At 43.8% G+C, this 263,274-nt stretch overlaps 2 protein-coding genes and 1 pseudogene across 2 annotated transcripts; 2 read left to right on the forward strand and 1 right to left on the reverse strand.

Moving 5' to 3' along the window:
• Window positions 1-15,054: 15,054 nt before the first annotated feature.
• LOC145361375 (zinc finger matrin-type protein 4-like) lies at window positions 15,055-209,028 on the forward strand. The gene is made up of 7 exons (XM_080217065.1): window positions 15,055-15,222; window positions 30,406-30,510; window positions 63,002-63,091; window positions 115,942-116,095; window positions 137,321-137,533; window positions 165,215-165,311; window positions 203,957-209,028. Exons 1-7 carry the CDS (start codon window positions 15,136-15,138, stop codon window positions 203,973-203,975), a joined length of 765 nt encoding a protein of 254 aa, XP_080073191.1. The 5' UTR covers window positions 15,055-15,135; the 3' UTR covers window positions 203,976-209,028.
• Window positions 174,122-175,206, forward strand: LOC145361215 (hepatocyte growth factor pseudogene; annotated as a pseudogene).
• A 26,120-nt stretch (window positions 209,029-235,148) lies between the features above and the next one.
• On the reverse strand, window positions 235,149-236,006 carry LOC145361343 (transcriptional and immune response regulator-like). Its single transcript, XM_080217013.1, has one exon. It carries the CDS (start codon window positions 235,943-235,945, stop codon window positions 235,625-235,627), a length of 321 nt encoding a protein of 106 aa, XP_080073139.1. The 5' UTR covers window positions 235,946-236,006; the 3' UTR covers window positions 235,149-235,624.
• Between the last annotated feature and the right edge of the window lie 27,268 nt (window positions 236,007-263,274).

Genomic DNA, 263,274 nt, shown 5'->3' on the forward strand with positions numbered 1-263,274 from the left:
TTTACATGCTACTTATCTGCTCAAGATTGATGCCAACTCAACATGAAGAGGTTAAGACTTCCACTAAAATAGTAGATGTAGAAATATCTACCCACTGAACACCAACAACCTATTACACACTCATACATTTTCCATGTGCAGTTTCATTTTCATGGTGGTTGGTCAAATTATAATGCCTATTTACACAAAATATTCTAGTCAATGAATTTACAGTGACGCCAGTACTATTAAATTTAACGAGATGAGTATATTGACTACTCAAGTTCCCTGCGGAACATGGCCAACATCAAAGCAGCAGCACATGAAGAGTTCCAGCATTATAAAAATTCTGATCAACTGGAATGATATTTTTAAAAATTAATGCTAATAAAACTCCCAGGGATGAGTTTTTTTTTGTACTTCTGAATGAGCCTGACCTTTGTGCACTGAGATCACAGCTTGAGATTTTTTTACATTCATTCGTAGGTTGTGGACATCGCTGCCTGGACCAGCATTTAGTGCCCATCCCTAATTGCCCTTGAACTGAGAGGCTTGCTGGGCCATCACCTCCTCAGTTGTCCAATGTTCAATTCCTCAAGACTGGTGCCATCATTCAAAGTCAACAACACTGCACTCTGCACTGAGCCAGGGCTGTTATGGAACCTAATGCTTTGGGTAGAATCTTCAAACCGAGTGAAATGCATAAATGTATTTCTGTGGGCTTGTCATTTACTCGCAAAGGAGGTAGATTCACAGAATCTGACAGCCCAGGTGGAGGCCAGTCAGCCCGTCATGCCTGTGTCCCGAGTTAACAGCATCCTCATTAGGTGGGCTCAGTGGTCGCACTCTTCCCTCTGAGTGACGAGGCTGTTGGTCTCAGTGTCAACTCAGGCCCTCAGCACATTATCTAGGCTGACATGAGGAGCGTTTGAGGACTCTTGGTCTGTACTCTATGGAGTTTAGAAGGATGGGAATGGGGGGGTGGTGGTGGTGTCAGGGGACAGTGTGGGGAGATCTCATTGAAACACGTAGAATACTGAAAAGCCCCAATAGATTGGAGAAGATGTTTCCATTTGTCAGAGAGACTTGGATCCGAGGGCACAGCCTCAGGGTAAAGGGACAACTCTTTAGAACAGAAATAAGGAGGAATTTCTCCAGCCAGAGGGTGGCGTATCTCTGGAATTCATGACTACAAAAGGCTGCGGAGGCCAGGTCAATAAGTGTACTCAAGACAGAGATAGATAGGTTCTTGATTGGTAAGGAGATCAAAGGTTACGGGGAAAATGCAGGAGAATGGGGTTGAAATTATCAGCCATGATTGAATGGCTGATGGGCCAAATGGCCTAATTTGTTCCTATATCTTATGGCCTTATGGATATTTTGGTGCAACTGTGAGGAATAGCTTTGGGTGCCATCCTTTAAATGAAAGGTTAGGCTATAGCCCTGCCAGTCTGTGATGACACCTAATGATATTATTCAAAGGAAATATCTTTAGTCTTCAGTAACAACACCATCCAAAATGCTTCAACAGGATATGACACGTTCCAATTTGTGGGGCCTTCTGCGTGCCGACCATCACGTTGGCCTGTGGGACATTGGTGATTACTTCCACGACTTAATTTGAAGCACTTTGGAGCTTAGGCTACAAAAGGAGTGAGCTGAAGACAAGTTCTTGAGTGGTGATAAATTAGTCGTTGATTCACTCCCAGTCAACTCTCCCACAAAGCATGAGCTGGAGGTTGAGGAGCAGATAAGTTGTTACGCACGTATTGGCGTGGCACTAATCTGTGTCAACCACATCACAGTGGGTAGCTCACTCACTTCTGAGTCAAAAGATTGTGGGCTCAAATGCCACCCCACAAACTTGAGCAGAAGATTATAAGCCAACACTTCAGTACTGGAAACTCGCTGTACAGTCTTTTGTGTGAGATATGAAAAATCCCCGGCACTTTTATAAAGAAGGATAAAAGTGTCAATTACAAGGGGGCACAGGTTCAAGGTCAGAGGGGGAAAGTTTAAGGGAGATGTGTGGGGAGAGACTTTTTCATGTGGAATGTGGTGAGTGCCTGGAACATGCTGCCAGAGGAGGTAGTGGAAGCAGGCATATTCACAACATTTAAGAGGCATTGCCGGATGGGTACATGGATGCGGGGGGGGGGGGGGGAGCGGAGCGGAATACGTATTAGTTAATTTATTAGCGTCACAAGTATGCTTACATTAACACTGCAATGAAGTTACTGTGAAAATCCACTCGTTGCCACACTCCGGCACATGTTTGAGTGCACTGAGGGAGAATTTAACATGGCCAATGCATCTAACCAGCACGTCTTTCAGACTGTAGGAGGAAACCAGAGCACTTGGTGGAAACCCACGCAGACACAGGGAGAATATGCAGATTCCCCACAGATAGAGATTCAAGCTGGGAATCGAACCCGGATCCCTGACACGGTGAGGCAGCATTTCTAACCACTGTGGCATCCGACAAACCGAAGGAAGGGCAGAAAGTTTTCCTTTAGGTTAGTTGGGGCATCATGACTGGCAAGGGCTTGAAGGGTCAAAGAGCTTGTTCCTATGCTGTACTTCTCTTTGTTGTTTGTAAGAACAGGCAAGTTATCCACGGTGAAATTGAATCCTTCAAGAACAGATTATCTGGTCAATATCACATCATTGTTCGTGAGAGCTTGCTGTGTACAAATTGACTACTATTTTCCTACTGTACAACAGCGACTGGACATCAAGAGCATGTGAATGGCTGAAATGCGTTATATAATACTCATCTTCTTTGCCAAGCGCACTGCAACTGGACAAGAAAAGGTCTCTTTTGTAAACAGCATAAAATGAAAAATGCCAATTTTTTATTTCTCACTTAATATTTGTGGCTTTCCAAGTAAACAGTACCAAACAAATCACTCTGCTGCTTTCATTCTGTGTGTGTGAGAGAGAGAGAAATATTGAACAGAACAGCGAGAACTGGCTGTTTCGCTTCCAACCTATTCACTATCTTTGTTGGAAGCACTTTAATAAATTGCAGAGAGATGGAGTGTAAGCTTAATTGGACTTGGAATCGATGATTGACATTGCTCTATCCAACCAATAAGAGGTGAATTACTGCCTTCTGCGAGCTGGAAGCAATAACATTGGATCTATGAGTAATGGTATTCAAATGAAATTTTTACAGTTTTCACCAAGCATTGTAAGTAAGGTGAAAGCAATTATCCTGCCTTCAAAGGAAGTCACACAGCAAAGATTATAATGATTGCTCTGTTACTTGCAATGGAAATGCCTTTGAGACAACAGCGTGGCGAGAAATAAAAACAGAGAAAAATGTCAGAAGTATGCAGCCTCTTGTGGCAAGATTGACGTTTCTGATGCCTAGACTTCATCAGAACCGAAGACTGAAAAATAAACAGGCATTTCAGTACGGCTGGAAGGAAAAAGAGGGTGGGAGAGAATCAACAGAAATGCCAGTCATGGAGAAGGGGTGCGTGTCTGTGTATGGGTGTCTGTGTGCGTGCAAATGGATCAGGTGAGCCTACCAGCTGTTTTAACAGAAAACCAACAGAGGACATGGAAGTTGATCGGTCAATTCATGCATAGTCATGAGAAAGGACGGCATAATATGAAAATAGCAAAGGTCGAAAAGAAATGAGACTGATGCACATGAGCCAAAAGGTGAGGGGAAATTGCTGAGGGCAAAGGGGGAAAGACATTCTTATTCTCCACTGTTCCCCCACCATCATCCTTCAATCCTGCATCCCCCCCGCCCCCGAGATCCCTCCATCTCCCCCAGGTATAAATCCAAAATGCTGCGGATGCTGAAATCTGAAACAAAAACAGAAAAATGCTGGAAAATCTCAGCAGGTCTGAACAGCATCTTTGGAGAGAGAGAGCAGACCCAACATTGAGTCCAGATGACCCTTTGTCAGCTTTGACATAGGATCATCTGGACTTGAAACATCAACTCTTTGCTCTCCTGCCAAATCTGCTGAGATTTTTCAGCATTTTTCTGTTAATAGAACATTACAGCTCAGTACAGACCCTTGGGCTCTCACTGTTGCGCCGACCAGTGGAACCTATCTAATGACCCTCTAATCTAAACTATTCCAATATTATTCATATGTCTATCCAATGACCATTTGAATGCCCTTCAAGTTGGCGAGTCCACAACTGCTGCAGGCAGGGCATTCCACGCCCTTACTACACTCTGAGTAAAGAACCTACCATTGACATCTGTCCTTTATTTATCACCCCTCAATTTAAAGCTATGTCCCTTTGTGTTAGCCATCACCATCCGAGGAAAAAGGCTCTCACTGTCCACCCTATCTAATCATCTGATCATCTTGTATGCCTCAATTAGGTCACCTCTTAACCTTCTTCTCTCTAATGAAAAGAACCTCAAGTCCCTCAGCCTTTCCTCATTAGACTTTCCCATTATACCAGGCAACATCCTGGTAAATCTCCTCTGCATCCTTTCCAATGCTTCCACATCTTTCTTATAATGCAGCAACTAGAACTGTACGTAATACTCCAAGTGTGGCTGCATCAGAGTTTTGTACAGCTGCAACATGATCTCACGGCTCCGAAACTCAATCCCTCTACCAATAAAAACTAACACACCATACGCCTTCTTAACAGCCCTATCAACCTGGGTGCCAACTTTCAGGGATCTACGCACATATACACCGAGATCTCTCTGCTCATCCACACTACCAAGAGTCTTTCCATTAGCTCAATACTCTGTAATCCCGTTACTCCTTCTGAAGTTAACTTCCAGTATGTGCCACTGGATAAAATTTCAAGAGTGAAACTGGGACACAGCAGCAGCCCCCCTCCCCTCCCCCACCCCCAGATCATAGCCTGGCTCTGCCCATATAAAATTGTCTTCATAGAATCCCTACAGTGCAGTAGGAGACCATTCAGTCTATCGCGTCTGCAGCGACAGTAATCCCACCCAAGCTCTATTCCCGTAACCTCACGTTTATCCAGTTAATCCCCCTGACACTAAGGAGCAACTTAGCATGGCCAATCAGCCTAGCATGCAGATAACCTGCACATCTTGGGAGTATAGGAGGAAACCCACACAGACATGGGGAGAATGTGCCAAGTCCACACCGACAGTCAAACCGAAGGCTGGAGTTGAACCCGGGTCCTTGGCGCTGTGCCGCAGCAGTGCTAACCATTCTGCCACTTTTTTTTAATGTGTCCTTCATTGTTTTGCTTTTCCACAACTAAGGCAAACACGGAAAGAATTTATTTGCTATGGCGATTTAGAAGTGCATCCCAAAAGCTTCAATTTGCTTAAGTCACATGATTGACTGCACTAAACAAATCAGCTCAGGTTAAATCGGAGAAATTGACAATGATCAAGCTTCATCCCTTTCATTCCTGCCTGAATACACCAGAGCTTTGTGATCTCTTCATTTGCATATATTGTTACAGGTTTTTCCTGAAATTCAACTGCAGTCCGCAATTGGGATTAACTGATTGCAAAGAGCTCACCGACAATTGCAACAATAGAACATAGATAGAACATAGAACATTACAGCGCAGTACAGGCCCTTCGGCCCTCGATGTTGCGTTGACCAGTGGAACCAATCTAATGACCCTCTAACCCAAACTATTCCAATATTATCCATATGCCTATCCAATGACCATTTGAATGCCCTTTAGGTTGGAAAGTCCACAGCTGCTGCAGGCAGGACATTCCACGCCCTTACTGCCCTCTGAGTAAAGAACCTACCTCTGACATCCGTCCTATAATTACCACCCCTCAACTTAAAGCTACATCCCCTCGTGTTAGCCATCACCATCCGAGGTGAAAGGCTCTCACTGTCCACCCGATCCAATCCTCTGATCATCTTGTACATCTCAATTAGGTCACCTCTTAACCTTTTTCTCTCGAACGAAAATAACCTCAATTCCCTCAGCCTTTCCTCATAAGACCTTCCCACCATACCAGGCAATATCCTGGTAAATCTCCTCTGCACCCTTTCCAATGCCTCCACATCTTTCTTATAACGCGGCGACCAGAACTGTACGCATTACTCCGAGTGCGGCCGCACCAGAGTTTTGTACAGTTGTAACATGACCTCACGGTGCCAATATTCAATCCCTCTACCAATAAAAGCTAACACACCATACGCCTTCTTAACAACCTTATCAACCTGGGTGCCAACTTTCAGGGATCTATGCACATGTACACCGAGATCTCTCTGCTCGTCGACACTACCAAGAGTCCTTCCATTAGCCCAATATTCGGTAATCCTGTTACTCTTTCCAAAGTGAATCACCTCACACTTTTCTGTATTAAACTCCATTTGCCACCTCTCAGCCCAGCTCTGCAGCTTATCTATGTCCCTCCGCAAACTGTAACGTCCATCCTCACTGTCTACAACTCCTCAGAGTTTAGTGTCGTCTGCAAATTTACGAACCCATCCTTCTACACCCTCATCTAGGTCATTTATAAAAATGACAAACAGAAGTGGCCCTAAAACAGATCCCTGCAGTACACCATTAGTAACTGAACTCCAGGTTGAATATTTCCCATCAACCACCACCCTCTGTCTTCTATCAGCTAGCCAATTCCTGATCCAAACGGCTAAATCACCCTCAATCCCACGCATCCGTGTTTTTCTGCAGTAGCTCAGGTGTTTATTTCTCAGCCAACTGTAAGAGCTTCCTTTCAAGAACAGTCCCCCTTCAGCAACTCAACTTGGCTGTTCAGACTAAAGCAATTGTCCACCCACCAATATGGATGTGTGTCCCTGACTCTGTGCTGCCCCTTCGTTCACCCCTGCCTCCCTCTTGCTCACCCTCACTCCACACACCCCACAATATTTCTATACACATGGGGTTGGTGGTTGGGCTGAAATCACAATTGCCCCATGAAGTTGTGAAGCTTCGAAGGCAGTATCTTCATAAAGTTTACATGATAAGATCATAAGATGTAGAAGCAGAAGTAGGTCACTTGGCCCATTGATTCTTCACCATTCAATCATGGGTGATAAATTCTCAATCCCCATTCCCCTGCTTTTTCCCAGTAACCTTTGATCCCTTTAACAAACAAGAACCAATCTATCTCGATCTTAAATACACTCGAAGGCCTGTCCACCACAGCCCTCTGTGGCAATGAATCCCATGTATTCATCACTCTTTGACTCAAGAAATTCCTGCTTATCTCAGCTCTAAAGGGCAGTAGCACAGTGGTTAGTAGCACTGTTGCCTCACAATGCCAGCCACATGGGTTCGAATCCCGGCTTGGATCACTGTGTGTGGAGCCTGCACATGCTCCCTGTGTTTGCCTGGGTTTCCTGTGGGTGCTCTGGTTTCCTCCCAAAGATGTGCTGATTAGATGCATTGACCATGCTAAACTCCCCCTCAGGGTAGCCGAACAGGTGCCGGAGTGTGGCGGCTAGGGGATTTTCACAGTGACTTCATTGGTGTGTTAATGTAAGCCTACTTGCGGCAATAATAAATAGAGGCAAAAACTTCAATCTGAGGCTTGGCATCTTCCGATGTGTCTTACCTTTTAGACCTTTCGATGATGGCCAGTCTTTTTCCTTGGAAGATTTCCTGTCAAATTTAAGTTTTGGGGTGAACAACAGAATACAAAGGTTCAAAGACTCGGATGGCAACAAGTTTATGAACCTCGATGTTGGTGCAGACACTCACCTGAAGGAGATTAGTGATAACCTTGGCCTTTTATTGTATTCTTCAATGATTTTGTGATATAACATTTACTCTGCATCTGGACAATTGTTTTGTTCCACTCTGTCCGACCACTGTTCTTCCAAAACAACTCATCACTATCAACTGCAGAACAGACAGTTCAACAACCCCAGATTTAATATCAACGCAATTACCATGTCATTACTACATGCCTCTCTTGATTCACAGAGCCGAAGTCACCATTGTTGGCCAGAAATGACCGTGTCAATCCCTGAACTCAAAAACGGCTGCAGTAAATTTACTGAAATGCCCTGAGACTTTTCACCCAGGTAGGTGGGGGAGCTTTGGATCAGCAAAGCGGAGGGTTTGCAAACCCGATTTTCATTCACACGAGCGAGGCATGTCCCATTTAAGAATTACCTGGTGGAATTCTGGACTTGTCAAATTTGCAATTTAAGTACGTTTGGCAGGAGTGAGAAATAACTTTCGAATTTCAAACAGGAGTAGCCAGCTTCAGCTCAATAGGCTAACACTGCCAGCATAATGCTGCAATCCCACGGGGCTATTCTGGCGATCATCGCCATAATACCCTGGAGGCCAGAAGAAATTTCTTTTTTTATTGAAATGTTAGGTTCCTGCCATTGAATGAGGACAAGGCAGCCGTTTGTGTGTTGCAAGCGATACGTTCCAGGACTGGCGAAATCTTTTACCTTTCATTAAAAATGCTAGGTTTACAACGATTGTGATTTTTATTGTTTTCAAAACCCGCAGCGATTACACCTCTTTTCACCCAGTCCTGCCGTGGTCTGCTTCGACACTCTGCTGCGAGACACAGTTGCTGGAGGGAGTGGATTTCCAATTAACAAAAAAAAGCACTTTCTCTCCCACCACCACCCCCCACCTCTAAGCAATGTGATTACAAATTAGTGCCGAGAGACAGAGAGAGGAAAGAAAGCGTGCCATGTGCTGATGGAAGCATGAGGCATGCCTGGGTGATCAAATCATCCTTGATATTTTCAATTGCTGGGGTGATTCATTGTAGGTTAGACAGTGATGGAACTGTTGACCCGTGGCAGTTGGGTTTTGTTATAGCGTCCTGGCTTCGACCCTGCAATAAATGGTCTCTCCCTCCGCCAACTGTACTGATCAAGAATCGATACTGGCAGGGAGGGATTCTCCGGCTGTTGGTTTACAAAATACTACAACCTCCCCCCACCCCCCCCCCCCACACACAAACACACAAACAAAAAGATTGTTCAAAGTGTTCACATTTGCCTCAAGTCAAAGCAGTTATCAATTTCTAATGATGCTTCAGAAAGGGGCAATAAAATATTAAATTCACATCTAAAGGAATGCACTGTCATGTCAGAATGACTGATCTCCCCCCCCCCCCACAACATCTTCGTAACACGGCAACGCAAACTAAATGCTGCTGTTCTCTGGGCCACTAAACAAGAGAGAGAGAGAGGATTAGTGGGTGCTGGCAGATGGATTGTCGAAGCCATCAGCATAGTCTGTGACAGTCATAAAGAGAGCAAGTGAAATGCTGGGTTGTGTACAATTGTGCACAAATCTCCAAGTGGTGCTCGACTTTGTACAGGTGGCTTACCGGCACCCCCGGACCGCATGCAGACAGTTCTAATCGTTATCAGAGGCGGGGGCGGGGGGAAGCAACCCTGGGCTTTGGAGAGAGTACAGCTCAGGGGGCGTTGAAATGCTCCTTGGGTTGGCTTGGGGGAACGGCTGCTGCTGAAGCAGAGGATCTTTTTGTGCGTTTGATTTGATTTATTATTGTCACATGTATCAGTATGCACTGAAAAGTATTGTTTCTTGCGCGCTATACAGACAAAAAGAGTGGAGAATGTAGTGTTACAGACATAGCTAGAGTGCAGATAAAGATCAGCTCAGTATTTGATCTGATTTATGATTGTCACATGTATTAACATACAGTGAAAAGTATTGTTTCTTGCATGCAACACAGGCAAAACATACCGTTCATAGAGGAGGAAAGGAGAGAATGCAGGATGTAGTGTTACAGTCAAAGTCAGGGTGCAGAGAAAGATCAGTTCAATATTTGATTTGCTTTATTATTGTCACACGTATTAGTATACAGTGAAAAGTATTGTTTCTTGCATGCCATACAAAGTATACCATTCATAGAGAAGGAAAGGAGTGGGTGCAGAACGTACTGTTACAGTCATAGCTTGGGTGTAGAGAAAGATCAACTTAATATCAGGTAGATTCATTCAACAGTGTGATGGCAGCAGGGAAGAAGCAGTTCTTGAGTCAGTTGGTATGTGACCTCAGATTGTCGTATCTGCCGGGTGCGCTGGAGAGTTGAGGTGCTAGGGATCACCATTTACAGAAAGAGTGTGGCCAGGATAAACATCAGCGTATTTAACACTGGACACCATTAATTAATCATACCTTCAAAGTCAGGAGAGGGAGAACTCATCAACAACATTGCACAAGGAGTGAAGGAATGATTGGAATGGTTACCAGGAAGGTCATGAGTCACAGAACAGTACAGTACAGGCCCTTGGGCCCTCAATGTTGTATCGAGCTATGTCCAAACCCAAGATCAAGCTATCCCACTCTCTATCATTCTTTTGTGTTCCATGTGCCTATCTAATAACTGCTTGAAAGTTCCTGAAGTGTCTGACTGCACTATAACAGTAGGCAGTGCATTCCACACCCCAACCACTCTCTGAGTAAAGAATCTATCTCGGACATCCCTCCTATATCTCCCACCATGAACCTTATAGTTATGCCCCCTAGTAACAGCTACATCCACCCGAGGAAATAGTCCCTCAATGTCCACTCTATCTATTCCCCTCATCGTCTTATAAACCTCTATTAAGTTGCCTCTCATCCTCCTCCGCTCTGAAGAGAAAAACCCCAGCTCCCATAACCTTTCCTCATGAGACCTACCCTCCAAACCAGGCAGCATCCTGGTAAATCTCCTCTGCACTCTCTCCAATGCTTCCACACCCTTCTTATACTGAGGTGACCAGAACTGCGCACAATGTTCCAAATGTGGTCTCACCAAGGTCCGGTATAGTTACAGCATAACTCCACGACTCTTAAACTCAAACCCCCTGTTAATAAATGCTAACACACTATAAGCCTTTGTCACGGCTGTATCCAATTGAGTGGCAACCTTCAGAAATCTGTGAATATGAACCCCAAGATATCTCTGTTCCTCCACCTTCCTCAGAACCCTGCCACTGACCCTGTAATCTGCATTGTCCTACCACAGTAAATCACCATGCACTTATTAGAGTTAAACTCCATCTGCCACCTTTCTGCCCAGCTCTTCATTCTATCAAGTCATGATTATAATCAGGAAACAAAAGGGAGAGAGAATTAGACAAATACCTGGAGAATGTTTTCATCAAGCGATATGAAAGGTGTACTGGGGCTTGATAGTTCCCAGATGCTGAAAGTCTCAGTGTTTGTCTCCCCCATTACCCAAAGCCTTGTGTACTCATATGTTGTAGCTTAAGGGGAATTTTGTGTTCTACAGTGACTGCCAGACCAATTGCAGCATGAAACCAAATGTGGAGAGAGGGAAAGTTACAGTCTTGTGATTAGCAACGAAACTATTTCAAACAAGCCTCCTCTCCAAAGACACTATCAACACTCACTTCTGCTTGCCGTTTTTCTCTGGAATTATCCTTCATTTCCCCTTCAGCTTTACTTTTGCCCTTACCACGACCTGTCTGGTCTGATTTAAGCATACAAAACTGCCCTGGTCAGGGGACAACGTTTTTTTACTCACGGGACTGCCAGCACTCGGACAGAGCGGAGTACATGTGGTGTTAATCCACTTGGCGATCCCAGCTGCTAAAGGACACACAGGTTAAACATTAACACCAGCATATATATATATCAGCAAAATACATGCTACATGGCATGTGAAAAACAGATAAGGCTAGAGATGGACAATAATTCAGTCCGTGCTTGAAAGAAAAAAATAGGATAATGTCTTGGATGAAAGGATGTAAATAAAATTTTAACCTCTTTACTGCACATTGACAGTGAGTGACAAACCTGATGTTAATTTGAAGCAATTTATGTTTTTATTTCTGGGTTCACAAGTCAATTTTTCTTATTGTCAGTACATTTTCAATACACCAAAGCTGCTTCCTGATACTTCTGCAAATGATTGGTTGTAAAACACTTTTTGGAGGTCTGAGTCCATGGAAGGATCTGTGATAACTCTCAGTCCTCCAGTACCTACATCGGATGGCCCAGCAAACAGGCTATTTCAGAGCAAAACCACATTGAACATCACTCAGTCACATATACACATAATCCAGCAGTGAGAAGTAGTTAAAGGCAGTTCTCTGGGATGATAGAAACACATTGTGGAGAGGTGATGGCTGACTGCTATTATTGCTAGACTATTAATCCAGGTATCAGCTCATGGTCTTGGGAACCGGGTTCGAATCCCACCACAGCAGATGGTGGAATTTGAATTCAACAAAAAAAATCTGGAATTAAGTATCTACTGATGACCATGAAACAATTGTCAATTGTTGGAAAAACCCATGTGATTCCATAATGGAGCTGTCCTTACCTGGTCTGGCCTTCATGTGACTCCAGACCAACATGGTTGAGTGTCAACAGCACTTAAGCAACTCAGGATGGGCAATAAATGTTGGCAAGCCAACGATGCTCATGTCCCATTAATGAATAAAATATCTTCAGGCCATGGTGTGGCAAGCTATTCTGCTCAGGGTAATGCGGGCCTAATCAATGCAGCCCACATCTCATGAGAGAATACATTTAAAAATCTATGCACATGATTCATCTTTACCTATGTGTCAAATTATGATCTAAATTCATACGAGCATAGTTAGTCAGTAACGCAAAGGCAAGATGCTGAAAATACCAGAGTCACAATATCTACAGGCTCCTCATTGGCTCCCTCATGAAAAAACCAGGGGTTTGATTTCTCATCAAAACATTAGTAACCTTGGAATTAGTTCATCTGTATTTACTGAGCATCCAGCTTGAAAAAGATGTTATTTTAATGTTTGTGGAGGAATTTTAGCCTGTCACATTCATTTAAATGAGAAGAGAATATAGTTTCAAGATTTGTTCAAAGCCTTGACTGTACTTTTGTTTTGGAAAAAAGGTCAGCTGCTGGCTGATTTATGAATCTTAATAATGTACCTACATCAGGTCCTACAATGGAACTTTGACCCCCATGACATTTTAATGGCACACTAAATGGAGCAGCCACCAAAAAAAAGAGGAGGCATGCTATGTTAAGTCATAAACTTTGCTTTGTCTGCCTCAGTAGGACAGGAGTCCTTCTCTCAATCCGTTGACTGTGAACTTCTGCTATCTCCAGCAACATGGACCTGATGTCTACCAACCCCTGGGACTTATCTGTTGCACCAGCAAACAATCTCTGAACCCCATGGTTTTCACCTGCTGGGATCGGGGGTGGGGGGCAACAAGGGGGTAGTCAGCCAGTAATTAGAAATGCCATCCTTTAATCATACCCCCCAATTCTTCACCTGCTCCTGAAAACCACCCACATTTAAATTCCACCCACCCCTTCCCAAATCACGCTTTCTATACTATGAGATGAGATGGTGGCATTTTGCTATCGACAATGGAGTAATAAGACAGAGGCCTAGGCTAATGTCTTTGCCACAAGGGTTCAAATCCCACCGTGGCAACTGGAAGAATTTAACTCAAATAATAATCCCAGATTGCAGAGCTAGTGAAACCATTGTCAATTGCTGTGCGTACCCATCTGGTTCACTCATATCCTTCCTTCTAGAAGGGAAATCTGCCAACCCTGACCTGGTCTGGCCTGCATGTAACTCCAGACCCACGGCCACATGGCTGGCTCTTAATTGCCCTCTGCAATAGAGTGGCAAGCCATTCGGTTCAGGCGCAATGCTGGCTTGGACAGTACTGCCCACATCTCATGAGGGAATATATTTAAAAAGCTACGCATGTGATTCATCTTTATACTTGCACTCAAATTATGATCTAAATTCATTTGTTGGACTGAAAATACTTTGGCTTTCGTTAAAGTCCTAGAATACGAGGCAAGGCTGATTTGTAGGTCAATTCTATTTTTTAAACCGTGATGTCCTACTTCTTTCTCTTCCATTGAGGTTTCCCTGCACATGCCTTGACAATAAAATTTGGAATGCAACGTTCAATACACCTCCTAATGTGGCTGAAAGCTACAGTCCAATATAATTTCACCATGACGTTCATGTTCCTGTTGGTGGGCGAAGTCCAGAACTTGGGGTCATAGTTTGAGGATAAGGGGTAATAGGACTGAGGCAAGGAGAAATTTCTTCCTCCAGAGAGTAGTGAAAGTGTGGAATTCAGTATCATAGAAAGTAATTGAGGCCAAAATGATGTCAAGAAGAAATTAGATATTGCTCCTGGGGCTAAGGATCAAATGATATTGGGGAGGGGGCGAGAGGAGGGAAATCAGGATATTGAATTTGATGATCAGCCATGATCAGTTTATTTAGTAGTGTCACAAGTAGGCTTGCAGTAACACAGCAATGAAGTTACTGCAAAAATCTCTGGTCACTAGCATCTATTAGGGTGCACGGAGGGAGAACTTAACATGGCCAATGCTTCTAACATGCACATCTTTTGGATTGTGGGAGGAAACCGGAGCACCTGCAGGAAACCCACACAGACACGGGGAAAATGTGCGGACTCCACAAAGGCAGTGACCCAAGCCAGGAATCGAACCCGAGTCCCTGATGCTGTGATGCAGCAATGCCAACCACTGCGCCACCCTAGAACAAATGAAGGAGTAGGCTGGAAGGGCCGAACAGCCTCCTCCTGCTTTGGTTTCAATACAATCTGCAGACAAACACAAATTTGGAATCAAGGGCACACGATGACTCCTCTAGGGGTGGGTGGGCAAGGGTGAATTTTGTTTAAAAAAAAGGCACCTGCAGAAGTCAACGACACAGGGCCAACTCTGTTAAGCACTATTTGGGCAATGTGGTAAAAAAACTTCTAAACTTGAGAAGACATTCTTTCCCTCTTGTATTTCCTTCCCCTGGATTCATTGCAAAATAAAATGTACACCAAGCTTCTTTTAAAGAGAAAAAAAAACCCTTACATTAAAGGCGACGAACAGACGAAGTAAACATTAGTCAACATCGAAAAGAATAAAGACCTCGCTCTTCCTTCTGCTGTTGGAGCAATCAGGCAAGAGACAACTCCAGCTGTGTTAGCCTGGTTGCTAGGCTGGCAGGCGGGGATGATTGACAGCAGTTTAAGCCAATGGAGTTAGAGGACTCTGGGGTTGCTAGCCAATGGGGCAGCGGCAGGAGGCAAGGGGGGCAGGTTTGAGGCGGGAACTCCCATTGTATCCAGTGCAGCCACTGGGCATCAAATGTTACACTTACACACAGAGAGAAATAAAGATACGGTGATGATTTTATTCTCCGCTTCTGTCATCCTACTCGTGAATGTTTACCTCGAATGGCTTACAGTGTCTCTCTCAAACTGCAGCATAATCTCTGTGTGGCCCCTTCTGGATATTACCGAAAGGCTAGCTTGGAACTGCAGGTATTGTGAAGTGGGTTTTCCATACATCAATATGTATTTAAAAATATCAAGCATTTTGTAACTTTCTTCTTTGCGGCTCTCACAACCGAGAGGGGTTGTAATACTTAAAACTTGTCGAACTCTTTTTTTTTACGGTAAGAGTTGCCCCTCAATTTGTTGAAGTTCTCCTTCCCCCCCCCCCCAACCCCACTGCATCCTACAGGAGCCAGCGGATTGCACTACAATACTCGTGTTGTGTACTGTTATTTTTTTTCCCTCTGCTGGTTGTGTTCTGTTTTCATACATGCAGATCGTTGCCATGGATTTTTGAGGTGGCAGAGAGAGGTTTTTTAAAAAAAAACATTGTGCCCTGTGGACCTCCAAGTGCACACAAGATGGTCCATGGCAGGAAATGCTTCGCCAACAGGACAGCACTGCAACATATTTTTGTTTGCTTAAAATTTTGAATGGCACGAATCAAGCTTTGCGGGATTTGTGCCCACGACTTAAATGTGACGAACAAGGGGCGGGGGGGGTGGTGGGGGCTTGAGAGTGGCAAATCCAAACCACCACGCCGCAGTGGAAAGGAGCATGAAACGTTATATGCTAAAGCGTCGATAGCCTAAATTTCCAAAGCAGTGACATGGTTTGTGATTTTAAACAAAATGACTTTTCAGATTCTGTAAAGTGACACGAGAAGAGTGCTGCCAGGACGCTAAGTTATTACAGGTAGTCAATCAACACGAGCTGGCTGTGCCATATGCTGCCACATATTTAAAATTTATGATCTTCTTTTCAAAAAAAATGAAAAAAAAAGAACTTGGATGTTCAAAAAGCAATTCGTCAATAATGGGAAATGTGGTGTAGAAAAAAGGCGAATACAGACATGAAAATATATTGTGTAATGAGAAGCTAGTGATTGATCATAAATAATTCTGAAACTAGAACAGGTCAAGAACAGGATAAAATATAACACTTGCTGTTGCGTGTTGATTTTTTTTTAATATGAAGTAAATATAATAAATGCAAGTTACAGCTGCTTTAAATTGGCCAAATACAAATGTCCTCCCTTCAGAATCAATGAGCAATATTTATTATTGCTCCCGGCTATGTCTTACTTTGGAGGGTCAATTTGGCATTCATGGAGAATTTAGAGCGTACAGTATTCTTTTCTCACTGGCGAGCATTGGACAGTATCAGGCTCATGTTCCTGGGGCGCAAGGAAATCATGTTTGCAGACGGTAACCGAAGACTTTTTTGTGGCTTTGAAGTCGGTTTTCTTTGCAGTTAAAGTCACTTTATCCCAGTGTGTGAAAAACCTCAGGAGAAGTGTGGCAGTACTGACCTACTTCCAGTGTTGGTTGGCTACGAGGTGGAGGTGCTTGATGCAGGTAAAGCATTACATCCCATCCTAGAGAAATGAAATGCAGAAGCTGGTGCTGTGTGATGCCCCTTGGCAGAATTAAACCTCAGAACTGGTGGCTTGATGGCATTCTGAGTGGTTCAAACAAGTCTGTGGCCTAAACAGAGCTGAAGGGGCAGGAGTGAGGTTGGTGCCCACAAGACAAAAATCAGTAGGCTTGCATTATGTTGAGTGTTCAAAAATGAATTTTAAAAAATGAATACAAAATAGGATTTCCTGTTTCATATTCTGGGAGCATTTTTATTTCCACAAGAACAGTGGGAAATGGAGATCAACTGGTCATATGTTCTGATGCTTTGTTGTTTCTCTCCAAACAAAAATTTATTCCATACTGCATCCTCAATGTTTGACTAATGTTGAGCAAAGTTGCCCTTATCTTGGACGTCAAATTCCAGCTGGTCCCTTCTACTTAGAACCAGCATGGTGTTGAGGGGGTTGAGCTATGAGGAGAGGCTGAATAAACTAGGCTTGTACTCGTTAGAGTTTAGAAGAATGAGGGGAGATCTCATTGAGACGTATAAGATGATGAATGGGATGGATAGGATAGAGGTGGAAAGACTCTTCCCGCTCAAAAAAGACAGTAGGACTAGGGGGCACAGCCTCAAGATAAAGGGGGGGCGGTTCAGAACGGAGTTGAGGAGGAACTTCTTCACTCAAAGGGTGGTGAATCTCTGGAATTCTCTGCCCGTTGAAGTGGTGGAGGCTGCCTCGCTAAATATTTTTAAGAAGCGGGTTGATGGGTTTTTGATAAGAGAGGGGATTAAGGGTTATGGGGAGAGGGCGGGAAAGTGGAACTGAGCCACGACAGATCAGCCATGATCTTATTGAATGGCGGGGCAGGCTCGAAGGGCCAGATGGCCTACTCCTGCTCCTATTTCTTATGTTCTTATGTTTTAAAATTGGGTTCAGAAAATTGTTGTACACTTCAGGCCAGAAGTGTCCAATTTATCACTTGACAAATAAAATTAACTCATTGGCGTGGGGTATTCTGAAATATATTCCCTCGTTCCAGTGTAACAGTGTTGTACACACAAAATGAATAGCTCCTGACAAAATGTCCCTTTCAAATGAATGCCAGTTTGATAAGCATTAGCAAGTCTGTGCTGCATTATTTTTACTTTAATCCATTTTTAGGTTGCTCTGTCAAGGCACAGTTCCACAATTTCCAACAATGAAATGAAGTGTTAATTCCTGTCCTTCAACTGCAATTTACAGGTTCTGAAAGTTAAGAGGTAGTCTTGTCCTCCTTTGTCTCTTGGTTCCTCTGAATGTCACTTGCCATCTGCTCAGACCAATGCAAGAACAGTCACATTCTGCACCCAATGTGCAAAAATGCTCGGTCTGGCACTGCACGTCAGGCTGAAAATGTACTTCATAATGCAGTAACGCTACAGGATAGACACTAACCATGAATTTCAATTCAAACTGTATGATTAGGTTTGGGGGAGATTTGTACTTTGCAACCTCACTGTGAAATTCTGCTGCCATAGTTTTAATCTTTAGTAAAATGGTGCTGCACAGTGTTACTATATTGAGGGCATACTTTGTGGCCTTGAAATTCATACTTCCTTTCTTTGCTGTTTTCAGGGAAACATGAAGCAATTCATGCTGTCCTGGCCAGCAATGCCCAAATCAAAGAATTTTTAAGTGCTCTGCAAATGATGATGCATTTGCACCCTCTTTCACAATGTGAAGATGCATTCCTGCAGTGCACTAAGCAGAGACTGGAAGATAGCCAGTTAGGTGTTAGTTGTGTGGCAAGTTAGCTTACCTCCCCCGAACCAGCAATGGAGCTGTTGCTTGAGGTAGGGAAATGCCCCTGGTGACTAACTTAGCTTCTTGTTGGGGGAAGAGTACAAGTAGACCTGAGATCAGAACAGGATTGAACTTGACAATTTTGACCAGTTACAGATGACAGAATCTGCCAACAAGGAATACTCGGGGGGGGTTGCTCAAACAGAAAGCCAGAAGTGGCAGGCTGGTTGCAACCTGGTACCTCGGGCTGGAGGAGACTGTGGAATTCGGATGCTGCAAGTCAATGAGATGAAGGGCTGTGGAGTTTATATGTAACAGGATACAGAGAGCAGAAGCTTAGGAAAAGTTGAAATAACAGATGGAGGGAATGGAGTGGGGGAACAGAACTTTAGAGGGTTTTCATGTTGAGTTTGTGCCAGTAGTGCAAAAATCAAAGTGTGGATATTGCACCTTGGTGTCATGTCCTGGATTTACCTCCTTTGCTTGCAAGTGGCTCAAGGAAGGGATCTCTGCTGATGGAAGATCATTATTGCCCTGGTTTCCTGATATGGATTTCATCTAATTTATTATTGTCACCTACAGTGAAAAGTATTGTTTCTGGTGTGCTATGTAGACAAAGCATACCGTTCATAGAGAAGGAAAGGAGAGGGTGCAGAATGTAGAGTAACAGTCATAGCTAGGGTGTAGCGAAAGATCAACTTAATCAAAGTAGGTCCGTTCAAAAGCTTGACAGCAGCAGGGAAGAAGTTGTTCTTGAGTCGATTGGCCCATGACCTCAGACTTTTGGATGCTTTTCCTGACAGAAGAAGGTGGAAGAGAGAATGTCTGCGGTACGTGGGATCCTTAATTATTCTGGCTGCTTTGAGGCAGTGGGAAGTGCAGACAGAGTCGAAAGATGGTTTGTGTGATGGATTGGGCTACATTCACAACCTTTTGTAGTTCCTTGCGGTCTTGGGCAGAGCAGGAACCGTACCAAGCTGTGATACAACCAGAAAGAATGCTTTCTATGATGCATCTATAAAAGTTGAAGAGAGTCATAGCTGACATGCTAAATTTCCTTAGTCTTCTGAGAAAGTAGAGGCAATGGTGGGCTTTCTTAACTATAGTGTCGGCATGGGGGGACCAGGACAGGTTGTTGGTGATCTGCACACACAAGCTTGAAGCTCTTGACCCTTTCTACTTCGTCCCAGTTTATGAAAACAGGGGCATGTTTTCCTTCACACGATGACAATCTTCTTTGTTTTGTTGACATTGAGGGAGAGATTAGTGTTGTTGCACCAGGATCTCTATCTCATTCCTGTACTTTGTCTCATCATTGTTTGAGATCCAGCTGACTACAGTGGTGCCATCAGCAAACTTGAAAATTGAATTGGAAGGGAATTTGGCCATACGTTGCTGTTAGTGCATCACATCTGTATTCAAACTGTGATCACGTCTTTGATGGCCAAGTCCTAATCTTGGACTTGAACTAGGAGCTTCTAGTCCAACAGAATGGGCACTACCAATGTGCCACAAGGCCACCCTTGATCCAAAACATCTACATGATTCCTAGTGGCTTCTTCACTTCAGAATCAAACAGTACTAGGGTGGAAAATGCTATGCTGCTTTAACACCTGAAACACAAGGCCCATTTAAGAAAAAAAAACTTAAAAGATCTCAAATGAGTGAAGTTGCCTTGGAGTGAAGACTCATCAGCAGTTGGAGTGGTTGAGAAAGAGGTGGCCTAAAGAAAGGCCCTTCTTCCTACCCCCTCAATCCCACGACAACCAATCAAAAATGAATTAAATCCCCAAAGGAAAGCCCAGGCCAATATCTTGCAATAGCTCAGTGCCTGGCTCTGAAGCTTGGTCATTGAATTATAAAGTCAGAAGGAAAATTGAAGGAACGTTAATGCAAGTGTACGGCTGGCTTCACAAGGTACATTTGGGGAAACCAAAAAATATATTCAGGTGTTCATTACACTGTGAGCTGGCAGAAATTTGTATCTCAGGGGCAGAAGATCAGCAGCCAGATTTTGGTAGCATAAGTAAGGGGAAACTTGGATGCATTGACCGGAAGGTCAGTTGCCAGAGAAAACATAGCACGTTTCTGGTCCAGAACTGACTGCTTGGAAGGATGGGGGAAGTAATTTTTGTTGTAGCTTTCCAAGTGGAATTGGTCATTTAATTGAAGGGGAGAAAAATTGTAGCAATGTCTGGTGGAGGGGGGTGGGGGAGGAGGGGTGGTTTTGAGAATCTTTCCTGGGGTGATACAGACAGTGTTGATGACATCCTTATGTCCTGCAGGACATAGCCCCCATCAGATCTGGACTGGGTTGGGTTGCATTGCTGCTCTCTTTCAGGTTGCAGTGAAAATTTCCTGTGTGTACCTCTTCATCTCGCATATATATCAGAAAACTCAAGGAAAGGACCTGCAAGCAATAGTGCCACAGGGTGTTTAGCGAAAAAAAAACATATTTGAATTGGTTGAGCTTTGCCGCAGGTCACTGCACACCCTAAATAGCCACTATTCTGTGCCCATCGTTTCTGCAACAAAACTAATACACATTTGTCAGCTTTCACAGATCAATTAGTGTTAAACAGGGACCTTACCATCAAGCAGAAAAAAAAAAGCAGTGCTTAAAATTAAACATTTTGCACAGCATTTGGCTTAGAAATTGCAGGCTGAAATCTGTGCACAGCAAATGAAGTTTTCAGTTGATGCAGGATAAGTGCGAAAACCTCGAGGAAAGAAAACAAAATGAAAAGACTGTCGTGATTTCAGCAGTCAAGAGTGACAAGTCAATTATTTAGATGTTGTTCTCTCTGCCCTCATGAACTGTGTTAGGGCAGATTTAGACAGGGCACTCTCCTCGAATGTTGAATCTGGACCCAAGGGCCAGTCTTGGAATAAAGGGCACATTTAAGGTCAGTGAAGAGGATTTTCTTCACTTGGGAGAGGGAAGGGTGATAAATGTTTGGAATTCTTCATCCCAAAAAGGTTGTGGGTACTCATGGTGCGTATTCAAGAAGGAATCAATATATTTCTGGAGACAAGTGGCATTAAAGGGATTGGCAATAGCATAGGGAAGAGGTGTTGAGATTGATGGTCAAATTGATTGGCAGAACAGATTCAATGGGCTGCAGCCACTGCCATGTTCTCCAACAACTTGTCACCTCCAATTTTCTTCACATGCTCGTCCCTTCTTGGTCAGAAGGGTGATGGATACAGTTTACGTGACCCTCAATGTTTAACTGAGGTAGTGGTCGTCAGCATGCCATACCATTAAAAAAGTGATGTGGAAAAGTGCTATTCATACAGCACATCTCCCAAAGCACTTTTCAGCCAATGAAGTAAGTTCAAAATGCTGTCATTGTTGTAACACAGGAAGTGGGACAGTCAAGTGGAGGACACTAATCTCCCAGAAGGTGACAGCGCCAGATCATCTGTTTCTTGATAACTCAACTTCTCTTTCAAAGAGTGCCATTCACCTGAAGAGAAAGGGGCTTTGGCTTAATGTCTCATCTGATAGGTTCACCTTCAGCACATTTCATCAGAAGTAGATTCGTCCTTGCCTGCCATCTGCATATGGTCACATTTCAGACAGAGATCTGAGATGGCAGTCAGGAGCTGATTGTCACCCCAGCAGTGATCAGATAGCTCTGAACAGCCTGGACAATGAACCTAGGACCTTCCAGCCTGAACTGCCAAACGACATAGTATATTTACTTTGCAAATGACTAATCTGAGTCCATCTTTATCAAATCAAAATGTTCTGAAAAATTAATAAGCCGCTCCCAACAAATTGGAAGACTTGGTTTTTTTTTGGGTTGGATAGGCATGTGCAGAGTTGACCCCCAGGGACTGTGGAGACGAATGCTCCTGGGATATGTTTTAATAATTTAGACTTCAGTATACAGGACAGAGAACACAATTTGGAAATGTTCAAAGAGTGCGAATGGATTTCAGGAGGACAGTCTGGGTGAAATTGCCGAAAGCAGGGTGATTAAATTTAACACCCAAGTAGTGTGAAGTGATTCATGTTGGTGGGAAGAATCAGGAGAGGCAATACAAACTAACTTCTTCAATTTTTAAGGAACAGAAGTACCTAAGGATATGTGGACACAAAGTGACAAGACATTGAGAAGGCTTTGGGAAGGAAAAAAACCACATGGGATCAAAGGCTTTGCAAGTAGAGGCATAAAATACAAAAGTCGGGAATTTATGCTAAACCTTGATAAAACAATGATTAAGCCTCAGCTTGAGTATTTTGATGTGTTCTGGGCAATATATTTGAAGATGTTAAAATCTAAATGAGCATGCAGAGGAGATTCACTGGGGTGGGATGAACAATGAGACTTTAATTAGGTGAAGGGGCTCGTGGGTGTGGTGGAAAGTGGAGTGAGGTAGAAGATCAGCCATGGTTTTAGTGAATGGTGGAACAGAATCCATTGGTCAAATGTTTTCCAGTGCTGTAGCTATGACAATACAACATTTTCTGGAGGGTGAACATGTCAGGACCAGAAGACAAAGATTGAAACTGACAGCATTGAAAAGGGACTATTTGCTTGCTGTGGAAATATCACATTGTGGGTTTCTCAAATATTTTCTCTCTTATTTTACTGATACTGGCTATTTTGTTGGAGGTAGCAGTTGACCCTAAGTCTTTTCTCAAGCACTGTCCATGAAATGGACAATTGCCACTACAACTTTAGACTTGGGGCTGCTGCGGTATGCTGCTGAGTTGAGTTTGCAAAATATTGGGGTGGCAGTGATTAACACTGCTACCTCAGCTGCAGGGACCTGGGTTCAATTCCTGGCTTGGGTCACTGTTTGTGCAGAGTTTGCACTTTTTCCCCCACCCTGTCTACGTGGGTTTCCTCCCACAGTCCGAAAGATGTGCTGGTTAGGTGCATTGGCCTTGTTAGATTCTCCCTCGGTGTACCCAAACAGTGTGGTGACTCGGGGGTTTTCCAGAGTAATTTCATTGTGGTGTTAACGTAAGCCTACATGTGACACTAAATAATTTTCAAACTTGCTGATGTAGAGTTTTGGACCATATCTAATAGATGTTTTAAGATGTGATGCAAATACAATTTCTTTCATTACAAGTCAAACCGGAAGGAATTGGCCACTGCTCGTGATGTGCTGCTGTGTCTAACATGTGTCAGTGAGCTGTGCAGAGACAGCCAGAATCTTCATAGCTTTCTGCAATTCACTGAGGAAGATAAGTGCGCAAAAAAAACTCCCAAAATACTGCAATCTGAAGTGAAAGGAGAGCATACTGATAGTACAATTTTCAATCATTGTGTGTCTGTGTGGATTTGGCACACTCTCCCCATGTCTGCGTGGGTTTCTGCTGAGTGCTCTGGTTGCCTCCCATAGTCCAAAGATGTGGAGATTTGCCGTGATAAATGTGTGACATTATAGGGATCGGCCCTGGGCACAATACTCTTCAGAGTTGAATGGACCAAATGGCTTCTTCTGCACTCTTATGAATTCTATGACTGTGGGACTTTGAATCCATTTGACTCAGTGGCTAGTAATGTAATCTGTCACTGAAGCATTAACTCCATTTTCCTTTAATTACCTGTTCAAGGGTGACAGGTGTCACTGACAAAACAAGCATTTGTTGCCCATGAGAAGGTGGTGTTGAACCATTGTAGCCACTGTGCAGTCGTGGTTCAGGGAGTGGACATGTGTGTGCTGACAAAGTGGGCAGCTTTGTCTTGGAAGGTGTCAAGTTCCTTGTTGTTGGAACTCCAAGGTTTAATGCTATTTTGCACCAATGCATCTTGATTAACCTGAAAGTCAAGGTAATAATGATTGCAAAGCTGAAAAATTCAAAGCATGTTTCCCAATTTGAAGATTTATCATACCAATGGTGATATTGCAGAATTCAGACAATGCTTGCCTATAAGACCACCAAAGGAGCAGAAGTAAGCCATTTGGCCCATTGAGTCTTCTCTGCCAGTCAATAAGATTAACTGATCTGTTACGATAATCCTCAACTGCACTTATCCCCATGACACTTAAAATTCCCTTCCTGATTAAAAAACAGTCTCTCAGCCTTGACTATACTTAACCACAGCTTGTGGTAAAGAATTCCACATCTTCGCTACCCTCAGAAGAAATTCTTCCTCAGTGCAGCCCTGTCTTAATGGACAACCCTTAACTCTGATTACGCTCTCTGGTTCTAGACTCCTACAAAGGAAAAACAACCCTTATGTCAAGCTAGCCTTAAAACCTGACCTGCATGCTTTACAATGGTAAAATGGTCGTTCTACTTTTGAATTGTCAGCCGTAGGATTTTTAACAATCCACTGAACCACTTGATCAGTCAGATGGGCGTAAACTCATCAGCTCAGCTCCTGTAATATGGCACTTGTCAAGAACGATAGCAGAGTGCCAATCTGGATTGCGTGCTTAAATCCCAAGAACAGTGATTGTAGACAATCTTTTGACCCTGATGTAAAAATACAAGTCGCTGAGGCACGTTGCAGTTTTGTGAGAAGCCTGGGGTCAGGTTGAGAGCACTGGTGTTTAAATAGCGTCAGTCGTTCCTAGCCTGTTATTACATTAAAAATACAGTCACGAGACAGCATTTGCAAGATCCTATTAGCTGGTCACAAGTGTGATATTCCGAGAAGCTACAGACACAGTGTAAACCTAGTTAGTGTGCAAGGAGGCCATTAGATTGAAAAATTGGTACTAAGAATTATTTCAGTTGTACAGGCCTCTGAGGGAATAGAATGATGGAAATAGCTGATCTACAGTAAATACTGTTCCTTTTAATTAAGTTACCTTCAGCTTCTTCTTGAAAAGATACATTTTCCTCATTGATCCAACACTGACTACTATGTATAGAACAAAACACATTTATAGCACCTCAACTTCAGGAAGTCCCAAACAACCAAACTAATTTGGGAGTGCAGTCATTGTTACAATGCAGGAAATATGACAGCCAATTTGCACACAGCAAGCTCCCACAAGAAGCCATGAGATAATAATCAGATGATCTATTTACCTGGATTCATAGTTCACTGAGGGTTGGAAATTTTCTGGGACGCCATCGATAATTACCCTGCTCTTTCAAAATAGTGTAATGGAATTTTTTTTAAAAATCCATCTGAGGGGCAGACATGACAACAGTTTAGTGGCTCAGCTGAAAGACAACACCACCAACAATGCAGCACTCTCTTCATACTGCATCAGAAAGCTGGCTAAGATTTACGTGCTCAAGTCTGGGATAGATTTGAACCCATCACCTTGTCCTTGAGTGCCAGGGCTATTATTCAGTGACAGATGACACAAAAGGCAGAACACGAGGAAGATGCACCACATTTGGGTCACTGGTGAGTGACCTTGATAAAGATATCACACAGCAAGGTTTGTGCTCCTGCTTAGTACCTTGCAACCCTTGGTGGAAATCCATGATAAATGAAAGAGGAGAACGTTTTCAGCTATGTTTGGACAGTCCTGACAACACCAGAGTTTTAGACTGGCATGTGAAGAACAATCTTTCAAAATAGACAGCAGATACAGATAGTGCCTATTTTTAAATTTAAAAAACTGACAACCCAAGTCAACAAAAGAAAAAAAGTGTTAATTCTTTGATCCAGCTGTATCATTAAAGAAAAATGCATCAGGTGTGTACTGTAGAAATGCAGGTTTTTTGAATCAGGTAGGGCAGCGTGGTAGCACAGTGTTTAGCCCTGATGCTTCACAGTGCCAGGGACCTGGGTTCGATTCCCAGCTTGGGTCACTGTATAGAATTTGTATGTTCTCCCCCTGTCTGCATGGGTTTCCCCTGGGTGCTCTGGTTTACTCCCACATTCTGAAAGCTGTGCTGGTTAGGTGCATTGACCCAAACAGGTGCCAGACTCTGGCGATGAGGGGAATTTCACAGTAACTTCTTTGCAGTGTTAATGTAAGCCTTACTTGTGACTAATAAATAAACTTTAACTAATGGTATGTTTTCACTGAAAAAGGTTGTTTTCAACATGGTTCTTAATTTGAAGCAGCTAACTTCAAGTATTGAGAGACAAAGTTAGGTTATTTTTGACAGTAATGACAACCCACTGAAATGTTTGTTGTGAATTGCATTGACCTGAAAATCCAATTTCCCTGGCACACAACCTGGATAAAGCAGTTCAGTTCAAGTCTCCATGGTTTTCTGGCAAGCCTGTGGTTCAGGTTGATCTAGCAGCTCAGCTTTTTTGGATGCCTGAATTTTGAGTCGAGTTGTGCTGTTGAGTTGAACATGTCTACTTGGTGCCTTTAGTGACATGACATGTTGGCACATGATCACCATCCACATGTATACTGCCAAGACCAGTCTACCTCCTGTGCCATCATCCTCCACTTCCATGACCATGATGGAGGCCTTATGGTACAGTGGTACCTCTGGACCAGAAGCTCACGGTTCAAGTCTAGTGCCAGGATTTGCTGGCCATAGTTCAATGGGCTGATATCAGCTCAAATCCTATCTTCCCTGCTACTCCTGAAAGGGATTTTTTTAAAAAAAGTAGAATCCTCAGTGTAGAGGAGACCAATCCACCTCACCTGCACATCTTTGAACTGAAGGAAGTCCACACCGCAAACTCCACACAGATAGTCAGTCACCCAAGGCTGGAATTGAACCCAGGTCTCTGACACAGAGGCAGCAGCACTAACTGCAGTGCCACTCTGCTGCTTCATGATGCCCCATGATTACATTGGACTTCTTAGTAAGGATCAAGTAATAGGAAACAAATTAGGGATATTCCTATATGTAGTCAAGGAGGAATCAGTAGCAGTTTGTCTGAACAGAGAAATTAAAATGGGATTTACCCTCAAAGTAGAGTATGGGTGAATGGGATCAGTGGAATCTCAACTCAATTACAAAGAGGCAAGTATGAAAGCTGTGTCAGATTTGCACCAAGTTATCAGCAGTGGAGACCCTGCTACTTGTTTCCCAATGTGTTGTATGTCAGCAGAGATGCTGAAGAGAATGATGCACAAACTCAGCATTCTCTTGGACCTTGGACAAGAACTTCAAACCTCAGTTCCTCACCAAGGTCACAATTGCCATCTCTGCTTGAGAAGGGAAGGGAAGTTTTCAGTTGATGCAGGATAAGTGCGAAAACCTCGAGGAAAGAAAACAAAATGAAAAGACCCAATTCTCACTCAAACCTTTTGACAGATTTGTCACCTTCAGGTTGGACTTGCCAGTACGCTTACTGCACTCTAATTTTTTTTGAAAGCACCAATTCCCCACATTTCATCTAGCACTCATTAGCAGCTTTCAAATTAATTGGAGAAGCATTCTTTATTGGCACTCGCACCCCACTAACAGATCAAAGTAAAATCCTTCCATGGCCATTCCCAACTTTAGCACCAAAATCCTTTCCATTTGTACAATTCTGTCATTTTTTTAACCCATGGTATTTGTATCATTTGACACAACAGAACCTCAAAAAAAAACCTGACGTTGGTAGTCCCTACAAGAACACTCCACATCCTACAAACTGACAGTAGCCCCACCTCCCAATTGACTTAATATCATCAACCCCAACCAGGTAACTGACCCAAGTGGTGAACTCCCAGGTTTTGAACCCTTGACTGCTCAAAGATGGGCCAGGAAGTCAAAGGAGGTGGGAATAATCCAGGTCAGTTCATCATTCACCTCCTGAGTTCTTCATTGAGGTTTATTCATTAGAACCAGTCACACCACCCAACACTTTTGAATGGATCGTAAGCCTCCACATTAAATCCTAACTGCTTCCTCAACAACACAAATGAAAAAGACAATACATCATTCAATCCCATTGCCCCTTCTCACCCAACTCCCTCCACCAACCACCATCTGAACTCCACTGTTGAAAGCACTTCTTGCCTTAGTCCACATTGTCACTTCTTTTCCAAACTTCAAACCTTCTTCACAAATTCTCCTCTGAAATAAGTCAGTAGATTTCCTTTTATTTGCAAGCTTTTCAGCAGTACAGGTTCTATGTAAATATCTAGATTACCAGTAAATCTGACTCTCCCAGTGAAACCTACAGAAAAGATTTCCTGATTAGGCAGGCAATAGTGAGGCTCTTTTTGGGCCTCCTTTTTGGTCCAAACAATGAAATCAACTCAAATGAATTCGGGGACAAATTAAAAGGGGCAGCTCCCAAAAGGAGGGGAACCGCCCAAAACAAAAGACAAAGCGGAAAGGAAAGTTAAAAGATCAAACTAAAATGTGGTTAAAGGGGTCAATAATGTACCCAGGTCCCTGCGCTACCCAACGGGCGCGGAAGGCATCAACAGTGCCCTCAGACACTGCATGCTTCCTCTCCAAGGACACCCGGCCACAAATATACCTGCGGTAGGAAAAACAGACGGTCAGGTTGGACGACCCCCTTGGTCGCCTGCTGCCTGGACTTGAGCTCAATCAAAGTGTTCATCTTCCAAGAGGCCCGCCTTGACATCCTGTTTGGCCATTCACCCGTTCACTGTTCCCGTGTACCTCCAAGCTCTCCCTGCCTCTCGGCTGTTGAGGTGCTTACTGCATCGAAGGGATGATATGAATGCAAATATTTCCTGTACTAAAGTTGCAGAAAACTAAGCGAACACATTATCTAAGTCATGCAAATAAATTATGGAAATTTAATTTGGAATATTAGCACCTGACAGATGAACTTCTTCAGTGCGTATGTGGGTGAGGGTGGATGTTTGGACAAGTTGAGCTCAACAATTTCACAGAAAATAACTTCAGCAAACGTCACAACATTTTATAAATTAGCCTGCACTTACAACCTGCGTGCGGAGTTTTTAGCTCGGTAGCACATTTGTCGATTGTTTAAAAACATCAGACAGACACATGTCTTGCTATGCATTGATAACATTTCATATCAAAATAACATCTGACTGAAAGAATAATTCCTAATTGTTTCACAAACTTTGTTACAAGAATATCTGATTCAACCTTTGAAGAATGCGTCATAGGATCATAAAATGGTCCAATTTCAAAAAAAGGTGGCCAGTCGGCCCAACGTGCTTGAGTCTTTGAAAGAGCTATCCAATTTCCTGTTTTTCGGTTGTGTACTGGAGAATAGAAACGAAGATCTTTGTCTCTATATCGCATTTCAGGATATCTCAAAGCACTTCACAGCCAAGGAATTACGTTTGAAGTGCAGTCACTATTGTACCCTTCGATGCTCCACTCAAGTGCCAATTTAGATTATGTGCCCAAGTCTCTGGGGGAATCAAAGATGAGGTTGAGAAGGAGAGCAGGAGGAAATTGTCAAGAAGGAATCAGGGTGTCCCAAAGAGTAGCAATAGTGCATTTGTGGGTAATATTGCCACGGCAGGCGGGGGGGAGGTGGAATATCAAGTCAGCCGCTCATTATACACTTCTCCAAATTTTAATTTCAAATAAAAATCAAGCGTTGAATAACAGATGACTATTCATCTGTTGTTGTTTTTTGCACTGAAATAGTTTTTTTAAAAATTCATCTGTGGGACATGGACGTCGCTAGCTGGCCAGCATTTGTTGCCCACCCCTGATTTGTCCTTGAACTGGATGGCTTGCCTGGCCGTTTCAGAGGGCAGTTGAGAGCCAACTGCGTCACTGTGGACCTGGAGTCTCTCATAGGTCAGTGGAAGTAAGGACATTAGTGAACCATATGGGGTTTTTCCAAGAATGGTTTCATGGTCATCAGTAGATTCTTAATTTCAGATTTTTTCATCTATTGAATTCAAATTCCACCATCAGCTGTGGCGGGATTCGAACGCAGGTCCTCAGAACATTAGCTGAGCGTCTGGATCAATAAGTCTAGCATTGATACCACTAGGCCATCACCTTCCCAGATGCTGTCAGAGGTCTCAGTTTCAACAGCATTTGGATGCAGTGAGGGGGAAGGAGCAGTGTACATGCGATGCAGAAGGAACAAAAGGCAAAGCTAGTTCATGTGAGCAGTGATCGTAGTCAAACCAGTGATTGTGTAATGTACTGCTCAGACTGCCAGCTTCCCTTGATCTTTTGTCTGATGTGGTTTGTCTCATTTATTTTGTTCCAACAGATGAAGTCTGCCGGTACTGTTGATCAGAATTTATTTACTGACACCTATTGTAAGGTATGCAGTGCCCAGCTGATCTCAGAGTCTCAAAGAGTGGCACATTATGAGGTAAGATATGAGCTGTTTTCTTGAATATGTAACGTTTTATTTCAACACCACCTTCTTTCCTCAAAGAATTGTAATGAGCCAAGAAGCTTGAGAGGAAGCTGAAGATAATGGCCAGAATTCTATCGCCCAGCCTGGCACAGGAATTGGAGCGGACAATGGGAAGGTCTGTTGACCTCGGGCGGGATTTTACGGGACAAGCGAGGCCGTAAAATCCCACCCATTGTGTTTTTTTTTGGATTTCGTCCTGTCTGTCAAGGAGCATCGACAGAGAGATAATAGGAAGAGGGGGCTGTTCAACCCTTTGAACCTGTTCTGCCATTCAACATGATCCTGGCCAATCGTCTATCTCATTGCTATTGTCCCACACTGTCCCCGTATCCCTTGACACCTTTTAAGATCTAGAATCATGGAATCCCCACAGTCCAGAAAGAAGCCATACAGCCCATCGAGTCTGCACCAATAGCAATCCAATCCAGGCTCTGACCCGTAACCCCATGTATTGACCCTGCTAATCTCTTTGACTCGGAGGGGCAATTGAGCATGGGCAATCAATCTCATCCGAACATCTTTGGATTGTGGGAGGAAACTGGAGGACCTGGAGGAAACCCATGCAGACACAGGGAGAATGTGCAATCTCCACACTTGTCTGAGATCCCTTGACGGCCAAGTACTTGTAAGTTTCAGTGATTTTTGGAAATGCCCACAATCTAATTTTCTTTCTGAAATGCATACTATTTACATCCATTTGAATGCAACTATAGTCAAACATGAAGACACTTGCTAGTCTGTTGAATCTGCATGACAAAGTCACTTTTTAACAATGCTTTGCACTTTTCTACTGGTACTTACACTCATAAGCCTTTTCTTCAATTTTGACGGAGCTGAAAGATTGTGCAAGGTTACAGGGATAAGGCAGGACAGTGGGACGAAGCTGAATGCTCCTTTAGAGGGCCACTGCAGACTTGATGGGCCGAATGGCTTCCTTTCGCATAGTAAATGTTCTGTGATGGTCAAGGCTATTACTGGCATCAGTGGGTTTTCCAATCGGAATCCCTCTAGTTTCATGTGTTTAGAAAAGATTGTAGCCAGCAGGTCAGGATGCAGAGGAGGTGATCCGAACCTACCAACCAGGATTGTGCTCTCAAATCTGTTAACCAAGGTGGCCAGACCACCATTAATAACCAACTAGCCTTCCCTCTGCAGTGGAAACAGGTGGCATGGTGGCACAGTGATTGGGATGCAGAGTGGCAAGTACTGTTACCCCACAACACTAGGGACCCAGGGTCGATTCATGGCTTGGTTCACTGTCTGTACAAAATCTGCGCCCTCTCCCTGTGTCTGCGCGGGTTTCCTCCTGATGCTCCCCTCACAGTCAGAAAGATGTGCTGGTTAGGTACGTTGGCCATGCTGAATTGCCCCTCTGTGTATCCGAACAGACGCCAGAGTGCGATGATTCGGGGACTTGGACAGTAACTTCGCTGCAGTGTTAACATAAGCCTATTTGTGACATTAATAAAAAAGTAAAAAAGTTGGAGGCAGAAACTGGATTGGATGAAGGACCATAACATTGGATTCCTTTAACAATCTCATGCTTTAGTGGCAACACTGTCATAAAGGATGGTGCTATGGGGTGGTACGATCAACATGTTGCATTGCACCATCATCCTAACAGCAGCCATCAATCAGCGAGGTACTTCAATGCAGAGACATTCGTTCCTTCATTTTTTTTCCTGGTGCTCCGTCACTTCGTTTTCGACAAAGGTTTTCACCAAGGATCTTTATCTATTTTTGTCTCTCTGTTCGAATATCATCCATGATCCATTCCTCTTTAAATGATATCTAGAAGCTGTCCTGGTCCCAGTGCCATTATGCACTTGCAGCTGTGCAAGTGCATCACCCGCCACAAGTTGGTTGCAAACAGTCCATACGAGTGATGGCAAAACTAACCAATTGTCGTTTCACCTGAAACCTTCCCAATCTGCGTTTGCAATTTCTTTTTTTTTTGTGTGTTTTAGTCTGGTTGATGTGGATGTGTGACATTAGTGTACCTTTAAGAAGTTTTTTTTTAAATCATGTACTCTGCAGGTGTAAGCAAACTTTTTCAGTTTGTTTTTCTCATTGTTGCCGGGTGTCTGCGTGAATCTTTTTATTGCTGCTTAAACAGGGGTTTGTTGATTTTTACTGGGATGTATGTTTGTGACTCTGCATTGTTGGGAGGAAACCGGATTGGCAGGTCAGGTTCTTTCGTTTTCAGTCTGAGTTTTATTTTTAGAAGGGGCATCGAACTGAAAAGAGGCCTCTCTCCCTGGTTTTGGAAATTCTGCTGGCCATTTGAAAGCAAGGCCTTGGCTTTCTGGAAGGGGGAAATCAGCTGTTGGTGGCTTGCTGGAGTCCCTGGTTTTTTGGGAAGCTGTTCTGACTTCAGATTGTTCTGAGTCTATCCAGAGAGCTGCAGACTTCATCCAAAGGACCCATGTCCAGTATTACATGAGCATTAGTCTTTGCTGTGGTAAACCTGTGAAAAGGGTCTTTTGTCTGTGGGATTGGTTTGATTGGAACACATGAGATATGTTTGTCAACAGAGAGATGTTATTTAACCAGTTACCATCCTGACCAGAGCTGTCCAAAGACGCATCTCTGACAGTCAGCCTCATCCTTCACTGTGGAGTCTCCACCTGCTGAGAAAGATCGGTTTACGCAAACTATCCTTCCCATTATGATTTTTGCCTCAGTCGGATTTTGCCGTACAACAAACTTTCAGGAAATTACACCATTCTGTGAAATTGCAATGGCATTATACATAATAATGGTTGTTCTGTTTCTGGTTTGTAATTTGTAAAAGTCCTTGCTAACTTTCTTACTATACGTGCTAACTATAAGATCAACTTTGTTTGATAAAAGCTCCCTAGTGGGTCATTTGAATCATACCTGAAGTGAAACATCTCATGCTTATCCTAGCCAAATTCAAGAGGCAAAACTTATGTTGCAAGTAGGCTTCATAAAATATTTTGGAGTTTCTGACCTGAGCCATTAAGTGTGTGTTGTCAGGGAGATCCCCGGATTGAGTGATCTTTGTCATTATTTACATTGATTTTCTCAGCCATTTTGTGGCTATTTGCAAACTTGGTGGAACCCATTGAAGTTGCAGAAGTGGTGGTACTATTGTACCACTTTAATAACTCCAGGAGTCAGCCATGAAGGAACAGGTGCTTTATTGCACAAAACAAAGTAAAGCAAAACCACAAGCCTGTGGTGTAGGCAAACATGTCCCAACTGGGACAAAGGAAGAATGGACCCATTCAGAGGCCTGCTTTATACAGGGCTCAGTGTTACGAGCTCCACCTGGTGAGTTAATTTCCAATCACCAGGGAGCTCATATTCAGTTAGTTCAACAGGAAGGTCAACCAGTGATGTCCCCATGCAAGTCCTGAGGGTGGTGGCGGGGGAGGAGGAGGAGGTTATCACAACTGTACAACTATTTGGCCAAGTTTGTGGACAGACGTAGATGAAAATCCTCTGTTCTGCATGTTGTTCACCAAATATTGAACATCTGCTGTGCAGAGAAAAAAGCTTCAGATCCCACATTATGCTGGTGTAGTTTCTCACTATCCCAAGCATCATAAACGCTGTGGCGTGCTTATCATGCCTGTCACACCAGTGTGAAGAAGGTAGAAAGCAAATATTATTTAAACGGAGAAGGGACTGTTCAGCATATAATTATCTGCAGGCAGTGAGTTTAGGACTGCAATTTACTCCTTTGATTCTGCTGATGTTCATAAATTCTAGTATCAGCGTAAACACTTGATCAAATTATGCCTATGAGGTGCACCTAACATCATAAAAAAAACCATTGTGTATTCAAATTGGGTATGGAAGAGAGAAATAATATAACATTTAATGATTACTTAATAGAATTGCAGGGTACATGGAGGCAATCTTCTGTCTTGAGGTTATCTGTAGTATTAGCTACGAAGCTAGTGTAATAAACTTAATGGGCATTGCATGCTCGTTTGATATCAACATACCAGTTAGTGCCTTGTTCAGTTAAGCCCACTATATTTTTCTGCTGCTCTTCAAACTGAAGACAAAGTACTAGACCTATTTCAAGCCATGAGTAGCACAAATTGGCCTAAATCTTTCAGTTGTGATCTGCAACAAGTTGAACCTCCAAGGACCCTCTTTGTAACTGCAGCAAATTATTCAAAGAAGGCATTGTCCCAGTTGCCGGTGGTTGACATAATGGGAGTGGGGAACAGATGAACAGGAGTCGGCCGTTCTGCCCACTAGCCTGCTCTGCTATTCAATACAATAATGCGTGATCGGACACATCAATGCCTTGAGCACAATGTACACGTTCTGTCCCCACAACCCCTTAGATGTTTAATCAGAAATCCATCCATGTCCACCTCAAACGTACTCAATGTCTGAGCTTCCACAGCTCTCTGAGGTAGGGAATTTCCAAAAGTTCACCACTCTCTGCGCAAATAAATTTCTCCTCATTTCAGTACAAGGGATTTTCACGTTAATGCAAGCCTACTTGTGAAACTAATAAATAAACTTGAAAATGTGGTATCCCCATTACTTTGAAATGAAGTCCCCTGGTTCTGGACTCCCCAACCAAGGGAAACATCTTACTTGCATTTATCCTGTCTGTTCCTTTCAGTATTTTGGCTTCAATGAGATGACCTCTCATTCTTTGAAGCTCTAGCGATGGTGAGAATGCCTTGTTTGGAGAGATTGGGCATACAGGCCCTGTTTGCCCAATCTCTAAGTAAGGCAGTCTCCCCATCCCGTAAGTAGAACAGTATAGAAGGGAATTTCATCATGAGAGAGAGCCAGCAGAAGGGTTACAGTGGTGTAAGGGAAGGGAAAATATGACTTACGATGATCATAAAAATATTGTAGTTGAGTTCTTCAATGCGCTGTAATGTTCTATATACAAGCAATAACATTTTTTTCTGAAATGCAGTGCAACACATTGCCATAGGCCTCAACCACATGTCAATACTTTGAGGAGACCTCAAAGGAAGGGACACAGAAAAAGTAAGTTTTTATTTATTATTGTGACAAGTAGGCTTACATTAACACTGCAATGAGGATCCTGTGAAAATCCCTTATTCTCCATACTCCAGCGCCTATTCTGGTACACTGGCCATGCTAAATTCTCCTCCAGTGTACCGAACCAGCACAGCTTTGGACTGTGGGAGGAAATCAGAGCACCTGGACAAAACCCTCATAGACATGGGGAGAACATGCAGACTCTGCACAGAAAGTGACCCAAGCTGGGAATTGAACCCGGGTCCCTGGCACTGTGAGGCAGCAGTACTAACCACTGCACGACCGTGCCACCGTGTATAAGCATCAATTACAGTGTGAGCATAGATTAGCAACTAACATAAAGAAGAATGCAAAAGTCTTAAAAACATGCAAAGAATCAGAGTAGTCAAAGGAAGGGAAAGTCTGATTAAAGAGAGGAGGGTGCTGCAAGCATAACAGTGAGAGAGGAAACAGCAGAAAAATTAAAAATAGATCAACAGGAGGGCAAAGCCAGCCAATCCAGAGGGAATGAATTCAAATTTACTTTGGAAAGTAAGAGTTGAACTTGCAGAGGCTCTGACCACAATCTACCCCAATCCCTTTTTGGTATGGTTGCAATGGTGTGAAAGGATTACAAATTTTTTTTTATTCATTCATGGTTCTTGGGCTTTGTTGATTGGCAAGCATGTATTGCCAATTCTAGTTGCCCTTAGTGAGTGGCTTGCTAAGCCATTTCAGAGGACAGTTTGAGAATCCCCCGCATTGTTGTGGCTCTGGAGTCACATGAGGGTCAGACCTGGCAAGGACAGCAGATTTCCTTCCCTAAAAAGGACATCAGTGAACCAGATGAGTTTTTCCAACAAACAAAAATGGTTTCATGGTCACCGGTAGATTCTTAATTCCAGATACTTTTTATTGAATTCAAATTCTACCAGCTGCCATGGTGGGATTTGAACTTGGGTCCCCGGAAGATTAGCTGATTTTCTGCATTAATAGTCTCGCGATTAGCATTGCCTCCTCTTGAAAGGTGAAGCCCTTGTTTAAAAACTGGGGTGTGGAATAAATTTAGAGCAATTTACCCAGGCCAGTCAGCTGATGGGAAACATTCAGAACCTATAACCCAGGACAGTTAGCTTGGATGGCTAGAGTAGTGACAATAACATCAGTGTGGCTTCAGTCCATCCACCTGTTGAGATGATTAATGTAACCTGCCTTTTCTATGTGCCTCATTGTGATATCATGGTATTGTGGAGAGACAGAGATGCTTGGATTAGCAATCTACAAACAACCAAGGGTGTGACGTAAAGAGAGAGAAAGAGAATCCAGGACAAAAGGGATAGAGAAGTGTGGGTTGCACGATGGCACAATGGTTAGTACCGCTGCCTCACAGCGCCAGGGATCCGGGTTCAATTCCAGGTCACTGTCTGTCTGGAGTTTGCATGTTCTCCCCATGTCTGTGTGGGTTTCCTCCAGATGCTCCGGTTTCCCCCCACACAGTCCAAAGATGCCATGCTAAAGTGACCCTAGTGTCAGGGGTTAACAGGGCAAATATGTGGGGTTACGGGAATAGGCCTGGGTGGGATTGTGGTCGGTGCAGACTCAATGGGCTGAATGGCCTCCTGCGCTGTAGGGATTCTATGATTTTATGAAATAAATGAAAGTTCGCATGTATTTGTCAAAGGTAAATCTGGACCGATCAGGTGAGCAAGTGGAATTGAACCTACAGGACTGTAAGTTGATGTATTTAGGGAGGTCAAACAAGGCAGGGGGAATGCACGGTTAATGGAGGGGCACTGAGAGGTGTAGAGGAAATGAGAGAGTTGAGAATGAATGTCCACGCATGCTGTGAAGGGAGCAGGACAGGTTGATAAGATAGTTAAGAAGGCATACGGAATGAGCTGTGGCATAGAATATAAAAGCAGGGAGGTTATGCTGGAACTATTTATTATCATTAAATCATTAGTTAGACGACCTCTCGAGAATTGTGTGCAGTTCTGGCCACCTTATTACAGAAAAGATGTAATTGCATTAGTGAAATCACAGAGGAGATTTAAGAGAAGATCGTCAGGACTGAAAATTTGCAGCGATGAGGGAAGATTGGATTGGCTGGGGTCATTCTCCTTGGAACAGAGGAAACTGATGGGAAATTTGATTGAGTTTTACACTGAATGGCCTCTTTAGTTCAGCAGAGAGGTCAGTGGCTAGGGGGCATAGATTTAAAGTAATTGATGGCAAGATGAGAAGGGAGATAGAATCATAGTATCACTAGAATACAGAAGGAGGCTGTTCAGCCCATCAAGCTTACACTAACCCCACATATTTACCCTGCTAGTCTCCCTGGCACGAAGGGGCAATTTACTATGGCTAATTCACCTAACCCGCACATCTTTTGGAGGTGTGGGAGGAAGCCAGAACACCCAGAGGAAAGCCATGCAGACACAGGGTAAACATGCAGACTCTACATAAACTGTGACCCAAGCCAGGAATTGAACCTGGGTCCCTGGTGCTGTGAGGCAGCAGCACTAATCACTGTGCCTTTTTCACCCAGAGGGTTGTGAGGGTCTGGAACTCCCTGCCTGGAATGCTGGTAAAGGCAGTAATCCTTAATTTATTTAAAAGCTTGTCTGACTGTGTACCTGAAGTGCTATCGCCTGCCAGGCTACAGACCAAATGCTGGAAAGTGGGCTTCGATTGTGTGGCTCGTTTGGCTGGCACAGACATGATGGGCCAAATGGCCTCCTTGTATGCTGTAAACTTTCTATGATTTTAAATCCTGTTTGACCAACTTGATTAAGGTCTTTGAAAGTCAACAAATACCCTCATCGACTGTCTTCAAAGGGTGTTTGACAAATTACGACATTGTTACTTAAAATCCATGTAATTAGAAGCATCGTGCAATAGTGGGACATGGGTTCAGTGTAGCCATCGTGAATAATTGCTTTTTCTCGACTGAAGAAGAACATACAGTGGTGCTATCCATGGGTCAGTGATAGAACGACTGCTCTTCTAGGTAATAAATCAATGATTTGGACTTGGCAAAACATCAACGTTTGCAGATGATAGGGAACTTGGAAATGCAATTGGGCAGACAGGATCAGTGTGCTGAGAACTGTTGAAGCAGTGCAGTGAAGAAGATGGCCATTTGGCCCATCAAATCTGCACTGACTCTCTGAAGGACGATCCATCCACTGTCCCACCCCTCTGCACTCAGCCTCAGAGTCTACCCACTTCTGGCTCTCATACTTTGAGGGCGAATGTTTTGGAGAAGGTGGAAAAGAGACTTACTGGCTGGTTAAGAGATTAAGGACTTCAATTATGTGGCGAAAGTTGGTACTGTTCTTATCAGAACACAGAAGGTTGAGAGGAGATTTGATGGAAGTGTTCAAAGTCGCGAAAGGTTTTGATGGAATAAATTAGGAGCAATTGTTTGAGCAGTAAAAGCATTGTTGACTAGAGGACGCACTCACTTAAGGTAATTAGTAAATTAAGCAGTGGCAAAATGAGGATTTTGCTTGCACGGCAGCTTGTTCCGATCTAGAATACACAACCTGGAAGCAGACTCAGCGTCGAGAACCAGGAGAATTGGATGAATGCTCAATGTCAAAAGATTTACAGGGTGATTGGAAAAAACTTGGGGGCAGGGAATAATTGAATGGTTCAATCAAAAAATCTGCTAGTGGTGTGATGGGCAGGATTTTGCGGCCTCGCTCGGGCAATATTGGAAATTCCTGCCCGAGGTCAAGGGAGTTTTGTCTTGTTGGTCTCTCGCCCGCACCGATTCCGTGACGGGTGAGGTGGTAGTGTTTCAGCCGATGTATTTGTAAAACTACGATTCAGATATGTCATCTATTTACCACTGCTGCCTCGCAGTGCCAGGGACCCGAGTTCGATTCCAGCCTTGGGTGGCCGTCTCTGCAGTGTCTGTACGTCCTCCCCTTATCTGCGCAGGTTTCCTCTGGGTGTTTCAGTTTCCTTCCACAGTCCAAACAATGTGCTGATTTAAGTGCATTGGCCATGCTAAATACTCAGTGTACCAAACAGATCCCAGGGTGCAGCAACTAGAGAATTTTCACAGTAACTTCATTGCAGCGATAATGTAAAGCTACATGTGACACTAATAAATAAATTTAAACTGGAATGATGGAATGACCTTCATTTTCCAGCCCTTCCCGCTGGTGGAATCTTCCTGACCCACCGATAGGGAACCCCCCCACCACCACCTCCTAGTACTGGTTCCCTGGTGACATGGCCAGCAAGTTAGGTAAATGGCCATCAGCTTGGGTGGGACTGGAAGATTCCTCCAGCGGCCACCAAAAAAACTCAACATGGGAGAGGAGACTAGAAAATCCCAGCCAAAGTCTCTGCCTGACCAGACCCAACCTGGCGCATGGCGGAGCAGGAAATAACTTTTGTTCTTTTGAATCCACACATGCAGCAAGTTCCATCTCATTTTTACAAAGGCCAGGTATTTCTTTGTGTGGCTGGAGCGATTTTGTGTAAGTCACTGCAGAATATTCCAATTAAGCTGGCAGAGGTGTCAAAAGAGGGCAGTTTCACACCCCCATTTGGCAAAGATGCACACTGAAGGCAAGAATAAAAAAATCACATCTAACAGAAAAGAATACATTTAACGTAGAACAATGATGTGTTAAGGTTCAATACAGAATAGCTAAGTGCACAGGAATTCAAGCCAAAATATTCACGAACAATGGAAAGTTCACTCCTTCGTGAATTTATCATAAAATCAGATACCAAATCTCCCAGTCCAGACATTTCCCTTTAGCATGGCATGGTGTCATAGTGGTTAACACTGCTGCCTCACAGCACTAGGGACCTGGGTTCATTTCCTGGCTTGGGCAACTGTCTGTGTGGAGTCTGCAAGTTCTCCCTGTGTCTGTGTGGGTTTCCTCCGGGTGCTCCGGTTTCCTCCCACAGTCCGAAAGACGTGCTGGTCAGATGCGTTCTCCCTCAGTGTACCTGAACAGGTGTCAGGCTGTGGTGACTCGGGGAGTTTCACAGTAACTTCACTGCAGTGTTAACGAAAGCACACTTTTGATACAAATAATAAAGTTTAAACTTGTAAAGTTAGATGTAGAAAATACAGCAAACCCCCAAGTAGATAAGAAACTGGAGAATTCTGAGACTAATGGATTTGATGACATGTTGTCAGTCATGTCCAATAGATCCCAATACCAACTCTTGGCCTTTTGCGACTCCAATGTTTGTGCTGCCAGTGGTAATAATGCAAACTCTTTTGCCTTTCATGTTTTATACCATCTTTGCAATTAATTGAACAGTTTCCATTCCCATTCCTTTTTGATTTAGAACATCAGACCTTTTGGGAAAAGAGAAGCCTATTAAACTTTCAGAGACTGGCTTCAACATCAATAACATCCATCCTGGCATATTCCAAAAAACCCATCTGTCTTCAACGCATTCATTTGTCTCTTGATGCTTTTTAACTGGTCCACTTCATTGGTCCTCTTGTAACTAAACAATCAGACATGAAAATAATTGGAATGGAAAAGTTCTTCAGAAAAATTGTTTTTTTTTTTAAATAGCTCAGAATTACATCAAATCCCCACTGTCTTAATGTGCACAAATTTTGCATCTGTGCCAGATGCTAATTAATCTACCCAGACAGACATATTCTTTCTGAATCGTAAAGATAAAAAAAAACTAACTTGCATTCAAATAATGCTTTTCATGACCTTGGGGGCTCCCTCAGCATTTCACGGCCAACAAACGTACTTTTCAATTGCAGTCACAGTTGTGGCGAAGCAGGACAGCCAATCGACACAAAGCAGAATCCTACAAGAGAGATAAAAGTCCAGGTAAACTGATGTTGACGGAGTGATAAATATTAATCTGCACATTGGGAGAACTCCCTTGCTCTTGTTCAGTTGGAACAAGTGTCCTCTGCTGTTAACGAAATCAAACGCTCACCGCAATTTTTTTGACTTGAAGTGAGCTTCAGAAACTTCTTCCACAGTGTCGCACAGAAGATGATAGCTGGCATGTCTGTTCACAGATAATAATGGCCCCCTCTCTAACATCAGTGTAATTCTTCCTGTCCTCCTCCTTCCATCAAATACCCAACAGAGGCCAACCAGACGATCTAATTAAAGGTGCGCAGAGAGCGAGTCGATGATCTGAGAGTGCTGATGAGAGAGAGAGAGAACTCCTTGACCTGCAGTGTTAACTCTTGTTTCTCCCTTCGCAGAGACTGCAAGACTAATTAAATATTTCCAGCCAATCCTGTTCTTATTTCAGATTTCCAACGTCCACAACTTCCATGATGGTTTTGTTATTTTTAAGTCGAGCCAGAGGGGCTTTCTTAGGTTCACCTAAGGCAGCTGCTATGTTCTCCATTTTGATGTCCCATCAGACGGTGTGGCACTCCCTCAGTACTGCGCAAGCATGCCAGCCTTATTTTATTTTGTGCTATCGGCTGGAGTTCTTGCAGACAAGACGTTATGAAATGCTGTGTGAATCCGACTACAAATATCTGCAAGGCATTTTCAGAACAAATCTGAATGAGGGAAGTCCTGTATTTCTAAAGAATACAGCCCAATGTTCAGGCTGTCACATGCTCTCATTCAGACGGCAGGTTTTACTTCAGGTTGCCACTTGGCGATGGTGCAGCCCTTGGATGTTCACCCAGAATTGTGTACATGCTACAGAGCGTCTCTGGAAAAATCCCATTAATTCCAGCTTCTAACATTCCTCTAAATAAACTGAGTCTGCTTGCTGTTTTCTATTCCTCATCTGAAGGAAAGGACCCCATTCTCATCTTTTTCCTTCTGTCAGGAGACCTCCTGTAACATCTTTCATCAGGCAGTTGAGGTGGGCCTGTTGGAAGATGAACTCCCCAATTAGGGGCCAAATTGATGGTCCAGTGAGGGATTTTGTTGCTTTGCACTTAACCAGGACTGTCAGTTCCTCTGGAACTAATGGGATGGACTGCTAACTGAAAGCACTCTGTATGCTGTTGTCCAACTCATAATAAAGGGATTTTTGTGAAGGGACTTCTGCCTCCGAGGACTTAATACACCGTCTGGCTTTTTTTGAGAGCTGGTGATTTGTAAATGTCATGATTGTGGTGGGTTGTGTTGACCAGAGAGTATTTTTCCTATCCACTTTTGTCCATATGCTCATATCAGCCTTCTCAGATCAGATATCGGAAGAGATGTTTGGCAACCCTGCTCCAAGATTGGGAAGACTAGATGGATGAGGCCACCACCCCCCCCCCCCCCCCCCCCCCGCCCCCCCCCTCCCCACATTCTACCAAGTCTCTGCCCCAATGGTGAACTCTGTCCTAACCTCACATAGAACCCCTACAGTGCAGAAGGAGGCCATTCAGCCCATCGAGTCTACATTGACCACAATCCCATCAGGCCCTACTTCCGTAATCCCACATACTTAACCTGTTAATCCCCTGACACTACAGTCAAGTTAGCATGGCCTAGCAACCTTATCTGCACATCTTTGGACTGTGGGAGGAAACCCATGCACTCATGTGGGAAGAACGTGCAAATCCTGCACAGACAGTGACCCGAGGCCGGAACGAACCCAGGTCGCTGGCACTGTGAGGCAGCAGTACTAACCACTTTGCCACCGTGCCGCTCCCAAAGCATACATCACCTACTATTGGAGGTGATGCCCAAGGCTATCTTTCTTTAAAGTAAATGTAAACCAAATGTTTCCCCTAGCTAGGAGTCACAGGTACAGGTTGAGAGGCAGTAGATTTAAAACTGAGATGAAGAGGAACTACTTCTCGCAGATGGTGGTGAATTTGTGCCCTGTAGCGTGGTGGAGTCTGAATCATTGAATGCTTTCAAGAAGGATAGAGACATATTTCTGATTTGTAAAAACGGGTGAAAGGCATTTGTGGGGTAGGGGAGGTGGATCTGAGACCGGGGTGTGATCAGCCATGATCTGATTGAATGGCGGAGCAGGCTCCAAGGGCTGCATTGCCCAAATTCTGATGGTCCGATGTTCTCTTCAGGTGTCTTTGTTCGATTTTCTGCTGCTATATCGTGGCAGGCAGCTCGCTCATTTTGCTGTGGCCAGCTCCCTTTTTGATAATGGAGAGCCCGCGAGGGTGTAGCTGGATGCGGAAGGTCAGGCGGGAGGTCTGATCCCCTCCCCTCCCACCTTCTGACCCCCTCCCTAAATTCCTGCCACCATTTCACTGACAATGTTAGGTGGATGAGGAGCCTTGCGATGCTGTGCTTCAGCCCATCTGTAATGTCCTGCATTTCTCCCACTGAATGAAGGTGGAAGGAGGCAGTAACCTTTGGCAGCCCACTTACAGTGCTTTTAAAAAAATGTGCCTGTTGTATGGCACATTACCAGGTCCTCCTTTTGCACCATCTGGTAGTTATAGTCTGCGGTGTACGTGAGCGGCAGCTGGAAGCTCACCACTCAACCTGCTTTCTCAGAATCTGGTGACCTAATGTAATTTATGTTGTAAAATATTAAATTAGGATCGCATTGACTCAAACGGTAAATGTGACAGCGAAGCTGTGAGTGAATGGTTTTATTCTTGTGTCTAATTTTCTGTCTATGGGCTGTCATCTGGCAATGGCAGCAGGCAGCCAACAGTGACGAGCGCTCAGTCTGTCCTGTTCAGCTGAACACACATTATTCCATGTGAGTTTGGAATTGATTAACCCTTCCCGATTCAGTAGTGCAGGGGGTGTGAGTGGAACCGAGCATGGACCCACAGGAATGGAGTGAGTTCCAGTCACCCTGCATCGCTTTGACATTTTTGACCTACAGGGTGGCACGGTGGCACGGTGGCACAATGTTTAGCACTGCTGCCTCACAGCACCAGGTTCGATTCCCGGCTTGGGTCACTGTCTGTGTGGAGTTTGCCCATTCCCCCCGTCGTGTCTGCATGGGTTTCCTCCGTGTGCTCGGGTTTCCTCCCACGGTCCAAAGATGTGCAGGTTAGGTTGACTGGTCATGTTAAATTGACCCTGGTGTCAGGGGGATTAGCACGATAAATGTATGGGGTTATGGGAGTAGGGCCTGTGTGGGATTCTGGTCAGTACAGACTTGAAGAGCCACATGACCTACCCTGTGCGCTGTAGGGATTCTATAACCACCAGCTAACCCAGGGTGCCACTGTCAAGAGAGCTGTGTGTGTGTGCGTGTGTGTATGTACAGTTGACATAGTTGGAAGTCTGCAAGAGGGAGGAAAAAATCCCCATGAACTTCCCTCTTCCAAAAGTGAATTTTAGGAGTATATATGTGAGGTCAGGAAGAGATCATTTAGCCCCTCAAGCTTCACTTGGAGTCATGAGGTGAGGTTGTGCTTGTTAGAGTCGTAGAAAGCGTACAGAACAGGTAGAGGCCACTTGAGCTATTGTGTCACCTCTGGCTGAAAAAGGAACCATCCAGCCTAATCCCACTCCCCAGCTGTAACCCCACCCGTCACAGCATTTGAGATGCAGATCCAGACCTTTTTCAGTGATTTGAGGGTTTCTGTCTTGACTGCCTCTTTGAGGCAGTGAGTTCTCGTTCCCCACAACCCTCTGGGTGATGAAAGCTTTTCCTCACCTCCCCTCCAATCTTTTACCAATCACATCAAATCTATATGGCCCGGAACCACCAACTTCTCTGCTAAAGTAAAAGGACCTTCCCAACTACTCTACCCAGGCCTATCCCTCATATCAAAGCTCCCCCTTGGCGTCCTCTGTTCTGAGGAGGACAACCCCAGCGCATCCCATCTTTCTCACAGCTACAGTTTTCCAGTCCTGGCAAGAGTCTTGTAAATCTCCTTCTCTGATGCAATTACTTCCTTTCTGTGATAAGGTGACCAGAATTGCACACACAACCCCTCTGTTCTTGTATTTAATTTCCTCATTCTCTGGCCTGGACTTGTGATGCTGATGTTGTGGTCAAATGATGCCAGTGAGTTGGTTCCATATGTTCATGGGATGATTTGAGCAATGAGTTGAAAATTGAACAGGACTCTGTGTCTCAATCCATTTCTCTGGTTGGATGTAGGCTCCGTGAACATTGTGTGGGAACTGCTCTGTCTCGGTGCAGCACTGAGATATCTTCAATGGGTCTGGTTGTTCCTGAATTTGGGACAGTGGGGGCAAACTCAACCATTGGCTTTTCTGTTGATTATTTCCACCAATTGGGTTTGTACAGTGAATCAAGGTGGCACCAGAGTGTGGTGGCTTCTTATGATCTGTACCCAGCATGCCCTCTAATTCTATTCTTTACTCTCGGTCTATGCTTTTGAAACTCTACTCTAATTCTGTCAACCTCTTAACCACCCTAGCTATGACCGTAACACTACACTGTGCACCCTCTCCTTTCCTTCTCTCTGCTTTGTCTGTGTAGCACGCAAGAAGCAATACTTTTCATTGTATACCAATACATTTGATAATAATTAATCAAACCAAGCCAAATATTCTATAGTTCAACTAATCAATGAAAGGACGTTATGGGCAGGATTTTATGGCCTCGCTGTGGCCAGATCAGAAATTCCTGCCCAAGGTCAACAGAAATTTCCGTTGTCAGACCTTCACCCGATTCCAATTCTGTGTTGGGCAAGGTGGCAGAGTTCCGGCTTATATGCTTCCTTAACCACCTTGTCAACCTGTCCTGTTACCTTCAGGCATCTGTGGAATTTTTTCCAAGGTCCCACACTTCCTCTACACCTCAATTTCCTCCCATTTATTGTGTAATTATTTTGGCTTGGTTGACTTCCCTGAGTGAATCACTTCACACTTCTCTGGGATGATTTCCATTTGTCACTTTTTTGCCCATCTGACCAGTACTTTGCAGACCTGCAGTCAACATCGACCCTCCTTGCTACCTACTGCATGGCCAATTTTTGTGTTGTCTGCAAACTTCTTGATCGTTTTCCCTACATGTGCATCCAAATCATTAATACGGACAAAACCTCACTGGAAACAGCCTTCCAGTCATGTCCATCAACAACTACCCTTGTTTCCTCCACTAAGCCAATTTTGTATCCAGCTTGCTACATTCCCCTGGATCCTATGGGCTTTTACTTTGTTTATCCAGTCTGCCAAATGGAACCTTGTCAGAAGCCTTGCCAAAATCCATCTGGACCTCATCCATCCTCGTTGTTGCATCCTCAAAATTTTCAATCAGATCGCAACCTTCCCTTAACAAATCCGTATTGACTATCCTTGATTAATTCATTCATTTCTTTTGACAGTTTATCCTGTCCCTCTGAATTGATTCCAACAATTTGTCCACTGCCAAGTTCAGTCTGACTAGCCTGTAATTACTTGGTCTATCCCTCGTTCCCTTTTCAAACAAAGGGCAACGTTAGATGACCTTCAGCTTTCTGGTGCCTTGTATGTATCCCGTATGAGGACTGGAAAATTAGTCAGACCCTCTGGAATTCCCTCCCTGACTTCTTTTAACAAGCTGGGGTCTACTGTATCCACTTTCAAGGATGTTAACTCCCTGAATACCTTCTCCTCTTCCTCTCCCTATGTTTGTCACATACGATACCTTACACTCCTCATCCTTAACTGTAGTGTTGAAACACAATCCTTCTGTCTGGTGAACACACAAACAAAATATTCATTTAGAACCATACCCACATCCTCTCCCTCCACACATAGCTAATCTTTTGAGTCTTTTATGAGCCCTATTCTTTCCTTGGTTATCCACTGACTTCAAGTGCATTGATAAAACTGCCATGAACCTTCCTTGTTTTTTGCTTGCCAATGGTATTTCATGCCCTCTCTTCACTTTGCGAATTTCCTTTTTCATTCCATCCCTGCTCCTGCTATACTGTGTACGGTGGCACAGTGGTGAGCCCTGTCGCCTCTCAGCGGCAGGGACCCAGGTTCAATTCTAGCCTTGGGTCACTGTGTGGAGTTTTGAACGTTCTCTCTGTGTCCGCATGGATTTCCTCTGTGTGCTCTGGTTTCCTCCCACAGTCCAAAGATGTGCGGGTTAGGTCGACTGCCCATGTTAAATTGACCCTTAATGTCAGGGGGACCAGCAAGATAAGTATGTGGAATTACGGGTATAAGACCTAGGTGGCATTGTTGTTGATGCAGGCTTGTTGGGCTGAATGTCCTCCTTTTGCACTGTAGAGATTCGATGACAGTCCTCTCAGTTTTCAGTAGGATTGAGTTCCAGGTGTCTGACATGATGTTTCCTTCTCTGTATTAGCTTACTCGACAAATTATTTGACATCTAAATTTGACCACCTCACCTTTCTCTCAGTGGAACATATGAACCCTCAATGTCCCCAGTGAATGCCTCCCACGGCTCTGACACTGATGTATCTTCAGTTAGCTGTTTCCAATCCACTTTTGCTAAATTACTCCTCAGTAAAATTGGCCTTGCGCCAATTTGCAACTTTAACTCCTGTTTCATTTTTGTCTTCTTCCATAATTATGTTAAAAGCTAACTGAATTATTTTCCCTGCCACAAAATTCTCTCCCATTCTCACTCCTTGAACTGGCCATCTTCATTCCCGAAAGCTAAGTCTCGAACAGTGCCCTTTCATCTTGAGCTTGCTACGTATTAGCCAAAGATGTTCTCTGGTATTCACCTTGACAATTCCATTCACACTAAAATAATCACAGTTAATATTGGCAAGTTAAAATTCCCTACTATTACGACCCTATTCTTTTTATATTGGTCGGAGATTTGCCTATATGTTTGCTCTCGATATGATTTGATTTATTCTTGTCACATGAATTCATGTACAGTGAAAAGTTTGTTTCTTGCGCACTATGCAGACAAAGCATACCATTCATAGAGAAGGAAAGGAGAGAGCGCAGAGTGTAGTGTTGCAGTCATTGCTGGGATGCAGGGAAAGACCAACTTAGTGCGAGGCAGAGCCATTCAAAGGTCTGATGGCAGCAGGGAAGAAACTGTTCTTGAGTCAGTTGGTATGTGACCTCAGACTTTTGTATCTTTTTCCCAATGGAAGAAGATATGTCCGGGGTCCTTTAATTATGTTTTTTCTATCTCTCTCTAATTATTTGGGTACCTATACTATACTCCCAGTGTGACTGCCCCTTTGTCGTTCCTCCTCTGCTCAATCCAAATGGCCTCAATCAATGATCCTCCTGACATATCATTCTTACTCACGGCTAGAATTGCTTCCCAAACCAAAATTGCCACACACCCGCCTTTCCTTTTTATTCCCCCTCTCTATCTTGTCCGACGGACCTGTAACCCAGAATGTTGAGCTGTCATCAGTGTCCCTCTTGAAACCATGTTCCTGTGAGCCCTGAGATCTTAACGACAGTCACAGGTCAGCATTGAAACCGAGCAACATCTCAGTCATTTCCCAAATGCATATTTGTGGGAAACGCATACTACTTATTTCTTAGCATCTAACTTTGGCTTCTTCCCTCGCCCCAGTGTATCTTTGGACAAAACAACTGAGATATATTTGTGAAGTGGGACCAAAGAAGTCAATCCATTAATTTAACCGCCCCCCAAATCTCTAAAGGAATGAAACTGCAACACAAAACAAGAAGCAAAGTTACACGGAGGAAGACAACTTTGGAAATGTCAATATCATCGTGCAGAGGAATCTGCCTCTGAGACTATGGTCATAATGCACATTTGCAGTACAGTAGAGAGCTTTAAACCTTAGTGGCTCAGTACCAGATCAGACGCGAGTGTTCCTGATGACAGTTACTGATGAATACACATAAAGGACAAACACTGTTACTGCAATGGGTGGAATCCACTTAATACGAAGGGAGCTTACCTCTAAACCCATCTCCTCTGGCAATGTCCCCTTTCTGGTGCAATGAGGCAAGTCAACAGCAATTTGATGGTTACTCAACCATTGGGCCCCCTGGTGATGGAAACAAACAATATTGGGAGCAACCTCATTCCATTTTAAGTAAACCTCCATAAATCTCTGCAAGACTCCTTAAATTGCCATTGTCATTTTGCATCTGTCAAAATGTTCAGTTTATTCCCTCCTCGGTATATTTTTAGTACTTTGGAAATGTCAACGTTAATGCGCAGTTTGTGAAGGTTGCAAAAAAAAATATTGCGCAACTCGGATGTACAATTCGATGGAGGCGATCAATAATTTAAAAATAAAGGCATTTATCGATCTTTCGCTCTTCGCACAAATATTTAACTATTTTAAGATTACATCAAGCGTAGTTAACACAAACTGTTTAAAATGTTATGGTACAAAGCAGTTGTGATATAATTTCCTGGTTGTGACAGATGCTCCAGTGTAATGTTAGAGACGATCTCATTCATTCGAAAGGAAACATTTTGCCAGCTCCCCATGATTTTGGTGTAATGAGCTATGATTGGCATAGGTTGTAATTAGTTTTAGTTTTTGTCAGGAAGTCTAATAATTGAAGAAATGTTATGTGTCTCAGTGGAAGGAAAATAAACATCTTGTTTTGCGTCATGGAGACAATGACATATATACTGAATATCTTGAAGCAGTATATTGTTTAAACACGTTAAAAACAACAAAATGTGGAACAAGCCCATTCAACCTACTTGACGTGAGAGCCGATGTCAACAGGTATAACATGATGAAGAGTTCAGGCGTATGTTGTTATAGACATGAGTTTATTTATTTATTAGTCACAGGTAACGCTCACATTTCACTGCAATGAAGTCAGTGTGAAATTCCCCTCGTCACCACACTCCGGCACCTGTTGGGGTAAATGCACCCGACTGGCATGTCCTTCAGACTAGAGCACCCGGAGGAATCCCACACAGACATGGGGAGAACGTGCAGACTCCGCACAGACAGTGACCCAAGCCAGGAGTTGAACCCGCGTCCCTGGCACTGTGAGGCAGCAGTGCTAACCACTGTGCCACCGTGCTGCTCACAGGGGGATTAACAGCCCTGATTTCTCCTCTCATTACCTACCTGTAAACAGAGAGGGGTTTTTGATTTTTCTAAGTGGCAGCATATTTTCTCCAATCCTTCAGTTTGGAGTGGTCCAATCCTCTACTAGCAGCCCCACAGCAAACTGGGGACAAGCTAAACTTGTAAGACAAGGTAAGAGTTTATTTATTTTTCCTGTGCGCACGCGCACACAGTGTGGAAAGAAGTTTCACAGCGTCCACTCCCCCTTCACATTCACACCATCAAAGAGGGATAAGGGCAAAGAAGGGGTTCAGGGCAAAGACCACAATAAAAGGTAAGTATAATGCTTTCATGTATAAGGGTCTGGTAGACTCTATTTGGAGTATTGTGAGCAGTTTTGTGCCTAGTGTCTAGCCTTGGAAAGGGTCCAGAGGAGGTTCACAAAAAATGATCCCTCGAATGAAGAGCTTGTCGTACAAGGAAAGGTTGAGGAGTCTGGATCTGTACTCATTGGAGTCAAGAAAGATGGGGAGGGAGGGGGAGTGTCTTATTGAAATTTACAGATACTGCAAGGCCTGGATAGGGTGGACATGGAGAGGATGTTTCCACTAGTAGGAAAAAGTAGAACCAGAGGGCAAAACCTCAGACGAAAGGAATGATCCTTTAAAACAGAGATGCAGAGGAATTTCTTCAGCCAGAGATTGATGTATCTGTGGAACTCTTTGCCACAGAAGGCTGTGGAGGCCGGGTCATTGAGTGTCTTTAAGACAGAGAGAGATAGGTTCTTGATTGATAAGGGGATCAGGAGTTGTGGGGAAAAGGCAGGAGAATGGAGATGAGAAAAATATCAGCCACGATTGAATGGTGAAGCAGACTCAATGGGCCAATTGGCCTAATTTGCTCCTATGTCTTATGGTCACTGAGTCCAGCAAGTCAAGGTCCAGGTGGATTTGGCAGGTCAGGTTGGTCTTGGTTCTCCGAGCTCAGTTGAAATTTTGAATCTGTTGGGGATGCGGCAAAGTATTCTCGTGCGCTGCAAGTTACTTCTCTACGTCGGCAAATGATAGAGTTCTTTCGGGAAATCAGACTTCGTGAGAGATGACGGTTAAAGGCAGCCTGCCGGCCCGGCGTCTGGTTCTCTTTGGAGGTTAAACTGCAGCTGAAGATAAAACTCAAAAAGTTATATGTATAATCAAAGTAATTCAAACAGCTCACGTCTAGGGCATGTGACAGGGTGGTTTCGAGTCGAGTTATTCAGCTCATGAGGCTCCCTTGTTTCAACGGGTTCCTTTGTCCCATGGGGACAATATCATAGTGGCTGCCCATTTCCATTGGTGTCACAGAAGAACGTGTAGACTGTTTCAGTGTTTGGCACAATTAAGACCCCATGTGTATCTCCTATTAATTTAATTTAATCTCAAGTGTCTCAGTCCCATGTGATGTTTATTCCACTACATGTTCCAAACCAAGATTGGGTTTAATTGTCTTGCTATTATTTATTTATTTATTAGTCACAATGCAATGAAGTTGCTGTAACAGTCCCCTAGTCGCCATACTCCGGTGCCTGTTCAGGTACACCTGAGGGAGAATTTAGCACCTAACCAGTACGTCTTTACAAAGGGAACATGTGTCATAATCCTGGAAATTCAACTAACCATTATAATAACATTGGTATAAGGTGGCTACAGTTTGGGCCACTTGGTGCACCGCACTGTATTTTATAGGTGATACTGTAGATACCACTTTCAGAACGTTAAGGTTACTGGGTCAGAATTCTGCTGCTGACTCTGCATCATGTTAAGTTTTTAAGTTTATTTATTAGTGTCACAAGTAGGCTGACATTAACACTGCAATGAAGTTACTGTGAAAATCCCCTTGTTGCCGCACTCCGGCACCTGTTCAGGTTCACTGAGGGAGAATTTAGCACCAAACCAGCACGTCTTTCAGAGGAAACTGGAGCACCCGGGGGAAACCCACGCAGACACGGGGAGAATGTGTGCAGAATCTGCACAGACAGTGACCCAAGCCTGGAATCGAGCCCTGGTCCCTGGCGCTGTGAGGCAGCAGTGCTAACCACTGTGCCACCAAGGGAGTTCAAGGATTGAGAAAGAGTTAGGGCCCCCCCTTGGGCCAACATCGATGCTTTAAATTTACAAAGTTCCCAGGTGCCCGGATAAGAGGCTTTAATGTTTTGCTTGACGGAAGGTCGGATGTTAAATGAGGACACAAATCACAAGAGGCGTGAGATCTCTTGGCTTTGAGTTCAGAAGTCACCCAGACTTTTTCAAATTATGCTGGTGCTTTCTGTGACTTTGAGCCTCAAAAAAATGTTCTGCTCCTGCAGAAAAATAGCAGCGCCGAACAACCAAGTGAGTTCTCAATTTGGAGTAGTCTTCCAGAGTAACAGTGAGAGAGGAGTCTGTTTCCCTCAAAACGTGTGTGGAGTTGTACATGTATGGTTGACTCATCCTCCAGTGCTTTTTTTATACCATATGTGACTCATGCTGCAGCACCCAGGAGTTCAGTTTCAAATAAATACTCCAGAAAAATCTACCTTGCAGATTTTGCAGGCTTTCAGCATACTCACAAGTGCTTTTTCTCGCTCACGTGTGGATCTTAAACGGTAGACAAGCAGGCCAGTATGAGCAAAAGCAACTCCCAAGCCTGCAATCTCCACCACCAAGAAGGATAAAGACAGCAGGTGCACAGGAGGACCATCACCCCTAAGCTCTTCTCCAAATCACGTGTCATCCAGTTTTACACATATCACTGTAACTTCATCCTTGTTGGATAAAAATCCTAGAATCCCTTACAGAACAGCCGAGTGGGCGATGGGGAGAGCTTTCATTGCATGCACTGAGGGGAATGCCTTCTCGAGCAGCTGAGCATAAGATATTAATGCTGGCTTTGCTCGCAATACCCACCTCTCCAAAACGAAGGGGGCAATTTTACCATTTTGATTCCAAGTGCTGAATCTGGGCGGAATTCAGATCCGACCTGTTCTCAGGCGTCCCCATACGCACGTAACCCGAAAAAAAAGTCGCAAATCTGAATCGTGTTGTGGGCAGGGCTTATTGCACCCGAAACGCTGCAGCTCCAATCAGAGCCTTCAGCTGCGCATGCGCAGTGGAAAAAAAAAATTTGAAAAATGCTCCCCTGTCACATCAAGCCAGGGCCACAGAAAAGCAGATAAAGCGGCCCGGGAGCGATGGCCCCTGTAGATATCGCTGCATCATCACAACGTAACTGACCCCCTTATCCATCAGCGCACCCCCCCCACCACCACTACCCAAACCGATCGTGACCCCCTGCCCCCTTCCCTCCCACCGATTGCCTGCAAAGTGGCAGCAGACCCCTGCCCCTTCACCAGAGGTCCGTTTGGCCTCCCTCCTCCTCCACTGCCTCCCTCCTCCTCCATCACCTCCTCCCCCCACCAGCTCTGAACTCACTTCTTCAGAAACTGGGGTGCAGTGCCCGAAAGGGAACAGACCTTTGTGGAGCATGTCTGTTTCGTGCTGCACCTGGACGGTCAAACGCGATGGTAAAGGGGGAAATGTGGGTACGATTGGGCATCCATCTCATCAAGTCAATTTAAATGCATGCAAATGCATTGGAATTGACGTCGTGTTTTTTTGGGCGTGGTTTGGATCGCAGCCATTTTCGGGTCTTGGTAAAGTGGGTGTGCAGGCGCAGATCACACTAATCACCTCATGCTTTACCAAGTTTTCGTGCACAAAAACGGGTGTGATGCCATGGTAAAATCAGGCCCAAAGGATGCATTAATTTTGCGTTATCCATCACTCGACCAGAGTACAAGGAAGAGATAGACAATCTGGTGAAATAGTGCAATGACAATAACCTCTCCCTCAATGTCAGTAAAACAAAAGAGATGGTCATTGAATTCAGGAAGTGTAGATGAGGACTTGCCCCTGTCTCCATTAACAGTGACAAAGTGGAATTGGTTGAGAGCTTCAAGTTTCTGCAGTCCAGATCATTAACAACCTGTCCTGGCCCTCCACGCTGATGCTATAGTTAAGAAAGCCTACCAATGCCTCTACTTCCTCAGAGGGCTAAGGAAATTTGGCATGTCCATACGACTATCACCAATTTTTATAGATGCATCTCAGGAAACATCCTTTCTCGATGTACCACAGCTTGTTATGGCTCCTGCTCTGACCAAAACCGCAAGAAACTGCGAAGTGTTGTGAACGTAGCCCAGTCCGTCGTGCCAACCTGCCCCCTCCATCCAATGAGTCCGTCTACACTTCCCACTGCCTTGAAAAAGCAGCCAGCATAATCAAGGATCCCATGCACCCCAGACATACTCTCTCCCACCTTTCTGTGTTGGAAAAAAGGTATAAAAGTTTGAGATCACGTACAAAAACCAACTGAAGGACAGCTCCTTCCCTGCTACTATCATACTTTTGAATGGACGAACCTTAAGTGAAATGGATCTTTCTGTATACCTTAGCAATGACTGTAATGCAACCCTGTCTTTTTCTACTCCCCTATGTACTTGATGAACAGTAGGCTTTGTCTGTATGGTGCGCAAGAAACACAACTTTTCACTGAATCCAAATACATGTGACAAGAATAAATCAAATCCAAACAGAATTCTCTACGAACCAGAATGTTTGATGTTCCCGTAATCTAGAAATCATAGAAACCCTACAGTAGGGAAAGAGACCATTTGGCCTATCGAGTCTGCACCAAACACAATCCCACCCAGGCCCCACCCCCACATATTTACCCACCAATCCCTCCAACTGAACCATCTCAGGACACCAAGGGCAATTTTTAGCATGGCCAATCAACCTAACCCACACATCTTAGGACTGTGGGAGGAAACCCACACAGACACAGGGAGAAGGTGCAAACTCCACACAGACAGTGACCCAAGCCGGGAATCAAACCCAGGTCCCTGGAGCAGTGAAGCAGCAGTGCTAACCACTGTCTTATCGTGCCATCGCTTTACCAAACAGAAATAATTATCCTACATTTCATTCTTTATTTTATGTTTTAATACATTGTTGAAAATTAGAAATACAAGAATACAGTCCTTTATTTTTGAGTTGCATATTAACTCAGGCAGCAAGTGGTGACCACCTGTATTCCATGGAACACTTGATTAACCAACACTTTTGTTTAACCGGCGCCATTCATTTCCTGCGTATGCCAGCCAATAAATACACTGCTGTCGCATGAACAAAACAGTTGTGCTATTTATTATTTTCAAAATCCCAATGTTTAAAAAATGTCTAAACCAATGTTGGCTTATTTTTTACTTGAATGATGCAGATTTTCCTGACCGATGTAATGCAATGCTCAAGTGGATTTAAGTGTAATAAGTTTATTTATTCACGGCACAAGTAGGCTAATGTTAAAGCTGCAGTGAAGTTACGGTGAAAATCCTCCAGTCACCGCACTCATTGAGGGAGAATTTAGCACGGCCAACGCACCTAACCAGCGCATCTTTCAGACTGTGGGAGGAAACCCAAGCAGACATGGGGAAAGTGTGCAGAAGCCACACAGACAGCAGTCCAAGCTGGCAAAGGAACCTGGGTCCCTGTTACTGAGAGGCAGCAGTGCTAACCACCGTGCCGACCTGCTTCCCTTCTTCAGTCTCATTTAGCCCAAATCAAGGACTGCCAGTATGGTGGGGGTGTGGTCGGGGCTACAGGTGGGGGGGAGGGCTGGGGCTCCGGGAGATCAGGATGACCTGGGGGCGGGGGGGGGGGGGGAATCAAGGCAGGCACATAAGGTGGGCGAGGAGCTGTCGGAAGTAGTGGGGGTGGTGAGGCAAGGACCAAATGAGTCCCATGTTGTGGAGGAAGGCGGAGGGGCAGCGATGCAGAATTGTGGGGCTGGCCAGTGACCGGGAGGCCGGGCTACTGCACGTGTGCCGACCTCAGTGCTAACAGAACGGTGCACGCACAGTGGCCCACTCAGTGGGAATACCTCCACTGATTTTTAATGAGATTCACACTGGCGCTCTCTGCAGCGCACAGAGTGTGACAGATCCATTTTGAAAATCCCGTTTAAAAAATAACAGCAGAATTTACTCCAATTTTTACGCAAATTCAACACTTCGAATTTTTTTAGGTGGAGAATCCCAGCGCTATCTTTCAACACTCTTACCTGGCAGGGGTGAAACCATGATCATGCAGTTCACTCAGGGTAGCCAAAGAGGTTAAATTGAGGCGTCACTTGATGCAATTTTTAAAATCTATCTGGGCCTTTTGGCCCAAAATGAAGCGTTAGATCAAACCCTGGAGGGGGTGTAATGCCTCAACCTGTCAGCTCAGATCTTGTTTGATCGAGCCTAAGATAGGATGCAGTGACTTGACTTGTCAGCTTGGATCTGGTTTGTTCCTCATGGGGACCATGATTGGACTTAATTGGTCTTTTCCGATTAGGAATAAAGTATCAAAAGGTCCAAGCAAAAACAGCAGAGCTGTGTAACTCCTTAGGCACGTATTTGGATTTGGACACTTTGTCATGCCTGTTATTGCTATGGGGGCAATAGAGCATAAATAATGGGAAGAGTCATAGAGTTTTACAGCATATAAAGAGGTTCCTCACATCCGATCTGTGCTGGCCATCCAGTGCCCAGCTGACAGCAAGTTTTGTGCTGAAATGATACAGATTGGCATGGTGTGGTAGCACAGTGGTTAGCACTGCTGCCTCACAGCGCCAGGGACCCAGGTTCGATTCCCGGCTTTCATCACTGACTGTGTGGAGACTGCTAGTTCTCTCCGTGTCTGCGTGGGTTGCTTCCGGGTGCTCTGGTTTCCTCCCGCAGCCTAAAAGACGTGCTGGTTCGGTGCATTGGCCATGCTAAATTCTCCCTCTCGGTGTACCCGAACAGGTGCTGGGGTGTGGCAACTCGGGGATTCTTCACAGTAACTTCATTGCAATGTCAATGTAAGCCTACTTGTGACACTAATAAATAAGCTTTTTTAAACTTTAATAACAGGAATAAATTTATACTTCCAGATGTTAGAATTTGATGAGATAACTGCACTCTCAGTAGACATACCTTTGCAAGTTATAAGAATGGTGCACGTTCTCTGATTGAGAATCTTAGAGCACAAAGACATCACTGATTGTGAGTTTGATGAAAACGTCAAGATTTTATCCTTCTTGTACTATTATTGAGACATTCAAGATGATGAATTGCAGAAGCATTCACAATCTTATAATCTACCCCAGCATTCAGCTACACCACAAGAACGACAAACCTTTTAAGCTGTGAAAGATGAAACAAACTTAATGTGTTATGCTTACTGTGTTCACAATTTAATTCCATCTTCTGCATCGCTTAAACAGAACAGACTTGTGTGGGTAAAGCTTTTTTTTATAAGACTTAATTAAAATGAAATGTTCTTTCATGTTAAGAGGCAGCAAACTGTCTAAGAATATCAAAGGATAATCACAAACAACTTCTCCAGTACGATTTTGTTTCATCTTGAATTTGATAAGTAAAGTTGATGCATCTACAAAAGTAACTTTGCTGGATTGGTAGAGGGGGTAATGTGTTGTGGGGTGGGTGAAAGAAATAGCTTTGAGAGCAATTTTATCTGTCAGCTACAAGTGACTGCTTCTGTGCAGCAGTGTCTGATGTGTAAACCCTTTGGTGCTCAGTTCAAAATGAAATAGTACTCACCAGCTTGCACACTGGGGGCAACACGCAGGCACATGGTTAACGCTGCTGCCTCACAGCACCAGGGACCCAGGTTTGACTCCTAACTTGGGTCACTGTCTGTGCGGAGTCTGCACATTCTCCCCATGTCTGCGTCGGTTTCCTCCCACAGTCTGAAAGATGTGCTGGTTAGGTGCGTTGGCCGTGCTAAATTCTCCCTCAGTGTACCCGAACAGGCGCGAGAGTGTGAGCTTTTTGAGGAGGTGACAAAAATGATCGATGAAGGAACGGCTTTGAATGTTGTCTACATGGACTTCAGACAAGCAATTGACAAGGTCCCTCATGGCAGGCTGGTGCAAAAGATGAAATCTCACAGGATCAGGGGTGAGCTAGCGAGATGGATTCAGAACTGGCTTGGCCATAGAATACAAAGGGTAGTGGTGGAAGGGCATTTTTCTGAATGGTGGGATGGTCTGTACCTAGTGGTGTTCCGTGGGGATCAGTGCTGGAATTTCTGCTGTTTGTATGACTTGGAAGAAAATGTAGCTGGTCTGATTACTAAGTTTGCGGATGATACTAAGATTGGTGGAGTTGCGCATAATGATGAAGACTGTCAGAGAATACAGCAGGACACAGGCTGGAAAATTGGGCAGACAAATGGCAGATGGAATTTCATCCGGACAAATGCGAGGTGATGCATTTTGGTAGATACAATTTGGGTGGGAGCTGTAAAATAAATGGCAGAATCATCAGGAGCGTAGACACACTGAGAGATCTGGGAGTGCAGGCCCACAGATCCTTACAAGTGGCAGCACAGATGGAAAAGGTCATGAAGAAAGCATGGGGCATGCTTGCCTTCATCAGATGGGGCATCAAGTATAAAATTTGGCAAATTATGTTATAGCATCTTGTATAAGACGCTGGTGAGGCCACATTTGGAATACTGTGTCCAATTCTGGTCCCCACATTACCAGAAGGATGTGGAGGCTTTGGAGGGAGTACAGAAAAGGTTTACCCTCTGTACCAGGCAACATCCTGGTATGAGCTATGAGGAGAGATTGAATAAACTGGGATTGTTCTCTCTGGAAAGATGGAGGCTGAGGGGCCACCTGATAGAAGTTTATAAAATTATGAGGTGTATTGATCGGGTGAACAGTTGGAAGCTTTTTCCCAGGGCAGAAATGACGATTACAAGAAGACACAAGTTCAAGGTAAGCAGGAAAAGGTTTAGTGGAGACATGAGGGGGAGATACAGGGTGGTGGGGACCTGGAATGCATTGCAGTGAGGTGGTTGAGGCAGACACGTTAGCAGCATTTAAGACTTATCTGGATAGACACATGAACAAACAGAGAATAGAGGGATATAAGTTGTTAACCTAGATGGGTAAACATGGTCAGCACAGGCCTGGAGGGCCAAAGGGCCTGTTCCTGTGATGTCCTGTTGTTTGTTTTTTGTCCTTTGAAATACTCGTTGCCTGGAGTTAGGCAGCTACAGCAACATTCACGAAGGTCCGCATCAGCCAGGAGAAAGCAGCCCGTTTGATTGGCATCCCATCCACCAGCTTAAATTTGCATCCTCTACCGGTGGCGCCCACTAGCAGAAATGCATACCATCTGCAAAATGTCCTGTAGTAACTTGCCAAGGCTCCTTCAACAATAACTTCTAAATCCATGTCTTTGACCATAGCAAACACCATGGAGTCACCACCAGCTGCAAGCTCCGCTTCAAGCGAAACACTGTCCCGATTTGGAAACATGTTGACATTGCTTCATTGTCAGTGGGTGAATATCTCTGTCTGTGGCAGAAACTTTGTTGCACGTGATACAGTGGTTCAAGAGGGAAGGGGTTTCAGTGCTGCCTGCTCGGTGGCAATTGGAGATGAATAATAAATTCTGGCCTTGCCAGTGACCCCTGCATTCAATGAGGTGCTCGCAATGTGGTTCCTTCTGTATTGGGGAGATTAAATGCTGGTTGGGTGACTCTTTGGAGAACATCTTCATTCACTCTGCAGTTTGTGATCACAAGCTTCTAGCTGTGCCCCCCCCACTCCCATTTTCCGGGGAGAGTTTTCCCATCCCGCCTGCCACGAGACTCCGAGCGGGTTGGGTGGTGGGGGGAAGCGGGTCACGCAAAGGTCCATTGAGTGTAGCCGGAAAATCCCGCCCTGTGTCCTCCATGTCTTACACTGTCCCACTGAAGCTTAAGAAGCAGCACCTCATCTTTTAATTAGCTACGTTTACCATCTCCCACACTCAAATTGGAGTTCAAGAATTTCAGATCGTAAACTCTGTCTGCATTTTATTAAATGATAGCTGTTGGTGAATCTTTTTGCTTTAAGAGACCCCAAACCCAACTTTTGAATATTTACTGGTTCCATTAGCATATCATTTTTTCCTTGCGACATCACCCTATTCAACGTTTAATATCTCCTGCCTACCACGTGAACACAAACTTCACTTTTCTTCTCTTCCTGCTCCACCACCCCTTCACTTTTCCCTGCCTTTGTACTTTCTTCAAACAACTTAAGCGTGCGCGCTGCGCAAGTTCCAGAGCCACCACTGCAACAACTACAGTGTCTACACAAGTCCGTCCAATATGTGCCAGGATATTCCGTGCCCAAATTGGCCTGATCAGTCGTCTTCGGACACGCTGCAACAAGCCTCAAAAATGACTAATGGTGTCGTGGTCCTCATCGATGACAATGGACGAACAACTTTCTTCAAACCTGTTGCATCTCTTAACTATTCCACTTGTTAAACCAAGTCACTGACCTGAAACATTAACCCTGTTTCGTTTTTCATGCTGAGTACTTTCCACCAATTCCTGTTTCAATTACACTTCCTGTAAGATCAGATTTTTAAAAATTCACTCTGGGGACATGGGCGTCGCTGGCTGGCCAGCATTTATTGCCCATCCCCAGTTGCCCTTGGAGGGCAGTTGAGAATCAACCACGTTGCTGTAGCACTGGAGTCACATGTCGGCCAGACCGGGTAAGGATGGTAAATTTCCTTCCCTGAAGGACATGAGTGAACCAGATGGGTTTTTCCAACAATCGACAATGGTTTCATGGTCATCAGTACATTCTTGATTCCAGATTTTTTTTTATTGAATTCAAATTCCATCACCTGCTGTGGTGGGATTTGAACCTAGAGTCCCCAGAACATCAGTTGAGTTTCTGGATTAGTAGTCTAATGATTAATCCACTCAGCCATCACCTCCCTATTTAACAAATATGAAGTATTTCGCTTTACAGCATCCTCGTATTTCTGACCGGAGAATGTTTGTGTGAATTGGTCTGACTAACTAAGGTGAATTCCGCTCAGGTTTTGTTTTCCGTTCAATAATGGGCAGTGATAAATCTACGCTTGAGCCAATCTCTTCCTGTTAGTTCAAAATCATCTTCTGCTTGAAGTGTTTGCATTATCCAGTCATCCGAACAAAACAATTTTAGTAAAACAGCATGGGAGAAGCTTTGCACAATTTTTAAACTTGAATAGCAAATAATTCAATGACAGAAATTTAATTGAAGATTGCGGTACCACTGCAGGGAGGCAGCAGTGGAGTGGTATTAGTTGCTGGACTAATAATCTAGAGACCCGGGATAATGCTGTGGGGACCCGGGTTTGAATCCCACCACAGCAGATGGTGAAATTTGAATTCAATAAAAATCTGGAATTAAAACCTTGAAACCTTTGTCGATTGTCATAAAAACCCATCTGCTTCACTTTGTGGGAAGGAAATCTACCATCCTGACCTGGTCTGGACTAAATACGAGTGCAGAAGCACAGCAATGTGGTTGACACTCAACTGCTCTCCAAGGGCAACTAGGGATGGGCAATGAATGGAAAAGATATACGTATAAAAAATATGGAATTAAAGTCTACTGATGGCTATAAAACTATTGTTGATTGTCATAAAAATTCATCTGGTTCAGTCACCTCCTTTAGGGGAGGAAATCTGCCGGTCCTTAGCTAGTCTGGCTTGCATGTGACTCCAGACCCTCAACAATGTTGTTGCTTGTTAAATGCCCTCAGAAATGGGTAATAAATGCTGGCCCAGCCAGAGACACCCAAGTCCATGAATGAGTAAAAAAAAGCGTTGCTGCCTTTTCAAGCCAAGTGTGACCGAAGGTATGATTTTCAGTAAATCCATTACTGTAAAAAAAAATCCCTTTAGACTGTGGAAAAAACAAATGAACAGCATGTACGTTTAATTACAGCAACAGCAATTTGCATTTAAATAGCACCTCGAATGTAGGAAAATGTCCCAGAAGTACAAAGCAAGAATGTTCAAGTACGCGCATGGGTTCAATCACCATGAGAACATTTTTCTAAGGCAGTAGGGTTGGTGATATTATTGTACCCTTTGATTTGATTAGGGGCAGCGCGTTGGCGCTGTTCGATTCCCAGCTTGGGTCACTGTCTGTACAAAGTTTGCACTTTCTCCCCCTTGTCTGTGTGGGATTCCTCTGGGTGCTCCAGTTTGCTCCCACGATGTGCAGGCTAGGTGGATTGGCCATGCAGAATTGCCCCTGAGTGTCAGGGGGACGAACAAGGTAAATATGTTGGGTTATGGGGATAGGGCCAGGGTGGGATTGCTGTCGATGCAGATTTGATAGGCTGAATGGCCTCCTTCTGCACCTTAGGGATTCGATGATGTCTTGAGCAATCTGTTTACTGAATGTCGCATTCTGCTGACCTGGTATTCTTGATCTGGCCTCAGTGAAACCAGCTGTGTGGCTGAATGATTGCAGTAGTTCGAAACATAGCCAGCTGACTACCATGGCTCGCTGGTATGAGCGAATGCTTGCAAGAGAGGGAGAGGTGTCAGCCTATTTAGTAAGACTGATAAACGCACGATCTAACACAGTGCTTCACTCATTAACTACTGCCATGTCAGGACTGACAATTACAATGGGAGAGTCAAAGAGGGACGTGGTTTCAATTCCGAGTTTCTACAGATTTATTAACCTTGTTTTCTCCAGAGCCGGAAACATGCCAGCAAGGTTCGACTTTACTACATGCTTCACCCGGTCGATGGAGGATGTCCAGCAAAGAAGCTCCGTTCGGAAAATGTAAGTACGTTTAACCTCCCGGACAAATGGTGGGAAAAGTTAGTCGCCGAGTCAGTGGAAGAGAAATGGCATCCATTTGAAAATGATCTCTTGGGAAAGAGAAATTGTTGGTATATAGAGGAAGGTCGAGATGAACTTGTTGACTTGGAAAGAGTTGATTGGAAAATTCCGCATGGGTGAGATGTTTAAAGTTTGTTTATTAGTGCCACAGATGGGCTTACATTAACACTGCAATGAAGTTACTGTGAAAATTCCCTAGTTGCCGCACCAGTCCTGGTAAACTGAGGGACAATTGAGCACGGCCAATGCACCCTAACCAGCACGTCGGTGGGAGGAAACCGGAGCACCCGGAGGAAACCCACACAGACACAAGGAGAAGGTGCAGACTCCGCACAGACAGTCATGCAAGCCGGGAATTAAACCTGGCTCCCTGCTGTGGTGAGGCAGCAGTGCTAACCACAGTGCCATCGTGCCATGTAAGGTGCTCATTCACTGGGCTAAGCCAGGCCTATAAGAAGTACTTTATACTGCTGTGGCACAGTCTTTTGGAAAGCATGCTTTCATTGGTCATTTTGAAATTGAGGTTTGAAGGTTCAGCAGGCCATGTTATCAGTCATGGAAAACACCAAATTAATTCATGGCACATGGGCAACATTGGCTGGCCAACATCTATTGCCCATCCCTAATTGCCCTTGTTCAGAGGGCAGTTGAGAGTCAACCACATTGCTGTGGCTCTGGAGTCACATGTAGGCCAGACCAGGTAAGGACGGCAGATTTCCTTCCCTGAAGGACATTAGTGAACCAGATGGGTTTTTCTGGCAATCGACGTGGCCATCAGTAGATTCTTAATTACAGAACTTTTTTTTTCAATTGAATTCAAATTCCACCATCTGCCGTGGTGGGATTCGAACCACAGTCTCCAGAACATTAACTGAGTTTCTGGATTAATAGTCCAGCGATAATACCACGAGGTCATTGGCTCCCACACTGTTTCCATACTGGACCTCCTTGGGTTTAGCTTTTACAAGTTCTTTGCCTGGGGGAGGGGTTTTTCACCAAGTTGTTTGTTTTATTCAAACTAAGAGATCACCTGGCAGAGAATGCAGCCTTTCAGGGTTCCTTTGAGCACTGAATGCATGTTGACCAGACATCACACTTTGGCATGGATGTCAGAAAACCTTCCGAAAGAGAGAAAACAGGGGCATGGAGCTGCAGCATGCAACATGCAAGCGACCAACAACTGCTGTTGGACTGAGTCAGCAGTGTGTGATTAGTTATAATTGCTTTGGATTTTCTTACTTAGACCTTTCAGAGCAAAGACCAGATTAGCAATTAAAAATCACAATTTGTACTGTGGGACCAGAGTTATACATGAGCCAAAGCACAGAGGTCTATTTCACACTGATTTTACAATATCACTCCAACAATAATTGGCTGCCCACTGTGTTTCAGAGCGCTCCATATTATGAGGGTACACACCACAACAGATCATAGAATGGAGTCACAGAATTCCCCACAGTGCTGACGGAGGCCGTTCAGCCCATCGAGCCTGTACCGACAACAATCCCACCCAACTCCTATCCTCATAACCCCATGGGTTTACCCTGCCAATTCCCCTAACACTAAGGGGCAATTTAGCACAGCCAATCCACCTAACCTGCATATCTTTGGACTGTGGGAGGAAACCGAGCACCTGGAGGAAACCCACGCAGACATGGGGGGAATGTGCAGACTCCACACAGAGTGAGCTGAGGCCAGATTTGAACCCAGGCCCCTGGCGCTGTGAGGCAGCAGTGCTAACCACTGTGCCACCCACTTAATGTTAAAGAATGTTCAGCTCTTCCAGCAACAAATAATGCATCTCTCTTCGTCAACTTAAAACCCCAGGGTGAAGGTTTTGAAATTAGCTGTGACTAACAACGCTGCTGGCTTTATGAACACCACACAAACTGCAATAGTTCAAGAAGGCTTTTCACCATTGTTTCCTTAAGGGCAGTTAGAGATGGACAATACATGTGGGCCTGATAAACTTTCAGGCAGAATTCTGATTTAGAGGCATCCTGTCACAATCCCACAGATGATAGCTTTGCATCACATCCCATGAATGAGTGACTGAATTCTGTAAACTGTAATACCATGATTACAGAATATTACTCACCCAGAATGGGGGTCGGTTTAGTTCAGCTGTTGGTGATGCAGAGAGATGCCAACAGCCTGGGTACAATTCCCATACTGGCTGAGGTTATTAATGAAGGCCCCACCTTCTCCGCCTTGCCCCTAGCCTGAGGTATGGTGATCCTCAGGTTAAATCACCACCAGACGGATCTCCCCTCAAAGGGGAGAGTAACCTCTGGTCCTCTGGGGCTATGGCCACTTTGCTCTCCCAGAAACACAATAAAAACTTTCAGGCTACTGGCAAACCATCACGGTCAGTCAGATTGGAAAGCCTGCACCACCTTCCATGCAGATCCAGAAGTTGAAATGATGGAAGTTCTCATATATACTTGGCTGTAAACTGGATACCAAGGGCCCTGCTCCAAGGGGAGATCAAACGAGCTCAGTTTCCCATGGAATTGCCTAGAATTTACATGGTTAGATGGTGCAGGGGTGATTCTCAAGGGCAATCAAGGTGAGGCAGTAAGTACCAGACTTGTAAGCAATGTTTACCTTCCAAAAATGAACAAAAACAAAAAGTATAGATGGGGAGAAACTACTTTTGCTACTTGGGGAGTCTGGCATTGAGGGTGGACAGACTCTTTAAAAAAAAATAGAGCCAGACTTTTCAGGAGTGAAATTAGAAAACACTTCCTCAAATAAAAGGTTGCAGAAGTTTGGAGCTTTTCCAAAAACATCAAATAGTGCTAGATGAATTGTAAATTTGAAATCTAAAAGAGGATTTATGCATGGAGGCTGCGATACAAATGATCACTTTGCATCTGCCTTTACAACGTTAAAGATGACACCCAAGACATAGTGAAAGAACAGAAGAACGAGGATCAGGAGTAAGCCATCCGGCCCCTCAAACCTGCTGCACCATCCAATAAGATCATGGCTGATTTTTTTCATGGACTCACTCCACTTTCCCGCCCGCTCACCATAACCCTTAATTCCTTTACTGTTCAAAAATTTATCTATCCTTGTCTTAAAAACATTCAATGAGGGAGCCTCAACTGCTTCACTGGGCAGGGAATTCCACAGATTCACTACCCTTTGTGTGAAGAAGTTCCTCCTCAACTCAGTCCTAAATCTGCTCCCCCTTATTTTGAGGCCATGCCCCTGTGTCCTAGTTTCATCTGCAGTGGAAAGAACCTCCCTGCTTCTATCTTATCTATTCCCTTCATAATCTTGTATGTTTCTATAAGATCTCCCCTTATTTTTCTAAATTCCAATGAGTATAGCCCCAGTCTACTCAGTCTCCTCTAATAAGCCAACCCTGTCAACTCTGGAATCAACCCAGTGAATCTCCTCTGCACCCTCTCCAGTGCCAGAATATCCTTTCTCAGGTAAAGAGACCAAAACTGTACATAGTACTCCAGATGTGGCCTCACCAGCACCTTATACAGCTGCAGCATAGCCTCACTGTTTTTAAACTCCATCCCTCCAGCAATGAAGGACAAAATTCCTTTTGCCTTCTTAATGACCTGCTGCACCTGCAAACCAACTCCTTGTGATTCTTGCACAAGGACACCCAGGTCCCTCTGCACAGCAGCATGCTGCAATTTTTTTACCATTTAAATCACAGTTCATTTTGCTGTTATCCCTACCAAAATAGATGACCTCACATTTACTAACATTGTACTCCATCTGACAGATCCTTGCCCACCCACATTGACTATCCATATCCCTTTACAGATTTTCAGCGTCCTCTGCACACTTTACTCTGCCGTTCATCTTAGTGTTATCTGCGAACTTCGACACACTACATTTGGTCTCCAACTCCAAATCATCTATGTAAATCGTAAACAATTACGGTCTCAATACTGATCCCTGAGGCACACCACCAGTCACTGATCGCCAATCAGAAAAACACCCATTTACCCCAACTCTTTGCTTTCTGTTAGTGAACAAATCGTCTGTCTAAGCTAATATATTACCCATAACACCATTCACCTTTATCTTAAGTAGCAGTCTTTGGTGCAGCACCTTGTTAAATGCCTTCTGGAAATCCAGATATACCACGTCCACAGGTTCCCCATTGTCCACTGCACATGTAATGTTCTCAAATAATTCCACCAAATTAGTCAAACGTGACCTGCCCTTCATGAAAGCATGCTGTATCTCACCAATGGGACGATTCATATTCAGGTATCTCGCTATTTCTTCCTTGATAATAGATTCAAGCATTTTCCCTACTACAGAAGTTAAGCTAACTGGCCAATGGTTACCCGCCTTTTGTCTACGTCCTTTTTTGAACAGTGGTGTCACATTTGCTGTTTTCCAATCTGCAGGCATCACCCAGAGTTCAGTGAATTTTGGTAAATTGCCACTAGTGCATTTGGTATTTCCCCAGCCACATCTTTCAGTACCCTGGGATGCATTCCACCAGACTTGTCAGCCTTTAGCCTCATTAGCTTGCCCAACACTACCTCTTTCGTGATAATAGTTTCTCAGTCCTCACCTGCCATAGCCTTCCTGTCATCAATTTTTGGCATGTTATTTGTGTCTTCCACTGTGAAGAACGATACAAAATACCTGTTCGATGCCTCAGCTATTTTCTTATTTCCAGTTATTACATCCTCCTTTACAAATTCATCCACTACATCCCACTTCTCAGGGGAGATGCTTGAGCCACCAGAAGAGCTAAAAATTAAGAGAGGAAATACTATATAGGCTGGCTGTGCCTCAAATTGAAGAGTCAACAGGACTGAATCAGATACACCCAAGGATATTGAGCGAAGTAGAGTCATAGAGACTTACAGCATGGAAACAGGCCCTTCAGCCCAACTTGTCCATGTTGTCCACGTTTTACCACTCAGCTGGTCCCAATTGCCGCATTTGGCCCCTACCCTCCTATACCCTCTTTACCTTTTAAAAAGACAAAACCCAATTCTACGACCTCTGACAGCTCATTGCAGACACTCACCACCCTCTGAGTGAAAGAATTGCCCCTCTGGACCCTTTGTTAAGGGTGCAAATTGTAGAGATACGGGCCATAATCTTCTAATCCTCCTGAGATACCAGGGTGGAGCCAGAGGACTGGAGAATTACAAATGTTGCACCTTTACTAATAAGAAGAGTGTCAGAGTAAACCCAGCAACTACAAGCCAGTCAGCATAACTTTGGGTGTGATCGGAAAGTCTTCAGAAGCAATAATTCAGGGCAAAATGAACAGTTACTTGGACAAATGTGGATTAGGAAAAGAGTTGTTAAGGAAGAATCACGTTAAACTAACTTTAACATAGGATCCTACAGTACAGAAGGAGGCTCTTTGGCCCATTGAGTCTGCATCAACAACAATCCTACTTTGGTCCTATCCCCGTAACCCCATATGCTAATCCCTCATATGCACCCCAGGACAGTAAGGGGCAACTTAGCACGGCTAATGCACCTAACCCGCACATCTTTGGACTGTGGGAAGAAACCGGAGCAACTGGAGGACGTGGTGAGAATGTGCACAGTGACCCAAGCCAAGACTCGAACCCAGGTCCCTGGCACTGTGAGGCAGCAGCGTTAACCACTGAGCCACCGTGCCACCCCACTTGCTTGAGTTTGATTAATGACATAACAGTGAAGACCGATGAGAATATTGAGATCAACGTAGCGAACATGGACTTCCAAAAGGCATTTGATGAAGTATCATACGACTGGACGTTGGCAAAGATGAGACATGAAATAAAAGGAACATTAGCAGCGTAGACACACATTTGGCTGAGTTTCAGGAACGAGAGAGATACAGGAAACAGTATTTTTCAGGCTGGAGGATGATATATAGGCTCTGAGCCAATTAGTGCAGCTGAAACCAAGACAGCTCCCCTCCCATTCCATTCAGTATCACAACTTGCCCATATATATCTTATTTTACTAAAACAAAAATCAAAGAACACAAGTAGGAGGGGTTGACAGACCCTGGTAGGGCACTGTCGCGAGAAACAAAATGTCAAAGGTAGCTTGGTCAACTAAACCAAATTACCATTTCTGGAAGTGATGATGCACCTCAGTCCCTCTGGTGCCGACTTGTCCCGGAAACTCTGAAGCAAGCCAGTGTATACTGTGGGTTCCCTCTTCAGGACTTTTAAGACAGAGACTGATAGGTTTTTGATTAATAAGGGTATCAGGCATTATGGGGAAAAGGCAGGAGAATGGGGATGAGAAAAATACCAGCCATGATTGAATGGCAGAGCAGACTTGATGGGCTGAGTGGCCTAATTCTGCTCCTTTGTCTTATGGTCTTATGGCTATCCAGCCGCAAACATAACCGCAGCTGAGGGGCAGTCAGTCGAGATGAGCAATTCCCTTGACTGCCCATTACATGGACCTGTTGAAAGCCATCTTAGCCAGGCCCAGGAGCAAGCTTACAAGGAAATCTGCCTCCCTTCCCCCCCACCCACACTAACACACACCTCCACACCGAGATACCGATGTATATGTGCTCAAAGACAACACCCATCATTTGTTTCTCTTAAACTTAACAATCCAACTGACGAGCCATGAACAATACAGTGGGGTTTCTCAGGGCAGGTCAGTGTTTTTTTTTAATCTAAATTAATCATCTGGACTTTGGTGTAGAAATTTTTCCCATGACACAAAGCTGGGACCTACAAAGAGAATATGAACAGGCTAGTGAAATGGGTAGACAAGTAGGGCAGATTAAATTAAATGCAGAGAAGTGTAAAGTGATTAATTTTGGCAGGAAGAGCAAGGAAAGGTGATATAAAATAAAGGTGGCAATTCTATATGACTGCAGGGAACAGATGGACCTGGAAACGCATCTGCACAAATCATTAAAAATGGTAGGGCAAGGTGAGAAAGTGGTAGGCTAAACATAAGGACTCATTGGCTTTATAAATAGGGGCATGAGCGTCTGAAAGCAAGAAAGTTATGGTGAACCTGTATAAAACCCTAGTTGAGCCTCAACTGGAGTGTTGTGTCCAATTCAGGGCAACCACAGGTTTAGGAAGGATATAATGGCATTAGGGAGGCTGTAGAAAAGATACACAAGAGTGGTGCCAAGAATGAGGAACTTCAGCTCCATGGGATAGATTGGAGAAGCTAGATCCATCCCCCTTGGAGGAGGAAACATTTAGAAGTTTGTTAGACTTCACAAATTCATGAGGGGTCCAGATGGAGTAATGGTGTATGTGCGCAGGGAGGGGGGAGTTGTTTGTAGGGAAGGTGCAGCTACTGTTCTCATCGGTGGATGGATGGGAAACCCGAGGTCACCAATTAATGGTGATTGGCAAAAGAAGCAACAGTATCATGAGAGAAGTTTTTGGCTAGGTTTCAGAATGCGATGCCTGAGACTTTTTTAAAATTTGTTCGTGTCACAAGTTACATTAACACGGCAATGAAGTTACTGTGAAAATCCCGCAGTTGCTGCACTCTGTCACCTGTTCGGGTACACTGAGGGAGAATTTAGCACGGCCAATGCACCCTAACCAGCACATCTTTCAGACTGTGGGAGGAAACTGGAGCACCCGGAGGAAACCCATGCAGACATGTGGAGAACGTGCAGACTCCACACAGATAGTGACTCATGAGCCATGAATGATATAGTGGGGTTCCCCAGGGGGTCAGTGCTGGGAATCAAACTTGGGCCCCCAGTGCTGTGAGATAGCGGCACTAACCACTGTGCCACTCATGAAGAAAAGAGACCATGTTGGAAGCAGATTAAATTGAGGAAGAGAGTTGGATAATTTTTTTGAAGCAACAACATTGGCAGGGCTTCGGGTGGAGGGAGGGGTGGGGAAGTGAAGTTGTGGGACGAGGTGAGTCACCTCTTCTGAAGGACCAGCATGGCTCTGACATATCAAATGGTCTCTTCTGTGCAATGGCTATTTGATGATTCCATGAGTTTCCTGGAGACGCCAGGCCCGATTTTGTTTTTTTTTTGTTTTGTTCAGAGATTTGGCCATCTGAATACCAGGTTCAAGCAGAGTGCCAGGCAGATTGTGCAGGAAGCTAAGTATATTGTTGGTCACAAAGCATGTTGGAATCAATGTTGACAACATAATTAGGCCCGTTTCATCAGGCTTTGCTCTGCGTGCAACTGAACAAGGCAAATTGAACAAAATAAACATATCCATATCATCCACAATCACATCTGTTTGTTACCAGGGAAACATCTCATCATATCTAGTGCTTGATAATGAGTGAAGAAAGGGACTCTCAGGAGTAGAGAGGGAGAGGGAATGAGAGGACATGAAACACTATCTCAGAAATGAGAAAAAGAGAGATACTCTTGAGCTCCCATCCATAGAGTCAGAGAGATATCCAGCATGGAAACAAGGCCTTTCGGCCCAACTTGTCCATGCCCACCAGGTTTCCTAAACTGAGCTAGTCCCATTTGCCTGCATTTGGCCCATATCCCTCTCAGTCTTTCCCATCCACGTACCAGTCCAAATGTCTTTTAAATGTTGCAATTGCACCCACCTCTACTGCCTGTTAACACGTTCATGAGAAGGGTGGAGGGGTTGAATGATTGACAATGACCACTTTTCTGGTGGTAACTTTGCCAAGAATGAATTGTCAGCCACCTGACTTCTGCTTTTAAGCATATAAAACTGTCTGTTGTACGGAGTTTGCACATTCTCCCTGTGGGTGCTCTGGTTTCCTCCCACAACCCGAAAGACCGCTGGTTAGGTGGGTTGGCCATGCAAAATTGCCCTTTAGTCAGAGGGGACTAGCTGGGGTAAATATGTGGGAATACGAGGATAGGGCTAGGTGGTATTGTGGTCGGTGTAGACTCAATGAGTCAAGTGGCCTGCTTCTGCACTGTAGGGATTCTATGATAACCCATCTGTGACTCAGAAGTGTCAGAAAACAATGGCAATTGAACACCATTGACTGAATGATGGCTTTAATTTTAAGAAATCAAGTTGAAGTTTGATTTGCAGCATTTTCAACTCAAGTTTCCCCAGCAGAGCTGGAAAATAATTCGCTGCAAGAGGACAGAATATTATTTGAATGGGTGTAAATTAAGAGAGGTGGATACTCAGCGAAACCTTGGTGGCCTCGTGCGTCAGCCGCGAAAGGAAGCGCGCAGGTACAGCAGGCAGTAAAGAAGGCTAATGGTATGTTGACCTTCATAGCAAGAGGATTTGAGTATAGGAATAGGGATGATTTATTGCCATTGTCCAAGGTGTTGGTGAGGCCACACCTCAAACAGTGTGAGCAGTTTTGGTGCCCTTATCTGAGGGAGGATGTCCTTGCTGTAGAAGGAGTCCACTGAAGGTTTACCAAGCTGATTCCTGGGATGGCAGGTCTGTCATATGAGGAGAGACCAAGTCTGTTGGGATTATACTCGTTGGAGTTTAGAAGAGTGAGAGGCGATCTCAAAGAAACTTACAAAATTCTAACAGGGTAGATTCAGATAGAATGTGGGGATGATGGGGAATTCCAGAACGGGTGGTCATAGTTTGAGGATAAGGGGTAATCTCTTAGGACTGAGGTGAGGAGAAATTTCTTCGCCCAGAGAGTGGTGAATGTGTGGAATTCACTACCACAGAAAGTAGCTGAGACTAACAGCTGCGTGATTTGAAGAAGGAATTGGATTTTGCTTCTGGGGCTAAAGGGATCAAGGGGTATGGGGGGAAGGCAGTATCAGGATATTGAATTTGATGATCAGCCATGATCAAAATGAATGGCAGAGCAGACTTAAAGGGCCGAATGGCCTTCTCTTGCTTCTAGATTCTATGTTTTTTCGATGTAACTGGCATGAATAAAAGGAAAACTGCACTACAATTGGATATAATGCGACTTCATGTGCTTGAGGATTGCATGGCCTCTTGCCTCTCTCAGCAGTGATCCTTTCGAATTGCAATTTCGATGTATTTATTTTAACAATTTCTCTGTATCCCAGAGATTTATTTCATGTCCCGTAATCCTGTCATCCTCAGTGACACAAACTGCAATGATGCAGCAAAGTGCCCACTTTCTTAATGTATAAAGGCAAACTAATTTCCCTGGCTAAGAGGATTCTGAGTCTTTTAGGGCCAGGTTCAGTCTTGTGAGACCTGTCAGCAGAGAGAGCGAGAGAGAAAAGCTGCATAAAGCGCACATTTCCAGGCAGAGACAAATAAATGCATTTGATTGATGCCATATGACTGTAATACTATATTCTGCACCTCTCGTCTTCCTTCTCCCTTGTGTACTCTATGAACAGTATGTTTTGTCTGCATAGTGCGCAAGAAATAATATTTTTCATTGTATCCTGAGACATGTGACAATAAATCAAATCAACTGCATGTGAGGATTAGTTGAATGTGGTGAGGGAACAATTGTAATCATCTGTAATAAAGTGAATGCAATTTCAGCGATCTTCTGAAAATAGGGGCAAGTGCAGAATAGATTTGCCTCAGTGACGAGGACTGCCTCACAGCACCAGTGACCCAGTTTTGATTCCCACCTTGGGTCACTGTTTGTGTGGAGTTTGCACATTTTCCTCATGCCTGTGTGGGTTTTCTCCGAGTGCTCCAGTTTCCTCCTACAGTCCAGAGATGTGCAGGTTAGGTGGATTGGCCGTGCTAAATCATCCCTTAGTGTCTCAAGATGTGTCGTTTTAGTTGAGTTGGCCATACTAAATTGCCCATTGGTGTCTCAAGATGTGTAAGTTAGGTGGATTGGCCATGCTGAGTTTTCCCTTAGTGTCCAAGATGTGTAGGTTGGATGGATTGGCCATGGTAAATGTGTAGGGTCATCGGGTTTCGAGGAAATGGGTGTGGGAGAGGACAGGGTTATTGGGTGGGGGAAAGGACTGGAAAAAATGCTCCGACAGAGAGTCGGTGCAGACCTTGTGCACTGTAGCGATTCTATGTCATCGGATAGCCGCAGCTAACCCCCTCCCCTTAAATATGTGACAGGTTTTATATGGGATCAGAATTTTCTGGGACAGGGTCAGTGAAGAAAATGCGAGCAGTGTGAAGATCCCAGTTCTGGGTGACAAGGAAGTACATATGGCGAGTTGTCTCAAATTCTTGATGATTTGTTTCACTCCACTGTTAGCCTCACAAAAATGGACCTTGCCATTAATCTCCCAAGAAAATGCCGTTGTAACAAATTAAAGCAACTGCACAATCTGAGGTTTCGTATTTAACGATGCAAGTACACATCTAATAATGAGATAAATGTCCCCATAATAGCACTCAGCGTCAAAGGTCCTGAGGGTGAACAATTGAATCAGTGAAGTTGTAGTCAGGAAGTCCAAAGTCAGGCCTGTGTTGGAAGACTCTCCACTTGCCTGAATGAGTGGAGCTCCACTCATATACACGAAACTTGACCCCATCCAAAACAAAGCAGCCTGCTTGATTGATGTCCCATTCTCCACCGTAAACATTCATTCCTGCCATCCATCGGATTCTCCCAGTATCCGGAGCTGCTACATGATGGCATAGTTTTTTTGGGCTCAGCTCCACCTCAAACTCAACTCATCCTCTTGGAGGTGACAATGACCCTTCTCAGAACAGAGTCCAGTTTTTGAAAGTTGGGACAGCCAAACCACCGAGCTGGAAAATCCTTCCAGCACACATCCGTGACAGATGGAGAGATTCCGAGCCAGCCAGAAGCATGGAAAATAATAGCAGGAGTAGGCCATTCAGCCCTTTGAGTCTGCTCCAGCACTCATTTTGATCATGGCTGATCATCAAGTTCAATATCCTGATTTCCCCGCTTTCCCCCCCATATCGCTTAATCCCTTTAGCCCCAAGAGCTATATCTAATTTCTTCTTAAAATCGGACAACCTTTGGCCTCAAATAATTTCTACAGTAATGAATTCCAAAGATTCATCACCCTCAGGGTGAAGAAATTTCTCCTCACCTCAGTCCTAAAAGGTTTACTTCTTTGTCCTCAAACTATGACTCTTAGTTCTGCACTTCCCCACCATCAGGGACATTCTTTCTGAATCTACCCTGCCTAATCCTGTAAGAATTTTAGAAGTTTCTAAGAGATCCCCTCTCGCTCTTCTAAACGCCATTGAACACAATCCTAAACAGCTTAGTGTCTCCTCGCGTAACAGGAATTTGGAATCTCTGCCATCACTGTCCATAGCTCCAGACTGCAACATGCGTGGAAAAGTGTACCTTGCCGCAGCCACTGAGGCCCCATGAGTGCGCTAGAACGTCATCGCTCAACGTTGAAACAACTTTATTTAACAAATGGTTGATGAGCAGAGCAGATTCAAGAACAGTATTGCAATACACAGAATCAGCAACTCAGAAACAGATCATTCAGCCTAACCAGTCTGTGCCAGTGATTGCACTGTTCATGAGCCTGTCCGTTTAATGATCAGCCAGCTCTGACACATTTCTCGCTCATGTTAGCATAAGAACATAAGAAATAGGAGCAGGAGTAGGCCATCTAGCCCTTCGAGCCTGCCCCGCCATTCAATAAGATCATGGCTGATCTGTCGTGGCTCAGTTCCACATTCCCGCCCTCTCCCCATAACCCTTAATCCCCTCTCTTATCAGAAACCCATCAACCCGCGTCTTAAAAATATTTAGCGAGGCAGCCTCCACCACTTCAATGGGCAGAGAATTCCAGAGATTCACCACCCTTTGAGTGAAGAAGTTCCTCCTCAACTCCGTTCTAAACCGCCCCCCCTTTATCTTGAGGCTGTGCCCCCTAGTCCTACTGTCTTTTTTGAGCGGGAAGAGTCTCTCCACCTCTATCCTATCCATCCCATTCATCATCTTATACGTCTCAATGAGATCTCCCCTCATTCTTCTAAACTCTAACGAGTACAAGCCTAATCTATTCAGCCTCTCCTCATAGCTCAACCCCCTCAACTCTGGTATCAGCCTAGTAAACCTCCTCTGCACTCCCTCCAAGGCCAAAATATCTTTGCGCAGGTGCGGCGCCCAAAACTGCACACAGTACTCCAGCTGCGGCCTCACGAATGCCCTATACAGCTGCAGCAAAACCTCCCTACTTTTATATTCAATCCCCCTCGCTATGAAGGCCAGCATCCCATTTGCCTTCCTGACCACCTGCTGCACCAGCAAACTGGGTTTTTGCGACTCATGCACAAGGACCCCGAGGTCCCTCTGCACCGTCGTCTGCTGCAGTTTTTTGCCACCTAAGTAATAGTCCTTCCTACCATTCTTCCTACCAAAAGCATTCCTAGCATCAAGCATCGAGAATGGTGTCACTGCAATCTGTTTCAATTATTCCATGTCACTGCAAGATCAGCGTTCTCACCACTGAATAAAGAAATTTCTGCTAAATTCTTTTTTCTGATGAGTACGCTCTCAGATTTATCACTCTTTGTTCGAGACTAATATACACAGGTCTACAGTTTTTGTTGCTCATCCCTGGGACATGGGCGTTGCTGACTGACCAGGATTTATTGCCCATGCCTAAGCAATTAAGAGTCAATCATATTTCTGTGCCTCTGGAGTCACATGTAGACCAGACCGGGTAAGGACAGCAGATTTCCTTCCCTAAAGGACATTAGTGAACTAAATAGGTTTTTCCAACAATGTTTCATGGTCATCACTAGCTTCTTAATTCCACTACCTGCCTTGGCGGGATTTGAACCTTGGCTCCCAAAGCATGAGTTGAGTTTCTGGATTAATAGCCTAACGATAAGACTACTTGCTTTGACAAAAAGTCGTCTGGGCTTGAAACGTCAGCTGTTTCCTCTCCTTACAGATGCTGCCAGACCTGCTGAGATTTTCCAGAATTTTCTCTTTTGAAAAGACCACGAGGCCATCGCCTCCCACATGTTCGTCCCCGTCCACCTGAACACAGGCGGCATGGTGGCACAGTAGTTAGTAATGCTGCCTCTCAGTGGCAGGGATCTGGGTTTGATTCCTGGCTTGGGTCATTGTCTGTGTGGAGTTTGCACATTCTCCATGTATTTGCGTGGATTTTCTCTGGGTGCCCCAGTTTCCTCCAAAGATGTGCGGGTTAGGTGGATTGGCCATGCTAAGTTGACCTTTTGTGTCGGAAGATGACCTGTGTAAATAAGTGGGACTGCAGGGAGAGGGGCAGGGTGGGATTGTAGTCAGTGTAGACTCAATGGGCCGAATGGTCTCCTTCTGCACTGTAGGGTTTCTATGATTCTGTGAACAAACTTCTTCTGTAAGAAAAGACCCCTTTAATATTTCTTGCATTCATCACACATCAAATTCCTTGCCTCGAGCTACTAATCTACATTTCATTTACAAATCCTTTCACCTTTCATTTTGACAGATTGTCCCCATAGGGAGCACCAATGTGGTGACTTATAATCCGATGGAAAATAAAAAAAAATATAAACAAAGCATAGAATAAATGAAAACAGAAATTGCTGGATGAACTCAGCAGGTCTGACAGCATCTGTGTAGAGAGAAACAGAGTTAATGTTTCAAGATCAATATGATTCTTCTTTAGAATTGGAAGCGTGCAAAAAATGTTGGCTATCATGGCTTTAGGTCATGCCAACTTTAAGACATACAATTTAATTGGAAAAAATTAGCACTGGTTGTGACATGATTGTGTGATGCCTTGTGTTCTTCTGCCTTGAATTCTTCTGTAAATTGTTGTAAGGTATCATTAACATGACTTGGAATAAATAGGTGGATTGATGTCTTTATTAAATTGAGGAATTGATTCAAACACATCATTTATTTGGGTAATAAAAATCCGCACTGTGATTTCCAAATCATTTTTGGTATTTAAAATACCAAATTGGATAATCTGCACTGAAATGAGGCACGCTCTTTTCTTCACATTTTGAGTGGTGTTAACAAAATAACTCAAGGCAGAGATTGCTATGATGAAAAACTAGGGGCACTTCAGCTACCCAACGAAGTATGGTGCAATTGTTTTACTCACTGTCTCCAGAGCCCTTTCTTCTGATTTGATTTATTAATATCACATGTATAGGGGTACAGTTAAAATGTTGCTCCCTGCATCTGCCACACAAATACCATTTAGAATTATAATAATTAATGGACTAAGTTTATTTTTTATTACTGCCATGAGTAAGCTTACAATAACACTTCAGTGAAGTTACTGTGCAGATTCCACATACAGTGCCCCAAGCTGGGAATCGAACCCAGGTCCCTAGCGCTGAGAGGCAGCAGTGCGAGCTACTGTGTAGTATTACTGTGCTCTAGAGAATAGCTCATTGCCCATCGCTTTTTTTTGATTTGATTTATTATTGTCATATGTATTGGGATGCGGTGAAAATTATTTTTTTCTCTCGCACTGTACAGACAAAGCAGACTGTTCATAGCGAAGGAAAGGAGAGGGTGCAGAATGTCATGTTACAGTCGTAGCTAGGGTGTAGAGAAAGATCAACTTAATGCAAGGTCAATCCGTTCAAAGGTCTGAAAGCAGCAGGAAAGGAGCTGTTCTTGAGTTTGTTGGTACGTATTCTCAGATTCTCGTCTCTTTTGCCTGACGGAAAACAGTGGAAGAGAATATGTCTCGGGTGTGTGGGGTCCTTAATTATGTTGGCTGCTTTGCCATTGCAGTCCTAGCTAGGATGTAGAGAAAGATCAGCTTGATCTTAGGTAGGTCCATTGCCTGGCGAGCGGAGAACACGCTGCAAATACATGTGCATTTCACTTATACCAAACCATCATTTTTTTGGGAAAATGTTAAATAGGGACAGGATCCTTTAGCACACTAATAGATTTGACTGCAGTCGTCATGCTATTGTGATGTCCCTAATGAGCTGATTTTTATATCATTTTGCATTTCAGTGATGGAATCAATTTGCAATTTAAAATTGCCTCTGTACCAAGGACAGTGGTTCATTAGTTAGAATGCACACTGCTGCGCAGAGTTCCCCATCGGTTAACGACCAGCATAACTGACTGATTCGTCAGCAGAAATTTAGCAGTGGATCAGCAGATCCGTTGCTTCATTTCAAGCACCAATGATCAACCATATATCCAAACCAACCTGTTATGCTGAAACCTACTAGCCATCATTTTACAGTCACCAAGATGCTATTTTTTCTGACAGCAGTGAGCGAGTCTTGGATATGTTGGAATTATTTGGCTGCAGAGTATATTTCATTCTTAGCAGGAACATTTAAGGGTATTTCTCAAAACATTTATCATTGCATAATGGCACTTGGATGTACTGGAGTTATCTAACTCCACCGCAACAAAAAAAAAGCTAAACAAAAAATGAAGCAAATGAAAGCAACATGCTAACTATTTTTGTGGGGAGGCGATGGCTGAGTGATCCAGAAACTCAGCAAATGTTCCAGGGACCTGGATTTGAAACCCGCCATGGCAGATGGTGAAATTCGAATTCAATGAAAAAAATGCAGAATTATAAGACTGTTAAGCCATTGTCAATTTTCCGGAAACCCCATCTGGCTCATTAATGAGGGAAGGAAATCTGCCATCATTACCTGGCCTGGCCTACATGTGACTCCAGAGCCACAGCAATATGGTGGACTCTGAACTGCCCTCTGAACAAGGGTAACTAGGGATGGGCAATAAATGCCGGCCAGTCAGTGATGCCCATGTCCCATGAATAATTTTTTTCCACTTTGTCGAAATATTAAATGCTACAGATGAATTAAAACCAGATTATTTCCTCCCATAATTAAGGAAGTGAATGGGGCGAGGCAACATCAGTTGGAATTGGTCAGTAATAAATGTAAAAAAATACTTCATGCAAATGATTTTCTTGCCTGGTTAGGTTAGTATTGGAGAGGTTAACAAGTGACATTGGAGTTTTGATGACAGATAGAGAGAGGAATACAGGTAAAGGAGGATAATATTTCCATGGTGGGAGAAAGTGCCCTGATTGACAGCGTAGTGTGTGATAATTGTGGGAAATAACCTACCAGACAAGGTGAGAGATAAGAACTCTGGGGACACTTCAAATAAAACTGGAAACCATGATGGGAGAGTTGATGTGTTAGAGAGATCACCTTCCTGGCTATGTCAGGTAACATGACCTCTTCTCATCCCATATTTTTCAATATCCTGGGATTTTTCATGGGGTGGTACAGTGGTTAGCACTTCTGCCTCACAGTGCTTTTTTTCTTTCAATTAAATTGTATGCCTTAAAGTTGGCATAATCTAAAGCCACGATAGCCAACATTTCTTGCATGCTTTCCATTCTACAGAAGAATTGCATTGGACTTGAAACATGAACTCTGTTTCTCTCCACACAGATGCTGCCAGATCTGCCAAGTTCACCTGGCAATTTCTGTTTTCATTTATTCTATGTTTTGTTTGTGTTACTTTCTATTTTCCACCGGATTATAAGTCACGACATTTGTTCCCATGGGGAGCATTGATCTGTCAGAACGACAGATGAAAGGATTTATAAGTGAAATGTAGATTAGTACCTCGAAGAAGGCAACATGTTGTGCGGTGAATGCAAGAAATATAAAAGGGACCCGGGCTCGATTCCTGATTTGGGTCACTGTCTGGCCGGAGTCTGTACGTTCTCCCCGTGTCTGCATGGGTTTCTTCCCACAGTCAAAAGACGTGCTGGTTAGATGTATTGGCCGTACTAACTTCTCACTCAGTATTCCAGAACAGGTGCCGGAGTATGACGACTAGGGAATTTTCACAATAACTTCATGATAGTGTTAATGTCAGACCATTTGTGACGCTAATAATTTAATAAGATATTGAAACCAAGGTGTTCGATGTTTGTTCAATAACTCGGACATGTTTATTTTCTGAACCCACAAAGCTGGCATGGTTTTCGGAGTGTTGCGATGTTATGACACACGGGCAGGCAGGAGTTGCTGGACCGAGCCAATGTATGAACCGGAAGCTGGTTGTCCAATGCTATGGAAAACCCATGTACTCATGTCTTCACGTGGGAATTTCGAAAAGCAGAGGGTAACTCAGCGTATTCATGGATGTGATTATCTTTTGCTGGCTTGAACCATGCATCGGAAAATCTACATGAAGAAGATTTGAGGTCAGGCAGTCTGAAGCATCTTTAGAAAAGAAGACATTATTAAAACCACGGCAGCCGGATAAAGTTAAGAGGTGGTGGGAAGTGTACTGCAGAACATGGGGTTTAATACTGGTCAGGAAGTGAATGGGGACAGTACCAGGAGAAAGAAAGAGTTTGATTCTGGGCGGGCAGGGGAAAAACGACAAGGAACTACAAGAAGTCATGAATCTAACCCAATCCACCACGCCAACCAGCCTCCCATCCATTGACCCTGTCAACACTTCCCGCTGCCTCAGAAAAGCAGCCAGCATAATCAAGGACCCCACACACCCCAGATATTCTCTCTTCCACCTTCTTCCGTTGGGTAAAAGATACAAAAGTCTGGCGACATGTACCAAATAGCTCATGAGCAGCTTCTCCGCTGCTGCTGCCAGACTTCTGAATGGACCTACCATATGTTAAGTTGATATTTCTCTACACCCTATCTGTGACTTCATCACGATATATCTGCACCCTCTCCTTTTCTTCTCCCATATGTATTCAATGAACAGTATGTTTTGTCTGTACAGCCTGCAAGAAACAATACTTTCACTCTCTCCCAACACAAAAGTCAAATCAAATCAACAGATAGAGGGCCCAGTTGAGAACTCAAATTTCACACTTGCAGCTACATCATTTTCAAGCTGAAGAACAGCCAGGACAATAACATGTCATCTGACTGGAGTTGAGGATCTTTCATGCAAAGGAAACAAGAAAGAGTGAAGATAAAACAAAGGTGGCAATTAAAATAGAACATTAACGTGTTTGACAATGAAAAGTAAATCCCTGTACAACATGGAAAAATAATCGTAACCCAAACCTAACATAGTTTTGATCTCCTAGAAATTCCTAGATTCTAGAGTGGTTCCTGTGGAATTGGAAAGTAGCAAATATAATCCTGCTGTTCAAGAAAGGGATCAGGCTGAAAACATGGAACGCTAGGCCAGTTAGAAGTGACGCCAAAGTGGGGATGGTTCTGGAATCTATTATTAAAGCTGTGTTAACAGATCCACTTTGGAAATTGATAACCCAGGGTCAACACTGTTTTAGGAAATCAAGCTAGACAAATCTGTTAGAGATGTTTGAGAATGCGACAAACAGGATCAACAAGGAGGAGTCAGTGGGTGCCATATTTTTGGATTTCCAAAAGGCATTTGCTAAGGAGCAGCATGAGAGGCTGTTTTATAAAATTGGGGTTTAGGGGACATATTCAGGCACACAGTGACACAGTGGTTAGCATTGCTGCATTACAGGACCAGGGATCCGGGTTCGAATCTGGCGTCGGGTCACTGTCTGTATGGAGTTTGCACGTTCTCCTCATGTCTGTGTTGGTTTTCTCCGGGTGCTCTGGTTTCCTCCCACACTTCAAAGATGTGCGGGTTAGGTTGATTGGTCATGTCAAATCGTCTCATAACGTCGGGGGTTAAGCAGGGTGAATGTGGGGGTCAGCGGAATAGGCTGAGTGGGATTGTTGTCGGTGCAGGCTCAATGGGCTGAATGGCCTCCTTCTGCACTGCAGGGATTCTCAGATTAGCACGATTTAAGGATTAGTAAACAGACAGAAAAACTGAGTTGGGGGAGTGAAGAAAAGAGTATTTTTCAGGATGGTAGGATATAACTAATGGACAGTAAGAAGTCTCACAATACCGGGTTAAAGTCCAACAGGGTTATTTGGTAACATGGGCTTTCAAAGCGTTGCCCCTAACTCCAGGGGCAGCGCTCCACAAGTTTGTGCTACCAAATAAACCTGTTGGAATTTAGTCTGGTGGTGTGAAACTTCTTACTGTGCCTACCCCAGTCCAACGCCAGTAACTCCACATCATAACTAATGGATTGTTGTCAGGATCAATGTCTGGACCTTAACTAGTTACAAACAACATCAGTGACTTAGATGAGGGACTAAGTGTAATGTATCCAAGTTTTCTGAGAAGACGAAACTGAAGTTCGAGTTAACTGGAAGAGAAATTGAATCTTTCGGTTCCGAGGAAAACAGAAACTTCAGATCTCTGGGAAAACTGACAGTGGTTGAAACCAGATAAAAAGCCACAGAGTAATTCAAGCTCAGATAGCAATGTACAATACAGGTCGGCTGAAGAAGGTGGAGGCAGGTCCCAGGAGCTGGCAATAGGCAAATATGCAGTTGATGCAGCTGTTTCTGTTATTTGAGAGGTAACATTGGTGGATTCACACTGTTAAGACGATTGTGAATGGGGTTGAAGACGTTCTGCTGACATGTGCCATTCTTGGTGAGGACTATGCCTGTGAAGCTCTGATTGGTTGGGTACTGCTGTTGACTGGGATTTATTCCAGGGATGTGGGCCTTGCTGCTTTGGTCGGCATTTATGACCCGGCCTCAGTTGCTCTTGTTCAGAGGGCAGTTGAGAGTCAACCACATTGCTGTGGCCCTGGAGTCACATGTTGGCCAAATCGAGTCAGGACAGCAGATTTCCTTTGCGAAAGAACGATAGTGAACCAGATGGGTTTTCCCAACGATCGACAATGGTTTCATGGTCATCTTAATTCCAGATATTTTGATTAATTGAATTCAATTTCCATGGCAGGTTTCGAACCTGGGTCCCCAGAACATGAGCTGAGTTTCTGGATTAATGTCTGGGACAATACCACTCGACCATCGCCTCCCCCACAAAAAATATTTGGCGTGTTGCTTTCATTTGCTTCATCTTGTGTTTAGCTTTCTTGTTGTGGTGGAGTTAGATGACTCCAGTGTATCCAAGCACCATTACGCAATGATAAACATCTCAAGAAACACCCTGAACTGTTCCTGCGAAGAATGAAATATATTCTGCAGACAAACAATTCCAACATATCCAAGGCTAGCTGACCGTTGTCAGAAAAGATTGCATCTTGGTGACTGTAAAATGATGGCCGGTAGGTTTTGAAATAGCAGGTTGGAGATTAGTGAACCAGATGGGTTTTTCTGACGATCGGCAATGGTTTCAGGATCATCAATAGATCCGTAATTCCAGATATTTTTTATTTGAATTCAAATTACAGCATCTGCCGTGGTGGGATTTGAACCCGGGTCCTCAAAACATTAACTGAGTTTCTGGATTAATAGTCCAGCGATAATATCACTTGGCCATTGCCTGTGTTTTTTTTTGGCTCATTCATCCATGGGATGTGGGCATCCTTGATTGCCCTTGAAATTGACGCACAAGTTCAGCCAGTTATTAAGTGGTGGAGCAGAGTGGCAATGCTCAGGCCTTTTACTACTCAGATTTCGAATGTTCTTAACACAGATTGGTGGTTGAGAAGAACTTGCACCTCGTTTTTCCACACGCGTACATGGGGCAAACTGATTCAAGTCTGATGCTCTTGTCTAAAATTTATAGGACAACTAAATTAGCTTGCCTTTCGTCTGACACACACAACCCAGTTCAAATTAGGTCAATAGTTACCAAGCTAAATCAATTACCACAGAAGTATGGTGAATTGTAGCATAATTAACTGCTGCTTAAGTGTCATCAAAAATGATTTCAGACTCTGTAATGCTCAACATTATGTCATAGAATCCAAACGACCACAATTCATACCATCAGATGGTATTCATTCAAAATTATGTAGGGAAGCCCTAGAGTGCAGTAACAGGCCATTCAGCCCATTGAGTCTGAACTATCTCTCTGACAGAGCATCCTACCCAAGCCCTATCTCTGTAACCTACATATTTAACCTGCGAATCCCCATAATCTACATGTGTTTGGACACTAAAGGGCAACTTAGCATGGCCTAATTTACCCAACTCGAACATCTTTTGGACTGCGGGAGGAAACCGCAGCACCCAGAGGAAACCCACGCAGACTCAGGGAGAATGTACAAACTGCACATAGACAGTGACCCAAGGCCAAGAATTGAATCAGAATTGGTCCTGTGAAGCAGCAACGCGAATCACGGTGCCACAATGCCGCCCTCTTGAGTAATTTAGTATTTACTGTCTAGGCCTCCACAGACATAGACCTAGTTGAGGCACAGCAAAATATTTAAGCACCAGCTGTTTATCTCAGAATCAATAAAACAACGTTGGAGTCCAAGATTATGGTGCAAGTTTAGCATATTAAAATATTGCCAACAGGTTGCAGGATTTGGGTTATGACATGGATATGATACTTTTCTCTGTAGCACGAGACAACAATTCATAGAACTGAATCTTGACAGTGCAGAAGGAGGCCATTTGGCCCATCGAGTATGCACCAACCACAGTCCCACCCAGTTCCTAACCCCATAACTCCATGCATTTACCCTAGCTAATCCCCCTGACACCAAGGGACAATTTTGCATGGCAACCCCCTAACCCGCACATCTTTGGACTGTAGGATGAAACCGGTGCCAACCCAAGTAGACATGGGGAGAAAGTGCAAACTGCACACAGACAGTGACCCAAGCTGGGAATCGAACCCTGGTGCCTGTTGCTGTGAGGTAGCAGTGCTAACCCACTGTGCCACTGTGGCTTCTGTTCTGGAATTGTCTGCAACAAGTTGCCAGCTTCCTTTGCTCATTATTATTCTAATTTACTTAACTTCAGATCTAAGTCACTTCCGTGGCCAGTTATGTTAAACTTCCTTCTGTATGTTCGGAGACATAGAGCCCAATTCTCCCCAAAAAAAAAAATTCTAAGTGCTGAACTGGTTAGAAAAATGGGGTAAATCACGATTATTTTTTTTCAGTGGGAGTTCAGGCTCGGATCTCCCACACTGTGCAGTGCAGAAGTCACAATCATGAATCTCATTCCAAGCCCAGGGGGTAGAGCCTTTTCACACTGGAATGTGACAGTTCCGGATCTCTGCACACGCACAGTGGCCCAAAGTGTCAGACTGCAGTTTGCTGGCCAGCCCGGGACCCCCGCACACCCCCTCGCCACACCCCCTGCAGCCCATCACGGCCTGCACAAGCATTTCCAGGCCAGCCTCGATTACCCCCACCCTCCCCAACTGACCACGAGCACCACAATCTCCAGCCCTCCACCCCCCAGCAGTGATAATCCCGCCATTCCCAACATCTGCCCCCAGCAGATCCCACTGATTCTCCCTCCCATCCCCCAAGAGGCAGGCCCCCCCCCCCTCCCCCAGCCATCCAACCAACCCCCCTTTCCACCCCCCCCCCCAATCCGACCTGCCCCAATCACTGGCCTCCCTCCAGTGCCGACCAATCCTGTCTGCAGAGTGGCAGTGGGACCCTCCTCCCTCACCAATCACCCCCCCCAAGGCCCCGCCCCCTTTGGCCCCGCCCACCTTGGCAAGGCCCGATGTCTGGTGGGCAGTGCCAGGGGCACAGGCTGGCACTGTCAAGATGGGAGATGCTATCAGGCCCAGAGAATTCCATGCCGGGCCTGATAATGACATTTAAATAAGATTAAAAACAGATTTAAATCACTTAGCTCTCTTCCCTCCAGTTTCCAACTTGGTCCAGGATGTGGGAGACATGCCTGCGTCGCGAATCCCACAAAATGGCTGACACACATATCTCCCTACCTGACATGCCAAAAACATGCACATTGGGATGGGCGAATCGGGCCCTTAAGTTCCACGTGGACAATAACAATTTCACCAAGGAGAAATAAAATCACAGAATAGACTTAGTACATAGCAGAAGGAGGACATTCAGTCCATTGAACCTAATTCAATACAATCACACCCAGGCCCTATTCCCTTATCCCCATCTACTTGCGCTGCTAATCCCTCTGACACTAAGGGGCAATTGAGCCTGGCCAATCAGCCTAACCTTTGGACCATGGGAGGAAACCAGAGCACCCAGAAAAAAAACACACACACACACACATTGGGAAAATGTGCAAACTCTACATAGATAGGCAGACGCCCAAATCCAGGAATCGAACCCGGGGTCCCTGGCACTGCGAGCCAGCAGTGCTAACCGCTGTGCCGGCGAGCTGCCCAGATAACAAATAGTGACCAAGTAAAGTGACCCGTTGAGTGAGAGAGGGGGCAGGATTTTACGGCCTCGCTCTCCCCGAAGCCCACCCGAGGCGAACGAACCTTCCCAATGTTGGCCCCTCACCCTTTTCTGATATATGTGGCGGGCAGGGCAGTAAAACTCCAGCCAGAGTGTTTCCCAAGGTGTCTTTCAACAGGAAAGGTCCACCTCAGAAACTTGAATTGCCGCATTTTAATTTAATTGCTGAACTAATTACCGAAATGCGTAGAATGTACAGAACAGAAACAAATTAGTCGACACCAACGTTAATGCTCCACGCAAACTGCCTCCGATCTCTCTTCTCACATTCTCAACAAAACCCTCTACCTCATAAGGAAAAAGTTTTATGCTCCGCCATTCTTTGGTGTGCTCGAGTCCCAGTAAAGAAGACGGCCTTCTTATATCAGTGGCTTTTAATTTTCAGGTTCTTCAGAGCTTGATGATTACATCTGTCCAAAGATGTTAATCTAATCGGCTGCCCTTTCTGTTTAACAGCTTCAGTTGGAATATCTGTTGAGTGAGAAAACGTGAGTCCTTTATCTGCTTAAAGATATCATTTAAAAAAAATTAATCTAAACTATTTTTCCCCCAATGAAACAAAGATCTTCTACAAAGTCATTGATTTGATGCATTGTAAAGTTCCATGAATCTTTTCGTGTAGCATTAATATTGATAATGCGTAACATATTAATATTAATACCTTCCATGGTTTGATGTGCAAATTTGTTCTGAGCAACTGAAGATCTAAATGAGGGAACAAAGTAAATTTTGTTCAAAATCTAGCAATAGAGAAGGCAAACTGTTCATTGTCACTTTGTTACATCGCAGTGCCAACAGATCAAAATGTGTGAATGATATTTTTGATTCCTTGGAGTTGAGATTGTCCTTTGTATGTCCGAAAGAGTCTGTGCTAGAATGCACAAGGTTTACAACATTGCCAGAAGCATTTCTTTTACTCATTGTGGGACATGGGCGTCGCTGGCTGGCCAGCATCTATTGCCCATCCCCAGTAGCCCCTTGAGAAGGCAGTGGTGAGCTGCCTTCTTGAATCGCTGCAGTCCATGTGCTGTCGATTGACCCACAATGCTGTTCGGCAGGGAATTCCATGATTTTGATCCAACCACTGCGAAGAAACTGATATGTTTTCAATTCAGGATGATGAGTTGCTTGGAGGGGAACTTGTAGCTGGTGGTGTTCCCATCTATCTGCTGCCCTTGTCCTTCTACATGGAAGTGGTGGTGGGTTTGGAAGGTGCTATCTAAGGATCTTTGGTGAATTGCTTTCCACGTTCCTGTTGTGCCTGCTGCACAGTGTGTTTTAATCATAATACGGTGGACAAATCACTGCGAGTCTTGTTAGTACGTCCAATATTTATTTTAAGACACACAATCAATAATCACTCACCCAACCAACAGTAAGTTATCTCTACAGAAAATACGAGCGTTCAAGTCCAATACAAGATCTTGACTTAACTTTGTGTGATTGGCAAGTACTCAAACAGATATTGGCCTTTATCTTTGCACTGGTCTCAGTTGTCCTCTGTGTAGTCTGGACCTTTGGTCCAGTTTGGCACTCTGGCTCCTGTCTTCCTTCCTTCTTGGCTGTGGTGGCTCTCCTTGTGCTGGTCGTCGCTGGCGATGGTTACCGGTGTTGTAGCTCGTCCATGGGGTCAGAGAGAGGGAACGAGAACCTCTGTTATCCAGCAGCTTTTATCCCTCCTGGGTTTTGTGTCCTTTTTGGGCAGTCTCCTGATTCTTGCCAATCAATCGATCAGGGCTTGATCACCGTGATCAATAAGAGTCCAATCAGGTGCTGCCACACCGATCTCTGGGTGTGCACCCAACGTAAGAAGTCTCACAACACCAGGTTAAAGTCCAACAGGTTTGCCGACAGACATGTAAACCTGCTGGACATTAACCTGGTGTCGTGAGACTGTGTTTACCCCAGTCCAACGCCAGCATCTCCACATCATGTGTACCCAACAGCCATGCCGGTCGGTGCTGAAGGCACATAGGTCCCACACCCCCCTCCCAAATAAGGGGTTACGGTAAACAAGTATATTTGACCAGAAAGTGTCCATTGTCTTTAGGATGGCCTATTTCCTGTGGATTCAGTCATCTGAGTTGCAGCTTGTTTATCTCTTGTCTTTTAAGATGCAGTCTGCTGTTTCAGTGTTGGTCCAATTATCCCAGTGCGTTCTGTACATCACCATTTTAGGTGGCCCATTTGACCACACGATCATGTGGCAATGTTTCATCAAGTCAAAGCTCATTGTCAGTGGCTTTCATCCTGCTAACTTGATGGAGTAAGATTCACCTAGTGAATTGGTTCAGCAGTCTACAGAATGCCACCTTCGCCAAAAGAGATTTAAAGCCAGCTGGAAGTTTCCAGTTGCCCCAGGAATGACCTTGAAGTACAAAAGCCTGTCAAAAGGCATGAAGTTGTTGAGCGCTTAAACATGACTTGCCATGTAAGGGAGTAAAGTTGCATCAGGAAGTAGGACTGAATTGATTCTTGAGGAAAAGATCACATGGAGTCAGCCCATTCAACCCGAGACTGCTGATTGGTCAGGAGGAATATTTGGAGAAAATTGGAAGGCAGTGGGATCACCAGCAGTGATTCAGACAGGAGTCTGGAAAGAAATGTTGAAAATTAACAGCAAAAATTGTCACTTAATATACAAGGGTGTATCTCCAAATGCCAAAAATGAAATTCATAGATTCCCTACAGCACAGGAGGAGACCATTTGGCCCATCGGGTTTGCATCGACTCACTGAAAGAGCATCTCACCCAGGCCCTATCCTCTTAACCCCACATGTGTACCCCGCCAATTCCCACTAACCTAAACATCCTGGGACGCCTATGGGCAATTTTTACATGTGGTTGATTGTGGTGGTGCATCAAGGATTGGGCCGCCATTCTGATCACAGGGCTTCTGCCAACATTGTACCTCTGGTGGGTGAGTGGGGGTAGAGGGGAGGGAGGGTCTGCAAGAAGATAAAGTTTTGCACCAAAAACCTGCCAGAAATTCATTGCAAGCGAGCGTGCGTAACTCATTGAGAAAAGCGTGTGCAATTTCCCACGAGAAAGACCATGTCCAGAAGGTTTGCTTGTATGAAGTGGGCTTCACAGGAAGGATTGCTCAGGACACCAACACTTAAAAAAGATACCCATGATTTCTGAAACCTGCACTGTGAAATTGTCCGATTGTGCAGATCTCTTGCACAGTTACTTTTGTGCAAAACCTTTTTCCGGTTATTTTAGGTCTCCGTCTACTATGTTCTATAAGAACCTGAGAACTAGGAGTCGGCCATCCGGCCCCTCAAGCCTGCTCCGCCATTCAATAAGATCGTGGCTGATCTTTTTGTGGACTCCACTTACTCGTCCACTCACCATAACCCTTAATTCCTTTTACCGTTCAAAAATTTATCAATCCTTGCCTTTAAAAACATTCAATGAGGTAGCCTCAACTGCTTCACTGGGCAGGGAATTCCACAGATTCACAACCCTTTGTGTGAAGAAGCTCCTCTGCAACTCAGTCCTATATCTGCTCCCTCTCATTTTGAAGCCATGCCCCCTAATTTTAGTTTCATCTGCCAGTAGAAACAACTTCCCTGCTTATCTATTAACTTCCAATCTTACCAATTCTCTTCTTAATCTGATACATTTCTATAAGATTTCCCCTCATCCTTCTGAATTCCAATGAGCATAGCCCCAGTCTACTCAGTCTCTCCTCATAAGTCAACCCTCTCAACTCCGAAATCAACCGAGTGAATCTCCTCTGCACCGCCTCCAGTGCCAGTATATCCTTTCTCAAGGGGCAATTTAATATGGCCAATCCACCTAACCCGCATGTCCTTCAGATGGTGGGAGGAAACACACGCAGACACAGGGAGAACGTTCAGACTCCACGCTGACAGACAGCCGAGGCTGGAATCGAACCTGGATTCCTGGTGCTGTGAGGCTGCAGTGCTAACCACTGTGCCGATCAGATGCCCCTCAGCAGTAAAACACTCGATCAAAAATTATTTTATTATGTCCCACTTTTTTTTCAAATTATGATGGTGCGCAGTTTTTTTTTTAAATGGTACATATTTGATGTGACTTGTCAAAGCGATGCTTGAAGAGCTAATTGTCACCAGCTGTTCACTCAAAAGGTAGTGAATCTCTGGAATTCTCTGCCTGTTGAAGTGGTGGAGGCTGCCTCGTTAAATATTTTTAAGTCGCGGGTTGATAGGTTTTTGATAGACAAGGGAATTAAGGGTTATGGGGAAAAAGGGGAAAGTGGAACTGATCACTTCAGATCAGCCATGATCTTATTGAATGGCGGGGCAGGCTCCAAGGGCTAGATGGCCTACTCCTGCTCCTATTTCTTATGTTTTTATGTTATCGTAATCATGCTTTCCAAGATTTAATGGATTAAAGAATGGTATTTGAAGATAGGATTTTGACAGGATGGTTGTGGAGAGGGTGTTTCTTCTTGTCAGAGGATCTAGAACTCGGAAACACTCTGCCTATGTCAATGGGGACAAAGTAGAAAGGGTTGAGAGCTTCAAGTTTTTAGGTGTCCAGATCGCCAATAAACTGTCTTGGACTCCCTTGCAGACACTATAGTTAAGAAAGCCCACCAAAACCTGTACTTTCTCAGAAAACTAAGGAAATTTGGCATGTCAGCTATCGCTCTCACCAACTTCTACAGATGCACCATAGCAAGCACTCTTTCCATTATATCACAGCTTGGTATGGCTTCTGCTCTGTCCAAGATCGCAAGAAACTACAAACGGTCATGAATGAAACCCAGTCCGTCATTCAAACCAGTCTCCCATCTATTAACACTGTCTACACTTCCTGCTGCCTCAGAAAAGTAGCCAGCATAATCAAGGACCCCACACACCTCGGACATTCTCTCTTCCACCTTCTTCTGTCAGGAAAAAGATACAAAAGTCTGAGGTCATGTACTGACTGACTCAAGAACAGCTTCTTCCCTGCTGCCATCAGACTTTTGAATGGACCGACCTCACATTCAGTTGATCTTTCTCTACACCCTAGCTATGACTGTAACACTGCATTCTGCACCCTCTCCTTTCCTTCTCTATGAACGGGATGTTTTGCCTGTATTGAAACAATACTCTTCACTGTATACTAATGCATGTGACAAAAAAATAAATCAAATCAAAATAGGGGTCAGTGCTTAAAAATGAAGGGTTGCTCATTTCAGAAAGATGAGCAGAAGTTAGTTTTTCACTCAAAGGGTCAGGAGTGTCTGGAACTCTCTTCCTCAACCAGCAGCGGAAGCGGAACTTTTAAACATTTTGAAGGCAAAGTGGATAGCTCCTTGATTAACAAGGTGGTGAAAGGTTACAGGGTGTACAGAATTATGATGGGAAGAGATAGAGTGAACAGGATAAAATTGTTTCCCTGAGTGGAGAATTCTTGAACCAGGGGACATAGATTCAAGGTAGAGGGGACATGAGGAAGGACTTTATTAAGCAAAGGGTGGTGGGTGTCTGGAATTGGCTGCCCAAGTTGGTGGTGGAGGCAGAGATCCTAAACTCTTTTAAAAAGAACCTGAATCTACACCTTCCCTGCTGTCATGTACGGAGCTACCTGGCACTAAGTTGATCTTTCTCTATACCTGAGCTGTGACTGTAACACGACATTCTGCACTCTCTCCTTTCCTTCTCAATGAACGGTATGTTTTATCTGAATAGCACGCAAGAAACAATACCTTTCACTGTATACTCATACATGTGGCAATAATAAATCAAACCAAGTCTTGAATACTGTTAGCTACAGGACTGTGGGCTGCATGCAGGAAGGTGGGATTAGAAAGGGCACCCAGATATTCTCAGGCTGGCATAGAAAAGATGGGCCAAATAACCGCCTCTGTTCTGTAACTTCTCTAAAATTGTATCGGTAGGTGGGAATACGGAGTTGAATTTACAAACAGGTCAGCCATGATCTTGTTGAATGACAGAGCAAGCTCAAGGGGCCAAGTGGCCGTCTCCCGCTCTTAATTCATGTGATATCAACTCATAAGTTATCTCTCCAACAAAGCAGCCTTGGAATCGATATTTCTTTTCAAGATTGATTGCAGATTGTACGTTATCTCTGCATACTTAGTACATTGGACTTTTGGTTTATCACATAATGAAAGGGTACCTCTTCCGACGGATGCAAGGCACAGAATTCTGAACTTAATTCCCTCATGGGCACGGTCTACCACAGCAGAACTCTACACTACACCAATGTGGAAACCTGTCTTTGTGCACCCAGATTGCCTCTTGTGTTTCAGAGATCAATAAATTCGTAAGCCACTGCGAACATAATGCAACTGCCACTCTTCCACCCGATATATTCTCCACATGTTTAGCTAAATGACACCGGTGCAATCATATCCTCGCTGCTGGCAGGAAGACTGCGGCATTGAAATGCATGAGTTGTTAATAAGGGAGCCTCCAGGTCAGCATTCAATATTTAACAGCTATCAATGAGAACATCTCTTCTGAAGGGAAACAAAAACAGATTCGATTGCTCTGTCAATGTCAAGTAGCATCAACTGGAAGAATAATTTCCTCTTCCCCACGAGGAGGGGTTTCCACTCTTTAACTCCTGCGCATAAGCACCGGTGAAAACGAATGGCATTAAAGAGATAAGTCTGACACAATATTAATTTGTCAGGTGCACAGTGGTTAGCACTGCTGCCTCGCAGCACCGGGGACCCAGGTTCGATTCCTGCCTCGGATGACTGTCTGTGTGGAGCCTGCATGTTCTCCCTGTGTCTGCGTGGGTTTCCTCCGAGTGCTCTAGTTTCCTCCCACAGTCCAAAAGACGTGTTGGTTAGGTGTGTTGGCCGTGCTAAATTCTCCCTCAGTGTTGCCAAACAGGTGTCCGAGTGTGGCGACTGGGCAAATTTCACAGTAACTTCATTGCAGTATTAATGTAAGCCTACTTGTAACATTAATAAACTTTAATTTAAGCTGATTTCGTTCATGATTTATAACAAAAGTGGAGCATGTAGTTATTTGAGTTTAAAAGTAAAATCTGCTGGTTGATTTTATTTAGCTTTAGTTCACCTTCATCTATCGTCCCTCCGTCAACTCATCGGTCAGAACATTGAATACAGGAGTTGGGATGTCTTGTTGAAGTTGTACAAGACATTGGTAAGGCCACACTTGGAATACTGTGTGCAATTTCTGATCACCCTATTATAAAAAGGATATTATTGAACTAGAAAGAGTGCAGAAAAGATTTATTAGAATGCTACCGTGACTTAATTTCTTGAGTTATAAGGAGAGGCTAGATAGACTGGAATACTTTTCTCTGGAGCGTGGGAGGCTGAGGGGCAATCTGATGGAGGTCTATAAAATAATGAGGGGCATAGATCAGCTAGAGAGTCAATATCTTTTCCCAAAGGTAGGGGAGTCTAAAACTAGAGGACATAGGTTTAAGATGAGAGGGGAGAGATAGAAAAGTATCCAGAGGGGTAATTTTTTCACGCAGAGGGTAGTGACCGTTTGGAACAAGCTGCCTGAGGTGGTAGTAGAGGTAGCTACAATTTTGTCTTTAAAAAAGCGTTTAGATAGTTACATGGGTAAGATGGTTATGGAGGGATATGGGCAAATGCAGGCAGTTGGGACTATCTTAGGGGTTTAAAAAAAGACGGTGGCATGGACAAGTTGGGCCAAAGGGCCTGTTTCTATGCTGTAAACCTCTGTGACTCAAATTCATCTTTTCTCAGCCCTGATCTCATTCAGCTGTCTGTACAGATTTCAGATAGAGCAGAACAAAAACACAAACTTCAAAGTCTGACTGGCATCGATAAATTGAGCAGCCTGTCAGGAAGTTACCCAGTTGGATGATGGAGTGGAAACCTGACATTGCTGACTAATGTTTGTTACGTTACATGGTCACGTCCTTGGAGCTGTTTGCAAACCACCTCCAACGCACACAACCTCTCCGAAGTGTACAAGCAAGGAAGGCACATTAAATATTCGTTTTGACAGGCAATTTTTGTTTTAATTTACTGTCAACAAATAACTTCTGTCAATAACTGGTGCTGTGGCCCTCAATCTCAATGCCCGAAGAAGCAATGCGAGGTCTACAGACATGGCTCATCTCTCCTGACAGTTACCCTGTTAGCTCCTCATTTTGTTATTTTATTGAGATCTGAATCAGCAATGTACCTTCTTAACTTTCATAAACCAGTTCTCATTTCTGGTTGTAAGTTTTCGGAGGCAGAAGTGCCTTCATCAAAATCCCGTTACTTACAAACTCTAAAGCAGTACACAGAGTGCTACAGTTAGTCGTCTATCTCCAGGGGCGCCAGAGGAACTGACACTCCTGATTAAATACAAGGCACAAAGACTCCCTGATTGGCCCATCGATTGGCTCATTAATCAGGGAGTTCATACTCCAATAGGCCAACTGCAATGGCTGATTGAAGTCATTACACTGTCTAAAGAAGGGAAGGCACGAAAGACCTTTCGGTACCAATGATAGGTGTGTGAGATTAACCTGGGTAAATTTCTCTGACTTCCTTTCGCTGTCTGAGGTGAAACACCAGGCTGCTGCAAAACAGCTGAAGTTAATTTATTAATGTCACGAGTAGGCTTACATTAACACTGCAATGAAGTTACTATGAAAATCGTCCAATCGCCGCACTCTGGTGCCTGTTCAGGTACACAGAGGGAGAATTTAGCATTGCTCATGCACCTAACCTGCACATCTTTCGGACTGTAGGAGGAAACCGGAGCGCCCGGGGGAAGCCCCACGAAGACATGGAGAGAACGTGCAGACTCCACACGGACAGCGACCCAAGCCAGGAATCAAATCCAGGCCCCTGGTGCTGAGAGGCAGCAGTGCTAACCACTGTGCCACCACGCCGCCCTTGTAATGTAATGACATGTATCTGAGACAGTTGTGTTACGCCGATGTAGCTGACTGATTTATCCATTTCCGAAACTCAGTAGGCAGTTTTCAGGACTGAAAGCAGATTCCTACGTCACTGGCAAGTGCCCAGGACTTCTAGTTGTATAGACTGAGGGAATTCTTTGCCTTGGCTCAGTGAGGAGAGGTAACTTCCTTGTTTCACGTGAAACCAAAGATCCAACATAGTAAGTTTGTACTGATTTCCCAGAACACAAAGCCTAGGGTTTTCAACCAGTCTGCAACGCTGAGACTGAGAAAGATTTAACAACAGGTGGAGCAGGGAGATCATGACCCAGCCAGGGTCACTGTCTTGCACATTCTCCTCGTGTCTGCATGGGTTTCCTCCAGGTGGTCCGGTTTCCTCCCACAGTCCAAAGACGTGCGGGTTAGGCTGATTGGCCATGCTAAAATGGCCCCTTAGTGTCCTGAGATGTATAGGTTCGAGGGATTGGTGGGTAAATATGTTGGGATATGGGGGTAGGGCCTGGGTGGGATTGTGGTCGGTGCAGACCTGATGGGCCAAATGCCCTCTGTAGGATTTCTATGATTCTATGATGACTGTGGGAGAAGACCTGTCCCTCCATGGTGCAGTCCTTATCGACACCAGTAGGAAGTTGTAAATTCTGCGTGAAATGCTCAGCATTTAGAGAAAAAAAGAGGCCCTGGCTCTGAAGTAACAAAGTGAAGTGAATGAATCAGGTGGATAATAATGATCAACGGTGATTCAATTGAAATTATATGTAATTATCAATCTCAAAAGGTAAACATGATATTAATGCATCAATTACTTTATTTATTCATAACCCCGCCTTGTGTAAACAATGAACACTACAGCGAAAAAGAATTGTGACTTGCTTTCCCCTCTCTTTTCACAAACTCTAGCTGGCGAGTTCTTCTTGGGCACTTGTATTTTTCACAAGCGCCGAGGCACCAGTTGAACATTGACAGGCAACTCAACCAACGACAGGTCAAATTCAAACGCGGAGTCTTCGCTGAGTCTTTCCCCCCCCAACTCCTTGGTCAATCCAAAGACAACAATGCCAATTTGGCATGGGTCAAAGTGCTATACCAACTCTGAGATCTGCAAACTCAACCCTCAAATCACCTTGATTTGCTTTGACTTGATTTATTATCATCACCAGTATTGGGATACAGTGATAAGTATTGTTTCTTGCGTGCTATGCAGACAAAGCACACCATTCATAGAGCACAGAAGGGAGAAGGAAAGGAGAGGGTGCAGGATGTAGTGTTACCGTCACAGCTCGGGTGTAAAGAAAGATCAGCTTAATACAAGGTAGATTCATTCAAAGGTCTGATGGCAGCAGGGAAGAGAAGCAGTTCTTGAGTCGGTTGGTGCGTGACCTCAGACTTTTGTATCTTTTTCCTGATGGAAGAAGGTCGAAGAGAGTATATCTGGAGTGCATGGGGTCCGTGATTACACTGGCTGCTTTTCCAAGGCTGTGTAGACGGAGTCAATGGATGGGAGGCTGGTTTGCGTGTTGGACTGGGCTACATTCACAAGCTTTTGTAGTTTCCCAGAGCAGGAGCCATACCAAGCTGTGATCCATCTTGATTGGATACTTTCTCTGGTGCATTTGTAAAAATTGGTCAGGGTCATAGTGGACATGCTAAAGACCCAGTGATTAAAGAGCTCTCTCCACTTTAAGTAGGAATTATTATTATAAATTGGCTTTACGGGTACCCTTGTATCTCCTCTGGTCTATTAAGGCTCGGCTGCTGGCTTTAACAGGTCTTGTTTGACATTGCTGTTATGTGTATAATACAAATGTGTTGAAGCCACTGGATTAATAGATCATTTTAAACCCTGATAAAATTAGCTTTTATTGCACACGTACACACAGGCAATTGAATTTTACCCAGTTTTCTATGTAACGAAGTACAAAGTAAGTCTTCCTCAAGGGCATGCCATGTCAGTGCCAATGTTCCCAGGAAATGTCTCACTATTGCATTCCAGGGTAGCCAATGGCCTAGTGCTATTATTGCTAGTTTATTCATCCAGAAACTCAGCTGACGTTCTGGGGACCAAGGTTCGAATCCTGCCACAGCAGATGGTGGAATTTAAATTCAGTAAATAAAAATTGGGAATTAAGGATCAACTGATGACCATGAAACCAAAGCCTATTTGGTTTGCTGATGTGCTTTGGCGAATGAAATCTGCGGTCCTTCCCCAGTCTGGCTGATGTGTGATAGTAAGAAGTCTCTCAACACCATGTTAAAGTCCAACAGGCGTATTTGGTAGCACAAGCCACAAGCTTTCAGAGCTCCTTCATCAGGTGAATGGGAGTCGTGTTCACAAACAGGGCATATAAAGACACAAACTCAATTTGCAAAATAATGGTTGGAATGTGAGTCTTTACAGGTAATCAAGTCTTAAAAGGTACAGACAGTGTGAATGGAGAGAGGAGTAAGCACAAGTTAAAGAGGGGTGTATTGTCCCTAGCCAGGGCAGTTAGTGAGATTTTGCAAGCGATTTTCCAAGAGATTTTGTTCAGGTACACTGAAAGAGAATTTAGCATGGCCAATGCAGCTAACCAGCATGACTTTTGGACTGTGGGAGAACACCAGAGCACCTGGAGAGAACCCTTCAGTGCAGAAAGAGGCCCTTCGGCCAATCGAGTCTGCACCAACCACAATCCCACCCAGGCCCTACCCCCATATCCTTACATATTATTATCCACTAATCCCTCTAACCTAAGCATCTTAGGGCACCAAGGGGCAATTTTAACGTGGCCAATCAACCGAATCCACACACCTTTGGACTGTGGGAGGAAACCAGAGTACCCGGAGGAAACCCATGCAGACACAGGGACAGTGTGCAGACTGCGCACAGACAGTGACCCAAGCTGGGAATCGAACTCGGGTCCCTGGTGCTGTGAGGCAGCAGTGCTAACCGCTGTGTACAACTTGACCAGTCATTGTGGGAGGTAGAGAGTCGTCAACACTGACATGGATATGCATGTGGTATTTTCCAGGCAAATCCCAACACGCCTGGCACTTTCCCAGCCGTGGGTCAGGAGTTTGGGAGCTGGCATACTATCGGCAACCTTTTCAGCAATTCTGTAATAAGAATGGATCTGTTGGGGGGCGGAAAGCTGCAGCAATCTTGTGGATCATCAGTGCAATTGAATGCCAAAGTCAAGCATTAACATTTTATACAACACAGCTTATGAGCCAATTGGAATTAGCTGCACAGCTGCCAAGGACTCTTAAGTGTTGTACCTTTCAGAATGTAGGTTTACAACTATCGTCCACAGAAACCATGCTACAATTAATCAGCTCAAAACGTCATGTTATGCCGTGTAAGCAGTTACTTTTCGGAAATCTTCCTTCCAAAAATCAAAATGAAGAGTTAGGAGGAAAAGGAATGATGTTTCTGTCAAGGGCCACTGCTTTCCATGATTCCTGAAGCTGGAATCTGGATGCTGAATTTCTTACACTGGAGATGAGAGGTGCTTCCGCTGGGTTGACTCATCCTCCAGACTTTCCTGTGTGTGGCATTTTGTGTAGGAAGCCCTGACTTGCGACTCAAACTGTGACAGATAGTGGAACCCACGCATTTTGCACTCTGTGGCATAATGCACGGGCAAATTAATGGGCTGTGACACCAACTGCTCTTAAACAATGCTGCTTAAGTGTTGAGTTTGCTGAATAAAAAATAAAATCAACATAACAGACACTGCTGTGTTTCGCAATTAAGTACTGGTCCCATAAAGGTAAGAATTTGTGTGATATTTGAACTGGGGCTCTGAAATGGCTTTTGCAGAGCTCTGGCCTCATTCAGGGTACCTTGGGCTGCCCCCTGCCCTGCGTTGACCCCCCCCGACCCTTCAGCCAACCATAACCACCACCCTGTCCACCAATCCTTCCTTACCTTACCAGGGATTGAATGCAGTGATGCCGAGCAGTGACCAGGAACCAGCGCCCCCCTCCACCCATTCTGACCACAGCCATGTAAATAGCAACATCATGGAATTCTGGCTAAGATCAGGCCCAAGATGGGGTGCAGTGCCTTATCTTGTCAATTTGGATCTTGTACATTTCTCTTGCGGGGACCATAAACTGGATTCAATTTGAATTTGGGTTTTGGAGCAAGCAAGAAGGTGGATTCGGTCGTGCCTGAAACTCTCTGCGTAAAGGCTTTGTAACTTTAAGAATGGAGCAAAAATTTTTTTTTTAAACTCTGCAGAAGTCATGGTCGTATCATTGAGAGGAAGGAAGGAGTTAAAATCCTCGTACGCAGAGTCTCAGACCATTCTCTATCTGCTTTGGCTCTGCAACAGGTGGTACTCCTAATGCCCAGCAATTCTTTTGGTTCATTCCTGGGGCATGGGTTTCGCTGGCTGGCCAGTAATTATTGCCCATCCCTAGTTGCCCTTGTTCAGAGGGCAGTTGAGAGTCAACCACATTGCTGTGCCTCTGGAGTCACATGTAGGCCAGACCAGGTAAGGATGGCAGATTTCCTTCCCTGAAGGACACGAGTGAACCAGATGGAGTTTTTCTGACAATCGACAATGATTTCATGGTCACCAGTAGATTCTTAATTCCAGATACTTTTTTTTTGAAATTCAAGTTCCATCTGGTACAGCGATACTGTAGGGCGGCACAGTGGTTAGCACTGTGGCCTCACAGCACCCGGGACCTGGGTTCGATTCCCTGCTTGGGTCACTGTCTGTGTGGAGTCTGCACATTCTCCTTGTGTCTGCGTGGGTTTCCTCCAGGTGCTTCGGTTTCCTCCCACAGTCCAAAGGACATGCTGGTTCGGTGTTAAATTCTCCCTCTGTGTACCCGAAATGGCGCAGGAGTGCGACGACGAGGGGATTTTCACAGTAACTTCACTGCTGTGTTAATGTAAACCTACTTATAACGTTAATAAAGAAACTTTTTTTGAATCTGCCGTGGTGGGATTTGAACCCGGGTCCCCAGAACATTAGCTAAGTGGGTGAATTAATAGTCTAGCGATGATACCACGAGGCCATCACACGTGGTCATGTTGAAAATTGTGGGGACATCACACAGCTTGTTCCGACAATTAGCACCTTATTAAAATGACCTCCCGTGGCTAGGTGGGCATGTCGGACACTTGTTTCCAACATGCAGTGGGGAGGGAACCTGCAGAACTGCGGAGTGTAATCCGCCTGAACATTTTGAAAATAGATGTGACTAATTCTTGAGTGGTGTGGGTTGAGGAGGTGAGGGGTGGCGGGGGTGGGGGAGTGGGCAGACAAGCTGTGCCTCCCAGATGTAGCGCAGCTGGGAGATCCACATTCACTGCTGGGTGGTGTTTAAAAGAAAAATTGCACTTCATTGCAGTCCAGAATAGATGCCAGCTTCCTTTCACCATCAAAAGGAACATTCAACCATGAAACAAAACAAACAGGAAAGAAAAACCTCCAGTCTTTTAATAACACAAATCATTGAAACAGAAAACTCGAGGGTGACCTCATCCCATCTGTTCATATACTCAATTTAAAAAAAACAGCCATTAACCGCAGTGATAAATAGTCATGGCCAATAAGCGGCGTATCCAAGCTCTGAGCACCCGAGGAAGTTTCATAGCTGCATTGAGTAAAGGGTTACGGTGCTTCAGACAAACAGAAGTATTAAACATCTGCTTTTGTGTTTCTCTAATTGTGCAACACCACAGATTTAATCCACAAGGTTCCAAATCCAAATCTGTTTCCCATTTCTCATTGTCTTGTTTTAGGATTTTTTTTAATTTTATACTTTTAATTGGATGCGGTAGCGTTACGGGCGTGCAGTTGAGCTGCAAAATGGTATCCTAGCCAAAGCAGGAGACCACAAACGTGGCCACGGTCGCTTGGGGAATTAAAATTCAGTGTTAAAACTGTGTTAGCACTGCTGCCTCACAGCGCCAGGGATCTGGGTTCAATTCCCGGCTTGGGTCTGTGAGGGGTCTGCACACTCTCCCCGTGTCTGCGTGGGTTTCCTCCGGGTGCTCCAGTTTTATCCCATAGTCTGAAAGATGTGCTGTTTAGGTGCATACGCCAAGCTAAATTCTCCCTCAGTGTACCCAAACAGGTGCCAGAGTGTGGTGACTAGGAGATTTGCGCAGTAACTTCATTACAACTACTTGTGACTAGTAAATAAACTTTACTTCTTGCTTTTACAAGTGAGCAAGAGGCTGGGAGACTATTGTAAAAGTCCGACTCACTTGTTAATCTCCTCCGAAGGAAGGAAACTTGCCTCCCTCTCTCAGCCTGGCCCACATCCAACTTCAGCCATTCACCGACTTGCATTACTTTGATCTGCACTTAGAAGTGTCCAGGTGAGTGACTGATAGAATCTCTACAGTGCAGAGAAGGTAATTTGGTCCATCGGGCCTGCACTGACTCTCTGTCAGAGCGTCTTACCCAGGCTCCCACCCCATCACTGTAACCCCACACATTTTCCACGGCTGATCCACCTAGCCTACAAATCTTGTGATACTAAGGGGCAAATTAGCATGGCCAGACCACATAAGCTGCACATCTTTGGAAACCTACGCCGATACGGAGAGAATGTGCAAACTCCACACACAGGCCGGAATCGAACCCGGGTCCCTGCTAACCACTGTGCCACTGTGACTCGGTTGTATCAACCCGCTACGTCCGATTCAAGTGCCCCACAAGTCCAAAGATGTTCAGTTTTGGTGGATTGGCCATGCTAAATCGCTGCTTAATATCCCAAGATGTGCAGGTTAGGGAGATTATTGGGGTAAATTTGTGGAGTTACGGGGTTACAGCAGGGGGTGGCCCGGGTGAGGTGTTCAATCGAAACGTTTGTGCAGACCCGAAGAGCCAATGGCCTCCTTCTGCACTGTAGTGATTCTATAAAAAGTTCTAGTAATTAAGTGCCCTAGTGAGCGACTCAGTTGTGTCAATCTGTTGCCCTCCTGATCAGGAATGAAGTCCAAAATCGCCTCCTTCAGATTAACTCAAATTTAAAGTTTATTTATTAGCCTCACAGTTGGCGCTTAAATTAACACGACAATGAAGTTACTGTGAAAATTGCCCCTAGTCACCACACTCCAGCGCCTGTTCGGGGTACACTGAGGAAGAATTTAGCACGTCCAATACACCTAACCAGCACGCCTTTTGGACTGTGGGAGGAAACCAGAGCACCCGGAGGAAACACACGCAGACACGGGGAGAACGTGCAGACTCCTCACAGACAGTGACCCAAGCCTGGAATTGAACCTGGCTCCTAGGCCCTGTGAGGCAGCAGTGCTAACCATTGTGCCCCACTACAGTTGGGGCCCCACAGCTCCAACTAGTGCGACGGGCAATAAACACTGGCCACGCCAGCGATATTTACACCCTGAGATCAAACAAAAAATTTATAATTTCTTGTTGTCGTGTCTTCTTAGCATCTTAAAGCCAAATTGAAAAATGAACTCTGATTTAAGTGTTGAATTATGGTTTATTTTCACATTAGAATTTGGCCTCCATTAATATTACAATTCTGACAGAAGCAGTTCACTTTTTTTGCCTTTGAAAGAAATGGAGCTAAACAAAGAAAAATAAATCCCCAAGGTTTTAATTGTGGTAAACGCAAGGGAAATCCGAATTTTTAATAGTTCCAATGATTCAGTTCCCATCTGCCACCATAGTCATTCAACTCTCAATCACATGTCATTTGTAATGAGGGATCTCTGCTGAGTGAGTTTTAACCACTTCTCCTCCTGGCCACAAGGTGGAGCAGCACTGTTACAGGTAGTGAACAGAAATGAAGGCACTCCTGGTTCAAGAGGCACTTTCTATTGGCTGATCACTCTAGACAAGTTGCAGTCGTGAGTTCAGCGCAGAAGACTGATGCACCCTTACCATCAACATATCCAAAGTGGCAACAAAGAATTGTAATGACAATCAGTAAGTTCAAATTATCGGTTGGGTGTTTGACACTCTTCCCCTCACCCCCACAACCTAATTTTCGAATCATGAATGTGCCTTTGCCTCACTGTGTGTCCAGTTAGTGGTGTGTCAACTCTTGAAGGTGAAAGTCGCTGTTTTCTGAGAGATAGTTTAGTGGTCAAGTCTCCAGTGGACTTTAGTGGTCAAGCCTCCAGTGGGAAAATGTCCTCAAGTCCATGTGGTCAAGTAAGGAGATGGCTGAGATATTACAGCCTCGCTCATCCCAAAACTGTAAAATCCCAAACGAGGTCAAGGGACCTGCCCATTGTCCACTCCTTTCCCATTTGATTCTTGTGGCCTAGGGGGATGGTAAAATTATGGCGCAGGTGTCCAAAACTTGGCAGTTTTGTGGGGTGCATGTTACTCTCTGGCTGGGGATTTGATGGTGCGTACATGTTCAGCAAGCTAAGAGCAATGGGCATACATCAAAGTCTCTGGTGATCTTGTTAGAGCCATAAGCTTTCATCCACCAAGAGGTAAGAGTTACATCTCTACTCCATTCTGGTCTTGTGGAGGGTCAGCATAAATGCACCCTAACATTGTCTTTCCAACATGCAGAGTTTGTATCTTGCGAGCTACAACATGTGGTATGTAAGGCCTGCAAAAAGGAAAACAAATTTCCTTCACCCTATGAGTACGATCAGGCATGGTGGCGCAGTGGTTTGCACTGCTGCCTCACAGCGCAAGGGACCTGAGTTCAATTCCTGGCTTGGGTCACTATCTGTATGCACGTTCTCCCCGTATCTTCCTCTGGGTGCTCCGATTTCCTCCCACATTCTGAAGGACATGCAGGTTAGGTTGGTTGGCCATGCTAAATTGCTCCTCAGTGTCAGGGAGGTCAGCAGGGTAAATATGTGGCAATAGGGTCTGGGTGGGATCGTTCTCGGTGCAGGCTCGACGGGCCGAAATGGCCTCCTTCTGCACTGTAGAGATTCTATAAGAAGCAGAAACACCGCCCGAGGTGAACAGATTTTTATGTGGTCGGCCCCCCCCTCACCACCACCACCACCACCACCCCCACCCACCCCTCACCACCACCACCTGCTCCAATTCCCATGGTGGGCGGGACAGGAAATTCTCCCCGTGGAATCACACAGTTCAGAAAAGGCCCTTCAGCCCATTGAGTCTGCACCAACAATATCGACCAATAAAGGCACGCTAATCCCAATTTCCCACGCTTACAGAGTCATGCAGTGCAAAAAAAGAGATTTGCAAAGTATCTCTTCCCTCCCCAGGGGCCCTGGCCGGACTTACGTTGATGAATTAGTTGAGCCACGGTTTCATGAAAAATGGTATGTTCACAGCCCCCAATTAATCTTGCCGACTGCTTAAAAATAATGTCCAAAATTTAACACCCTTCAATTATTTCGAAAACAGGTTCTCCGCCAATGCGCAAGTGAGGAAAGAAGGGGAGGGGGAGGGGGTGCGGAAGGAGCCACTCGGCAGATTCTCATTGTTGGTTGATAATCAATTATAAAAGCAGAAACCGAATCATTTTGGATGCCAGATGAAATTAATGTCTGCTTTCTGACATTAATACAGTCAGTTCAGTTAAATAAACCATTGCCAGCACTCAGTGGAATGAGAGCCATGTATGATTCATTGTCTTGGGACTGAGTAGGAGAACCAAAGGAGCCAATAGCATCCATAAGGAAAATACTCCATTCTATAACATGACCAATCTGTTTGCAGTGGCTGCCCTGCCCTTGGTACTGTCTCCAGATGACCGTGACAAAATTATCCAGTAATAAGCCTAGCTTCTCCAGCCCCTCCACATAACTGAAGTCCCTCATCTCTAATACCAGTCCAGTGGATCTCCTCGGCACCATTCGGGCTCCTTCTGCATTGCAGGGATTCTGTGATAGACTTGGTGTTTGATAATTGCTTTTTTAACCAAGGTCCCACCGCTTGGAAACATTAACAGGCACGGAAAAGTGGGGAAGCCAGTTTGTTTGAACTACCAACGTAGTGAAGTGTTGCTTTGTGGCCCCTGCCAACATTTCTAGGATCTTGGCTGGTCCTTCAGAAACAGGAAAACTACAGGAGCGTGCAGTTTGACGAGGATAGGCAGCGCCTGTGGTGGAAGAAATGTCTTATTCAGACTGGAGGTGTGCTCAGAATAACTGACACGGTGACAATATGCTAAGGTGCATTGGGATTCTGTGCATGAGTTAGTTGAATTACTTATGCAGGCTGCAGTGGGCCAGAGTGTTCATTGTATTCTGCACACTTCTCATCTTCTGACAGAACCTGCTGCCAAATTATTTTGGGAATTCCTGATGTTGATTCCACTCTGGTGTGCGCTTTCAGCAAATTCCCTGCACGGTTAGCTTTTCATTCTTGCGTTTCTTTATCAAGCGTCGCTTTGATCCGCAATTAATCATTTTATAATTGTCGTTTCGCTCGTGTTGGCTTTACTGATATTACTTTGAAATGTTGCTGGGAGTGTGGCTCAAAAGGTGCCTCTGGTACCTCGCCCATTGTCTGCCTGTCAGCCAAGGGGACGGCCGAGTGAGGGGGCCACTGTGCCGTGCAATCATGAAACCCCTAAAGTGTAGAAGAAGTGTGGAGGATAGAGCATCAGATCCAGGTCCTCCCCTCCGCACTATCCCTGTAGCCCGGCGTATTCACCTTGGCTAATCTTACCCGACCGACACATCTTTGGACTGCAGCCCGGTTGAATTGTGGATCGAGCACTCAGCTGCAGTATTGTGTCCAGTTCCGATACCTAAGAAGGACGTCAAGGACTTGGAAAGTGTGCCAAGGGTGTGAGAGATGAGGGACTTCAGTTGTGTGGAGGGACTGGAGAAGCGAGGCTTATTAGCCCTGGCACAAAGAAGATTAAGGGAGATTCAACAGGGATATTCTAAATCATGAAGGATTTTGATAAAGTAAGTCAGCAAAAAAATGTTTTGAGTCACAGACGAATCAGTAAGCAGCACAAACAAATTGAAAACAATTCGATAAATAACCAGAACCAAATTGGAGGAAAATGATTAGACATCAAGTTGTTACGATTAGGAATTGCCTGAAAACATGGGCAGCATGGTGGGCAGAATGGTTAGCACTGCTGCCTCGCAGCTCCAGGGACCCAGGTTCAACTCCAACCGCGGGTCACTGTCTGTGTGGAGTTTGTACATTCTCCCCGTGTCTGCGTGGGTTTCCTCCAGTTTCCTCCCACCGTCCAAAGACATGTAGGTTAGGTGGATTGGCCAATACAAATTGACCCAAGATGTATAAGCTTCATGGATTATCCACAGTAAATACATGGGGTTATGGGGATAGGGTGGGAAAGAGGGCCTGGGTAAGACAATCTATCAGCAAGTCGGTGGAGACTCGGGGGTGGAATTGAATGGCCTCTTCTGCACTTTAGGGATTCTATGGTCGATGCAGACTGCATGACAACTTTCTAAAGGACACTGGATAAATAATTGATAATGAACTATTTGCTGAGTTAAGGAAAAAAAAGTTTGACTATTTGATAACTCTTCCGAAGCTCCTTTGTAGCCATGCCAGGCCAGATGCTGCTCATTTTACAGAGGAATGAGAGCTAATTGCTATTCTTCACTTGCCCAATCACCCGAGCTTGAGAGGATTGGCCTTAGCTGTTTTGTCACTGATAGCACCTTAACTTTGATGAAAGAGACCAGGATTGTGCAGTCTGAGTGACTTCGCAGCTCATTAGGAAAGGCAGTTTCTCATTGAACCACCAGGGGGCCTCAGCATATCCCTCTGTGGCTCGTGGTGGGAGTTGGTTGATAGGGTCTATCACTGCGATCAAGACAGTCCAGTCCTTCTGACACAGAAGAGAAAATGTTGTATTTAGTTTACAGAGAAAAACGTGCTACACCTCATTAGTTAGACTCGAAGTTTCTAGGTATTCAGGTCATCAGCAATCTGGCCTGGTGTCCCCATGCTGACATGACAGTTAAGAAAGCCCACCAATGCCTCTACTTTCTCAGGAGGCTAAGGAAATTTGGCATATCTGCTACAACTCTCACCAGATTTTACAGATGCACCATAAAAAACATCCTTTCCGGATGTTGTCACAGCTTGGTATGGCTCCTGCTCTGACCTAGACCGCAAAAAATGACAAAGGGTTGTGAATGTCGCCCAGTCCATCACGCAAACCAGCCTCCCATCCGTTGACTCCACCTACACTTCCCGCTGTCTCGGAAAAGCAGCCAGCATAATTAAGGACCCCACGCACTCCTGACATCCTCTCTTTTGCCTTCTTCCACCAGGATAAAGATATAAAAGTCTGAGCGGACATACCAGCTGACTCAAGAACAGCTTCTTCCCTGCTGCCATCAGACTTTCGAATGGACCTATTCACATATTAAGCTGATCTTTCTGTACACTCTATCAGTATCTCAAAAGCTGGGGAACCCACGTCCGTGTGTAATGAAACCTCTTTGTGAAGATTTGTAACGTACAGATCATGGGATCCATACAGTGCAGAAGGAGGCCATTCAGTCTGCTCCTACTCTCCCATAGAGTATCTTAGCAGGCCCATCCTCTGTCCTGTAACGGTAGCTGCAACAGTATATTCTGCACCCTCTCTTTGCCTCTCCCATGTGTACTCGATGAACAGTATGCTTTGTCTGTATAGCGTGCGAGAAATAATACTTTTCACTATGTTCCAGATGGTGTGACAATAATAATTCAAGTCAAATCAAGGTGATTTGAAGATCGAGTTTGCAGGTCTCAGAGCCAGTATAACACTTGACCCATGCCAAATAGACATTGCTGTCTTTGGATTGGACAAGTACGGGTGGAGACTCAGCCAAGCTTCCGCATTTGAATTTGATCTGCCACTGGTTATGTCACCTGTCAATGCTGAACTGGGACATGAGTGCTTTTAACGCTTAAGAAACAATACTTTTCACTGTATGCCAATACACATGACAATAGTAAATCAAATCAAATCAAAACCTATGCCAGAATTCTACCGCCTCGCCCACCCGAGGCTTGTAAGATTCCACCCGAGACCAACAGGGAATGCCATCCTGCAAGCTATGTCGGTAAAATTCTGGCATTAATGTGGCTGAACACCACCGATTCTCCTGCTCGATCCATTAGTTGTATTGTCTGTAAGTGCCAGCAGTTTGTTTCATATCCTGTACATCTGGTATTGACTCCTGTTCAATTGTAGGAATGGGAGTAAATTATTGTGCCCCTTGATCGTGTTCTGTCATTCAGTGGCTCGTCTGTCTCATCACCTACGGCGACATCGGGAACTGGAGCATACAGTGGGCATCAAAATCACATTATTTAAGTTTGGAATTTTCTTTTCCCTTTACTTCCTTATTCATTGTTCCCTCCTGAGTCGCGGTCAATTCTGATTTTTCTTGATGACACTGGGGCAACCCAATATCTTCCTCCAGGTTTCTTTAGGATTTGCATGCTCCACCACTGCTCAAAGAGGAAAGGACCATTTCTTAATAGTACCCAGTGTGTGTAACATAAAGGGCAGGATTTTCCACGCATCCCTGCACTGTGTTTTGCAGCCGTGGAGGCAACTCCCCCTGCCTCCCCCATTGGCTGGTCTTGGGATCTACCAGTCCCCTCTGCTGTCAGCAGGATTCCCCATTGTTTGCCCTCTCCTCTGCTGGGGAACTCATGTTCCATGTGTAATGATACCTCTTTGCAAAGATTCGTGACGTACAGATCATGGGATCCCTACAGTGCAGAAGGAGTCTGCTCCTACTCTTCCACTGAGTATCTTACTAGGCCCATCCTCTGTTCTGTACTAGTAAACCCATACATTTATCCCACTAATCCTCTAACCTACACATCTTTGGACACTAAGGGTCACCTAAGGGGCGGCATAGTGGTTAGCACTGCTGCTTCACAGCACCAGGGACCTGGGGTCAATTTCTGGCTTGGGTCACTATCTGTGTGGAGTTTGCATGTTCTCCCTGTGTCTGCGTGGGTTTCCTCCAGGTGCTCCGGTCTCCTCCCACATTCTGAAAGATGTGCTGCTTAGTTGCGTTGACCCGAACAGGAGCCTGAGTATGGTGACTAGGGGAATTTCACGGTAACTTCATTGCAGTGTTAATGTAAGCCTACTTGTGATGCTAATAAATAAACTTTAAATTTTAATTAACCTGAAGGAGGGGATTTTGGACCTCACAGTGATCAGTGAGGTAGCAGGTTGATATAACCGAGTCCCTCACTAAGGCACTTTCCATAGAATCACTGCAGTACAGAAGGTGGCCGTTCGGCCCATCGGGTCTGCACCGATGCTTCGATTGAGCATCCTACCCAGGGCACCCCCGCCCGAACCCGTAACTGCACATATTTACCCCACTAATAAATAAACTTTAAACTTGAATTGAGCATGGCCAATCCATTCTAACCTGCACATCTTTCAATACTAAGGGGCAACTTAGCATGGCCAATACCCATAACCTGCACGTGATTGGACTGTGGGAGGAAACCGGAGCACCCTGAGGAAACCCATGCAGACACGGGGGTGGGGAGAATGTGCAAACTCTGCACAGTCACCCAAGCCGGGAATCGAACTGGGGTCCCTGGCGCTGCGAGGCAGCTGTGCCAACCCCAACGGTGCAGAGGAAGTCACTCCACCGTTTCCGTTTGTTCTTTTCCCTGGTAGAATTGTGATGGCATTTCAAGTTCCATGGTTGCGACCAGCCAGAGTGAGCGTGAGCTCATCCCTGCATTCCTTCATCAGCGGGACATATGTCTTTCACTCAGCAGTGGAACATCCTCGGAGACAGATGGGGGGGTGGTGGTGGTGGTGGTGGGTACTCATGGCAGTGAAGAAAGTCATGCTGCTCAATCTCTTTTGCAAAAACATGTCTCACCTCCTTTCAGCACTGTCACGGACAGCAGGCCAACAGAGAGCGTAAAGAGCAGTGGGGGAATCAAAGTCCCTTTGTCTACTACATAATAAAAAAAATAAGTAGTTTAAAAAAAACATATGGAACACATTCACACGTTGTTAAACGGCAACAGCCTGAAGAGGAACACTGTCAAAATGGTTCCATTGTGTAAAACAGTCACTCGTTTCTCATCTTCATGATCCGTAGTAAAAGGAGGAGAGTCACTCTCTTCTCCCTCCACCTCCCTATTTGAATTTGCTGCTGGCTGCAAATAATTATCCTTCAGGTTAGTGGTTAACTCTTTGCAACTGTACGCTATCCTACTGTGCTAAAACCTATTCACTTCTGCAGTGTTTTTATTTCCCCGACTGTTGCATCCTTTATTGATAAGTGATTTTTAACCAACCCCATATGCTTGGTGACGGTACAGCCGCTCCAGCCGTGTGATAATGAATTTTATTTTGTGTGTGTAACAAATGTTTGGTCCCTCCCCAACCTGTCTCTTTGTCTCGAGCTCATCCTTACTGCAGCATTGTAAAGTTTCAATAACCAGTAACTCTGTTGATGGAAGGTGCGACAAACTTCTCCCGTCCACTCCCTCTTCTTAATATGAGTAATGACTGATTCTTCACCCCCAAACCACACACACACACACACACACACACACCCCCCCCCCCCCCACCCCACACCCCCAGCAAGAATGCCAATCCCTATTGGGGTGCTGTTTCACAGGGTGCTGGTCACCTTCACAGTGGGACAGTTCTTCATTGCTTGAGCTCGCACAGCATGCATTGGCACATATCATCTTAGTTGCCAAGGTCTTCCTGTCCATCTCACTCACAAGCGTGCACGCCCACACACACACACACACACACACACACACACACACACACACAAAACTATCAGGAGCAGTAATGCTTGCCCATTTCACCCACTGGCCCAGAATTGCCGAGGACAACCATAGCAGGGAGAGGGAGTGCGGCCAGACCATTCTCTGCATGGAGGTGGTGAGGCCAGTTCATTGTCTGCGGGGGTGGGGGAAAATGTATCTTGGAGAGATGGGGAGTGGGGGGGAAATGATCGCTCACTGGTGGGGGAGCAGATGGATCTCTGGTGGAGGGGGAAGATGGATCTCTGGGGAGGGGGGGTCCACTGCCACTTTCCAGGCCATCAGTGGGGAGAGGGCAGAGGTGGCAATTGGTCTGGGGAGTGAGGGGGTGGATATGAGGGACAGTGATGTGTATGGGTACTTGGGGATGTGGGGGGTGGGTGGATAAAGGGGACAGTGTTGTGTGTGGGTAGTGGAGGGGTGGATAAGGGGGCAAGTGGACGGGGGGGGGGTGAAACAAGTGGATAAGGGGGACTCAAGCTTTCCCTTGATGCCACTGTTTCCCCAGCATTAAAAACTGAGACCTGCTCATGATATTAGCATTAAACATTGCCCTCCTCTGTTATTTGCTCTGTTAAAATATTGAGTGTTGAGTGTTATTGAACGTTCATGCACAGATGTCACAAAGGAAAACCTGCGGCAGAAGCCTTGTGCTTTTTCCCATTTTGGCTGTGATGATCAGACTGTGCAGGACAGCTCCATAATGGTCACCTTAGTGTCACATTGCCTTGGTATTGGAACATCAGTTTGTTTTGCATGTTGGCCTCTTGTTAGCCATTGAGTCTTAGCTGACTCTGTTAAGAACCTGTGTTCTGACCTGAAAATCTATTCTTCAATTCACTCAATTTTGGTTTTAAAGAGTAGTTCAGATTTTCCCTTTGGGAACATCATCTTAACAGCTATCACAAGCAAACCAGTACCTTTCTTTGTGCATCTCCCTGCAAGTCCTTTTTTTGGGTGGGTTGTCCCTTATTATGGACTTTAGTAAGGCGTTTGATAAGGTTCACCATGGAAGGCTTCTGCAGAAAATGCAGATGTATGGGATTGAGGGTGATTTAGGTAATTGGATCAGGAATTGGCTGGCGGATAGGAGACAGAGGGTGGTGGTTGATGGTAAGTATTCGTCATGGAGTTCAGTTACGAGTGGTGTGCCTCAGGGATCTGTTTTGGGGCCACTGCTGTTTGTAATTTTTATAAATGATCTGGATGAGGGTATAGTTGGGTGGATTAGTAAATTTGCTGATGACACCAAAGTCGGAGGTGTGGTAGATAGTGAGGAAGGGTGTCTTAGTTTACAGGGAGACTTGGACAAGTTGCAGAGCTGGGCCGAGAGGTGGCGGATGGAGTTTAATGCGGAGAAGTGTGAGGTAATTCACTTTGGCAGGAGTAACAGATGTGTAGAGTATAGGGCTAACAGTAGGACTCTGAATAGTGTGGATGAACAGAGGGATCTAGGTGTATGTGTACATAGATCCCTGAAAGTTGGGAATCAAGTAGATAGGGTTGTTAGGAAGGCATATGGTGTCTTGGCGTTTATTGGTAGGGGGATTGAATTTAGGAGCCGCAGCGTCATGTTGCAACTGTACAAAACTTTGGTGCAGCCGCACTTGGAGTATTGTGTGCAGTTCTGGTCCCCACATTATAGGAAGGATGTGCAGGCTTTGGAGAGGGTGCAGAGGAGGTTTACCAGGATGTTGCCTGGTATGGAGGGGAGGTCCTATGAGGAGAGACTGAGGGATTTGTTTTCATTAGAAAGAAGGCGGCTAAGAGGGGACCTCATTGAAACATATAAGATGATTAGAGGTTTAGATAGGGTGGACAGTGATAGCCTTTTTCCTCGGATGGAGAAAGCTAGCACGAGGGGGCATAGCTTTAAATTAAGGGGTGGTAGTTATAGGACGGATGTCAGGGGTAGGTTCTTTACCCAGAGGGTGGTGAGGGATTGGAATGCCCTGCCTGCTGCAGTTGTAAATGCGCCTAGTTTGGGGGCGTTTAAGAGATCCGTGGATAGGTTTATGGATGGAAAGGGTTTGGTTTAGGTTAGAGGGTCATTGCTTTTTAACTGGTCGGCGCAACATTGTGGGCCGAAGGGCCTGTTCTGCGCTGTAATGTTCTATGTTCTATTGTCCAAAGATGTGCAGGTTAAGTGGACTAGCCTTGCTATATTGTCCCTTATTGTCCAAAGATGTACAGATTAGGTGGACTGGCCATACTAAATTGTCCCTCCGTGTCCCAAGCTGTGAAACATTTCCTAATGAGAGGTCATAACAAAACTCCTTGCATTGACACCATTAGAACATGGAACAGTACAGCACAGGAACAGACCCACGATGTTAAAACAAATTAAACTAATCCCTTCTGCCTGCCCTTGATCCCTGTGGAGTGGCACAGTGGTTACCACTCTGTCTCACAGTGCCAAGGACTTGGGTTCAATCCCTGGAGTGGATCACTGTCTGTGGGGAGTCTGCACGTTCTCCCTGTGTCTGCGTGGTTTTTCTCCAGATGTTCCAGCTTCCTCCCACAGTCCAAAGATGTGCAGGTTAGGTGCATTGACCATGCTAAGTTCTCCCTCAGTGTACCTGAACAGGCAAGTGTGGTGACTAGGAGATTTTCATAGTAACTTCATTGTAGAGTGAATGTAAGCCTACTTGTGACTAATAAATGAACTTTAAATGTCTCTTTATTCTTTGCATATTCATTTGTTTATAGAAAAGCCTCTGAAACGCCCCTGTGGTATCTACCTCCACCACCACCCCTGGCAGCGCTTTCCAGACACTTACCACTCTGCGTAAAAAAAAAACTTGCCCCGCACATCTCCTTTGAACTTTCTCCCTCTCGCATGCCCCCCAGCATTGGACATTTCAGCTCTGGGAAAAAGATTCTGACTATCAAATCTATCTGCCTCTCAGAATTTTATGGACTTCTATTAGGTCTTCCCAACATGTATTCTGTAAGCAATTAAGTTGCCAATTTCTATCCTACACCTGTGCTGACTCTTGGACAAACCTGATTTGAGATATGAGCCAGAATTTTACAGCCCCACCTATCACGGGAATCGGAGGGGATTTCACAGTTTCCAAATGAGCAGGGATGTAATATCCTGCCCGTGGACTCCTTGATTGCCTGTCCTTCTTTTTCACTTTCATCGATTCATCACTGTCCTTGGGAGACAGCTTGGTACATTCTCATGACATTTCCATTCTCTGTGTCTTACTCATGCTGATGTGCAGAGAATATGGGAAAAAAAAACAGGAACAAAGGTTTTCAGAATTAAAAAAGATTCTGAGAGGGTCAGCAGTAAAAAAAAACTGTATCGACTGGTTGACAGATTGGGAACAAGGAGATATAGATGCATGACCATGACTGGAAGAATGAAGGCACTGGTGAAAGGATTTTCTTTCAATATAGAATAAAGTCCAAAGATTTGCAGGTTAGGTGGATTGGCATGGTAAATTGCCCCTTAGTGTCCAGAGATGTACAGGATAGGTGGACTGGCCATACTAAATTGCCCCTTCGTGTCCAAAGATGTGCAGGATAGATGGATTGACCACGCTAAATTGTCCTTTAGTTTCCAAAGATCTGTAGGTTAGGTGGATTAGCCATGGTAAATTGTCCCCTGGTGTCCGAAGATGTGCAGGTTAGGGGGACTGGCCATGCTAAATTGCCCCTTAGTGTCCAAAGATGTGCAGGTTAGGTGGATTAGCCATGGCAGATGTGTAGAGTGCATGGTTATGCAGAGAGTTGATGCAGACTTGATGGGCTAGTTTCTTTCTGCACTGTAGGGCTTGTTTGGTTCAAAACAGGGTTATTAGAACAGGAGCTATTGAAGCAAAGACTAGCTTGAACTTGGACACATAATAGAAAAGAAGGAATGTAAGAGGATATAAAAGCTGGGGAGAGAGGTTTTAGCTCCAACTGAAGGTCCAGTAACAGTGCTTATTCACCGGGCTGTGTTGTCTCTCTCAGTTATTCCTGTGACACCAGTATCATTTGATCAATTTTAAAAATTATAGACTGAACCCTCATTGAAATCATTATCATTTTATTCAACAATCTTCAGTCTGGGACTGGATACCAATCTTATTCTGGGATTTAAGAAGCTTGAACAATTGACCAACATCAAGTGGTTTCTCACAAGCTGTGTTACCAGGCTCTGTGTTTAATCGAAAATGGGTGCAAGGATAGGGAGGCAGACAGATGCGATGGACAACTAACGTACTTGCCTATTTTCCTTTGTGCAGGGGAGTGATGACGGAGACGTGGACAAGAACAAATGCTGCACACTCTGCAATATGTCGTTTACCTCTGCAGTGGTGGCACAGTCACATTACCAAGGCAAAATTCATGCCAAAAGGCTAAGACTACTGCTGGGAGAGGAACCACCTTTGGGAACAGGTGGGAACTTAATATTGTATTTTGATGGAATATCAAAGAAAAGGGAATCAACATCCCAAGCACCATTCAGCGTGCTGTCCGAAAGTTTGAAAGAATTGCTGATTAGGTGCATTAGCCAAGCTAAATTCTCACTCAGTGTACCCGAATAGGTGCCAGAGTATGACCACTAGGGGATTTTCACAGTAACTTCATTGCAGTGTTAATGTAAGCCTACTTGTGACATTAATAAATAAACTTAAAAAAATTATTGCAGGGTATTATGGCATGTGCTTCCAACTCAACAAAATAAAGTTCAAAGTTTATTTATTAGTGTCACAAGTAGGCCAACATTAACAGTGCAATGAAACTACTGTGAAAATCCTCGAGTCGCCACCAGTCCGACATCTGTTCGGGTACACTGAGAAAGAATTTAGAATGGCCAACGCACCTAACCAGCACATCTTTCGGATTGTGGGAGAAAACTGAAGCACCTGGAGGAAACCCACGCAGGTGCAGGGAGAACGTGCAGACTCCGTACAGACAGTGACCCAAGCCGGGAATCGAACCCAGGTCCCTGGCGCTGTGAGGCAGCAGTGCTAACCACTGTGCTAGTATAATTGGCAAAAGAGTTAGGGTGTTGTGATTTGACCCCAAAAATTGGACAGACAAAATAACCTGAAAATGAATGTGTAGGGATAAGTAGAAATGAAAGTGGGTTAAGTGTAAGATTTTTATAATATGCATAGGGTGGACTTACATTCATGAACATTTAAGTTGGCCACTTTTAAAATGGTCAGATAGAATTTCTGTGAGACAATTACTAGGGTAGTTGGGGAACAGGAAAGCAGTTGTTTGTGAAGATACAAAATTGTTTTATGATGGAGCTCCTTTGAGTTTTGACCTCAAGCTGTCTTAACGGCTGCAATACAATTAATTGTTTGTTTTTCAATCGGTTTGAAGGAATATCTAAAATTGGCCTGAACGTAAGATAACATTATGTTTAAATAATCCGTGCTTTGCTTTAATTGATCTGTGCCAAAGGGAAATTTTATTCTCTGATATCATGGTAGGAAGTGTTACTTAACTGTTTATTTTTAATAGCTTTAGTGTGTGCTTGAATTAAGATATGTTGACAAGAGAATGTGACTTTATTTATGGCTTCTCTATTATCTGAAAGGAAATGTGCATTTGTTTGTGATGCAGTGTAGACTTTTACAGTCTACAACCCATAAAGTAGAGGCTGTTGCAAAAGATGAGTTGACACAAGATGATTTGTGCCCCACAGCCAATAGGAGGAGTGAGTTGGGACCATCTCCAAATAAGGAAGGAGGACTGGGAGACTGGGGGATACAAGTTGAGAAATCATAACCCTCATTGGCGCATGGCTTCTTAGGTATGACTCTTCTGGACACAGTTCAACATCACTTCAGAGACAAAGCAGAGGGTCACCATCTGGGCTGGCAACAGGAGTTCCAGGGACGAGAAACTTCACAGAATCCTAGAATCTCTACAGTGCAAAAGGAGGCCATTTGTCCCATTGTGTCTGCACCAGCTCTCTGACAGAGGATCCCATTCAGGTCCTTTGCTGTAATCTCAAGTAGTTACCCTACTAATCCCCCTAGCCTACACATCCTGGGACACTTTAGGGGCAGTTTACCATGGCAAACTACCAAACCCTCACATCTTTAGACTATGGGAGGAAACTGGAGCACCCTGATTAAACCCATGCAGATACGGGGAGAACATGCAAACTCAACATGGTCACCTAAGGCTGGAATTGAACCTGGGACCCTGGCACTGTGAGGCAGCAGTGCTAACACTGTGCCATCGTGCTGCCCCAGCTTCTTGTTGAGTATAAGTATAATCTTGTTTCATAGATTCTACTTGATTCTCAAATACTTGTCATTTGTATAGTGTAGGTCAAACATAATTGAGGACTGTCCTGTTAGAAATTAAAATTTTGTACTTGAGAGTTAGTTTTATTTAGAAGGGTTTTATACCTCAAAACCGTAAACCTCACATAACGAACTAGAAACTAAAGGTCCACCCAGAATTATCCCAAAAGATGTGGGAAAAAAATTCCACCATTTCTTTCCCATGAAGAATTATTTGCAATCGCAACCCTGTGACTCAAGTGAATGATGGAGTAGAGTTTAGGTATTTCCTTTGAGGGCAGCAAAATGAAATCAAGGGCAAGATGCCAGCGGTCACTTTTGAACACTTTGTAGTGGCTGTTTTCATCTCGACTGAACAGAGGATTGGAAATGAAATAGCTTTGTGCCCACCCAGCCTCCAGAATGGTGTGGCCTTGGCAAGACGGTGCAACAAGTCATTACAATAAGAGACCTATCAAAAATATCCTTACTGTAACTGATTGCGTTTGCCCTTCTGATAGATTACTGTTTCACATGATCGATAAAACGCAGCAAGATTATCTGTATTTCCAAGGGTTTTGCGTCTTTTTTGAACAGGGACTAAAAAACCTGTTGAGGCGACGTTTTCAGGCAGCAGTAATTGGAGCGATTTCCCAACTTGTTTCAGCAGAACCAGGTTTTGTGGCATTGTCAGTGCACTTCAGTAATTGTTTTTGATTCTCGTTTCTGGTAGGCTTGGCCAACTGCTGCTTTGGTTGTTCCGACTGTCAGTTGCTTCTTCCAGGTCAGCTCAAAACCGAAGCCTGTTTCTCTGGTAGGTTCTGGTGGCTGATGGATGCCAGAACTTGACCACTCGTTCAGAGGGCAGTGAGCAGTGTGACCTTTGGGAACTAATCCTGGTTTTCATAAGATATAGGAGCAGAATTAGGCCATTCAACCCATTGGGTCTGCTCCATCGTTCCATCATGGATGATACATTCCTGAACTCCATTCTCCTGCCTTTTACCCGTACCTTTGATCCCCTTACCAATCAAGAACCTATCTATCTCTGTCTTAAATAGTCAATGACTTGACCTCCACAGCCTTCTGTGACAATGAATTCCACAGATTCACCACTCTCTGGCTGAAGAATTTCCTCCTTATCTCGGTTCTGAAGGGTTGTCCCTTTACTCTGAGGCTGTGTGCTGAGATCCTCGGCTCTCCGACAAATGGAAACATCTTCTCCATGTCCACCGAGTGTGCTGGTGTGTGAAATGTACCTGTGCTGATTTACAAATGCGTGCTTCAGGTTGCCATCCCTGCCAGTGTCAGAAACTGAGAAAGGGGGGAATGCCTTGGTGCTATAACAGCTGAGACCAGGGTCCTGAGTGACCCCAGCTCTTTTGGTCAAGTGGCCTGGCAATCCTTATGAGCCAGTAAGAAGTCTCACAACACCAGGTTAAAGTCCAACAGGTTTATTTGGAATCACAAGCTTTCAGAGTGCTGCTCCTTCATCAGGTGAGTGGAAGTTGCTTCACAATAGGCAAAGACACAATTGCAAGGTAGTTACAGATTGGAATGTGAAGAATGGTTCATGTTCTTCACATTCCAATATGTAATTATCTTGCAACTGTGTCTTTGCCTACATATGCTGTGTTAGTGAACCGACCTCTCCATTCACCTGATGAAGGAGCAGAACTCTGAAAGCTTGTGATATCAAATAAACCTGTTGGGCTTTAACCTGGTGTTGTGAGACTTCTTACTGAGCCCACCCTAGTCCAAGGTCCACACCTCCACCTTAATCCCTATGGTCAATATCCCCAAAGCAGCCAATCTAGTGTGTAGGCTATCCCCATTAACAGGCGAGTCAGCCAATGATTGTCCTTATTTCTGAACAGCAGCATGTTTCAGACAAGTAAGAGGTACCAGAATTCTCCATCTTCTGCCTGTCTTGGTCACCTCATAGACTGTTCTGTTTGGGCTTTGTAGGGTGCTGCTTTCTACACTCTCCCAAATTCAGGCATGCCGACAACTGTTGGAGCACATAGCAAGCCTAGTTGCCTCTGTTTACTTTATCCCCACAACAAGGCACTTGGCTCCATGGAAATCTCCCTCAGTTCGTGGTATTTGTGGCCTCTGGCCATTCACTTCATGACCTCTCCTTAGTGCCACAGTGATGGTGTGGGCCTGACCTTGGCACTCCCTGTGTGAGTATAGGAAAGTGAGCATGTGTGGTGGATCACTCTGTGCATGCATGTTCAGGAGAGGGAGCATATGCGTCCATGTGCGGGAGAGAGACCGGGCACACGCCTGTGGGAGAGCGAGAGGGAATGCGCGCGTGTCTGTGGGACAGCGAGATGTACCATGCAAGACAGAGGGAGGGAGCATGTACCGTAGAGCGAGAGTGTGGGTGTGATTGAGTACTGAAACTGGAAAAGAACCAGACACTTGTGTACTCCTTACATACAATTGTTCAGGAAGTTTTATGTTTTCTTCGTACCAGAACATTTTCTTTCAAATTCATGTTGAAAATGGTGTCAAACCAGATCATGGCATCTGCTGCTAAGTTGCTTCCTGAAGGAGAATGAGAAGTTCACCAGAATTCTGATTTCTGTTTGGAGGGCTGGCAATCAGGGTTCTTTTTGCTTCAGTTGTCCTGGAAAATGTTGGAACTGCTCAGTAAGCTTGATGGCATCTGTGTAGAGAGAAACAGTGACCCTATCAGAACTGGTGCAGATCATGGACCTGAAATATTGACTCTGTTTCTCTCTCCACAGGTGCTGCCTGCCTGACGTGCTGAGTATTACCAGTTTTTTTTTAAGTTTTAAAGGTTATTTATTAGTATCACAAGTAGGCTTACATCAATACTGCAATGAAGTTACTGTGAAAATCACCTAGTCACTACTTTCCGGCACCTGTTCGGGTAGACTGAGGGAGAATTTAGCGCAGCCAATCCACCTAACTAGCACGTCTTTTGGACTCTGGGAGGAAACCGCAGCACCCGTGGAAACCCACGCAGACATGGGGAGAACGTGCAGACTGTGCAATAACAGTGACCCAAGCTGGGAATCGAACCCGGGTCCCTGTAGTTGTGAGGCAGCGGTGCTATCCCACCGTGCCAACCTGTTTATATTTAGGATTTTGGGCATCGTCAGCACTTTGCTCTTCCGTCATATGTTCCATGCTGGTCTTTAGTAAATGTGGTTAGTTTCAATTTAAAATGAGACAATATTTATCGCTCAAGGCAAAGTGTAAATTTTCAGTAACAAAACCCACGTGTGGATAGAAATAGTTGTTTATTACCAGTGAATGTGCTAAATTACTGTAAGTTTTTTAAACTTGGAAGTGAAGCTGGGAATCTTCTGCCAAAAGAAAAAGTCAACTGTTTGTTCTAGATATTCTCTTTTGTACATGGAATTGTTGTTTGCGGCGCTTCTGAATTTCAAGCCTTTCGGATGTTGCTCTCCTGATATTATATAGGGCTAGGTTCAAAGAAGCCAAGCCTGTTGAACGACGTGAATAAGCAAGTTGTGTGTTATTGTCTGACAAAAGCGTGTTTGTCAGGGGTTTCCTGCTGAAAGCTGAGTTTTTGATGGATTTTATGAATAAGAGACGAGAAGTTCTGATGAATGGAAATGAAACGGATTGGCCCCACTGTAACTGGGGTCTTCAATTCTCGGCACCCAGAGGACGCGAGAGAGCGGGTTAAGTGGAGGTGGGGTCAGGAGCCCTGAAGCAGGAGAAGCACCAAGGTCCATGATTACTCTCCCTGTCCCTGTAGCAAACAAGAAATCATTAACAGCTAGTGTTTTCCATTATGTGTATTCTGAATGGGTAAGACAACACGTGTGTTAGAAGCAGCAGTAGGCTATTTGGTCCCTTCAAGCCTAATACAATTGTAGCTGATCTGATCATGGCCTCAAGACCACATTGATGCCTCAGTAACCTTTGATTTCCTAGCTAGTCAAGTATCTAGCTACCACTGCCTTAGAAGTATTCATTGTAAGAAGCCTCACAACACCAGATTAAAGTTCAACAGGTTTATTTGGTAGCAAACGCCACTAGCTTTTGGAGTGCTACCCCTTCATCAGGTAAGTGGGAGTTCTGTTCACGAATAAGGCATATAAAGGCACAAACTCAATTTACAAAATAATGGTTGGAATACGAGTCTTTAGGGGTAATCAAGTCTTAAAGGTACAGACAATGTGAGTGGAGAGAGCGTTAAGCACAGGTTAAAGAGATGTGTATTGTCTCCAGACAGGACAACTAGTGAGATTTTGCAAGCCCAGGCAAGTCGTGGGGGTTACAGATAGTGTGACATGAGTCATTTGTGCAGAACTCGGCTATCAGTCTCTGCTCAGCAATTCTGCGTTGTGTGTCGTATCTTTCAGACTTGATTACCTGTAAAGACTCACATTCCAACTATTATTTTGTAAATTGAGTTTGTGCCTTTATATGCCCTGTTTGTGAACAGAACTCCCACTTACCTGACAAAGCAGTGCTCCAAAAGCTAATAGCTTTTGCTATCTAATAAACCTGTTGGACTTTAACCTGGTGTTGTGCGACTTCTTACTGTATTTACCCCAGTCCAACACCAGCATCTCCACAGCATTAAAGCCCTACCTCCAGTCATCTGTGGGGAAGACACTTCCAAAGGCTCACAACCCATTGATGGGAAACATTTCTCCTCATCTGACCTCCACAATTTAAATTCCACCAGCTGCTGTGATGATATTTGAACCTGTGTCTCCAAAGAACTAAGTAAAAAGTCTGACAACACCAGGTTTAAGTCCAACCGATTTATTTGACAGTAAACTCACTAGCTTGTGAGGTTACCCTCTTCGTCAGGTCATTCACCTGACGAAGAGGGTAACCTCGAAAGCTAGTGAGTTTACTATCAAATAAATCGGTTGGACTTCAACCTGGTGTTGTTAGACTTCTTACTGTGTTTACCCCAGTCCAATGCCGGCATATCCACAACATGTCCAAAGAACTAACTCAGGGCTCCAAACTGACCGGTGACATCTACCATTTGCCCTATAAAGAGGACCTCTGGTAAAAATTGTCCCCATCTGGAGCCAATTTCATATTGCTTGTTGGCAGATATGGCTGATCCGAAAGTGGTTCAGTTCTTCTCCATCAAGCAAGTTGGTGCTATGATTAATGTTAACTTGTTACCTTGTCTGAACATAGATTCCAAGAAACCTTTCAAGTGAAATGATAACCTGATTCCAGTCGAAACATGGAACCAATGACAAGGTACAATTAATACCATATGGGGAGGTATTTAGCGTCAAGTAGACTAAAGGGTAGAGAATCACAGAATCCCTCTAGTGCAGAATTTTCTTGTCCCTCCTGCTACAGGCATCATAGCAAGCGAGAGGGACCTTGAGCAGGATTTTCCGGTTATGGGGTGAACATGGCCAGAAGATACTCTGGGCGGGAATTTCTGGCCACTCTCACATCATAACCAGGAAATCCCACCCCAAGTATCTTACCCAGGCGCTCTCACTCACCCTCTCCCTGTAACCTCACACATTTACCATGGCTGATCTATATAACCTGCACATCTCAGGACACTAAAGGGCAATTCAGCATGGCCAATCCGCCTAACCTACATAACTTTGGACGATAGGAGGAAACCGAAGCACCCAGAAGAAGCGTAGACGGGGGGAGAACATGCAAACTCCACACAGACAGTGACCCAAGCCGGGAATTGAATGTTGTGACATAGCTGAGTGAACCACTGTGCCACCGTGCCACAATGTAAACATCATCTGATTGAACAATAACACATGAGAGAACTTTTCAAGCTTGCTTAATTAATGCTCACTTCAAATTGTTCTCATTATTGGGAAGTGACCAACTTTGTTGGTCATTCGTTGTCTTTTATTTTCAAAACATAATTCCATTCCAATTTTCTTTTAGGCATCCAAAATAGCTTCAAAATACTCATTAAGTATGAATAAAATGTAAAGCTACAATCAGCATTCAACAGTACCCAGACAGGCAGCGTCTGTTTTTTTTAAGTTTATGTCAATTTATTAATGTCACAAGTAGGCTTACATTAACGCTGCAATGAAGTTACTATGAAAATCCCCTAGTTGCCACACTCCAGTGCTTGTTCAGTTACACTGAGGAAGAATTTATCATGGTCAATGCACCTAAACAGCATGTCTTTCAGACAGTGGGAGGAAATCCACACAGACACGGGGATAACACACAAACTCTGCACAGATGGTGACCTAAGCCAGGAATCAAATCCAGGTCCCTGGCGCTGTGAGGCAGCAGTGCTAACCGTAGAAAGGAACAGAGTTACTGTTTACTTCCTGCCAATTTTGAGCACCCACAGGATATAATTTTGTCAGTAACATTCAGCAGCGTGACAACATTGCATCTACATCGTTTGGTGTCATTTTTCCCATGCCATACGACCTGGAGTGCTCTTCGTTGAAGAGGAATGGCGGCGGGTCACTCTACCAACAAGAGACCCGCGGTCAAAATGGACCAAGTGCAGTCGCTAAAGGGGAAAGAGATGAATAATTTTGGCAATATAAAAATGGCACCAAAAGCAGTCCATACTTGAATAATGTGCAAAAGCATTTACCTCGTTTGCTGTGAAAAGCATCTACTCTTTTAACTGAGTTGCAGAGAACAGAGCCAACTGAAAAATGATCTGAACTCACATAAAGCAGCTCAAGATGGCACATATAATGCAGAAATTAATTTTGCATAACTCTCAGCATATTGCTGCTATCGAGCATTGCAAAGCAATCTTGACAATATTTCTCTTGGTACTCTGGGGACTAATGGTACTTAATGGAGGCAATGGAGAGGACTGAAACATTAATGAAAATGCAGCTACACTTCAGGTCATTTAAAACATGTGTTTTGTTTTGGTTAATAGCATTCCAGTCTATTGTACGCTGAGAAAAAAAAACAGTGGCACAGGTAATTACCAACAGATTTCATCTGCTCGCTATTCCCTCACTGTAGCAATGAACACATATTGGGAGGGTGTATTCCAATTAGAAACATCCTCACAGAATTTCCATGTTTTGTTTGGGGAAAGTCTGCCTGCGACCATACCAGAGGCCTTAGTCCCACCTCCCGGTCTGTGTCAAGATTGTTCATATCAAACCCGTATGGCAGGAGGTGCAGGAGAATTGACCTCAGCACCCCTTTTGGTGAGCAGCGAAAATTATGGGTTCCTACTCTCCCTTAGAAGAGGTGCACTTGGGTAGGCCCAGGTGGGTTTGGACTTGTCCGACGATAGTCATCTTTCCCTCAATATCAGTAAAACAAAGGACTTCAGAAAGCAAAGTGGAGAATATGCCCCTATCTACGTAAATGTTGGTGAAGTGGAAATGGTCGATAGCTTCAAGTTTCTAGGCACCCAGATCACCAACAATCTGTGCTGCCCCCTCCATGCCCATGTTATAGTTAAGAAAGCCCACCAATGCCTCTACTTTCTCAGGAGGCCAAGGAAATTTGGCATGTCCGCTACAACTCTCACGAATTTTTACAGAAATAGAAAGCATCCTTTCCAGATGTATTACAGCTTGGTATGGCTCCTGCTGTGACCAAGACCACAAGAAATGCAAAGGGTTATGAATGTCGCCCAGTCCATCATGCAAACCATCTTCCCATCCATTGACTACGTTTACACTTCCTGCTGCCCCAGGAAAGCAGACAGCATCATCAAGGACCCCACACACTCCAGACGTACTCTCTTCTACCTTCTTTTGTCGGGAAAAGGATACAAAAGTCTGAGGTCTCTTAGCAATCAACTCAAGAACAGCGTCTTCCCTGCGGTCATCAGAATGAACCTGCCTTATATTGAGCTGATCTTTCTCTACACCCTAGCTGTGACTGCAGTGCTACATTCTGTACTTCTTGCCTTCACCCCAGTGTACTCTATGAACGGTATGTTTCGTCTGTGTTGCACGCAAAGAACAATACTTTTCACTGTATCCACGTGACAATAATAGATAGAATCAAATCAAACAAATTTGAGGGTTGTGAACAGGTCAGCACAGGAGGAGCTCGACCAAGTGAAAGTGTCTTGGTTCGTGAAAATAATCCATTCCAGGTCCATTCAATCAAATTTCAGCTACATTCAACAAGGCTGTATATGGTAATGCACAGCTAAAGGCAAATGTTCCACTGCTAACCGTGCCTTACTTTGAAGTGGGAGATACTGATCTCTACATCTCATCACTGTGTGGTTACAGGTGCAGACTGCCACTGCCGCTTATTTACAGCATTTTGTGAATATGGTGAAATTAAGCTGCTGATAGTGGTCAAATGTTGAAACCAAGGTCTCATGAAGCACCTGGTAGCTCTAACATGTGGTTTTGTAATAAAACGAAGTTGTATTACACTCAGAGCAAAGCTCAAGACACCTTACTAGAAGTAATCTCCCGCGTCCTGCTGTAATCTTTCTTTGGGCATCAAAAGATATGCTCCCATTTGTGACATTTTTCTATCAATGTGAATGTAAAATATCTAATTGTTTACCGCAAAAATAAAGTAAAGTATTGTATTTGTTAGTTTCTAAAGCTGATTTCCCATTTCCAGTCCTTGTCCTGTCTGGAATCCGTATGTATGGCAGTGCAGTGTCACAGTGATTAGCACCCGGGTTCAATTCCGACTGTGGGTGACTGTGGAGTTTGAACATTGCCCCCATGTCCCCGAGTGCTTTGATTTCCTCCCACACTCCAAAAGTGTGCAGGTTAGATGGATTGGCCATGGTTAATGCTTGAGATTCCTGGGATTGGGTGGGGAGAGGGCCTCGGTAAGGTACTCGGTCAGAGAATTGGTGCGTACTTGATGGGCTGAATGGCCTCTTCTGCACTGCAGGGATTCTATGAATTTATGATATTCAGTAACCTAAGTCTGATTAATTACCTGAACAACAATATTGTACCAAATATTATGTTGCTGTACATTTGCACATACTCTTCAGAAGTGCAGAATATTAAAGAGAACAAAGAACAATACAGCACAGGAACAGGCCCTTCAGCCCACCAACCCTGCAACGATACAGGCTTCTAGCCCTCTGTTCACATCTTGTTCATCTTGATTATTGCTAATGTGCCTGCTTCCACCCCCTCCCCTGGCTGTATGTTCCAGGCACTCATCACCCTCTGTGTGAAAAGTTTTCCCCGAGTGTCTCTCCTAAAGTTAGCCATTCTCACCTTAAACCTGCCCCCTCTTATAGTCGTCCCTTCCAACCTGGGAAAAAGCCTCTAACTATCCACCCTGTCTATGCCTCTCCTAATTTTGTAGACCTCTATCAGGTCGTCCCTCAGCCTCCATCTTTCCACTGAAAGCAATCCAGGTTTATCCAACCTCTCCTCATACCTAAAACCCTCCAGACCAGGTATGTGAGGCTAGTGCCTTTGCAGCACTGTTTCTGGGTCCATTGAGCAGCACTGTTTCTTCTGGGTCTAACAAGCTAACTTCTTCAGGCATGCAACTTTCCACTGAGCTCCTCCCCACCACTTTTATCTCCTTATCACAATCTCTGACTACCCTACCACCCCACCCCTGACTCCATACCCACCCCCTTTACCCACTGTATTATCCTCCCCACCCTTCCATCTATGTCTTTGCATGACCATCTTCCCCCCGCTCCTCACCCCTACCCACCATCTCCAACTCCTCTTGTGATATCTGACTCCCCCAGGGGCACTCCCTCCTTTTGTAACCTCTGACTCCTCCGACATTCTCACCTCCAGCTGCCTTCCTGCCAGAAAGATAGAAGAATCTGTAAATCCTAGAATCCTACGAGAAGCCATTCAGCCCATCGTGTCTGCACCATCCACAATCCCACCCATAGCCTATCCCCATAACCCCGTGCCTTTACCCTAGATAGTCCCCCTGACAGTGAGGGGCAATTTAGTATGGCTAATCTAACCGCACATCTTTCGGACTGTGGGACGAAACTGGAACACCTGGAGGAAGCCCACGTAGATATGGGGAGGGTGTGTAAGCTCCACACAGATAGTGAATCAAGCCAGGAATTGAACCAGGTTCCCTGGCACTGTGGGGCAGCAGTGCTGACCACAGTGCCGCCCTAGCTGGTTGTCAGTATGGAAGCCAGCTGACAATGCTCAAAAGACACCCTCCCGTTAATTTCTGACCCCTCGGATTGCCTGTTCAATGCAACACGGTTCATTTTGATCATGTCGAGTGGGTGAGTCAGAAATGACAAATCAACGTGCAGGGGCTTAACATTTTCTCACAAAAAAAGATATGCTTTGTGCGCGTCACAGCAAGCGAATTGCAGCAGCACTAAATGACGTTTCTCGAGGACAGATTTGCTTTTGTCTCCCGCGTCTCCTGAACTGAATGAGCAATAATGTCCAAGCCGCAGAATAATGTATTTAACAGAAATACATTCCTGAAATGAATCCCGGCAATTTATCATCCCTCTCAGCAAGTGTCATATGCCTTGAGGTTCCACTTCCTCAGCAAGCTCATGAGGCATCACTCATTCTGCCTTCCATTTTGACACATGTCATTCCTGGAAAAGAAATAAACAAAACTGATCATGTTTTAATGGATTGGAGCCGACATCACTCCAGCTGATCGTAAATGTCACTTTTAGCACATTTTTTATGACCCTTGCGCTCCACCACTCTTGCAAGGCCGTCGACTAAGTTTGATGTGTCCACAAAGAAAAGCTGGAAAATGATAAGTTTGGATGATAAGTCTCGCTAAATGATAAGTCTCGCTACGAGAGGACACAGATTTAAGGTGCGGGGAGGAAAGTACAGAAGTGATGTTAGGGGTAAGTTTTTCAGTCAGAGGGTGGTGAGTGAATGGAATCGGCTGCCGTCAGTGGTGGTGGAGGCGAACTCGCTGGGGTCTTTTAAAAGACTTCTGGATGAGTATATGGGGTTTAATGGGATTGGGGGTTATAGATAGGTCTATAGATTGGTAGGTGTTGATGTGATCGGCGCAACTCGTGGGCCGAAGGGCCTGTTTGTGCTGTAGTGTTCTATGTTCTATGTTCTAGAATGAGCATAGGATAGTAAATTGTAAAGATAAAATTTATGCCAGGGCTCTGTGCAGTGCCGTTAAACTTTCAGGTTAATTCTTTCAAAAACTCAGTTTGGATTCCATCACCACTTGATTGAATGACTGACTGGTTGCCAGCTGTTGGCCATCCAACTACTTCAGGCTCTGAACTTTCTCAGATCTTGTGCTGCTGTAACTTTGCTACAAGTGTGGGGCAAACCCCTTTTTTCAAAACCACTTCGGCCGGCACAGTGGTTAGCACTGCTGCCTCACAATGCCAGGGGCCCGGGTTCGAATCGCGGCTTTGGGTCACTGTCTGTGCAGAATCTGCATGTTCTTCCCACGTCTGTGTGGGTTTCATCTGGGTGCTCTGGTTTCCTCCCATAGTCCAAAAGATGTACTGGTAGGATCACTGGCCATGCTAAGTTCTCCCTCAGTGTACCCGAATGGGTGCCAGAGTGTGACGACTGGGGGATTTTCACAGTAACTTCATTGCAGTGTTAATGTGAGCCGACTTGTGACACTAATGAAAGAAAAACACTTTCCACCAAGATTCAGTGGCAGCAGCAGGAAGTTCAAGGAAGTTATACTTTATGTTACCCAGAGGATTTTGCACCGTAACAAGTGACAGCATATTTGTAAGTTATTATTTCTCAAGGATATGGGAATACCAATGCCTGCAAGTTTCTCTCCAAGCCACCCTGGCTTGGAAACATATCACCGTTCCTTCACTGTCGCTGGATTAAACTCCTGGGATTCCCTGCCTGATGGCATCGTAGGTCAACCCACAGCAAGTGGACTGCAGCATTTCAGCCAGGGAGCTCACCACCATCTTCTCAAGGGCACCAAGGGATGGGGCAGTAAATGCTGGACAGCCACCGACCCCCCATGTCCCACGAATGAATTTTTAAAAAAATCAAAGCGACCACCAAAAGAATTCAGGGGGGGAATTTTTCTGCCACTGGAATCGTAGTGGGTTGGGGGGTAGACTATGCAAAGATCCATTGACCTTGGGTGGGATTTTCAAGTTTTAGGGCAAGCGTGGCTGGAGAATCCCACCTCAGGTGTTTTCATGTCTTTGGGATGCTTTCTGACCTCAGCTGAGGTGCGCAGAGCTGCGCCACAAGTGACTTGATCTATCCTGGGTTGCTGAAAACTGCTCGAGTTCTTTTCTTGATCATCAGCGATTGCCCTTGAGGAAACTATGCATGCATGGACCTCCAAGGTAGAACCGGATCAGGCTGAAGTAATGTGACGCCCAAGGGATCAAATTGTTTGCCAGCACCAGTTTGTTCACGCCTCAGTGGTACGAAGCTATGAACCAGGATAAATGAAGAAGCTGACAAATCTCACGTCCTCAGGGAAGGAAATCTGCCATTCTTATCTGGTCTGGCCTACATGTTACTCCAGAGCCACAGCAATGTGGTTGACTCTCAACTGCCCTCCAGAGGCAACTACGGATAGGCAAAAAAAATATTGGCCAGCTAGCGATGGCCATGTCCCACAAATGAATAAAAACGCCCTGGATTTTTTTCTTCTAATTCAGCGCACAAATATACCCAAGTCTCTCTGTCTCTTTTTGCATCCACATCATCTCAGTGAATAGTGGAACAGGCTCACAGGGCTGAATAGGGTGCCCCTGTTCCTGTCTTTCTTATTGTTCCCCACTATAAATAACCCTTTCTGGAAAGGGTTGGCCACTGCTCACAGACAACCAGGAATTATGTTGTGATGGGGAATAATAAAGAGAAGATTCAAACTGACTATTAAACCAGCTTTCCCAACATTTCTCTTAGCAGAGATCGTCGAGTTATGAAAAGCCAGAGCCACTGATGTCAATACTACATTCCAATCCGGAGAGCAATGGTTATAACCGTTCTCCAGTCACATGCTCATAGATGACTCTTCACTAGGAATAGAACATTTTTACAGTCATTGGCTTTCGTCATCATCTTCTCATTATGGTCGAATTATTTTCACTGAAGCATGTAATTCCCTTTTCATATTTCAGACTGCCAATTGCAGGTTTAGAGTGCCAAAGTTGTTTGATCACAGCAAAATTATTGAATTTCTGGGACTATTGCTCTAAGGGGCAACCATTATGGAAAACCAAACATATTTTTCATTTTTTACATCCATAGGGAAGAACAGCTCTGATCATAATGTGTAGTTACATTGTTAGTACATTGACTAGGAAGTACTAGTGGTCTTACAGCTTAATAGAGGAATTATGTTCCCATAACTTCACCCTCACATTGCAGTCAAATTCAACTCTCAACAGGAACAGAGTGGATCCACTTGAGCCAATTAATGTGGCACAGTCCAAATTGCAGGTGGTACCCCCATCTACATGAATACAGAGAACAAAGAAGAGTACAGCACAGGACTGGCCCTTTGGCCCACCAAGCCTATGCCAACACATAATGCCTTTCTAAACGAAAGATCTTTTGCTCCTGTGCAGTCTACATCCCTCAATTCCTTGCCTCTTCATGAATCTGTCACAATGCCTCGTAAGCATTGCTGTTGTATCTGCTTCTACCACCACCTCTGGCAGTGCATTCCAGGCCCTCACCACCCTCTGTGTGTAACACTTGCCTCTCACGATTTCTTTAAACTTTCCCTTTTTACCTGAAACCCATGTTCCCCAGTAATTGACATTTCCACTCTGGGTAAAAGATCCTGACTATCCATTCTATCCCTGCCTCTCATCACTTTGTAAACTTCTATCAGGTCGCCCCTCAGCCTCTGACATTCAAGTGAAAACAAGCCAAGTGTGTCTAATCTCTCCTCAAAGCTAATACTCTTTAAACGTGGGCTCGTTGGGCCGAAGGGCCTGTTTCCCAGGCTGATTTGGTTCTTTGTTCTTTGTTAAACCACCCAGGTAAACCTTTCCTGTATCCTCTCCAAAGCCTCCACATCCTTCTGGTAGTGTGGCGACCAGAACTGTATGCAATATTCCAAATGTGGCCCGATTAAAGTTCTGTACAGCTGCAATATGACTTGCCAATTTTTCTACTCGATGCTCTGACCGATGAAGGCAAGCAAGTAATGCACCTTCTTGGCCACCTTATCCACTTAATGTTGCCACTTTCGGGGAATGGTGAACCATGTATGTTAATACTCTTTTTATATATTTTTGTTTCACTTGATCCTCCCCATGGCTCCCAATTTGTGTCAAATTATTTTAATTGTTTAGTTTGTACTTAGTAGAAGCTAGATTAACAAATGTTCCGTGGAGGGAGAATAGCGCCAGTGTTTCAAGTCTGGACAACCCCTTGTCAGAGCCTTTAGCATTTTGCTTTATTGAACAAATGTCCTGATGGCAATCAGAAAAGAGCCCTGGAGATGGAGGGGAAAATTTCTTGTCCTAAACACTGGTATTTCAGTGGCCAACATAAAGTGTAAGGTGGAATTGATTAAATGTTCCTCCTCATTAGAAAATGCCCCTTTTGTCTCTCATCTCCTCATGAGAGGGCTGTCAAGAATGCATGTTAATTTGCGAGGAAAATGCCTCTCCCCTCTCCACAGCTATCAGCCGAGCTGGATAAACGCACAGCTTCTACTTTTAAATAGCTACCAGACGAATCAGAATCGTGAATACCTGCCTCTCACACAAAGAGAGACTGAGTTGGATAGCATCCTTTTAAACACTGAGCAAAGATTTGCAGGTGGCACAGTGGTTAGTACTGCTGTCTCTGAGTGCCAGAGACCCAGGTCCGATTCCTGGCCTTGGGTCACTGTCTGTGCAGAGTCTGCATGTTCTCCCCGTATCTGTGTGGGTTTCCTCCAGGTGCTCCCATTTCCTCCCACAGTCCGAAAGACATGCGGGTTAGGTGCATTGGCCATGCTGAATACTCCCTTAGTGTACCAGAGAGTGGCAACTTGGGGATTTTCACAGTAACTTCATTGCAGCGTTAATGTAAGCCTACTTGTGACACTAATAAAAAAAAACGTCCCACCAAGTTTATGTTATCTGCAGAATTTAGCCCTGCAGCAAGTGACAGCATATTTGCAAGTTATCATTTTCTCAGGTACATGGGAACACGTCTGCATGGGTTCCCTCCAGGTGCTCCAGTTTACTTCCTGCAGTCCAAAGATAGTGTCATAGTGTCAGTGAGGTTATAGGAATTGGGCCTGGGTGGGATTGTTGTTGGTGCAGGCTCGATGGACCAGCTGGCGGCCTCCTGCACTGCAGGGATTCTACGAATGAATTTGTCTTGCTGTAAAATATGTTTAAAAAAAGGTCAGATAAAAGCAAACTCCAACCTTTATATCCTCCTGTACAGCTACACCGCAAATAAAGTAGTTGCTGATTTTCTATTTTACCTTCCTTATACAAAACAAACTGACATTTACTGAGCGCAGTTAAGAAAATGCAAAACAGCTAAACTGCAGAACATTGGTTAGCGCTGTTTGACAAGCAACGTTTAATAAATGACAGATAAAAAACCCAGTTTCGGTTCGCAAGTTTCACCCAATATGTTTCGCATTATGTCAAACCTCGGTGGGGTGGTACAGTGGTTTAGCACTGCTGCCTCACAAGGCCAGGACTCTGGGTTCGATTCCCGGCTTGGGTCGCTGTCTGTGCAGAGCCTGCACATTCTCTCCGTGTCTGCGAGTGGTTTCCTCCAGCTACTCCGGTTTCCTCCCACAGTCTGAAAGATGTGCTGTTTAGGTGCGCTGGCGGGCTAAATTCTCCCTCAGTGGACCTGGACAGGTGCCGGAGTGTGTCAACTAGGGGATTTTCACAGTGACTTCATTGTCGTGTTAACGTAAACCTACTTGTGACACTAACAAATAAACTTTAAACTTTTTTTTCACTCATTGGCTCTCATCTCCCAACTTCACTCCAGTCACTCGCCCTGGGGTAAAAGTTCCAATGTTGTAAATTCTGTTATTCCCCTTTCCAAACATTATTGTTTTATCTCTTTCCAAATGGTGAAAGCTCACAAATATGACCAACATGGAAATATAAGTATGTATGGACTCAAAATTTTAAAGGAATGCACTTGTACACTGGTAGCGCATTATGATTCAAGGCAAGTCAAGGTTTAAAAACAATGGGCATCTTGGTGGCACAGTGGTTAGCACTGCTGCCTCATAGTGCCAGGGACCTGGGTTCGATTCCCGGCTTGGGTCACTGTCTGTGTGGAGCCTGCATGTTCTCCACGTGTCTGCATGGGTTTCCTCCAAGTTCTCTGGTTTCTTCCCACAGCCTGAAAGATGTGCAGCTAAGGTTGATAGGCCATGCTGAATTGCTCCTTAGTGTCCAAAGATATGCAGTTTAGATGGATTGGCCATGCTAAATTTCCCCTTAGTGTCAAGGACGCTAGCAGGGGAATACATGGGGTGCAGGGGATAGGACCTGGGTGGGATTGCTGTTGGTGCAGTTTTGATGGGTTGAAGTGGAGAAGGGGAGGCCATTCAGCCCATCAAAACTGCACCAACAACAGTCCCACTCAGGCCGTATCCCCTGAACCCCATGTTTTTCTCTGTTAGTTCCCCTGATACTAAAGGGAGATTTATGATTCATAGAATCATAGAGTCCAACAGTGCAGAGGGAAACCATACAGCCCATTGAGTCTGGACCGACCACAATTCCACCGATGCTCTATTCCCATATCCCCTTGCATTTACCTCAGTTACTCCCCATGACTCAAAGGGGCAATTTAGCATGGCCAGTCCACCGAATCCATCCATCCATCTTTGGACTGTGGGAGGAAACTGGAATACCCAGAGGAAACACACACAGACATGGGGAGAACATGTAAACTCCACACAGACAGTGACCCAAGCCAGGAAGTGAACCCAGATCCCTGGCACTGTGAGGCAGTAGTTCCAACCAGCGTGCCACTGTGACACCCAAATTCTATTCTATTCTATGCAGTCAGTTGTGTATAGAATTCATTATTTGATTTGTACTAGTCCTAATTACTCAGAAATGTATTGTTCGCTGAGTGTGAGATTTTGAATTATGCCTGCAATTAAGTGAGACAATGGCAATGTTGTTGTGACAAAATCACTCTGGTCCATTGTGTTGTGAGAGCTGCTTTAATTTAACTGGAAGACTTGGGTCAATTACAATTACTGAGTAAGTTTGGAGAGCTGATCTAAAAGGAACTTTCAGCTCAGACTAATTGCAGACCATGCTGGGTACGAATATGTTTTCCGCAGTATCACGACCATAGCTCAGCATCTTTCCTGAAATATCCATGTTCCCATTCACCCCTGATTCAATGGTCCTCATCAGTACTTGGAACTCAACTTTTCCAAAATATAAAAATCTTTCATGTTCTCCTATTGCCTCAACTTTCAAGTCACATAAAATTTAATAACCTCCTCCTGTTTACTTGTGAATGCTTTGTAAATTGTAAAAGTCCCTTAAACTCCCTTTGAAATGTAACAGCTGTGAATTCAAGTCCCTATCTATCTCCTAATGCAATTTTTACAAACCTAATCTATTTACTTGGAAACCCACCTTCACTGCAGCCTCTCATCACAAACGAATGCACCTAGTACCTTCACCATTTTATCATTCAGCTGTCACAGAAAGGCGATCTCTGTTCATCTTCCCCCATTTAATTGATCATGGATGGATAGATACACACAACCTTCTTTACAGGGCACCAAAATACTACCAAAAATATGGAAAGAGAAGCAACATCCATCCTCACAGCAGGAATTTATTAAGGTTATCACAATAAGTACAACAATCTAATAAAGTTTAAAAGTTTAAAGTTTAAAATTTATTTATTAGTGTCACACGTAAGCTTAAATTAACACTGCAATAAAGTTACTGTGAAAATCCCCTTGTCACCACACCCTGGCCAGAATCTGTTTGGGTACACTGAGGGAGATTTTAGCATGGCCAATGTCATAATCCTGAACAACAGACAGTGGTTAGCAGTTGCATTCACTGTGGAACACTGGTGCTCAAGCTCTGATTGACTGCAATTCTTTGCCGCGGAGGCCAGGTCATTGAGCGTCTTTAAGACGGAGATAGATAGATTCTTTATTAAGAAGGGGATCAGGAGAAAGGCAGGAGAATGGGGATGAGAAAAATATCAGCCATGATTGAATGGCGGAACAGACTCAATGGGCCGAGTGGCCTAATTCTGCTCCTATGTCTTGTGGTCTTAAAGCTTGTCTCTTGATTGAAGGGTATCTTCTTTCTTCTCAGTGATGTGTGCTTTGCGTCTTACTAAACCTTATTCTATCTACTTGTTCCCAGCTCAGTTCTGTGCCATATTCAGTAAAACTCCTTTCCTGGTCAGTAATTACCTAATTGTTCTGCCAGCGTTACACCTTGAGCTGGCATGTACTTCAAGATCCCATGACCATTTGATTCCTGTTAATTGTTTGCAGGGTGGTTCTTCAGATTGGCACTTCCCTGATCTCCTTAGGTTTACGCTACTTGTGCTTCTTGTCTTTCACGATGACCTAACAATGACCGTTTTAGAGGATTAGTAAACACAGAGTCTGTTTCTACAGCTCTTTGCCAGTTGGGGTATTTTTGCAGTCTTTTACTGGACAAAGCGTCAGAGGAACAAATACTTTCTCTACACCCAAGCTACAACTGTAACACTACGTTCTGCACTCCTTTCCTTCTCTATGTACGGTCTCCTTTATGTAGCATGCAAGAAACAATGCAGGCGAATGGGATCAAAGGTGATGGAGAGCAAGCAGGATTAGGCTATTGAGTTGGATAATCAAACACGATTGGAATGAATGGCGGAGCAGGCTCGAAGGGCCAAATGGCCTCCTCCTGCTCCGACCTTCTATGTTTCTATGCAACAATAAGAAATCAAATCAAATCAAGGAATTCCCAGAGGCTGTCCAAAGCTTAAAGCAGAGTAGAGTTGAATTGAATGAACCATCTTTGCATTGCTTCTCCATACTTAATGTGACTTTTCAGCTTAAGTTTGGTACATTCACTGCGCTTGTCCATCATGCTTTGTGGTTAGGTCACATGCAGGATACAACTTTAACCGATATATTTAAAGGCATGACAACTAAAATCTAACAGTACTGTGATTAGAAAACAAAGCCTTATTCTGCACTGTCACATCTGGATGTTAGATTGGAGCCACACTTGAAAATATTAAATGCTTCTTACTCCGATCAGTAGAGTTAGGTTTGGGACTGCACCAGCGTCAAATTTCCAATGAGACTCTATGAGGGCCATGGGCCAGATGCAGGAAGGTGGGATGAGAAAGGGCGCTTGGCTGCCCTCAGGCTGGCATGGACGAAATGGGTCGAATGGCCCCCGACTGTGCTGTAACTTCACTATGGTTCCATACTTTACAGCAAGTTGATTTCCTCCCCCTCCCCCATCTAATCCTTCTATTCTTTTCTCTCCTGATAGAACCAAAGCAGATATCCTCAAGACCCAGTCCAATAACAAACCCATCACGACAGCGAAGAGATTCAGACAGGTTCTGTCAACTCTGCAATGCCTGGTTTAATAATCCAATGATGGCCCAGCAACACTACGATGGTAAAAAACACAAGAAGAATGCAGCACGGGCAGACTTATTAGAACAGCTCGGACAGACGTTAGACCCCGAAGCACTCCGAGGTAAACCTTTCGAACAAGCTTGCACAGAGTTTAAGTTCTTCGCTTTTTGTCTCTGAGGTTAGGGGTTGCAGTTCGAAGTCCTCCGGATCAGTGTATCAGTTGGGCTAATATTCTGTCGAGTTTCAAAAAACGAGAAGCTGATCTCATTGAAACTGAAGAAATTCTTACAGGGTGCAAAAGGGTAGATGTAGATAGGATGTTTCTCCTGAGTGGTGAGTCTGGAATCAGGGGACGCAGTCTCAGATTAAGGGGCAGTCCACTTAGGGCACAGATGACGAGAAATTTCTTGACTCAACAGGGTGGAAAATCTTTGGAATTCTGGACCCCAGAAGTCTGTGGAAGTTCAATCATTATGTTTGACAAAAATTGACTGATTTTAAGGCATATGGATATATCAAGGGAAAGTGTTGCTGAGATAGATGATTAGCTATGATCTAATTGAATGGCAGAGCAGGTTTGATGGGCTAAATGGCCTACTCCTATTTCTATGTTCACACAACAACTGTTATTCTGATATCACCAGCCAGCAGTTCAGCGATGCTACTCCCTTCACTTACTCCACTCAGTATTTCCACGTTGAGGAGATACTGAGCAGAAGCAAATATATTTTGTCAAAGGGACAAGTGAACGGGAGAAGTGTTACTCGGGATATTTTTGTGAGCATTTTAGGATTTAATTTGGAATGCCTTTGGCAGATGTTTGGCCGTAGGTTCCTGACCTGTTGTGATTGGGGAAGAAAGAGTCTTGTGTTTCAAAGTTTTCTATGAGTTTGGTCCACGCTGTCTTGGCAGTTACTACCAGCCTTTTGTCCCTGCCCACATGCTCCGTTCCCCACTATCGTTCTATTCTCCAATCAGTGGCAATACTTGCAGTCTCCGGCCTTCACCCCCTATGTCTGGTCATCTCATTCCTGCTTTCAGAAGTTTTCTGAACCTCCTCTTTGTTCAACTCTCAATTCTGTTTCTATTTCTGTTTCTTCCTTTCCTCCTCCCCCCACCCTTTTCTCTGCAACTCCGTGTCCAGATTTTTCTGTTGCTGTGCAGGGCACATACAAACATATGGAATGTTCGGTTCTGCTCTACCATTCAATAAGATGATGGTTTATCTGACTATCACCTCAACTCCACATTCCCATCTATTCCCTGACAACCTTTTACCCTCTTGCTCATCAGGAATCTGTCTCACTCTGCCTTCAAATATATTGCCAGGATTTTCCAGCTCTTACTGCCAGCACGGCCCTCCGGTCTTGCCAAAGAGGACCAATCCCCCTGCCCCTTATGGTGGCTTCCCTGGTGGCATGACTAGTGAGTAACGCCATTGGCTGAGTTGGAGCTGGAAGATCCCGCAGCTGGTCAATGGTGAGCTGCCTGTGCCGCTGGAATGCACGCTCCGGTGGTGCTGGAAAATCCCGGCTAAAGGCTTTGCTTCCATTGCATTTTGAGGAAGAGAATTCCAAAGACTCAGTACCCTCTCCCCATGATCTCTGTCTTAAATGGGCAACTCCTTATTTTTAAATAGTGACCTCTCGTTCCAGATTCTCCAACAAGTGGAAATGATGGTGCAGTGGTACTGTTGTTGTACTTGTAATCCATAGACCCAGAGTACTGCTTTGGAGACCCAGGTTCAAATCCCATCATGGCAAACGTGAAATCTGAATTCAGTAAAAATCTGGAATTAAAAATCTAATGATGACTGTGAAACTATTATTGATAGTTGTAAAAATGCCTCTGGTTCACTCGTGTCCTTTAGGAAGGAAATCTGTTGCCCATACATGATCTGGCCTATATGTGACTCCAGCAATGTGGTTGACTCTCAGCAGTCCTCACGGGATGTGCCGACCACATCCCGTGAACAAGTAAACAAACATTGAGAGATGGAGAGAAGAATTAACCAAGCTGTGTCAGCAAGAATTTTTTTTTTAACATTAGTCATTGAATGAAACAGGGATTACAAAATCAGTGATCAGCTTTTTCATTTTTGACAGAAAAAGCACATTACTGTGATACAGGAATCCAATGTTGGTGTATCAGTGCATTCCTCATATTCTACCTTGAAGGCTTTAATTGAGAGAACAGGTTTCAGTAATACCTTTAGCATCATATTCTGTGGGTAGATGGAGATGGATAGATTGGAATATTGTGAGGAGTTTTGGGCCACGTACAAAAGGAAGGATGTGCTGGCCTTGGAGGGGGTCCAGAAAAGATTCACAAGAATGATCCCAGGAATAAAGGGTTTGTCATATGAGGAGTCATTGAGGACTCTGGATGTATACTCAGTGGAGTTTAGAAGGATAAGGCGGGGGGGGGGAATCTAATTGAAACTACAGAATTCTGAGAGGCCGAGATGAAGTGGACACGGAGAGGATGTTTCTACTAGTGGGAGAGACTCGAACTCAAGGGCACAGCCTCAGAATTCTCCTTTAAAACTGAGATAAGGAGAAATTTCTTCAGCCAGAGGGTGGTAAATCTGTGGAATTCATTGCCACAAAGCACTGTGGAGGCAGAATCATTGAGAGTCTTCAAGATAGAGATAGATATGTTCTTGATTAATAAGGGGATCAGGGGTTACGAGGAGAAGGCAGGAGAATGGGGTAACAATCATATCAGCCATGATTGAATGGCAGAGCAGACTTGATGGGCCAAATGGCCTAATTCTGCTCCTATATTTTATTGGTCTTATGGCCTTAATCAGAAACTTCCTCTTCAGATGGATTTGAATTTTATTATATATTGTCATTTAGTCTTAGTTAATTATTTTAATGTCCTTTCAAATGTTTTATTTATTTTTTCATTTCTGCTTTCCCTTAACACTTTTAATAAAGTGTTTGGGTCTTGTTAACATGTTACAATGCATTAAATTTAAATTCATTTTCAATAAACATTCTATGGATTTGTTTTAATTTTAGTCCATGATATTTATTACTCTGCTTTCATTGTTAATGATGCAGGTTTAATTTCCTTTTTAAATCTTACACGGTACATTTATTCTGCTCTTGCTTTTATGCAGTTTTACTTCATTACCTTCACTTATAGTGCATTTCATTTTTGTTCATCATTTTAGTTTACTCTCTTGGTGTTTTTGAACGTTAATATTATTTTTCCCCTGTGTTAATGAAGTCCTGAAGGTTTACAGACCGAGTTTATTTCGACCTCTTTGATATTCCAGCTTGGGTTTTCTTTGTTCAGGGAAGTGAAGCTGTAATTATATTAAAAAAAGTGTTTTATTTTCAACAACGCCTTGCCTCGCTGCTGTCGAGTCCTTGTATCTCTGGGGCCTTACGCTAAAATCAGATAGACCCACTCTGTATGCCGGCAAAAAAAAACTTCTATCTAGTATCATTTGATTCATTTCCCAGTACCAACTTCTCTGTTAATGTGATCTTATTGTCTGTGCTGAATCAGATATTATACAAAAGACAGAATAACTCAGAGTGATTCAGGGGTGCAGAATTCCTTTTTACAGAATGGATTTGGAAAGATAATTTGCCTGAGATCAGTGATGAATTCGGAGATTACCCTAATTTAAAATCATTAAATTTTATGACGTTTATTGGTGACTCCATCTTGCGAGATAATCTACATGCTGAAAATGATACAAATCACCACTGCAATGTGTCACATGAAATGCAGTCGTGGCTAACTTGGTTAGCTCTATGGATCGGTGCGAGATTAACCTGTGCCGGTTCAACCTGAAATAGGCAACATGCCAAATCCATACCACCAGCTCATCTCACCGATGGCTACATGCAGCCAGTTTAAATGTGTGGTTCACTGATTACACACAGCATCAGGAAGTCCAAAGTCATAATATCCTCAAACCCTTTAAGGGCTAACCTGCACTGTTTACAGTCAGCATCTGCACTTTAGTGAATTAGTTTTGTTTGACGAGGTAGTATTTATATTGTATGGTGAAAATAGAATCATTGAATCCCTACAGCACAGAAGGAGGCCATTTGGCCCTTCAAGCCTGCATCAACAACAAACCCACCCAGACCCCATCCCCGCAACCCTACATTATTGATCCTGCTAACCACCACCTCCTCCACACACACACACATGCAAACAAACACACACACACACACACACACACACAAAGCACACACGCACACACAAAACACACACACACACAAACACACCCCACCAAGCGGCAATTTAGCATGGTCAATCCCTCTAACCTAAACATCCTAAGGGGCAATTTAGCATGGCCAATTCATGTAACTTAAACAACCTGGGACACTAAGGGGCAATTTAGTATGGCTAACCAGCCTAACCCACACGTCTTTGGACTGAGAGAGGAAACCAGAGCACCCAGAGGAAACCCATGCAGACACAGGAAGAACATGCAGACTCTGCACAGACAGTGACCTGAAGCCAGACGTGGGTCCCCGGTGCTGTGAGGCAGTGGTGCTAACCACTGTGCCGTTCTGCTGCCCAAAAAGCTCTTTATTAGTGTCCTGTTATTTCTGGCAGTGTCAGCCTCTGGTTAACTTTCCTAAATTCTGCTTTGGATTTTCATTTGGTCAAAAATCCTTTAAGTTGTATTTGAAAAGGTCGCTTACATACATTTAAAGGGCAGTTGGAGCAGGTGTTGGAATCATACAGGAACTGAATCTGATCAGGGAAATCATGAAGTAAGGCACAGCATGGGAGAGGATGGGGTCAAAGAGTTTCAGATTCTCCATTCGAGGTCTCAGTGGAGGAACTGGAAAGGAGGAGAGATGCCCTTCAAAACACAGAGTGCTGGAAATCGTACAGACACGCAATTTAAAAGCAGATAGCTTTGGAGGTCAGTGCCAGCTGTTAAAAGCTTGGATAAGAGGTAAAGAGCTGTTAAGAGCCAAGGACCTGGATCCAGTGCTGCAAGAAGTTCAGTGATCTCCACAAGAGTTGTTAAGGTCAGAGAAGATATCTTGAAATGCCACATCCCACTAACTGCACCGCTAGTCTCAGCCACTGTTCAATTCACCATCCACACTCCAATCACTCACACGCAAACAGTGGCCGTCAGTCAGGATCCATATCTCACGCTCAGAGCTTTATTCGCTTGGCACTGCTGCAAGCCTGAAAATCACATCTCACAGCTTGCACACTGCCAGCTGTTCAAACCTGACAGCTGCATCAGCAAAACGCTTCACACAACATTCACTGAGACACTTCCCTCTCTCTCGCAGGAAACAATAGTGCCCAGCTGGAGCTAGCAGGAACTAAATGGAAGGGTCCAGACATGCCTGCATGTACTCAACCGCCAAAACCCCCCTCATTGAGGAGACACGCTCATTGGGATAGTCATTGCTGAGGGAGTGCAAGTGTCCTCATAACTAATCCTCCTTCTCACATCTCAACTGTTTTTGAGTCAATTGGTATGCCATCTCAGACTTTTCTAACTTTTTCCCAATGGAAGAAGGTGGAAGAGGGCATGTCCGTGGTGCGTGGGATCCTTAATTATATTGGCTGCTTTTCCAAGGCAGTGGGAAGTGTAGACGGAGTCAATGGATGGGAGGCTGGTTTGTCTGATGGACTGGGCTACGTTCACAACACTTAGTAGTTTCTTGCAGTCTTGGTCAGAGCAGGAGCCATACCAAACTGTGATAGAACCGGAAATAATCTTTCTGTGGTGCATCTATAGAAATTAATTGGTGAGGCTGTACTTGACATGTCAAACTTCCTCTGTCTTCTGAGAAAGTAGAGGCACTTCCTCTCACCACACAATCTTTTCTGATTTACAAGCGACAGATTGTGTAAACATGTACCTCTTATTTTCCCCCTCCTGTGCGCCACAGGCAGAAGTGAGTGATGATGAATAGATAGCACCATCACCTGTTTCACAACCACCAGCTCAGATTCTGACACTGCGCATCATCTGAGAGGAGAGATGGGAGGTGGGATTTGCTTGTGGGGAGACACTGGACACAAGCGAGGCAACCAGGGCCGGGGCAAGAATAGCGCCACTGCCAGCTCACCAGAGGATGAGGTCCTACACAACTCCCTCTGCAGAGCACTTAGGCGAGGACATGGATGGGACAGTTTGCAACCAAACAATGATGGAGGTGCACAACGAAAGGCTTGGGGTAATGGGAAGCCAACCAGAAAACAGTCAGTTTCAAGGAGCACAGAGGAATTCAATGCTAACTTAACACAGAGTTTTTGCACAGAGCTGGAGACCATCCTTTCCAGAATGGAAATGATGGCCAACTCCTTTCTCACGCGTGTTGATGTGACCACAATGCAGCAATTTTTTTTCATCCATTCGTGGGACATGGGTGTCACTGGCTGGCCAGTATTTATTGCTCATCCCTAATTGCCTGAAGGCAGTTGGGAGTCAACCACATTGTTTGGCTCTGGAGTTACGTGTGGGCCAGACCGGTTAAGGATGGCAGATTCAGTAAGAATGTTGCCAATAGTGGGGGAGTCCAGAACGAGGGGTCGTAGTTTGAGGATACAGGGTAAACCTTTTAGAACTGATATGAGGAGAGGGTGGTGAATGTGTGCAATTCACTACCACAGAATGTAATTGAGGCCAAAACATTGTCTGATTTCAGGAATAAATTAGATATAGCTCTTGGGGCTGAAGGGATCAAAGGAAAAGGAGAGATCAGGATATTGAATTTAGTCAACCATGATCAAAATGAATGGCGGAGTAGGCTTGAAGGGCCAAATGGCCTACTCCTGCTTCTAGTTTCTTTGTTTCTATGATGCCAACTTAAACTAATCCCTTCTGCCTGCTCTTGGTCTGTATCTCCATATTCCTTGCATATTCATGTGCTCATCTAAAAGCCCCTGAAATGCCCCAATCAGATGCCTCCACCACCGCCCATGCAGCACATTCCAGACTTACTACTCTCTTTGTGAAAAAACTTGCCCCGACATCTCCTTTGAACCTTCTCACCTGTCACCTGAAGTGCATGTCATGAAGACATTTCAACTCGAATTACTGATCAGTGTTCAGTGAGTAATGCAAGATTTTGTTCCTTTGCTCCTGAGGCAAATCATGTTTGACAATGTATTTGTGTCAATCATTTGCAGAACGATACACTAACAAGCTACCATTACCGAGAACCATTGCTAATAATAACTGTTGAGTGACAAATATTAAAAAAGCCCAAAAATAATGCAGAGTCAGTCCATGGTTATATTTCAGCTATGGGAAACCAATAATTTAAATATCAAATTATTAGCGGTTGACAAATAATAAAAATACTCGCACACGAAAATTTATGGCATCATTGATTGAGGAAAATGATGATTTTTAGAATGCATTTTGTTTCGACAAGGGGCCTTGATGCAAGCATAAAATTACAAAAAGACATTGATAGATTTAAGTGTGTGAGCAAATAGTGCCGGGTAAGCATAAGCATTTTGGACCAGGAAAATAGATCTAAGCATATTTTCCATTTGTTCATGGGATATGGACATTGTTGGCTGGGCCAACAATTATTGCCCATAAGAGTCAACCACATTGCTGTGAATCTGCAGTCACATGTAGGCCAGACCAGGTCAGGATGGCAGATTTCCTTCCCTAAAGAACACAAGTAACCAGATAGGTTTTTCTGACAATGGTTTCATGGTCATCATTAGACTTTTAATTCCAGAGTTTTACTGAATTCTAATTTCACCACCTGCCATGGTGGGATTCGAACCCAGGTCCTCAAAGCATGACCCTTGGGTCTCTGATCCAGTACCAATATCACTGTGCCACCACCTCCCTTTAAATGGTGAAGAATGAGGATCAGTGGAGATCCAAGAAGATTTGCAGCCAATGTTTTGTGGTCAGGAACAGACATCACAAAAAGCTGACTCGGGAGTTGGCCTCTAGGTTTATTTACTATTAGTGTCCCAAGTAGGCTTACATTAACACTGCAATGAACTTACTAGATTACCACACTCAAGCGCCTGCTCGGGTACGCTGAGGGAGATTTTAGGATGGCCAGTGCACCTAACCAGTACATCTTGGGGACTGTGGGAAGAAACTGAAGCTCCCGGAGGAAACCCATGCAGACACAGGGAGAATGTGCAAACTCCGCACAGACAGTGACAAAGCCAGGAGTTGAACCCGGGTCTCTGGTGCTGTAAGGCAGCAGTGCTAACCACTGTGCCACCTTGCAGCTCCACAAATTATTATTGTGTCACACTTATTCTTTTAATGCCATTCATTTTCACCAGCTCTGATGTGCAGGAACTCAAGAGTGGGGAAGAGGAAACTATTCTTCCAGTTGATGCTACTTGACACTGACAGAGCAATTGAATCTGTTTTTGTTTCATCTCAGAAAAGGTGTTCTCACTGATAGCTGTTAAATATTAAATGCTGACCTGGAGGCGCCCTTATTAACAGCTCACACCAACATGGGGAGAACATGCGGACTCTGCATAGACAGTGACAGAGCCGGGAGTCAAACCCAGGTCCTTGGCACGATGAGGCAGCAGTGCTAACCACTATGCTGCCACTGCGCTGCCCTACAACTAATGGGTGAGGATGTAAAGGGGCAAAAGTAAAAGCAAAATACAACCGGGATGCTGGAATCTGAAACAAAAACGGGAAATGCTGGAAAATCCCAGCAGGTCTGCAGGGCGAAGGGTCACCTGGACTCTGACCTGAATGTAAAAGGTTCTATTTCCAGGCATTAGGGAACCAGCACATTGGAACACTGACCTCTTGCTGCTGGAGCCTGTGTTTAGCTTCATGCTACCTGAATGTAAGGCCGAGCTGGATTCTGGTTGGGAGGATCTTAAATGAATATTTTGCAGTAAAATCAGGCGAAAGCAAACGTTCCCAAACTGGGAGGGTGTGAGGGATTCGTGCTAATGGAGGTGATCCATTAGCACCGAACGAGATGAAAAGTCATTTGTATTCTCGAGGGAGGAGGTGGATGCCAAGAGCGTCAAGATAATGCTGCAATAAATTGTTAATATATTAACAATTGGGCTCTATTCTCTCTCTCTCTCTCTCTCAGTAGACCCTTTATAATGTGTTGACATTCTCCTTTATGAACTTGTTCTGCAACCTGCTGGTTTCCATGGTGTGTGATTTTTTTTCATATCACACTACTGATGGTGTTACGAGATGCATGATGCTGAATCAAAACTTTCTTCAGTTGCATGTTTTTGGGCTCCAAACTCTCCCCACAAATGCTGTCCAACCTGCTGAGATTTTCAAGCATTCTTTGTTTTTATCGATAAAGGGGCAATGCAGATGTTAGAGCAATGCAAAACCCTGGTCAGACAACATCTGGATTTCTCTGTATAGCTCCTGGCACCAAACCTTCAAAAGGATATATTGGCTTTCGAAGGAGTGTGGTGCAGATTCACAAGAAGTGATGACATACAGTTGGCTTGTCTTCCCCAAATTAGAGAATGTTAAGGTGTGATTTAATGGAGATTTTCAGGGCTTTGAAAGGAATTGATAGGGTCAACGGAGAGAAACCTGTTTTTGCTGTTGGGGGAATCCTGGGCAAGTGGTCATAACCTTAAAATCACAGAAAAGCTATTCAGGAAAGAGGTCAGAAAAGACTTCTCACAAACAGTGCTTGAAATGTCCCACAGAACGCAGCATAGAATGAGCTCAATGACGAGCTTAAAATCTGTGATCAGTAGAATTCTTGCTACTATAGGGCATGGGGGAACTAGGTGCAAAGGCAGGTGAATGAACTTAGGATCGAGATCAGCAAAGATCTCATTGAATGGCTCATTGATCTCTTTCTGTTCCTATGTTAACCAAATATGTAGCGATCTTGTTTTGGATCAGCAGCAAGATGCTTTCTGAAGATCAGCTCAGTAAAAGAGGCCAGTATATTTTAACAGTGGAAGCTGCACATATCAGAGCCACTAACTAGAATCCTAACTGCCCTGCTTTTCCGTATTCCACATTCTAATAACCCTTCACCTGAGAATAACTTTACTAACCTCCTTTGGGTATTTGTTGTTGTAGTCTTAAGTTTGTGTTTTTTTGTGAACCATCACTCAATCAGTGTAACCATACGGTTAACTAAAGGGCAGTGCGGTGGCACAGTGGTTAGGACTGCCGCTGGACAGCACTGCCACTGGACAGCGCCAAAGACCCAGGTTCAATTCCAACTTTGGGTGACTGTCTGTCTGTGTGGGATTTGCACATTCTGTCCTGAGTCTGCATGGGTTTCCTCTGGGTGCTCTGCTTTCCTCCCATAGTCCAAAGATGTGTACGTTAAAAGCGGGATTGGCCATGATAAAATTACTCCTGAATGTCCCAAGATGTGTAGGTGGAGAATTTTCGAGGAAGAGAAGAAAATGATTGATGAGGGTAGGGTAGTGGATGTTGTCCACATGGATTTCAGTACGGCCTTTAACAAGGTCCCTCACGGCAGACTGGTACAGAAGGTGACGTCACGTGGGATCAGAAGCGAGCTGGCAAGTGGATACAGAACTGGCTTTGTCAAAGAAGACAGAAGGGAGCAGTGGAAGGGTGCATTTCTGAATGGGGAGGCCGTGACAAGTGGTATTCCTCAGGGATCAGTGCTGGGACCTTTGCTGTTTGTAATATATATAAATTATTGAGAAGAAAATGTAACTGGATTGTTTAGTAAGTTTGCAGACAACATAAAGGTTGGTGGATTTGCAAAAAGCAATGAAGAACCTCAGAGGTTACAGCAAGATAGAGATCAGTTGCAGACTTGGGCAGAGAGATGGCAGATGGAGTTTAATCCAGACAAATGTGAGATAATGCATTTTGGAAGGTCGAATACAGGTAGAAATATGCAGTAAATGGCAGAGCCCTTAAAAGTATTGATAGGCAAAGGGATCTGGGTGTACAGGTACACAGGTCACTGAAAGTGGCAATGCAGGTGGAGAAGGTTATCAAGAAGGCATACCGCATGCTTGCCTTCATCGGCCGGGGCACTGAGTTTAAAAATTGGCAAGTCACGTTGCAGCTTTATCGAACCTTAGCACTTAGAATATTGTGTTCAGTTTTGGTCACCACACTACCAGAAGGATGTGGAGGTTTTGGAGAGGGTACAGAAAAGATTTACCAGGATGTTGCCTGGTACGGAGGGCATTAGCTATGAGGAGAGGTTGGAGAAAATTGGTTTGTTCTCACTGGAGCGACAGAGGTTGAGGGGCGACCTGATAGAAGTTTACAAGATTATGAGGGGCATGGACAGAGTGGATAGTCAGAAGCTTTTCCCCAGGGTGGAAGAGTCAATTACTTGGGGATACAGGTTTAAGGTGCGAGGGGCAAGGTGTAAAGGAGATGTACGAGGCAGATTTTTTTATACAGAGAGTAGTGAGTGCCTGGAAATCATTGCCCGGGGAGGTAGTGGAAGCGGATACGATAGTGACTTTTAAGGGGTGTCTTGACAAGTACATGAATAGGATGGGATTGGAGGGATGTGGTCCCCGGAAGGGTAGAGAGTTTTAGTTAAGCCGGACAGCATGGTCGGTGCAGGCTTGGAGGGCCGAAGGGCCTATTCCTGTGCTGTAATTTTCTTTGTTCTTTGTTAGTTTTTGATTGGCAGGGTAAGTACGTGGGTTACGGTATCAGGCCTGGGTGGGATGATCTGCCGGAGAATTGGTGCACATTCAATAGGCCGAATGGCCTCTTTCTGCGCTGTGGGGATTCTATGATTCCACAAACTACATTTAAATGCTTTGATCATATGATAGGTAAAAATGAAGAGATAGTTCAACCCATCTCCAAAAGCCCATCTAGATCTGAAATAGTTTCAAGAGTTTTATTTTGCCCCTCTTACCAACTCTCCTTCATGGCAGCCAAACCTTCATTGACCTGAAGTCACATGTCTTCCTTGTCATCTGCCGGAATCTAGATCTGGTAGAATTTATCTGTGAACGAATAAATTTAAAAGAAAAAATGTTATCAACCTGAATAATTGAAACTTATCTGGTTCAATCTGGCTGCATCTGGATGCAACATCTGGTTGCAGAACAGAGTTTATCTTATTCATTCTTGGGACATAGACGCCGCTGGCTGGCCAGCATTTATTGCCCATCCCTAGTTGCCTCTGTAGAGCATTTAAGAGTCAACCGCTTTGCTGTGGCTCTGGACTCAGATGTAGCCAGACAAGGTAAAGACAGCAGATTTCCTTCCCTAGAGGACATTAGCGAACCGGATGGATTTTTCCGACAGTTGACAATGGTTTCACGGTCATCAGAAGATTCTTAATTCCAGATTTTTTTTAATTGAATTCAGATTCCCTCATTGCTGTAGCGGGATTCAAACACGGATCCCCAGAACGTTAGCTGAGTCAGAGACGACTGAATCATCCCAACAACCTGGATCAGGAGGTCAGGAGGAATCTGGCTCTTGGGTCGGGAGTCAACAGGAGGCAAGGGAACCAAGATCAATGAATTCACAAAATACTTGCTATGGCATTCGAAAACACAGAGCAGAATAATAGTTTTCTCTTTCGGAGAAAAGTAATTGCTTTTCAGTTGAGAAGAAATAATTTAAATTGCCACCTTGATGAAAGAGAAAGGTTTTTTCAAAACTGAAATACGCATTGATTCCTTCTCGCTAATTGACAAATTTATCAATTTCTGTTTGACACCAAAGGAGTTCCTGGCACTCTGGTTTCTACTGGAGGTCTGTGTTTCTGGAGCAGGCTGTGTGGCCCTCATTTATTCCAGTAAAAATAAGAGAGAGAGCCATGGCCTGGATCTAACCTCCGGCCAAGCCTGTTGAATTGCCCAAACAGGAAAAGGTGGCATTGATGGAGATGCCTCTCAGCAGCCTAAGCATAGAAGCTCAGGGCTGTGGGTCTTCAGGCCATCTCACAGCCTGTGCAAAACAAGAGCCTATACTGCGTGCAAAGAAACCCATTCGTGATGAATGAACTGCTTCCTTTCCATGATTCAATGATCTACCAGAGAGAGAGTTCATCATCCAATCTGGTAGGTCTCTATACATCCGGGAAGCAAACCTTTTTCCCTCCCTCGTCATAAGTAAAAGCCTCAACACATAAACGAATATTCGCTGTGCCCCAAGGAAAAATATCCTTCAAAATAGCGTCATGGGATCTTCTGCATCCACCCGAAAGAGTAGAGATGTGTCCCGGTTTAAAATCCAAACTGAATAACAGAACCAGACGCCCTCAGTGTTGTGCTGGTTTCTCCATGCTGACCCTATAGTTAAGAAAGCCCATCAACGTCTCTACTTTCTCAGGAGGCCAAGGAAATTCAGCATGTCTGCTCGAACTCGCACCAGCTTTTAGAGATGCATCATAGAAAGCATTCTTTCTGGATGTATCACAGCTTGGTATGGCTCCTGCTCTGTCCAAGACCGCAAGAAACTACAAAGGGCTGCGAACATAGCCCAATCCATCACGCAAAGCAGGCTTCCATCCATTGACTCTATCTACACTTCCCGCTGCCTCGGCAAAGCAGGCAGCATAATCAAGGATCCCATGCATCCCGGACATGCTCCTTTCCACCACCTTCCATCGGGAAAAAGATGCAAAAGTCTGAGGTCAAGTGCCAACCGACTCAAGCTGCCATCAGACTTTTGAATGAACCTACGATATATTAAGCTGATCTTTCTCTACACCCTAACTATGACTGTAACGTTACATTCTGCACTCTCTACTTTCCTTCTCCTGAATGGTATGTTTGTCTGTATAGCGTGCAAAAATATTTTTCACTGTATCCCAATACATGTGACAATATTAATCAAAATCAAATCAAAAACTTCCTGACTCACTGATGAAGCCACTACCAACTTGCACTTAGCTTCTAAATTAGAAAAACATTGTCTCTTCCACACCCTGTGATCAGCAGGATCTGGTTAGTTATCAGTTTCATTAATTTAAATGCAGACACAACCTGCTGTTTCTACTGGAATATGCCTGCTGAGCTCAGAGTATGGAAGTATAGTTGAAATTTGATTATCCATGATGATTCTTCAGAGAAAACCAACTTATCACTGCAAATAAATCAGACAAACAAACTGAGCACCACAAGTATTTGATGTGACATATCATTAAAAGCACATTTAATTATCAATAATCCATGGTTACACCACATACTAAGTTTCAAGTATATATAATTTCATTGAATAAGGCTAGTTTGCAAGAGATAATTGTGCCTAAGAGCATTGTTATTTTGTGAATGGTTATCCAAATGAAGGATGACAGGCCTATATATTGCATTTCCATTTTGTGCCAGTGCTCAAAAGGCACCTATGCCATGGCCATCAATAGATCAGGACTCTTCGACACTTGGCTGGGCAATTAGCCATGACTCTCACCAACTTTTACAAATGCAACGTAAAAAGCATCCTTTCCGGATGTATCATAGCTTGGTATGGCTCCTGCTCTACCCAAGACCGCAAGAAACTACAAAAGGTTGTGAACGAAGCCCATTCCATCACGCAAACCAGCCTCCCATCCATTGATTCCGTTTACAGTTCCTGCTGTCTCAGAAAAGCAGCCAGCATAATCAAGGACCCCGCGTACCCCGGACTTAGTCTCTTCCATCTTCTTCCGTTGGAAAAAGATACAAAAGTCTGCAGTCAAGTACCAACTGACTCAAGGATAACTTCTTCCCTGCTGCCATCAGACTTTTGAATGAACCTACCACATATTAAATTGACCTTTCTCTGCATCCTAGCTGTGACTGTAACACTATATTCTGCACCCTCTCCTTTCCTTCTCTATGAAAGGTCTGTACAATGCGCAACAAACAATGCTTTTCACTGTACACTCATATATGGGACAATACTAAATCAAATCAAATTGAGTTCCTTTGCTTCTAAGTTCTGAAGAACATTGTCAAGAGTATAAGTTTGAGAATAACTGCTAAGGAAAAGACACCTAGCCTTCATGAAAAATGCTCTGAGCTCATCGAAAAGACAGCACCTCCAACCATGAAGCACTGCCTTGGCGCTGTGCTGGAGTGTCAACTTGACTTTGTGCTCAAGCCCTGGGGTGGGCTTTGTCTCCACCTCATAACTCAGAGAAGGGTGCGTTCCCAGATTAGCCAAGCCTTCCACTGACATATGGCTTGGCACAGTAAAGCACGAGTTTAAAACGGCATGTAAATCTCTCACTCAACTTCCTGGCTTGTCATCACAGCAAAGTAAGAATTATGGATTGAAAATACACAACAACCATTTCACTTAACTCTTTAAAACATACAAAACTGTAAGACCGAGCTCTTCAAAAAGACTCCAACATGTAGTTCTTTAAAATATACAACACAACAACACATAACTCTTTAAAATATACAACACGTCACATAACTCTTTAAACAACAGGACATGACTCTTTAAAACATAGAATACAATAAATCCCTGCAGTGCAGAAGAAGGTCATTCGGCCCATCAAGACTGCACTAACCACAATCCTGCCCAGGCCCTACTCCCATAAACTTTCATATGTGCCCCACTCATCCCCCTGACACTAAGGTTAATTTAGCATGGCCAATCAACCTAACCTGCACATCTTTGGAGTGTGGGAGAAAACAGGAGCACCCGGAGGAAACCCACGCAGATGTGGAGAAAACGTGCAAACTCCACACAAACAGTGACCCAAGGCTGAAACTGAACCTGCGTCCTGGCACAGTGAGGCAGCAGTGCTAACCAATGTGCCACCGTGCCACCCTCAAGACTACCTTTTTAAATATACAACAACGCAACAGACAACTCTTTAAAATATACAACGCCACAAGACATTTTTTAAAATATACAAAACCAGAACATAACTCTTTGCATTTTGTTTGTGAAGCAAGCATTATTATGATTTCCTTGCCGAAAGATTCCATTATGCTTTGTTTGCAAGTTATGATGGTGTGTAATTTCTAGCAGGATACTCTATTTCGGACACAGAAACAAGGGATCATGTTCAACCCTCAATCTCTCCCAATTGCTCAATCAATAAATGCACTATCTGTGGCAGTGAGACATACAAACTAGGATGGTCTGAAACTCAATCGCTGGGTTTGCGCTGACTTCCATCAGCGCAGCAATGTAAGTACTCCAATTGCTGTCAGCAGTGTTGGACTGAATAGATAAGCAATTAAATCAACATTTCCATTCCTGGTTGCTGCAGCGCTAATTCTCCTGTCTCACTGTCAGAGTCAGGGATGACAGAACTGGGTTCAGCTGCAATATCCCAGTGGCTGAATATTCAGTGGGCACCCATTCATTTATTGTGAAAAGAATGGGTTTGTTTTTCCCTAGTGATGCTTTTAATGAGATCTCATTGGTTCATGTAGGTCAGTGAATGTGAAGTGAAACAAGAACACTGAAAGTAAATCGCACCCTGCAACATTGCTTAAAAAGGCAGGGTGGGGGTGGGGTGGTGCAGCGGGGGTGGTGGGGGGGGGAAGAATTATGAGTAATTGAACCATTCCAAAACAGTTTTGTGGAGATGATGAATGAGCAGTCATTCGTCTGAGCTATTTTTGAACCATTTAAACAATGGACTTCCTGGGTCGAATTTTTTTTCTTTTTTGCAAAAGAAAGTAAGTCCAGATATGTTTCGAAGATGAATTAAATAATGCTGGAACTGCGCATTCTTGCAGAAAAAAGAGTAGTGTGGGAGCATTCACTTCTTGTAAGGCGGGGAAGGGCCATGAGTGTGAGGGCCTGTTGCGGGATAGGGGAGAGAGGCGGATCTTTTTTGGAGGATCTTTTTTTGAGAAGATTGGATGAATAAGCCTTGGCTCTGGGGACCTGCTGTCGGGATTGTGATAATCCCCAGGACTTGCATTGGGAATCGCAGATTGATATCCCTGTAGGATTCGTAGACTATGAGCTCCCTGATGATTGGTAATGACCTTACCAGGTGGAGCTTTGTTACCGAGCCCTTCATGAAGCAGACCCCTGAGTGGGTCCATTGATATATTGTCCCAATTGGGACCTGTCTGTGTTCATCACAGGCTTGAGGTTTTGCTTTGCTTTATTTTGTGCAACAAAGCACTGTTCCTCCACAGCTGACTCCTGGAGTTATTACACAGATAATGAGAGGGATTGTGCCAGCAAAGTGGGAAATGAACTTTAGTTTTACATTCCCTCCCCCCCCGCACGCCTGTCCACCAGCAATTGAAAAGCAGGTGGATGCATGAACATATTCGGTACGTGTGCACGCCTGTGGACGGAGAGAATGTCATTCACAGTATCTCCTGCTTCTGAAGAATGACAGCTGGCACCTCAATGGCGAGTTGTTGCACCATGGGCAGTATCTCCTGCCAACATCTTAGACCAATGAGCTGAGGAGTTCAGCTTCACCAATGTGGAAACAGAAACCACGCCTAAAGAGAGGTCAGTGCTTTCCCAAGAAAAATAGAAGGGGAAAGGTTTGGAGGGGGCAGCAAGAGGAAGAATTCTTCATGGAAACATCAAATCTGTGCAGTAGAAAGCCATTTAGCCCATCAAATCGGTACTGATCTCAACCCCACATGGGCCCTATTCCCGTCACCCCACACATTTATCCTGCTCATCCCTCTGACGCAAGGGGCAATTTAGCTTGGCCAATCAACCTAAGCCACACATCTTTGAACTGTGGGAGGAAACGAGCATCTGGAGGGAACCCACGCAGACATAAACAGGAAGTGCAAACACCACACAGACAGTGACCCGAGGCCAGAAATGAAACTGTGTCCCTGGCGCTGTGAGGCAGCAGTGCTAATCACTGTGCCACCTGACTCTTATTCAAGATACCTTGGCATTTTGTGACTAACACTGTTGATGCAAATTTATTTTCCAGTGAATGATCTGAATAGGGTGATGTGACGCACATGACCACAATTTGCAATCAGCATATTAGAGTCATAGAGGTTTACAGCATGGAAACAGGCCCTTCGGCCCAACTTGTCCATGCTGCCCTTATTTTTTTTTTAGAAAACCCCTAAGCTAATCCCAATTGCCCGCATTTGGCCCACATCCCTCTACACCCATCTTACCCGTGTAACTGTCCAAATGCTTTTTAAAAGATAAAATTGTACCCGCCTCTACGACTACCTTTGGCAGCTTGTTCCAGACACTCACCGCCCTCTGTGTGAAAAAATTGCCCCTCTGGGCACTTTTGTATCTCTCCCCCTCACCTTAAACCTATGCCTCTAGTTTTAGACTCCCCTACCTTTGGGAAAAGATATTGACTATCTCCCTTGTCTATGCACCTCATTATTTTATAGACCTCTATAAGGTCACCCCCTCAGCCTCCTACGCTCCAGAGAAAAAAGTCCCAGTCTATTCAGCCTCTCCTTATAACTCAATCCATCAAGTCCCGATAGCATCCCAGTAAATCTTTTCTGCACTCTTTCTAGTTTAATAATATCCTTTCTATAATAGGGTGACCAGAATTGCACACAGTACTTCAAGTGTGACCTTACCAATGTCTTATACAGCTTCTACAAGATGGCCCAACTCCTGTATTCAATGTTCTGACCAATGAAACCTAGCATGCCGAATGCTGCCTTCACCAGTCTGTCCACCTGTGACTCCACTTTCAAGGAGCTATGAACCAGTACCCCAAGATCTCTTTGTTTTGTAGTTCTCCCCAACACCCTACCATTATGGAATAAATGGATATCATTTATTCCATAATATCAATGGAATAAAATGTTCATCAAGAGTTCTTAATCATGCATTTCTTTCTCAGAAAACAAATGTTGAACTTCTAAAAAGCGAAACCGCAAACTATTGAGAAGCGGCATATAAATCATCTGATTTTATCTGGGCAGCACATCGATTAGCACTGCTGCTTCACAGCGCCAGGGACCAGGTTTCGATTTCCGGCTTGGGTCACTGTCTGTGCAGAGTTTGCACATTCTCCCTTTGCGCGTGGGCTTCTTCCGGGTGCTCCGGTCTCCTCTCTCAGCCCAAAAGACACGCTGGTTAGACGCAATGGCCATGCCAAATTCTCCCTCATTCGACCTGAACAGGTGCCAGAATGTGCCAACTTAAGGATTTTCACAGTAACTTCATTGCAGTGTTAATGTGAGCCTACAACACTAATAGGAATTGAAAACCACTGGCAACGCAGCGGCAATTCTCTGATATGCACTGGCTGCAATCCAAGTAACTTGGTGTCGATGCAGGTTCAAAAACCTTTGTTAATGACAGATAGGTAAACGGCTTTGTAACCACATAATGCCCAGTAATTCTCCCATTTGAACAGATGGGTTAAGCTATTTTTCAATCTAACACCTTTCAGAGTGTGGAATTTGAAAGAGCCCTGAGTATCTTCTCAGTTCATGAACTGATCTGGATTACCAATCCAGATAAATCATCTGGTACTGAGAGATTTTTAGATGATTTTAAGCAAGGAATTTCAAACACATTGCTACATGCATTTACTCAATAGCAATCAACCTCTTGTTTCAGGAAATAACAAAAAATAGTGACAGAAAATCTGTGTAAGAACGTATTTTTAACCATGTTAAGGCCATTCCATTTGTTTCTCATTGTAGAACAAGTATAGTCTCACAAGTTATGGATCTCCTGTTAAAGTAAACCTTTGACCACTCTTCCAGTGGGCAGCATGGTGGCACAGTGGGTTAGCACTGCTGCCTCACAGTGCCAGGGACCCGGGTTCGATTCCTGGCTTTGGGCCACTGTCTCATGCGGAGTCTGCATATTCTCCCTGTGTCTGCGTGGGTTTCCTCCGGGTGCTCCGGATTCCCCCCCACAGTCCAAAAAATGTTCTGGTTCAGTACATTGGCCATGCTAAATTCTCCCTCGGTGTACCTGAACAGGTGCCAGCGTGTGGCGACGAGGGGGTTTTCACAGTAACTTCATTGCAGTGTTAACATAAGCCTCCTTGTGACACAAATAAGTAAACTACAAACTTCTTTTGAAAAAAAAGACACGGACCCTTTGGAAAGGATTAGTATTTAAAAAGAAAGATGAAAAAGCTTTGAAAAATTCAATAGCAAGCCTTGATAAACACCCATTGTATTGAGTTTTTTAATTAACCTTCTTGGATTTCTATACGGTTACATGCAGTTTACAGCCTTTTAATTGGATATCTGTTATACGCTTTAATTGAACACTTCCAACCCTGTTGAAGAGGAGTCAGAAAATAATGGCAGATGATAAATCAATACAAAACAATTAGTTGTTTTGGTTAATCCTTGCAATTCATAATCAGAGACATCTCAACCTCTTCTTACAAGTAGCTTTTGGACAGGAACGTATATACTCCTGTCTAGTTAAAATTTTCAACACCAAGCATAGAATACAACAGAAGAAAATTATTTTACTACATTGTGTTGCCCTTAAAAGGACAATCATCACGTACAGCTTGCTTGTCGAAACCAAGAGCTAATTGATGAAGCAGGTGAGATGAAACAGGGCAGGTGATGGCCTCGTGGTCTTATCGCTAGACTACGAATCGAGAAACTCAGCTAATGTCCTGGGGACCCAGGTTCAAATCCCCGCCACTGCAGATGGTGGAATTTGGATTCAGGAAGGAGAAAAATATCTGGAAATAAGAATCTACTGATGACTGTGAAACCGTTGCCAATTTTCAGAAAAAGCCTCACCTGGTTAACTAATGTGCTTGAGGGAAGGAATTCTGCCACTCTTACCTGGTCTGGCCCACGGGTGACTCCAGAGCCACAGCAATATGGTTGACTCTCAACTGCCCTCTGAATAAGGGGCAATTAGGGATGGGCAATAAAGGCTGCCCAGCCAGGGACACCCGTATCCCATGAATTAATTAAAAAACAAGTCTATTATTTATTTGTCAGCATAAAAGGACTGCTTGTAATGCACAGAAACACATTCTGTGTCTTTTTCTTCAATACTCATTCTGTACGTCCTTCTCACAAATTGTTTTTATTAAATCATCTGTGTGGTAAATCATTCCACACTCTTAGAGCTGCGTGTGTGAAAATATTAACGTTACTATTAATATTCAGTCTATCACCACACACTGTCTCCAAACTTCTCATGATTGTGAAATTCTTCACTGAATCCTTTCTGTGGCCCTCGTGGACTGACAGGAACTCGAAGTAATGTCTGTAGCCCATGCCTTCTACAAACTCAGAAATCTTCCTTTCATTTTCATTCATTGTCCCAAAGCCTGTTGTTGTGTCTTCCCCTCTATTCTTCCCATCTCTGAAGATACACGGGTCTTCAACTGCAAGGAAGGATTGACTTGCCATTTAGGAATGCAGCACAGACTCACAACCCCATTTTCCTGCCTTCTCCCCACAACCCTTCAACTCATTACCAATTAAAAATCTGTCTAACTCCTCCTCAAGTTTACTCATTGTCCCAGCATCCACTGCACTTTGGGGTAGTGAATTCTACAGATTCACAATCCTTTGGGAAAAGCAGTTTCTCCTCAACTCTGTTTTAAATTTGCTGCACCTTATCCTAAGACTATGACCTCTTGTCCTAGAATGCCCCACCAGTGGAAGCATCCGTTCCACATCTACTTTATCCACATCTACTTTATCCACCTCTACTTTATCCACATCTTTTATCATCTTGAATACCTTAATTTGATCTCCCACTCATTCTTCTAAATTCCAGAGAGTATCACCCTAAACTGTTCAATCTCTCTTCATACAATATACTCCTCATCTCTGGAATCAATCTAGTGAACCTCTGAGCCAGAAAGTTCCAGCGTTTCTAAGTAGTGATGAGAGTTGGATGTTCTGCCTTCCAGACAAGCAGTTAAATCAAGCCCCATGTTGGCAGATGTCAAAGATCCTATGTCATGAGTAGAAGAAGAACAACAGAATTCTTCCCCAGCCAACATTCCACCTTCAGCCAACAAAAATTGCCTGATCATTGCTATCCCAATGTTGTTTGCAGATACTCGTGTGTAATTTTGGCTGCCCTGATTCTTTAGATTATAAGAGTCAATGACAGAGGCTGTTCCTTGATTAGAGGGTGGTGTCTGCTGAGGCTTGCGAGTGTCTGCCATGGGTCCTCATGTGACTGAACAGGCTGATTGCCAACCTGCCTATGTTTGGACATGTGGGGAAGGACATCTCACTTAATATTTGGGTCCAGAATGAATAATTTTCTTTCTTTCCTTTCCTGTTCTCATGCCACTCCACCTCATCATAGTGCAGAAGGAGGCCATTCAGCCCATCAAGGCTACACCGACAACAATCTCACCCAGATCCTATCACCGTAACCCCATATATTTACCCTTCCAGTCCACCTGACACTAATGGGCAATTTAGTATGGCCAATCAATCTAACCCACACATCTTTGGACTGTGAGAGGAAACCGGAGCACCCAGAGGAAACTCGCGCAGACACGGGGAGAACATGCAGACTCCACACAGATAATGACCCGAGGCCGGAATTGAACTCAGGTCCCTTGTGCTGTGAGGCAGCAGCGCTTAGCCACTGTGCCACTAAGCTGCCCACTATCATCATGAGGACACTGGGACTCAAAGCCTACTGCTGTTTGATGGACAATTTGTCACCATTCTGAATGAACAGTAGCAAGCTCCTCTCAGCCATGAAGGTCAGCGCTGCCTCATTTCAAGGATAGCTTCAGAATGTGTTTGAAGCCTTTCCTTTGTCCTTCTCTGAAACTTTGTAATAATTCAAATGTAAGTGGTTGTGAAACTCTTTGAGACATCTTTCAACAATGGAAGGTATTAAATCAATAAGGTTCCTTTTTTAATTTCCAACATATCATGTGGAAATCCTTTCAATAAATGGGAAACTAAGAGCAGATTCTTGGGGCACAGTCAGCACGCACCTCAGCTACCTTAGAGGCATTCATTTGGACTTAATCACTACCTTCCATCACCAAACTATCTGTCTATCTAATTTTGCAACACTTCTCATGTGTGTTATCTTCTCACACTCTGCTGAATAAGACGTGTGCACATTCACCTATCCCCCGATCTGTACATATGCACTCGTCAAAACAGCCAAGAAATCTTGCACGATCTATCCTTTATCAGTTTGGGTTATCTGTTCCTATTTACCCTATGTATTTCAAAGTTTACATTAATTCCATCACACAGCTTTCAGCATCTGCTTACACTGAAGCAACTGGCTCATGGATTCCTACGGCAGAATTTTCCCATCCCGCCAACCACGGGAATCATAGCAGGTGGGATATGAACCATGCAAGGGTCCATTGACTTTGGGCGGGACTTTCCGGCAGTGGGACGAGTGCGGCCGGAAAACCCCACCCCCAATTTCTACCTTTCACGGAAAGAACTTAACAACATCCGCTGTTCAGTCATTTGTATAACCCTCTCTTCCGATGCTTGGGAAATTGTTTTTTGCATTTTATGTGATGTTTCTTTCTCTTTACTTCAGAATAAAAGGAAAATTATGTGACTCTACTTCTATCTTTCTCTTATGGAAAGATGTGGGTAGCCCATCTAAATAAGACCCTTTCAACATTGCGCGCAGTCTGTAGGTTGTAATAAAGAAAGGAGTTGCCATTATGCCGTTATTATAGTGTAGAATAGAATAGGATCCCTGCAGAACAGAAGGAGGCCATTCAGCCCATTGAGTCGCCACCAAAACCAGTCTCATTCAGCCCACACCATAACCCCACACATTTACCTGGCTAATCCCTCTAACCTAGATATCCCAGGACACTAAGGGGCAATTTTTGCATGGCCATTGTGCCTAGCCCAAACATCTTTTGGACTGTGTAAGAAAACCAGAGCACCCAAGGAAACCCATGTAGACAGAGGGAGAATGTGCAAAGTGCAGACAGATATTGACCCAAGCCAGGAATCGAGCCCAGGTTCATGAAGCTGTGAGGCAGCAGTGCTAACCACTGTGCCACCGTGGCACCCCTATTTTGTTCACTCCAGTTCTGTCTGCTTGAGGGTCTCTGATTTAAATCACTTTCACATTGACCAACCTTTCAACTACCTCAGCCCTAAGAACAGGAATTCGGTCCCCAAAACCTTCACTATCTTTCTAACTTTGTCTTCTCTTTAAGACCTACCATTTTAATCAAGCTTTTGGTCAAATTTCCTCATATCTCTTTTTGTGGCTCAGCATCTAGTTCTGTTTGTTTTGTTTTGATTTGATTTATTATTGTCATACATATTAGTATACACTGAAAAATATTATTTCTTGCGCGCTATACAGACAAAGCATACCATTCATGGAGAAGGAAAGGAGAGGATACAGAACGCAGTGTTACAGTCATAGCTAGGAAGAAATCGAATTTGTGCATTGTTAGAGAGTTTATGTAAGTTAGAGTAGAACTTTAAGAGCATAGAAAGAGAGAAAAAGATAGAATTAGAGGGCATGCTGGGGTCAGTTTGCAAGAACTCGCCACACTCTGGCATCATCTTGTAACATTCCTGGTCATGTCTGACAACCTTAAAGGTGCTATGTAAATGTAGATTCTTGTTTACAAATCCCAGCTCCTGAAAGGAACAACATTCAACGCACCTCAACAAACCAGCCACATGTAGAGTCCTCCACCATCACAGCACTGTCTCAAGTTACAGGTTCAGGTAGACAATGAGTCTCAAAGTTAAGGTTAATTCATTAGTCACAACTAGGCTTACATTAGCACTGTAATGAAGTTACTGTGAAAATCCCCCAGTCGCCACAGTCCAGCGCCTGTTCAGGTACACTGAGGGAGAATTTAGCATGGCCAATACACCTAACCAGCATGTGAGACTGTTGGAGAAAACCAGAGTACCCAGAGGAAACCCACGTAGACACGGGGAGAATGTGCAGACTCCACACAGATAGTGACCCGAGCTGGGAATCAACCCGGGTCCCTGAGAGGGAGCAGTGCGAACCAATGCGCCACTGTGCCGCCTCCTGTGTCCTGGGACATTGTATTGCTTTGAATGTTAAATGTCATTTTGTTTGTGTAGTATTTATCAGATACTTAAGAATGTCTGGAGATTTGGGGGCAGGCGAGTGTAAATTTGAGGCAATAGTACATTTAGGCTAATTTTTATTCCCCCCTCCATGCATTAATTACAGTTTCAGTGGACCATCGGAAAACCGATCGCATTTCTTAAGAGATGAAAGCCACATGTGACAATTAATTACCATGCATGTTGTGCTTTCTCTAGTTAATGAAACTGTCCTAAATAGCAGCTGGATTGTCACTTCCCCATTACTGTACGTGCTCAGTAACTGTTATTCATTATCTTTCCATTACCAGCTCACAGCTTCTTTTCTCCCATTGCATTATCCAGCCTTGTCAATCCAGAGCCTATTTTCAGGTTCCTCCAGCAGCCTGTGTCTTCAGATTGTTGCCAACCCCCTTATGCTTCTGTAAGCTTTGGCAAAGTAAATGCAGTTAAAATGCAAGCACCTGCATCCAGGGGAAAGGCTTAAGCATCACCCCGAATAGAAAATCTGACCTGCTTTGAGCCACTTTTTGTGGCTTGGTGTGAATCTTCATTGGAAGGCGCTCTTGTTTGCATTGTTGTTATCGTTGATCTTACCAAAGAAGCTGCAGACCTCAGAGCAAATTCAACATGTGCTGTGGGCCCAAATCAGCATGGCTTATGTAATTCTCCAAGCGATTTCCTCAATTGGAAATGTTCCCTGTTTGGAGAAGTGGTGGCCCAGTGATATTGTCACTTGACTATTAATCCAGAAACTCAGCTGATGTTCTGGGGACCTGGGTTCGAATCCTGTCATGGCACATGAGGAAATTTGAATTCAATAAAAAAATTAATATCTGGAATTAAGAATCTATTGATGACCATGAAGCTATTGTCAATTGTTGGAAAAACCCATCTGGTTCACTAATGTCCTTTAGGGAAGTTAAATCTGCCATCCTTACCCGGTCTGGCCTACATGTGACTCCAGAGCCACAGCAATGTGGTTGACTCTCAACTTCTCTCAGGTAACTAGGGATGGGCAATAAGTGCTGGCCAGCCAGCGATGCCCATGTCCCACAAATGAAAACAAAACTCAGCTTTATTCATTTTCCAAGAAGGACGCTGCAAATGTTAAATGAGATTTCTTGTCATCCTGGTGCGGGAAGAGACCTGTTGAGTTCACACGTTGGAGAATTGTATGACACCAAGCTGTGATTAACATTCCTTTGGTTTATTTTGAATAGATGTGCCATGGTTTTGGGTGAGGAGACAGTGAAAATCCCCGATACATGCTGTCACTGGGCTTAGTTCCATGCCAAAATCTGACCAGAGGAGAAAATCTCTCCTCTATTGCTGAATCTTAATCTTAATCTCATCCTTGGGAAGAATAGGTTCTTGATTAATAAGGGAATCAGGGATTCTGTGGAAAAGGCAGGAGAATGGGGATGAGAAAAATATCAGCCACGATTGAATGGTGGAGCAGATGCGATGGGTCGAGTGGCCTAATTCTGTTCCCATGTCTTATGGTCTTATGATATTTGACCCTGGAGGAAGTTCAATGTAGGTTTACAAGAATGATACCTGGACCTCATGGGTTAAATTATGAGGAGAGATTAGATAAATTTGGCGTTTATTCTGTTGAATTCAGAAGGTTGAGGGGTGATCTATTGGATAAATGTCAGGTGATGATTTTGGTAGATCGTATCAGGGCAGGACCTACTCAGTGAATGGTAGGGCATTGGGGAGAGTTAGAGAACAAAAAGATCTAGGAGTACAGGTTCATAGCTCCTGGAATTTGGAGTCACAGGTGGACAAAGTGGTGAAGAAGTCATTCGATATGCTTGGTTTCATTGGTCAGAACAATGAACATAGGAGTTGTGACATCTTGTTGAAGTTGCACAAGACATTAGTAAGGTCATGTTTGGAAGACTGTGTAGAATTCTGGTCACCCTATTTTAGGAAGTATGTTACTAAACTGAAAAGAGTGCAGAAAAGATTTACTCGGACGCTACTGAGACTTGATGGTTTGAGTTATAAGGAGAGACTGGATAAACTGAGACTGTTTTACCTGGACTGTAGGAGGCTGAGAGGTGATCTTATAGAAATCTATAAAATAATGAGGGGCAGAGATCAACGAGTAGTCAACATCTTTTCCCAAAGGTAGGAGAGTCTAAAGCTAGAGGACATAGATTTAAGGTGAGAAATACAAAAGGGTCCAGAGGGGGGTAATTTTTTCACACGGAGGCTGGTCAGTGTCTGGAACAAGCTGCCAGAGGTAGTTGTACAATTTTATCTTTCAAAAAGCATTTAGACAGTTATATGGTAAAGGTGGGTATAGAAGGACATGGGCCAAGCGCGGGCAATTGGAATTCATGATTAAAAACTGGGCAACACGGACAACTTGGGCTGAAGAGCCTGATTCATTCCATGCTGTAAATCTCTATGACTCTACGTCTACAAAATATTTGAAGGGAAATACAAGGTGGATAAGGGTATATTGTTTCCATTAGTGGAAGGCTCTAGAACAAGGGGCCAAAATCTAAAAATTAGAGCCAATCCTTTTAGGAGAGATTTAGAAATGCATGCAGAGAATGGTGGAGGTTTTGAAACTCTCTTCCTCAAATAGCGGTGGATGCTGGTTTATTTATTAGACCTGACAGAGACAGTTTTATACTGAACAAGGGTATCAAGGGATATGTACCAAGGGCAGGTACATGGAGTTAGGCCACAGATACAGCCATGATCTTGTTGAATGGCGGAGTGGGTTCAAGGAGCTGAATGGTCGAGTAATGTTCTTCTGATCCTATGTTTCTATTAATGTGTGCACTTCAGAAATACTAGTATTTTTTATGAGGTGGTGAAATGTCGGGAGAAACAATGGAAGAAGTTGGCCTGTCCCGAAAGCAGGATCACTAATTTATCAGCAGTTTGCTCTGTCCATCTTCTCTTGCAGCACTGAAGCGCAGTTACACCTGCAGTTTGTGTCATGTGATTCTGAATTCCATAGAACAGTACCATGCCCATCTACAGGGATCCAAACATCAGACCAAGTAAGTGGCCTTAATTGACTTTACTCTTCTGTCCCAGTCTTGGCAGTGTCTGAGATGATCTGAGTTTCTCATTGCAAAGAATTGACAATAGTACATCTTAAAAGAATCCTAGGAACGAGGTGGCTAAGGCATTTGACATGGTCTCTTTCAAACTCTTGCCCTGTTTGGCATTCTTGCTTCCCACCTGGTGCATGTGGAACGTAGATCACAGAACATTACAGCGTGGTACAGGCCCTTCGGCCCTCGATGTTGCGCTGACCTGTGAAACCAACCTAAAGCCCATCTAACCTACACTATTCCAACATCATCCATATGTTTATCCAGTGACCATTTAAATACCCTTAATGTTGGTGAGTCCACTACTGTTGCAGGCAGAGTATTCCACGCTCTTACTACTCTGAGTGAAGAATCTACCTCTGATGTCTGTCCTATATCTATCACCCCTCAGGTTAAAGCTATGTCCCTTCGTGCTAGCCATCTCCATCCAAAGAAAAAGGCTCTCATTGTCCACCCGATCTAATCCTCTGATCATCTTATATGCCTCTCAAACTGAGCAAGTCAGAATACTAGATTTCATAGAATCGTAGAATCACTACAGTGCAGAAGGAGGCCATTTGTCCCATTGAGCTGCATCAACCCGCCGATAACAATCCCAAGCATGCCCAATCCCCATAACCGCACCCCATTAATCCCCCTAATCGACACATCTTTGGACATGAAGGGGCAATTCAGCACAGCCAATCCACCTAATCCGCACATCTTTGGAGTGTAGGAGGAGACTGGAGCATCCAGAGGAAACTCATACAGACACAGGGAGAACGTGCAAACTCCACACAGATGATCACCCAAGGCTGGAATTGAAACCAGGTCCCTGAAGCTGTAAAGCGACGGTGCTCACCACTATGTCACTGTGCCAGCCTTCTGCTGTAATGAACTCACCACATTATCTGAAGTAGTGATGCCCATACCCACATCGATATCCCAGAAGGAAAAACACACAGTGAAAAGGGAGGAATAAGTACACCAGCTCAAACTGTTTTTCCCTAAGGGGATCCCTTCTGCTGACCCATTGATATGGGGCTGATGATCAGAAATATAAAGAAGCTGCCTCCATATATTAGGATATGAAAGCCATGAATAAATAGCATGGGGGCGATTCGCCCAAAAAAGTTCCAAGTGCTGAAGTGGGAAAGCTGGGGTCAATCACGATCGTTTTTTTTCCCTGGGAGCTCAGACTCGAATCTCCCACACTCTGTGCATTGAAAAAGTTACACTTGTGAATATCATTAAAAGCTCGGGGTGGCGGGGCGGGACCTATTAACACCGGAGTCTGACAGTTCCAGAACTCTGCCCGTGCACAGTGGCCCCAAACTGTCAGCCTGCACTTTGCTGACCAGTTCAATTGCCACTGCGCATGTGCAGAGTTCCGGATGTGTCAGACTCCGGCACGAGACCCTCACAGTGCTGCCCCTCCATGCACCCGCCCAAACCCCCTCCATGACCTCCACAAGCATTCCCAGCCAAGTCCTGACTCTGAGCCCCCCCCCCCCACCACATCCAGGAGCGCCCCAATCTGCAGCTCCCCACCTTCCCCCCCCCAGCCTCCCAGGAATGATGACACCCCCCAGGTCCCCGCTCCAGCAGACCCCACCCCTGCTCCATGGAAGGCAGACACCCCCTTTCTTGCAGAACCCCCCCTGCCATGAGAGGCAGCTCCACCCCTCCAGCAGACTCCTCTCCCACCCAGCCCGCCCCGATCACTGACTTCCCTCCAGTCCCGACCGGTCCCTGTGAACAGTGGCAACGGGAACCCTGCCTTCATGGATCGTCCCCTTAAGCCTCGCGACCCCCCCCCCCCCCAGGCTGCACCCCCCTTGGCACTGCCACATCCCCAGTGGGCACCACCCTACCCCCCTATCCCCCCTCCCCCCCCCCCCCCCCCCCCCAATCTACCGGGAGGCCCCGATTACCACCCCCCCCCTTCACTCCAGCGGGGTCTCCCGCTAGTTCCCCAAAAGTGGGGAAAGACCCTAAACTCTGCGGGCATGAAATTATACTGGCAGAGTGGGAGGTGCTATTGGGCCAAGGAATTCAGTGCCGGGCCCGATAATGACATTCAAATAAGATTAAAGTAAGACTGAAATTGATTACCTGCAGTTCCCGCCGGTTCCCAGTGCGATCCCGACAGCGCTGGATATCCGGTGCTCGGGGACGCGCGCGCGTCGGGAATGCACGCATAAATCCCGAAAATCGGTGCACGCCTGATTCTCCCGGCCCGACCTGCCAAAAAATGAGTGGGTCGGGATGGGAGAATCATGGCCCGTGTCCTTAGAACATGAAAAATATATTTGCGTCTGAAAGAAATGGAATCTTCATTCCATTCAGTCAGTCTATTTTGTCTGCCAGAGTGGGGCCCATTGCCTCTGGTTTCATGTCGATCGACAGTAAACTTGTGAGTTTACTATCAAATAAATCGGTTGGACTTAAACCTGGTGTTGTCAGACTTCTTACTTCATGTAGATCCACAGAGATGGGGGCTGTTTCTGTCGTTGCAGGAATATTGTCTGTGCCGATGAAAGACCACATACTTAAGGCATTTTATTAAAAATTTATAAAGCAATTACATCGGGCATAATTGGTAACACAAGATCACTCGGGGAGAACTGTTCTTGGTTCCCCGGAGAACCTACATTCAGAGCTTTCAGTTGCTTGTTTCCAGATGAAAATTGACACTGCGTTATTCACCTTCAGCGTAACCTTTTTGCAAAGCGGGTGTCTCGGATCCAATTTACATCTGTCCCATGTAGCAGATTAAGGGTTTGTTTGCTTTTTAGTTGAAAAAAAAATTGCTGTTCCAGGATTGCAGAAGGAGGAACACATTTCAGTGAAGCGAAATAGCTGACATGAGAGATATTATTTTGTCCTGCCCAATTAACCAAGTATTCAAGTTCTCTTTCATCTCTCTGAACACATTGGAAAAAATATGATGCCTCATTATGGTGTCTTGATAATGCAGTTTGCAGACATGAATGTGGTTATTTTTAGGGCTTTTAGAAACAGTTATTTTTCAACATAGTAAAAATGGCTCCATTTTCTCCATCATCGAATCTCTACAGTGCAGAAGGACGTCATTTGGCACATCGAGCCTGCACCAACAACAATCCCACCCAGGCCCTATTCCCATAACCCCATGTATTTACCCTGCTAACCCCTGTCACCACGGGGCAATTTACCATGGCCACTCAGCTTAACCAACACACCTTCGGAGTGTGGAAGGAAACCATAAGAACAGAAGACATAAGAGCAGAATTCGACCATTTGGCCTATAGGGTCTGTTTTGCCGTTCAATCATGGCTGATAAGTTTCTCAACCCCATTCTCCCACCCTTTTCCCATAACCTTTGATCTCCTTACCAATCGAAAACCTATCCCTCTGTCTTAAATACACTCAATGACCTGGTCTCCACAACCTTCTGCGACTTTGAATTCCACAGCTTCATCAAACCTTCTCACTGAAGAAATTCCTCCTCGTCTTGGTTCTAAAGCATCATCCCTTTATTCTGAGGCTGTGCCCTCGGATCCCAGTTTCCCCTACTGATGAAAACATCTTCCCAATGTCCAGTCTATCTCGGCCTTTCAGTATTCTGTAATGTTCAATGTGATTCCCCATTCATCCTTCTGAACTCCGTCAAGTATGGACACAGAGTCCTCAAATGTTCATCATACATCAAGCTTTTCCTTCCTGGGATCATTCTTGTGAATCTCCTCTGGACCCTCTGCAGGGCCAACACATCCTTCCTTAGATACAGGACCCAAAATTGCTCACATTACTCCAAATGTGGTCTGACCAAAGCCTTATAAAGCCTGGGCAATACGTCCCTGCTTTTGTATTCTGGAGCACCTGGAGGAAACCTACGTTGGCATGGGGAGAATGTGCAAACTACACAGACAGTCACCCCTGCACCATGTTTTTCCACTATTTCAAAACAGTTGTGAAACAAAGATTGGTCCAGATTTTGCTGTCTAAATGGCCCTCATTATCATCATTGTACAAGTTGGCCAGTGAGAAGGAGATGCCCTATGATTTTCCTTTACTCTTTCATGGGGATGTGGGCATCATGAGTGAGGCCAATATTTATTGCCCATGCTGAACTGCCCTTGAACCGAATGGTTTGCTCAGCCATTTCAGAGGGCATTTAGGTCAACCAGATTGACTCACAAAGGTACCAGCTAACCTGCTTCTGCCATTGCATTGCCATTAGCAGATTGTACTTCCAGCGATCCTCCTGGGAATTTGTTTTGAGTTGCTAGATATGGGAAAATGTCTAACTAAAGATGCACGGTGTGAGATGCACTGCTCCAGTAACAGCCAAGACCAGTTTTTTCAGTCCCAGTCAGTAACGTTTCACAGACTTGTGTGAAGCATTTACGACAGATATTGCCAGATACTACAACAGTTAAGGCTATCGTCATACTGCTGCTGTTGCTGTATTCAGGCTCTGAATGAAAATACAAGTGGGGAAACAAGAGTTTTGTTGCCAACTTTACGTGACTGCCAGTCATGTGTTGGTCAGTGACAAGGGAGCCCTGCAAACGTGCTTGAACAGAGTCACTGAGCTCTGGTCTTCATGCAACTAATGGTTCATTTTTGGAAAGAGCAGCCAGAAGCAACCAATTTTTTTTTCATTTATGGGATATGGACATCCCTGGTTAGACCGGCATTTATTGTCTATCGCTTTGAGAAAGTGGTGGTGAGTCGCCTTCTTGGACTGCTGCAGTCCCCGTCATGTAGCTACATCTACAGTGCTGTTAGGGAGGGAGTTCCATGACTTTGACCCAATGACTGTCAAGGAAAGGCCAAAACGTTTCCAGACCAGGATGGCGAATAATTTGGAGGGGAGCCTCCAGGTGGTTGTATTCCCTGGCATCTGCTGCTCATGTTCTTCTGGAGGGTAGTGGTGGTGGGTTTGGAAGGTGCTGCTAAAGGAATCTTGATGAGTTCTGCAGTGCATCTTGAAGATGGTGCACACTGCTGCCACTGTGTATCAGTGGCGGAGGGATTCAATCTTTGTGGAAGGGGTAGCAACGCCTTGGATGATGTAAAGTTTCTTGAGTGTTGTTGAAGCTGCATTCATCTGGGCAAGGGGAGATTATTCTGACTTGTGCCTTGTAGATGGTGGTCAGGATTTGGGGATGAGTTAGTCACTGCAGAATTCCGAGCCTTTGACTTGTTTTTGCAGTCACATTATTTATGTGGTTCGTCCTGTTCAGTTTCTAGTCAATGTTAACCCCCAGGATATTGACAGTGAGGGATTCTGCAATGGTAACACCATTGAATGTCAAGGGGGGATGGTTAGATCCTTTCTTGTTGGTGAAGCTCATTGCCTGGCAATTGTGTGATGCAAATGTTCCTTGCCACTTGTCAGTAAAACATTTGAAATGTTGAAAAGTTCAGAATATGCGCAGGTGATTGAGCTTGTGTCAGACCATTCACGCTATTTGGTTATCGTGTTGTGAGGAACTAAGTTGGAGATTGACTCCCAAGTTACTCTGTCATCATGGCATCAGATCCACATCATTAATAATGTCATATTTGTTGGTAGGTATGTTGTCACATCAGCACAGCTGTTATCTTGTGTTAATCATAGAAATCTCATAGAATCCTGACAGTGCAAGAAGCGGCCATTCGGCCCATCGAGTCTGTACTGACTCTCCAGTGCAGCATTTTACCTCAGCCTATCCCATCCCCATAACATCATGTATTTACCCCGCTAACCCCCCTTACCGACACATCTTGTGACACGAAGGGGCAATTTAGCATGGCCAATGCGCCTAACGTCACATCTTTGGACTTTGGGAGGAAACCGGAGGACCCAGAGGAAATCCAAGCAACCGTGGGGAGAATGTAGAAACTCCATAGAGATAGATAAGCAAGAAATTGAACCTGTGTCCCTGGCGCTGTGAGGCAGCAGTGCTAACCACTGTGCCGCCCCTGTTGCTATCATGCTTTTTTTTAACAGATGTCTTCATGAGCTAGTGACACCTTTTAGTTTTTCTCCGTGGTAAACAAATGTGCTTCCACGTGCTGATATAAAAATCATATATCTGGGTTTTTTTTTTAACTTGTAAACTTTGCACTTTCACTGAACTTACTCAGCCACAGCCGGCCAGGTAATCACAGAGACGAACTGGAAAGAGTTGCATCGGATGTCATTAGTTCCATTGAACAGGGATCTGATTATAGAATAGAGACTGCTGTATTACGTTTCAGGACTGAGTTACAGCGTGGAATTTCATGGCAAAGTTCAAACCGTGTACGTATTCACAGTGAAACTGTGTCATTTCAAGAGTCTCATTTGGCGAGTAAAGTCTTAACTCATCCAACACTTAGCCTTCAGCATCCTGGCAGCTCACATGAGGTGCTGATCACTGATCATCCTCGGCGTAACCAGACTCCACTGGCTACAAAATTAACATGCTTAAGGAGTTAAGACGCTGGTTCACAGGGTCGTTCTCCCATCCAGGCATTTTCCCGTTGTGCCATGTATTTATCCCTAATCTGCACATTTTGGGGTGCTGGGAGGCAATTTAGAGTGGCCAGTCCATCTGACCTGCACATTTTTGGAGTGTGAGAGGAAACCAGAGCATCCGGAGGAAACCCACGCAGACATGTGGAGAACATGCAAATTCCAGACCAACAGTCATCTGAGGCCAGAATTAAACCTGTTTCCCTGGCGCTGGGAGGCAGCATTGCCCAAAACTATCCCTACCTCAGCAACAGTCAGAACAGTATAGATGTGATCGGCGCAACTTGTGGGCCGAAGGGCCTGTTTGTGCTGTAGTGTTCTATGTTAACAGTCAGCCTTCAGATTTCAGAGTTTTGTGCCCCTCCTTCTTAGACTTTTAGCCATAAAATTCTGCTCTCTGAAACTCACTTGCTCTTCGATTAGATTTGACTCATTATTGTCACAAGTATAAGTGTACTGTGAAAAGTACTTTTTCTTGCACGCTGTACAGACAAAGCATACCGGACTTGGAGAAGGCAAGGAGAGGGTGCAGGATGTGGTGTTACAGTCATAGCTAGGGTGTAGAGAAAGATCAGCTTAATATAAGGTAAAAGAGTTAGAGTGGAGTTTTAAAAGCACAGAACGAGAGTCAAAAATAGAATTAGAGGGTATGCTGGGTACAGCTTGTAAGAAGTCGCCACGCTTTGACACCTCTTGGATTGATTTATTCAAACATCTCATCACTTTGTTGTACCTCTCTGCAGCTTTGCAAACCCTGCAAAAAACTATTTTCTGAACCGGACGTGATGTATAATTTTTCTTCTGCTGCTTTGGCAAAAGCTTTGGGACATTTTATTATGCTAAAGGAATGCAAGGAAAATGATCATCACAACAGTCAAAAATGATGCCCTTAGTTCACCATGCTCCCTGGCGGAGAGCAGCTGGCATCTATTAAATACTGATGCATGGTTGAACTAACAGGCTGCTACTTGTTTCGAATGAAGGCATCCTCACTGCTGGTGCAACTCATTGGAAAAGTCAGCAAATCAAATCAAGTGATTAGTTCCAATGGCTTTTATTCACTATGTGGACAACAGGCATTGTAATTCTGCATCTTAATGCTCAACATCTCAAAATGCCAACATTTTACTCTTACAACGAGGGACGCCCAGGCTGGGACCTCATAGATTGTGTCCAAGGTTGAAATGAATTTTTTAAAGTTGGAGATAAATCGTGAACTGGTCTTCAGGGGGTGCTAGCTTGTGTTTAACAAGCCTGAAGGCTGAAGGGATAAGCGGAGGCTTTCAAGGGATAAGCTGCTCCATGGTTTGTGAACCAAGTGCAATCTTCAGAGCTCGAGAAAATCCATAAACCATTGCTTTCATTTGACGAAGGAGGTACATTTCCATTTTATATTGAAAGGAGGTGAGGGTAACCAATAGATACTTATCAATACAAATCACAGGAGGAAAACGAGCTGAAACTCTCATGTCTGTGCAAGCAGTGTAGTTGGCTGTTGCATTCACATCTGAGAATTGTAGAATCATAGAATGCCTGTAGTAGAGAAGGAGGCAATTCAGCCCATCGAGTCTGCACCGATTCTTCAACAGAGGATCCTATCCAGGCATTTTCCCACTGTGCTATGTATTTATCCCTAATCTGCACACCTTGGGGTGCTAAGAGGCAATTTAGCATGGCCAATCCACTTAACCTGCACATTTTTGGAGTGTGAGAGGAAACCGGAGCATCCGGTGGGAACCCACGCAGGCACGGGGAGAACATGCAAATTCCAGACCAACAGTCATCTGAGGCCAGAATTAAACCTGTTTCCCTGGCACTGGGAGGCAGCAGTGCTTACCACTGTGCCACCGTGCTGATTTAGAGTGGTCAGTTCAAATCTCACAGCAGCTCTGCACATCGTGTTGGGAGAGAGGAGATGAGTTGAAGATGGCAAATTGTACAATCTTCTCAAAAGGAGGCCATTTGCCCCATCATTTACTCTTGGCACTAACAGAAAACTCAGTATGTCCCTGGGAATTTTCCTATCCATGGACGTAAATCCAGATGGTATTCCATTTCTAAAATTCATTTATTATCACATTTTATATCACATCCATCGCTGACCATGCTGGGGACAATCAGGTTGGTGTTGCTCCTTCCCACCCTCATCTCTGCAATTGAGTCAATGGCGGCAAGAAAAATCCCATCCATGATTTTTTTGAAAACTCCTGGACCGTAAATTGATTGAAAGATCCCTGCCATGGAAGTCTAAACAAATGGACACCGTTGGATAATGTGCAAGGCGATGTATAGATACAAAGGATTTGTTTGCAAGGCCTTTTATTTTGCTAAAAGTGAAAAGCCATGTTCTGAGCTGTCATTCGACAGCAAAATCAAAGGGGTGAAAGTGAGGCCACCAAGTGGAGTTGATCTTTACGAGAGAAAAGACTACACCCGAGAATGTGTAAGAACTACCGGGGGACAAAGTCAGTGACAGAAACTGGTCAGACTTGTCAACACTGGAACTCGACTATCCAACACAACCATCGATTTTTGCCTTCAAGACATGGTAATAAAAATCTGCAAGAGAACTACTGCCGGGTGAGGAAGGAGGTTCATGGTGCTTCACAATGAACTCAGGAACTTGGCTGGAGAGCTGTGCTCGTGTTAAGAAGTTGAGTGCATGACATGTAATGGAGGAACTTACAGAGGATGCTTGGACCACACTGAGTCAGGGAGGAAGTGTCAGCGCTGGGACCTTCAAGTGCCACATTATCACAGATTCAATCCTGAATGGTTTCCAGATAAGGGACTGGACAATAATTATTGCTGTTATCCTAATGGATGCACCAAGAGTTGGTGTTATACCCTTGACCCTCACACTCCTTAGGAATATTGTGCCATTAAAGAATGTGTACACAATTGTGACCATGATTTGGAGGTGACCACAGAATGCTTCAAGGATCTTGGGGAGAGTTTAGAGGGACCATGAACACTACACCTTCAGGAATTCCTTGCCAACGTTGGTATCCTCACCATAATAACTTCGCCCCTGAGAACTATAAATGCAAGGACTTGAACAAAAATTACTGCAGGAATCCTGATGGAGCAGAAGCCCCCTGGTGCTTCACTACAGATCCAGATATCCAAACAGCTTATTGTTTTCACATCCCAAGGTGTAAGAATAAAACCCCACCTTCAGAAAAGTATTACCAAGGGATTGGGACAACCTACAAAAGAACTGTATCTAAAACTCGGACTGGCATACAGTGTGCACCCTGGATGAATTACAGAAGAACCATTTTGTACACCAATTCTGAAAGCTTGTTGCAATCCAGATGCAATAAACATGCTCCCTGGTGTGACACTAATGATCCTCTCACTCTGTGAGACTACTGTGCAGTACAGTCTTGTGACAAAACACCCAAATTAACCTCAACAGGCACTCATGAATGTTCACGAAAAATAATGACAAAAATAGTCAATAGATTTCGGGCAAAAGCGAAAACATCCAGCTGGATGGTTAGTCTGTGACACAGGGATATCCATTTCTGCGGTGGATCATTGTTTGGAAATAATTAGGTTCTCACAGCCAAGCGCTGTTCCTCTACATGTCAGCCAGACTCGAGAGGATATGAAACTGTGATTGGAATTCTCAAAGATGATAAAAGTGAGGAAGCCCATAAACAAGTGATGGAAATATTTCAGGTTGTCTGCAGAACAGAAGGATCCAATCTCGTAATGCTGAAATTGGCCAGACCTATAAAATCAACTGATTATGTTCACTTGCGTGGATGTCTGATACGTCAAGGAGTCTATTGTAATACTTCTGGATGGGGAGAAACTAAAGGCATGGGTTATGAAGGTGAACTGAAGGTAGCTCAGATTCCAGTCATTGGAAACAAGAAATACAGTGAGTACCATTAAGGATGAATGCAAATCAGGAAATTGGAAATCTGTGCCAGAGAGGAAAAGGGAACTGTTGGTACATGTGAGAGTGATTACAGTGGTCCGCTAGTCTGTGAAGAAGAGGGCCAGAAGCTATTACAAGGGGTCATCATTCCTGGCTGAGGTTGTGCGAAACCAAAGCATCCTGGGATTTTTGTACTACATCCCATGGATAGACAAAGTCTTTAAAACATGCAGACAAAATAATCACACCAGATGGTTGGAATATATGTCCACAGAGATCCTTAATTGTCAAATACATAATTTATCAATTTTAGACCCATGTTGCTGCAGATACTTATCAAGTCTGTTGATACTTTCCTTTACGAATGATTTATCTGACTTACTGTTTGCAGTAGACTATATCTGAAAATGTGTATGCGTTTTTGGAAGGGTTCCTGAGGTAACTTGAAGAAACAGTCCAACGACAGCAATGTAGACACACAGATGGAAGTCTTTTAAATATTTCACACGAATGTGTACCTTACACTTGAAAATCTTTTTATGTCTATGTTTTTTTTATGTTGGAATAGATCCTTGCCCAGCCCTAAAGACCAATGTGACAGTGGACGCCTTAACTATTAACGCTTTTATTTCAAACTAGTTCCTTAAAATGACTGTGATCTGTCGTTGAGACTTGGTTTGACTGGATTCAGGAGCACTAATCCTCCAACAACTTAATATCCATTTTCCAAGAAGGTGACATTTACATTTTCTCCCAATTTCTGTGACCTAGGGTTTTGAAATGCTTCATGTTTGCTGAACTGGATTTAAAACCTGCATTTTAAGACGACAAAGCACTTATTAAAATTCAAAAGCTATCTGGTTATTTAAATGTAGCCTGTAGAGGGTAGTATTCACCCCAAGCACTGAAGTGGTGTGAATAGCACAGTGGCACAGTGGTTAGCATTGCTGCCTCACAACACCAGGGAGTGGCGTTCAATTTCGGCCTCAGGTGACTGTATGTATAGAGTTTGCACATTCGCCCCGTGTCTGCATGTGTTTCCTCTGGGTGCTCCGGTTTCCTCCCACAGTGCAAAGATGTGCGGGTTAGGTTGATTGGTCATGTCAAATCGTCTCATAGTGTCGGGGGTTAAGCAGGGTGAATGTGGGGGTCACCGGAATAGGCTGAGTGGGATTGTTGTCGGTGTTGAATTGACTCTACTGTCAGGGAGACGAGCAAGGCAAATATATGGGGGGTTGCGGGAATAAGGCCTGGGTTGAATTGTGGCTAGTGCAGACTCGATGGGCCGAATGGCCTCTTCTGAACTGTAGGGATGCGATGATTTCACTAATGTCACAAGTAGGCTTACATTAACACTGTGATAAAGTTACAGTGAAAATCCTCTACTCCTTGCCACAGTCCGACACACCTTTTCGGGTTACACTGAGGGAGAATTTACCGTGGCTAATGCACATAGCCAGTGTGCCATTTTTGGACTGGCCCTTTTTCTTGGCCCTTTCCCTGTATCTTCAATTTAAAAATAAACATTTATATAATGTAATTATCTCTTAAACTTATGACTCAGGTCCCAAATCCAATAATACTCTGTAGGCTCATCACTCATTGCATAAAGATTATTTTTCAAACTTCAAGCCTCATGTTTCCATAACTAATCTTACATTCATACCCATTTGTTACAGATTTATCTGCCAATGAAAGTCATGTTTCGCTATTCATCTTTTCAACCTTTTTCACAATTTCAAATTCGTTCCATCCTCAATCTGGCCCAGTGAATACAGGCCAAGTTTTTCCACCTACCTGATCATTTTATCACAGTCTGCAGTGTGGGTTTTCGAATCCATAAGAATCAGTCGGACAAGTAATGATCCAGATTGTGGAAAAGGCAGCAACTGTCCATTGCACGTTATTCTATCGGGAACAACCATATTTATAGCAAGCAGGTTAAAGGGGAATGGTCCCAGACACTTGATTGTTCTTAGTGAGTGTTCCAGATGCTCATCTCAGTTTTACATCCCAATGCCCGACGCCATGACTGGTGGGACTAAGTTTTAAATTTATTTATTAGCGTTGCCCCTCCAATTTGATTTTCAAAGTTTGCTGACGACACCACCGTATCGTAGGAGTAGAGTGGGTCGGATCTCAAAGAATGACAAGACAGAGTACAGGAAAGAGAGACAGAATCTGGTGAACTGGTGCAGCAACAATAATCTCTCCCTCAATGTCAACAAAATGAAGGAAGCATAAAGGAAAACATGCCCCTGTCTATATCAATGGGGACGCAGTAGAAAGGTCGAGAACTTCAAGTTTTTAGGTGTCCAGATCGCCAACAACCTGTCCTGGTCTCCCCATGCTGACACTATAGTTAGGAAAGCCCACCAACACCTCTACTTCCTCAGAAGACTAAGGAAATTTGGTATGTCAACTATGGCTCTCACCAACCTTTTGCAGACGCACGAAAGAAAGCATTCTTTCTGGTTGTATCACAGTTTGGTATGGGCTCCTGCTCTGCCCAAGACCGCAAGGAACTCCAAAAGATCGTGAATGTAGCTCAATCCATCACGCAAACCAGCCTCCCATCCATTGACTCTGTTTTCACTTCCCACTGCCTCGGCAAAGCAGTCAGCATAATTAAGGATCCCACGCATCCCGGACATTCTCTCTTCTGCTTCTTTCTTCGGGAAAAAAGATATAAAAGTCTGAGGTCACATACCAGCCGACTCAAGAACAGCTTTTTCCCTGCTGCTGTCAGACTTTTGAATGGACTTATCTTGCATTAAGTTGATCTTTCTCTGCACCCTAGCTATGACTGTATGATTCAACAAAACCTGTTTGCGAACACAAGTCCACACTCACCTGATGAAGGAGCCTGAGACTCCAAAAGCTAGTCCCACCAAATAAACTTGTTGGACTTTAAGCTGGTGTTACGAGACTTCTTACTGTGCTCACACAACATCAGAAGAGTTTCAATCATGATAGGAACCATGTGGAGCTGGAGACATACTTTGTGAGGGCAATATTGTGACAGGGGTGAGGGGGCAACTGTCAGAAACACTGTCCCAAGTAACTTTACATCACATTTGCCAAACAAGCTATCAGTTGGTGCAGTGATGCGGAAAACGATTGGAGAAGAATTTGCTGGAATACTGTTTTGGCAGAATCAGATTTGGTGCAGAGGTGGAGGAATTACACTTCTTTTTCTTTCAATAACAGCTGCAGTGTTTATTTACATGTGACCACAATACAGAGGTTTGCAGCCTCATGGCTGCCAGCCAGCTCCCAGGAAGGTTCTGGAACAGAAAACTCTCTGAAGAGCAGCCAACACTAGAACTCAAGTTGAATGGTCTTCCTTCTCTGGATCTGCTGGCAGAGTCGTCCTTTCATTTAGTTGTTGCAGTAGACAGCGCTCATTCACCAGCAGAAAATGAAAATGTGTCAATTGGAACAAATCTCTATGTTCAAGGCTTGAAAGTTGCAAAGCTTTGAACCAGTCTCTTCTGCTGCTTACTGATAAGCAGACAAGTTACTTTCTTAAATATACTTTGTTGAGCCAAATAAGGATATCACTCTGACATGACTGCGGTTATTTTTGTGACAATTCCGCAGGTGTTTTGAAAAAAAATCAAATGAGTGATTGACAATATAATTCATTGTCAGTTCCACTGTGATTGTAATGTTATGAAAAGCAATCATACTGTCAGTCATACTGCCAGCCTATTTAATACTTCAGCTCATTACCTGTGTGTTCTGCGCCTCTTCCCTCACTCCTCAGAATTAATGTGAGTTTAATATAATTCCATTCAGCCTCCCCAAAGAATCCATTCAGTCGCTCTGTTTTAATTGCCCCCGCTGAAGACAAAAAGGATTCATCCCTCTCAGCCCTGGTGTGGGGACGTTTCTCACCTATATTGCTGCTTGAGAGATTCAGAATCGCTCATCTGCAGAAATATTAATAGGTTATGTCGTGCACGTGGTATTTCAGAGCGTAGCATGCGAGGGCACAATTGTGCTGGCCCATTAGATGTACGTTTGTGGTACGATAGTTGCACCCGATCCTTCTGAAGGAGATAGAATTGTGTTGACCAGAACACAAAGGAAAAGCATATGGCTGGGCCTGCAAGAAAATAAATTCCGTTTTTTTTAATATGGGGCTGTTTTCCTTCAGAGAATGTATTTCTGAACCATGGTAGCTGACAGGATAATTTATTACAATTAAAATAATAATTTCTATTTTGTTCATTGCCTGGCATTTCATTATATATTTTGGAGGTGGCTTCAAAGCCGATGTATATTAGGGCATTTAAGTTATGACGATTTTGCTGAGGTGCCGATTTTGACGGAGTACAGAAGCATCTTTCAGCGGGGAAATGCAAAAGCTTCAAAGGACCAGCCACCAAAAAGATACTGTCAGGGAGGCAAACGTCAGGGGACTGACAGCTCCAATCTTCCACAGTTGCGGCATTGTGCTTACTGTGAGGCAAAACAAAAAATCTGAACCCTCAAAGACATTGTTGAAATTAATTTGTGAAGCATTTCCTGCTATTTTGAGCTTGGTGCTAACCATTTCAAAAATTATCCATTCTTTTTATTCGTTCATGGGATGTGGGTATCGCTGGCTAGACCAGCATTTAGTGCCTATCTCTTAGTGTATTTAAGAGTCAACCACATTTAGGCCAGGCAAGGTAAGGATGGCAGATTTCCTTCCCTAAAGGACATTAGTGGGTTTTTACAAGTCATTTCATGACCATCATTAGACTTTTAATTCCAGATGCAAGAAGCCTAAAGGACAAGGCAGATGAACTCAGGGCATGGATGGTTATGTGGGACTGGGATATCATAGCAATTACTGAAACATGGCTAAGGGAGGGACAGGACTGGCAGTGCAATGTTCCAGGGTACAGACACTACAGGAAAGATAGAACAGGAAGTAAGAGAGGAGGGGGAGTTGCACTTTTGATTAGGAGAAACATCACTGCAGCACTGAGACAGGATATATCCGAGGGTTTGGCCACTGAATCTATATGGGTAGAACTGAGAAACAAGAAGGGGGAAATCTCTTTGATAGGGTTGTACTATAGGCCCCCAAATAGTCAGCAGGAAATTGAGGAGCAAATATGTAAGGAGGTTACAGCTAGCTTCAAGAAAGATATGGTGCTAATAGAAGGGGATTTTAACTTTCCCAACATCAGCTGGGACAGCCACAGTGTTAGAGGGTTGGATGGAGAGAAATCTATTGAGTGTATTCATGAGGAATTTCTCATTCAGTATGTGGATGTCCTGACTAGACAGGGGGCACAACTTGACCTCCTCTTGGGAAATAAGGAAGGGCAAGTGACAGAAGTATTAATGAGGGATCACACTGGGACCAGTGACCATAATTCTATCAGTTTTAAGATAGCTATGGAGAATGATAGGTCTGGCCCAAAAGTTAAAATCCTAAACTGGGGCAAGGCCAATTGTGATGGCATCAGGCAGGAACTGTCAAATGTTAATTAGGGAAGTCTGTGGGAAGGCAGAAGGATGTCTGGTAAGTGGGAGGCTTTCAAAAGTGTGTTAACCAGGTTTCAGGATCAGCACATTCCCGTGACAGTGAAGGGTAAGGCTGGCAGAAGTGGGGAACCCTGGATGACTTGAGATAGTGAGGCCCTGCTCAGAAAGAAGAAGGAGGCACATGACATGCATCGACAACTGGGATCAAGTGAATCCCTTGAAGAGTAAAGGGGATGTAGGATTAAAGTTAAGAGAGAAATGAGGAGGGCAAAAAGGGTACACAAGATTGTTTTGGCAGATAAGGCAAAGGAGAATCCAAAGAGCTTCTACAAATACATAAAGGGCAAAAGAGTAACTAAGGCAAGAGTAAGGCCTTTTAAGGATCATTAAAGTCATTGATGTGCAAGAAATGGGTGAGATCCTAAATGAATATTTCTCACCAGTATTTACTGTTGAGAAAAGCACGGATGCTAGAGAACTTGGGGAAATAAATTTTGATGTCTTGAGGAGTGTACCTATTACAGAGAAGGAAGTGCTGGAAGTCTTAAAGCACATAAAGTAGATAAATCCCCAGGACCTGATGAAGTGTATCCCAGGACATTGTGGGAGGCTAGGGAGGAAATTGCAGATCCCCTAGCCGAGATATTTGAATCATCGATAGTCACAGGTGAGGTGCCTGAAGATTGGAGAGTGGCAAATGTTGCACCTTTGTTTAAAAAGGGCTGCAGGGAAAAGTCTGGGAACTACAGGCCAGTGAGACTCTCATCTGTGATGGGTAAGTCGTTCGAGGGTATTTTGAGGCAGGATCTACAGGCATCAAGAGGCACAAGGACTGATTAGGAACAGTCAGCATGGCTTTGTGAGTGGAAAAATCATGTCTCACAAAGTTGATTGAGTTTTTGAAGGGGTAACCAAGAGTGTAGCTGAGGGCTGTGCAGTTGATGTCGTCTGCATGGACTTTAGCAAGGCCTTTGACAAGGTACCACATGGTAGGTTGTTGCATAAGGTTAAATCTCACAGGATCCAGGGTGAGCTAGCTAAATGGTTACAAAATTGGCTTGATGACAAAAGCCAGAGGGTGGATGTAGTGGGTTGTTTTTCAAACTGGAGGCCTGTGACCAGTGATGTGCCTCAGGGATCCGTGCTGGGTCCACTATTATTTATCATTTATATTAATGATTTGGATGAGAATATGGAGGCATGATTAGTATGTTTGTAGATGACACCAAGATTGGTGGCATAGTGGACAGTGAAGAAGGTTATCTTGGATTGCAACGGGATCCTGATCATTTGGGTCAGTGGGCTGATGAATGGCAGAAAGAGTTCAATTTAGGTAAGTGCATTTTGGTAGATTGAACCATTACTCAGTTAATGGTAGGGTGTTGGGGAGAGTTACAGAGCAAAGAAATCTAGGGGTACAGGTTCATAGCTCCTTGAAAGTGGAGTCACAGGTGGACAGAGTGGTGAAGAAGCTATTCAGCATTCTTGGTTTCATTGAATACAGGAGTTGGGATGTCTTGTTGAAGCTGTACAAGACAATGGTATGGTCACTCACATTGTCTGCACCTTTAAGACTTGAATAACAGATTAGCTGTAAAGACTCACATTCTAATCAGTATTCTGTAAACTGTGTGTGCCTTTATATGCCCTGTTTGTGATCAGAACTCCCCACTCATCTGACGAAGGAACAGCATTCCGAAAGCTTGTGGTGTTTACTATCAGATAAACCTGTTGGACTTTAACCTAGTGTTGTGAGACTTCTTACTTCGATGACCGAGCCAGTTCTACATCACCTCGAATTCCATGTAACTTCACCTTCTGCACCAGTCTGCTATGAGGGACTTTGTAAAAGGCCTTACTGAAGTCCATGGAGACAACATCCACTGCCCTACCCTCATCAATCATCTTTGTCATTTTCTTGAAAAACTCAATCAAGTTAGTGAGACTTGATGTCCCCTTCACAAAACCATGTTGCCTCTCACTGATACGTCCACTTATTTCCAAGTGGGAGTAAATCCTGTCTTGAAGAATCCTCTCCAATCATTTCCCTGCCACTGATGTAAGGCTCACTGGCCTGTAATAACCTGGATTATCCTTGCTACCCCTCTTAAACATCAGAACAACATTAACATTGGCTATGGTGGTGAGAGGAGAAATTAGCGCTGTCTAAATTAAACCCCCTCCTGTCCTTAATAATTTGATAAACCATGAGTTTATTGGGTCTTGCGATTTTATCATTCCTTTATCTCCCTCAGGGACAATAGGCAACAATCCACATCATTACTGATTAACTCCCATAGATGTCTGGTTGTCAAAGAAGTACCACATGTTTCTCAAGAAATAATTTGAATTTGGTTACTAGGGATTACTAAGGAATTCCATGACTGCATAATGGTTCTGCATAATGTGCCTTATTGTTCCGATTGCAGTGGATGTATCTGGAAGATCTGTCAGATCTTCAGTTCCCTGACCTGATAACACTCGAGAGATGAAGCTGTGCAAATACTGGCCAGCTCCACAGATAGTGTAGTTACAAATTACATCCCTGAGTTCCCAATAATTTGCACTGCTTAGATCATATGCTAAAGATTACTCCATTAAAGAACAAGGTAACGGTAATGAGTTAAAGCTGTGAAAGAAATGGGTTTAACAGCTCACTATATTTAATTGTGGGTTGGTGCCAGCGTAACTGGAGGCAATACGGGCTTCAATTCATCCACAGGTGCAGTTTTTGAAACCTGAACCCTCTTCGGACTTTCTTCAAATAAATTTTCAACCCAAAAATAGTTCTAGTTTTACATGATATCTCCAGGAAATCTGAAGAATACTTTGAATTATGCCTGCATGAATTCTGTTATTGTGGAAGTCTTCCACTTTCAAAGATCAATATGTGTATTGCTGTACGCTCACGGACTTTGAGTTGCTGTGGCTACATGCACTTTTAATGCATTATGTAGTGTGTAGGGCTTTGGAAATTAATGGTAGATGCCAATTTTCTCACTGTTAGATGGTTGACTGGGAATCTCTCCCGTGCTTACCACCTGCGATTAGTGAGTGTTGAAAGGGATTTGCAGGTTTTGAACACACCTTCCTTGGCCGTCATGTCGTAGTGGGACTTGAACGCAGAGCGTCTGGCTCAGAGGCAGGGAACACTGCCCAATGCGCCACACGACACAGTAGCACTGTGGTTAGCACTGCTGCCTCACAGCACCAGGGAGCCGATTCCTGGCTTGGGTCACTGTCTATGCAGAGTCTGCAAGTTCTCCCCGTGTCTGCGTGGATTTCTTCTGGGTGCTCCAGTTTCCTCCCACAGTCCAAAAGACGTGCTGGTTAGGTGCATTGGCCGTGCTAAATCCTCCCTTATTGTACCCAAATAGGTGCTGGAGTGTGATGACTCGGGGATTTTCACAGTAATTTCACTGCAGTGTTAATGTCAGCCTACTAGTGACACTAATAAATAAACGCAAATATAAATGACTGCCTCTTAATTCAAATTATTCAACAGCTTAAATATTTTAAGTTGGCTGCATTCCGCTTATTGTTTGCTCAATGATTGAATAATTCCATTATTAATGCAATGAGCAATCTTGAGTCATTAGTTGCCTCAGGTTGCATTTTCCTTAATAAAGAAAAATACTTGAAGCAACTTCAGAATGTTCAAGAATACGTGACAGATATAGGGATTTAGTACAACATTTTACATGTTCTAGGCTGCACTGATATTGCAACCTATACGTTCCACACTTGCTTGTCTTCTTTTGCTCTGAGCACTTTCCTTGACTCAGCTTACTCTGCACATTCTGCTTGTTCTCAGATTGGGTTTGTCTGACCTTTGCCCTTCTTATAATTTTACTTGGATTCCCTTTCTAACCCTCTTCCTCCCAAGCACTTTCCATTCAATTTAGGATTCAGGAATCTGTCACATTAAATGCAAGAAGCTGAGATTGTCGGTGATCCTTGATCCTGGAGTGCTTGATGGAAACACGCAGCACTTCCAAGTGCTGACTTCAGGAAAGGATTAACAGAAAAGCCTGCAGGGCTCATACCCAGTGAAGCCCTCACTGTAACACAGAAAGGCTGCACTGGTTAAGTTTTGTTGAAACATAGTGCTGTGTGATATGATTTGCCGTACTGTTACTGATGTTTGTGAATGTTTGTGTTTCAATGGATTGGGGTGGGGAGGAATGGAGCCCAGCGCCCCTTTACTCTGCGGATCTCAATTCAACCTGGAAAACCTGCAGTCAAAAAGCTGTCAGAATTCTCCATGAGTAAACTCTTGAAAATTCACTTCTTTATTTTTTTGTTCCATAATTTCACGAGTTACTTGAAAATAAAGCTTGGTGAAAAGTTTCCAATTGATGTTAGTTTATGGGAGTAGGAAGCTAATTCTGAGCAGCAACAAAGATCTGATCAGATACTGCAAAGATTAGGCTGTCTCTCCATTGACCTGTTCCTGCATTGTTGTTAAGAAATTGCATTCATACAGCATCTTTAAACAGTGAAGTGTCCCCCAGCATTGCACAGGAGTTTTAACAAGCAGTGTTTGCAACAAGCCATATGAGCAGATTTTGATTTGATTTGATTTATTATTGTCACATGTATTGGGATACAGTGAAAAGTATTGTTTCTTGCGCGCTACACAGACAGAGCATACCATTCACAGAGTACATAGGGGAGAAGGAAAGGAGAGGGTGCAGAATCTAGTATTATAGTTACAGATAGGATGAAAAGAAGATCATATGGTGGGTCCATTAAAACATCTGATAGCAGCAGAGAAGAAGCTGCGATTGAGTCGATTTTTCAGACTTTGCGTGTTTTCAGACTTTTGTATCTTTTTACCAATGGAAAAAGATGAGGGGCGTGGGGTTCTCAATTATGCTGGCTGCTTTCCCAAGGCAGCAGAAAGTGCAGACAGGGTCAATGGACTTTAGGACAGGTGTGCAGAACAAGAAGCAAGTTTTGAGTGTTAATTTAGGCCGATTATATAGTTGAGGTTTAGGGTGAACAGGTGTTGGAGAGTGATTGACGAAATGTTGTTGAGCACATATAAAGAGAGTCATCTTATGCCGGGGTGATCGTCCATCAGGAGTAGAGGCAATCAGAGAGCCATTGCTCAGGAATCCACGATCCCGTCAGTATGGATTCAGAGTGACAGAAGGAAATGATCACAAATAGCCTTATCTATGATTAACGCAACAAGGAGGAAGCGTGTGAGAAGGCAAAGTCAAGTGTACGGCTGTGACTTTGGGTGTGAATATCATTGAAGAACATCTGCTGTAGGATTATCCAAGATTTTGCTTTTGTGGGTTGCCTAGATTTCTATTGTGGATCCCAAGGTGAAATCCATCGATGCTGGTATGAACAAAGCTTGTTGCTTTGATTTAGAATTTATTAACCAACCTGAAATTCAAACAGGATGAACAGAGCAAATCCCTGAGTAACTTTGATTTCATTACCTTTAATTGAAAACAGGAGAATTATTATTTCAAGGAGTCATTAACTGTTGACCTTGCACTATGTTAATGCTGCAGGCACTTTCATTACACATCTTAAACAGTGTTGGCAGATGATATTGCAAACATTCTGCACATGGACAATGAGCAACGATACAAGGAAGACTGATCATAAATCATCAAATTTATTCCAGTCTCACTTCTTAATTGAGCTTTCGCGTGATTATTTGCTCTCCTGTGTTGCAAGCAGCACAAGGCAAATAAGCTTGAAGACAAAATTCAGGTCCACACCTCATTAAAATGAACAAAGTATTCTCCCTTTGCATTTAAATATCCATAAACCCATTCAGGTTCGCAAAATGAAAGCGTGATAAATTACAGCTATTAAAACTACTGATGCGTAGTCCTGTTTGAAAGTACTTTGCTAACCACTGTTTTCACACTAACTAATAGGATAACGCAGTGAACTCCACACATTACTGCATCTGCACAGACAAATACATTGAAAAAGAATTTGAATTGCAGCACTGTATCCTTTCTGTAGCTTGGCTGTTCAGCAGTGGAGTTGCTTATCTATAATAAAACAGTGTATTTGATCTGAACCTCACATTAGAAGCCAAGGTCCACAAGACGCAAAGGTCAGTCTTACTGGCTGTTGCATCCGAGAACTCAATTTTTTTGCACACATGGGGATCAGGCTAAAGGGAGTGATGTTCTGTATCAATGGTCATCATCCTTTAACACTGCCTGGTATTCACAGAATCAGAGAAACCCTACGATGCAGAAGAGGGCCACTTGGTTCATTGTGCCTTCACTGACAACAACCCCACCCAGGCCCTATCTCCACAACCCCACACTTTTACCCTGCCAATCCCCCTTACAATGACAGACAAATTATAATGGCCCAATCCACCTAATCTCCACATTTCTGGAGCTTTCCTGTGTGGTCAAGGTTGGGCCTGTGTGAGATAAAGGCCCTCTATTAGCAGGGATGTCTGGATAATTCTGAGCCTGTCATTTTGAGAAGACTGCCTGTTCCCAAGTTCCCTTTTTGGGTCACTGACCTGGAATATGAACTCGTTTTCTCCCTGGACAGATGCTGCCTGACCTGCTGACCATTCTCAGCATATCCTGCTTTTGTTTTGAATTTGCACCATCTGCTGTATATTTGCCTTTGTGTTACTGCGTAAATCCACTGCCATCATCCTTGCAGGATTGTCTATCTCAAACCGAGTTTTGTCCTTCTCTCCATTGGGATTTCCATTTGTCTCATGACCTTGTTTGCCTTCCATGTTTTCTATTTCCCATCTTGTGTCAGGTGCATCCACCAAACTCAGTTTGACAACCACAGCATTTGTCTCCAGTTCCAAGTTAATCTGCATGGGTTTCTATTAAAATTCCAATCTATATGTCTCGGGTTCACTCACAATGACAAATATTTCTTGGACAAACAAAGTTTCCCTTTCCCAGAAAAACTCTTCTTGTCATGCCTTGCAATACACACTTGATGCCATGCACCGCTCCATGTACATTCTCAGCCTCTCCCTTCCGTAGTTGACTCTATCTCAAAGTCTTCTAGTCTGCAGTATCATTTCATCCTTTGTCACACACGTCAACAGAAAACTTTATTTCTTTCTTTCGGATATGAAAGATTGAAAACCACCATGACTCAGAAATCATAGAATCCTTACAGTGCAGAAAGAGACAATTTGGCCCATCAAGCCTGCTCCGACAACAACCCCACACAGGCCCTATCCCTGTAACTCCACCTCATCCTACTAACCCTTCTGACACTAAGCGTCAATTTACCATGGCCAAAATCCACTTAACACGCACGTTGTTGGAGTGGGGGAGGAAACCGGAGCACCAGGAGGAAACCCACGCAGACACAGGGAGAATGTGCAAACTCCACACAGACAGTGACTCAAGCTGGGAATCGAACCTGGGTCTTTGGCACTGTTCTGTTTCCGATGCTAACCACTGTGCTGCCCTTTTTATCCTCCTTCGTTCCCTTTTCTTCACTTTCTTCCTCTTCAGTTCCTCCAATTCTTCTAAAACTCGGCCCTAACCATGTATTCACAGTGACCTCCCCTCCCCCCCAAGGCTTCCTCCGTGACATCAATGAATCTGGAGTCCAGTGCCATGTTAAACTCTTCTTCCATCATCTTCATTTCTGCATTCACCCCAGGAGTACACCCAAACACAGTGGATCCTTTTACCCATCTCCAATATTTTCTGATCCACCTGGACCTTTCATCCTGTCCTCTTAGCCTCTCTTGGTCTTCATTATGAACCACCAGTGTGACAATAGCCTTGCGCTCCCCTCACTCACTCGAACCTGCCCATCTCTGAACTTGCTGCACTCCCTTCTCTCTAATGAGAGGTCATTGAACTGAAACATGAACTCTGTATCTCCACAGATAATGCCTGACTTGCTGAGTATTTCACAGAGCCGCAGAATTGGTACAGCGCAGAAGGAGACTTTTTGGTCCATTGTGTCTGCACTGGTGCTCTCCAAGCAAGCGTCAAGACGTAGTGCCATTCCCCGATCTTTTCCCTGCACCCCTGCACATTGTTTCTTTTCAAGTATCTTCTCATGCCATCTTGAATGCCTCAGTTGAACAAATCCCCATCAGGTGGAGCATTTCCAGACCCCAATCACTCGCTGTGTGAAAAAGCTTTTTCTCACATCACATTTGCTTCTTTTGCAAATCCCTTTCAATCTCTGCCCTCTGGTTCTTGATCCTTTTCAGAGCAGGACAGCAAGTTCTCCCGAACAACTCTGTCCAGCACCTAATGTTTTTGAACATCTTCTTAGAACACCTCTTCTTAGCTTTCTTCTCTCCAAGGAGAACAGCCCCAACCTCTCCAATCTGTCTTCACAATTGAAGTTTCTCATCCCAGGAACCATTCTTTTAAACCTCTTCTGCACTTGCTCAAGTGTATTTCCAACACGTTTCCAGCAGCTTCTGATTTGTTTTGGATGTCCTGCTTCTGAAGTAATTTTCTTCATCTATGTCTAAACCCATGTACCAATTCAGAGGCAATGCGTGGTTTTGCTGTAACCTATTCCAGATTCTGTTGTTGTGTTTCACAGCTGCTGAGACTTGAAATTAGAGGAATGTGGTTCTGGGCCTGTATAGTATTCAGTGTGAGAAATGTGGGCTGCGATTCTTCCATCGCCACCCGCAACTTTTCTGGCAGGTCGGAATGGGAGATGCGCATCACCGGCCTATTCCGGGATTTGCACATGCGCCAGGAACACATGCACATCTCCCAGAGCCGGTGAACGGTCACAGGCCAGACAATGCTAGAAACTGGTCGGAAAACAGGTACATAAGAACATAAGAAATAGGAGCAGGAGTAGGCCATCTAGCCCTTCGAGCCTGCCCCGCCATTCAACAAGATCATGGCTGATCTGTCGTGGCTCAGTTCCACTTTCCTGCCCTCTCCCCATAACCCTTAATCCCCTTGCCTACCAAAAACCTATCTACCCGTGTCTTAAATATATTTAGCGAGGCAGCCTCCACCACTTCAACGGGCAGAGAATTCTAGAGATTCACCACCCTTTGAGTGAAGAAGTTCCTCCTCAACTCCGTTCTAAACTGCACCCCCCCTTATCTTGAAGCTGTGCCCTCTAGTCCTGCTGTCCTTTCTGAGTGGGAAGGATCTCTCCACCTCTAAGTCATTTGAACTTTTTTTTAGTATGTTTTAAAACATCATTTAAATCTAATTATCAGAAACTTACCAATCCCGATTGAATCTCCCACCCCACCAGGAGTAGCTCCCCACATTCCACAGACTAGTGGAAGACCCCGGTGGAATGGGGGGGGGGCAATTGGGGCCCTCCAGGGTGTTGGGCACTGAGGTTGGTGGTGTACCCTGGGCACGGGCACCCTGGCAGCGCCAGCCTGTGCCCCCGACAGTGCCCAGGGGGCAACGTGCCCATGCCCAAAGGCATCAGGCAGTGCCAAGGGGGTGGGACCTCTTGTGCAATCGATGGGTGGATGGTGAGGGTCCCACTGCCACTCTGCATTGGGGTCAATCTGGAATGGCGGGAGGCCAGCAATTGGTGCAGGCTGGTGGGGGTGGTCTGCTGGGGGAAGGGGGTCTGCCAGGGTGAGGGGGATCACTACTGGGGAGGTGGGGGGGCGGGGGGGGGGTTAGGGTTGGGCTGGACATCAGGGTTGTCTGGGGCTGGGGGGGGGGGGGGTGCGGGGTTCAGGACTGGCCCGGGAATTATTGTGGGGGCCACAATCGGACTGTGGGGTGGCTGGAGGGGCAGCACTGTTCTGGCCAACAACCGGGCTGGCCAGCAAACAGAAGATTGACAGTTTGGGGCCACTGCACGTACGTAGAGTTACAGAACTGTCAGACTCCGGGCATGAATAGGCCCCACGCCCCTGTGATTTTAATGAGATTCACGATTGGGAACTCGAGTGCGCAGAGTGCGGAGATTCAGGTGAGAAGCTGAACCGACAAAACAGTCGGGATTAGAACAATTCTCCTGCTAATCCAGTGCTTTGGGAGCATTGTAGCTGTGGCTTGCTGGAATGCAATGTAAAACTCTTGTCTGTCAGCTGAATATGCTTACTGGCTAACCACCCTACATTCGTATGGATGGAAAGTATGCCTCGGTCTGTGCCGGTCAAAGTGTAAACATGTAATCTAGGCCCTCTGCGGTCAGAATCTTCTCATCTCCAGCCCATGCCATTCTTTGTGCACACAGGAGCTGCCTATTGATTATAAAGTGTAACGGCTAGGTGAGAAGGGAAGTATTCTGTTAATATAATAGGACACACCTGATATACTAAGCTGAGTATTTGAGACAGGACTTGCACCTAATGCTTCCAAATACACTGATTGAAGTAGTGCCTCTTCTCTATTTTAGGCTTGTATGTCATTAAAAGTTGCCTTTCCAAATCCCTTCAAGGCACTTTAATTAATAAGCCCCATTTATTCACTGGGGAAGATGCCAGGATTCCAAAGGTTGTGCCATTTGACTTTAAGCATCGTCGGTCTCAAATTCAGACACCCCCCCCTCCACTTCCTTCACGTTCTGTGCCATTCATATGGTGCAATAATGTTAAATTAAGCCCCAGTGGTTGTCATTAATATGCTTCAGTGAAGTTAGCAAGAGCAGTGTTGTCCCACAGGAGAAAGAGATTGTCAGTAGGACAACCTGATGTGATATAAACAAGAGCACTGCAGTTATGCCTTGTGCCAGTTTCCAAAATGCCATCTGTTTTCAGACAAATTATACTGAATAATGGATAGCCAAGAGCAATTTAAAAATAGTCATCTGAATTGAGGGGTCCAGATAATGAATTTGATTAATTTATCAACCTGATATTAGATTACATTAAATTACATACAACTTGCAACAGAGAAACTGGGATTTGCCACAATGGGATTTGTCCATGTCAGTGTACATGTGCTACACGAGCCTCCTCCTATTTTATTCATCTCACTTGGTTGACGTTTTTTTCTGTTCCGTTCTCCCTTAGTCGGCTTCCCTTTGAATGCACTTGGGATATTTACCTGATTTACTCCACTTAGCAGCAAGTTCCACAGTTTTACCACCCTCTGAATAACGAGTTTACCCCAATTTATCATCCATTTTGCTGCTCATTCCCTGACTTCACTTGCCCTGAGCTTAGTCATGAGGCTACTATTCAGTACCTAACCATGAAAGACTTTTGAAAGTCCATAAAGGTCACATCTCCGTTGCCTCCTCTTTCTCTTGCTTCTTCAAAGAATTCAATAATTTTGATCAAGCTTTGGAAATCCATATGGACTGTTACGTTTTCTATTATGTATCTGAGTAAGGGTTCCAGTATATTTCTGAAGCGAAGCAAACTTGTGCGTAGTTCATTAAAAATGAATGTTCAAAGTCAGTGACACGTCAGTTTATTTTTGAGATTGATTCTACATCCAATGTGGCCCACCGATGGAACCAGAGCAGTGAACTGCGAAGGGACATGGTCAAAGTCACTTAACAAAGAAACGAGGCATAGTTATAAAATTGCATAGTCCCAGCTGACCATAGGCTGCTCTCTCCTTTGAAGGGGGAGAGCTGACTGGTGGTGACTTAACCTGAGGATCACCACATCTCAGGTTAGGGACAAGGTTGGGAAGGTGGACCTTCATGAATAACAGCCACGATGAGAATGGTGAGAAGTTTGTGAAAACGATTTCCACGAAAGGGACATTTCTAAGTGGAAGTCTCAAGCTGCTTAAGGGAAGAACTATATTCTAAGAAAATGCTTTCCTAAAATGTACTCCCCTTGTTACGGAACCCATGATTTCAGTGGTTTTCCAATAAAGGAATGCTTTTTCATTCTGCACACTGCTCTTGTGTCATTGATGAAATTCAGGGCCAGACATCAGAGATACTCTGTGGTTGCCAAAAGTCACTCTGAATGTGCTGTCAGTGAACCAGAAAAAGACAGATCATCTGAGCTGGACCCAAGTGGCGCTATCTCCTTCTGCATACTCTCATTCCTCATTGATTGCTGGCTCGTGTCCACGGCTGACAACCCGTATGCCATCTGGTGCTGCATGCCATCTTTGACAACCTTTTCTATTTTCTTTTAAATTTTTGTCAGTTCCCTTACCCGCCTCCCTCCCCCCTCCTCCCCCCCCGTAATAACAAAAGGACGTCTGAACTCCCAATTGGAGCGACAATTCTCATCTCAATAACGGGCACTTGCATTTCTATCGCCAGTTTAACGTAATAAAATGTCCCAAGACGCTACATGGGAACATTATGCAGTGAAGGATTTATAGTTAGTGGGGGGGTCCCAAACACAGTTTCATTTTTGACCTCCCCCGCCCCGTCCCCGCTAACTCCCTGCCCCCACCCCACTGAGACCTGAAAGCCAAAGCCAAGAAAATGAACAGATTTATCAGCCCTTCTTCACTGGTCAGAACATGCCTGGAAGAATAATTACTGTGTTCAAATCCAGGTTTGCCTCTTGTTGTTTTGAAGGCATTGGAGTCTCTCTCTGTCTCTCTGTCAGGATCTTGTGCAATGCTTTTATTTTCAGTGTGAAATTATAGGCTCTCAAACAGATAAAAAATGACGACATCAAGTACCTTGAGACACCAACTTGTCAGTGGGCAACAGTTAACTTTCATAGGCTGCTGCTTCACAGCCATTTACAAGACATATTTCCAGATTCAGGAGGAGATGGGTTGTCTCAGTGGACCACATGGGTTGAAAGAACTCGAATTGTCTCGTGTCTCGTCACTGAACTTTACAGACCAGAATGTCCCCGGTCCAAGTCATAGTCAGACTGAAAGTAGCACAGTGGTGAGTACTGCTGCCTCACGGTGCCAGGGACCTGGGTTCACTTCTGGGTGGAATTTGCATGTTCTCCCCGTGTCTGCGTGGGTTTCCTCCAGGTCTCTGCTTTCCTCCCACCGTCCAGAAATATGAAGGTTAGGTTGTTTGGCCATGCTAAATTGACCTTTAGTGTCATTGCATCAGGGTGATTGTGACTGGTACATGTCATTGCATCAACCCATGGGGACACCACAGAACTATAGCCTCGCCCTCACTATTTCTAACATCAAATTGCAGACATGTCCATGAAGACAGGCGAGTTGAGAGAAATCCCAATATGGGGCGCAGAGGACATCAAGTTCAGCGATCGTATCCATCTTGCGACATGAGTTATGACAAAGTACAGGGTTAAAATGCAGTTCAGCATGAGCCAGTAGCCTTCACTACAAACATTTCTGCAGGATCTCACGAGAGGGGAAGTTCAATATTGCAACTGCTGACAGTGTCTTGAGGCAATTTACCTGCAACCTAAATCATGTTGTTGCATATGTCCAAACTCTTCCCAGCCAGTGGCCCCTGGATTGTATGAAATCTGTGTACGTTTTTGAAATTGGGATGAAATGTGAACACCTCAAAGGGTCAAATGAGGAGAAATGGGCACTGCTGAAGGGCTGTGAGCTGGCACTGTCCATGGTGCTGACAGACAGTTTATCTGACAATAATCTCACCAATTACTGAGGTTAAGTCACACAGGCAAATGCCTTTATACATGCTACAGACTGTAGCAAACTGCGACAGACCATTGGGAGGTGATGAGGGGATTGCAGGGCGTGGTGGGGTGAGAGGGAAGGGAGTTGGCCAGCCTTCAGCTGCCAGCTGGGATTCCCTAAGGGCAACAGTGTACTTCAGGGATCCTCAGCCCACCTCAGTGGCGGAGAAGCTGAAACTTCAAGATCCAGAAGGCGATGAGCTCCAACGGGTCTAGAGTGACAATCCTGTTGATTGATTCACTTCCTTAGCCCAAAGATTTGGAGACAAACTGTGTGTTGGTGGTGGAGGGGGTAAATGTTTGATCTAGTGGATGGGGTGTCAGTCAAACGGGCTGCTTTGTCCTGGATGGTGTTGAGCTTCTTGAGTGTTGTTGGAGCTGCACCCATCCAGGCAAGTGTATTCATCTCATCCCTGGCAGATTGAATCCCTGCAATGCAGAAGAAGGCCATTCGGCCCGTTGAGTCTGTACTGAGCACATCCCATCTCGGCCCTATTCCCATAACCCCATACACTTATCCTGTTCATTCCCCTGACACAAGGGCATGGCCACTCAGCCTAACCCGCACATCTTCGGACTGTGGGAGGAAACCAGAGCACCTGGAGGAAACCCACGCAGACATGGGGAGAACATGCAAATTCCACCCAGACAGTGACCCAAGGCAGGAATTGAACCTGTGCCCTTGGCGCTGAGGCACCAGTGCTAACCACTGTGCCACTTGTGCCTTGTAAATGGTGGACAAGCTTTTGGGAGTCATGGGGGTTCGTTACTTGCCACAAAATTCCAAGACGCTGACCCTTTCTTGTAATTTAAGTACTTACATGGCTGATCCAATTCAATTTCTGATCAGTGGTAACCCACAGGATGTTGATAGTGGGGGATTCAGTGATGGTGATACCAAGGAATGTCAAGCTGAGATGGTTAGATTCTCCACTGTTGGAGTTGGCCATTGCCTGGCACTAGTTTAGCACAAGTGTCATTGTTACTTATCAGCCTAAGCCTGAATGTTGTTCAGGTCTTGCTGCACGTTGGCATCGATTACTTTGATATCTAAGGAGTTGTGAATTATACTGAACCTTGTGCAGTCGTCAGCTAACATCCCCACTTCTGACATTATGATGGAAGAAAGGCAACTGATGAAGCAGCTGAAGATGGTTGGTCATCTCATCCAAAGAAAAGGCATCTCTGGCAGTGTAGTATTCCTTCAGTACTACACAAGAGCGCAATTCAGCCTAGTTTTATGTGCACAAACTCTACAGTCAGCTTGAATCCCAACCTTCCTGACTGAGGCCAGCAACTGAGTTACAGCTGGCAGTGACTGATTACCAACCAATTGACTGACATTTTATTTATTTCTTTCTTTTTATAATACAATTTTCTAACTTTATCATGTCATACCCTTACTGGGGAGGTGATGGCATTATCACTGAACTAGTAATCCAGAGACCTAGGGTAATGGTTTGGGGACTCAGGCTCAAATCCCACCATGGCAGATGGTGAAATTTGAGTTCAACAAAAATAAATTCGAGAGTTAAAAGTCCAGTGATGGCAATGAATCGATTGTCGTAAAGACCCATCTGGTTCACTAGCATCCTTCAGGGAAGGAAATCTGCCATCTTTACCTGGTCTGGCCGACATGTGTCTCCAGATGCACAGTAATGTGGTTGACTCATGAACAGTTGGCAGCTGTAGCTAATTATATTTCTCTTGGCCATGCTATTATTGAGAAACAATGTGACCTTTGATCGCTGGGACTATTTTGCAGGCACAACCACGAATGGGGTGGCATAGTGGTTAGCACTGCTGCCTCACAGCGCCAAGGACGTGAGTTCAATTCCCGGCTTGGGTCACTGATTGTGTGGAATTTGTACATTTTCCTTGTGTCTGCATGGGTTTCCTCTGAGTGCTGTGGTTTCCTCCCACAGTCCAAAGATGTGCGGGTTGGGCGATTTGGCCATGCTAAATTCCCCCATAATGTCAGGGGGGACAAGCTAGGGTAAATGCATGGGGTTATGGGGATAGGGCCAGGGTGGGATTGTGGTCAGTGCAGACTCGATGGGCCGATTGGCCTCCTTCTGCACTGTAGGGTTCCATGAATTTTAAAACTTGAGACCAGATTATTCTTGGCAGTCAATTACAGGGAACTTCTGGTATAAGCATTACTGTGGTAGAATAAGTTGCTGCCCAGAAAGAAAAAGCAACTATGAGTTGAACCATCAGCAGCAGAAACTGGAATCTGAAACATTTAGCAAAATCTGTACACCATTGTTGAAAGCAACAGCATAATTAAAACAGCAGTGTCCAAATTAAGTTTCACTGATCTGCCACACAAGTAAAATAATTAGAAATTGCTGACTCCTTAGCATTTAGCAATCCATGATCTGGTAATTTCAAGTGTGCATAATAATCCTATGACTAACTAGACTGATTTGACTTTTCATGTCCTTTCCACATGTACTAAGTTGCACAAATTAGCAACCTCAGAGCCTCAGATGTTTGATGTAGCTCCTGTAATGACATGAAGGCTTTTGAGAAAACAGCCCTGTTAACAAAAATGTATTACTGTCTGGGAAGGAGCTGTCATTTAATCCAGCAATAGCATAATCAGCATTTCAACCTCAAACTACTCATTAAATGGTTGAATTAAGTAGCTTCAAAAACACAGATATACCATTATTTATAATTTAATTAAAAGAGATGCAAGAATGCAATAATCATCAAACCGCATCAGCTAGACTATTAGTAACTCCTATTAGTGATAAAGACTCTGCTATATTATGTTACTCAATAGAAGGAAGATCAAAGTGATATTAAAGTGACATTGCTGGCAAATAGATCCATAATGTATAATGCACCTTGAGTATCTGTTAATGGGATATGGATTCATTCAGGATCTGAATGATATTTGAGGGTCTTTGAAATGAAAGGGGTGTCTCAAAATATAAAATGATGGGTGAATAAATAATCTCAAGTAGTTATGCCTGTCTAGCCATGCATGTGGTTTTGACACAAGATGCAACTGACTCACCCGAAGACCATCTTATAGGGCAAAGAGAAGGAATATTGTGACAATGATTTGGTTTGATTTGATTTATTATTGTCACATGTATTAGAGTACTGTGAAAAATATTATTTCTTGCGCGCTTTCCAGACAAAGCACACCATTCATAGAGAAGGAAACAAAGAGTGCAGTCACAGCTAGGATGTAGAGAAAAATCAACTTAATGCGAGGTAGGTCTGTTCAAAACTCTGATGGCATCAGGGAAGAAGCTGCTCTTGAGTCAGTACTTGACCTCAGACTTTTGTATCTTTTTCCTGACGGAAGCAGTTGGAAGGTCTGGGGTACGTGGGATACATGATTCCGCTGGCTGCTTTGCCGAGGCAGTGGGAAGAGTAGAAGAGTCAATGGACGGAAGGCTACATTGGGCTACATTAATTACATTTTGTAGCTTCTTGCAGTATTGGGCAGAGCAGGAGCCATACCAAGCTGTGATACAACCAGAAAGAATGTGTTCTATATTGCAACTCTAAAAGTTGGTGAGATTGTAGCTGACATGCCAAATATCCTTAGTCTTCTGAGAAAGTAGAGGCATTGGTGTTTTTTTTTTTAACTGTAGTGTTGGCATGGGGGGGGCACCTGGACAGATTGTTGGTGATATGGGCACCTAATAACCTGAAGCTTTCAACCATTTCCAGTTCGTCCCCATTGATGTAGACAGGGACATGTTTTCCATTATGCTTCCTGAAGTCGATGACTATGTCCTTTGTTTTGTTGACATTGAGGGAGAGATTATTGTCATTGCACCAGTTCACCAGATTCTCTATCCCATTCCTGTGCTTTGTCTCGTCATTGTTTGAGATCCGACTCACTACAGTGATGTCATCAGCAAACTTGAAAATCGAGTTAGAGGGGAATTTGGGCAGACAGTCATAGGTGTATAAGGAGAAGAGTAGGGGGCTGAGGACACACCCTTGTGGGGCACTGGTGTTGAGGATGATCATGGGGGAGGTGTTGTGGATTCTGGTCTGTAGGTTGAATGAAGAATGAGGAGAATTAGGAAAGAAACTTCCTTATTCACTGGGGCCTGTTTTGAAACAGTTACTTCCTCAAGACCAGTTTCAATGATAATGAAGTCTTTGGGAGGGATTTTTAACCTGGATGAATGAGTGGGGTTTGGATGTAAGCAGGGTGTTAATTTCAACTAAGAGCAAGTATGATTTCACTGTTTAGTTCAAGGATATTTGGCTGCTTGACAATTAACGGATACCAGTCACTCAATTGGAGCAATATTTCAACATACATTCAAAATTTAACACTGCATCCATGGGTTTTCCAGGACTTCCTGAAACTCACCAGTGAAAATCTGGTACGGACACAATGGAAATTGAGTGGCACGGTGGCACAGTGATGAGCATTGCTGCCTCACAGCACCAGGAAATCAGATTCAATTCCAGCCTCAGGTGACGGCCTGTGTAGAGTTTGACCATTCTCCCCGAGTCTGCGTGGATTTCCACCAGTCACTCCGGTTTCGTCACACACTCAAAAGATAAGCAGGTTAGGTGGATTGCCTGTGCTAAGTTTGCCCCTTAGTGTCCCAAGATGTGTAGACAAGGGGGAATAGTGGGGTTGATCCATGGGGTTGGGGGGATATGGCTTGGGTAGGATGCTCTATTGAAGAGTCAGTGCAGACTCAGTGGGATCAATGGCCTCCTTCTGTACCGTAGAGATTGTGTGATTACTCCTGGATGTGCACATTGGATGGTCAACCCAGATGTAAAATGCAAATGGGTTTACTATGGGTCGATTATGCTGGCTTAATGGGTTGATCGCCAACAACCTTTCCTGGTCTCTCTCTGCTGATGCCAGTTAAAAAAGCCACTAACGCCTCTACTTCCTCAGAAGACGAAGGAAATTTGGCATGTCACCTCGACTCTCAGCAACTTTTACAAATGCAACATAGAAAGCATTCTTTCTGGTTTTATGGCTCCTGCTCTGTCCAAGACCACAAGAAATCACAAAGGGTTGTGAACGAAGCCCAGCCCCTCACTCAAACCAGCCTCCCAGCTATTGACTCCTGCTGCCTAGGAAAAGTTGATTGAAAAGATAGATTGAACCAGGGCAGGACTTATTCAGTTAATGGTAGGGCACTGGAGAGAGTTACAGAACAAAAAGATTTCGGTGTACATGTTCATAGCTCCTTGAAAGTCACAGATGGACAGGGTGGGGAAGAAGGCATTCAGTATGCTTGGTTTCATCAGTCAGAACATTGAATACAGGAGTTGGAATGTCTTGTTGAAGTTGTACAAGACATTGGTAAGGCCACACTTGGAATACTGTGTGCAATTCTGGTCACCCTATTATAGAAAGGATATTATTAAACTAGAAAGAGTGCAGAAAAGATTTACTCAGATGCTACCGGGACTTGATGGATTGAGGTATGAGGAGAGGTTGGATAGACCAGGACTTTTTTCTCTGGAGGCTGAGGGGTGATCTTATAAAGGTCTATAAAATAATGAGGGGCATTGACAAGGTAGATAGTTAATATCTTTTCCCAAAGGTAGGGGAGTCTAAAACTAGAGGGCATAGGTTTAAGATGAGAGGGGAGAGATACAGAAGTGTCCAGAGGGGCAGTTTTTTCTCACAGAGGGTGGTGAGTGTCTGGAAGATGCTGCCAGAGGTAGTAGTAGAGGCAGGTCCGATTTTGTTTTTTAAAAAGCATTTAGATAATTACTTGTGTATAGAGGGATGTGGGCCAAATGCGGGCAATTGGGATTAGCTTAGGGATTTAAAATAAGGGGCGGCATGGACAAGTTGGGCTGAAGGGCCTGTTTCCATGCTGTAAACCTCTATAACTGAGTAGCCAGCATAATTAAGGACCCATGCACCCCGGACAAGCTCTCTTCCACCTTCTTCAATCCGGAAAATGTGTGAGGTCAGATACCAACCGACTCAAGAACAGCTTCTTCCCTGCTGCCTTCAGACTTTTGAGTGGACCTACCTTGCATTAAGGTGATCTTTCTCTACACCCTAGCTATGACTGTAACACTACATTTTGCACCTTCTCCTTCTCTATGTACGGCATGCTTTGTTTGTATAATGCAAGAATCAATACTTTTCACTGTATCCCAATACATGTGACAATAATAAATCAAATCAGATGTGTTAAAAAGCTAACCTCAGGCATTCTGAACTTGCTTGTGGATACCTAATGCAAAATTGGAACCCTAACCCACAACCCTCCATCACTCCCACCTTGCCTCAGAGTTAATAACAGGGCTGTTGGAATCTTTTAAGAACATAAGAACATAAGAAATAGGAGCAGGAGTAGGCCATCCAGCCCTTCGAGCCTGCCCCGCCATTCAATAAGATCATGGCTGATCTGTCGCTGCTCAGTTCCACTTTCCCGCCCTCTCCCCATAACCCTTAATCCCCTCTCCTATCAAAAACCCATCAACCCGCGTCTTAAAAATATTTAGCGAGGCAGCCTCCACCACTTCAACGGGCAGAGAATTCCAGAGATTCACCACCCTTTGAGTGAAGAAGTTCCTCCTCAAGTCCGTTCTAAACCGCCCCCCTTTTATCTTGAGGCTGTGCCCCCTAGTCCTATTGTCTTTTTTGAGCGGGAAGAGTCTTTCCACCTCTATCCTATCCATCCCATTCATCATCTTATACATCTCTATGAGATCTCCTCTCATTCTTCTAAACTCTAACGAGTACAAGCCCAGTTTATTCAGCCTCTCCTCATAGCTCAACCCCCTCAACTCCGGTATCAGCTTAGTAAACCTCCTCTGCACTCCCTCCAAGGCCAAAATATCTTTGCGCAGGTGCGGCGCCCAAAAATGCACACAGTATTCCAGTTGCGGCCTCACCAATGCCCTATACAGCTGCAGCAAGACCTCCCTACTTTTATATTCAATCCCCCTCGCTATGAAGGCCAGCATCCCATTCTGGGGTAGGTTTTTGATGGCTGCGCATGGTCACCTATGACACGCATGTATCTCTCACATTGAAAATGACAGACCCACTGCCAGAGGAATATTTCGTTCAGCTTGAGATCGGTGACTTGCATTTTAGCTGACAGATTTTTGGAGGTAGAATCAGAATCCTTAAAAGTAATTTTATATTTTAAAGCAAAATTTGCAAAATCATTGCTGTTAATAAAGCAGATCAAAAGCTGTTGCGTTTTATTTTTGGGTCCTCAGCCACATTCACATTCTATGTATATTCATGGTCGTCAACGGTAATTACACACTTGAGCTGAGAAAAGTGACACTTCAATTTTCGTTGAACCCTCAGCTGCCAGATTAATTAGAACCAATAATAGTCTCCAAATTGCTGAAATTCACCTGGTATCATTTGATTAAAAGATTAAATATTTATAAAGTCAGGTAGTAAAAGTTGTTGCACCCTATGATATCTCATTTCTACTAAATTGAATATGAAATATTTGTTTGGTTTCCTGCTTTTGTGTTGGACAATATGGCAACACAGAGCATGTCTGCAGGCACTGTTAGTGCAAGGTGCCACGGTGCATCAGCGGGGGTCCAAGATTCCTTGCTTCCTATTCCTCCTGACACCCATCCATCATGCAGAATTCATACCAGTAGCTTCCCAGGTGGCTGGTTTCATGGCTGCTCTATCTGGAATATCTCCTGTCGAATGGAGGATGTGTTGAATAAACATGTGCAATATTTACATGGCAGGCGAGAGGCTATGATCAGGCAGGTTTTGATAACTTATTACACTTGGGATGTTGTGACACCTGAGATGGTGGTTTGCCCAGGCTAAGGTAGAATAAAGGATCAGGATAGCTCATGAGGTTGAACCTAGGCTTTGCCTGATGCAATTTTTTTAAAGCCATCTCGGCTTTTTGGCTAAGGTGAAGTGTCAGATCAAACCCGGGATGGGGCGCTGTGCCTCATCCTGTCAGCTTGGATTTTGATTGATCAAGTTCAAAATGGGGTGCAATGATTGGCACCACATCCACAAACATCCACTCCCTCCACCACTGACGCTCAGTAGCAGCAGAGTGTACCATCTACAGGATGCACTGCAGCAATTCACCAAAGCTCCTTCGACAGCACCTTCCAAACCCATGACCGCTACCATGTGGAAGGACAAGCGCAGCAGATACATGGGAACATCACCACCTGCAACTTCCCCTCCAAGCCACTCACCTGGGAAATACATTGCTGTTCCTTCGCGTTGCTGGGTCAAAATTCTGGAATTCCCTCCCTAACCCACAGCACATAGACTGCAGTGATTCAAGAAGGCAGTTCACCACCACCTTCTCAAGGGCAACTAGGGATAGGTGATGAATGCTGACCATGTCCCATGAATAACTAAAAGCCTCATCTTGTCAGCTTGGATCTTGTTTGTCCATCACATGAGGGCCATGAATTGGCTTCAATTTGAAATTGTTTTTTTTTGGATGTGAGGAGACTTGGGAAAAAAGTTCCTTCACTAGAAGTAGTTTGCGCAAAGAATACTCCCTGAACTTTGCTCTTTCCAAGGAGCACCTCCTGCATCATGCAACAGTTCTGGGATCTGGCTATGTTCTGCTGAGACAAATGGCAATGAATTAACTCCACCTTCAAACTCATCAGCCACTTGTCCACCTTCAGCCCCGTAATGGTAAGGCAGTATCACACAGTCTTTATCCACTTGTCAATCCACACACACACACACACACACACACACACACACACACACACAGTTATGTAGACGGAAATAATCCTGCTTGTGATGATTTGTAATACATAATGTGGTGGATCATTCTAAGATATTCTAAAAACTGTCCAGACTGCTGTCCTCCCACCATGGGGTGATGAGCAGAGCTCTGTACAGTTCTTCACAGAGAATGGAAAGAAAAGCAAAGTAATTGGCAAAAGGTCAGAAAGGTGATCTGGAGGTGCTGCTCTGCACCTGGTGCTGTCCAGTTATCAGGCAGCTTAAATAGAAAATCTGAGAACAAATTATTGTCTGCAATTTTTCACAGTGTCTGTTTTAAGCCTTGAGGAGGTTAAAAGGTGAAAAATAATCAAACTTAATTAGCATTGATGGGCAGTAACCCCTTTGCTTTATGTTATATTTATTTATACAGTTGATTTCTTTAAATAGTTGGATGTCATGTTATATTTTGTAGCACTCTTTGGAGATTATCATTGCTATGTACTGTGCAATACATACTCTCGCTTGTTTTAACTGGGTTTTCTTCTTTTCGTTTCAGTCTGAAAAACCAATTGTGAGATCCTTCGAGAGCAAATTTGTGAACTGAGTTCAACTTGAAGAAATTCTATTTTCTCTATGGAGTGTCAACATTTTATTCCGTGCAGAGATGGACATCTTTCTCAAAAGACGCTGGAGACTTTTTGAATGAATTTTTTTCTTTCCTTTTCCAAAACAGAAGCAACTCACGGGGATGTCTGTCATTCTAATCTGCCTGTTGAAAGCAAGTTCCGTTGGTTGTCAGTTAGGCACGAGAGCGAGCACTTTGTTTCGTTGGCAGGGATAAATCATATCACTTCAAGCACACTTTCTTCAGAATGGACCTAAAATCCAATCGTTACAATTGTTTGCAGCCCAGGTTGTCCCAGGTTCATGGTATTCCAGTAAGAAAATACCCAGAATGTTCTTTTCGAAGTTTTAAAATTTTTGAAGAGTTACATTGAAGAATTTATACTTGTATAGCAAATATCACAACAAAATGTCCCAAAGTTCTTCACTATTAAGTGTATTTGTAATATAGGCAAACACATGTTAGGTATGGCAAGGTCCCACAAACAGCAGTGAGATAAATCTTGCTAACAAAGCCTGTAGACTTCCCCAATGTTTGCCATGGGATCTTTTATACCCACCTGAGGGAGCAGATGGGACTTTGGTTTAAAGTGTCACCTGAAAAATGCACCTCTGATAGTGCAGCACTACCTTAGTACTGCACTGAAATGGCAATTTAGGTTCTGTGCTCAAGTCCCTGGAGTGGGGTTTGAGCCAGCAACCTGCTGACTAAGAGTTGAGAATGCAATAAAGAAGTTGGTTCAGTGGATTGGCACTTTGTTCTTTGGAGCCTGGATTGCAGTCTAGCTCAATCTCATAGGAAGAAGATCTCTGCCTCTGACTGATGTATGGATCTGAGGTGAAAGTGGCTTGGGCAGCATCGCCACACATCCCAGTTTTTAACCAGTCCAATAATTCAAGATTTCCAATTGTTTGACACTCAAGAAGAAGGAAAGAATGCACTTTATGTTCAAATATTTTCCGTGATCTACTAAAACAGACTATTACTGCTAAGAGGATGACTATAACTACCTTTTTATCAATGTTTTAGGAACAGGAAACTGAGTGGGTGAATGAATGCATTGTCACATTCAAAGTGTGACATTAACATGATGGTCACATCTGTTTTTCTGGAGCTGAAGTATGTTGCTCAGGAGGGATGGGGTGCTTTTTCCCTGTTTTGTAACCCACTGTCAGGACTGCACATTTCAGGTCAAATGTGATCTGGATAAGCTTTGATCCAAAATGGAGAAGAATGCCCTGAAAGATGTAGAGCAAGGCAAATTTTATTAATTCCCCTCCCTAACCAAGATTTTTAATTTGGTGCCAATTTGTAAATGGTTTTATGCTGAAGCTCCCATCCACTCTTAGCTTAGTTGAGGCTGTAGAAGTTCATTTCATGTGGGATCCTGACATCCAGTTGACAAAGCAAACTTTGTCTTTGCCACTCTGAGCAGTAGTCAAACTGCTTGCTTCATTGCAATGCAATCAAGGTTATGAAGCCAATGAGCATGTGCTTACAAATCTGGTCTCTAATTTATATTTTCTAGCATGGTGATGCCACGCCTCAAGGTTTTCATATTTCTACCTGCAGAGATTTTCATGTGTAATATTTGGTGGATAAATGCTCTTTTGAAGTGGTGGAAGAGCTTTTCTGGTTAGGATCTGCTGTGTTAGTTTCCATTGCCCCAGTCCAATGCCACAAGTCTTCTCACAAATAACCCCCTCATTTGTGGAGAACTTAGAATTGACTTGAAAGAGCAGCTTCAGACCAATGACTTGACTTTGCCAACTTGGAATGTGACTAGAATGCTGAAGCCTATTTCAAGTGTGCCGTTAAGTTTCACTATTCAAACTTGACCCACACTCATGTTTTGCAAGGATAAACGATAATATTGTAAATACTCTTAAGTCACCCAACATCAAGAATGCTCATTCTAATTGCTGATCTGTTTTTGATTACTTATAGATACAAACACCATGAGGAAACACCTTGATGCAAAATTTATTCAGGATGTCGTTTTAAGCCCCAATTAGCTCTTTGACAACTGAGAAGGGTGCATCATTCTGAGGAACCATGTCTGTATAAATTTTTTGTTTTAATTGTAATTCTAGTGTACGTGATTTTAGAAAACTCTGAAATGATGGCTGTACCTGTTGGCAGAATGCCTGCGCTGTTACAGCATCAGACAAAAAAAGCACATTCTGGAGAGCAGGGCCCGGGGGACAGAGAGAGACAGAGAGAGGTGATCATTAGAGCCATATGCTCCAGGGAATCCAGGGTTCAATGGCCAAGTAGATGGTCAGTCTGCATGATCAGTGTTTAAAGTAGCCACTCTGATGTGTAGGCTATCCCAACCAACAGGCGAGTCAGCCAATAATTGTCCTGGTTCTGGACAGCAGCATTCTTTGGTCAAGGAAGAGGTTCCAGAATCCCCAGTCCTTCCCACTTTCTTGGTTACCTCTGTATGGGCTTTGCAGGGTGCTGCTTTCTTCACTCTTCCATGTTCAGACCTGATGAGAAACTGTTGACTGCCTCTATGTTTACTTTATCCCCACAAGGCCCTTTGCTTCCCAATTTCTGCACCAAATCCTCTCTCAGTTGATGGTATCTTCACTTCCCAACTCTCCTTCATGCCTTGATGATGCGTTCCTTCTGTGAGTATGAGAGAGTTAACTTGTGTGAAGGAGTGAATGAGTGAGAGGATGTGTGTAAAGGAGTGAGTGAGTGAATGTGTGTGTGTGTGAGTGTATGTATGTGCAAGGGTGTATGTGTGTGTGAGTGCATGCATACGTGTGAGTGCATGTGTGCATCTGAGTGCGTGCATGTGTGTGTGCGTGCGAGAGTGCACGTGTGTGAGTGCATGTGTGTGTGAATTATTAGTTAGTTCTGCTGCTTCACACTGTTTAATTGTAATTTTTATTAGTTGCTCATTATTATAAAATTATAAATTTATTGCTGTGATTTTTATTTGCTCAGGAAGTTTTCTGTTTTCTTCATACCGTAACAGTTTGTTTTTCAAATCCATGTTTTATGATTTGCCAAACCAAATCTCAGGCATCTGCTGCTGTGTTTCTTGCTGAGGGAGGATGAGAGGTTCACAAGCATTCTGACTGCTTTTTGGTGGGCTAGCAATAAGGATTATTTTTTCTCCAGTGAAAATGGAAAATGTTGAAAGTGCTCAGCACACCTGGAGGCATCTATGCAACCAGTGCAGACCATGGACCTGATACACATATATGCACTCACACACATGCATGCACTCACATACACACGCATCCACTCAGTCCCTCCTTTACACACATCCTCTCACTCATTCACTCCTTCACACAAGTTGACTCAATTTCTCTCTCCTCAAGCTGCTGGAATAGTTCCAGCATTTTCTGTTCATATTCCGGATTTCAGGCATCTGCAGTACTTTGCTCTCCCATTATACATGTTCCATGCTGAGCAATTGTAAATGTGGTTAGTTTCAGTTTAAAATGCAAAGTGTGTTTTCTTCTGCAAACGAAACCCAGTGGTGTGGATAGAACTATAACATTATTTCAGGTGAATTGGCTGGCGCTGAGTTACTGGAAGGTTTTGTCATTTTTAAACTTGGAAAGGAAACCAGGAGTCATGCAATAACAGAAAATTGTTAGTTCTAGATATTCCCATTTGAACATGGGATTTTTGCTTGGGGTACTTCTCAGGTTCGAGCCTTTTGGACATTGCTGTCTGGATATTGCAGAGGTCCAGGTTCAAAGAAATGGAGCTAGTTGGATGATATGAACACCCAATTTACTTGTAATTGTCTGACCAAGCCATAGTTATAAAGTGCATCACACGGAAAGCTGAGCTTTTGAGTTTTGTAATTAGAGCCAAGATGTTTTGCTTTGCAATAAAATTTGACCCCTTGTGACTGTGATTCCCATTTCTGGACATTCATAGGAGAGGAGGAAGAGAGGATAAAATGGGGAATGGATGGGGGGAAGGGGGTAATGAGATGAGGAGCCCCGAAACTATAGAAGCGCCAAGTCCCAAGATTCGTCTCCCTGGCCCTGGTAGAGAAGGGGATGATAAGGCGGCAATCAGTCCTGTCATTCAAGACTTGAATTCTGTCAATGTGAGTAGCAGCCATTCAGCCTGCTGAGCTAAGTACTTGGCATTGTCAGGCTGAAGAAGGTTTGGAAATGGTGCAGAATGAAGTAAGTGTTGATGGCAAAAAGACAACAGATGAATGAAAATATAACATACTGGAAACATAGAAAATAGGAGCAAGAGGAAACGCATCACTGATCTGAAACTGCCCACAGTGGCCTGCAAAGTAGATTAAATAGTCATTGTACCTTACCCAAGGTCAGTATATCAAGTTATCATAAAATCACAGAATCCCTCCAGTGCAGAAGAAGGCCATTTGGCCCATTGAGTCTCCCACCCAGGCCCTATCCCCATAACCCCACATATTTACCCTGCTTGTCTCCCTGACACTAAGGGGCAATTGAGCATGGCCAATTCATCTAACCTGCACATCTTTGGACTGCAGGAGGAAACCAGAGCACTCAGAGAAAACCCACATAGATACAGGGAGAAAGTGCAAACTCCTCAACTGAGAATCGAACCCGGATCTCTGGTGCTAACCACTGTGCTGCCCATATCCAATCAGAAGTCGTCATAATATTCAAACCAAGAACATGAAAATTGGAGAAAGTTATGCAGAGCAGTGTATTCAGAGTGAAGCAAGATGTGGAATGCTTTTCAATCTCTGAATTATTTCAGTGAATGTTTTTAAGTTTGAGGCCAGGTACTCATAACGGGAGGTCTATTAGGCTATGTCAAGGTTATGATGGCTTGATGTCATCATCAGTGAGCTAGTGTGGCCCTCTGTAGTGTAGACATCTTTCTGTAAACCAATGTTGCTGCTTTGTTTTTTTCACTCACAGATTAGTTCCTTGTTTCTTGGGGGAGAAACTGTTCTGTCTCTGCCCTTGTGATTGTGACAAAAGTCTCCAAAGTACTGTACATAAAGTGTATTTAGTTTCCATGATAATCTCTGCATTTCCTGTGTGCAATAAAACATTACATCCATTAAACACATTTTGTGTGCCATTATTGCATTTAAAGAAAAATGTGGCAGCAAGCCACATATAATAGAAGGTACTGGAATCCATGTAGTATTTTGTACAAATAAGTGAATAAGATTTATTAGATTGAGGACTGGAAGATCTGCGGTAAGTTTTTTTTATTCATTTGTTGGATATGGATGTTACTGACTGGCCAGCATTTATTGCCCATCCCTAGTTGCTCGAGGGCAGATGAGAGTCAACCACATTGCTGGGGTTCTGGAGTAACATGCAGGCCAGGTAAAGATTTCTTTCCCTAGAGGACATTAGTGAACCAGAAGGATTTTTCTGATAATCGTTTCATGGTCGTCAGTAGATTCTTAATTCCAGACTTTTTTTTATTGAATTCAAATCCTACCAGCTGCCATGGCAGGATTCGAAACCGGGTCCCCAGAACATGAGCTGAGTCTCTGGATTAATAGTATAATACCACTAGACCATCACCTCCCCTGTTAGTGAACACAAATGGAAGACTTCTTGTCATTGAAATGCTGACGTGAAGGACAGAACCTGCAAAAACCACAAGAGCTGAAAAGCAAAAAAAAAGACAAGTCGGTAAGCAGTACTTCAGTAGTTTTTAAAAATCATTTTAGTTCATTTGTTCATGGGATGTGTGCACTTCTAGCAAGGTCAGCATTTATTGCTAATCTCTCATTGAACTTGAGAAGGTGGTGATGAGAACCACTGTGGTCTGTGTGGTGTAGGCACTTGCACAATTCCATTTTGACCATGGAAGGATTGAAGATGTATTTCCAAGTTTTTAGAAGTTCACTTTGATGACTTTATAGAGCAGAATTACTTTCAACCTTCACAATATTTATGCTTTCGCATTGGTACATACCTAAAGGTGTTCTGCATCAACATGAAGATGGTCTCCAGAGTCCTAATCACATTGAAAGCATGAGATGTAAACCACCTTTGACTGTTTGGGGCTCGTATCAAATGCAATAACATCCTAGTTTGATATAAAAATGAACTCAAACAATTCCCAAGTGTGACTTGGAAGGGAAGCTGGTGTTTCTATGCATCTGGTGCCCTTGTCCTTCTGAGTGGTAGAAGTTGAGGATTTGGAAGGTGCTGTCGCAGAAGATGCTGAAAATTGTCAAGGTTAGGAGAGACATGGTTAGGTTCCTTCATTTTGAATAAAAGGACTATTTGATGAATGCAGTAAGATGTAAGAAGGAGGAAAGGTATCTCCAATGGTGTATTTGGAGCTCAGCAGGAAGAAGGTGGGAAATTTTGAAACAGTAAGATAATATATTATGATGAAAGGTCACAGAACTGAAAAGTTAACTGTTTCTCTCTCCATACATATTGCCTGACATATGAAACATTTCAAGCATTTTCTGAAACAATAGTACTGATGAAATAGAGTAAGCTTAGAATGTCTTTCTGTGATGGAAAAAGAAATGTTGAATGCTGGAGTTGAAATTGCAGGAACTTTACAGCCAGCAAGCTTTATTCTGTCCACAAATGTTATGGTGTTACCAACTCCCATCTCTTTGGGGTAAAGACTGTACTCAAATATTTGGCAGTCAGGTTTTATAAATAGTTAACAGTTGTTGAAGGCAAAATAATTTATGCATAGATGAGGAAACAGCTTCTTGGAGACACTTAAGCAATGAAGAAGATGGTTCGTGTGATGCATTTTCTAGCACTTGTTTTATACTTATGCTTGGGGTGTGGGCATGACTGTATTAGATGGACATGCCTCCTTGAGAAGGTAGTGGTGGGTCTATCAGAATGTGCATTTTTTTGTGGGGTGTTTGGAGATGATGGTATTCCTGCAAAGAGGTTACCCACGTCCTTTTCTCTGAACACTAAGCAAAGATGATAAAAAGGCTATCCATGACCTGTTTTCACCACTGTTCTCCTCAGACAACTTTCTACAAGACCCTCAAGATATACAGCAGCAAGTAGTCAAGGCTCTTACAACAGCATCTTCTAAATCCCCTTGATCATCTCTGCCACCTCGAGGGATAAGACAGCAGACATGTGGGAACACCATCATCTGCAAGTGCCCCTCCAAATCACACAGCATCCTGACTCGGGAATATATTGTTCCTTCACTGTCATTGAGTCAAAATCCTGGAACTCACAACCTGTGGGTCTACATGTACCTCATGGACTGAAGTGGTTGAAGAAGGTGGCTCACCAGTACCTTCTCAAGAGCAATTAGGGATAGGCAATAAATGTTGATCAAGCCAGCGATGCACACATTATATGAATGAACAAAACATTGTCTCACTGCTTGTGATTATAATTCTCCAGCTCATCGCTAATAAAGTGATCATTATCTTTTTAAAAGGCATTACTCAATGTGGCCTGAAATTGCATAATTGGAAGGTTATTCTCCAAGACTAATCATCTGTGGGAAAAGATCCACCTCAAGTTCATTCTTCCAAACCGCTCGTTAAAACTCTGGTTCTGCAGTCTTGCCCAGGTAAGATAAAATGATCTTTCAATATTTGTAAGTAGAGAAGTGCTAGGTATCCAATTTTCTTCAGTCAATAATTTTCCTAAAGCTTCAATTATGCTATCAGAAATATCTTCAATCCCCTGTTCACCTCATATTGCCATGTTGCCATTTAATCTCTTAGTTTCGTCAGGATAGAAAATGTTCAAGCATCATTATAAGTGGCCATTGGTTATCCCTCCTTATAAATTGGCATAAATTCTTCGGATTTGGAATAATGTTCATGTGGTATAATTGTTCAAGTGTTAGTTTCAAACAAAATCACCATTGTTTTAGATAACTGGCAATACGTGAAGGAAAATAAATAATATGTATGTGTTCATATAAATATATATAATATATATACATACCTACAGAATATATACATTATTGTATGGACATATGCTGTAGTAGGTTGAATCAGTCAGCTGGACCCACTGTTCAATCCATACAGATTCAATGCGCAAAATTCTGCAGATACTGGAATCTGAAACAAAAACAGAGAATGCTAGAGAAAGGTTACTTATTATGTCACCAGTCAGCTTACATTAACACTGCAATGAAGTTACTGTAAAAAATCCCCTAGTCGCCACACTCTGGCACTTGTTTGGGTACACTGAGGGAGAATTTAGCATGGCCAATGCATCAAACCAGCATGTCTTTCGGACTGTGTGAGGAAACCGGGACAACTGCAGACACGGGGAGAATGTGCCGAGTCTGCATCAATAGTGACCCAAGCCGGAATCAAACCTGGTTCCCTAGCCTAGTAAGCAGTAGGGCTAACCATTGTGCCCTTTCTCAATGAGCGCCTTCCTGTCCAAACTCTTCTCCCAACAGAACTATTTTCCTGCGATTTATCTTAAGTGTTTGCCAGGCTGAGAGGGGTGGGAGTTATTTTATACAATTTGTGCAATCTGTACCCGTAATGTGGATACAGTAGTCTTGAAAAGCCTGTATCTCCCATTCTACTCTCACTCTATTGCAATATTCATCTATATATCTATAAATATTTACCATCAATATTTTACAGAAGAAAATCTGCTCCAGAAGAATACCAGCTCACCAATGGTCAAATGCATTGCCATCATTTTATTTCTATTTGCCATTTGTGATGCTGTACAAATGGGATAGAAAGCTGGCTTTGAAGCAAACAACAAATTTAGATAAATTTTCAGCTAAATGTGACGTAAGCGCCAGAATTCTACCGCCCCACTTGCCACAAAATCAGAGCCGATGAGGAGCAGACAATGGAAATGTCCGTTGACCTTGGGCGGGAATTTCCAGCCTTGCTCGAGCGAGGTCAGAAAATCCTGCCTAGGGTGTATCACAGGGGTAGGAGGTAACAAAACAGGGCCGTCATGGTTGCACTGTGGTTAGCACTGCTGCCTCACAGAGCCAGGGACCCGGGTTCAATTCCAGCCTTGGGTCACTGTCTGTGTGGAGTTTGCACATTCTCCCCATTTCTGCATGGGTTTCATCCAGGTGCTCCGATTTCCTTCCATAGTCCAAAGATATGTGGGTTAGGTGGATTGGCCATGATAAATTGCCCCTTAATGTCAGGGGATTAACAGGGGAAATACATGCAGTTTCCGCAGATCGGGCCTCAGTGGAATTGTTGTTGGTGCAGGTTTGATGAGCCAAATGGCCTCCTTCTGCACTGTAGGCTTTCTATGATTGTAACAAGGATCCTAAACCTCATATAGAGATCTGTCAACTTCATAAACTGAGAATTCTTAAATAAATGTTCACCCTGCTTTCCCCCTGGAAATTTCACTGGAAAAAGATCTGGTTGATGACTGATTTATCAGTGATCAATAGCAACTGAACCATTGTGAATCATTACAAGTGCCTCCTTTGTCTGGTGTTGCAGGGTGTTATCCAGTTCGTTGAGCTTGCTTAATAACCTATGGAACATTCCCAGCACCATTTTAAATTATTTCCTGCCTATTTCATAAATGAACATGCTCAATTAGGGTTTCTCTGTATTTGACTGGAGCAGTCGATTAAATTGTTGCTCCCTATCTGTCACACAGATACATTTAGAATTATAATAATTAATGGACAATATAGTATGATCTGGAGAATAGTTCATTGCTTGTCACTGTTTTAGCTTCTGAAATATTTATTGAAACTGGCTAGTTTTCATTGACCGAACTTCAATTTGAATTGTAAGCTCAGAGCAAAATATAAATCATTATTTAAACAAACCAAGCGTGCGCCTCAATTAATTATCCTTCAGTCTGTACTAAACCCACCATTAAGCTCCCTGTAACCTGCAAACCCAGCTTTAACCTCCCTGTTTTTTTGCCAAAGACTTCTAATACATCCACATCCATTTTTCTTCCAACTCCAGGTTTTTTATTCCTCTGGTCAGATTTCCACCCTGCTGTAGCATTGGAACAACCTTGGTCAAAGTTACAAACAACATCTGATGTGAGATCGCGTCTAATTCTGGTCCCACTCTACCAGAAGGATGTGAAGGCTTTGGAGAGGGTACAGAAAAGATTTACCAGGATGTTGCCTGGTATGGAGGGCATTAGCTATGAGGAAAGGTTGGAGAAACTTGGTTTGTTCTCACTGGAACGACAGATGTTGAGAGGGCGACCTGATAGAAGTCTACAAGATTATGAAGGGCATGGACAGAGTGGATAGTCAGAAGTGCTAGGCGGCATCGGTTTAAGGTGCAAGAGGCAAGGTTTAAAGGAGATGTGCGAGGCAATTTTTTTTTACGCAGAGGGTGATGGGTGCGTGGAACTCACTGCTGGTGGGGGTAATGGAAGCAGATATGATAGTGAGTTTGAAGGGGCATTGGGACAAGTACATGAATAGAATGGGAATAGAGAGATATGGTCTCTGGAAGGGTAGGGGATTTTAGTTCAGTCAGCAGCATGGTTGGTGCAGGCTTGGAGGGCCGAAGGGCCTGTTCCTGTGCCGTAACTTTCTTTGTTCTTTGATTGTGAACTGGGGGAAACTGTTATTCTTTCCCCTTTGCGGCTCGTCCACAGTTGGCCACATCATCCTCCTCCAGTCCTTCCCCTCAGTTGTCCAGTTGGGTGGGCCCTGCCTTACCTGTTTCTGTTCCTATCCGTCCTGTGTAATGTCCATACTGGCATGACAATGTTGTGACTCTTTTTAAACTATAGTTTTTGAAAGACTTGACCTCTAAAGAGACTGAATATCGAAAAGGCTTTGAGAGCAGCCAGACAATTTGTGTTTATCATTGAAGAAGATAAAGACGATTGTTAATTTAATATGAACTCGATGTTTGTCAGACCAGGTGATGAATGATACTCTATCCGCACTCATTGTAAGAATGCGAATTTTTCCTTGGCAAGAACAAAGAACTAAGACTGTAATTAAAATTATTACAGTACCTTATTTGGAGCCCTGCTTGGCAATGATGTGAAGCCACATGCTACAGTGGTCACCTTGGCTATCTGCAAAAAATGTCAAGGAGAAAATTCAAGCACAGAGAGAGAGAGAGACCATCTGAGACCGACTGCTTTTCATCAGGGAAAGGGAGGAGCCCTGCAAACAGAAAAAAGCACCGGGCTGCTGTAGTCAATCAGGTAACTAAGGTGGCTCACCACAGCACCTTGAGAAAGCAGCAAAGAACCTCCAACTTCTCTACTTCATTTGTGTCATCAGGCTTACCTGAGAAACTACTCTCCAGCAGATCAACTTTTGTAGCCATCCAGTCAGTCCCAGTCTCCTGTTCTAACCCATAATCCTGTATGTTTTTGCCTTTTCAAGTACTTAACCAATTTCTTTTTGAAAGTTATTGAATCTGCTTCTGCCATCCTTTAAAGCAATGAATTCCAGATCATGCATAACAAGAGGCTGTATATATGAACTTTTCATCAGGCCAATTATTTTAAATCCATGACATCTGGTTACTCATTTTTCTCCTTATTTACTCTGTCAAAACGCTTCAGAATGTTGAGCACCTCCTGTCAACCTTCTCTGCTCTGAGGAGAAAAACCACAGTTTCTCTATCCCTCCAATAAGTAAAGTTCTTAAAACATGCAACCATTCCTCAAATTTCCTATCCACCGTCTATGAGGCCTTGGACCTCCTTCCCAAAGTTTGATGCCCACAATTGAGCATAAATACTCCAACTGGGACCAGAACCAATGCTTTGCAAAGATTGAGTAGAATCTTTCTTGCTTTTTTCACTGTGCCCCTATTCAGAATCAAAGCTCCTGTTTGCCCTTTTTCACAATTGTCTGAACTTTTTCTGTGACCTTCAATGACCTTCTGTTCATGTGCTCCCAATCTCTCCATTCCTGCACCCCTATTAACATTTACCAATTATCATATGATTCTCCTTACTCTTTCTACAAAGACATGTAATTTTGCACTTCTCTATTAAATGTCATCTTCCTTGTGTCTTTCATTTTGTTAATCCAAGCTTGTTCAACATTTTTGCATGGGTGGGAGGAAATATTTCCTCTTTTTTTCTCACTCCAGGGGCCAATGAGCAGATTTCGGAAAGATACATGATTTTCTTTAAAAGGTTGAGCACGAAGAAAAGAAACAACCTGCTTCGCAAAAAATAGAACAACTTGCTTTGCAAAAGTAAAACAACTTGCTAAGCAAAAATAATACAATGCTGCAACAAGAAGTTGATATTTTTGAAAAAGGGTTAATTAATAAAAGTGACAGTCAGACACAAATGGTTTGAGGTTGTCTATATGCAGCACACTCTGACTCTCAAGGCAGATACACGCTGGCCCTCCTCTGAGAGGAGGTGAGAGTATGTGTGTCTATGGGTGAGGGTGACTGGGAACCCGGAGACTGGGAGGAGGAAGACATATAAACACACAACATACACATTCAATCACCCACTTACTCTCTGCCCGCCCACCTACACACATTCACACATATCCACGCACTTCCTCCCTTACTCTCTGACGCACACACACATTCCCGCACTCACTTGGTGCCAAATGCACACACATGCAAACGCGCTCCCTCACTAACTCTCTATCTCACACACTCATTCACTCTCTCTCTGTCTCTCCCACACACACTTTTTCCCACACATTTCCCACACTCATTCACTCTCATTCCCACACTCTCACTCTCTCTCATTCTCACACTCACTCACTCTCATTCCCACACTCACTCACTCTCATTCACACACTCACTCACTCATTCCCACACTCACTCACTCTCATTCCCACACTCACTCACTCTCATTCCCACACTCTCACTCTCTCTCATTCTCACACTCACTCACTCTCATTCCCACACTCACTCACTCTCATTCCCACACTCACTCACTCTCATTCCCACACTCTCATTCTCTCTCATTCCCACACCCTCACTCTCTCTCATTCCCAAACTCTCACTCTCTCTCATTGCCACACTCACTCATTCTCATTCCCACACTCACTCACTCTCATTCCCACACTCTCACTCTCTCTCATTCCCACACTCTCACTCTCTCTCATTCCCAAACTCTCACTCTCTCTCATTGCCACACTCACTCACTCTCATTCCCACACTCTCACTCTCTCTCATTCCCACACTCTCACTCTCTCTCATTCCCAAACTCTCACTCTCTCTCATTCCCACACTCTCAGTCTCTCTCATTCACACACACACAAACACCCACCCACACACACACACACACCCACACAGATATTTTTCCCCATCACACACGCACACATCACTCAATCCCTCCCGCACAGACTGTTGGACTTTCTCTTCCCTTGCCTGCAGGCACCTTTTCTGCCCAGCCAGGCAGCCACTCCCTCCCCCAGGCCCACCGCTCTCTCTCCCCGCTACCCCAAGGTTCTGCTGCACCTTCTCTCTCTGGTTCCCACAGTCTCTCTCAGGGCCACCATACCTTCACTCTCTGGGCCCCGCCAGCCCTTACTCATTGCCGCTGGTATTGGCTGTCCCTCCAGTCGAAGACTGTTCCTCTCCCTCGTTTATTGCTGATAAACTCAATGGTGAGTCTATCAGCAACAAACGCAGGAAAGGACTGGACTGTAATTGGAGAGGCAACTCCTTGCAAGATCTTGAATTTCATTTGCTTGTCTTATAGGCATTTTGAACAGTGGCTCCGGGGGGTCAAAGAGGGCTTCACAGGCTGTAATGCAACCCATAAGCTGCTGGTTGAACAAATCTACCTAAATCCTCTGGATTACTGGTACTGTCCTTTTCACAGTTCACCACATTTCTGATTCTCATGGCCTGTATGCCCCAGTCGAGTCATCAATAAAGAAACAGCAGTGATCCCAACACTCATCTCTAGTGGACGTTACTGAACATTTCCTTTCAGCCTGAAAACTGTTGTTCAACCTTACTCTCTGCTTTCTGTCCCCAAGTCTATTTTATATTCAAATAGGGTACCCAGACAAGCACTCAGATCTTGCACGGATCAGCTGGCTCAGTATTTGCTGATGATAAAGATTTGGATGGGAGGGTGAGCTGTGAGGAGGTTGCAGAGATGTTGCAGTGTAATTTGGACAGGCAGAATGTGTTGGCAGGTGCAGTATAATGTGAGGTTCTCCACTTTGGTAGTAATACTAGGAAGGCAGATTGTTACTCAAATGGGTGTAAATTGAGAGAGGTAGATACTCATTGAGACCTTGAAGTCTTCGTGCATCAGTCACTGAAAGTAAGCAGTAAAGAAGGCACATGGTATGTTGGTCTTCGTAACGAGACGATTTGAGTATCGGGATAGGGATGTTTTGCTGCAATTCTACAAGGCATTGGTGAGGCCACACCTGGAGTATTGTGTGCAGGTTTAGGGAACTTATATGAGGAAGGATGTCCTTGCTACAGAGAGAGTCCTGCAAAGGTTTTCCAGGCTGATTTCTGGATGGCAGGTCTGTCATATGGGGAGAGACTAAGTCGCTTATGATTATATTCACTGGCGTTTAGAAGAGTGAGAGGAGAGCTCATAGAAACTTATAAAATTCTAACAGGGTTAGATGGGATAGATTCAGAAAGAATGTTCCCAATGGTGGGGGGAGTCCAGAACCACGGGTCAGTGTTTGAGGATAAGGGATGAACCTTTTAGAACTGAAGTGAGGAGAAATGTATTCACCCAGAGGATGGTGAATGTGTGGAATTCACTGCCACAGAATGTAGTTGAGGCCAAAATGTTGTCTGATTTCAAGAAGAAATTAGATATAGCTTTTGGAGCTAAGGGGATCAAGGGATGTGGGAGGGAGAGGGAAAATCAGGATATTAAATTCCATGATCAGCCATAATCAAGATGAATGTCGGAGCAGGTTCAAATGGCCGAATGGTTTCTATGTTTCTATATAAAATAATACTCATTCTGAAGTGATAGCCAGACTATATTATCATTAAAATGTTCCAAGTGCCATCTTCATCTGCATTAGGAGTAATGTCCTCCTATTGCCCCTTGCGGTTTTCATTGCTTTCTGTGCTTAGCGTGAGATCCAATATGTTTTTGTTGGGTAAAATCATGTGAATCTCTGTCACTGAACAATTAAAAAGTAGAAATGAGAATATAGTTTTGGAAATGTCAGTGTGAAGCTCTCATAATAACATCCAAAGATATGACCCATTGAATATCAGATATTGCAGTTTGATAGAATTTTTCTCACATTAGAAAACAGTTAAGCAATGGCTTAATAGAAGCTGTTTGGGTATTACTTTAAACCATATCATCAAACTGTCTACTGGTACAGGAAGTAATTTATCTATCCCAAAAATAATTCCAGAGTTTCAAAACAAAAATTGAACCCTTTGACTTCTTGAACTAATGTTGCTGCAGTCATGCTAAATGACCGACACATTTGGGTGACTTTCCCTCTGCGCACTTAGTTTAACTGGCAGCTTGCCAGAACCCAATTACCAGAATAGCCATTCATCACAAGTTGCTCGTTTTGTTGACTCGCTGCCCCCGAAATCCAAACGTAGATTTTTCATTCGCAAAGTGGACAAAGCTCTTTAGCGTGCTCGTAGACTAGACTCTCCTGAAAGTCATTGGAAATCACTTCAGATTCAACAAAAATACGAAAGGTTGTAAACTTTCAAGTTTTATGGCGCATGTACTGTATCTCTTCTGTTTCTAACTTGGATGAAGTGGCGTGTGATTTTAAGTGAGCTAATGCTGAGCAAAACATGAATACATTACACCTCAGTTTTAAAGAAAAACATGATTCTTTATAAGACCCTTGTCAGACCCCACTTGGAGTACTGTGTGCAGTTCTGGTCACCTCACTATAGGAAGGACGTGGAAGCTATTGAAAGGATGCAGAGGAGATTTACAAGGATGTTGCCTGGATTGGGAGGCATGCCTTATGAAGATAGGTTGAGGGAGTTGGGACTCTTCTCCCTGGAGAGACGAAGGTTGAGAGGCGACCTAGAGGTTTATAAGATGTTGAGAGGAATAGATAGGGTGGATTCTCAGAGGCTATTTCCCCAGGCTGAAATGGTCGCTACGAGAGGACACAGATTTAAGGTGCAGGGAAGCAAGTACAGAGGAGATGTTAGGGGTAAGTTTTTCACTCAGAGGGTGGTGAGTGAATGGAATCGGCTGCCGTCGGTGGTGGTGGAGGTGAACTCACTGGGGTCTTTTAAAAGATTTCTGGATGAGTATATGGGATCTAATGGGATTGGGGGTTATGGATAGGTCTATGGATTAGTAGGTTTAGAAGTGATCAGTGCAACTTGTGGGCCGAAGGGCCTGTTTGTGCTGTAGTTCTATGATTCCTGGAATCCAAAGAGTGTTGCCCACAATAATCATGATGCATCAATACAAATAAATTCACAAGTGAACTATTTTAGTTTTCAGTATAATTCCTTTTGACTCTGACTACAAGACAATGATACCAAGATCATTCATTCTGCTTTGAATGTTGGTTTGTTTTACACTTCACTGAAATAAACCAATCACCTTGTATTCTCTGACGAAGCGTCATCTCAACTCGAAACGTTGGCTCTACTCTATCTCCACAGCTGCTGTCAGACCTGCTGAGATTTTCCAGAATTTTTCTGTTTATGTTTCAGATTCCAACGTTCGCAGTTCATCATATTGTATTCTGTGCCTGATGAGGGAGCTGATAGCAGGTTTCTTGGTTCAGTGTGAAACTAACGAGTCCTTTGCAAATCTTCCTTAATATCCCAGATGTCAGAAAACATCTTGGTAAAGTTTCTATTTCACCTTGCCTTTGTGTATTTTCTCCCATTATCAGATAAACTTCAATTCTGTCATTCTCCTTGCTGTTGGTGAACTATATATCTTCTGATCTGAATGTTCCTTAAGAGCCCAAGGCCACAATTGGAAAATGACTAAGCGAGGATTGTAAGTGAAAATGAGTGTCATTTTTAAACTTTGCTGTGTGTGCTGTCATGTTTTACAAGCTCCAAATCTCCCAGTTATTTTTGCCAAGCAGCTGAATTTAATGGCAGTTTTCATTATACTGGAATAATTAAACATGATGAGAATCTAATGACCTGTGTCTACGAGCATTGAGTATGAGATAAAAATCACAATATACTTGGGCCATTTTCGGCTTTAGCATAGCTGCACTTAATTGATCCCAGCACATGGGGAGCAATGTTGAGGCTCGGTAGTAAATGACAACTGATCTTTCCAGCCTCTCACTTATGAGAATAGGCTCCCAAGGATTAGGTCCATTTAATTTAGAATAACAAATTCTGAGAGGTCGGATTTTTCAGGTGATGAATGGATTTGATTCGGTTAAGTTGGGTAAGTATCTGTGGCACATCGGCACAGTAAGGCAGAGCGACATGCACATAAAATCTTTGGGTAAACTGTTAGTTTGGAAACCGAGGAGTCTTTCTTTTAACGGAGATCTTTGGAACAGACTAGGCAAACATGCCATGGATATAAGCTCATTTTGACCCTTTAAAAGGCAACTTGACCCCAAGTTCCTGTGTGAAGAAGACAAATCCAGATGTAGATGGTAAGCTATTAGGTGAAATCACACTGATTCATGTGTCTTCTGAAATAATGCTGGATTGATTTATGGGTGTCAAGAACAAGTACCCAAGTGTTTGATGAATTTGTGTTAGTTTTTGTTTTGCTTTTCTAAGTAGAGGAGTGGATGAATGGCTGTACAAATCTGCAATGGTCTTTTCCAGTCCTCATTTTCGTACATATGTTAGTGTATTTCAAAGATTAACGTAGGGCACAACTTCTTCATAAAGTGCTGAATTCCTCTCTGCATATGCTCTGAATATTTTAACAACAACAATTGTAATGGGTTTACCAGGAAAACCAAAGTGACAGGCTTCCAAATGTACCATGTAAACCAAACATGTTGCAACACTGCAGTCCAGAAGGGATCTCTTGTGCAACACTCTGTGTCTCTAATTGTTCACAGCAGCTTCCAGTCACAGATGGGAAGAAATGTCACATTTGCATCAAATCAGCTTGTCACAGCAGGCATCAGAACAGAGAATATGTTTAATTTGATGGCTGCAATATTACACTTACATACAGCCTGTGCAATGCAACAGTGAAATGGAATAGCATCACACTGGCTTTTAAGTAAGATTAGCATCTGGCACTTGTTCTGAAATATAGTAGCTTGTCAGGGAAGTCATGTTATTGTAGTAACAATATTCCGAGTATAAATGTCCTGCAAAATAACAGCCAAATTTTATTAATGTCCACAAAAATCTGTGAACTTAGCACCATTTGACAAAGCAAGGTTTGCGCTTCCACAGGATGAAAGAATTCATTGGAGGTGGTCGTGTCCAAAATCATGTCAAGACTCAAAGGTTAATTACTGCAATTGATGCTATCAATATGCAACTTCCATAGTAATTAATGTAACATTTTGTTCCATCAGCATCAATAAAGTGTAAAAGCATCCTCAAATAAAAGCAAGAGAGGGCCTGAAGCTCATAATTATTTCTTACTCTTTAATAGTAGTTTAACCTCTCTCCCCCTTTGCTGCACACACACTAACTACCCCTTCCTTTCAAAACCACACAGTTCCTGAAAATCATTTTCGGCCTCTCTGTCATTGCAAATTACCACGCAATCTTCTACATTCTTTTCCTCTCTACAGTTCACAAATGTGCTGTTACCTCCGAGATGTTTGTGGAGCTTTCTGACAATACCATTTGAATCCCTGCAATTAGATTTTCACCTCTGTCATAGTTCCAAAACTCCTTAACCACAGTTATAAATAGCATTGTCTATGACTGAGCTACATTGTCACACCTTGCCGTCTTCAACCATTCTTTACTGTTTGACATGGAAGACCGCTTCCTCTTCTCCACTGTCCCGTTGAATGGGATGAGTCTTTCCTCTTTTCGGTTGTAGCCAGAACATCGCCAGAAGTGCTTCCCTTCCATTTCCAATTCTACATCTGTTGCTATCCTTGAGTTCCCACTCTTCCTCGCCTACATGCTACCTCTTGATGCCAGCATCTGCAGATATAGGATCATGTTCTCTTTACCTTTCTACCCGCCCTTTCCGTGAGGCTTTTCCTTTCCACGAACCAACCAAAATACTGCACCTCTGATAGTGCAGCTCTTTTTCAGAAGTCCATTGGATTATAGTCTTAATTTTTGTGCTCCAAGTCCTAAAGTGTGGACTGAGTCCATAGCCTTTGGACTCGGAGCTGAGGGTGTTACCAACTGAGCGAAGTCTGATATTAAAATCAGATATATGAATATTTGAGAGAGCATTATGATGGAAACATAATGTAGGAAAAAAAAAATCACAGTCGAAGTGTGATGTATTAGATAGCAACACATTAAATGATGACTTCCAAAGTATTAAGTTATACTACGGATTTTGGTGAGAACCTCAATTTATGGAAGAATGCAATGTCAAGGGACTCATCAGTAACTGAGAAACAGAAACACTCTTTACAAGTTTCATGTAAAATGTATCTTCTTAATTTATGAACCAGTTGAGTTGAAATAATTTTTACTGAGTCTTAACATTGGATTATCATTTGAGATATCTCTTAAATATTATGTCCATTTCATGTAAATTTTCCCTTCGTCAATGTGATTTAACGTCAGTGTTTTCAAAATGTTTTAGCCACTTGACTAAATTCCCACATTATCCTTCATTTTCAGGTTGACATTCAGTTGCATTTATGAAAAAGATTAAGATATTGAATTGAAAATTACACAGGATTTTTATCAGCTATTTCACAGAAAACTCCAGCATGACCTCCAAAATCTTTTAGAATGTCATGCTTATATTTCAGAAATTACAATCTGTTTAAAGACTGCTGAAGACCGTGATGCTTGAATATAAAACTGGTTGTATAATCAAAGGCATTGAAAATATATTGAACATTGTCCCTGAGGAGTGACAAGGAATTGGGAATACATACATTTATATTTTTAAAAAATTGCTTTTCTAAAGTGCTATTCATGACCAGAGGATGTCCCAAAGCACTTTGCATTTGATGAGGCATTTTTGAAGTGTTTTACTGTTATGATGTGAGGAACATTACAGTCAATTTGCTCCCACAAATTGCAATGTGACAACAACCAGACAATCTCTTTCAATCAGTGATGCTGATTGAAGGATAAATATTGGCAAGGACAATGGGAGGGGTCCTGTTGCCACCCAATGATGGAGGTCCTCAGTGGAGGACCCTCGACGGATGGATCCTCCCCCACTATCTTGAGGATCTGGGGTGGGGGTGGTGCATGCAGCAGTTCCATACAATCCTAGATTGTACTGGTTCACGGGCTCCCAATCTTGCAGAGTCCTTGAACCATGTCTATGTAGAATGTTATAGACTGCACCCCCTTCATAGTTAATTTGAAAAACTTTTGTGGATGTTTTGTTTGCACCTCAGTCCCACACTCCTGATCTACGGGCATCCAGTGTAGAGTTGGGTAGGGAAGGCGAAGGACCTCCTCGTGAACCTGCTCCTGGGCCTGGCCAAACTTGCCATTAACAGGTTCAGGCAGTGGGTGACCAAGGAGGTAGTCCAACCCGGCTGTCTGCCCCTTTACTGCAGCTACATTCGTGGCTGGATGTCTCTGGAGCGGGAGCGTGCAGAGTCCAAGGGCTCTGTTGATGTCTTCCGTGCATGCTGGGAACTGCAGAGGCAGGCTGTATTATCGACATTTCATCACATTTTTGTTTGACGTTTTAAGTTTCCTTTCTACTTCGTCTTTTGTTTCATAAGAACATAAGAAATAGGAGCAGGAGTAGGCCATCCAGCCCCTCGAGCCTGCCCCACCATTCAATAAGATCATGGCTGATCTGATAGTGGTTCAGTTCCACTTACCCACCTGTTCCCCATAGCCTTTAATTCCCTTATTGATCAGAAATCTATCTACCTGTGACTTAAACGCATCTAACAAGGTTGCTTCCACTGCTTCAATGGAGAATTCCAAAGATTCACTACCCTCTGAGAGAAGAAGTTCCTCCTCAACTCTGTTCTAAAATGACTCCCCCTTATTTTGAGGCTGTGCCCTCTAGTTCTTGTTTCCTTTCGAAGTGGAAACAATCTCTCTGCCTCTACCCTATCTAGCTCCTTCATTATCTTACATGTCTCAATAAGATCCCCCCTCAGCCTTCTAAACTCCAACGAGTACAGACCCAATCTACTCAATCTCTCCTCATAAGCCAACCCCCTCATCTCTGGTATCAACCTGGTGAACCTTCTCTGCACTCCCTCCAAGGCCAAATATCCTTTCACAAATAAGGGGACCAAAATTGCAGTAAAAAGTCTGACAACACCAGGTTTTAGTCCAACCTATTTATTTGATAATATATTATCACTAAAACCTGGTGTTGTCAGACTTTTTACTGTGTTTACGCCAGTCCAACGCCGGCATACCCACATCATGACCAAAATTGCACACAGTACTCCAGTTGCGGCCTCACCAGTACCTTGTACAATTGCAGCAAGACCTTATACTCCATCCCCCTTGCGATAAAGGCCAACGTTCTATTTGTCTTCTTGATCACCTGCTGCACCTGCAAACTGACTTTTTGCGATTCATGCATAAGGACTCCCAGGTCCCTCTGCACAGTAGCATGTTGTAATTTTTCACCATTTAAATAATATTCCATTTTACTATTATTCCTTACAAAGTGGTTAACTTCACACTTGCCAACATTATACGCCATCTGCCAGATCCTCGCCCACTCATCTCGCCTATCCAAATCTCTCTGCAGAATTTCCGTGTCCTCCACGTAATTCAATTTCCCATTCATCTTTGTATCATCAGCAAACTTTGTTACCCTACACTCGGTCCCATCCTCCAGATCATCCATGTTCATGGTAAACAGTTGAGGCCCCAGCACCGATCCCCGCAGCACGCCATGAGTCACCAACAGCCAACCGGAAAAGCACCCATTTATTCCAACTCTGTGCTTCCTGTTAGATAGCCAATCCTCAATCCACGCAAACACTTTAGCCCCAACTCCGTGTACCTTAATCTTTTGCATCAACTTTTTGTGAGGCACCTTATTGAACACCTTCTGGAAATTGTAAAAACACCACATCCACCGGTTCCCCTCTGTCAACCGCACTCATTAAGTCTTCATAAAAATCCAGTAAATTCGTCAAACATGACTTTCCCTTCATGAATCCATGCTGCGTCTGCTTGATCAAACCATTTTTTTCCAGGTTTCCTGCTATTTCTTCTTTAATGATGGATTCCAGCATTTTCCCAACTACGGACATTAAGCTAACCGGCCTGTAGTTACCCGCCTTTTGTCTACCTCCTTTTTTGAACAGTGGTGTCACATTAGCTGTTTTCCAATTAGCTGGTACCTCCCCAGAGTCCAGTGAATTTTGATAAATTTCAACTAACGCATCTGCTATTACTTCTGCCATTTCTTTTAGTACCCTGGGATGCATTCCATCCGAGCCAGGGGATTTGTCTACCTTTAGTCCCATTAGCCTACCAAGCACTCCCTCTGGTAATAGTAATCGTTTTAAGGTCCTCACCCCCTATAGTCCCACAACCATCAATTTTCAGTTAGCTATTTGTGTCCTCTACCGTGAAGACCAACACAAAAACTTGTTTAAAGCCTCGGCCATTTCCTCATTTCCCATTATTAAATCCCCCTTCTCATCTTCTAGGGGTCCAACATTTACTTCGGCCACTTTTTTTTGATATATTTGTAAAAACTTTTACTATCAGGTTTTATATTTTGCGCTAGTTTAGTTTCATAATCTACCTTTCCTTTTTTTATTGTTTTCTTAGTAGTTCTTTTTTTTTAAAGCTTTCCCAATCTTCTAATTCCCCACTAGTTTTGGCCACTCTGTACGCATCAAGTTTTTAATTTAATACTCTCCTTTATTTCCTTAGTTATCCACGGCTGGTTTTCCCTTTTCTTACATTCCTTCGTTATCACCAGAATATATTTTTGCTGAGTACTGAGAAAAATCTCCTTAAAAATCCTCCACTGTTCCTCAGCTGACCTACCAACTCATCTGTGCTCCCAGTCTACATTAGCCAATTCTGCCCTCATCCTATCGTACTCCCCTCTGTTCAAGCAGAGGACACTGATTTGGGACCCTACTTTCTCACCCTCCATCTGTATTAGAAATTCAACCATATTGTGATCACTCATTCCAAAAGGATCCCTCACAGGGAGATCTTTAATTTTACCTGTTTACAGGTTTCGGGTGGCTCCCTTCCTTTTGGGGCTGCCCCTTTTAATTTGTCCCTGAGTTAATATGATTTAATTTAATTGTTTTGTCAAAAAGATTGACTGCAGAAGTTTCTCCCCTGCTCCTCTTCAAAATAATGCCATGGGATCTTTTACAACCACCTGGCTAAGTAGACAGGGTCTGAATCTATTGTCCCATTCAAAAGACAATGATGTAGCATTCCTTGAGTGCTGCACTGGAGAGTCAGTATAGATTTTTGACCCATATCCTTCTCACTCAAGAGGTGAGCATGTTATCAACTGAGCCTTGACTGGTATCATGCGTCATTAAATTAAATGCTGTTTGAAATTCAAATGATAGAAAGCCACAGTCTGAGCTCAGCAATTGGGTTTGAAACCACGAAATGCTGTCAATTTCTAAGTTGATTCTGCATTCCATCTGCAACTAATCCGGTTTACAAACCAGTGTTTGCGAGAAGCTTCGTATTAATGCTAAACATGAAAGGCAAACATTCCCTGAAGGGAGAGCTTCGACCTAGACTGGAATTATATAACCATCCAGTGATGCTGCAAACGGCACAAGTATCTGCTGAAGTGATCTCACCACACTTGATTTCACATTGCCTTGGGATCAGAATTGTGATCCAGCTCTTCTCACAGTTTACATGCAGCTGAAGCCACTTTGCATTGGTGCAAAATTGGCAGCATAGCTAAATGGACTTGCAATTACCGGCTCGCCACACCTACCGGCTGGCGGGACGCAGTGGTAAGATCAGCCCCATGGATTCTCATGGGTCATTTCAAGTATTCTTTCATGGGATGTGGACATCGTTTGCCTGGCTAGTTTTTGTTGCCCATCTCTAATTTCTCTCGAACTGAGTGGCTAGGCCATTTCAGAGAGTTAAGAGTCAACGATATGGTTGGGGCTCTGTAGTCACATGTAGGCCAGAGCAGGTAAGGAAGGCAGATTTCCTTCCCTAAAAGACATTAGTGAACCAGATAGGTTTTTATAACAATCGATGATGGTTTCATGGTCACCATTACTGAGACAATTTACAATTCAAAATACATTTTTAATTAATTGCTACTACCCTGCTGTTGGGGTGCGATTTGAACCCACGTCCCCAAAAGCATGCGCAATCATTGAGTACATTTAGTACAGTGAAATACCGACTTAAATTACCCTACTTTAAGTTATTCTGCTATGAAGTCAGAGTTTTTAGGTCTGGTATTCTGAACTTGCAGCCTCAATTCCAACTTAATGCTGTTTTGCGTTGTCATTGTGCATTGTTTCACATCAATGTTGGGTCCCCTGACCTCACCTACAAATGGGAACCAGGGCATTTGTTCGCATCTGAGGGAACCTCTTTTTTTTTCAGAAAACTCGAAAGCAAAATTCTCAATGAATAATATCTGAACCAACTGTTTTTCTTTTAAGTTGAAGCTCATTTCTGTGCAGAAAAGGCCTATTTCTTGACTGATTTTAATTTTGGAGTCTTGGATGTACCTGCTGTGGAGTTTTACCTCAGATGAAGTAGGGAGATCATTTTAACGTCATTTTAAGATAGGGATATGTAAAATGGCTTTCCTTGTCTCAGAGCTCAGCAAGCAGTTGAAATTAGTAGAGCATTGGCTACACCTTTACATTAGTGAGGATAATCCATGGTAACACCGACATAAAGTACACCAAGTGTTGCACCTTCAAGTACAAGTTAGGTAAGTTGGACAAGCAGTACTATCATGGATATATATAGAAAGACATATGGTTGTTAGACTGAAGACCAAAATCCACCACCTTTGTTTGACATCATCCAAGCAAAAGCCAGAAGCCTGTATGTTGAGAATGAGCAGGGTGAGAGATCTCAGTGGGAAAGTTTCAGTGCTACTCTGAAAAGGTTTGAGCATTTCAAGAGACCTGCAGAACATTAAAATGATTAGTGACATGGTGAGCACCAATACAGAAATGGCTGATGAATTAGCCATCTATTTGAAGAGGATCATTGGAAACGGTGGCTACTCACCAAAATATGTCTCTAACTTTGATGAGAAGAAGCCTTATTGAAGCTCCTACCACATCGTCAATGCAGCTATAGTTAACAAGTTAAAGAGGAAGAGCACACTGAAACATCAGGCCCTTGAATTTTGTCAAAAACTTCCAACTCATGGAAGAAGCAATGGGATTCTTCAGAGGATGATCCAAATAGAGATCACAGTGCCAAAGTGAATGATTTAACATTTAATGATCTGGCATTTAAGAGGCATCTTGATATACATCAGGGAATAGAGGGATATGGACCACATAGAGGCAAAACATCTTAAGTTTAGAAAAGTGTTGTGAGTTGGCACTGGCTTGATGAGCCAAAGGGCTTGTTCCTGTGCTGTACTGTTCTTTGTTCTTTGAAGAGTGATCAAAATAGCTGCTAACTGGCAAAAAAGAACAGCAGGAAACAGAATAAAAAAGGAAGCCATCAAACAGACTTTGCATAAATTGTTCAAGACTGTTGATAATCCTACCCTTTGTCTCATTAACTCCATCAGGACTTGGATGATCAACCTATGTTCCCTTCAATTCAAAACCAAAATCAGTCTAACTTCATTTGTTGAGCTACTGTACGCACAAGATGCTTGAGTCTGTGCTTACTCAGAATGTATAGGAGAAAATGGGCCTTTCACTGGAAAACAATGGTCCTCTTCCAATCAGTTCCCACATCACAACATCTCCTCCTGTCTCTTAATATCTGTATGGACCATTAGCCATGCTCTTGATGAAGGCAGACGTAGGTGTCAAAACTCATCATCGCCACCAACGTACCAACTTAGCCTTCAACCAAATGAAGGCATGAGCATTTGAGGACCATGATCTCGAACCCGAGGCAAAGATCACTGGGCAGCAGTGATATCCACTTTCCTCCCTTCGTTCATGAGACTTCAACAACCCGCAGCAGGCAGCTCAAAGCACCACTGGTGGTATCTTCAATAGATTCTCCAAATCCAAGTGGCAAGGAAAATGGTCTTTTCCCAAGCTTAACATCTCAACTTTGTGCTAATCACAAAGTTGCCTCCACTGATACACTCTTGGCATGTCTCCAAACATCCTGAAGAAGAGGTCAAACATCTCTACTGCCTCATGGTGGCCATGAGGCCATAAGATCGGTTGGACTTAAACCTGATGTTGTCAGACTTTTTACTGTGTTTACCCAAGTCCAACGCCAGCATGTCCACATCATGGTGGCCAACCAGAATGCAAGAAGATTCATTCAGGGAGGCACCAAGCGCAGACAGATGTGTCAGGAAAATGCAGTGGAGCGAGTATAAGTACCTCCAAACAACTCATCGGACTGTCCCTCACAGCAATACCTGACCCAGGTGAGTTGGAGTCTGCAGATCCTGCATTGGACCTGTATAAGTGATCCCCAAACCCATCAATCCAGAGTGGAAGAAAGCCACCATTGAACCCAAGGGACTGCCGAAGAAGAAAGAGAGATGTCAGCTTGTACAGTGGTTTATCAGGCTGGGAAAGGTCCACAAGAACCGAACTCTGCTGCAGTGTTTATTTCTGGCGGAACCTGTGATTAATTTCATGTTGTTTGACTCATTTTACAGGATGTTAAGTATTGCTTTCAATGAAGAATTTGTGCACTGAGAAAGATAGATTTTCGGCCGTTAAGGAATCGAGGGGTATGGATAGAAAGTTGGAGATTGAATGGCAGTGCAGACTCGAAAGGCCACGTGCCTGCCACTATTCCTTATGTGCGTATCCACCAAAATATTTGAGTATGAAGGATAAACTGGGAAGCAAAAGGGCAGTATTTACATGTACCGTTCAATTTTGGAGAAATCCTAACAGTGGCAACGCATTCTGAAAATGATACTCAGCAAAAATATTCATGTACGAGATAAAAGTTCCAGACGACATTTAGTTGAAGAACACCGATCGTTATGATTGTACTCCCTAATTATTTTCCTACCAACTTAGGCCGCCACCTTTTGGAGAATTGTGCATTGTGCATTGCCGGTTAAATGCTCAGTCAGAAGGACGGGTTTGAAGTTAAAATCTATCAACAATACCATCCCTTAGAAAATACAGACCCATTACCGACTGAAATGTTGCAGCCTCCGCATGTATCATTTTGAAAAATGATGTTCAGCCCTCCCTCAACGGGTTTGCAAGTTTGCAGTCGGAATATCTGCAATAAATTAAGGCGGCTGTTTGCTTGTGAGAGCAAATATTTTCCTGCTCCTGTGTCGACAGATTTGAATGATCAGCACATCGGCTTCGTCAGAGCTCTTCTCTGTTCAACTTTCAATCAAATGGTTGTGAATGTTCAAAATGTTGTTCAGACCCGGATGCAATTGACCTGTGTTTACAGACAAGTCTTTATCAGCTGCTACTATTTGCGGTCTTACTTTGTGGCGATGAACTTGCCCCCGAAATAATGTTACGATCCTCCGACATCAAAAATGGGGACAAGTGATTTCATTGGTTACATTAGTTGCTCCTATAGTTGCGTTAACGAGACCTGTATATTAGATCAACAGAAACAGTACAATGTTTCATCTTAAGTGGGTCACACTGTTAGAGTTGCAGAACAGGGACCCTGATGAAACTTTGGGGTATTTATACTGTACATTCATAACGTGTATTAACTCCTATTTTGGTCCTCTGCGACGTCCCATATGATACTCCACCAGGCTTGCAATGAATCATCGGGTAACATTACAAAATTAAACTAAGTGTGAGGAGTTGAGCTGACATCCTTTCAGCAAACCTCTCCCTCATCAGCTTCCCTAACCTGGTCATAAATTAGACAACATTTGCTGATTGGCATTACAAAACGCACGATGCTCAAAGCCAAAACAGAACGGTATTCATAGAAAGACTGCAAACAAAAAACATTCTACCCCTGTTTATTGGAAACAGTTGCCTGATGGGAATTACTGCAGCACGAAAATGAAATTTTTCTCACTAATTGGCATAGACTAAAATTATGGCTGTACTTGTGAAATGAGAACATCTCTCCCCATAATAGTGTTGAGAATATAAATGTGACAGGTCAGACAAATGACTTGTTTCATTTTACCAAAAATGCATGAATTCGTGAAAGTCTTAATCAAATGCTGATAAGGTCCTGACACATATGTCCACAGCCTTAAAAACTGAACAGCGCAGCTGAACAGAGCCTCTCCTCACCAAAACTGGGTTAGACTATTCAGCCATTCTGGTTCCTGACAGTGGAACCTGCTTCATGGTGACACGAGGTAACTCATGTTTAATAATCTTGTGTTTACTGCCTGCTGTTCTTGGGAGTTTTGCCACTGCAGTTACTCATAGCATGGCAACATTATTCAGATAGCACCATCAAATCTGACTTTTAGGTGGGTATTTTTACCATAATGTTTGGGGGGGGTGGAGTTAATTTCATTTCAATTCCCTGGCCCTTTAACAAAATATAGTTGGATCATAAAGCCATTTGTTAAAGTTCTAAACTGAACCCTGAAATCAGTTTCAGCTGATTCGCTGACAGCAAACCCATTTTCCCACTTCGTAAAATTACACTTTCTCAACTGGGTGTAATTAAATTATACACACAATGGTCGCTGTGGAATTATATAACTGCATGCTCACAGAAATGAGATTGTCATCACTTCAGGAAGTGTAGTGGGGGACATATCCCTGTCGACATCAATGTAAATTGTCATGAGCTTCAAGCTTCGAGGTATCCAAATCACTAACAACCTGTCCTGACCCCTCCATGCTGATATTATTGTTAAGAAAGCCCACCAATGTCTCTACTTTCTCAGGAGGCTAAGAAAATTCGGCATGTCTGCTACAATTCTCACCAACTTTTACAGATGCACCATAGAAAGCATCCTTTCTGGGTATGTCACAGCTTGGTATGGCTCTTGCTCTGACCGAGATGGCAGGAAAGTACAATGGGTCATGAATGAAGCCTCCCATCTGTCCACATTTCCCACTGCCTCGGAAAAGCAGCCAGCATAATTAAGGACTCTCCACACCCAAGACATTCTCTCTTCCACCTTTCTCCATCAGGAAAAAGATGCGAAGTATGGGTCATGAACCAACTGACTCGAGCAGCTTCTTCTCTGTTGCCACCAGACTTTTGAATGGACCTACTTTGCATTAAGTTGATCTTTCTCTCCACCCTATCTATGACTGTAACATTACATTCTGCACTCCTTTCCTTCTCTATGAATTGTATACTTTGTCTGGGTAGTGCGCAAGAAACAATACTTTTCACCCTATATTAGTACATGTGACAATAATAAATCAAATCAAATAATTCTGGAAACAATTCTCATATTGGTTGCTTCACCAGTAATGTGAGTTCTTTATAGTAATGGAGATTTTGTTGAAATCTGAATACTCAGAAAAAACAATATTGTGATAGTACTGTCTCAACCATGTTCTTATAATGTGACTGCCTCGCAGTGGGTTTATGTTGATTTTTTTCATATTTCTCTTTGGGCAGTGGCACAGTGGTTAGCACTGCTACCTCACAGTGCCAGGGACCCAGGTTCGATTCCTTGCTTGGGTCACTATGTGTGTGGAGTTTGCACGTTCTCCGTGTGTCTGCATGGGTTTCCTCCAGGTGCTCCGGTTTCCTTCCACAGCTCAAAGGTGTGCAGGTTAAGTCAATTGGCTACGCTAAATTGACCCTCGTGTCAGGGGGATTAGCAGGGTAAGTATGTGGGGTTACGGGGATAAAGCCTCGGTGACACTGCGGTCGGTGCAGAAGCGAGGGGCCGAATGACCTCCTACTGCACTGTAGGGATTCTATGATACACAGCAGCTAGGAAAGTCTGAACTCAAGTGCTGGAAAGTAGCATGCACAGAACGCATTGGCAGTTTAGTAAACTGATGTTGAAGCTGCTTTAATGAGTGGTGGGGAGAGGGGCGGGGGGCACCGTTGCCTTTTGAATTGGGATCATCATCGTTGCTAGATGCAGCAAACTGATCAGAGGTTTAAATTTCATTGAACCGGTTCCTTATTGGAACAATCTTTGGTTTGAAGGACTTTGACATCTGTTCAAGCGCCCTTGCTTTCAAAGTGATCAAACTTCCTCCAACGGGAATTTCAGATGTTCAAGATTCAGCAACTCAAGTGCGCTGTGATATGACACTTGATAGTGACTAACTTTTTAATTATTCTTGGACTATTTTTATTTTAATAAGGGGTTTGCCATGGGAAATTGAGGACAGTGGTGGTTTGGCTTGTCATCCCTTACCCTTTTCCTGCAGAACATTGCAGGGGGAAGAGGGAGCAAGGTGAAGGAGCCGGTCAGATACCCTTACGTTGCTCGACCTCATTCTCGAAGTTGCCCAAGAAACTACCTGACCCTGTTTCCATTCAGTTCTTCATCGGAATGGCCATTTCATTGCTGCTTTGTCATGGGCAAGCTTTGATTTTCATTTGGGGGGAAAAAAAACTCTCACAATACACTGGTAAATGTTTACAGAAAGCCACTCGGCCCATCATGTCGACTCCGGCCCATGAAGGTCTGACTGCACTATTTTCCAGCGCTTGGCTCATAGCTCTGGAGGTTGGGGCAGCGCAAGTGAAGATCTAAATACTTGTTAAATGTTAGCAGGGTTTCTTACTTAGCCTCTCTATCAGGCAGTGAGTTCCAGGCTCCCACCACCACCCTCTGAGTGAAAAGGTTTCTCCTCAACTCCCCTCTTAACCATCTGCCTCTGACCTTAAATCTATACCCCTTTGACCTTTTTCAGTACCTTTCCCGAGCCTAAACAAGAAATGCACTTTGCACATAACGCGCTTGAAGAGAAATGGCTGAGCCTGGAAGTTTGGCTGAGATACTCTGAAAGTGATGGCCCTCTGGTATATTTATGAGCAGCTCCTCATGTTGAGGAACCACGCTACCCCTCTAAAATTCACTTTGCTTTTCACCTTGCCGTGTCAAATTTATATTTTGAAAAGTGCACGGGGAGAAGTAAACGAGGACCACAAAATGACTCAAGAACCGTCCAACACGTAAATCTTAGTTTCCAACATTTATTGCATTGAAAAATCATTCACATTGTTCACAAAAAAATCGCTTTGAGGCAGCAGTGGTTAAGTTCCGTCAATAAATAGGCATTTTTTCCCGCCCCAGTCCTTTATAAAAGTTATCGGGATACAGTCAGAAATCCTCTTCCTCCTCTGAAGAGGCCGGCGAGGTGATACAATCGTGTTTTTTGTTTGTCCTCCCGGTTTGCACACGAGCATCAAAACGTTCCGGAAGCTGTGAGCGGACCCTTGAACGGGTTGCTGAGTGCTCGAAGCCACGCATCTGTGAGATGCAAATCGCAAAAGTCTGCGCACTCTGCAACAAATGTGCATCATTCTTCATTCACCATCAGAACTTGTCACAAGTCCTTTAGAAGTGTGAGCGTACGTGTTCAGGGCGGCAGTGCGCTGACTTCACTGCGATCAGTGAAACATGTCAAGTCTCCTCCTTCATGCTTCCCTCTATCTCAGAATGGAGAAAACTTTGAGCGATTCGCTGCCAATGCGAAAGAGCTGCATGAATTTCATCCTCTTCCTCAGCTTGAGCGCCACCAGGGATCTGGTGATCTGCTCGCTGTCCTGGTTTGTGGCGATGATCCGTGCTCTCTCCTCGGCCCTCTTGTCCCCGGAGCGCTCGAACAGGCGCTGCAAGGCTGCCTGGTTGACAGACTCGAAGATGTTGGCCGCCGCTCTCTTGCGGTGGTCGCTGTCGAAGCTCTGGCCGGACACCAGCTGAGGGCTGACTCGGTGCGAAAAGGACTCGCTCTCCAGTCTCCTGTCCATGCTTGCTGGGAGGCGGGTGTTTTTCCTTGAAACAAAACAAGTCGGTGCTCGTGCCGGTGCAGACTGCAACCTTCAGCCGGCCAGACCCTGATATTTATAGAGGATCCCAGACTTGGGGAGGACCCCAGAGGAGTCTGGAGGGATGACCTCGACACAATCCTGGCGCCCTTTTAAATCCCCACCCTCCCGGTCCTTGTGTGCAGCTAAATTTAAACCACTTCGGAGTTCGCTTTGAATTCACAACTTGCATTGAAGTTTTTTTTAAGCAAAAGTCATGGTTTGTTTCGTCCCAAGGCCGATCTTTTCAGCCAGTTTTATTTTAAATAAATATACAATACAGTTTTAATAACAAATGCTTTCAAAATTGAAGATGAGAATAGTTCTCTAAGCAGATCCTTTGGATGATTAAATCGAAGCAAACACCCTTCTAACCCTATAATACCCAATTCTTATCCACATTCAGACATTGGTGAAAATCTACACAAGTCCACTTGCTGCGTTTGTACATTCTCTCTTTTGATTTACTTCTTTATCCTTCCCCTCGGCTTGATTCCCAGCTTGGGTCACTGTCTGTGTGGAGTTTGCACATTCTCCTCGTGTCTGGATGGGTTTCCTCCAGGTGCTCCTACAGTCCGAAGATGTGCGGGTTAGGTTGACTGGCCATGCTAAAATTGCCCCTTTGTGTCCTGAGATGCGTAGGTTTGAGGGATTAGTGGGTAAATATGTTGGGATATGGGGGTAGGGCCTGAGTGGGATTGTGGTTGGTGCAGACTTGATGGGCCAAAGGTCTCTTTCTGCACTGTCGGGTTTCGATGATTCTCATTCCTCTGTGTCCGTCCCCCCTCCCCCCCTCATTTTGTCCAATACAGATTATCAGATTTGAAAAGGGCAGCCAGAAAAATTTTGTTATACTTTATTTATTAGTCTCAAGTATGGCTTACATTAACATTGCAATGGAGTTACTGTGAAAATCCCCAAGTCACCACATTCCAGCACCTGTTCAGGTCAATGCACATCTTTCAGACTGTGGGAGGAAACTGGAGCACCTGGAGGAAACACACGCAGACACAGGAAGAACATGCAGACTCCGCACAGACAGTGACCCAAGCCAGGAATCCAACCCAGGTCCCTGGCTCTGTGAGGCAGCAATGCTAACCACTGTCCCAACATGCTACTTTGAAACGCTATGGCCATGACATGTGCTTGCCCAGTCCTGGTACAGGAACCAGAGCTGATGGCCAATACTTACAACAGTTTAAGAGAGGTAAAAGTTTATTTATTTGTCACAAGTAGGCTAACATTCACACTGTAATGAAGTTACTGTGAAAATTCCCATGACAGATGTTTAAGCACCATAGAAATACAGCAGACTGGTTGAAGTTATGTCCTACATATCTCACACTGCATTTATCGAGCTATACACAAAACATTTCTAACTTTTATCCAAACAATTGAGAAAGTTTGCTTCAAGTGCAAGGAGCTTTCATTAATCTTCTTAAACAAAACCCGATTCTGAATGATCTAAATTATAAAGTAGTTGTCATGGTAACTTTTGTATTATTGGTGCTCCCTTTGTATTGTATAGTATTACTTTTCCTCCCTGCTTTATTTCTGTTATTTGCATGATTATAAAATTTCTTTGCTGCCTGCCTTCACCCTGAAGTGCTAATTATTGTCGCTTCCCAATATAAAATATTAAATCACCATTGCCATGAACTCCTGACTGTCCCTTTGTCCAGCCCTGCCTGGCCCTGCTGGAGTATTCAAGGTTAACATCAAAGGAGCTCAAAAAAGATCCCCTGTGGCCAAAGTGCAAACATCAGCTTCCCTCAGCACCACAAAAATCAAACTTCATGCCAGATACGTTCACCTCTGGGTTTTCACTTAAAAGGGATGGAAGCAGCAATTTCATTTCATACTCAGCATCCATTCTTGCACATCAGGAATGGCAGGTTCAGAAACGGACAACGCTGGAAAATCTCAGCAGGCTAGAGAGAAAAGAGCTAATGTTCTGAGTTTGGATGACTCTTCGTCAGGGCAGGTTCCCTCAAAGAGTCAGCAAGAGCAAAACTTGTCCTCTCCCTGTAGTGTCAAACCTGTTTCAAAATAAAATTCAGAATCACCCCAATATGAACAATCATTTTAACCTTTTTATAGCTAGCTGTAAATGAATATGTTTTTCATTCCCATTAGCAAAATAGCATTCTCACAAATTAAACATTTCAAAAATTCATGAGTCTGCAATTTTGGCTGCGGGTTGAAAGTGATGATAAAAAGGATCACAATATTAGGATGCTTGAGATCATCTTTGTTAATGCCCTTGAGAAGGTGGAGGTGAGCTATATTTTTTAATACAACTGAGTGGCTTCCTGGACCATTTTGGATGAGTCAAATACATTGCTGAGGGTCTGGAGTGATATGTGACCAGACCCGGTAAGGACAACAGAATTCCTTCCCTAAAGATTATGACTGAATCACAGGGGCGATTCTGACAATTTCATGGTCACATAAGTGGCATTACCATTTTATTCCCTCCAGAGTGGTGAATCTGTGGAACTGTTTGCCGCAGAAGGCTGTGGAGGTCAGGTCACAGAGATAGATTGGTTCTAAATAAGGGGATCAGGGGTTATGGGAAGAAGGCAGGAGAATGGGGACGAGAAAAATAACAACCATCGAGCAGACTTGATGGGCTGAGTGGCCTAATTCTGCTCCTATTTCTTACGGTTTTATTTGTTTAATTAATTGATTTTAATTTTCCAGCAGCTATAATGGAGTACGAACTCATGCACTAAGGATCATTAGATTAGGACTCTGGATTACTCATCCAGTAACATAACCACCATACTACATACTTCTATACTGATGTACATTTGTAGTCTTAATAGTCCTTTATCTATGAAAGACAATTGAAAACAAAAATTTAAAGTAATTCCAACAAGATAAAAAGATAAAGCTTTTCTAAAAATTCTTTGATGGGATGGGAATGTCGCTAGCTAGGTCAGCATTTATTGCCCATCCCAAATTGCCCTTGAGAAAGTGGTGGTGACCCACCTTCTTGAACTGCTACAGTCCATCTTGTGCAAGTACACCCACAGTGTTGTGAGGGAGGGTTTTCCAGGATTTTGATCCATCCATAGTGAAGGAAAGGAGGTTGGTTTCCAAGTCAGGATGGTGTGCTGCTTGGAGGGAAACTTGCAGCTAGTCGTGTTCCCATGTTCTGCTGCCCCTGTCCTTCTGCAGCGAGATATAAACAAGCAGACTAGATCAGTGCTACTTTTGTCCTGAATTAGAATCCAGCATCAACTCAACTTTCACAAACTGAGGAGGCTCATGTGGAGCATAAACTCTGGCACAGACCATTAGGGTCAAATTATCTGCTTTTGTGTCATTCCTGTGCTACAAGCCAGGATTGCTGTTGTCACTGTCAGCTCCAAACTGTGAACTTGGAGAAGTTAAAGCTGCATACATGAACAGTCAAAAAGTTGCACTGTTTATCTGTAAGTTTTTAATGGTTGAAAAGAGCTGAAATTATAGCTCTTGTACTTGTTAAAATGGAAGTCTTCTGGTGCAGTGAGTAACATTTTGACTCTGAGCCAGAAGCTCTGAGATCAAGTACCATCCCAGAACTTGGCAGACAAGGAAGACACATTCATAACACAGCCAACAGATTTAGTATCAACCTGCAAAATCCTGCCACCAGACACCAATGGCAGGTGGTAAGAATGGCAAAGACTCCTGGTCAGCCATTCTTTATGTGGTGTGGTGTCCCTCAAACTATAAGCCCCTGGCAGCAGGCGAGCAACCTTTTCTTGGAAAAACCTCACTCTGGAAATAGATGAAAATCTGCCTCGTGTACAACCAAGCACAGCAAGAGAAGCAACAACTTGTTAAAAGGTGCAAAGGTGAGTCAATAGCATTTGTTCTTAATTTGAGAAGCTTACCTGTATGGGTAAGGTTTTGCACCAGTTGCCAATGCCCATAACCTCTTTTCCCACAGAAATTTATGAACAATGCACTTAATGTATCTACCTGGTTTCAATCTGATTTTTTTGGTATTTCACTGATCCCTGCTGGACAGTGTACATGTGTGGACGTGAAACGAGGATTGACTTGGCTTCTGTACTCCTTCATGAACAAACAGCTTGCCAATAAGAATTACCAACATTAGACTTTAGTGGGCTGTTGTCATCATGAGTCAGCATATTTAGGAGAAAACTGGATCTAAAAATCAGCAACGGAATCACAGGATTGTTATGACACCACAGGAGACAATTTAACCCATCAGGCAGGATTTTATAGCCTCACTCATCCCAAAACTGTAAGATCCTGCCCAAGGTCAATAGACCTTCCCATTGTCCACTCCTCACCCGCTCCGATTTCCACCTGTCTTCATCACACTTCCAGGCACAGAACACCAGACCCCAACCATTCGCTGTGTGAAAAACCTTTTCCTTACATCACATTTGCTTCTTTTGTAAATCACTTTAAATCTGTGACCTCTCATTCTTGATCGTTTTATGAACAGGAACAATTTCCGCCTATCTCCTCTGTCCAATCCCTTCATAATTTTAAACATCTCTATCAACTCTCCTTTTCGCCTTCTTCAAAGAATCATAGAATCCCTACAGAGCAGAAAAGGCCTCCATGGCCCACGAATAGGGATCCGAATGTCCATGTATGAGTGTAATCAGCATATAGTATAAATAATGTTCTCCTGTACCATTCTGTGAAAGCTCTTCAAATTGCTTATTGATGACTAGCAGATAAATGCATCATATTTTTGTATGGCACCAATCATTACCATAGCTTATGCAGAAGGGAAGTAACAAAATCTTGGGGGTTGAGTTACTAAATACTTTTCCATGAAGTGTGATATTCATTTCTGTCACCAATAAGTCAGGAGCTCAAATGCAGCATATAAGTAACAAAAACGCAATAATGTTTGGATAAAGATCAGTTTATCATACTTCCTGTGTTACTCAGGATGACTGAACATTTAGTTTAGCTAAAAAGTTGAGATAAATATCATGGAGGATATCATAAAGCCAACTGCTGGAACAACCAGGAACAGAGAAATTAGCCCACACAAGTGGGTAGGATTGAGATCCAGTTATCAGCTCCATAATTGGAGACTAACTTAGAGATAATTTTGTTCATTTTGGAAGCGAAATTAATCTATCTCTGGATTATCTGACATTGTGTTCAAATTCACTCTTTTTAATGCTAACAAATAGTATAAACTAATTTGCATTTTCAACATTGCACATTTTTTTAAGCTCCATTGTTTGGGATCTGACATGTGGGAGAAGTACAATGGTCATGGAAGTGAAATGCCACTGTCTGTTCATATTCGCAGAGTTCAAAGAGTAAAAAATGGCAACTATAATTGCATCAACGTGTTCCTGCAAAAATAATTAAAGGAAAAAATGTGTTCATAGGCATTACAAATATAGCAGAATTAGAGCAAAAATTTGAAACAACTTTATCTCATGATATTGAGTAGTAAAGTATTTCATTTTAATGCTCAGGGATATCCACAGTGCATAATGGATAACTTTTCCACCTCAAACCTAAGTGTCAATAAACTAAAATTGAACTTTACGAGCTTGCCAACTCCAATCCTTCTGTAGCATGAGGTCACTGACACTTGCCAAGTAAAATGTTTTAAGTCACTGCCTTAGAATAGCACCAACCATAATGTAGAAATTTCAATTTTCACCAGTAGCCAAGTGAATAGCTTCTCTGGGTAAGGTTGCTAGTCCAGTGCCAAATTCAGGCTGGTGTATGGTGCTGAGCTGCAATGCAGAAAATGGGATGGCACTGTCCACATTTTAAGACAGAATGCTTTCAGTCAAAGGTTGTTTCACTGCATTTTAAGCTCAGCTTGATTGAAAACCAGCTCCTAGAGATAAAAGGACAATGTGAAAATTTACAGCACCTGGTAATATATTTACTTTTTATGTGTTTTCTTATTCCTTTTAATTTCTATTTGAACAACTCCACATTACTCAGCTTTTTTCCTATTATTTCAAGGGACGTAGGCGTCACTGGCTGGGCCAGCTTTATTGCCCATTCCTAATTTCTCTTGAGAATTTCTTCCTGAAGCATTGCAGTCCACGTAGTTTACACAATGTTGCTAGGAAGGGAGTTCCAGAATTCAGCCCAGTAACAGTGAAGGAACAACGATATAGTTCCAAGTCAGGATGGTGAGGGAAACTTGCAGCTGGTGTTGTTCCCATGTATCTGTTATCCCTGTCCTTTTAGGTGGCCAAGGTCACAGGTGAGGAAGGTGTTGCTGAAGGAGACTTGATGAGGTAATGCAATGCACTTTGTAGATGGTATACACACACACACACACACACACACGCGCCACTGCCACTGTATGTTAATAATGAAGGGAGTGGATTTTGAAGGTGCTGGATTGGTGCCAATAAAGTGGTTGGGAAATCAGAAACACAAAGGAACTTGGGACTTATTGTTCAAGATTCTCTGAAGGTTAACGTGCAGGTTCAGTCGGCAGTTAGGAAAGCAAATGTAATGTGAGCATTCATGTTGAGAGAGCTTAGAATACAACAGCAGGGATGTACTTCTGAGGCTGCATTAGGCTCTGGTCAGACCCCATTTGGAATATTGTAAGCAGTTTTGGGCCCCACATCTAAGGGAGGATGTGCTGACCTTGGAAAGGGTCCGGAGGCCGTTCACAAGAATGATCCCTGGAATGAAGAGCTTGTCGTATGAGGAACAGCTGAGGTCTCTGGGTCTGTACTCATTGGAGTTTAGAAGGTTGAGGGGTGATCTTATTTGAAACTTACAGGAAACTGTGAGGCCTGGCTAGAGTGAACATGGACAGGATGTTTCCACTAGTTGGAAAAACTAGAACCAGAGGGCATAACCTCAGGCTAAAGGGACGATCCTTTAAAACAGAGATGAGGAGGAATTTCTTCAGCCAGAGAGCGGTGAATCTGTGGAACTCTTTGGCGCAGAAGGCTGTGGAGTCCTTTACAACAGAGTGCCGTTCGACAGAGGTAGTTAGGTTCTTGATTAATAAGGGGATTAGGGGTTATGGGGAAAAGGCAGGAGAATGGGGATGAGAAAAATGTCAGCCATGTTGAATGGCAGCGCAGACTTGATGGGCCGAGTGGCCTAATTCTTCTCCAATGACTTATGGTCTTATATGCCCTGGATGGTGTCAAGCTTCTTGAGTGTTATTGGAGCTGGACTCTGCCAGGAAGGTGGAGAGTATTCCATCATATTCTAATTTGTGCCTTGTAGATGGTAGACAGGCTTTGAGAAGGTCAGGAGATGACTTACTCACCACAGAATTCCCAGCCTCTAACTTGCTCTTGTCGCCACTATTTATAGAGCCAGTCCAATTCAGTTTCCGGTCACTGGTAACGGCCAGAATGTTGATAGAAGGGAATTCAACAATGGGAATGCCATTTAATGTCAAGGGAAGGTGATACCATCATGTCAGAGCCCTTCAGTACCTCTGTCAGAGAACTATTCATTACGTGTTTACCTGAACATGAAGACTCAGAAGACATTCCATTCCATGATACATGAACTGAAACCTTTACATACAGGCTGCACTGCAAGTAGGAATCACTAGATGGTGATCAAGAACTAGAACCCTTGATTGATTCCCCCCTCTTGAACACTGAGGGAACTACATTGTAGCAATTGCTACCCCATTTGATATCAGCATGCAAAGAAAATGCCAGGTATTGAATTTAGAACCTTCCTGGTTTTGAGGGTCAGCTACTTGTTTTGTCAAAAACTGAGAGGGGATAAATATTAACAACCGAGAGTCACAGAGCCATAGAGGTTTACAGCACGGAAACAGGCCCTTCGGCCCAACTTGTCCATAGTGCCCCTTTTTTAACCCCTAAGCTAGGCCTAATTGCACACATTTGGCCCATATCCCTCTATTCACATCTTACCCATGTAACTGTCCAAACATTTTTTAAAACACAAAATTGTATCTCTCTCTCTTGCTAATTCTGGCAGTTTTTCCAGACACTCACCACCCTCTGTGTGAAAAAATTGTTCCTCTGGACCCTTTTGTATCTCTCCCCTCTCACCTTAAACCTATGCCCTCTAGTTTTAGACTCCCTTAACTTTGGGAAAAGATATTGACTATCTAGCTGATCTATACCCCTCATTATTTTATAGATCTCTATAAGATCACCCCTCAGCCTTCTACGCTCCAGAGAAAAAAGCCCTAGTCTCTCTAGCATCTCCTCATAACTCAAACCATCAAGTCCCAGTAGCATCTTAGTAAATCTTTTCCGCACTCTTTCTAGTTTAATAAAATCTTTTCTATAATAGGGTGACCAGAACTGTACTCAGTATTCCAAGTGTGGCCTTACCAATGTCTTGTACAATTTCAACAAGATGTCCCAACTCCTGTATTCAGTGTTCTGATCAATGAAACCAGGCATGCCGAATGCCTTCTTCACCATTCTGTCCAACCGTGACTCCACTTTCAAGAAGCTATGAACCTCTATCCCTAGATTTCTTTGTTCTATAACTCTCCCCAACGTCTGACCATTAACTGAGTAAGTCCTACCCTGGTTCAGTTGACCAAAATGCATCACCTCACATTTATTTAAATTAAACTCCATCTGCCATTCATCAGCCCACTGGCCCAACTGATCAAATGATATGTGCTATCATTATTCTTTGGTGTAATACTGCTTTAAACAAATAAACATCGGTCAAGCCCAAGATGGGTGCATTGCCTTATCTTGCCATGTTGGATCTTGTTTATGTCTCTTGTGGGGATCTAGAATTAGATTCAATTGGAATTTGAATTTTGTTTTGGACCAAGCATGGAATGAATTTTTGTCTGCTCGGTCCACTCAGAGCATTGGATTTGTAACTTTAAGAATAGAGTAAAAAAAATTGAAAAAAAAGACATTTAACCAAAGAAACCTTCATGAAGTTAAAACATGAAGGCACGCTCAGTTAAATCAAGACAGTAGTTTTTAAAAATTATGCACGGAAGCAAAACTGAAAACAGAAGTAACATAATGGGAGCTGGGCACACAACTCCCTGTCAACTACAGTGCAACTGTTGTTCAACTTTTTAAGAGTTGAAGTGAATTTTATTTTTAACCTTAAATATACAACATAGTTGGACTTGAACTGCATTTTCAAAATAAGGCCACTTGGGAATGAAGCCAACGTAGAAATTCTTCAGTGTGGCTACAGCATCTCCTTAAATAGTAAAATACTAAATAATTTAATTTTTCCAATACCTCTGCTCCAGATTACATGTTCAAAACTAAGCCGAACTCATGCAGCTTCAGTGTGTAATCACTACAGAAGCTATTTTTGTGAGCTTGGGCCAATGTTAACTCGAGGCGCCTTAAAAGGAAATCTGATGACACAAGCGCCTCTGTACTGCCTTCCTTTTAGATTGTGAAACAATAGTGGACTTTGGAGTTCAATACAAGGAAACAGCTGAGACGCTGCAATGTTCAGACCTACTTCACCTGCAGGACGTTTTATACAGAGTCAGAGAACAAATGCTGCTACACCCAAGGGTGGCGGGATGCTTCTTGCAGACAAACTGTATCTTTGTAAATTATTTTTCTCTTGACTATTCATAGGATTTGGGTGTCACTGACAAGGCCAGCATTTATTGTCCATCCTGAAATGCCTTCGAAAAGGTAGTGGTATGTCACTTTCTTGAAACACACCAAGCTGTCCGCACAATACTGTTCCGATTAAAGTAAAAAGTAAAGTCTAGTGTTTATTGTTGACATACTGCCATAATATTAATTAACCTGCAAGATATTTTATCTAGCTATTCATACATCTGAATTACTAGTCCAGTGATATTACAATAATGGAACCAGTTCCCCCTGAAGGACAGAACAATATGAACTCAGCACCAAGGATGAGAGTTGTTCAGTTCAGACGCTGATAGAAGAAAGGAACAAAAAAATTAAAATCAATCAAGTGAAAATAAGAATCAGGTGGGCGCTACAAAATAATCTGCATATGTTACATATCCAATACACAAAAAAAAAAGTAGGCCTTAGATATCCACACACAATATCAACGAAAAGTTTATCTAAAAGAATGTTGGTCTAATGCTTTTCTAACTGAGCCACTCAAGTGCCTGGCAATGACATTCCCAGCAAAAGACAGTCCAATGTTAAACACCTGACAACCATTTAGCGAAATACAGACCAGAAGCCATTCAACTCAAATTTTAGATTTCTTCACAAACTGAAACATTCAGCAGAATTCTACCACCTCACCTGCCAAGGAATCAGAGCATGTGAGGGGCAGACTATGGAAATGTCCATTGACCTTGGGCAGGAATTTCCAGTATCGCTCAAGCGAGGCTGTAAATTCCCGCCCATTAGCTCCAAACTCTGTTCCCACACCAGTGCCAATGAGTGTCTCTTTACATGTGCTCAAGTAATCATCCAACCAATACCCTCCACCTAAAGTTTAAAGTTTATTCATTAATGTCACAAGTAGGCTTACATTAATACTTCAGTGGAGTTTCTGTGAAAATCCCCTACTCACCACACTCCGGCACCTGTTCGGGCACACTGAGGGAAAATTTAGCATGGCCAATGCACCTAACCAGCAACCAAACGAGAAAACGCTGAAAAATCTCAGCAGGTTTGGCAGCATCTGTAAGGAGCGCAAAGAGCTGATGTTTCGAGTCCAGATGACCCTTTGACAAAGTGTCATTTGGACTGAAAACATGAGCTCTTTTTTCTCCTTACAGATGCTGCCAGGCCTGCTGAGATTTTTCCAGCATTTTCTCTTTTGGTTTCAGATTCCAGCATCCGCAGTAATTTGCTTTTGTCCAGTGTTTAACTCACTGTCACTTCTCTTCAAGGAATGCCTACCCTGAGGAAGTACTGCTCTTCTCTCCAACAGGATTTCCTTATGTCTCTCCTCCCCTATCCACCTTCACTGCTTTCCATTTCTCTCTTAGTGCTGGACATGGTATTTACCAAGACTCGCTTCCATAGTGATTATCTTCGTCTCTGACTTACCCCATGTAGATTTCAACTCAAATTCCACCCAGCACGTAACCTCCAGGATTACAGGTACCAGCTTTGGCAAAAGGTCATCTGGATTCAACGTTAGCTCTTCTCTTCTTACAGAAGCTGCTGAGATTTTCCAGCGTGTTCTCTTTTGGTTTCAGATTCCAGCATCCACAGTAATTTGCTTTTATCACCTAACCAGCACATCTTCGGTCTGTGGGAGGAAACCAGAGTACCTGGAGGAAACCCACGCACACACAGGGAGAACATGCAGACTCCACACAAACAGGAACCGAAGCTGGGAATTGAACCCGGGTCCCTGGAACTTTGAGGCAGCAGTGCTAACCACTGTGCCACCATGACACCAGGAAATGTTTAACTTTTATTTATACTGCTAACAACTACGAACCTCCCCTTTGATAGTCAACAACGTTGCTATTACTGAATCTCAAGTGATCAAAATCCTAGGATGGGGTTGGTGGTTGTCACCAATGACCAGAAACTTAACTGGATAAGATACATAAATAGCAGATTGATGCAGATCAGAGACTGGATAGTCAATGGCAAATGGTTCATGTCCTGATTTGCCAACATCTGTCCACCATCGACAAGGCACAAGTCAGTATGAGATGGGATCCTTTCATTTATTAGCCGAGGCATAGAAAATGAGAGCAGGGGGTTATGGTTAAACTGTCTAAAACACAACTTGTGTGCAGTTCTAATCACCTTATTACAGAAAGGATGTAATTGCATTTGAGAAATCACAGAAGAGATTTAAGTGGATGTTGCTAGGACTGGAAAATTGTTGCTATGTGAAAAGGTTGGATAGGCTGAGGTTGTTCTCACACATCATTCTCAACTGGAGTTTTATTGCTGTTCTTCATTGTCATTCATTCAAAATGCTGGAACTCACAAACTAACAGCACGATGGGGGTCCTTTCAACACTTTAATTGAGTGGTTTAAACGGATAGCTCACCACCACCACCTTAGGGTAATTAGGGATGGGCAATGAATGTTGGCTTTGCCAACTCCACCCAAATCCCAGGGATACATAAACAAAAATGTCACTTGCTTTTGTTAACACACAAATTTGTTAAGAAGAAGAGCCAAGATAATTACTGGGAGAGGTTGCATTCAGTTTTGATTAATGTACTCTCTATCTCCACTCCCTGTTCAAGATGTTTCCTCCTTGCTTCCTCCAACGACATGGTCAGCAACCAGGGAATCAAACCAAAATCTGCTATCAGAAACCAGGAGACTAAGATGGGCTACAATTCCTTGAATAAAACAAAGTATTTAACCTCTCAAAACACAAAATCCACATTGAATCACAGATTACAATTTAAACTGTAATCTGGAAGCTGAACTTTTTGGTGTTTCCTATTGGAAACAAATTATCTTATGGTATACAAGCAAACAGATTCCTCATTCCTTTTAATTTCTTTCCACAAGATGTGAATGACAGTCCAGAGGGATATACACCAACTGGAGAGCAGTATATGGCATGTACTTAAATCAAGATGCTTGCTGGTGTCCAAACTCCACTTAACGCTAGTTATGTCTTTTTGCCAATGTTAAAACAGATCAAAATTGAATTCCAAGGTTCTTAGATATTCCATGTAGAATTTTCATTCAAAGGCTGCTTTGCATCAGTGCGGATTGACTGAAAATGAAATCTGAATTGTTGTCAAATGTTGTGATGGAATTTTGAAAATATGAACCGTGGAAAGATTTGGTTTCTGTAGCTTGATAGAATGTGACAGAAAATCATTTAAAAACATATTTTCTGGAAGAAAGACTTCAGATTCTAAAAGCCCCACATATATTCAGCACTCAAGCGAGTTAAACTTGTGTTTTAGTTACAGAGACAACAAACAGGACAGTAATTATGTAGCTCTTTGTTGCAGTCAAGACAGGAAATGCTTTGTGGAGCTGAGATAAGGGAATTACTTCAGAGCTAAAAGGAAATACTGGGCTGCCAAGTATCCTGGCCTAAGTAGCAGACGACTATAAAAGGCCAGATCCAAAATACATGAGGATCTTAAAATTCAGATATTGACAAAACTGAGTTAAAACAAGTGGCTCCAGAAATCTCAGCTGTCCTTTTGTGTTTACTTCTGTGCGTTCACCAACTCAAACATGTTGCCTTTTCAAACTCTCATTTCTCTCAGCCCCATCACCCATGGTCATATCTTCAGTCAAGAGGAACCATTCTGAAATTTATTTCTGTAACTTCTCGACCTGTCTGTCATCTTTTCTTCATTTACACCCATCTCAAAATACAAGGTTTGATGTAACAAGCTTTTGGCTACATCTTCAAATGCACCTTTGGTTCTCTAACTTTGGTCTTGTGCAAGGACTTGGTATGCTTTATTCAATTAAAAGCACAATATAAATGTAAGTTGCTGCTTCCAAATAGGAAACATAGGAAACAATCGACCCCATTTTAATTCATTCAAAGCCATCCACTTGCACAGAGTTAAAATCGGAGACAATCTTTCTCTCCCACTTTTTTTCTCAAGTGATGCGATTTAAAATATTCTTATTTCCATATCCTTACAGAACCTTGTGTCTCTCTACCTCTGTAAATCCTCCAGCCCTGCAAATCACCAAGATGTCTGTACTCCTCAAGTTCTAGCCTCTAGTTGCATTCTTAGAACAAAGAACCAAGAAAATTACAGCACAGGAACAGGCCCTTCAGCCCTCCAAGCCTGCACCGACCATGTTGCCCGACTCTAGTCGAGTAATTTAATTTGATTTGATTTATTATTTCACATGTATTAACATACAGTGAAAAGTATTGTTTGTTGTGCGCTATACAAAGCATACCGTTCATAGAGAAGGAAAGGAGAGAGTGCAGAATGCAGTGTTACAGTCATTGCTAGGGTGTAGTGAAAGGCCAACTTAATGCAAAGTAAGTCGATTCAAAAGTCTGACAGCAGCAGTGAAGAAGCTGTTCTTGAGTTGGTTGGTACATGACCTCAGACTTTTGTATCTTTTTCCCGACGGAAGAAGGTGAAAGAGAGAATGTCCGGCGTGTGCGGGGTCCTTAATTATACTGGCTGCTTTGCCGACGCAGCTGGAAGTGTAGACGGAGTCAAGGGGTGGGAAGCTGGTTTGCATGATGGATTGGGCTACATTTATGATCTTTTGTAGTTCTTTGCGGTCTTGGGCAGAGCAGGAGCCGTACCAGTCTGTCACAGAATGCTTTCTAAGGTACATCTGTTAAAGGTGATGAGAGTCGTAGTTGACATGCCAAATTTGCTTAGCCTTCTGAGAAAGTAGAGGTGTTACTGGGCTTTCTTAACGAGAGTATTGACATACTTTAATCCATCCTTGGCAGAAATGGCTTCAGTTGCCAGCGTAAACCTCTTAACTTTTGACTTAGTGGTATAGTGGTAATGTAATTGGATTCACAATCCAGAGGCCCAGGCTCACGATCTGGGGATATGGGTTTAAATCCCAATCATAGCAGCTAGTGGGATTTAAATTCAATTAACGCATGTGGACTATAAACTGGTCCGAGTAATGATGATCATGACAACTATCATCAGATATTGCAAAACAAAATCCATCTGGTTCACTAATCCCCATCAGGGTAAAAAATCTGCCATCCTTACCTGGTCTGGCCTAAATGTGACTCCAGTCCCATAGCAATGTCATTGACATTTTACAACCCTCCAAAATGAACAAACAATGGAGCCTGATTCAATTCCATCTTCAGGTTACTGTATGTGCACTTTCTGTCTGTGTTTGCGTGGGTTTCCTCTGGGTGCTCCAGTTTCTTCCCACAGTCCAAAGATGCACAGGTTAGGTTGATTGGCCATGATAAATTAACCCTAGGGATAGGGGAATAGCGAGGGTAAATGTTTGAAGTTACAGGAATAGGGATTGTGGTCAGTACAGATTTGATGGGCTGAATGGCCTCCTTTTGTACTGAGGGATTCTATAATTCTGCTTAAGGGCAATTGTGGATATGCAACAAAAGCTAGCCTTGCCAGTGATTGCCACAACTCATGTGTAATGAGGTTCCTTAAAGTCTATCAGCTTGAGGAAAAAATAATTCTGTTGTCTTATTAGCTTTTTATATACTTCAATGTTAAATCTTATTTGATAACACTCCTGTGAAACACCTTGGAAAATTTTGCTAAAGACAAGTTGATGTTGATTTTGCGATATGCAAAAACACCCCGGAGTACCGAAAGAACACTGCCAACAAAATCAATAATCACTGAGGAAAAGCCCGTCCTTGAACTGCATTGATAACACATGCATCTAAAGTTCAAACTCCTACTTTGAAATATAACTTGTGGTTGGTATTTACCTTTTGAACTCATCACTGTAAATTAATATTAAATGCAAAAACTTTTACCAGTTTTATTACTCTCGATAGCTTAAGCATGTGTGAAAGGTAAGGAACCCTTCCTAAAATCGCTGCGGGAACGCCAAAACCATGCAATGATTACAGTATTTCAAGCAGGTGGCTCACCACCACCAGGGCTTACAGGGATGAGCAATAAATTCCCCTTTTGCCAGTGATGCCCATTATGAATAACTAACCACATCTACCTGTAAAAGATTTAAGACTCGGCAGGCCCCAGTCAGGTCAGAGAGGGGGAGTTCGGAGTACAGGGCAAAGCAGATCTTCCATGGGAATGGTTCTTGTCCCACCTCTGCAACAAGGAGGCCCACCTGCGCCTGCTGATAGCTGCCAAGGCAAATCTGCCAGCCTGCCCAGGTGGCATGGCCTCCATTTGCTACAGGTATTCTATGAGCAGCAGGGGGAATGAAGCTCTTCTTACACTTTTGATAACCAATTGGAATACATGTGTTCACAGAGTGGAACATTACAAGTATATATCTCCTGACTCCACGCTATTCCTGTGAAGAAGTATCTCTTTATACATGTTCAAGGAACCATTCAATCAGGTCTCCCTCTGCCTGAATGTATTTAATCTGAATTGATACAATTAGCACCCTTAAGTGGCACTTAGTTAACCACTTCAGGGCCTCAATTGGCTTAGGAGTGGCAAGGCTGACTTTCACCTTCCCCGAGTCCTGATGCAACTGAGACAGAAAACTTATGGTTGATTTAAATCCATAATCTGGGGCAGCATGGTGGCACAGTGGTTAGTACTGCTGCCTCTCAGCTCCAGGATCCCTGGTTCAATTCCAGCCTTGGGTCATTATCTGTGTGGAGTTTGCACGTTCTCCCTGCATCTGCATGGGTTTCCTCCGGGTGCTCCGGTTTCCTCCCACACTCCAAAGATCTGCAGGTTCAGGTTGATTGGCCATGCTAAATTGACCCTAGTGTCAGGGGGCATAGCAGAATAAATGCGTGGGCTATTGGGAATATGGCCAGGGTGAGATTATGGTCGGTACACACTTAAAGGGCCGAGTGGCTTCCTTCTGTACTGTAGGGATTCTGTGATGTCAGATTTGATCTAATATTAATCTCCATAAATGGACAAGAGTTCCAACTTGTACCTTCCCTTGTCAAAGTCATTTAAGGCACAGAAGGAGGCTCTTTGTCTCATTGTGTGGAAACATTTCCTAATTTCACCATGCAAATATTTGGCTCTAATTTTTAGACAATGCACTTTAGTCCACGAAATGGAAACCAGTGGAAATAGTTTCTGCCTGTTCCGCTTAATATCTTGAGGGCATGCTGTCTGCATTACATCTGTTGTTACTTGCACATTGTGATCCCATGCCTTGTTTCATAAGATTGTCTATTTTGTCCTTTCCAGTTGTTTGGTTCAGGAGGATTTATGGCTACAAGCCATTCTTAGCTTTTGCCTGATTCACAGCAAATAAATGTGATGAAATGTACATACATCTGATGAAAAGTACACAGATAACTATCAGCAACAAGATATCCTGCTGGTGGTCGAGAATAAATGTCGCTTACGCAGTTGTAAAAGGTTTACTCTACATGATGAACATGTGATAAGCCAAGTTCAAGGACATACAATTCATTTTTATTTATTAATTTGTGGGTTGATGTAGCTGGCTAAGCCAGCATTCATTGTCCATCCCTAATTGCCCTTGAGACGGTGGCACAGTAGTTGGCACTGTTGCCTCACAGCGCCATGGACCTGGGTTCAATTCCTGGCTCGGGTCACTATCGGTGTGGAGTTTGCACATCCTCCCCGTGTCTGCATGGATTTCCTCCGGGTGCTCTGGTTTCCTCCCACGGTCTGAAAGACGTGCTGGTTAGACGCATTGACCCAAACGGGCGCCGGAGTGTGGTAACCAGCGGATTTTCACAGGAACTTCATTGCAATGTTAATGTAAGCCTTATTTGTGACAAATAAATGTACTTCAGGTGGTAGTGAACAGCCTTCTTGAACATCCTTGCAGTGCAGGTACGCCTACAGTGCTTCTCAGAAGGGAATTCCAGGATTTAGACCCAGTGATAATGAAGGAACGGCAATATATTTCCAAGTCAGGATGGCAAGTACCTTTGAGAGGAAGGGCAGATAGTGTGCTCCCATGTTCTGCTGCCCTTGTCATTTTAGATGATAGCGGTTGTGAGTTGTGGGCTGTTGAAGGAACCTTAGTGAGTTGCTACAGTGTATTTAATTGAAGATTACCCACTGCTGCCACTTGGTGCAATTCGTGGAGGAAGTAACTATTTAAGGTGGTGGATGTGGGTCAATCAAGCGGGTTGCTTTGCCCTTGAAGGTATCAAACTTTTTGAGTGTTGTTGGAGCTGCACTCATCCAGGCAAATGGAGAGTATTCTACACACTCCTGATTTGTGGCATGTAAATGTTGGACAGGATCTGAGGAGTCAGGATGTGATCTACTCTCCGCAGAATATGCAGCCTCTAACCTGCCCTTTTCACCACAGTATGGCCAGTCCAGTTCAATTTCTGGTCACTGGTAACTTCCAGGATGTTAATTGTGGTGGATTCAACAATAGTCATGCCATTGAATGTCAAGGAGAGGTGGTTAGATTGTCTCATGTTAGGGCTGGTCATTGCCTGGTACTTGTATAACACAAATGTGACTTGCCACTGATCAGCCCAGCCTGAATATTGTCCAGGTCTTGCTGTCAAGGGCAATCATTCTCATATCACCTCTGGAGTTCAGCTCTTTTGTCCATGTTTGGACCAAGGCAGCAGAGTGGCCCTGACCCAGTATGAGTGTCAGTAGCAGGTTATTATTGAGAAGGTTATGCTAAATAGTATTGTTGATGACCCCTTCCATCACTTTGCTGATGATCAAGAATGGACTGACAGTGTGATAATTGTCCTGCTTTTTGTGTACAGGGAATGCCTGGACACTTTTCTATGTTGGCAGATAAATGACAGTGTTGTAGCTGTACTGGAACAGCTTGGCAAGGTGTGTGGCAAATTCTGGAACACTAATTTTCAGTACTGTTTCTGGAATGTTACAAGGGCCCATCGGTTTTCTAGTATCTCATGTATTCAGCCTTTTCTTGACATCACCCAGAATGTATCGACTTGGCTAAAGACTGACATCTGTAATGCTGGGAGCCTCAGGAGGAGGCAGAGATGGATTATTCACTCGGCACTTCTGACTGAAGATTGTTCAAAACATAGAAAATAGGAATAGAAGGAGACCATTCAGTCCTGCTCTGTCATTCATTATGATCATAGCTGATCATTTAAAATTTATTGATCAGTGTCATAAGTAGGCTTACATTAACACTGCAATGAAGTTACTATGAAAGTCCCCTAGTCGCCACACTCTGGCACCTCTTCGGGCACATTGAGAGAGAATTTAGCATGGCCAGTGCACCTAACCAGCACATCTTTTGAACTGTGGGAGGAAACTGGAGCACCCAGGGGAAACCCATGCAGACACAGGAGAACATGCAGATACCGAACAGACAGTGACCCAATCTAGGAATTGAACCAGGGTCCCTGGTGCTGTGAGGCAGCACTGCCAACCACTGTGCCGCTTTAACTAACATCACTAACCAGAAACCTTAAATCTGGTAGCTTTCTCACAGATGCTGACCTGAGTATTTGTAGCATTTTCTGTCTTTATTTCACCATTGTACAATGTGTCGACATAATTTCGAGGATCAAAAAATTGAAAAGCAGATGTATTTGGTATAATTACATGATGGCATCAGCATGTATAAACTGAGAATAGTTATATATAGGATACGTACTGCTGAAATATACTGGCTCTTGGAGAATCGAGGTTTATTTCCCAGCAGAGAGGTGGGGCGCGACTGTGCTTTGATCCTGTGAAAGAATATGAGGCAGATATATCAGGTGGAAATCCAGTTTCTTCAAATAGATTTTCAGGAATGACACTGGAGACATTGCTACTATCAGACCCAGGAAAGCCACTGCCAGGTATAGAGCGGAAAGGAGACTTTGAACTTTCAATTGTCATAGAGTATTGTTGCATCTGCTTCAGCCTTATCTTTTGCATAAATGTGCTGGGCTCCTCCATCATTGAAGATGTGGATATTTACTCCTCCTCTAGTTTGTTGTTTAATTGTCCACCAACATTGTTGGATGTTGTGAATGGGTATTTTCTTGCCCATGTTTGCCCTGGTGCCAAGTGAAGATGTGGAGCTTGAGTCAATGTTGAGGACTCTCAGGGCAACTTCCTCTCAACTGTAAACCACTGTGCCCGCCACCTTTGGTGGGTGTGCCCTGTCTGTGGGACAGGATATATTCAGGCAAGGTGATGGTGGTATCTGGGATATTTTCTGTAAGATATGATTCCATGAATATAACTATTATCAGGCTGTTGTTAGGCTAGTTTATGGGACAGCTCTCCCTATTTTGGCACAAATTTCCAGATGTTAATCAGGAGGATTTATCAACTCATAACATTTTGTAAGTTATATAGAATCTGCTGTGAATACATTATCTGAATTTTCTGTCATGAACTTCTCAGTTGATTATGAAAAACCACAATAAACACTTCTAAATGATGGAAAAGCTGACATAGTAGCTTGTAAGTAAAGAAGCCCTGTCACTTCTGGGCCCAAGGTTACATCCATAGTGAGATCTGCCTCATTGAAAGAGAGACAGAAAGGGAGAATTATTGTTCACAAATCAGGTGCAACTTGGGATATCACTTTGGAGGTACCCTAAGCACTCCTTCAAGGTGAAACATTGCATTACCAGGTGCTTCCTCCACTTTCCCATTTTCAATAAAACCACATTTCTACCTTCCTTGTTGGAAATACTCAGCATCTGGAGTGAGAAACAGATTTGACGCTTCAAGTTTAACATGATTCTTATTCAGAACAAAAGAGAGATAGGAATGTGATGGTTTTTATCATGAGCTTTTGGAGTGCTGCTCTTTCATCACTCACCTGATGAATGAACAGCGCTCTGAAAGCCCATGATTCCAAATAAACCTGTTGGACTTTGACCTGCTGTTGTAAGATTTTTTACTGTGTCCACCCCAGTCCAACATCGGCATCTCCACATCATGGTTTTTATAATGTTAGAAAGGTGGAGAGGCAGGTAGAGCAAATTAAAAATAGAGTCACAGAGGATTACAGCACAGAAAAGAGGCCCTTCAACCCATCAGCCAGAAATTTACACCACGCCCACTCCAGAATTGGGGCAGGTGCGGCTCGCTGAATGGAACTCTACCATTCATTCTATACTCCCTTGCGTTGTTAGTCCTCCCAAAATGCATTACCTCACACTTTTCAGGGTTAAATTCCATTTGCCACTGTTCTGCCCATCTGACCAGCCCATTTATATCATCAAGTCAGGGATCTGTTTGTGAGTTGGGATATAAAATGACAATGATGTCACGGAGCACAGGCAAAAGTAGTGGTAATGATAGTATTATGATAGCATGATAGTAATGCATCAATGTAGATAATAATGATAGTAAAATTCATCAATTTTGTTTCCAATTTCCACTCAGTCTCACTTTGACATGGTCAATATCCGACACTTCCCATCTCTTTTTTGGCTTCTAAGTTTCTTTCTGGAGATACACCGCTATCAATATTCATTACAAGCCCACCAACTCCCACAATTATGTTGACAACACCCCCTCGCATCCTGCTGACTGGAAAGACGTCATTCCACTCTCCCAGTTTCTCCATCGCATCTGTTCTGATGATGCTAATGATGATTCCACAATGATGCTTTTTACTGTCTTAATTTTTCCTTAATCAATGATTCTCTCCTCACCGCACCCCCCAACAGCTCCCCCCCCCCATGAATGACCGGGGCCTCAACCATATCTAATCCATTTCCTGCACTTCTGCCCTCACCTCTTTCCCTCGGCTCTCTCCCAGAACAGCAATAGCATTCCCCTTTACCTCACTTTCCACGCCACCATCTTCCATCTATAGTATATAACTCCAACATTATGCCACCACCAAACACATCTTCCCCTCCCACCCCCTGTCAGCATTCCAAAGGAATTGGGACCTCAGTGACACCTTGGTCCACCCCCCATGCCTCATCCCCTTCCCAGAGCACCTTCCCATGCAATCACAAGTCATGGCACTTTTCTCCAGTCACCTCATTCTTTCGGGTCCCAAACACTCATTCCAGGTGAAGTAGGCATGTATTTGCACTTTCTTCATTTTAGTCTATTGTACAATGTGGTCTCCTGTACATTGGAAAGGCTAAACATAGACTAGATGATTGCTTTGCGGAATACCTCTGTTCAGTCCACCAATATAACTCCAGCCTTCCGGTTGCTTGCCATTTCAATTCACCATCTTGCTCCCATGTTCACATTTCTGTCCTCAGACTGCTGTAAACCCAACGCAAGCTGCAGGAACAACAAATCATCCTTCAGTTAGCCATTTAATGGCATTCCAAATTCAACATTTAGTTCAATAACTTCAGACAGTGAGCTCCATCCTCCATTTTGAATTTTACTTCCCCCAGTGCCAAACTGTATCTTGTTCTCATGTTCTTGTTTTCAGATTGTGCTGACCCTCATTCTACTATTTTGCTTTTGGACAATGCTGACCTTTATTTGGCTGTCAATGCATTCTGATTCTTTGCTTCCAGACAGCACTCCCCTTTATTCTGGTATTAACTCCTACTCTGACTAAGCTTTGCATCTTTGATACGATAACTTTCAGTCCTTTTGCCTGTCTTCCATGAAATCTTTGTCATTTGATCTCCCCCCCAACTTATCCCTGACTTATCTTTTGCTCTACCTGCCCCTATGCCCTTTTTTGAATCTTAAACCCATCACATTCCATCATCTCTTCAGTTTCAAACAAGAATCATATTGGACTTCAAAAGTTAACCTCTGTTTCTCTGTCCACAGACACTACCAAACCAGCTGAGTTTTTCCAGCTCTTTCTGCTTGTATGTTACAGACTTTGTTTAGCTTCTCACAGAGTTGGCCATGTTAGTTCCACTGATAACAACTGGAAGATGCTGAATCAACTGATTCATGGTTAGAAGTCACCTCGAGGAAGGAGTTAAAAATTATCAGAGGACATCAACAGTGAATTGACCTGAAACTTCTGATATTATCTTCAAGTCCCAGCAAGACTGCTGGAAAAAATGTCTTCCATCTGCTGAGTGCTGTAGTCATACATATGATGCTCTAAGTTGAGCCGTGTCTATCTAATCCATGGTGGCACAGACACAATGTATAGAACTGACCCAAAATCTTCATCAACATGAGCAAAGCTGGAGTCAATTGGAATCAGGAACAGGAGAGAGGGAATTCTCAACTGGTTGGTGTCGTACCTGGCACAAGGAAGATGGCTATGGTTGTTTGAGGTCAATCATCTCAGGACATTACTGCAGGAATTCCTCAGGATATGTCCTAAGCCCTCAGCTGCTTCCAGCATATGGTCAGAAATGCGGATGTTCGCCAATGACTGCACAATGTTCAGCACCATTTGTGACTCCTCAGATACTGAAGCAATCTATGTTCAAATGCAGCAAGACCTGGACAATATCCTGGCTTGGGCTGACAAGCAGCAAGAAATGTTTGTGTCACACATTTGCTAAAAATGACCATTGCTAACAAGAGAGAATATAACCATCACTCCTTTGAAATTTTGTGGTATTACCTCAGCTGAATCTCTTACTATGAACATCCTGGGAGTTCCCATTGATTGGCGACTGGACTTACCTTATAAATATAGTGGCTATAAGAAAAGGTCAAAGGCTAGGAATCCTGACGTCCTGACTCCCTCAAGCCTGTACAGCATCTACAAGGCACAAGTCAGTAATGTGATGGAATACTACCCGCTTGCCTGCATGAATACTGTTCCAAAACACTCAAGAGGTTTGGCACCATCCAGGACAAAGCAGTCCATTTGATTGGCACCCTATTCACAAACAATCACTCCCTCCATCACTGACAAGTAATGGCAGCAATGTGTACCATCTACAACGTGCACTGCAGAAACTCACCAAGGATCCTCAGGCATCATCTTCCAAACCCACAATGACTACCATCTAAAATGACCAGCAGACATCTGAGCACACCAAGTTCTCCTCCAAGCCAGACATCCTGACTTGGAAATATATCACCATTCCTTCACTGTTGCTAGGTCAAAATCTTGGATCTTCCTCCCAAACAGCATTGTGGGAGGAACTATACCACATGGACTGCAATGGTTCAGGAAGGCAGCTCACCATCACCTTCTCAAGTGCAATTAGGGATGGGCAATAAATCCTGGCTGAGACCACATCTCCTTGAAGGAATAAAAAAAAGTTGGTGAACTCAAAGACACTGCTTAGATGTTGCGCGAGAGTAGAAAAAGTTATGTCAGAGATAAATGTCCAAGAATGGCCTATTATGCTCTGATTAACCTGGACTGCTTATTCTAACTTCAACACTAAGGACACATCTTAAAGAGCAAAAAGAGGGGGGAGAAAAATGTCCCGGGAATCACAAGACTAGCAAAAAGTGTGCTGTGCATACATTGCAGTAAACATGTGCAGAGCATGCCCTTCTGTACCCCAGAGCAATATAAAGAGGGGTTCCATTTAAATTGTTGTGACTGTATCTTTCAGAAAAATGTAGCATCTTTGACTTTTCTGCATTTCTTCTTCCTCCCCTCTTTGGTATTCCTCTCTTGTTTCTCACTTCTTGCACATCACAGTTGAATTGCGAGAATCGCTCTTGATGAGTTAAGTTTTCTTGGTTGCTCTTGTTTTCTAGCCTGGAATGTTATGCCAATATAGAAATAACTTCTATTTTTAAATTATTTTGGAAAGTTTCACTTTGTAATTTCTGATTTTCCATTCAAAAATTATTTTCTGCAACACATCTGTTCTTTTTCAAATGTTCCAGGCACTGAACTTGAATTTGGCGTTGTTAATCAGGGAAGTCTGTGTAAACTTTTCAAGTTTTATTAAGTTTCAGTTATCTAAACATCAGGAGTAAAAGCCTATCATCTCACCAAAAAACAAATTCTTGAGGCAACAGTGTGAGACTTTAAAATCAGAATTAATTTGTATCCAACAACTTTGGCATTACTGTGAAGTCAGGCCATATTTCTGAGTTGATCTCAAAGCTCAGTGTTTGATCAGAACTATTGGAATTTTAATGCACCTTTGTCAACAACCTGAGTGGGATCTTTGAAAATTTCAACAAAAGCCTAACTACAATCAACAAAATAGTCAAGCCTCTCTCTCTTTTCCCTGGCCATCATCTGCCACCGGTACATCAACATCCCTTAGCTTGCAAAATGGTGACTCATGCATCATAGGGTGATAAACTTGTTTGCCTTACATGGGCAGTGCACTAAAGCCTTGGACAATTGGTCCAATCAGTGGAATTGTCACTTCAGTGTTCGAATGCATACTCCGTCTTAATACAGATGCTACCATGTGCGCCAATGTATTGCCACACCATTGTTGCATGGGGTTTCTTTCTGGTCTCAAGCAGCAAAGAATAGTCCCGGGACATGATCTTACTAGCCGTTCACGCCATGATCCCACTGCAGTGAAGTAAGTCGGAGAATTTGGTGCCCAGCCAAATCTCCATTCACTGCAACAGGATGGGAAAATCAGTCAGCATGAATGGCTGCAGCATTCCAACCCTAGTCTTATTAAATCAAGCCTTTCTGTGACATTATGTCACAGAATCCCTATAGTGCAGAAAGAGGCCATTGGGCCTATCAAGTCTGCACCGACCATCTGATAGAGCATCTTATCCAGGCCCTATTCCCATAACCCCACATATTTATCCCACTAATCTCCCTGACCTACACATCTTTGGGTGCGAAAGGGCAATTTAGCTTGGCCAATCCACCTAACCTGCCCATCTTTGGAGCACAGGAGGAAGCCAGAGCACCCGGAGGAAACCCATGCAGAGACTGGGAAAATGTGTAAACTTCAGTCATCTAAGGGCTGGAATTGAACCGAAGTTCCTGCACAATTAACAAGGCCCCTCAATGTGTTGATTTGTCCAATTCTTCTGTCCAATGTGCAAAGGGCTGCATAGTTCTTGCTAACGAGGACTTTGGGGAATAGGATTCAGATGGAATGGAATCTGCACGTACTGCTTGCTAAACCTCCTGTCCTAGTTTCTGCTGCCTTGCACGTTATTCTGATTCCTAGAATTATCCTAAAGATAATATCTTATCTGACAGTGTGACTGTTTGACGGAAAGAAAACTGGCCATTTGATGAACTTCACAGTTATCCATTAATCTGAAACCAGTCTGAGATCATTGCAATCCCAAAATCAGTTGGGAGCTGCAATTCCAAAAATAAATCCGTATTACTATAATTACAAACTTGTGGGGCATGTGGGGGTGGAAAATATTGTACACAGATTTACTGGAACTAAATACTCATAGCAATTATGATAAGTTTGTTGGAAACTATTTTCTGAAAACATCTGATGAATAAGAAATTTTTTGTACATGCCCTTTACACGCTTGGATAATTTCACCGAAACGTAACTGGCACAAATAAACACAAAAAAGGAACTCAAAGATTACAGTTTTAACTCTCACTATCCCAACATGTTCCATTTATTTTAAGCAACCACCTTCCACACAATATTGCAACCAAGTAATCTTCTGAGTGAATAGACTGCAGATCACTCAAGAACAGAAATGTATTGTCTTACCACAAGAACATTTTCCCTGGTCTTTTTTAATTGGAATATTTTTTTCATCGGGCCTATCAGAACGACCCATCTTCAGCTGCCAAGAAAAATTTGAAATCTCAGACTTACCCCATATGGATTTCAAATCAAATTCTACCCCGCATATAACCTCCAGGATTATAGGTACCTCCAGGATATACAACATTCTTTGAACTGCTGTTCTCGCCGCATCTTGAAAGCCACACTCAGTTCCACGTGCCGCCACATGAAGACACTCGACATCTCTCTCCAGCAACACCATCTTACTCTCTCTCAAAGCTGTCCCTGTCCCCAGTTACATTTCATCTTCTGCATCATTCAACATCTCAACAATAAACTTTTCCTGTTTCTTGCAGATGTAAAGGAATGCAAGCTTCAACAGCTTATCAACACCACTGCCCATCCCAGGCCTTCCACCAGTCCCAATCCCTCAAACTCCATGTCTTCTAGCCCCAGCCCTTGCCATGTCTTCACCATACTCTCCACCTTTCCCTCTCTGAGGCTGAGCATGCTGTTCTCAGCAAAGGACTCAGCTTCATACCCTTACGTCCCCACCTCAATGAATTCTGGGCTCGACATGATGTTGAACTCTTCTTCCGTCACCTTCATTTCCATGCCCACTTCTTTGGACAAGAGTACTCCCCCGTTCTGCAGATCCTTTCACATGCCTCCAACATCCTGCCTCCAATTGGACATCCCCACTGGGACAATTACCTATCATTGGGAACTGTTGTCGGGACATTCACCATCTCAATTTTTCTGTCCCCCCTCACCCATTCCAACCTCTCTCCTTCCGAACTTTCCGCCCTTCACTCCCTCATGTCCAACTCTGACATTGTCATCAAACCTGCCGACAAAGGGGGTACTGTTGTTGTCAGACGTACTGATCTCTATCTCGCAGAGGCAAGGACTCTTTTCTCAGCTCCTTCGCGTTCAACGCATTTGTTCCAATGATGCCACTTTCCAAAGTGGTGCTTCTAATATGTGCTTCTTTTTCCTCAACCATGGATTCCCATCTACGGTTGTTGACAAGACCCTCAACAGCGTGCAGTCCATCTCCCACGCCATAACCCTCACCCCTTCATCTCCCTCCCAGAACAAGGTTAGAGTCCCCCTTGTTCTCACATTTTACCCCACCAGCCTCCGCATGCAAAGCATAACCCACTGCCATTTTCGCCAACTCCAGTGTGATGCCACCACCAAACACATCCTCCCTTCACTCCCTCTGTCAGCATTCTGCAGAGACCGTTCCTCC

The sequence above is a fragment of the Carcharhinus amblyrhynchos genome, chromosome 34 (assembly GCF_965287045.1).
Source record: "Carcharhinus amblyrhynchos chromosome 34, sCarAmb.v2.hapA, whole genome shotgun sequence".
Taxonomy (NCBI): Eukaryota; Metazoa; Chordata; class Chondrichthyes; order Carcharhiniformes; family Carcharhinidae; genus Carcharhinus; species Carcharhinus amblyrhynchos.

What these genes read in the sequence shown, in the direction of transcription:
- LOC145361375 (XM_080217065.1), top strand. Translation starts at nt 15,136, where the DNA reads ATGGCTTACAGTGTCTCTCTCAAACTGCAGCATAATCTCTGTGTGGCC. An exon ending in AGGCTAGCTTGGAACTGCAG is followed by an intron (nt 15,223 to 30,405) that starts GTATTGTGAAGT and finishes TTGTTCCAACAG; the next exon opens with ATGAAGTCTGCCGGTACTGT. An exon ending in GGAACCACCTTTGGGAACAG is followed by an intron (nt 116,096 to 137,320) that starts GTGGGAACTTAA and finishes CTCTCCTGATAG; the next exon opens with AACCAAAGCAGATATCCTCA.
- LOC145361343 (XM_080217013.1), bottom strand. Translation starts at nt 235,945, where the DNA reads ATGGACAGGAGACTGGAGAGCGAGTCCTTTTCGCACCGAGTCAGCCCT.